At 44.8% G+C, this 248,608-nt stretch overlaps 3 protein-coding genes across 6 annotated transcripts; 1 reads left to right on the forward strand and 2 right to left on the reverse strand.

The window, feature by feature from the left end:
• Positions 1–5,716: 5,716 nt before the first annotated feature.
• Positions 5,717–39,512, reverse strand: SINHCAF (SIN3-HDAC complex associated factor). Its single transcript, XM_084809408.1, has 6 exons — positions 39,452–39,512; positions 22,434–22,581; positions 20,943–21,042; positions 18,067–18,193; positions 13,466–13,616; positions 5,717–9,392 (listed from the first exon to the last, which is right to left on the reverse strand). The coding sequence occupies exons 2-6, from the start codon at positions 22,559–22,561 to the stop codon at positions 9,230–9,232; spliced, it is 669 nt and encodes a 222-aa protein (XP_084665534.1). The 5' UTR covers positions 22,562–22,581; positions 39,452–39,512; the 3' UTR covers positions 5,717–9,229.
• Positions 39,513–48,735: 9,223 nt separating this feature from the next.
• Positions 48,736–210,202, reverse strand: DENND5B (DENN domain containing 5B). 4 transcript variants are annotated; one of them, XM_084809413.1, is made up of 23 exons: positions 209,842–210,202; positions 134,867–134,932; positions 125,623–125,732; positions 117,674–118,340; positions 113,635–113,822; positions 107,072–107,608; positions 104,965–105,196; positions 101,445–101,595; positions 98,973–99,066; positions 96,355–96,465; positions 91,236–91,367; positions 88,684–88,836; positions 86,977–87,055; positions 85,139–85,220; positions 81,493–81,621; positions 78,513–78,634; positions 70,385–70,530; positions 68,430–68,548; positions 63,242–63,429; positions 60,623–60,705; positions 59,044–59,170; positions 55,891–56,065; positions 48,736–54,018 (listed from the first exon to the last, which is right to left on the reverse strand). In XM_084809413.1, exons 1-23 carry the CDS (start codon positions 209,960–209,962, stop codon positions 53,835–53,837), a joined length of 3,996 nt encoding a protein of 1,331 aa, XP_084665539.1. In that variant the 5' UTR covers positions 209,963–210,202; the 3' UTR covers positions 48,736–53,834. The 4 variants fall into 4 exon arrangements, with proteins under 4 accessions (XP_084665539.1, XP_084665538.1, XP_084665537.1 ...); XM_084809412.1 differs by lacking the exon at positions 96,355–96,465; XM_084809411.1 differs by lacking the exons at positions 96,355–96,465; positions 209,842–210,202 and adding an exon at positions 136,732–136,852.
• An 18,079-nt stretch (positions 210,203–228,281) lies between these two features.
• On the forward strand, positions 228,282–239,156 carry ETFBKMT (electron transfer flavoprotein subunit beta lysine methyltransferase). Its single transcript, XM_084809414.1, has 4 exons — positions 228,282–228,501; positions 233,046–233,519; positions 234,049–234,179; positions 237,570–239,156. Exons 2-4 carry the CDS (start codon positions 233,197–233,199, stop codon positions 237,911–237,913), a joined length of 798 nt encoding a protein of 265 aa, XP_084665540.1. The 5' UTR covers positions 228,282–228,501; positions 233,046–233,196; the 3' UTR covers positions 237,914–239,156.
• The last annotated feature ends 9,452 nt before the right edge of the window (positions 239,157–248,608 follow it).

The raw sequence follows: 248,608 nt of genomic DNA on the forward strand, positions 1-248,608 counted from the left end.
TGAGGCTGCAATTCTATATGCACTTACCTAGGATTTAATTCAGTGGGAGTTACTTCTGAATGCATAGCATTGTGCTGCGAGACTTAAATAATTAAAATAAACCTGAGTCTTTGGAGATTTCTTACACAAACAACTCCATCTTGTGGCCCTCAGCAGTCCTGCTCAGATACCAAGAGAACAGATTGAAAGTTTAATATGGTTTTTTCCCCTCATCAGTATAAAGAATGTAATAGACGCTGGTCATGTTATTTTAAAAGTCAGGGTTATGTTCTTGGATTCTTGCCTGGAGAATATAATTTTAGGGTAAGTAATACTTAGTGCTTTCCCTATGTACTTCTGGCAATCCATATTATTTTATTAATCTTTACAGCAACCTTGTAAAACGGACCTTGTATTATCATCCCCATTTTATAGATGGAGAGTGAAAGACAATGACCTGACAATTTTGAACGATCAAAATAACCCACAGTGGCTTATTTAAATTATGGTGTGGGTGGGGCACAATTTCCATAATCACCACCCAAGTGCAGCTTGATGTGTCATGTGAACCCATGTTTTTTTGGAGGAGGAAACAACCCTCCAGTAACCCTAAAACAGCCTATGGTGGTTTATTTTGATCGTGTGAACCAGCCCAATGGCTTGCCTAAAGGTCATCCTGGAAGGTCATGGCTGAGCTGTAATAATCTCCCCCTGGGGCCATTGATGATTGCTTAAGACAAGGGCTGTGTCAAAGCAACTATATAGCCACCTAGTTTTCTGGTTGCAGAACTTGGTTTATTTTAAAGTCATTATTTTAGCTGTTTTGACTCCTGTTTGCCTTTCTCCAGACTTGAGAAACTCACCTGTATAAACTAAGTAATACCACAGTGAATCATTGGGGGAAAAAAATACTCTGAACTGTTTTAGATTAAGTGCAAAATAAACTTGGAGAAACACATTTAGGAAGCAACCACAGCTAGATATGATGGGACTTGAACTCTGAGTCAGCTTGAAGTCCCAGTAGGTCTCAAAGGCTTGGAAGGAAAATCTTGCTGGCAGGCAAGTAAGGGATCAACAATCCCCCCTGCGCACAATTGGATTGGCCAGGGATGCTGATGGTTTTTAAATACAGCATATGGGTTTATAGTCCTTATTGGACTTGCTTAATGACTTCGACACAGGCCCTTGACATTTCAGAACCTCCCTTAGAGAGCAATCCTATGTCCCCTAGACAGCATCTGGGAGAGATAGGAGTTTTTGGTTTCCCACCTCCGAGCTCGTAGATAGCGCTACGAGCTTGTAGCCAGAAAACCGTGTCGTTCCCCCCCCCCCCCCAATAGCCATGGCGGAGAGAACCACACCACTGCTGCATCCATGCTCATAATGGAGAATGGAGGGGTGAAAATGATGGGGGGGGACCCACCCGACCCACCCCTCTGCAAAGCTGCACTTAGATGCGCGAAAACGCATATTTAAGGCAAAGTGCAGGGCAGCTACAGCACGGAGGGAATCCTCTCCTCCATGCTGCTTCTGCCCTGCATCGGATAGGCAGACGCCTCCAACTTCAAGGAAGGTCGGAGGTGCCCATCTATCGCTGTAGGATTGCGCCCTTAATTATTATTTTTAAATTAACTCCCTTGTCCTCATGGTACAGAGAAACATTAAAAAATATAACAGCAAAAGTGAGAATGGGTTGGCAGCAAGACTATGCATATAAGTCAAATGAATTCCACATTATTCCAATTTAGGGCACAGAGAATTGTCTAAGGGCATATGATGATGAAGTCAGAGCTTGGAGCCCCATTTAAAACACACTTTGAGCTTACTAAAACAAGGGTGCTTCCAGACAGATGGCTCCTAGCACCACTGTAAACCACAAGCAAAATTACAATTGACTTTCCACGCAACTGGAGAATACCGTGCATTTTCTTTGTGTATATCCCATTATGTTCCATACACACTGTTGCACTCCTATCTTTTTAAACAGGTGTGGCTCTGACAAAGGTCAATATATAATTCTATCTATCTACCCACCCATCCATCCATCCATCCATGCATCCCTATTACACACACATATATAAACAGCCCTCTCATAACCCATGGCCTGTTTTAGGATTATGTTTTACCCTCACATAACCCATGCTTGCCAGGTTCGCATGACACAACCTCCAAGTGGGGGTTGCATATCCAACCTGGTGCCATGGCTCGTCATGGGTTAAAGAAGCCATGACAAGCCAGTGTCTGCTGAACCTGGCTATTGCGTTACCCTTTTATCCTTATCCAAAAAAGTAAAACATTCTCCAATAAGAAAAAAGAGATGTGAGTATCAGTGGGTAAACACAGGGGGATTACAAACCAAGGACAGTTTGTGTAGATCCCCCATAAAATGTGAGTGAATGAGCTATGCCGATTCCACAATAAATTCAAGAATGGCATAAATGTATAATAAATAAATGGTATTTGAATGCCAAATCATGTTAAAACAGATACATGAAAGATTTTGAAGGGATCCATCACATTTTCATAATCAGATAGTAATAATTTCAAAATGCAAATATTGTATAATTTAACCTAAGCAGCTCATATACATTGTATTACATGCAGTGAAGTAGGTGTGACCTTCCAGCTCATATCTTTCCCATATACCACCTGGAGTTGAACTAGTTGCTTGTTCCTAATTGGGCTAAACAGTCAATTACTTAAATGGAAACTTCATATTCAAAGGCAGTATATCCTACAAACTAGTCAACTCAGTATGGATTTGTATGTAGACAAAATTACACCATCCACAAACAAGAGGGAAGTATTATGTTGGTACAACTCAAGGATGTGGACAAGGTGCTTGGACAGGTTTGTGCAGCCACTTCCATATTGGATCCTTGCCCCTCTTGGCTAATACAAACCAGCAGGGAGGAACAGCCAGCTGGACCAGGGAGGTGATTAATGCTTCCTTGCAAGAGGGAGTGGTCCCGGGCCGCCTGAAAGAGGCGGTGGTGAGACCACTCCTGAAGAAATCCTCCCTAGACCTGGAAAACTTTAATAATTATAGGCCGGTTGCAAATGTTCCATGCCTGGGCAAGGTGCTTGAACAAGTGGTTGCCAACTGGCTCCAGGCACTCTTGGATGAGACCCATTATCTGGATCCATTTCAATCGAGGTTCAGGCCAGGTTTTGGCACAGAAACATCATATATGATGACCTATGTCAGGAGAAAGACAGGGGATGTGTGACCCTGTTGATTCTCCTTGATCTCTTGGTAGCTTTTGATACCTTCGACCATGGTATCCTTCTGGGATGGCTCTCTGAGAGTAGAAGGCCTGCATTGCAGTGGTTTTGGTCTTACTTGGAGGGTCAGCTCCAGAAGGTGGTGCTTGGGAAACACTGCTCAGCTGTGTGGATTCTCCAATATGGGGTTCCACAGGGGTAAGTTTTGGAGTGTGCTGTGGTCAGTATGCTGATGACACGCAGCTGTATTTCTCCTTTTCGTCTTCTTCAGGTGAGGCTGTGGATGTGCTGAATCAGCGCCTGGCTGCCTCTGGCCTGGATGAGGGCTAATAAATTGAAGCTCAATCCAGACAAGACTGAGATGCTGTTGGTGGGTGGTTGTGCTGACCGGATGGAGGGTGTTCATCCTGTTATGGATGGGGCTGAACCTACCCATACTCTACGTTCAGTATCTAAGGGCCTCCTCCAAGGGAAGCTCAGAAGGCAGCAACGAGGGAGAGGGACTTCTCAGTGATGGCCCTGCATCTGTGGAACGAGCTCCCCAATGAGGTCCACCTGGGGCCAACATTATTATCTTTTCGGTGCCAGGTTAAGACCTCTCTCTTCTCCCAGGCATTTGGCAGCACATGATGAGTTTTAATCAGTCCTGGATGTGTCTTTAGTTATAACTAAAAACAACTTTGAACTGTCAGTCATATGTTTGTATATATTATCTGTGTGCTTTTATGTAAATGGCTTAACCTTGTATGTTGTATTTAACGTTTTAACGTCTGTAAACCGCCCAGAGAGCTTCAGCTACAGGGTGGTATAGAAATGTAATAAATAAATAAATATTAGCAGGCTTTGGAATACCCTAAGGAGTACAAAACATGCTTAGGAAGAAACCCTAATGGTGGGAAGGACTCCAAAACAGCCTGACAAGGACTGAGGATGTTCTGAGGCTACACAATGCAGAGTGCTTGTTGTGAGGTGGAATGAGAACTGTGGAGAATCTTGGAATGGCAGGCAGGCACACTGAACTGGAGCACTCTACCCTGCAAAAATTTTTTGCAGGTCCTACTTGTATCTCTGAATGCCAGATGCTAAGGATAAGCAGCATCCCAGCAGCATATGACTGGCTACAGTTGGGAACAGAATGTCGGGCCCTGATGGATCTTTGGTGTGATACAGTAGAGCTTTTCTTATGATTTTATGCACTGTCTATTAACCCACTGTGTTTGACCAATATACATTTTGGGCAAACATGGTAAACTGGTTCTTAATCCCATTAGCTCAGGGGTAGGTAATCCAGTGCCCTCCAGAAATTTGACTATAACTCTCATCAGCCCCAGTCAACATGGCAAACGGTAAGGGCACTGGATTGCCTAGCCCTGCACTAAATTGTGCTCTCCATGTTTCCCCTTTGCTGTTCTACCATTTTTTAGTCTAGTTCTCTTGTAGCAGATAGCCATGTTGTTTCTTCCCCAAAACTTCTACAATCTGCATTGCTTTATCTTCTTGTAATCAATTAATACCCAAGTCACAGTGATGTGTGTGACACTGTGCTAGTGAAACTATGGGCTACAATGCAGCGTATTAAGCTATTTTAGGATTGAGCTGAAATGGGGGCATGTTCCACAAACAAGATTCGCCCCTCCTGTGAAATGCCCCTCCTCCAATTCTGCAATAATCTGAGAAGGCAGGCCTGTAAAATTGGGCAAAAATGTTACCCATTCAGCCAGGCAGAAAGTATTGCCCTCACTTACATTTGGATTCATGATGCCATCTCATAGCCAAATATGATTGGTTATATGACACTATGATGCCATTGCATTGGCTACGTGATCTCTGTTTGGCTGGATCACATAACCAGCAAAAAAATAACCTTTAAAATATACCAAAGTAGCTGCCCAAATTGGCAGTGACCCGGAGTGAAATTGTGTACAACTCCGCCCCCTTCATACTAAAAAAGTTCATCCATCAGCCCTATGGTATTACTTAAGTAACAGTGCAATCCTAGCCATGTCTACTCAGAAGTAAAACCCACTGGGTTCAATGGGTCTCACTCCCAGGTAAGTGAGCCTTACAGTGCACATCTACATGGAAGTACACCCCATTGAGTTCAATGGGACTTACACCCAGGTACGTGTGTAACAGATTGCAGTCCAAACTATCTGCTAACTATTAAATTTTCCTTATCCCATCCTTCTCCAATAGAGAATGCAGTACATTCTTGGAACAGAGCTTTCGCACCCACTGATGCAGTTAGCATGATTGCATCGTGGCTAACCCATGGGCTGTTGCTGGGTTATTTGAGGGTTGCTGCCCCCCGCCAAACAAGCCATGCTGCCCGGGTTCAGATGACTAGTGCACGTGGCGGGGGAAATAAGCCACTGTGGCTTATTTCTCTCACTGTGACCGTGCTCTCCTGCAATTGCCACCCACTTCAGTGTGGCTGGCACGCATACAAGGGTCAGCCCAAGAAAGCCAAAAGAAGTTTAAAAACGAAACAAAGCAAACAGTACTTATTTTTCTAAATAAGTCTAAAAATTTTATTCATTACCCTAGTAAAAAAAAAAAAAGCTTGGATTACAAGTGTATGAACAATATAAAAAAAGTATAAAAACAGGTTTCATAGATTTTGACTACATTAATACAAAGTGCATAACTACATACAATTCATCTTGCATTACTACTCAGGAAGGAGGAGGAGAAAGGAAGCAAAGGAAAAACAGTCTGCTGTTGTAGTAATAAATAAATAAATACAGATGTAGAAGAGATGATCCATATTAAAGAACATTGTTTCATACTGTAGCTGTAAATGGACAGAACCGTTGATCCTTAAAAAAAGAAGACTAAAACAAATGTAAGCTCATAAGGACACAAAAAATGGCCGGGATTCTTGCATGCATCCTTCAGAGATTACCAACCCAGCAAAACTGCCAAGTAGCTAGTCAGTTACAAATAAAGATCTATCTTATCCTCCCTTTAGAATATTTCTCCTATTTACAAATGGAGCAGGGTGGGAAGGACAATTAAGGGAACCCTAAAAAATAATGTAGGAAGACAGTGTTTCAGATTTATTTTGTCCTGTCACAACAACTAAGATTTCATCATTCAACAAAGTGGAAAAAAGGAAAGAAACCAGTCCCGTTTGTAGTAATGCACTGCAGAACACAAGTCAAAACCCTCATGCTATTCAAATAAAGTGATGAAATTTATATGATTTAAAGCAGCAGCATACTCGCTGAGGACATTTTTTTGACCCCTAAAAGCAGGCACACATTCACTTGCGCTGACACTCACTTGTCCAATAGAAATCTCTCCTTGGGCAATCAAAGACTCAATTTAAAAACAAACAAGATTTTAGCCCTTGTATGATGAAATTCTGAAAAATCTGACTTCAGCCAAGAACCTTACTAAATCCTACAGCAACAGTGCCCCAGAAAGCCCATTCTCTCTTGCAGCCTAGACTGTAAAAGCATGGCTGGAAAACTTGGAACAGTGGGAGAGACCCACTTTGTCATGGATGCTAGGGAGAAAGTAGCTGACCACTTCTTCAAGAAAGCTTGTGAAGTTTAGGGACGCATAGGGCAGTATCCAACTGTGTTGCACTAGTGGAAACTGTGTGCAAGAGGAGAATCCAACTGAAGTGCATTTGAGCAAGCAGTTGAGAAACTGGTTGTGCATTATACTTGCACATCAGTTGCTGCCCATCCACGAGAGGGCCCACTGCCATTCCTGTCTCGTGAGCAGCCAACCCCACCGATTCTGTTGCACAAGCAGTGTCCACTGCTCAGGGAACAGAGATCTAGCACTTCTAGGGACAAGCCCCGAAACAAGCAGAAACAGTAATTTCGGGAATGGGCAGGTTGGTGGAGCTCTCTTCCGCAGTGGGCGCCGCTTGCAGAAGGGAATTGGCAGGGGTGGCCACTCGTGGGCGGTCTCCCTTGGATACTGCCCATAATGTGCAACTGTTTGCACACCTGAAAGATTCTGTGGAGCTCCGTTAGAGCTATTTGAGTGCGCGGAGTGACACTGTTGGATCCTGCTCATGAAGCACTGAAAGAGGGCAGCGATGAGAAAGATGCAGAGACAATGTTTAACTAGGGACAAATAGGCAGTGAGGGGACTTAACTGGGCAGCTCTGTATTGGAGGGTGGATATACAAAGAGTAGGTACAAGGATTCAAGGCACTTCTGGGAGATGTGGAGGAGACGAAGAGGGTAACAGGAGGGGCTTTGTGGGCTGCAGCGGCCAGAACCAAGGGTCAGAGAAAATGATCAACGTTTACTACAGGCTGCAGTGGCTCTTGGCAAATGTGGGCCACTGTACACATTTAGAGAATTTGGGAAACATTTCATCTGGTTTACAAGGCAGCCCTAAAAGGCAAAATTATAATCATTAAAAGATTTGGGAAGTGGAGAGAGAAAAGGAGAAAGCCACAGTTGTTTATGCATATACTTACTGAAATATGAACCCTTTCTTTTCCCAACAGATGCAGCACACACCCAGAGCTCTCTCCGTTTAGATTACACCTTAAAAATGAGGGTGGGGAGGAGGCAGTTATTATTACAATCTTCCTTCCTTGCATGTGTAACCAAGTTAATAAACCTGTGGAGATTCAGAATCCAAAGAAAAGAAGAGGAACCTTAAACCTGAGCTTTTGTTAGTATGGCTTCCCTTCATGGCTTTATGTCAAAATGAAGAGCAATCACCATGTTGCTATCATGCAACAGTTGGGTTGGGAGTGCAGAAAAACGGGTCATCTCAATCTGATACCTAACCTATAATGAACAAACTGCTATTCCCACCCTGAGTTGCAGTTTATCAGTTTTGATATTTAATTTTTACTCTGTTCTTATCAATCTGCAAGACTACACAGCTGTAAGGAAATGGTGAGAAATTATACTCTTCAGCTGCAATCCTATGCATACTTACCTGGGAGTAAGCCCCACTGAATTCAATGCGGCTTCTGCGTAGATATGTACAGGATGGTGCAGTTAAAGAGCAATCCTGTACATTCCTACTCAGAAGTCCCACTGACTTAAATGAGGCCCGCTCTCAGGTAAGTGGGTACAGGACTGCAGCCTTAATTGATCCCATATCAATGAAAACCTATTTGGTATTGAAACAAGGATTTCTCATAGTACTGGGTGTTCACCACAACCTACTATAACCCTACACAAGTGGCCAGCAATACACTCGTAAAGGGTGTTCTAAAGTACCAGGAAGCCTCCCAGCACACCCCCCCCCCACGCACACACATCTCCCTGAAAGAAATGTAATCTCCACCCATAAATCATGCATGGGTTGCACAGTGGGGAAAGAAAGATCACTTGGTCCATTACAAAGTCATTTCCCTCTTGGTATCACCAGCCTCAGAATGTATTAACTTTGCCCAAGGCTGATCACATCCTCTGTCCCTTCACATATATACTTTTACTAGGCCAGAATATCAGTCCTTGACTTTGTGGTCCAGGACAGGCAAAACAACTTATCCCTATTGAAGCATCAGTAGTAAGAACTAAGAGCCCCCCACCTTTACAACATATACATAGTAGGGAAGTCTTGTACAAACTTGAGTACCCAAGTCCATGCCTTAGAGTAATAATTAATCAATATTTTCCTCACAGGGAGGAAAAAAAGTGACTGGCTTTTTTATCATGCCAAATGTGAGCATTGCTTTTCCAACAGAATTATACACTACATACATATTTGACCAACCTCATGGGTCATCTGTTTGAGGAAAAGTTGCACAGAGGAGCAGTCTGACAAATATGACTTGCAGCAGCATTCAGCTCAACTACATATTTTAGAGCATCTTAAATATTATTTACAGTTATTTTCTGAGAAGACAGGAACAGATTTCTGAATTAATGGAACTGAAGCAGTAAAAAAAAAAATCCTCAAACAGTTCGAGAAAAAAGAATGAAGTCTTTTGGCGGCATAGTAGGCTTCCAAAGTGAGGAAAAGGTCACTTTCAAGCCGTTTGAAAGAGACAGCAAGAGGTTCCATTTACACCGTCTGCAGTTAACTGTGGAAGTCACCACTCTTCCTGGTTGGAGATGGTTGGAGACTGGGGGCCTTGCGCCTCTGGCTTCTCGTTTGCGGATTTCTTGTTACTACAGCAGGGTTTGAAGAGATGAGTGTCTATAAGGACTTCTCCAAAGCGACCCTTGTAAATAATTCCACAGCAAACTTTTTGCCTTCAGGAGAAAAAAAAACATAATTATATTATTATTTATATTAGCCTGCTTTACTACATCAAATTTCCTTGATGAGGTGTATGAAACATAAATAATCGTGAAAAAGATACAAAGCAAGAATAAAACCAAAGCAGCAAATCAGCACAGCATAAGAACAGTTAAGATAGCAAAAACATTACACCTCAAATGCCCACTTGAATTATATAAATAAAAAAGTTTTCACAGCCAATCTAAAAGCAAGAAGGATGATAATCCACAACTGTGGGGCCACCACCAAGAAGGCCCTGCCCTTAGAGCCCACCAACAGTATTTCCAATAGTGGCAGGGCAGAATGCAAAACTTCTGGAGCTGCTCTTACAGCATAGGTCCCTATGGGCAAAGGCGCTCCTAGTCCCAGTCTGTTAAAGGTTTTTTAGTCAATACTGGCACTTAAATTGAGTCTAGAAATGAAACATGTAAGCAATCCTGTTGATATTAGATCAGGATAATATTCTCCAATTGTCAAGCACCACTCAGCATTCTGATGGCTGCATTTTGTACCAGCTGCAGTTCCTGAACTGTCCTTAGAAGCAGTTCCGCAGAGAGATCATCAGTAAAGGGTCCCCCTTAACCACAGGCTAGAGTGGGTCAGATGATAGGCTGACGTCTATATAGGGTTTCCAGGTTAAAGTTGCCCACTGGGTCTGAGCACCTGCCGCTTCCTTTTCTGGCCACATCTCACCCTGCTGTCAATTTGACAGGAGCGAGGCTGGACAGGTCAAAATTTCACTCTCTAACATTTGGCAGAAGAAAATAGGATGCCTGTTTTATTACCTTATACGAACAGGGGTTTATACTGTAGTTGGTTTCAAGCCAAAATGACATTTCCACAGTGCCCCTGTTTATGTATTTAACTAAAATATTTCTATCCCACCTTCTGATCAAAGTGATCTCAAAGCTGCTTACAATATCTGTTAGCATACCCCACAAAAGAGTTTTGGAAATAGCAGCTGGCTTCAAAATGTAAATCTTTCCCTTCCAGAGTTGTCCGACACCCCTATATGCTGCTGTTTCTGACATGGAAAGGAAGGTCCCATTCCAGCTTGGGAAAGCACAGAAGTCTGCCATTCTAAAAGCCAGGCTTGACACTCAAAAAGAGAGTGGTGTATGAGATACAAAGCCATCACCCTCCCTGTGGCGTGACCATTAGTCCCTTCACTTCTTACCCTCCTTTGATCCTATTTTCGATTTGCACTGGGAGTCCCAGGGACCATAAAAACCTTTCCAGGGACAGAACCAGTGCTGTGACTTTGAGGGGGGGGTCAGAGATCTGTCCCCCTCTCCCCTTGCCCTTCCAGCTGGCACTGAAAGAACTGTGCCAGCTCCCCCCCCTCCCCCCCCCCGGTTGGAAAAGTGGAGGAGGAGGAAAAGGGCTGCTCCGGTGGACGGGGAGGGGACCAGAGAGACCAGTATATGAGATATTCAGAGCCTCCAGTCTCCTTCCCTGCCCCTCCGAGGCGCCCTTGCTAGACAGGCTAAAAAGCAAAAATCTAAGAAATCGGAGGACGAAGGGACAAAGATCACCTCTGCTGTTCCTCCCACCCTGCCAGTTTCAGCCCAGCAGGGCACAGGCATCTCGGAAGCCTTTGAGTTTGGAAGCTTCCGAGCAGCAAGGGTGCAATCGATAGGATTGTGCCCTAAGGCTCCAAAATGTCAGCCCGGAAAAGTCACCAGGAAAATCTACTCATCAATTATTAATTTTTACCTGCCTACTTAAGCTAGGAAGAAGGAAAGATGGTCAGTCAGGTTATCCTCCAAAACTAGCGCAGATCTTAGTTTCGATGAGCCAGGATTCTTGCCACTGTTTGAGTTTTAATAATTAAACTCAAATTTGGGGGGCATATAAGCAGCACCCAGACAGCTGGATTAGCTGGATGACTTTTTATCCCAAAGGAGCCTCCCCCCCACACACATGAGGAATCTTGTGAAACCTCTCCTTCCCCCTCTTTGTTGCTGCAGAGGTACCCCATTGCCTCTAACTTCATCATACCCAAACTGTGCAGATACAGAGAGGTAAAACCCAACCCCTCCTATACTAGCCTCCCCAGCAAGTCCATTAGGTTGTCAGACCCTTTTCCCTCCTTTACTTGCTGGAGAGGCCAGTCAACTTTTCCCTGCTCCTCTTCCTCTCTCTTCCCATGGCTTGTGAGTTTTCAGGGATAAAGCAACTTGCAAGTTGCCTCTCTTTGCTCACAAGCTCAGCTACCTGCCTCTTTCCCTTCCCCTACCAGTCCCCACATCCATCACCCTCCTTCTCCCCCACCCCACACAACCTGTTAATCAATTACACTAAGGGAACAATCCTATGCCCCCTAGATAGCATCAGGGTGGGGTGGGGGGATAGGATACTTCGGATTCCTGGATCTGAGGTCGGAGATAGCACTCTGATCTCAGATCCTCCAAAATTAGAACAAAACTTTGATCCCTTTGGTGGACTGGTTCCAACCACCTTGGGCTTTTGAGTTGTAAGATCCATCATTAAGAAGGTCAGTCCAGCCGCTAGGTGATTTTCTGATTTGCTGGCTAGACCCACTGACATCAGAAATGGAGGCTATTGTGGTATTGGACCAACCCACCATCAGTCTCTGCAAAGGGGCCTGGCTTTTACTGAGCAGAGATCCCCATTAAAAAGATCCCCTCAATCCTTCCACAGCTTTCCTATATACCATCTAGCTGGAAGCCAGACTCTCTCTCTCTGAACATCCTCTCTGCAATAAACTCGGCATATGCTCTGGGACCCAAAACTCTACTCCAGTAGGTAATGTGACTAGGCAAGTTAGACTGACTTTTTAATTTAGAATTCTCTGTGTGTAGTTGCTGCCTTCCCTTGTTTCCCCCCCTCGTTTCCCTTTCCCCCCCTAAATAAGCTCCTTTTTATATTTGGACTGTGTTATTTTAAAAGGGGATTTCTCACTGAACTCTTCCCCATGTGAAAGACCACATGGCTACCAAGCTACCACTTGCTTTTAAAGATTTTTTAAACGGGTTTCGGTAAGCTCTCTGCTTCTGGGCTTTGGGAATGGAAGTCCAAAGTACCTTTCATTTTTCTTTTGTCTGGGCTGAACAGAGGGGTCCTTGGCAATAGGGCTCAGAAACTCCCCAAGCAGCTTGACAGACTAGGGTGTGTTGGGAGGTTCATCCCATCAGAAATTCTTTTATTGGGGAACTCGCATAAAGAAGGGGTCCACCAGGAGGAAAAGTTATCCCCACTCCCAGTCTCGTAACAGAAGCCTTCTCCTAGCATTCAGCAGCTCACTGCCTCTGAACATGAAGGTTCAACTTAGCCACCATGCTTAACAGCCATCGATAGAGCCTGCCCTCTGTGAGTTCATGTAATACCGTTTTCAAGCCATCTAAGCTAATCACACCCCATCTTGTGGCTGCAAACTCCATAAATTAATTATGCATTCCTAGACTTCCTGATCACAGCTCAAATTATACAGCAGGCATCCTTGCTAGGCTATGCAACCATTTCAGCTGACACCAAGTATGCAGCAGTAGCTAAATTCAAAGCAAGAGACTTACAGATCAATACAACTTCTGGCTACTGTCATGGCATCCATCATTTCTCTCCAAGAGGAGATTAATACTGGGGGGAAAAACCCAGCCCCAAGGCTATGGCTTTGCTTTCAAGACAACAACATGCCTTGTGACCCAATTCATGCCCCGCATGCTATCCAGTTACTTTATCTACATCCTTAAACACCATGTTGAGTCATCAGCTGTCTACAAGCGCTCCCTAATTGCTGAGGGAACGGAAGCAAAAGAGCCTTGTAATTAAGATTACATTTTATTGCAATTATGTGCATTTTTACCCTCGGTCTCTGTGTTTTCCTTCTTCCATCTACCTTCCCCTTTGTCTATAGACTGCAAGCCCCTTTCAAGCAGGATCTTACTTTAAACATTGTTTTTAAACGACTTTTAAAATGTATGTTTGCACAGTGCTATGTTCACTACTTGAGCTTCAAAAATAATACAAACTGCTACTATGAATTACGGGGTGAATGGATTTGGTTTGGGGCTTGTTCCTTCACCTTTTCCAGTATGTAAGATCGAGGAAGGAGAAGACAGGTGTGCGGCTGGAACCAGGGGTCATCTCGGTGTCTGAGCCATCATCAGACTGGTTGCTGTAGCAGGGTGACTGGGCTGGAGAGGCACTTGAGGTGGTACTGTGGGCATCCGAGTCTACAAGAGGAGAGAAAATTATTGCATTAAACTAGGTTTACACGCACACACGGACGCACACACACACACACACACCTACTTTTAAACCCAGAAAAAATCCCACAGAAATAGATGGAGGGCTTTGGAATGCACCCTAGTTTCTTTAGAATCCCAACTTTCATTAAAAAAAACCCTCAACAAAACTTAAGAATTTTCCAAGTTTCTAACCCATGTGGTTGCAGAGGAAAATAGGGAGTTTTCACTGAATACTGAGACCACAAAGAGAGTCCTCTTATAGCTATGTGTTCTTACACATCTCCTGATTTAGTACTCCAAATCTTGCAATTTTATGTTCGATACAACTTTTGAAAGTAATGATCCTAATGCTAGTTTAATCGTGTTTTATTATGGCTTTCCTCCAGATTGTGCATACAGAAAGGCAGGCACAGGGACTAATGGGAGGTACATATTTTGGACCCATTTATAATGTAAATTATATAGAATGACTTGAAATAATATCCTATGCTGAACGTTCAAATGCCCTCCAGCAACTTTCTTTCAAGTGCAAAAATAAGCTAGATACAAAACATATTGACTGGGCTTGGACAACACGATAACCCACAATGGGTTAAATAAGCCACCATGGCTTATTTATCTCTTCGTGGGTTACCGTATTTATTGTCGATCAGGAATTTTAAAATCCACGATGGCTTCTTTGGTCAAAATAAGCCATTCTGATAATCCACGATCTGCAGTAATGGTTATTTAACCCACTGTGAGTTATCATTTTGTCAGGTGCTCAGCATGGTTTATTCCGATCATCAAAAGAGTCGCCTGGCAAGAGCAGTCAAAACCATTGTGGCTGCTCTGCTCCAGAGCTCTTTTTCTGAGATCTGATAAGAGGATGAGGGACAACCACAGCCAAACAAGCACAGCCTTCCCTGATATCATGCTACAGTTACAAAATGACAGCTTTCTCCTAGTACAATGTCAGCCTCATGCTATTGCGCTACCCCACTACGGCAAAGTTACACAATGACAGACTTCCCTGATCACTACTTTGAAACTGCGCAACTTGGGAAATAGGGGAGTAGCTTTCCCATGAAAAAGCGCAGTTCCGCAATGATCTACAACAGCCTCTGAAGGTTCCCCACAAAGATACCTCAGCTGTGCAATTTCACCCCATTTCAGCAAACTATCAGGGAGTTACAGCTCCCACCCTGTTTTTCCTGTTATGCACACTTTTTCCCGAAGAAGCAAAATTGCACAATTATCCATTACAGCATCTGAAGGCTCCCCATGAGGGCACCCCACCTGTGAAATTTCGTCCCATTCAGCAAACTGTCAGGGAGTTATAGTTCTCACTCCCTTTTTTCTTCTCTGGTTACTTTTCCAAGAAGAAACAAAACAGCAATGGGTGTGTGTGTGTGTGCGCACAATTGCTCTTTTGCGCAATTTCGCTTTAGCACTCTGCCAGCGATGTCTGGGAGGGGGGAGTGAAATGCGCAATTCCACTTTATTGTCATCAATTTTGGACAATAAAGGTATATGTGCTAGCAATGGCTATGGGGGAATGCACAATTGAGGGTTTTGTCCCAATCCTGCAAACCCCCAAGGTTTTATTTGTGCCACCCCCTTTTTGGTGTACCTGGGATATTCTTTCCTCTGGGGTAATTGTGCAGGGTTTTGATGGTGCATCGGGTGCTTCCCAACTAGGGGAGGGAGGCTGTGTATGTAGTTTGGTCCCGATCCTGCAAACTTCCAGTGCTTAAGAGCCACAACTCCCTTATTTATTTATTTATTATTAAATTTATTAATCGCCCATTTGGCTGGTCACCCAGCAACTCTGGGCGATGTACAACATACAATAAAAACAGTTTAAAACAATAAAATTCTACAATAAAAACATTTTCTAAAATACCCTAACCCACCCCAAATGCCTGCCTGAACAACAACGTTTTTAATGCACGACGGAAGCTCATTAAAGAGGGGGCATGACGGAGTTCCCTAGGGAGGGAGTTCCACAGAGTGGGGGCCACCACAGAAAAGGCCCTCTCCCTCATCCCCACCAGTCTAGCTGTCCTGCCTGATGGGACAGAGAGAAGGCCATCTGAGGCTGATCTTGTTAAGCGGCCTGTCTGGTGCTGCTGGAGGCGCTCCTTAAGATAGGCTGGGCCGGAACCATATAGGGTTTTAAAGGTCAAAACCAACACCTTGAATTTGGCCGGAAAACAACTGGTAACCAGTGCAACTCCTTCAGCACTGGAGTGATGTGATCTCGCCGACGGCTGCCTCTAATCAGGCGAGCTGCCGCGTTCTGTACCAGCTGCAGTTTCTGAACCGTCTTCAAGGGTAACCCCACGTAGAGTGCATTACAGTAGTCTAAACGAGAGGAGACCAGGGCATGTACTACCGATGGGAGCAGATGGTCGGGAAGGAAGGGGAGCAGCTGCCGTATCAGATGGAGTTGATACAGCGCTGTCCAGCTCACAGCTGACACCTGAGCCTCCATGGACAGCTGGGAGTCCAAAATGACCCCCAGGCTGCGGACCTGGTCTTTCAAGGGTAGCCGTACCCCATTCAACACCAGGTCAACATCCCCCAGCCTCCTCTTGTCTCCCACCAAAAGTACCTCAGTCTTGTCAGGGTTCAGCTTCAGCCTATTCCTCCCCATCCAGCCACTCACCGTCTCCAGACATTTGGACAGGGATTCTACGGCCAACCTTGGTGAAGATTTAAACGAGAGGTAGAGCTGCGTGTCATCCGCATATTGATGACACTGCACCCCAAACCTCCTGATGATAGCCCCCAGCGGCTTCACATAGATGTTAAATAGCATCGCGGAGAGGATGGAACCCTGTGGCACCCCACAAGTAAGTGGCCACGGGTCCGAAACCTCCTCTCCCAGTGCTACCCTCTGGTACCTGCCGGAGAGGAAGGACCGGAACCACCGCAATACGGTGTCCCCAATGCCCAACCCCTCCAGGCGGTCCAGGAGGATACCGTGGTCAACGGTATCGAAAGCCGCTGAGAGGTCGAGGAGAACAAGGAAGGAGCATTCACCCCTATCCAGAGCCCTCCTCATATCATCTACCAAGGCCGTTTCTGTCCCATGCCCAGGCCTAAAGCCCGACTGAAATGGGTCTAGATAATCAGTTTCTTCCAAGTGTGCCTTCAACTGCACCGCCACCACCCGCTCAATCACCTTGCCCCAAAATGGCAGATTTGAGACTGGGCGAAAGTTGTTCAAAACTTGAGGATCCAAGGAGGGCTTCTTTAAGAGCGGTCTTATCACTGCCTCCTTGAGGGCTGATGGCATCACTCCCTCCTCAAGGGAGGCGTTCACCACCGCCTTGATCCCCTCACCCAGTCTCTCTCTGCAGCTCATAATGAGCCAAGATGGGCAAGGATCAAGTAAGCAGGTGGTCGGCCGTACCGATGAAAGCACCTTGTCCACTTCATCAGGAGGAAGAAGCTGGAACCGATCCCACAAAACCGGTTTGCCACAGGCCGCCTCTTGCTCACTAACTGTATCCACAGCGTGCAGAGTAACACACCTAATCTGATCAATTTTATCTGCAAAGTGCCTTGCCAAGGCCTCACAGGAGGCCTTAGAATGCTCCAGTGGTGCTGGAAGCACTGAATTAAGTGCCTGTACTTCACCCCATACCTCTCCCCTCTCACTGGGATATTGTGGAGGGTTAAAACAGACTGCTGCGACGTTGTCATTAGGTGAAACAGCGCCACTGCTTGGGCAGGAAGACTGCAGTAGGGCAGAGGATGACTCAGATTGCGCACAGTAGCTTAATAAGCTACTCACGGTAGTTTATTAGTCTGGCATTGTGGACTATTTAAAAAATAAACTAGTGTGAGTATCTTATTAATCCATCACGGCTTAAAATGACGTCGAAACGTGGCCACTGTATGACTGTGAATCTTTCCACTGACAGCTAAAAGCCAGCTTCTCAGAGAGATGGGACAAGTATTTTCCGGATTTCATACTATCCCTATACACTGAAGACCCTCCTTGGGAATTTCTAGTGCAGCCATTCACGTTCAAGAGCTACTACACCAGATAAAACTCAACACTCATTACTGGAAAAGTATAGCCCTATTTGGGTGTTAGGAAAATGATGACAGAAAACACACGCGAGGAGTGAGGGCGCACTAGCCCCGCCCCCTCCATCGTTGCTTTTGTCGCCCTCTACACGTGGAGGACAACTTTGTGAAGAGGAGAGCCTTCAACAGCTGTAGAGGCTCGCCACACAATCCAGAGCACTGGGAAATCAGGGTTCTGGATCATGGGGAAGGTCTCCACAGATACAAGAGCTCTTCACAAAGTCACCCTCCACATGTAGAGAGTGACAAAGGCAACGACTGAGGGGGCGGAGCTAGCACGCTCTCCCTCCGTGTGTGTCTACTGTTGTGGTTTCCCTAATGCCTGAGCAGGGCTTATGAAGCATCAACATACTGTGTCGCTTCAGCTCCTTTTGCAATTTGCTTATTTGATTGCTCTTCATCCTGCTGCCAGGAAGAGTTTTCATCTTCTTTGGCTTCAAGGTTGTTTTCAGGCTTGGTCCAGCCCTTGCATCCACAACCTGGGAAAAAAAGAAAAAAAAATAGACAGCATAGGATAATTCCTTCCACTAATCCCCTCCTCCCAGATTGCAGCCATAAGCCAATGCTACACAGTGCTTGACAAGTTTAAAGTCACTCCTTTTAAAACTGGTGGCGTTCTGTTTGTTTTTAATGGCAAAGCAGCTATATACTGATTTGCACTTCACAGTCAACATAGCCAGGGCTGAAAACGTACAAAAAAATAATTAAAAACTGAAATTCTGCACCAAGGCAATCCAATATCAAAGCCAAGAAAAGCTGAATTCTGTGATCTGTAAATCAGAGTCCTGTGAGCTGAATGAGTAAAAGTTGTGGAGGGGGGAGGCCTAGGTCTCATAAAACAGCAGATGAAGTGGTGAAGGCCGTATCTGGACTGCAACACTTGAGACTGGAGGTGGGAGCTTACATGACCAAATTATAGGTGAGCGCAACTTGTGGCCCTCTAGATGTTTCAGCCTATGACTTCTATCAGCCCTAGCCAGCATAGCCAATGGTAAGGGATGATGGAAGTTGTAGGCCAAAACACCTGTAAGCCAACGCACAGACACTTCCCTCTACATAGCAAGCTAGATGTCAGGAAAAAGGGTTCCAGCATAGCCTTTGCCTGATATATTTGCCAAGCCTTCCCCAACCTGGTGCCATCCAGATGTTTTGGTCTAGAACTTCCATCGCCCTCACCCAGCATAGGGCAAGCTGGCTGGAGGTGATGGGGACTGTAGTCCAACACATTTGGAGGGCACCCGGTTCAGGAAGGCTGTGCTAATCTCTGTGTGGAAGGATCTTTTTTTATTATCATGAAGGAGCATTGTAAGTATACGAGCCTACAGTCCTGCTCTTTGTGAGAACTACATTATACACAGGAGCATACAGACCAGGCCTGCTGTGACTTATGCAAGACAAGCTCTCCCCCCTCTGCCCCACCCCAATATGTATCTAGCCTATATCGGTGCCCTATGAATCATAGCACATCAATGAAGGCAGGTAATGGCAGAACCATCACATCCAGCAGCTCTGGGCATGTTGTACACACAATGATTATTAACAAGGAAACGCCCAGGAAAGCCAACCTACTGTGTAGCTGTTTATGGCAGGGCAAGGCAAGGCATAGAGCCATCTAATTTACCTGAAAAGACCAAGGGTGGGAGGGCACATCTTAAAAAAAACTTGCCTGAAAGCCAAGATGAACGGCAGTGCGGTTTCCATGGGATCTCCTCAAAGCTATTATCTCTTTGAGGGAGTCTGCAAGACCCAGTGACCTTGAAAACCAGCACAAGTGCTGGCAGGTTCTCCCACCTGCAAAGGTAGGCGCTGGGCCCAGGGCATGACCTGATGGTACACGATGGGGAAGCCTTGCTAAAGCTAAGGAGGTTTTGGACTGGTCAGCACCTGGATGGGAGAATGACCAGGAATGCCATGCACACTGCCTTGAGTTTGGCAACAGAAGAAAGGTGGGATAAATAAAAAGAGAGTTAGGGGCTATAGTAGAAGCTTTCTGAGTAGTTTGCAAACAGCACTGCAATTTGATTTCCATTTTGTCTTTTCATGCAACCTCTGTAACGTGTGTGTGTGTGTGTGTGTGTGTGTGAGAGAGAGTGTGAGTGAGAGAGAGAGAGAGAGAGAGAGAGAGAGAAATGTTGAGCAGTTAGTGCATCAAAGTAAGACCAAAGAGACCCAAGCTGAAAGCCCTGCCTCAGTCATAAAACCCACTGGGTGTCCTTGGTGCAGTCACCCTCTCTCAGCCTAGCCTTCCTCACAGGGCTTTTGTGAGGATAAGGGGGGAGGATGAAACATGTACATTACCCCAAGTTCCTTGGAGGAAGGGCAAGATGAAAAGGTAAATAAACAAACAGATTCCCACAGGGGAGACACGTACGCTCCCGTTACGAGGACAGGGCATGCATCTCCCTGCAAAGGAGAGATGCAACTGCTTCCTTGGCACATTACAGTAAAAAGCACAAAACACACGCGCACTTCCTGCAATGTCTGAAGTGGCTGTACTAGGATGAAAGTACACAGCATGCTCAATAATGCCAAGGAAACAACTAACTCCCTATGGAAAAGCACTGTGGTCAAAGCAAGGACTCATGGATAGCAAGATGTCCGTGCCCCCCCCCCCCCCAATCACAGCGTACATAAGAAAACCAGCCCCAGAAGAATGCCAACACAGCTTGGCTTGGCAGCCTGAGCACAGCCCTCCCATGCTGCACAACACAGTGGTGTCATGCAGTGCTGTACACAGGGCCGTTTGTGGTAAACACACACGTTTATTTTGTCTAATGGTGGGAAGCTGCTACCACCCAGGGTTTCTCCACTTTATAAAGAGGATATATACAGCATTTTTTAAAGTGTGTATGTGTTTGACATGCATGACAGCATACATGCTATTTCCTACACAGAAGCATCCGTGTGGTAAATTAATCTCATGTGAATCACAAAGAATTTGCCTTGTGCATAATGAATAAGCATTCTACTTGAAATGGATTTAGGATTCACAGCAATTAGAAAGTGAGTGCATCAATACTCTAAATATATATTTATTTTTTACCGCCCGGTTAACTACAATTTCTCTAGAGAATCCTGGGGGCTGTAGTCTGATTAGGATGCTGAGAATTCTCTATTACAGATTCCTCCCCCACCTCCGCCGCCACTACCAAACTACAGTTCCCAGGAGCCCCTGGGAATGCCTATCAAACCCCTTTACGTTTACAGTGCAGATATGCCTGAACTCACATGATTCCAATTCTTCTTTGATCCTGCTGGCAGTTTTTTCCACCTTTTCACCAGAAGCACACATGCATTGCAGATATCTCCTGAGCGGGCCTCATGTAGACTGTAAGGAGAAGACCATAGTTCAGTTGCTTAGCTATACTAGAAATACACAGCATAAGAAGAGAGGAAACACACCCATGAACACGGGGAAGATACTTGACTTGTCACACTTTAAAGAGACAAAGTGTCCTATGCTTGAGGTATCTCAAGCCATTGGTTACAACACAGTAATTACAAACAGCTCAGAGATGGAAGATGGCTATGGAGTGTCCAACGGCATCCAGAAAAAGTTTACGAAAGCAAATGCATGGCTTTGTCCTCCCCTGTTTAGCATGGGCTTTATCTTCCTTCAGAAATCCCCTCCAAGCATTCAGCGATTCCAGCAGGCTGTACTGAGGAGGATGAGAGGAGGAAGCAGGACCATTCCACCAGCCCAGCTGAAAGACTACGTCGTTTTTCCTCCTTCCTCCCCATCCCTTTTTTCCTTGTGTGTCATGTGTTTTTACTCTGTATACCTGCCTTGTTCCACATATTATACACTAGCCACTCTGGGGGCCTTTTTGGCTGAGGAATAGGATAATACTACTGTAAATAAACAAATGAACACACACATGGAAGGGGTGTGTGTCCTCGGTCCCCACCTTCCCGACCTCTGTGTGTTCGGTGGAACGTCTGAAGGGATCACCGACACACAGCTGAATACGCATTGACTCCTTGAGACTTGTCAAATACACGGACATTTGTGGGTTAGAGTTGATAGGGACATTCACACTCTCCACGTTCATAAATGCATAGAGGGCATTTCTAAATAGGGCTAAAGATACATATATAGCAAGAGGAATTAATGTAAGAAGAGCCCTGCTGGATCAGACCAAGGGTCTATCTAGTCCAGGATTCTGTTCACACACTGGCCAACCAGCTGCTCATGGGAAACCACAAGCAAGGCACGAGTGCAACAGCGCCCTCCAGCCCAAGTTTCCCAGCGACTGGTGTACATAATCACACTGCCTCTGATACTATGAGTAGCACATAGCCATCAGGACTAGTAGCCATTGATAGCCTTCTCCTCCAGGAATTTGTCCAACCCCCTTTTAAAGCCATCCATATTGGTGGCCATCACTATGTCTTGTGGTAGTGGATTCCATTGTTTAACTATGTGCTGTGTGACGAAGTATCTGTCCTGAATCTCCCACCCATCAGCTTCATGGGACGACCCTGGGTTCTAGTATTTTGAGAGAGGGAGAAAAATGTCTCCCTATCTACTTTCTCCACACGATGCGTAATTCTGTACGCCTCTATCATGTCTCCCCTTACTTGCCTTTTCTCCAAACTAAACAATCCCAGCTGCTGTAATTCTCCCTCCTAAAGGAGTTGCTCTCCCCCTTGATCATTTTAGTTGCTCTGCACTTTTTCCAGCTCTCCGATATCTTTTGAGGAGGCATAAACTCTTACCCAAAGCAGTTCTGGAAATCCTTTTCGTAACGCTTGCTGTCAGTGAAACGAGAACTGGAAGACTTGGCTCTGCAAATACAGCAACCCTCTAAACTCCGGTACATCTTGGGTTTGTGGAAGCCAAACATGTTTTCTTCCCTCCTTTAGCCTGTAGGGATACGTGTGGGAGAGGAAACAAAGGAGGAAATCAAGCTTCAAAAACGAACAAGAAGGACAAACTTAAAAGAGAGCAAAGAAGCTTCCCCCTGCCCCCTCCCCCCCGGCAAACTGGCACTGCATCACAGTCAAAAATGCTCAGTGGGAGCTGATGAATTATGCACTATCACTGCCCCACTTCATCTTCTATAGGTGTCTCAGATACATTTCTATCTCTGTAGATCACCAGTGTTATTGTTTCACCCACTTCTCCCAAGGCACAGGACATCACAGGAAATTCAGTCGGGCACATAACAAGGTGACCTAAACCACAAAAGGGAATGCAAAAGGGAAAGGAAAAAAAGCTTCCTTGCTGATGTGACATTCTGAGTTGCAGTATTTGTCTCAGATCAGATTTGTCAGCTTTTAAATTTGGGGAGGGGATGAAGAGGAAACCTATCCAATTCAAAGGAAAACGCTCCCTCAGAATGGGAATCTATTTCTACCACCTTGGCTGGTTAAAAAAAATCGCACATTTCTATGTCACAACATACTGTCTGTGGTGTAATGGAACCAGGGCTCACAGGGTTGAAGCACCAGAACATTTTGATCAATAGGGATGCTAATGTCATCTGCCACCCCCGCATAGAATTCCTTGTTCCTTCTGAACTTCGCTCCAATCCTCACAGTAGATGCAGGGTGATGGATTTTCCCAGCAAAAATTTAAAATCCCTGGGGAAAAATGGGGTGTATTTAAATTTTTCTGGGTTTTTCCAAGCCTTCGTATCTCTAGCCAAGGTTGGTGGCAACAACCAAGCTGATCTTATCCATCTGCCAGTGAAGATACAGGTGCCCCAGCACAGGCTTTTCTCTTTGTTCCTCATTCCTTTTGTATTGTATCTATTAGATTGTGAGCCTGCAGGTGGCAACTCTTATGTGTCAATATCTGAAGAATACCTGAAGGGGGGAGGGCTGGCCCCCTTACCTTCAGCGTCTGACCCCGTGGCTGGTTTTTTTAGAAGGCTATGATTTGGCCCACGTTGGGATTAGTCAGGGAGTGGAGCTTGTGGATTTCATTAAGGCACCTGTGGACAGACATGAGGCTTGCAGGATCTATTTTGTTTTCTACTAGGACGCTGAAGTCTACCAACCAGAGCCAGACACAAAATGGCGGCTCAGGGGGGCAGAGTAAATTCTCTACAACTCCCCATGAACCATTCACTGGGATATATACAAATCCACCTGTGAGTTACCAAAGATTGGGGATTCTGACATATCACTCTAAAACCAGCCAGCAGAGCTGAACAAATATCTGGTCAAAAGCAACCAATTAGGAGAAACCTCCCCATCTGTACAATGGGATATTTAGCTAAAATCTGCTTCCCTGCAATTTCCACCCATTAATTCTTGTCCTACGCTCAGGAGCAGCACCGAACAAGTCTGCTCCGTCTTCTGCATGATAGCCTTTCATTTGAAGACCACTATCGTGACTCTCCTTAATCTTCTTTTCTCTGCAGGCTAAACATATCCAGCTCTTTCAATCCTTCCTCATAGGTTTCCAGATCCCTCAGCATCCTGGTTGCTCTTCTCCGGAAATCCCAATGTTGACACATATGTCAACATCCTTCTTAAATTGTAGCACCCAGAGCTGCACACAGTACTCCAAATGCAGCCTGACTAATGCAAAATACAGCAGAATTATTATTCCCTCTTCTCTTAATTATGACTTCTCTTAGGGCGCAATCCTATGTATAAGCAGCAAAAAGTCCTACAACTCCCAGCATTCCGCAGCCAGCCATGCTGGGAACTGTAGGACTTTTTTCTGTCTAAACATGCATAGGATTGCATCCTTAATGCAGCCCAAGATTGCATTAACTTTTTAGCAGCTACTTCACCCTACCGGCTCGTATTCAGATTGTGATCCACTGGGACACCTAGATCCTTTTTGCATGTACTGCTGCCAAGCCAGGTCTCCCCCATTTTATACTAGGGTTGTCGGAGGAATCCGTCTGGGGGGTGGACTTCAGCTCGTTTCTCCATGAGCTGGCTCGACTCAATATGCATCAAGGTGGGCCAGTTTGTGGATTTTATGTGTGGGTTCTTAGAATCTGTGCAAATTTCAGCTGTACTTCTTGCAAATTTCTATTTACACAATTAAAAAAAAAACAACAGAAAAAGTCCCAGATTTCAGGAAAACCCCACAGCTCAGCTCACAAGATAAGCTGAGTCAGGGGTGCCGTGGAAATCCGTTGAGCCCCCAAAGGGCTGGATTTCCCAGTGACGGACATCCATATCCTATACTTTTGCCTTTGACTTTTTGTAGACTTTACATTTATCTGTTGAATTTCATCTTGTTTGTTTCGGCCCAGCATTCCAGCCTGTCAAAATCCTTTTGAATCTTGATCCTGTCTTCTATAGATTCGGCTATCATGATCATGCTGTTCAGATCATGAACAGCAAAGGGCCTAAACAGCCCTTCAGCACTCCCCTAGATACCTTCCTCCAGGTGGATGCCGAGCCATTAATGAGCACTTGCTGAATATGTTTCCTCAACCAGCTAGATACTGCTATCAGCAGTAGCACCCAACCCACATTTTACTATCTTGTCAACAGGGAAATGATGGGACACCTTGTGAAGGGCCTGGTGAAATCAAGACTTACTATGTCCAGAGCATTCCCATGAGCCGCTGAACTAGTAACTATCCAAAAGGGAGATAAACTTGGTCTAACATGACGTATTCCTGACAAACCCATGTTGACTCCTAATAATTAATGCATTATTTTTTAGATGCTCACAGACTGACCATTTAATCTGCTCTAGAATTATGCCTTGTACTGATGCTGGTCTATAGTTTCCTGGACCCACCTCTTCCCCCCTTCTTGAAGATGGGGACTCCAAAAGGCACACAGTTTGGTGTCCTATGCTGCTTCAGGCAAGAGAAAACTACAATTGCGACAGTAATTATAGTCCTGATACTATCCCGCTGTGCGAAAACAACCACCACCACCAAACACACCAAACACAAAAGAGGAGTGCAGTCCGAGTGTGTTAGACATTAATACCACAAAGGAGAATCCACCACATCACTTGAGAATCTGACTGCCAGGCAGTTCTAACGTCATCGTGATTATGATTAAATTATTCATACGTAGCCATCTCTGTGTACATGACACTTTACAAGAGTTTCAAAAGCAAAAAGAGGTCCTTGCCCCCAAAGGACCTTACACTCTAAATTAGTAGCCAACACTGAAGGCTGAAATTGATTTAAGACACCATGCTCTAGTTGCTAGGTCTTTTAAAGTATCAAATGTTGCTAGCCCTGGGTGCACGTTTGCAAGGCTGGGGGGAGGGGGGAAACTGTGCTCAGCTCATACCTTCCCAGTGTGATCTCCACACTCACCAACTTGTTTTTGTGCTTTTCACATGCTACAGTACTTCGCATAAATGGTTAATTCCAAATCCCACAAGCTTCCCTGGCTATCCCATGGAATGGAATGGGAAAGGACTGCAGCTCAGTAGGTAGAGAAGGTCCCAGGTTCAATCCCTGGCATCTCCGAGGAGGGCTGGGAAAGACCCCCATCTAAAACCTTGAAGAGCTGCTACCAGTCAGCGTAGACAATACTGAGCTAGATGGGCCAATGGTTTGACTCAGTGACCTGGTTTGCACGTAATGACAGTCCACGGCTTAAACAAGCCATGGGCTGTCAGAGACGAGTGGGGGAGAGAGAGAGAATGATGCCTACCACACGCACACCACTTCCACTTTTACTCAACAACCTACAATCAGCCTGTTCCTAGGTTGTTGAACATGATGTGTGGATCTTAGGGGCTAAACAACCCAGCAATTAACCCATGGTTTGTTGTAGGGTTAACTCAGGGTTCACATGTCATGCTCAACAACCTATGAATGGGACGATTGTAGGTTGTTCAGTAAAAGTGGAAGGGGCTGGTGAGCTGCAGGCAGCTCTCCTGCTCTCTCCTACTCATGCAGGACAGCCCCACGAGTTGTTTAACCGGCCCAGTTTAAGGCAGCTTCCTATGTGCCTAAATGCCAGGAAAGTATCCCATGGTTGTGACCTGGCATACTGAACAACATGGAGCAGGAAGTGACACACTCAGCTAGTGCTGGCTGTACCTCTAGTAGTTCAGCTCTATTCAGCTGGGACTGGCTCACATGCAAACACATCATCTCCTACTCCAGATGATGCACTAAATGAAGTTTTGAAGCTCAGTGCAGGATATGCTAAAAAGCAAGTGATACAAGGTGGGTGCTTTTGGGAGTGGGGAAAAGTTTCACTGCTTTTCTTGGCTTGGATGCAGAGTCAGGACAGTTTTTTAGGCTTTCAGCCTAATATATTTCACAGCAGTCCGTAACACAAAGGAAGAGAAAGCAATAGCCACCACTAACACACATTAAAGATGTTTCTCTTTTAGAGAGCAGGGAGGATTGTCTTGGAAAGCTATTAAACATTACAACTAAAAGCCAATGGGCTCCTAACAGAACAGCAATAAAAGATACATTTGGGGTTCCTAGAGTACTATTATCATAGAACTTTTAAACCCCTGAGTGCTTTATAATCCTCTCATTCATAACAACCCAATGTGGTAGGTCATTCACGTATTTCTGGTGGAAATGATGCTAACACAATGTACATTGCCCACATGTGTATAGCTTATTTTGGATTTGGGCAAAAATGAGCCAAAACATGAATTTGGGCTAAATGCTGAAGTTTATTTCTAACCCCAGCTCCAGCAATTCTGGAGTAACTCCAAAACCTGCTCCACTTCCAAGCCAGTCTGTGTCATCCTTACATGCAAGAACCTGATGTAGTCCCATGATATCTGCATTCTCACTATATTTATGCCATTTCATCTGCCAAAACTTCTACAATGCATCCCTGTGAGATGTTAAGCCTTGATGCAGTGTGCCTGTGAGGGAGCCATTCAGGTGTGCAAACATCTGGGGCCGTTACTTAAAAGGAGGGCAACAGGTAATAACTGACAAACTGATCAGTTTGTCTAGAACCCACCAAAATTTTAAATGGCCAATCCAATTTCCCACAGATCTGCTGCTTCAGACTGGGAAGCAAGAGCATTTCTCCACGTTGCTCAGGGCTATTTGTTTAAATTCAAACTGGCAAACACTGCTTTCACTAAATCTTACTGTGCCTCAAATCATACTAGGAAAGGCATAGAGAGATCTGCTACTGAGTTGGAGTTTGCAGTTCTTTGTTCCCATTTTAAGCCAAAGAGAATCCAGCAGAGCCCTAAAGTACTAGACATAAAAGTGTGCAAAAGGACAAGCAAGCGGGGCGTTTCAGTTAATCTCACTGACAGCCTTGGGCTCAGGAATTTACTCCCTCACTCGTTGCAACCTTTGCTGCTTCTCAGGCCTCACAAGAGCCCTCCCATTTGGCGGATAACTCCTTATGGATGGGAGGACTGAGAGAAAAAAGTATCAGGTCTCTTAAGCAGTGTGATGTGGGGCGGAAAATCTTCCAGGACTTTATTTTTCTGCAGAACTTTTTTTTTTTTTTCCATTTCAGAAGTTCATTAATAACAGTGAATAGAAGCCAACTGCAAATACAATATTAGGCAAGCCTAGCAGTTTCAAAGTTGCAATTAATATTTTCAAGTGATTATCCCTAACAAGTATGTGAGGGAATGCATGTGTGTCACTGAAATACATATACCTCTCAGTGAGAAATAGAACTAATAGGTAGCGACAGCAAAACTAAAGGTGCCCCAATAACCTTAATAGAAAAGAGTCTGTATGATAGCGCTCTCCAAGTACCTGAAAGGTTGTCACAGAGCGAAAGGCCAGCATCTCTTCTCGATCATCCCAGAGTGCAGGACATGGAAGAATGGGCTCAAGGTACAGGAAGCCAGATTCCAGCTGAACATCAGGAAAAACTTCCTGACTGTTAGAGCAATACGACAATGGAACCAATGACCTAGGGAGGTAGTGGGCTCTCCCACACTGGAGGCATTCAAGATGGCTGGACAGCCATCTGTCAGGGATGCTCTGACTTGGATTCCTGCATTGAGCAGGGGTAGGACTCAATGGTCTTATAGGCCCCTTCCAACCCTACTATTCTATAATTCTATGAGTTAAACTCTGCTGAAATAGATGAGTGATTATCAGCATTATCACTCCCAGTTCTTTAAGAAACCTAAGTTTAGTGTGCCAACAGTTTTCAGTGCCTTTCTCCCCCCCCCCCTAAATTTAAACAATGTAAGGGAAGTACAGGCTATCGTCTTTACATTTTTACAAGTATTCCAATAAAATTTTCTACATAATATTGAAATCACATTATGTGTGCTTTAATACCCTCCTCAAAAATTTCAGGTTAAATACTTATGGTGTACTGGGACAAAAAATTAATATGGGGTACTTTTTTGAGGTTTGTTTACTAAATATGAGTAAAATAAACATGTTAAATCCAATCACTCTCTAGGGCAGGGGTGGGCAACTTATGGCCCTCCAGCTGGCTTTGCCTACAGCTCCCATGATCCTTCACCAAAATACCTGGAAGGCCACAACTCCCAGCAGTCCTAGCATACCCAGTGGTGAAGGATCATGGGAGTTGTAGGCCAAAACATCTAGAAGGCCACAAGTTGCCCACCCCTGCTCTAGGGCCTCAGAAACATTTTCTGATGAAACTGAACATTTTCCAATTCAAAATTTTCTGGAAAACCAACATCATGAAGTTTCTAGGTAACTTTTAATGCAGCCCAATCCCAATGCATGAAGTCAGTCATCACTTTTAGTGCAATCCAGTTCTTTTGACAGAAGTCAGCCTTGCTACCTCCAATGGTATTTACTCCCTAGTAAGTCTGTTTAGGATTTTACCCTTTGATTAATTAAGCACTGAAGCTTGTCAAAAGAATTCAGTACCCTCAGAGTACCCTCAGCATGCCCAACGTCCTTCCTGCATTTTTCGTTCAGTCCAGTAGGGTTTTACACACAATCCTTTTCACTTTGTTGCTGTTGTTCAGTCGTGTCCGACTCTTCGTGACCCCATGGACCATAGCACGCCAGGCCTTCCTGTCCTGCGCTCTCTCCCTTTTCACTTACCAGCCAGTATAAAACTACCTTTTAATGACCTGGTTTGGACGATCACACATGCTTGTTCCCTCCCACTCACCTGCTTCCAGCTTCCAGAACGATCCAGGAACCCCAATCCTGGGTTGTTGTTTTAATGTATGAACCCAGCACTCTGGGTTGTTGAACCCTAAACAACTGAGTTTTAACCCCAAAACAAACCATGGGTTAAAACACTGGGTTGTTTAATGCTAAGCAACCCAGAGTGCTGGGTTCGCATGTCACACCAGCAATACAAAAACAGAGCATTGCTAGGTTGTTTTGGAAAACGGAAGTGGGTGGGAACCAGCACGCTTGCACGTGCTCACAAACAACCCATGGTTTGTTTACCCTGGGTTGCTTCATGGTCTGAACCAGGTCAAGCTACATCCTCTCAATGCAGTACTTGAAAAACTATGTTAAGCAGTTTTAAAAAACACAATCTCATTAAAGGGATTTTGCACCCGTAGGCTTCTCAATCCAGAAAAAGATGTTAACGGAAATGGCTTTCTTTCCACCCCACCAATACATCGAAAAGGTTAGCATACTGGTAGGCAGAGGACTTTACAGACCAGGAAAGATGTGGCACTCAATTGGAATTTGATGTCTTAAGCCTCCCATACATAAATAGTTATTTAACAAAAAGGGTGGAAACACTTAGCACTCAACTGCTACTCTGGAGCTGGAAAGCCCCTTCACAGACTGTATGTCTGGCTCCAAACCTTCTGATGTTCCGCAAGAAGGTTAAGATATTTTCATTTTAGAATGCTGCTGGTTGCTAGCCATGCTTTGTGTTTCATTCTGCAATTCGCTGTTCCTTGGTTGCTGTGTATCAAAGTTCATTTGGATTACTCTGACTTGTTCTTTTTGTTGTTTTAATTTTATTCTAGACATCTTTAAACCATTTGGTGAAAAGCAGCATATAATAAATTTGGGAAGTTAGTTATCAGGAACATATATAACATGACCAAACATGACGTCATGTGTCTATAATCACAAAGATGACTGAGAAATACAACCCAGGATAGTTTCCAGAGAAGCAGTCATGTTAACCTATTACAGAAAAAACAGTCTTGCGGCACCTTAAAGTCCCAGTATTGGAAAAAGGTGGGATATAATAGTAGTAGTAGTAGTAGTAGACGACTAACATTTATTCTGGTTTAAGCTTCCATGGACTATAGGAGCAGGTTTGATTCTTGGTGGCTGAGTACACCTAAAAGAAGAGGGCAGGTTTAGCATCCAACCCCAAAAGGTATATTCCCAAGTACATTCACTCCTAAAGGAAAAAGTAGGATTCTTCTCTTAGCCTTCAGGACATGTACAGTGAGGTCAAAACCTGCCTCCCACCCATGACACTGGACATCCTTAGCCCTCACTTGGTGGGGATCCCATAGCGCAGGGTAGGCAACCTGGTACCCCCCAGATGGTTCGGACTACAACTCCCACAATTGCCGATCACTGACCACGCTGGCTGGAATTGTCCAAAACACCTGGAAGGCTCTGGGTTGCTTATCACTGCCATGGAGTGTGTCTGCATGTACACACAAACGTAACTTAGGCAGAGTCTTTGCATATACTAGTCCTACCCTGACACACACAGAATATCCATATTATGATGGGCATTTGCTAGTAAAAGTGAGACCTGCAACAAAATGTAAGAAGCAGATCTACATGTAAAACATGTGCACCAACTCCAGGAGGACCTTGGCCTGATCCAGCAAGACACTTATGGTCCTACATATGCACTCTTGGTAAGGAATCTCCAGGGTGTTAAGAGATTCTACTCTTGGGTAAATTTAAACACACATAGCTGGATCACTGGGGTTCTAGTAAACATTTGTTGTTGTTGTTGTTCAGTCGTGTCCGACTCTTCGTGACCCCATGGACCATAGCACGCCAGGCCTTCCTGTCCTGCACTCTCTCCCGGAGCGTGCTCAAGTTCATATTCATTGCATCCGTGATGCTATCTAGCCATCTCATCCTCTGCCGTCCCCTTCTCCTTTGGCCTTCAGTCTTTCCCAGCATCAGGGTCTTTTCCAGGGAGTTTTCTCTTCGCATTAGGTGGCCAAAATATTGGAGCTTCAGCTTCATTATCTGTCCTTCCAATGAGCACTCGGGGTTGATTTCCTTTAGGATGGACTGATTTGACCTCCTTGCAGTCCAGGGGACTCGTAAGAGTCTTCTCCAGCACCACAGTTCGAAAGCATCAATTCTTCGGCGCTCAGCCTTCCTTATAGTCCAGCTCTCACAGCCATACATTACTGCTGGGAAAACCATAGCTTTGATTAGACGGACCTTTGTCGGCAAGGTGATGTCTCTGCTTCTTACTATGCTGTCTAGGTTGGCCATAGCTTTCCTCCCAAGGAGCAAGCGTCTTTTAATTTCATGGCTACAGTCACCGTCTGCGGTGATCTTGGAGCCCAAGAAAGTAAAATCTGTCACTGCTTCCATTTCTTCCCCTTCTATATGTCAGGAAGTGATGGGGCCAGATGCCATGATCTTACTTTTTTTAATGTTGAGTTTCAAACCAGCTTTTGCACTCTCCTCTTTCACCCTCAACAAGAGGCTCTTGAGATCCTCTTCGCTTTCTGCCATTAGGGTGGTATCGTCTGCATATCGGAGGTTGTTGATAATTCTCCCAGCAATCTTAATTCCGACCTCTGATTCATCCAACCCAGCATTTCTCATGATGTACTCTGCATATAAGTTAAATAAGCAGGGTGACAATATGCAGCCTTGTCGTACTCCTTTCCCAATTTTGAACCAATCGGTTGTTCCATGTCTGGTTCTTACTGTTGCTTCTTGACCCTCTCTTTCAGAATTTGCCATAGTTTGTTGTGATCCACACAATCAAAGGCTTTAGCGTAGTCAATGAAGCAGAAATAGATGTTTTTCTGGAATTCTCTTGCTTTCTCCATGATGCAGCGAATGTTGGCGATTTGATCTCTAGTTCCTCTGCCTCTTCTAAACCCAGCTTGTACTTCTGGTAGTTCTCGGTTCGCATACTGCTGAAGCCTAGCTTGTAGGATTTTGAGCATCACCTTGCTGGCATGTGAAATAAGCGCAATTGTGCGGTAGTTTGAACACTCTTTGGCGTTGCCCTTTTTTGGAATTGGAATGTAAACTGACCTTTTCCAGTCTTGTGGCCACTGTTGAGTGTTCCAGATTTGTTGGCATATTGAATGCAGCACTTTAACAGCATCATCTTTTAGGATTTTAAATAGCTCGGCTGGAATACTGTCATCTCCGCTAGCTTTGTTATTAGTAATGCTTCCTAAGGCCCACTTGACTTCACTCTCTAGGATGTCCGGCTCAAGTTCAGTGACCGCACTATCATGGCTATCAGGGACATTCAGATCTTTCCTGTATAGTTCTTCTGTGTATTCTTGCCACCTCTTCTTAATCTCATCTGCTTCTGTGAGGTCCCTGCCTTCTTTGTCCTTTATCATGCCCATCTTTGCTCAAAACGTTCCCTTGAGATCTCCAATTTTCTTGAAGAGATCTCTAGTCTTTCCCATTCTGTTGTTTTCCTCGATTTCTTTGCATTGTTCATTTAAGAAGGCCTTCTTGTCTCTCCTTGCTATTCTCTGGAACTCTGCATTCAGTTGGGTATATCTTCCCCTTTCTCCCTTGCTTTTCGCTTCCCTTCTTTCGTGAGCTACTTGTAAAGCCTCCTCAGACAGCCACTTGGCTTTCTTGCATTTCTTTTTCTTTGGGATGGATTTCGTTGCTGCCTCCTGAACAATGTTACGGACCTCCGTCCATAGTTCCTCAGGCACTCTGTCTATCAGGTCTAATCCCTGAAATCTATTCCTCACCTCCACTGTATATTCATCAGGGATATGATTGAGGTCATACCTGAACGGTTTAGTGGTTTTCCCGACGTTCTTCAATTTAAGCCGAAATTTTGCAAGAAGCAGCTCATGATCTAAGCCACAGTCAGCTCCAGGTCTTGTTTTTACTGACTGTATGGAGCTTCTCCATCTTTGGCTGCAAAGGACATAGTCAATCTGATTTCGATATTGACCATCTGGTGACGTCCATGTGTAGAGTCGCCTCTTGTGCTGTTGGAAAAGAGTGTTTGCTATGATCAGCATGTTCTCTTGGCAAAACTCTATTAGCTTTTGTCCTGCTTCATTTTGTACACCAAGGCCATGCCTGCCTGTTATCCCGGTGATTTCTTGACTTCCTACTTTAGCATTCCAATCCCCTATGATGAAGAGGACATCTTGTTTTGGTGTTAGTTCTAGAAGGTGTTGTAGGTCTTCATAGAACCGATCGACCTCAGCTTCTTCGGCCTCAGTGGTTGGGGCATAGACTTGAATTACTGTGGTGTTGAATGGTTTGCCTTGGATTCGTACTGAGATCATTCTATCATTTTTAAGATTGTACCCCAGTACTGCTTTTCCCACCCTTTTGTTGACTATGAGTGCTACTCCATTTCTTCTAAGGGATTCTTGCCCACAATAGTAGATATGATGGTCACCTGAATTAAATTCGCCCATGCCTGTCCATTTTAGTTTGCTGATTCCCAAGATGTCGATGTTCAATCTTGCCATCTCATGTTTGACCACCTCCAGCTTACCTTGATTCATTGATCTGACATTCCAGGTTCCTAAACAATATTGTTCTTTACAGCATCGGATTTTCTTTTCACCACCAGACACATCCACAGCTGAGTGTCCTTTCGTCTTTGGCCCAGCCGCTTCACTCTTTCTGGCGCTACTTGGAAATCTCCTCTGCTCTTCCCCAGTAGCATATTGGACACCTTCCGACCTGAGGGGCTCATCTACCGGCGTCATATCTTTTAGCCTTGTGATACGTTCCATGGGGTTTTCTTGGCAAGAATACTGGAGTGGGTTGCCATTTCGTTCTCCAGTGGACCACATTTTGTCAGAACTCTCTGCCATGACCTGTCTGTCTTGGGTGGCCATACCCACAATAATTAGCCACTCAAGACAGAAGTCCACCTATCCCAGCTTTAAAGGAGTATCCCAATGCAAAATGGGTCTTCCCAGAACAAAAAAACTCTGCCATAAATCCCTTACCAGTTTCTGCTGCAAAGATCATGAAATTACCAAGCTTCATTATAACCTGTACTCTGCCATGAAAACTCCCTGGGTGGTCATGAGTACGTTTCAACCTCAGATCTCAAACAACAACAGTGTGTTGCTTCAAAAGGCTGCCGCTGTGAGAATTAATGCAGTATGCACAGAAAGATACGTTGCACCTTAAAGGTGCTATGGAAAGTATTGATCACCACCACCACCACCACATTTACACAGTTTAAGTAACTGACTTCCCATATTTGTTCACGGAAGTTAAATAGATATAGAACATTTGTGATTTCACTGCACTATATTATTGTTTATTTAATACCACCACCATAAACAGCAGTAGAAAGCAATAAAGAAGCCAGGCATACCAGGTCCCAGACTTCAGGAGCTTATAATCTAAGTCAGGAACGGGCAACCGCAGGAGGTGCAGGCGGTCCAACCCCACCCCCCGCTATACTCCGCAAGGCACCAGCAAAAGAAAGGAACAAAATTGAGCAAATGTAGTTATACGTTCTTGGAGATGAGGACTGAAGTATATTGAGCCAATTCTGTGCATATTTCCTCAGGGTTAAGCGTTTAATCAGGCTTACTCCAAAGTAAGAGTGCATATGATTGCAGCCCTAGATACCTCATTTGTTGTTGTTCAGTCATTCAGTCATGTCCGACTCTTTGTGACCCCATGGACCACAGCACGCCAGGCCTTCCTGTCCTGCGCTCTTTCCCAGAGTGTGCTCAAGTCCATATTCACTGCACCGGTGATGCTATCTAGCCATCTCAGCCTCTGCCGTCCCCTTCTCCTGTTGCCTTCAATCTTTCCCAGCATCAGGGTCTTTTCCAGTGACTTTTCTCTTCACATTAGGTGGCCAAAATATTTGAGCTTCAGTTTCAGAGATACCTCATTTACAGGGTGCCAATGCCCAAATAAGAGTAAAGGCCTTTTCCAGAGAACACTCAAAACCACTTTCGAGCTTCTGTTGCGTTAATGATACACACACGTGCAGTGTGTAAGTGGGTGAATGCTATTAGTGATGGACAGAAACTGAAAGAGTGCCACTTTTTTCTTTAGTCTTCTATACAATCTAGTCAATCAGCGAATTAACATTACAGAGGTGGACAATGAAAAAGTGCTTTTAATGTCATGTTAAAAGGGCCCTTGACCTTCTTTGCCTTTTAACATGCACTTGAGGGGGAAAATGCATATCCAAAATGACTGAAGTGGAAAAGAATTTCCAAGCGAGGAAGTAATAAAAAAAAGCATATTTGCAAACGAGAGGAAGACCACACCAGTGCACGCAAGCCAGGCCCCTAACAAAGACCACCCACTCGCATCCACCTCAGCAAGACAACCTACTTTTCAAAATGATCAGGTAGACACTGAGCTCTATGGTCTTCAAAGGCACAGGCAGCATTCAACGAAAAGATCCCCATGCACGAGGAATTCTGTTTGTTCAAGAACACTGTACACAATTTTAAGGAGAGGCAAAACCAGACACGCTTGCCCCCCCGGCCCGCCCTCAGTCATTGCCACGAGGTTTCAGCGTGAATGCCCAGACTTGCAACTGAACGAGAGGGAGGCACTAACGTTAATATTATTATTGTTCCAGGCATGATCTGATGATTAAAGAGCCTGCAATGGGGGGCGGGGGATCCTGAATTGCCAGTCAGCACATCCTTCATGGATTAGCAACGTAAATCCCCCCCCCTCTCTCTCTCACACACACACACACACACACACGAGAGAGAGAAGTCAAACCCCTCTTAGAAAATGCAAAGTTTAGACGTCGCGTTTCGCTTTCAGCTTGCTCAACGCTTAACTCAGGGCAGTGCGGTACTGTATGCCTTGGAGGCTGCTGGTGGTGGGGGTCATACTATTCCTTCCCCCCGCCCGACTGCCTAAGCTCCTGTGTGCTACTGGTGGTAATTTCGGCGGAGATCGGGGTCACAGTTACTGGCACGAATTTTCCGGCGCCCATCTATGTACACACAGCCTGCCCACCACTTTTCCCCCGACCTGCACTCAGCCGACACACAAAAGGAAAAGTGACACCGGACGCATGGTGCAAGCGACTCACTTCTTGCAACTCATTTTGAACTCGCCTGGGAAACACCAGACAGTTTCTTGCGAGGGCGCCGTGAATCTGCAAGTTATACACACGTAAACAAAAGCAAAGGAAGGGAGCCTCAAGTACCTAGCCCCAAACTGCAGGGAAAGTTTACTCCGCGGCGTCTGCTCGCAGAACAAAAGGGAAGAAAAGGGGGTTCCTCTCCACCCCCTCATCACGATCAGAGGCACTTCCTGAAAAACACTCCCCCGCGCTCCTGACCGCATGGCACACTGTACTAGCGCGGGTGAGCGCGCGATCTGTTCCTACGATATTCGGAACTGGTTCCTCCTCATGGCTTTGCCCTGACGTAATTCAAACATGGCAACAGTTCCGACTTCAAAGCGAGGTCGACAAGACCTCCCATAAACACGCGCACGAGTAGCGCAAAACGCGCTTTTAAAACGGGGCCGAAGTGTCCCAACGTGCAAAAGAAAATCAATTCTTTTGTGCCTCCCCGCCCTTTCCCAATTAATGGCCGAGCGCCAGAGCAGCCCCCCCCCGGGGGGGGCATCCAGCAGGGGCTGGGTGGGTGCGTGGGTGTTCCAACGATCCGCTCCGCTCTGCCGATCGAGGGCGCTTCCTGCCTTTGAAACACCTCAGCACGCCCCCGGAGCTCCCATGCACGCAGAGTGGTACCTTGCTCCGCGGGCGCACATCTAAAGTTTCAACCTCCAAGGGGAAAGAGAGTCCTCATGCAGCAGCCGAGACTGGACTCAAGGAGCACAAAGCTAAGGCGAATCCCCCCACCCCCCCGCGGCATTCCTCTCATTGGGTTTTATAGGCAACAGGAACAGCATGCGCGTCGAGAGGAAAGAAAACAATCGTGTCCCCCCCACCCCCCGAAAGCCAGGCGCAGTTGCAAAGCTGAACAGACACATGCGCTATATACGCCCTTTGTTTTCGCTTCAGCCCCTGCCTACGTGCGGCAAACAAGGATATGTCGGGCTGTTTTCTTGCGTTGAGAGGAATTCAGTTCATAACATTTTTTAAAACTGCATTTATTAGACGCGTGGAAAAAGGAGGAAGATTCCAGCCCACCTCAGAGGAAAACAGAATTCAGATTGCGCGGAGGGAGGGACAATACGTAGTGAGGCGGCTGCGAAAAAGAAGTTGAGATCAAAGTTGCATAGGCAAAGAATGCCCGCAGGAGTTCGCTTCTCCAGGTTTTAATTTTTTGCTTTCGAAGTGGCAAGACTCTTCCTCCCTCACACCGCCATCGCCATCACCACCAACCCAGTTCCGACGAGCAACGAGAAAGTCTACTCAACAGCAAAGTTCTTTGCAAATCGCGCTTCAAAAAAAAAAAAAAAGAGAGATCCGATGCTAAAGGGAACGCTGCGACCTGCGTGGTAGGGAGCACGTGTCATATCGGATTGCATGCACACAAAAAGATGCCCCCCCCCTTCCAGGTTACGCAGTTCTGGGCTGAAACCGAAGTCACCTCTAAAAGACAAGTAACCACCCTCAAGGGTAACCCAGTGTGCCGCCTGCCCATCCCGCTGTCTTCTACTCCTCCAAAGAAACCGAGACCGACACCGCCATGGCTGTAACCCGCATTCATGCCTAACGCCACAACTTTCCCCTCGTCGATCCAATCTACAGGTGTATTATTTGCAGAGAGACGTGAAGCCCGGGGAACGTTCGAAAATGGAACGTTCGCGTCGCCAGCGTTCCTGAGGCTCAAATCCTGGTTTAGCCAACAGCCTCGAAGGATTTGTTACAACAAACCTTATCCCTCACCCTCCTCCCACCGCGGCTTTCCATTGTCACCAATCCCGCGTCCATAGTTGTAACGGACAACACCAATCCGGCCGTCTCCGCCTGCCCACCACCAATACAGCATAGAAAAACCAACTGTAGCTGCTGCAATGCCACATTTACTTACTCCAGAGTAAACCCATCAACTTCCTGGGGACTATTCTGAAGTGAAGGATAACCAGGACTGAGGGTTGTTTTTTTTTTTTTTTTTTTAATATATTTCGCTTCCTTTCTCCTTAGAGGCTATGCCTAGAAACATTTATTTTTTAAAGAGACAACTTTTCAAACTAGAAGCTTCCCTCTCTCTGGATGAAAAGGAAGGGCCCGATCCGCCCAACCACGATCGAAATCACAAAATGAAAACATTCCCAGTGCATTCACATATTTACTCAGGTCCCACGGTATTCAATAGGGCTTACTCCCAAGTAAGTGTCTACGGGACAACCTAATGAGTGCTTTCCAAGTTTCCTTTATGAGCCGGCCGAGCAATCAGGTTTCAAATGAAAATGAAGTCATCCTGCAAATGCTTTTCTCCGCGAAAAGGTCGTTGTCACTCGCCACATGCTCGACCTCTAACAATGCAACCAGCAGTTTCGTTACAGCAATCCCCCCTTTATTTTCTACAGTGACCCCCGCCCCGGCAAACCCCACTGCATTAGAGCATAGAGCCTGCCACCAACCCTTCCATCTACAAACAAGTATTTTCCTTACGTATAGAGGCGTTCCTCTCAAAGGACTAGTTTGCGTTTAAAATTACCCCGTATCTAAAACCCAGCACAAAACTTATCAGAACTCATGCTTCCGATTTACGGTGGCTGTTCTCTTTTAAAAATAAATAATGTGCCCAAGTTGAAACAACGAACATTAGAATCACTTACCTCCACCAGATCAATAGCGTGGTGTGGCGTGTTGCGCCGCTCTTCCTTCCTTCCTTCCCCCGCCCTCCCCTCTACGCAACCCTCGTTGTCTAGCTCCTGCGTCTGGAGAGATGCAAGGTCTGGAATCATTGGCTTAACTTCCAGCTGCTGTGCGCATGCGCCGTTCCCACGGCTCAGTTCCTTCAATCGAGCTCTTTTGCATGCGCGTACCATTGTCCTTTTAAGGGAGAAAAGGGCCGAGCGAAAAGCCTGGAAGCGAAAAGCGCGGGGGCGGTCCGGGCTATTGTGACGTCAGAGGTGACGTCACAGGCACACAAATGTAAGAATGGGAGAAAGAGGAGGCTCAGAACGGTGGGAGACGCCGCCGCCGCGCAAAGTCAAGCTCCGCGAACGGGGAATTCACCGCGTCTGCAGCTGCTTCTGTGACAGGTCCTGCTGCCCTTGCTGAGGGTTCACCCGGGATTTCCTTCAGTGCAAGGAGCGAGGCTTCCTCAAAGGGAGTGGATGAATGAATTTGCTTCCCCTTTTCCAGCCGGATTTCGTCATGAAGACAGGTGACGACGCACCGTGGCTTGTTTCGAAAGGTGCGTGCCAGCAGCCCTCCATTGCTGGGAATGCCTACCGGAAACAAATCCTGCCACCATCGAGAGTAGATCTCCTACTGGCTGGATGTGAAAATCTGATTCGTATTTACCATGGAGCAGTTAATTAGCATCGCCCGTCTCTCTCCATTAGACTGAAGTGAGCCGCTTTGGGATACAATAACTCCCCAAAGCCGGATAAAAATATAGTAAGTATACAAATAAAATGTGATCTAATTTTATATAATTATTTGATTACATCTCACTCTTCCTTTTTAGAGCAGCTAAGGTGGAGTTCCTGTGAGTCTCTCATCTAGGCACTCAAGCCCACATCTCCGTAAGTTTCACCACTGCCATATGTTCTCAGTGGCCTGGTTCACACGTAACAACTGACTGTGGGTTAATTCATTAACTTATGTTTGGTTGGGTCTGCGAATGAGTGTTCTACCTCCCACCCGCTCCGGATCATAAAGCAACCCAGGAACGCCTGCCCCAGTATGTTTCGCAGTATGATGTGCGAAACGAAAACTCTGGGTTGTTGAGGGGGAAATAACCCAGAATTTTAACCCATGGCTCTTGGTTGGGTTCCTGGGGTGGCCCTGGGCTTTTTTCTAAACAGGATGCGAAGCGGAACCAGCGAGAGGACAGGAGACAGCTTGCTCGCTCCTGGGAGGCCTTGACAACCCATGGGTTGTCATTACATGCAACAACCCATGAGGTCTCTGTGCAGAGTACCAACTTAGCGTGCTTCCAGACAGAGGGGTCGTAGCACTAACAATTAGAAGTCATTGTGCAGCTCTTCTATCTTTTTCTTCCTAATGGATTTGCAGTGGTAAGAAAAAAGATGGAAGAAGTGGTGGGAAAGCACAGGAGGATTACAAGCGGAAGATGCATCCATAGGCTTAACCATCTCCCTGCCCCCCCATACAACCCCTGGAAACAATGTTACCTGATCACGTAGCACTGGTCTAGATCCCCTGTAGAATTCCATGCACGAGGCATGACAATGGTGTGATAAAAACCTCATCTCGAAATGCCCTTAGGCTCACTTACCTGGCAGTTAAGTGTCTCGTTCAACTTAATTGGGCTTACTTCTGAGTAGAGATGTATACTATTCCACTGCTAACCTCTTTTGAGCAAATGCAGACATCCAGTGGCTATGCAGTTAATATCTGGCGGTCTCTGTCAGTGGTCCCATCTTGGCCAAGTCTGACATGCTCTATGTCTTTCTGGATTTTAATATTGGGAAGAAACTATGCCTAGATGTGTTAAAGATCAAAAAGTTTGACTGCTCTTTCAGCCCTCCAGAAGCCACAGTCAGGGCTGCTTACTCGCTTTGAAACAGGTCAGTATTTTAAAGTGCCCTCTGCTTCACATGCAGTTTGCCCACATGCCATGGAGCACTCCTGTTGGCAAAACACACACACAAGCTGCTTTGGGCATAGCAGACTAGTGACGAGCACACTGATCTCATCATACAGTCTAATGTTCTACGTTTGGACAAAAGTTCTCTGTCATTACAAAATTTTGGAGTGATAACTAATCAAAACTTACAGTCATATGAGGTAGTCAGAGGGCTTTTTGATCTTTAATGCAGGGGTCAGAAACCTCAGGCCCAGGAGTCAATTCTGGCCCTCAGGCTCCCCAGATGGCCACGCCCTCTTCCCCTTGACCCATCCCCTTCCCTTCAACAGCTGATCCTTTGGCAATTTCCTGGCTTTTGTGCATTTTTTTCCCCATCCTAAAAGGTTGAAATGGATGATATTCTGGAGGTGACGGACTCGACCTTGGGGGAGGTGGGGGTGGCAACGGCCAACAGGAAGCTCTGGCATGGTCTGGTCCATGAAGTCATGAAGAGTCTGAAGCGACCGACCGAATAAACAGCAACAAAAGGTTGAAATCCTCTCCTAAGGCTTAGTTAGCGGCAGTGAGAGCTTTAGGTTACAACATGGTGGTATTTTTGTCTATCTTTGGCCCCACCCCCTTTGCCTTCTGCCTCATCCACCATTGAAATGCATCCCCACCCCACCCCACCCCACCCCACGAGCATCTCGCCGCACAGGCTGAAAGAGGAGCCCCATCCATGCTTTAAAGATAGAAGCATCTCCAAGAGGCTAGGAAGCTTTCAAGAAGGGCCAGTATTGTACCTGGAAATAGTGCTATGTGGTCAGGTAACATTGTTTCCAGGGTTTTGGGGGGGGGGGGGAGATGGCTAGGCCCATGGATGCAGCCACCTTTGTTTCTAGGGGCTGTGCCAGAAGTAGAAATATTGTGCGATTATGTAATATTCACAGAAACAATTCCAGCCCTTCTTGAAAGCATGTGCTACAGGCCATGTTCAGTAGCTCTCTCAGAAAGTCCTTTACCTTTATGTACAGTTTTTAAAATAAAAAAGAAAATGTTCTAGAAGTCCTTAGACTACCTTGTTTTACTATAAGTTGACTAAGAACTCTCCCCTAACCATGCAGAGCCAGCATATAAAATATAAATTAACTCAGCTTGTATGAAGAGAAATTGTAAAGTTCATTGGATCCAAGTCAGAGCTCGTTACACAATTGAGAATTATGAACATATTAGATTCAATAGACAAACTGACTAATTCCAAGTCTCAGTAGCATCACTACCAAGAACATTGCACTGTCTGGCTGTCAGGCATATTTTATCCTGATTTTTAATTCCACCAAAACAATGTAGAGATTATATCGTACCAGATAACAGACCACTGCTTATTTTCACATGGGCTTCTTATTAGCGTTTCGTTTAACAGGTAATGTTTTTGTTTATGATCCAGAATTGCAGTTCTGGTTTTGGATGACCAGGGAAATAGTGCTGTAAACCTGGATAGTATACCATATCCATAATTTGAGGGTGGGGGAACACATGAGCTTGCTCTACATAGGAAGGGATCTGGTCCTTAGACACATGGCAAGCTACTAACAATGCAACTACCCACATCACTTTCTTAATTCCCAAATGTGCCCACGGGCCCAAAAAGGTTGGGTACCCTTGACTGAGATGCTAGGTCTATGGAATTTAGTATATCATTTGGTACAGTCCTCTGTAAGCAAACAACTTTCAAAGGGCCTCGTAACTCCTTAAAGAGTATCAAATTTATCATGGCATAAGGTTTTGTTGACTAGAATCTACTTCATCAGATCCATAAAGTCTTATTCCCCTGTAGGTAGACATGTTGGGGGGTGGGTGCATGTGTCTGTGTGTGGGGACGCGCGCGCACACACACGAGAATCAAATGGTAATGAAATACAAAAAGTACTTGCTGCCTGTGACAATTCAATTAAAGCTTAATATATTCAAAACAAGCACAGGGTTGAATCGCAGCAGTAACCGGAGACAACACAATAAACCTTGCATTGCTAAGTTAATTAACACCCGTTAACAGGTTAGGAAACCATTGTCTCTGTTCATGCTGAAAGATATACACCTGGTTTGCATCTAACGAGAAACCACTGTGGGTGAATTTCCCTGCAGAGCTTCTCTTCATGGTGGTGGCCACCACTTTCAATATTTGAGCCATGGCAGGGGTGAACTGTCGCATGTTGTTGCATGCAAACGCTGCAAGGATGGATTGTTGGGGTGGTTGACAAGCCACCCACAACCCTAAAACAGCCCATGGGTTCTGGGTGGCTTGTCAACCACCCCAACAACCCACCCTCGCTGGGTTGGCATCCAACAAGCTATGGCGCCCCCTGCCATGGATCAAATATTCAAAACGGTGGGCACTGCCACAGTGAGAAGCCCCACAGGGAAATTTACTCTCAGTGGTTTCTCATTTCGAGAATAAAATTGTATGTATCTGACAAATGTTTATGCCTATGAACCTGCATGAAAGGCTTGCCTCATTTTTTTTTCATCCTGTCAGGGCTTAGTGGTTTTTTCAGACTGTTTACCAATAATACTGCACTGAATGTGAGATACTCAAAAACCCATGGATTTTTAGCACAGTAGAGTGGAACGCTCCCAGGTGTAGCTTCCATGCAATTTTACTGAATTTTGGACAAGCACTTCATCTTGTCCCTGCCGACACTTAGCATTACTTATGTAGATAAAGACTATTAGAGTTGGGAGTAATTGGGCCCAGCTTGAACGGACCAAGTCCTCATTTAAAGCAGAAAGATAAAGTTTATGCACTCATGAGAAGGAAAAAGGTGAATGAGATGAAGGCGGCGATGTACGCCGGTTAACAATATAACCGATGTGCCCATCTACTTAGACCAGCCTTCCCCAACCTGACCCCCTCCAGATGTTTTGGCCCCTTAACTCCCATCAACCTCAGCCAGCATAGCCAATGGTCAGGGATAGTGGGAGTTATAGTTCAAAACAACCAGGTTTGGGAAGGCTGACATAGGTTGATGTATTTTGATTTAATATAAGCTTTAATGGATAGCATCACTGAGGCAATGAATATGGACTTGAGCATGCTCCGGGAGAGAGCGCAGGACAGGAAGGCCTGGCGTGCTATGGTCCATGGGGTCACGAAGAGTTGGACATGACTGAACGACTGAACAACAACAAAGCTTTAATGCCATCAGGACTAGTGAAGCTACGTTAACCTTTGTTTCAAACTTTCTACCTTCAGGGAAACCTTTACACATCAGTTGGTCAACTGAGAAATGTCCAAGCATCTATCATGTAGGAGAGGGTCCCAGGCACCTTCTAGGACATCCTGCCCCGACCTGGTGCCCTCCAGATGTTTTGGACTACAACTCTCATAATCCCTGGTCATTGGCCATGCTGGCTGGGGCTGAAGGAAGTTGTAGTCTGGAAGGTCTCAGGTTGGGCTAGGCTGATCCAGAGGGTGCACACTTAATACAACTTGGAAACTCACTGTACGTCCGGGTTACAGGGGATAGATCAGTAAAGATGTTTAAGCAATTTCAGGGATTCTGATCCTCCATTACTGATCTTTTCATGAAGGAACCTTGCATAAGCTTCCAAGTAAGCTCATGGTTCCCCATAAGTTTGGAAACCACAGAGGCCTGGATAGAATTGTTGTTCTTTCTGTGTCAGACCCTAAGCACTGTTAATTGCTTTCACATATTACAAGAAATAAGCCTTTGCCACCAATGGATGACATCTTTTCTGTAACAGCGGAATTCGAACCTGGGCCTTCTGACCTCCTTAGCTTAGGGCCTCTTCACACATGATGCTTTTAAAGCATATGTGCTCCATCCAAAATGTAAGAAATGTTCATGTTACAAACAGGTGTGCGAAGGCCTATGTAACTCTACATGGGTACACCTGTCAGAGCATCGGGAGTGGCTGCAGATCTCTGCTGAGTGTACACTTTGTGTAAAATGGCCCTTTATTACCAGGCTGTTTATGTTTCTGGTATTCCTAGCACCTCTAACATTCAAAGCCCTAAATGGCTTGGTGTCAGGTTACCTGAAGGATTGTTGTTGTTGTTCAGTCGTTCAGTCGTGTCCGACTCTTCGTGACCCCATGGACCATAGCACGCCAGGCCTTCCTGTCCTGCGCTCTCTCCCGGACCGTGCTCAAGTTCATATTCATTGCATCAGTGATGCTATCTAGCCATCTCATCCTCTGCCGTCCCCTTCTCCTTTTGCCTTCAGTCTTTCCCAGCATCAGGGTCTTTTCCAGGGAGTTCTCTCTTCGCATTAGGTGGCCAAAATATTGGAGCTTCAGCTTCATTATCTGTCCTTCCAATGAGCACTCAGGGTTGATTTCCTTTAGGATGGACTGATTTGACCTCCTTGCAGTCCAGGGGACTCGTAAGAGTCTTCTCCAGCACCACAGTTCGAAAGCATCAATTCTTCGGCGCTCAGCCTTCCTTATAGTCCAGCTCTCACAGCCATACATTACTACTGGGAAAACCATAGCTTTGATTAGATGGACCTTTGTCAGCAAGGTGATGTCTCTGCTTCTTACTATGCTGTCTAGGTTGGCCATAGCTTTCCTCCCAAGGAGCAAGCGTCTTTTAATTTCATGGCTACAGTCACCGTCTGCGGTGATCTTGGAGCCCAAGAAAGTAAAATCTGTCACTGCTTCCATTTCTTCCCCTTCTATATGCCAGGAAGTGATGGGGCCAGATGCCATGATCTTCGTTTTTTTAATGTTGAGTTTCAAACCAGCTTTTGCACTCTCCTCTTTCACCCTCAACAAGAGGCTCTTGAGATCCTCTTCGCTTTCTGCCATTAGGGTGGTATCGTCTGCATATCGGAGGTTGTTGGTAATTCTCCCAGCAATTGAAAGCCCTAAATGGCTTGGTGTCAGGTTACCTGAAGGATTATCTCTTCCCATATACATCTGCCCAGGCTCTAAGATGATCTTCAATGGTTCTTCTCCAGGAGCCCCCACCAAAGGAAGTGAGGTGGGTGGCTACTAAAAAGAGGGCCTTTTCTGCTGTGGCACCCTGGTTGGGGAAGCAGCTTCCCAGAGTGGCTCACCTGGCACCTATATTGTGCTCTTTTTGGAGCCAGGTGAAGACCTTATTTTCCCAGGCATTTTAGTTTTTCAGTTTAACTCTGGTACTGTATTTAAAATTTTTGCACTACTGCCAGCTTCTACTTGGTGGTTTTTATTTTTTATACTGTAGTTTAAAGCTTTTATATTGTATTTTATAGTCTTGTATTTTATGGCTTTGATTGTTGTGACTTGCTCAGAGAGCTTTGGCTGTTGGGCAGTGTAGTAATATAAGAAATAAAATAAAATAAAAATAGGCATTGGAATAGTGGTTCTTAACTCTTAATCCTCTACTGGTCACCAAGTACATAACATCATCAAATGCCCTCTCCCTCATGCGGGGGGTGGGGGCTGTATGGCCCCAGGTAAGGATCACTGCACTAGTAAATATGCTATATTGCAGCCTTCCCAATCTGGTGCCCTCCAGATGTTTTGGACTACAGTTCCCAGCATTCCTAAGCTTTGGCCCTGCTGGCTGGCGCTGATGGGAGTTGAAATCTGAAACATCTTGAGGGTACCAGGTTGGGGAAGGCGGCCTTATGATTTAATGTGATAACTCGCTACCCCCCATTTCGTGCCATCTACAGTTCTGCGAAGTAATGTGTAAGCTTGTGAGCAAGCCAGTCAGCCCTGATCGAATATCGCTGTAGCCATTTTCTGTGGCCATCATTCCAATGACAGATATGCCAGTCATTCATTTGCCAGCTTTGAAATACGTCGTAATTCGAAGCTTCTCGGTGTTTGTGGGCAAATGAACACAAATGGCCTGTTGTACAAGCTGAAGTGCGGCTGTCAGAAACTGGCCTCTGGCGACTGATAACACTGGAAAGACGACAAAACGCTCTTCAGAGGCAACAGCTTCTCGTAACCTTGCTTCAGAATTTTAAGCAGAAAATTGTAACGTCACATTGACTCAATGCATCTGTGACACTGAATGGAATATCGGAAAATGAGAAATTGTTTTCAAGATTTTAATAAATATCCTGCATTTGATGCATTTCAGACATTCAAGAAATAAGAGCCAGTGTGGTGTAGTGGTTAGAGTGTTGAACTGGGACATGGGAGATCTAGGTTCTAGTCCCCGCTTGGCCATGAAGCTCACTGGGTGACTTTGGACCAGTCACTGACACTCAGCCTAACTTCATAGGGTTGTTGTGAGGATAAAATGGAGAGGAGGAGAATCATGTAAGCTGCCTTGGGTTCCTTGCAGGAGGAAAAAGGCAGGATATAAATGTAATAACACATTTCATATCCATTTGTTCAGTCATTCTTCCAACATCTTGTAAGACCACATTCCTCAACCTGGCACCCTCTGGAAATGTTGGGACTGCAACTCCCATCGCCAGCCAGCATGCCCAGGTTGGCTGGGGACGCTGAGGGTTGTAGTCCAACTCATCTGCAGGGTACCCGGTTGGGAAAGACCACTGTAAGCTATCAGTATTTCCATCTTTATACCCTTCCTGACTAACCCATTGGGTTCTCTATGACTAAGGTAATGTTGCAGATAGGTGGTGGGGGAAGAAATAAGATAGATAGAAAACACCCATCTACGTGAACCTGAGGCTCTCCCAAACTCATCATGGTTCCCAGGTGTATGTACCCAAGTGTTTACAAAATGAGCGTGCATGTCACCTACATGTTACCGTGGGGAGTGCCTGGGTATACGTGGCAAACCTGTTGTCCTTGCAAAGGTTTGGCACTACTGCTATGGAGCTTGAAAGAATGTATAAACATGTAGAAGAGGGGCTGTGGCCCAGTGGCAGAACCCATGCTTGACGTGCAGAAGGTTCCAGGGTAGATCCCTGGCATCTTCAGGTAGGGCTGGAAAAACTTCTGCCTGAAACCCTGAGGAGCTGCTGCCAGTCAGTGTCGACAATACTGAGCTAGATGGACCCATGGTCTGATTCGGTATAAGGCAGCTTCCTATGCTCCTAATACACCAATGGGAATTTTCCTATCAGGCTTGTATGGAGCTGCACCTGTGTATCCTAGGTCTTTTGCATGGTATTTAATACTTCTTCAGCATACCCACTTCCTACACAATGAGTTACTAGCAAATAGTCTAGAACAGTATCACATCATTGATTGAATAGGGTTGAGGCAGAGAAAAACGTTGATGGTGCTTCCTCCCCCCGCCCCCCCCCAATAGCGCTAAGGTTACATACCTCAGAATTTAGGTCAGAGCACTAAATTCTATATATATATTTTTAAAACTTGTTTATTGGCTTTAATGAAATATTACGTGATACACTTTGTTATTTTCACAGTTTTATTTGTAAAGACCATTGCATGAAAAGCTGCATTTAATTGTAATCCAAACCCTGGGGAAAAAACAACCCACATCAGTTTGTGATATGTATGCTAAAGTGCTTGAAATAACAATACTTTTACTGATATTCACTTCCTGAACATTATCCAGTCCTGATCAATTTACTAATAATGTAAAAGACAAAATAGCAATGTATTATGAAGATATTTAAGGGGGGGAGGAAGGAGGCCTTTAATAAACTATACCAGGTAATATATGTACATTTCAAGTGTAACATACAACATTTCCTTATGAGATATACACCTTCACTTGTTGGGGGCGGGGGGATGAAATCAAAGTAAGAATGAATCTGCAGCATATCTCAAACATATTCTAAAGAAAAAAGCAGTTAACCACCCAGTCCAAACATATTTGCTCAGAGGTCAGTCCCACTTAATACAATGGAATTTACTTCCATTGGGCTGCAAAAGTGTCCATTCAGAAGATGAAGTACTGGGGTTTTCCCAACACTGCAACCACCTCATTCTGGTTAGTATCAGATATTTGTAAAGTGTTTACATAGTGAACTACTTTACAATTCAATTTTGTCCCTTCCTTTTCTGTTTTTTACTACATTAGTATAGCAACGCTATCAAGAACATAAAATGTTTTGAGTCACAGTTCTTGAATACAGAACTTACTTGGTAGGTTGTTTTAAACATACCAACCAGGAAACTTCGGTTGTTTTAAAAATTCAGTTTCTCAAATCAACGAAGGCTTATTAACACTGATGTCAAAAGGGTGCATTACATTTTAGAGTGACTAGATCTTCACCCTTCCAAGAAGCTAGAACGGTTTCTGTAAGTTTGCAGGAACACACCCCTCAGTTTCAAGTGATCAAAGTGGTCTGTTAAAAACCCCGAAAGGGCTGCACGCAATAGGAATAAAATGAAATGTCACAAAGAACTGCACTCATGAAGTGGTCAAATAGCCTAGTCTACCAGGGATCACTCTCATGCTTCAAAAATACCTTAAGGTTGTTATAATACTACACAATTATACAGTGCTTTATTGCCTAAAAGGAAATAGACATACACAGAGTGTTCCTTGCACACTGTTCATGTGCTTTGAAACACAAAAGATGAGAAATGAATTAATGCTTTACAGAAATTTCACTGCCAGGTAGGAGGTTCAACCCCCCCCCCATGCAAGCGGTGGAGGCCAGAGACCTATTGTGAATATTAAAGCATACGACCTTTACGGGGTGTCATTATATAGCCATGTCAAGGTTACGTTTCCTTTTGTCATGAAATAAGCCTCAAAGTCAGCAGAACGCCCACGCTCCAGAAACTCTTTTAGCTGCACACAAGACCAGCAGCTGCAAGACGAGATGGTAGTCAGTTCAGGTATACCAAATTTGCCCGATTCCTCTGGAATGAACGGGGCCATCCAAGCCGCAACTTGCATTTAGTTTAATGTCACCTAGTAAAAGCAAGAGTTGGGACCTCTTGCATTGGGCTGACAGTGCAAAAAGCAAAGCATAGATGGGTATTCGATACAGATGTGAAGGCTTGCAGGAAATTAGCAAAAACAGTTTTTACTCAAATCCCTGGAAAAATTGTGTGTTGCTTTAAAAAAGAAAAAAAAAAAAAAGAGGCTTTCCCCCATGTTTCCTGAATTTTTTCCCAGGCCTTCACATCTGTCATATTTGTCAGCCCCACCATTTTCCTGTTCATTCTGATCCATATACCCATTGTTGAGGCATCATCCAAGTTTGTTTTTTTATTAACTGTCAGAATACATGTAAACCAGAACAACAGTCTGCAGTTTGTGTCTTGGGGAGGGGGGGGGGACACAAAGGGGGCCAAACTGTATTACTGGTTACCTGCACATTATTGGAGAACTAGAAAGGAGAAAGCATTTCTAATAACTGCAAATACCTAAACTTTTGAAAGCACATTTTTAATGCGATAACCACGTGTCTTACCTAAAGTTTGCTTGAAGAATAAATGAAAAGGGATAAAAATTAAAATAATTTTTCCATGTATTCTTTTCCCCAGCTTTAACTGGGGTTGTATGCTCATCCAGTGACATCCACAGCTCTCTCAGAATATGCGTTTAAAAACATTTGATACACATTCCATCAATCCAAGACAGAAGTTATCTGGGCTGATTCATGATATCTAAACATCTGATTTCTGATCACAACTGAGATAACTACATGGTTAAGTGTAAATAGGAAGCTGGTTTTGTTTGGAGACGGGAATATCTGGAGACACCCCCCCCCCCCACATGCGTACAGAAATGTTGGTGAAGGCTTCCAAATGCATGCTTCACAATCATGCTGCCAAAGCCCTTTGGGGTGAAGTTGATGCAGTGAGATCTGTGTGCTATTGCAGCAAATATTGTGTGGTAGAAGTGACCACCCAGTTTTTCAAGTAGGTGGAGATATTGGCAAAATGCCTTGATGTGTGCAAGCCACGTGTTGGCTCAGGAACATCTAACTGTTTATGGGTAACATTCCCAAACTTGATGCTCTTTTCTGGCTAAAAACAGCTGGTGAAGGACCATCGGAGGTCACAGAACATAGCAGCAGGCGAAGCAGTAGAAGATGGGTAGTTTTAGGGTGGAAGAAGACATCCCCAAAACTGTATTTGCTGCTGAAGTATGAAGCAGAACATGCACTTAACCTTTCTCCCACCCACCATATTCCCTCTCCAATCTCGTCTCTCCCAGTTTTCCTGACTTGGCTGGGAAACAAATTCTAGAGCTAAGTAACCTCTGCCCGTAACTTCTCCCTTGCAAGTGCCTGCATGTTTATGGCAAACCTACAGCTGGGAGTCCTGCATTTACACCCTAAGAGCGAGACCACACAGGAAAATCATCAGCTGGTGAAATGTGTTTAGCCTTCTGTACAAATTATGCTCTCTTTTCCCAACCCATATTTTTCCTTGCTTCAGCTCTAAGTCCTCTTTCTTGAAAACAAGCACTATGGACAGAGCACCAATGAAAAAGCACCAATGAAACAGGGCATGTGCCTTAACATGATAAGCATCAATTGCTTCTATCAAAGGGCTTCCCCTCCAAGGAGACTATTGTCAAGCATGATGAATGGACCTGACAGACATAGAGCTCATTAAGCCCCAGAGATCAAAATAATAAAATCTACCTTTTAAGCCAAGTCTCCAAATGAGTGGGCAAGTCTATCAACGGGGTAAAAATAGAATGAATGATGCATACTGGATTGCTATCCATGCTGCCCCAATATCTTGTATTCATTTTGGCTTAAATTGGTCTAAAACGTCTGCCTACAACAGTTGCGTTGCTACTACTAAAAAGGCTGAATTTTTCTGTCTAGCAGAATAGCCTCTAGAGCTGGGTACCTGTTGCCTTGCTCTCTTTAAAAGACTCGAAAACCAAGAGAGGCGTCTCACATCACTGGCGCACATTCTGCTGGAAGCAGGAAGCTTTCACATGTCACTTGGGTATCGTAGGGATGCTGAGGCCACACGAGAGGAGGTGCAACATGGTGACTTTCCAGGCCAGCATTGCCAATGGCCCCAGGTGGGCCAATACTGACAGCAATGTCAACATCCCTCACACATGAATACAAGCTCCCTGTGTTACTTGAGCAGGGTGGGAAAAAGCAATGTTGAAGTGGCTCTCAGACTAAGGTAATGACCAGACTAGGGTAATGTAAGCAGCAGCCCTAAGAGGCGGTCTTTATGCCATTGGAGTCTTCCCCAAGCCGGTGCCCTCCAGCTGTGTGGGACTAGTTTCCACCATCCCCTGGGGACAATGGGAGCTGTGATCCAACACAGCTGGAGGGCAGTGGGTTGAGAAAGACTGCCTTACTGCATGGGAGGCTGCTTCAATGTAGTGGCTCTCCGCATCCTAGTTGCCTTGTCTGGAGCAGCCCGCTAGGTGTATGCTTTCTGTTCCCATGAAAAGTCACCTGTGAGCAAAGTAAAATGGTATGAATAAAGCTTGGAGAGACTTGCCAAATAGGAGCAGCCATCCATGGGGATGAGGTAATGTGCGGACCAGTCCTTATTCTTCTGGATGCAGGAAGATGACGCAACTGCCAAGCCTTTTTTGGCATTTTCAGTCATCTGAAACAATTTTGCTGGAATTCTGCCTAAATTGCTTGTGATAAAAGGCTGCTTTTTCTTCCTCCCCCCCCCCCCTTCCAAGAAGGCCTGTTGAAACAGGTGCACAGAACACAAAAGCCCAGAAAGGCAGAGGGCAGTGGCAGAGGGAAGGAGAATGTTGAAAGCTTGGCTAACCGTTCAGACCTATAGTACGGATGTTTGTTTTTTTCTCTTGTGTTATGACGTATAGCAAAATTCCTCAAGCAGACCCTGGTGGGCTCCTCCCTGAAGCTCAGGGATTCCTCAGCTCCAGTGTAAAAATGTTTCTTTGTACCACTTGTCCTAATGGACAAAGTCACAGAGAAGATCCAGAATCCTATGACTCACAGCTTATTCAATGCACGCAAAAAGATTTGGATTTAAACAGTATAACAAGAGACCAACAACGTTCAGGGAATAGAGCAAACAGTATACATTCACAAGAAGAGTACAGCAGTGGCTACCTAGAGAGTCTTCGTGTGTTCCTTTGCAATACACGAAAAAAAACCCCTCCCTGCTACATTTGTACAATATTTACACAGGGAGTGACTTTCTCCCCATATATGCAAGTAATGCTCCCACCCCAACCCTATAAAGTTGGTTTGAGCTACGTTTTTTCCCTCCAACCCAAGAACACTGATTCTAAGAAAAGTTTCTTATTCGTAAATATTTCTGAAGGAAGACAGCCTATTTACACACATCGAACACGCGAAAATACTCTATTTTATACTAAAACTCTGATTTGAAAACTACAATACTGCAGCTTAGCTTGTTTGCGGCTCTGGGGCAGACCAGCAAGGAGACTAATATGAGTGAGGGAGCTCCCCCACTCTCACCTATCAACAAGCTGATTTTAACGTACAGTGGGGCACTACCAGCAGCATTTACGCTTCAATAGATCCACCCTCTCCCAAATTTGGTGCATTTTGTTTGCCTGGGAGAGGAGACAGAAAGGGAGAGGGAGCTGTTTGCAAAGCCATGTGCTACACGTCCACTCCTTTGATGAGTGACCCTTCCAAGATGATGTTGAAGTCCTGCAATGTCTGAAGGACCCTGATGAGGGTGTTCACTGTCATGCGGTCACGTAGGAGAGCATTCTCTTCATACATCCGAGTGATGGGCGGACACTCTGCCAACAACGGAATCCACTGAGGGAGCAAGTGATCCCTGTTAAAGAAATGGTAACATCAAGCAAGGTACATCCAAAGGCCCATTTAAGGTACACTTACAGCATGGATAAAAGGCAGAAACAAACCTTGGTTAATATAGGTTACAGACTGGCTGCAAACCAGGATGTGGTGGCCACATCTTGATATAGTTTTCCAAACAGTTGTTTGCCTTAACCATAGTAAGAAATCAATATACTAAAACTGAAATATTATTTATTTAATTTCATTTCATTTCTGTACTGCCCAATAGCCGAAGCTCTCTAGGCGGTTCACAATATTAGGTAACATAACAGCTGTAAAGGGTCTGCTTTGAAGCAAAGGGAATCCATTTTGAAGCAAAGGGAATCTAACATTGAGCTAAAGGCCTTTAGTTAAGCATCAGCAACGAACGTTTAGCGAAGAAGGAACACTTTATTCTAGATGAGGAAAATGGAACATCAGCAAGTAATCTAGATGCTGGCATGTCATAAGGTGGCCTAGATTATCCTAGAATGACCACAGAGGAAATGGGGGAGAAGTTGAGTCTGGAGAACAAGAAAAAACAAAGACTAGCAAATGGGCGGTGGGAGGGGTTTTGGCAAGACTAGTCATCATCTATAACCAAAAAGTCATGACAAACTTCAGGAGGTATTAACGGGATAATGGTGAGCAGAATTAGGTAAAAGAACGAACTGATATTAAGTGGGGCAGGGCTTTGAACCTGGAGGAATGATCTTGAGGGACCATTAACAACCAATAAAGGGGCTTAAATCCTATTGTTACCATTTTGGGCACATGGAATAGGAGCTAACAAAAGCTCTAAAACATAAAAAGAAGCATGCCCAGGCTTCTGGGGCTGTCTGATCCTGGTTCCTGGAGTGTGCATCGTGCCTGCTCTACGTCCTGAGTCAGTGTAGCACCTGTCGACAGATACTGCAACTTGCTGCTTAAAGAAAAATGGTAAGGCTAACTTATTTTCCTTTCTGTACTTGTATGAGTGAATGTGTGCATTCACTTTCCTATTTTCAATAAAGCAGACCTCTTTTTAACTAAGCTTGCTATTGAACTGTGCTCTTTCAGTCCAAAGAGTAGATCTCAAATCCCAAGTCCATCTCTATTCTTATTGGGTAGGGTTGCAGGGACCTGTCTCAGTGGGGATTTAAACCATAAAATTCAAACCTAGTCCAAGTAGGGTTTGATACCAAACGTATTTCCCTTGCAGTGTCTGAGCTTACATCTTTTTCAAGCAACGTATAATTAAGGTGCATAAAAAGCAGAAGTAGCCATGCTGGTCCATAAGGACTGCCCCCCACTCCAAAATCCAGTTGGGCAATAGCTTTATTAGGACCAACAACAGCAAAAATCACAAAATAGTGACATTTCCCCACCTCTCTAGCTTTCTGCAAGGTAACAGACACTGTGTCTCCCAATACGTGCCTTCGGTGGCAAGGCTTAGCTCACCAAGTTAAATGAAGCCAACTCAAAGGTCACAAAAAAAAAATAGCTTAAGGGGCCAAAGTATTTCACTGATAGTCTATATTAAATGCTACAGTGGCTTCTGACAGCAATCTGAGATGACTGCATACAAAGCCAGAACAAAAAAATCAAAGTGATATAAACAAATAGATTTTGAAAAGTATATGGGAGGAACAGCTTAAAAACCTAAATCCCAATCAGAGATATCTGACAAGTATGAAAAGAATGCTGGAAAATCTTGGGTTCAAAATCCAAATGATGCCATAGCAGCCCTGGGCAAGCCACTCCCAGTCTAAGTTTCCCACCTGAGGGATGGAAATAATATAGGTGACCTCAGACTGTTGCTAGGAAGATAACACTTTTGTAGCATTGTAGCACCTTGGAAGAACTTCTTCATGAGCCAGTACATACATACCGAGTTCCAAGACAAACTAGAATTTGGAATTTGCCATCCTTCCCTATGTTCCGTGGAGCAGTATTGATGGCATTTACGTAGTGGCAGAATGTTTTACAGGAGGATTTTTGAAGAAGAACATCCTCTTCACTGTCCCCAATCTGGTCAGTCGTCTCAAAGTAGGCAACAGCCTTTTCTGAGGGTGGACGAAAGGAGAAAGCAAGATCTCGCTAAATACAGAATGCAAATAATCTCTTGGCCTGTTCAACTTGCTATTTATTTATTTATTTGTATACTGCTCCCCATCTAAAACAGATTCTGGAGTGGTGAACGTAAGAGGTACAATAGTAAAAAAAGATAAAAGCTTAAAACATCATTTTAGAATTATTAAAAACACAATGCCAATAAAAAACGTGGCTGGTCATTTAAGGAATGCTTCCTGGAGCAGAACTGTTTTCAGGAGGTGCCAGAAGGAACACAGTGTTGGGGCAGGGAGTTCTAAAGTAAGGGGGGGAACACACTTCTCCGGATGGACTCCAATCAGACCATGGGTCCTTGTGGAAGCAACAGGAGCATGCCCTCTGATGACCTCAGAGACTGGGCAGATTGGTAACGGAGAAGGCACTCTCTCAGGTATCCTAGTCCCAAGTTGTTCCCTGGACTGCAAGGAGGTCAAATCAGTCAGTCTTAAAGGAAATCAACCCTGACTGCTCATTGGAAGGACAGATGCTGAAGCTGAAGCTCAAATATTTCGGCCACCTAATGTGAAGAGAAATGTCACTGGAAAAGACCCTGATGCTGGGAAAGATTGAAGGCAAAAGGAGAAGGGGATGGCAGGGGATGAGATGGCTAGATAGCATCACCGATGCAATGAATATGAACTTGAGCACACTCCGGGAGAAAGTGGAGGACAGGAAGGCCTGGCGTGCTATGGTCCATGGGGTCACGAAGAGTTGGACACGACTGAACGACTGAACAACAACAAGCAAACCTTAAATCTGGTCCAGTAGCAAATGGGCAACCATTAGTTCATTTAGAAGCTGGGGTGGTAGAGAAATGGTGATTTGACCAAATGTTTGTGTAACTGACCAAGTAATTCATTATTATGCGAATTCCACCCACCCACCTTTGTCTTGCTGAATCATAAGCTCCACTGAATTCAGTAGGGTTTATTTCTGATTAAATATGCATAGAACTGTACTGTTAATCTGCAATTGTCCATTCCCCCTCCAAAAGACTTTTAAAATTTGGGTCTTTTAAAACTTTGGATCTAAAACTTGAAAAAAACATTTTTGGGTTTTTGCAAGATATCCTTATTTTAAAAAGAATAGAAACCCATGTATGTATGTATGTATGTATGTATATTCCTAGTATTTTAGGTTTAAAAATAGAGTAGAATGGAATTATGACTTTATATTTTTAACAAGTCTGCTTCAAATAATTGTTTTTTTCTTTGGAGGTGTATGTAACACTGCATGTCTCGAATAAGATGAGCTGGTCAAGGAACAATCCACCCACTATGTAAAAGTGGTTTTTTTTTCTGTATATATCCAAAGGCTGTTAACTATAATGGTGGCTCTCAGTGAGTGGCAAATGAGGCAGCCATTTTGAATTTACCAAAACTTAAAAAGCACCTCAGAACAGGGCTTTCTGGAAAAAATGAAATGGTAGCCACTCGGATTATCTTTCCTGAAAGGAATTTTGCCTCACCCCTGAAATATAGCCAAAACAAAAAAGCCAATTTTGAATACCAACAGATGAAAAATGGTCCTTGTCAGTTCAGTACAGAAGCTAGCATTCACAGTACAGAGTAATAAAGATATACCTGTAGGCATGGCTGTATTTACTCAAGTGCTAAAAAAAATTAAACTTCTGCATGCAGCTTAATCTAAAACCTGCACCAAGAAGAAACAATTCTTCAACTTTCAATTATGCAAATTGAGCATGCTTGCACAATTTTTTTTTCTACACCTTTTATTGTTATGCCTAATAGTATATACTAATAGTATTAGGCATAATGGCCAGTAAGCAAGCAGTTAAGAACTACACATTTATGGCAGTTAGCTCCTTGCAAATACTTATTAGTTGGGGAAAGGTTAAAGTTAACAGTTTTGCAGTTAGGTACTGAGTGATTTCAGCAGCAGCAGCTTGGCTGAATCAGTCCTAGAGCGATAGCTAATTTATGACCTTAAAGTGCATTCCTAACACATTAAGACACAGTAGCCATGGATTCAAAGGTAATTACTGCCTTGAAGGCATCTATTGCAAAAAGTATTCTGTACATTCTATTGCTTTTACACTAGCTTGCAAGTTAAGAATCACTTTGAAAATACAGGCCTATCGTAACAAAGGGAAGGTATGAAACTTCCAGGTAAAATCTCTTCTTTATTATATGTGGAATGCCCTTGTGAATTTCAAAGAGGTGCAGGCCGGTGTGGGGAAAAAGCCAAATCCACCCATTCCATTTGTCTCCCTTACATAAAATGTTTCCAGTGTGACAAAAGACCGACCCACACAGAAGTAGTAGCCATACCACTAAAGCCGCTTAAGAAGGAGTCCAAAGATGGCCCACAACATTTTGATTGCCTCTACCACCTCCCCCTCCCCAGCCCCTCCCCTTATGGTAAAAATATAACAAACAAAATAATTGATGGTTTGCTTCCCTTCAGTGGTAGTCCAATTTGCTGCCTGAGGGGGACCGCTTCACATTGGCTAATGGTATGTCTGGCCCAGCCATTCTCAGCAAGTAGCCACCATTTATAGGAGGGGCATTGAACTTCTTTCAGCCAGAGGGCTGAATTCAATTTCAGAGACGCTCTCAGGATCCCCATTCCAGTTGTAGGTGTGGCCAAAGGCAAAAGGGGCAAGGCTAAAATACCAGCATATTTCAGCTTAAGGGTCTTACTGCCAGTAACCACGCCTTAGGAGAGGCATTCCAACCTTTTAGAATGGGGAAAACAGCTGATCGGTAATTGGGGGAAAGGGGACATGGGAAGGGGGTGTGACCATCTGGGGAAACCCCAGGGCCGGATGGGGCCCACAGGCCTGAGTTTCTGTACCTCTTATTTATAAAACTGGGACAACAATCAGTTTCACCAGACTTGCATGAAGCCCAAATGCAAGGCATCACTAGCGTCTTGGTCAGAGCCCAGCCAAACCAAACATGCTGGTTACCTATGAAGTCCCAGATGAAGACGTTCTTATGGAAGATACGAGCAGACTTGAAACTATGGTGGAAGACCTGCTCCAGTGCTGTAACCAGGCCGTTTTCTCCACACAAGAGAACAGTGAGGCTTCCTCTCTACAGAAAGAAGAAGAATGGTGATATGCATGTGGCGCACCAACACAAACCGATAGCCACCCAATTATATGCCATTTCTGATTCTGATCCCACTAGTGATGCTTATTAACCAGTTTCCCAAATGCCGTAGGGCACTTCAGTGGCAAGAATTATTGACATTGCTGCAAGGGGATGAGGGGGTCATATGGCTTAACTGACATTGCTCCAGATTCATTACTTCTTCTAACGGAGACACGATGGGTTTGGACCATTTACGGAGGGGCAGCCATGTTGGTCTGCTGCAGCAAGAACAACAAAGTCTTCCAGACTAACCTTAAAGCAGCGGCGTTGAATCTCTCTCAGCCCAAGGGCCAAATTCCATTTTGGAGAACTGCACGCAAGGGGTGGATGGGCCCCCAAGTACCAGCATGTTTTAGCTGAAAGCTCTGGCTGCCAGGAACCAAGCCTTAGGAGAGGCATTGCAACCCTTTGGAATAGGGAAAAAACTGCACAAAAAGCCAAGAAACCACCAAATGATCGGTAGTCAGGGGTGGCCCTCCGGGGAATCCCAGAGCACCAGATCGGGACCCCAGGGGGGCTGAATTTGGCCCCCAGCTCTGAGGTTCTGCACCCTTGCCTTAAAGATGAATTTAATTGTGGCATAAACTTTCATGAACTGGATTCCACTTTAGATGTATGAAGTGTTATCATGAATTACGTGTGTATACACACACACATGGTTTGGGGGAAGGCAGATTGTAAACCATAAAGTAAGAGAGTATTGAAATGCAGCAAATGAAGTTCAGTGTAAATGTCTTACAGCAGTGCACTATGGCAAGTCCCTGTCTGTTCATCTCAGTACAGAACTAAGTGTCTTCTGAAGCAGCCCTTCATATGGAAACAAATATCTGAATCCTTGGACTTTGTGCTAATTGCTGGGGTTGTAAAATGCGCTTTTTCCTCTTCTGTAAACATCTTGGCCTGTTCTTTAAGTTTTGAATGGATGGAGAGACTCCTTACACCCACTGTGACTTCTGTAGTCCAAGCCATGTGGAGCTAGGCTGCTGGGGGTGGGGGGCGGACAACGACTCTGATACCATCATGATTTCAGCTGCATTTCACGCTTTTAGCTAGGAAGGACCACGTATAAAAAAAGGGAGTGGGGCTTGGTTGATGTTTGCTTCAGGATCAGCAGCACACAACAAACGGTAAAATAATGAGCCATTAAGCTGGCTGGGGAATGCTAGGAGTTGTAGGCCTTTTCTCTGTCTAAACATGCATAGGATTGCGCCCTAAAGAAATGAAGTAACGAACTCCCAAACTTGCCAAAATGATGAACTGATACCTTTTCTTATGATGTAAAATTATGATCCTGCACCTCCTCAACAAGAACACCCACCACTTCAGAACCAACTGAAAAAGTTTGTTCACAATCCCTTTTAAGATGATGCATCTGAATGTTCAAAAAGATACCTCTTTCTCTGGCTTATGGAAGTGTTTCACTATATTGTTCACAGCTTCCCCAATTCCTTCCTGGATCTGTCCTGCATTGAGTTCTGCAAAAAAGAAGAAGAAAAGATTGGAGAGCCGAATTCACCCTCAGATCGAGGCATGAAGGCTCAAATTCTGTGAGGCTTGGCATTAAGGGCACACCTGCAGGGAGATTTTGAAAGCGCATAGAATTCACTGCCATGAGGTGCAGCGACAGCCACCAGCTTAGATTTCAAAGGGGGTTAGACAAATTTGAGGAGGATAAGGCTATCAGCGGCTACTAGTCATGATGGCTACATTCAGATGGCAGCAGGCCTCTGAATACCAGTTGCCAGTATTCACAAGAACAAGGAAAAGCTCCAGAGTTAGACCGTCCTGGCCGAGGCAGGGAAGGAAACTGGGGATACACCGAGAGACCCTCGCTTCCTCTAAAAGATCACTGATCATGTGATCCCTGCCTTCCTAACACTACCCAGAGAAGGTGCTATTGCCCCCATGTCCTGCTGGTAGGCTTCTTATAGGCATATGATTGGCCACAGTAGAAAGTGGGGTGCTGGACTAGCATTTGGTTCAGCAGGACCATTCTTATGCCAGGTGTTAAATGCAGTTTAAAACCTTGTAATATACTGACTGGTTTTGTTATTTTGTTGGAAAGAAGATTCTGGACTAGATGGAACTTGGCCTGATCCAACAGGATTCATATGTTCCTACATTCTTCCTCCTTAGAATAGCTTACATGTGACAGCCAAAGTGGAACAGTGGTTAGAGTGTTGGACTGGGACTTGGGAGTCCTGGGTTCTAGTCCCCACTCGGCCATGAAGCTCACTGGATGACTTCGGGCCTGTCACAGTCTCTCAGCCTAACCTACCTCATAGGGTTGTTGTGAGGATAAAATGGAGAGGAGGAGGGCCATATAAACCGCCTTGGGTTCCTTGGAGGAAAAAAGACGGGATATAAATGTAATCATAAATAATAAATATGGTTCCCAGGTGGTCTCATGTCCAGACACTGACCCAATACATGTTGATGTGCTGTCACCTCTTAAGAGTTAAGTGTAACTGTACCAAATGAAATTACTCTTGTGGTATTTTCTGATCCCTTTTGCGTTTGACAACTTAGAATATTGAAACACCATCACAGCCTGAAGGTAGAAGTGACAGGAGCTGCCATTCAATTCCCTTCACGAGTGGAGGGAACAATGCTTTGAAAGATAAATTCAAATCTGGAGCCCAGCAGCTTCCACCCATTACAAATACTTGGTCACAAGATTCATTTAAAACAGTTGCTCTTTCTAACTGCAAATTCAGGTGGTAAGCGCCAACAGGATTGTAGACAGATCAGGGAGAGAGGTATCAGCATGCTTGGGAGAACCCTAAGGTTTGCAGAAGTACAGAAAAATATTTAGGAAAAAAAGCCCCTAACAGACACCTCTCTCCTGCAAAAACAGCCCAATAAAGACTGTGTGTGCTCAGTGGCCACATGATGCTGAATGTGGGCGGGGGGGGGGGGGGAAAGCAGAGTAGAAAACTTGGGGTGGAATGGAATGGGACTATCCCAGAAGACAGCTGGTTGGAACAACCCTCACTGTAAGATTTTGTTCCAAGTCCCGCTTGACAAAGATTGTAGAACTGATTTCATAAAATTATTTTACAACCTTTATTCTGCAAATGAAAAGAAAATCTCTGAGGGGTGGGAGTTAATCAGTTGCCAAGATCAACATTTAATACTTGCAGTCCCTCAGACCATAGTTCTAAATGTATGCATATTTCCCTCAAGTTACAATATCTTAACAAAGATAAACATCAAAATCCACATCATCTGTGCATCCCAATGCATAACAAACGAGTACTTGTTTTCTTAAGGCTTATTATCTTGTTACTGATCTTCTCAGAAGTCAATATAAACACTTCAGTTTAAATCACAGTAGCAATAGCCCAAACTCTGGAAAAAGCGAGATTCTGAGTTGGTGTCGTTGGGTTTATTCTGGATTTTTGAAAGTACACATTTATTAGATGTGGGAAAAATTACACTTAGGGTGCAGTCCTATGGCTTGTGCCCTCGCTGCTTGGAAGCCTGCGAACTCGGAGGCTTCCAAGATTCCTATGCCCTGCTGGGCTGAAGCCGGTAGAGCAGAAGGAGCAGTGGAGGTGATCTTTGCCTCCCCGTCCTCTGTTCTTTGCTTTTTCCCTTTGGAGGGGAATAAGGGTGCTTCCAAGGGGGAGGGAAGGAGGCTGGAGGAGGCTCAGGATAAACTGTATCCTGTCCTCTCTGGTTTCCTCCCCTCCCCACCCACCAGAATGCTCCCTTGACCCCCTCTCCAAGGCTGTTTCTGACCTCGGAGAGGCAGCTGGCGCGATTCTCTGCATGCCGGTTGCAGTGGGTGGGGATCTCAGGCCCCCCCTTCCGAGGTTGGAGTGTCGTCTCTGACCTTGGAGGGGGGAAATCCAAACTATCCTATGGTCCCTGGGACACTCGCCAAGGGGCCATAGGATTGCTCTCTTATAGCACCAGAACCAATGCCCATCTTGAAAGGTCTGACACCATCTTTCTCCCATGAGCAATGCTGCCTGCCTGATATCACTGCAAGAAGTAAAATCTTACTCGTATTTTTCCCTGTGAGGGAGGTGATACTCAATCTCCGGGCCGTAGTTGGGGATTTCTGTTGAGGTGGTGTCCGACACTGCTTCCCGAGGTCTTCATCTGATGATGACAAAAGCAGCTCTCCTATAAGAATCCTCTCCAGACTTCCATCATCGACACCCTTCCCCAGCCATCTTCCACATGGAAACCTGAGGTGTCACACAGTAATGACAAAGAAGGGAGTACAACTAGGGTTAGTGTTGTTAAAAAGGTATGCCACACAAGCTCTTACATATAGGAAAATCACACACTCTGTTCCTGATCATCTGATCCCAGCTGTCCATATGCACGGGACCACTGCAGGACCAGTATATTTTACACAGTTTGTTTTATACTTCTGAGCATTGGATGGTCCAAGAAGAGGAGGGGAAGGCCCCTGCATTCCATCCACCCGCAGGAACACTACTCATTCTCAGTTGCATGCTACAGTGTGGATGCTGCTGAGCAACACATTCCTGTGGCTCATATAGCGCATCTGGGTGTATATCCTGTGTCTGTATAGCACAAATTCAAGATCTGGTAATAAGCACAGATCTCAGCTTTCTGAGAATCTCCACTGATTCTTTAAACACCAAGTTCCTAGTTCTCAAGGCTGTAAAAATATGCTTATAGGCATGGGCATTGCTTTTTTAAATCTTATAGCTCAGAACAAGTTTCCCGTGCCCTACATAGAGCCTTTGTACCTCCTCACCACTTCCAGAAACAGGAATGAGTGTGTGTGTGTGTTTATTTTATATATTAAGTAAGCACATCTGATTTGCATGTTGCAGAATTCAACTTTTCTGGGTTACCTGGTACAAAATTTGAATTTTCTGCTTTTTTTTTTAAAAGCACAGAACGTGCATAACCTGGGTATGGAATTCTTAATTAACTTGTTTGGCATTTGGCAAATTCTTCTAATGCCAAACGTTCTTTGTTAAAAAAAAACAACAAGTCTTACCATTGAGATAGCTTTTAGATCATCATAACTCCTTTTGAAATATATATTTCTAAAGAACCTGTATTTCCAAGAGCTTTTTTTGACTAGGGGTGCAATCCTTTCGGGATACACGGCCGGCCGCCTCTGAACTCGGAGGCGACTGCAGGAGCAGCGCAGAGGGGATGATCATCCCCTCTGCGCTTTAGCTGCCCTGCATTCGCAGCTAGACAGCTGATTTTGGCTGTCTAGTGTGGGAAGGCGGAGTGGGGGGTTGGAACGGCACTTCCGCCCTCCCCGCCCCGAGGAATGCTCCATTTTCACTGCTCTGCACTCCTCTGACAAGCACGGAGCATGGTGCTGATCCGCGCTGGAGTCGGTGGAAGTCAGTTCTCAGGGAACCGACCTCAGAGCACAGGTTCCGAGATCAGTTCATGGGAACCAACTTATCCTATGGCTGTCTAGCCGCTGACTAGCAGCCATAGGATTGTGCTCTAGATTATTCAAGGTTTTTTTTGTTTATTACATTTTTGAAACCTTAAAAATCTTAGGTGCTTAGACCTCCTTTGTAAGGAATTATTCCCCTTGCCTGTTTTTTTTCATAATGTATACAGTCAGGGCCAGAAATATTGGAACAAGGATAACTGTTTTGGCGGTTGGCCTCTGTACACCACAACATCGAAGTTGAAAGGAAACACACACAGATGGGAGCAAAGTCAGGACTTTCAGCTGTAATTCAAGGGGTTTGAAAAAACTGGGGCACTAACCATTCAGGAAGGACAGCCAGTGGCATACACACACACCCGTCCTTGGTGGCTTGTAAGTAGTGGAACAACCAACATCATTTAAAACTTAAGGATCGCCTTTAATACCTGGAGGAAAATCCTTTGCAGTCAATGACTGCCTGAAGTCTGGAACCCATGGACATGACCAAATGCGGAGTTTCCTCCCTCGAGATGCTTTGCCAGGCCTTTACTGCAGCTGCCTTCAGCTGCTGCTCGTTTGTGGGTCTTTCTGCCTTCAGTCTTGTCTTCAGTAAGTGAAAAGCATGCTCTATTGGGTGGAGATCAGGTGACTGACTTGGCCATTGAAGAACATCCCACTTCTTTGCCTTCAGAAACTCTTGGGTAGCTTTTGCTGTATGTTTTGGGTCATTATCCATCTGCAATATGAAGTGGCATCCTATCAGTTTGGCAGCATTCGGCTGAATCTGAGCAGAGAGTATAGCCCTATACACTTCAGAATTCATCCTGCTGCTTTTATCAGCGGTCAGGTCATCAATAAACACCAGTGACCCAGTTCCATTGGCAGCCATACCTGCCCATGCCATAACATTGCCTCCACCATATTTAACAGATGATGTAGTATGCTTTGGATCATGAGCTGTTCCTTTCCTTCTCCATACTTTTCTCTTCCCATCATTCTGGTACAAGTTAATCTTGGTTTCATCAGTCCAAAGAATCTTATTCCAGAACTGGGAAGGCCTTTTTAGGTGTTTGCTGGCCTTTCGGTTCTTGAGCGTTACCAGTGGTTTGCACCTTGTTGTGAAGCCTCTGTATTTACATTCATAAAGCCATCTCTTGACCGCAGATGTTCATAATGACATGCCTACCTCCTCAAGAGTGTTCTTGACCTGGCTAGATGTTGTGAAAGGGTTCCTCTTCACCAAGAGCAGAATTCTGCAGTCATCCACTTTAGTTGTCTTCCGTGGTCTTTCAGGCCTTTTGCTATTGCTGAGCTTGCCAGTTAATTCCTTCTTTTTCAGGATGTTCCAAACTGTTGTGTTGGCCACTCCCAATGTTTTTGCTATCTCTCTGATGGGTTTATGTTGTTTCCTCAGCCTGATGATGGCCTCCTTCACTCGCATGGACACCTCTTTGGACCTCCTGTTGGGAGTTCCAGTGAACAGCTACCAAATGCCAATGTAACACTCAGAACCACCTCCAGGCCTTTATCTGCTTGCTTGGTCATGGGATACCCAGGAAACAGGCCACACTTGTCAGCCATTCGTTCTATTACTTATGAGCCACCAATGATGGGTGTGTGTGTGCTGCCCTTCCCGAATGGTTAGTGCCCCAGTTTTGTCAAACCCTTTGAATTACAGCTGAAAGTCCTGACTTTGCTCCCATCTGGGTGTGTTTCTTTTCAAGTTCGATGTGGTGGTGTACAGAGGCCAACTGCCAAAACAGTTATCCTTGTTCCAATATTTCTGGCCCTGACTGTATCTCACAATACACCCTGGGATTCTGTGGAATCACGAGCTGTCAGCGCACACCTCCAGGCTAACAATTTGCTTATTTTTAAAGAAAAAAATATTATGTGAATTTAAGTACACACACACACTGTGTATGTGTGTGTGTGTGTGTGTGTGTATATATATATATATATATGTCTACAACAACAGCAGCATCCTGAATAAAACAGCTCAAGACGAAGCTAAACTATCAAAACGCATCTGGAGAGTAAAGAAAGTGGCATTATTCATTTTAAGGAGAGAATAGAGCTGTAAAGCAAAAAGAAGTACGACTTCCAACAAAATGCTGCTGCATGAAGTGCTCCAGTTCAGGGTTCCAACCAGCCAGCCATGCCCTTTTCCAGGATCTATTTGATTCCTTCACCCCTTTTTGTTTTCTCCCTAGAGTGTCTTTGAAAGACACAGATATCTCCTTCTATTTACCTTTTCCTTACCCTGAGGACAAGTCATAGGAAAAAAGGTGTGAAGGGAATTATAACAATATAAGTGGTTAGCATTTATTGCAGAAACTGCAACTGCCTTAAAGAGAAAAATTATCTGGAATCTATTTGTGTATGGAGTTGGGGGCTCTGCAAAACAGCTTATAGTTACTCTGCGAGTTAAAATGTGTCTTGATAAATGCTCAGAGACCATTTATTAGTTCACATGTTCTTGGGCTGAGTGTAAGCAGTAAAAACAAGTTATGGCCTGAGTTCTAGAAAACTATGGTTCAAATTAAAGCGGGGAGAGAAGATATGGATGTTTACCTGCACAGTGTGTTGCAAATAGGTGATACTTTGGGCAAAAATAACTTTTGTTGTGTCTTTGATCAATTGGAGACTGTTAAGGGGAAACCAATAATGAAAGGCTTCTATGCAAGTATGGCAAAAATTTTGACACATTTCTTTGTACTCTTTTGAAATTACATCGTGGCAAAAACAAAACAAAACACAACAACAACCAGCAAAACTTCCAGCATTTTTTCCCTTTGGATTTTCTTTCTTAGTCAGAACAGCTGACTGTGTGTTTTAAACTGTGGTTTCTAAAGTTCTAAAAACCGTTATTTATTCATTCATTGATTCATTCAAGTATGTATCAGCAAGCAGAGTACTACATTTCTTTAGACCAGGGGTTGGCTACTTTTAGAAGACGAATTCCAGTGAGAATTCAAGGTTTTGGTGATGACATTTAAAGCCCTAAACAGCTTGGGACCTCAATATTTGAGGGAGCACCTCTCCCTATATATGCCTGCCCAAGGACTGAGATCTGTTGGAGGGGCCTTCCTTTGAGTCCCACCAGTGTGAGACATACACTATGGTGGGACATGGGAGGGGGCCTTTTCTGCTGTGGCACCCTGGTTGTGGAATGCCCTCCCCTCGGAGCCCCGATTGGCACAGACAATGAGGGCTAAATGCATTCCCTAAAGTAGCACACTATTTTAACTGTTTTATTGTTTAAGATTTTAATTGGTATTAGCTTGTTTAATGGTTTAATGTTTTTAGCTGTTGGAATTATTTATTGTTTTATACTGTTTACATTGATTTTATCTGTACGTTGCCCTGAGATCTTAATGATATAGGGTGGGATAAAATGTTTTAAATAAATAAATAAATAATAAAAAAATAAGATGAAGGGCTGTTTTTGCCTCCCAAACCACCCCAGTCTGCTGGGCAACCAGAAAATGAATTTTATTTTTTAAAATTTTAGGAAAAAAATTGCATCTGCAGCATTACAGTGTGCCAAAAAAGGTCAAATTGGGCTTCCTTCCAACCCTTTTAGGTCTCCATAGCAGCCATATCTCTTCTCGGGTTGTGAGGGACACATTTTGCCCACCCCTGCCTTAGACTAATAACTTGTGAACTAATTTGCAAGGCTGATTAAAGCAATAAATAAAAGTGACCACATTCACATATTTAACATGTCAAGTTCAAATCACTGAAAGGAGAACTCAGCCTTGCTGGCCATTTGTAGAACGTTTTAGTTGATTCTTCCATGCTTACTTATAGGTGTGGCCCGTGATTTCATTTCTGACCATGACACAATCCACCAACCATTTGGCTAACAGTCCTGAGTTGTCATGACCGATCTGAACAGTGGTTAACTTCCCCAAGTTCTGACACTGTAAAAGAGAGGAGGATACATTTAAAGAGAGAAGAACACTGTAAAAGAGAGGATGAAACTTTTACAATGTACTTTCGGTATATACACAGCTAAAATCACCTGTAATTTTTTTTTTTGCACTCCTCAGCTTAAAGAATCAAATGTGGCAGTCCTTCCTTCCACTTCCAAGTCTCTGTGTATATATAGGGCAAATGATCGATCAGGGCCACACATGCATCTTCATCATTTGAGGACTGCACTATCAAGTGATGGTCTACATGTGTGTCGACAAACCAAAGCATATCTAATGGTGCAGATGGAATGTTAGTTTTAGCCCATGTCACCTCAAACACAATGCTTTGCCACAGAGTCAGTTCATGCACAGAGCTGTCAGTAATCAATGCACAGTAAACAAGTGCAAAGATAAAAAATTATGTATATGTACATGGGAACTGGGCCTTTTGACTGGTGGCAGCTGAATGTGTGAAATGACTCTGTTGAAAAGCACTGTGTTTGAAGCAATATGGAAGTCCTCTGCTGTGTTGTACCTGGATGGCTTCCTTCACACATGCAAGTCATAATTTGATACTGCAGGAACTGAATGAAAAGCTTGCGGGTTTGAACTAGCCCTACATTGGTAGTGCAAGTAAGCCTTTCTTAGTTGCACAGGACTCTATTTTAGGCGGAAGAAGGAAGTGGATTCATCGAATGGATAGAAGAACGAGGTCTCTCAAGTTCACTCTGATTCACCACCAAGCCTTGAAGGCTTTTTTCCCAGCATTGATTACAGGCCAAAGGTTGCTACCCTTTCAATGCATATGATCCAATAAAATGCCTGATTTTGGGATGTTACACTCTCACACCTTTACAATCCTCTGGTACACTGAGGTAGAGTAAAATACGCAGGGCAGGTAATGAGCTGTGATCAAATCCCATGCGCCACGCAGTGCTCTCCCACTGTCAACTGTGGTAAGGGGAAAGCACCTCACAACCTCACAGAGTTCCATTTGTAATATCAGCGGTGGGCAACTTGTGGCTCTCCAGGTGTTTTGGGCTACAACTCCTATCATCCTTCACCATTGCTTATGCTGGCTAGGGCGGATGGGAGTTGTAGGCCAAAACATCTGGAAGGCCCCAAGTTTCCCACCTCTGAGTTATAAGGTATACCTTGATGCTGCAGCACAAATCATCACTGAGATGTAACCAAGCTCTGAGATGGACTCGTAATCATTTCCTTTGTTTATAACTCCAAATGAAAATAGTATGGGCCCCCAAAGAATCACTAGAATGTCATGAGCAATGCAGAGAAGTGAGGATATTCCCACGGGTTTATGCTTACTGAGCCTTTAAAAAGGAAAATGGCAGTGATACATAAATCTTCTGTGTTCCTCTAGAAAGCAGAAGATAGTGTAGTTCTATCAAGGGTAGCAAGAGCTTCATGCTGTGACTTGTAATTGTGAAGTTATGATGCTTGAGGAGAAGAACAAGATGGCACCTCCTCCCATTCCATGTACAAAAGCAAACTGGCAGTTGAATCTTACTTCAATACTGAAGACAGGACACCGTGCTCCACTGCGCCTGAAGGCAGCAGGCTAGCTTAGGGGGCGCTGGGCAGGCCAAGTGGCACACAGCACTCTCCAGCACTTTGCTGCCGCCTCTCAGCATGTGCTGCCTGAGGTGGCTGCCTCACTCTGCCTAGTGGTAGGGACGGCCCTGTTGTTTGCAAGCGTTTTAAAAGCAGTGTTGTGTTATGCCTGAAATTCTACACAAGGTTTGAAACGAGCACTTCCGGGCGGAGGCACAGCAACGAACATTTGGGGATAGCAAAAATGAAAGTGACATGGACTAAACTTACCTCAAAGGTCATTTCCAGAAGGTTCTTTGGGATCTGCATTATTCCAGTATCTCCCAGTTCGCCCGAAACACAAATCCATGGGTTTGATGTGGTGATTGCATTGCTTATCTTTTTAATGGGGATTATCACTGTCCTATATGGAATCACTGTAACAGCGAACAAAACACAATAGTACGTTTACAGCAGGGGTATGGAACCTCAGGCATGGGGGTCAAATCCACCTCTCTGGGGTCCCCAGATGACCATTCCCCCTTTCCCATGTCACCAGGTGGTTCCAGCTTCCCCCCTCCCCCAACCACCTATCATTTGGTGGTTTCTTGGCATTTGCGCGATTTCTTCCCCATTCTAAAAGGTTGAAATTTCTCTAGTATGGCTTAGTTAAGAGCTTTGGGCCCTGCTTCTTTGCCTTCGGGCCCCTTTGCCTTGGGGCTCACAACTGGAATGTGTCCCCTGGGAACTTCTCCAAAACTGAATTCAGCCCTCAGGGTGAAAGAAGTTCAACACCCCTGATAACAGCCTTCAGAGTTGCTTAGTAACACCCAAGCACATCATCACAGCCGCATTTTGTTCCCTGCATCTGGCACTCAAAGGTATACACACTCTCAGAGATGGCCCGAGACACTTCGCTGCCTGAGGTGGACAAGATGGTGCCACCCCCTCTCCGTGTACAGAGGTCAACTAGATTGGCAGTTGGATCTTTCTTCAGTGCTGTTGATGGGACAGCATCCTCCACTGCAGCATCCCTGAGGGCAGGAGGCTACTTGAGGTGGCTCAGGGCGGGCTGTGTGGCCCTCCAATACCTTCTCGCCACTTCCCGCCCCTCAGCATCCGCCACCTGAGGCTGCTGACTCACTCTGCTTCATGATAGGGCTAACTAACTAACTGCTAACTAACTAACTGCTAACTCTATACAGGGAGGCGGCATTTAGCTATTAAGAGTAACGGGTATCAACAGACCCCTTTCTCCAACCCTATTCAAATGCCATCTGAACTAACGGCTACAACGTCATCTTAGGGTTCCAGAAGTTAAATGTGTACTATCCAAAGAAGCACTTCCTTTTAGCATACGAGCATCACCATGCTGGAGAAACCCCAGTCGTTAGACCAGTAGCGCAGTGATATTAAACCAAAGCTCTCATGGACTATAGCTCTTCCATCTACAGCTATATAGCTGTCATGGACTACAACTCTTCCCCATTCACACATGTGCACAACATGCAAGTCAACCAGTGGATTTCAGGGTTATATTTTCTTGCACAAACATCCTATAATAGGAATGCCACACTTGTGCTGTGCTGAACCCTGCTCCCTACTTTTGTGAAATTCTTCCCTCCCTGCGAAAGAGGCATTGTTTTTTCTTTTCCTTTTGGGGGGGGGGGTGTTCAAAGAATTTTCTCACTGGGGAAGGAGGCAGGGGGTATATTCACTTTTTAAGTGTAGGAGGTGGCCGGGGGGGGGGGGGTGTCTTCTTTCTGATTTTTTAACTTTAAAAGTGTGCCTTTTGCTGTTGTAGCATTGCGGGGCTCTTAACACAGAGGCTTTGAGCTGGCAATGCTTCCTGGAATGCCCAGGAGACCATGTGACGTTGCATGGTCTCCTGAGCATTCAGGAACTGCTGCCTGGCTGAAAGCCTCTATGCTAAGAGCCCCAAGCTGCTGAGAGCAAGAACGGGGCTTTTAGAGCTTTAGGAAAACTACCCCTCCCCAAAGCTCTAAAAGCTCAATTTTCTTTAAAACCACACAGGGTGTTCTTAGAGTACAACTTAAGAAGACCCTTAAGAAGACCCTCCAGCCACCTCCTACACTTCAAATGTAAATGGAATCCCTGCCACCCTCCCCAATGAGAAAATTATTCAAAATTCTCCCCCTCCCCAGCTTCTTTTGCTGCAGTATTCATTTTGCCCCTACTCCACGAATTGCCGAAAATGACACGCTTGACATTTTTGAGCACAGGACTAAGTTTTTCTATCCACAGACAACATCTGGCACACAAATGCAAACAGCATCTTTGGAGAAGCAACTTTTGTCGAGAATGTGACTGGAGAGAGAGACAGAGGGGGGGAGAGAGAGAGAGAGTTAAATTTCCACTCCCCACAGGTCCTGATGCTGTTCAGGCTTCCCCGTGGTTGCTATTTACACACCCAAAATAACACATTAATTGCATTCACCCAATTAATGTCACATTGAGTTTGGCCCTTAGTTATTGTTTTAAATATTTGTATGTATGTCTTATTGGATGTGTTTTTTGTGAGGAAGACTGATTGGTTGGAAAAAGGGCAAATACCGAGTTTTATTCTTTAATCTTTTTATCTTTTCTTGTTCACCACTCCAGTATCTGTTTAAATGTGGAGCGGTATATACATAAATCCCCTTCATGGATCACTGCCTTGTTGTGGCGAAGGGGCTTGCGTAACTCGGTGAAGCCATAAGCTATGCCGTGCAGGGCCACCCAAGACGGACAGGTCATGGCGGAGAGTTCTGACAAAATGTGGTCCACTGGAGAACGAAATGGCAACCCACTCCAGTATTCTTGCCAAGAAAACCCCATGGAACGTATCACAAGGCTAAAAGAGATGACGCCGGAAGATGAGCCCCTCAGGTCGGAAGGTGTCCAATATACTACTGGGGAAGAGCAAAGGGAATTTCAAAGTAGCGCCAGAAAGAGTGAAGCGGCTGGGCCAAAGCCGAAAGGACACTCAGCTGTGGATGTGTCTGGTGGTGAAAAGAAAATCCGATGCTGTGAAGAACAATATTGTTTAGGAACCTGGAATGTAAGGTCAATGAAACAAGGTAAGCTGTAGGTGGTCAAACATGAGATGGCAAGATTGAACATCGACATCCTGGGAATCAGCGAACTAAAATGGACAAGCATGGGCGAATTTAATTCAGGTGACCATTATATCTACTACTGTGGGCAAGAATCCCTTAGAAGAAATGGAGTAGCACTCATAGTCACCAAAGGGTGGGAAAAGCAGTACTGGGGTACAATCTCAAAAACGACAGAATGATCTCAGTACGAATCCAAGGCAAACCATTCAACATCACAGTAATTCAAGTCTATGCCCCAACCACTGAGGCCAAAGAAGCTGAGGTAGATCAGTTCTATGAAGACCTACAACACCTTCTAGAACTAACAGCAAAAAAAGATGTCCTCTTCATCATAGGGGATTGGAATGCTAAAGTAGGAAGTCAAGACATAACTGGGATAACAGGTAAGCATGGCCTTGGTGTACAAAATGAAGCAGGACAAAGGCTAATAGAGTTCTGCCAAGAGAACACGCTGATCATAGTAAACACTCATTTCCAACAGTACAAGAGGCGACTCTACACATGGACATCACCAGATGATCAATATCGAAATCAGATTGATTATGTCCTTTGCAGCCAAAGATGGAGATGCTCCATACAGTCAGTAAAAACAAGATCTGGAGCTGACTGTGGCTCAGATCATGAGCTTCTTATTGCAAAATTTTGGCTGAAATTGAAGAACGTAGGGAAAACCACTAAACCATTCAGGTATGACCTAAACCATATCCCTTATGACTATACAGTGGAGGTGACGAACAGATTTCAGGGATTAGACCTGATAGACAGAGTGCCTGAGGAACTATGGATGGAGGTTCGTAACATTGTTCAGGAGGCAGCAACTAAATCCATCCCAAAGAAAAAGAAATGCATGAAAGCAACGTGGCTGTCTGATGAGGCTTTACAAGTAGCTGAGGAAAGAAGGGAAGCGAAAAGCAAGGGAGAAAGGGGAAGATATATCCAACTGAATGCAGAGTTCCAGAGAATAACAAGGAGAGACAAGAAGGCCTTCTTAAATGAATAATGCAAAGAAATCGAGGAAAACAACAGAATGGGAAAGACTAGAGATCTCTTCAAGAAAATTGGAGATCTCAAGGGAACGTTTTGTGCAAAGAAGGGCATGATAAAGGACAAAGAAGGCAGGGACCTCACAGAAGCAGATGAGATTAAGAAGAGGTGGCAAGAATACACAGAAGAACTATACAGGAAAGATCTTAATGTCCCTGATAGCCATGATAGTGCAGTCACTGAACTTGAGCCGGACATCCTAGAGAGTGAAGTCAAGTGGGCCTTAGGAAGCATTACTAACAACAAAGCTAGCAGAGATGACAGTATTCCAGCTGAGCTATTTAAAATCCTAAAAGATGATGCTGTTAAAGTGCTGCATTCAATATGCCAACAAATTTGGAACACTCAACAGTGGCCACAAGACTGGAAAAGGTCAGTTTACATTCCAATTCCAAAGAAGGGCAACGCCAAAGAGTGTTCAAACTACCGTACAATTGTGCTCATTTCACATGCCAGCAAGGTTATGCTCAAAATCCTACAAGCTAGGCTTCAGCAGTATGTAAACCGAGAACTACCGGAAGTACAAGCTGGGTTTTGAAGAGGCAGAAGAACTAGAGATCAAATCACCAACATTCGCTGGATCATGGAGAAAGCAAGAGAATTCCAGAAAAACGTCTATTTCTGCTTCATTGACTACGCTAAAGCCTTTGATTGTGTGGATCACAACAAACTGTGGCAAATTCTTAAAGTGATGGGAGTACCAGACCACCTTACCTGTCTCCCAAGAAACCTGTACGAGGGTCAAGAAGCAACAGTAAGAACCAGACATGGAAGAACCAATTGGTTCAAAATTGGGAAAGGAGTACGACAAGGCTGCATATTGTCGCCCTGCTTATTTAACTTATATGCAGAGTACATCATGAGAAATGCCGGGTTGGATGAATCACAGGTCGGAATTAAGATTGCCGGGAGAAATCAACAACCTCAGATACGCAGATGATACCACCCTAATGGCAGAAAGCGAAGAGGATCTCAAGAGCCTCTTGTTGAGGGTGAAAGAGGAGAGTGCAAAAGCTGATTTGAAACTCAACATTAAAAAAACGAAGATCATGGCATCTGGCCCCATCACTTCCTGGCATATAGAAGGAGAAGAAATGGAAGCAGTGACAGATTTTATTTTCTTGGGCTCCAAGATCACCGCAGACGGTGACTGCAGCCATGAAATTAAAAGACGCGTGCTCCTTGGGAGGAAAGCTATGGCAAACCTAGACAGCATAGTAAGAAGCAGAGACATCACCTTGCCGACACAGGTCCGTATAATCAAAGCTATGGTTTTCCCAGTAGTAATGTATGGCTGTGAGAGCTGGACTATAAGGAAGGCTGTGCGCCGAAGAATTGATGCTTTCGAACTGTGGTGCTGGAGAAGACTCTTACGAGTCCCCTGGACTGCAAGGAGATCAAATCAGTCCATCCTAAAGGAAATCAACCCTGAGTGCTCATCGGAAGGACAGATACTGAAGCTGAAGCTCAAATACTTTGGCCACCAAATGCGAAGAGAAAACTCTCTGGAAAAGACCCTGATGCTGGGAAAGATTGAAGGCGAAAGGAGAAGGGGACGGCAGAGCATGAGATGGCTAGATAGCATCACCGATGCAATGAATATGGACTTGAGCACACTCCGGGAGAGAAGGAAGGCCTGGCGTGCTATGGTCCATGGGGTCATGAAGAGTCGGACACGACTTAACAACAAATATACATAAATAATAAAGAAAGAAATGACTGTAATAAATAAAATATGATCCCCCCCGCAAAACCCTGCATGGATGCTGCTTTCCCCAACACAGAAATGCTATCAGCATAGCAATGATCCTCAGAGCTTTTACAGTGATGCATTCCGCATAGCTGTATTGTCTATGCAGTAACACAAATGACCACTAGGTGTTGCTATTACTGCACAGCCAAAGCTGAAAGGCAAGCAAATGGTGGATTCACATCACTGCTATTTTTAGAAGGCAGGAAGGACATTAGAAGGCCAAATAAATAAATAAATAAAGATCATACTTGTCCTCCTATTTCCACAACAGAGGCTTGTGGTATACACTGCCATTCGGGGAAAGATCCAAGTTGGGCATTTCTACTCCTCTGGCAAAACTGAATGAATGGCCATAAATAAAACCAGTGTAGTTCTAAGATGTATACAACCCCCCACGCCACCCCAATATACCCATTCTCAGGCTGATGCCTCCCCGGGTGGTCCCCTGGACTGCAAGGAGGTCAAATCTGTCCATCCTAAAGGAAATCAACCCTGAGTGCTCATTGGAAGGACAGATACTGAAGCTGAAGTTCAAATATTTTGGCCACCTAATGCGAAGAGAAAACTCTCTGGAAAAGACCCTGATGCTGGGAAAGACTGAAGGCAAAAGGAGAAGGGGACGACAGAGGATGAGATGGCTAGATAGCATCACCGATGCAATGAATATGAACTTGAGCACACTCCGGGAGAGAGCGCAGGACAGGAAGGCCTGGCGTGCTATGGTCCATGGGGTCACGAAGAGTCGGACACGACTGAACGACTGAACAACAACAATTTCAATCAGTGCCAGGAAGTTGGGTTTGGGAGCTGCTATTTAAAATTTCCCACAATGCCTTAAACATAAGTGTTGGTCCAGGGGATTGTGGGGAATTAAAATGATGGCTCCCACAGACCCTACTGCCTGGTGCTGACCAAAGTACTGCTGTTACTTGCCACTGCTGCCAGGTAAGCCTGTTAGAGGGGCCCACGGATGAAGAAGGGGGCCCACTGGAAGACACGTGCAAAGGGTCCCCTCAAACCTAGTGCTGTTGCTGCTCATCAGTGGAGCTGATGGCTCCGATGTTGGTGGGGCAGTGAATCCACAACAGGTTTCGGTCAGAACCAGTCAGAATAGCTCCTTTAGAGTTCTGACTGAAACCCGGAGTGGATTCACTGCCCCATGGACAACAGAGCCTCCAGCCTCCACTGCTGCTCATTAGAGGTATCCTTGCTAACTCCTCTAGCCGATTGAGGGAGAATGTGCCCCACTCATCTGGGTGGGGTAAAAACAGAAAGCTCGCAATCTTCTCAGGCTTCTTTTATATGTATCTGTCCCTACCTCTCCCTCACCAGTGTATTAAAATATCCATTTACGTACATGGCTGGGCTGTCTTCTGTGTTTACATAACAGACAAGCAATGCCTCCATTATTTACATATTACATAAATATGCAAGAAAGGCCAACCATATGGTTGGAAGTGTCCATATATTCTCAGGAATGCTGTGGGAGCAACAGTGGAGGTGGCGGCAGCTGTATTATCCTAGGTTAGGGGTGGGCAACTGTGGACCGTTGTCTTTCCTCTCCCCCTGCGCCCCCATGGGTGACACTCCACAGGGCACTGTGCAGTTTGCAAAGTGCCCCCCCCTCAAAAAAATGACAGTTTGCTGCCAAATTTTTTCTCAACCTAAAGTTGGCTGTTTTGGTGATCTGTAGCATCTATGGAGTGCTAAAAAGTTCAAAATTAGGTTCATGACAAGCTAAATTTAGACAAAAATTTAAAACAATTTTTAAACAATCAACCAAAGACAATCCAGGACCTGATTAAAAACTCGTTATATGCTGCCAAATGCCTCAGAGAAGGCACCGAAAGGTAACAATGTTGGCACCAGGCAGGCCTTGTTGGGGAGATCATTCCATAATTAGGGGGGCTACCACCGAGAAGGACCTTTCCCTTGTTGCCACCCGTCGAGCCTCCCTCAGAGGAGGCACTTGGAGGAGGGCCTTAGATGCAGGACGTGTTGTACAGCTTGGTTCATGCTGGGAGAGGTATTGTGGTCCTTCAGGTATTGTGGTCCTGAGCCATATAAGGCTTCATAGGTCAAAACCAGCACCTTGAATCAGACTCAGAAACATACAGGCAGCCAGTGCAAAATAGAATAAAAATGAACGTATGCTGGCAGTCTCTAGCACAACATGTATTCACTACAAAGGAACATATGAAGCTGCCTCAAACTGAGTGAGACCCTTGGTCCATCTAACCCAGTATTGATGACACTGAACAGCAGCGTCTCTCCAGGGTTTCAAGCAAGAAGCTCTCACACTCCTACCTGGAGATGCTGGGGATTGAACCTGGGACCTTCTGCATGCAAAGCACGTGCTCCACCACTGAGCTATGGCCCCTCCCCACTAGCTTCCCAGCGCAATGCTCTGCGATGCTGATCTCCATAGTCACGAGGGCAGGCTTTGTAACAAGACCACAGTTATCCCGTTATCACACAGCTGCTGGGATTGCTCCCTACTCACCGATGGTGGTGAAGACACTTGTGAAGCAGAAGTAATTCACAGCATTGAGTGAAAGAAGGTGATAGAGGAACTGCTCCCGCTCTTCTTCACAGCGCAGGAAGGCGTAACGCTTATACAGTTTCCTGCAAGGAGCAGAGAAAGGATTTAGTCCCCTGCGAGGTCAGCACTGGCCCTGGGAACAAAGTGAATGGATGTTATATTAATTGCCCTTGAGACATCAAAACAAGACAAGACAGTATTTTTATCTATATATTTTGCTTCTATTAGTTAATGCTTGGACTTTATTTTCAGTAATGCCAGGTTTTATTTTACTTTATTCATATACGGGCATAGGAGGCATGTAGGAATTTAAGGAAATGTTATCAGCTTGTTAGGAAAAAGGAGATATCTTGTGAGCACAGGCCAAGTTAAAGGCATATGAAGCAGCATGATAGAGACTATTATCTCCCCAAGGCCAGTGTTTTCAATGTGAACTGTTTAGGGCAGACCTGCTACTAGAAATACTTGTTTTTAGGAGAGAGAAGCCACAGTTAGAACCTGGGACTATACAGGCAAAACAAATACTCTAGCACCAAGCTGTGCCTCTTCTTGCAAAGGGGCCTGTTTCAGAATGACTGTGGAAGACATATGAAATATGATACATTCCACTGATCTGAATGCATCCAGAGCCTATCCAGTGCTAATAAATTAGTTTTAAATAATGTTTAGCAGCCACCCTGTATGTGCACAGTATATAGGGGAAATGGAGGCCAGAGTCGGGCGCTGGTGACCACCACAGGCTCTAGTCATATGGACCAGAGGCCTGCTCTTTGGGCAGCGGAGTGTGGAGGCTTGCTGTACCATTTGATTAACACTGCGCTAGAAAGAAACAGGAGCCCAAACTTCAGAAGAAAGCAAAAGTTGCACCTGCAGCGCTAGCGTGACATGGAACCTGCGTGTCCAGTGCTGTTTTATTTTTGTTTTCAGTTTCCTTGCTGGCATTCTTGGAATAGGAGGAAGGGAATATTCTTTGGAATACGAGAGAGCTCACGTTCTTGAAATCGGAAGAGGGCTGCAAACCTGTCTGTAGCACAGAAATCGCCAGACACAAATTGGGTGACACTCCCAGCAGCTCAGCTGCCCTTCACAGAGGTGCGAGACAGGGCCTGTTGCCTGTTGCAGGGTGATGTCAGCGTTGCTGAATGCCCTCCCACTGAAGGTCTGCTTGGCCTCTAGATTTCTTTTAGTGTGTGATTTTAAATCTGCTGCAATGAAAGGTTTTATATCTGCTGTTTTGACATTTGATTAGGCTTTGGTGCTGCTGTTGTATTTTTATTTTTTATTGATCTGTGGTATTTTTCGATGATTGTTTTGTGTACACTGCATTGTATAATTTCTTTCAGAAAAGCAGTGTGCGCATTAGATGACAGCCATATATTAATGACTTAGACTCATTTTTATTTAGCATGTTTTATTCTGCTCTATGGCCCCAAGACAGTCCTCCCTAGGTCTCTAAGCATTATAAGAAAACCACAGTAAACATACAATCAGTAAAAGGAACAGGAGTATTATCTAAAATGCCAGCAGCACAGCAGTCAAGAAAACCTGCTCCAAAGAGCAAGGTCTTGGGTTAGGCCATCCTGCAGTAGTTCCTTTAAGAGCAGGTCTGGTGTACCTCTTTTGGGAAACAAATTGGGCAGTATCCAATGATGTCCTAGCACCAGTGCAAATGATATTGCACTAGCATAAATGAAGAGTTGTGCAATTTAATTAGCACAACAGGAAAAAGCAGCCATTTGCTGCCAAATTTCAGCGGCAAATCATTGTTTCTTCTAAGTTATGCAAGCTCAGGTTTATGCTACCGCATGGTCATTAGCAAGGGTGCTGGGACACTGTTGGATGTTACCCACTGCAGACAGCTTGGGACCAGGATACCTAAAGACCACCCATTCCCACACAAACCAGCCTTTGTAGTAAGATGCTCTTTACAAGGCCAGGTGGGTGGTAACACAAGACAGGATTCCCCCACCTTGGCAATGTGCTCCCCAGCCAATGACTCTTATCTTTCCAGCACCCGGAGAAGGCCTTTATATTTCCCCAGGATGCTTTTTTTAGGATGCTTTATTTCTTGACTGACCTTTTTCCCCAGTTGCCATCTTTTATTTTATTGCATTAATTTTTATTGAGATTTTGTTGATTTAATGCTTTTGTAAACTGCTTTGGGAAGCTGTATACCAGAAAAGTGGTATATATATGTACAATAAATCCTACCAGGAGCAGGCCACCAAGGGCATTCCCTGTAGCCACCTGCCTTACCTCCAAAGGCAAGGGCATTCGTAGCAGGATCTCTACAGATTATCTTACAGCACATGGAGGAATATATGGGAGAAACAGATCCTTAAGGCACCTTAAGTTCCAAGACATATGTGGCTTTAAATGTCACTGATTTCTGCAACATTCACGAGCAGCCATTTGTCAGCCTCATACCTACATTTGTTAAAAATATAGAGGTCTTCATCCTCTTATAAGTGGTTGCATCTATGTCTACAGAGCCAGTGTGGTGTAGGGGGCTACACCATTGGGTTTAGATATGAGAAACTCAGGTTCAAATTCACACACAGCTGTGGAGTGGACATGGACAGCTCATATCCCTCTCACCCTAACTTACCTCACAGGGTTGTTGCAGAGCTAAAAATAGTGCTCTGAGGTTATGGGAGGAAGGGCAGGATAAAAAGAAAGAGGAAATGAGTGGAAAGTAAGTTTGCCTTTGATTATCTGGAGCAATATAGAATCTTCACTGGAGTGAGGCTATGTTGCCACAAGCTCCAAAGAGAAACACTCAGCACCCAGGTGCAAGTAAAGAGTAGCACAGTGCAAGCCTAAGTGTTTGGTGTCTCCCCACCTCACCCCCAGAGTGCAATGTAACTTACCTCCCAAAATGTTTGCACACAGCTGCTGCCTCAAACGAGGACCCTAGAAGGACCAACCTTTGAGAACTTACTTTGCCAGGGCTTGGTTGGAAAGGAGCTGCTTGAGATGCTGAGACAAAAGTTTCTTTTCAAGAGACAATCTTATCCAGGCCCGAGCACGTCCCACATCAGTCTTTATTTCACTCATGTTCTGAATGTGCCTGAAGGAAAACAAAATGAAAAGACAATTTTAACATGTATTAGAAAGAACCTCTCGTGCTACAGAAGCTTCAGCTGTATCTTCACAAGTCATTTAGACCAGGAGTGGGCAGACCTCAAGGTTGGGCAAACTATTTTGTTGTTGTTATTGTTGCTGACACCCCTGTTTTACTAGAACCCCAAGATCAATTGGTAGCCAGATGCAAAATGGTAGCTCAGGAGTGCAACCATAAGAAAATAAGAACATCGTAAGAGCTATGCTGGATCAGACCAAGAGTCCATCCAGTCCAGCATTCTGTTCACACAGTGGCCAACCAGCTGTTGGCCAGGAACCCACAAGCAGGACACGAGTGCAACAGCACCCTCCCACCCATGTTCCCCAGCAACTGGTGTACATAGGCTCACTGCCTCTGGTACTGGAGGTAGCACATAGCCATCAGGACTAGTAGCCATTGATAGCCTTCCTCTTCCATAAATTTGCCCAATATCCTTTTAAAGACAGCCAAAGTGGTGGCCATCACTACATCTTGTGGAAGTGAATTCCATAGTTTAACTATGTGCTGTGTGAAGGAGTCCTTCCTTTTCTCTGTCTGGAATCTCCCACCAGTCAGCTTCATGGGATGACTCCCGGTTCTGGTATTATGAGAGAGGGAGAAAAATGTCCCCCTATCCAGTTTCTTCACACCATGCATAATTTTGTATACCTCTATCATGTCCCCCCTTACTGGCCTTTTTTCTAAGCTAAACAATCCTAGTTGTTGTAATCTTCCCTCATAGGGGAGTTGCTCCAGCACCTTGATTATTTTAGTTGCCCTTTTCTGCACTTTTTCCAGCTCTACAATATCCTTTTTTAGGTGCAATGACCGTAGCCATACACCAACTACCTACCACGTCCCATGAGCCATGTGCTGGGATGACCTGCATGTACAAGTACAAATCTTCATCTAAGTTAATTCAGATCAGGGATTCTAACACAAAACTGGCCAGAAAAGCAGCACAAAGTCCTGATCAAAGCCAACCAATTAATACTCATATTTAACAGGTTAAAAATCCATGGAGAGATAAAGAGATTAGCGCGCGGCCAGCCATGTCAGAGATTCCTTCCTTCCTTCCTTCCTTCCTTCCTTTAAGTTGCTGCAGTCAAAGGGAGTCAGAAGCCCCCTTCAGTCTCCTACAAGCCACTCTGCACAAAAATGGAAGAAACCGTGCTGCAGCAACTGCCATGCCTGAAAGCTAATGAGAGGCGCTTGTGCCATGTCTCCTCCCTACTCCGGCATCTCCACTGTTCCAGAAGGGGAAATGCTGGTGTGGGGAAGAACTGGTGCTGCAGCAGCTCCTGCATTACAAAAAGAACAGGAGGGGGTGGGATAGTGTGTGCCAGAGCTGAAATACATTCACAGTATATACAGCCCCAAATACTGCATTGTTTACTGCAGCGTTTCAAACACAGTGCCTGCCAGCACTTGCTCTGCATACACCTTGACCTCGGCGCATAATTTTGCATAAGATGACACAAGTTTATTGTGGTTCTCCAACTTCTTACACAACTAGGACCTAGAGGGAGCCCTTGAAGCTCCAGCCCCTGGTTTCAAAACAGTGAGATAATCCCCCAAAGCTCTCTTTTGTCCTTTGTTAACTACTCCCACAGCCTCCCTCTCCTTCAGCGATGACTCACACAACCATCCGGATGGCTACAAAACAGCCCTGCTTCTGCAGCTTGCCCTTTCTGCAGAGCAACCCCTTCATTTTTGGCTCAGACTTTTTGACAGGCAGCTCTTAGGGCTTGCAGCACAAGATGACTGGGCATGTGAACAGAAGTCCTTGAGAAACACGAGGCGCACATTATTCCCCCGCATCGGGATGAAAAACACTCACTGTAGCTATTTAAAGCCTTTTGATATGGGGACTTTATCAAAGCAGATGCTTCCCACTCCCAGCTTTGATGATGAACTCCTTGTAATGCACAAACACAGGAGGCAATATAAATCGTTTTCCTAACACTGTCAAAGGAAATGGGGAAAGGCGTCAACGGCTGTTACCATCACCCAGGGGGAGTAGGGCAGTTTTTCCCACCCAGACAGCCCCCAAAGCTGGAAGCTTTGTTCTTGGCTTCTCCTCTGTATACAAAGATACGCTCCATGTGACGAGACAAGGAAGCAGATTAGACACAACAGATGATAGCTCTATTGTTTTTCAGTTTTGCATTACGATATGATCTGGGAAGGAATAATAATGTTCAGCCTCTTTGCAAGGATGCTTTAAGTCACGGGTAGACAACTTGTGGCCTTCCAGATATTTTGGCCTACAACTCCCATGAGCCCTGAACAACAGAGCCATTGGTGAGGGATCATGGGAGCTGTAGGCCAAAACATCTGGAGGGCTACAAGTTGCCCACCACCGTTTGAAAATACTCTCTACTAGACACTAGCTTGGTTCTGGACAACTCCCAGTTAATACATGTGTGTGCCCTCGCATAGCTCAGGGCAATTCATCAGTTTGTTATGTACTACTTTATTTTATTTTTATAAGTGGTATCAAAACAATGATACACAGCTGCAAAGTCATGTATAGTGTGTAATTGGAAGTCTCCAAAGCAGCCAAGTAAAGAGCAGTGGGCTGATAACATTCCAGAGACTATGACTATATATAAACTCACTCAGCAAGTGCAGCAAGCAAGAAATTCTAACTTTAAGAAAGATATTATGGCACTATGGTTTCCACTGATTTCCTATGTTGAAACTCTTCAAACCTTTGATAAAATTCCAACCCAGCACAGTTGCCTCACAACAACCCCATGAGGTAGGCTAGTGCTAAGCTAACAGATACAGTGACCGGCCCAAAATGAGCTGCAAGGCTGAGTGGAGGCTTGAACGTGGCTCTCTCCAGGCCTAGTCTAACGCTCTGGCCCTGTCTGCATGTAATGACAATCCATCAATTTAAAAACCAGTGGGCTGTCGTGCCACTGCCTCCTGCGCGTCCGCCTCTTCTGCCTTACTGCACAACCCACAATGTGCTGCTTTGTCGGGTGGTGAGTATGATGTCCGAACCTGGACCTCTGGATTGTTTAGGGGCGAAACAGCCCAGTGGTTAACCCAACAACAAACCATGGGTTAACCGCTGGGTTTAGTCCTAAACAACTCAGCGGTCCAGGTTTGGCAGGAGCTGATCGTGGGTTACTGAGTAAAAACGAAAGAGGTAAGTGCATGGGAGGCACGCGCTCGCTCGTGCACGACAATTCATCAGTTTTTAAACGGATGGGTTGCTGTTCCGTGTGAACCAGGACTCTCGCTACTACCCCATGCTGGCCAATTGCATCCCACCCAGTCCTGAAGCAGTGAGGGAGGCATCCCCTCCCTGCCCCACTCTTCCGCCATATAAAATCTTCACCCATTCTTATAAGTCTTGTCCAAAAAAGGCAAAGAAATATTTGAGAGTCACAAAGCCATAATATGCAAAAGCATTCACAGTTACTGCACTATCAACCTGTTAAGCCAAAGTTTTAGGAATTAAATCCCATACCTCATATCGCTGATAAGGGAGACCCTCAGAGTAGGTAACATAAGCCCTGTGTCAGACTTCCGTCTTTCTGGCCCAACAGCTACTGTAGGGTGGAGGGGGGGGGAGTTACATTAATTTATTAGCAACACATTTATCTATACAAAGCTGCAAAAATAATCCTAAGACTCTTGGAAAACTCCACCAGGACTGGAAGGATGTCATACAAAGAATTTTCTAGCTTACTGGTTACTTCTCCCCTTTAGTTAATCCGGAGCTGTACTCTGAAGATTTAAGAAGAACCATCAAACGCTGCCCTCTTTAAAATTGTTAGATCTACTGAAGTCTGTCCCACAAGGATTTTTACACATGAGAAAAATCTTAATGTGGATTCACAAAACCAAGGAGTGATTGAGAAAATGATCAAAATGTGAGAAGTATCACCATCATGTTATATCTGAAGGCATGTTATATCTGAAGGCATGTTATATCTGAACATTCTAATCTAAACACTTCACTAACACTGAACACATTTCAACACTTAATTTTCAGCCTTTCCATGTTACTGAAAACATACTTATGAGTGTGTGTAGAGCCATGCAATCTGACTAGCATTGAAAATACACCAGACAAACTCTACATATGCATTAGAGGTATGCCCATGAAGTTCCACAGTCAAGGATTGGGATAAAGGATTTGCACTCCAGTTGTCCCTCCCTGGATCTTTGTTTTGTGACCCTCCCCAACGTCAAGTCTGTGACCCAGTTTTGTACACTGAAACAACCCACAGTCTCCTAACCATGGGTTGTTCCTTTATCATGGGCTCCTGACCATTCGCCTGCTTTCAGTATGCTAAACAACCCAGGGACACTCCATCCTTAGAGTATTCTCTGCGATGTCCAAACCCGGAACTCTGGGTTGTTGAGGGAGAAACAAACCAGAGTTATAATCCAAGAACAAACCATGAATTCTCGGTTCAGATATCATGGAGAACAACCCACAGCCGCAGCATCCCTGGGTTGTTTAGTGCACCAGACGTGGGTGTGCGGTCAGAAGCCAGCATGCTCGCTTGCACTTGCTTGCTCCTGAGCAACCCATGGTTAATAAATCATGGGTTGTTTCATTGTGCAAACTGAGTGTATATCTCCTTCACTCTCATTCCCTCCCCTTCATCCTGCCATCTTTCTGTGTCACCTACAACTCTGCATATACCAATGGACAAATCCTTCCTAGTGGACGGTAGAAATGGGGGGCAGAGTATTCCAGCAGCACAATCTGCTGTTAGAGATAGCTTGTACCAAGTGTAGGTGGGTAAGCCAAGAAAAGTCTGTATTCAGCAAAGAATTCCAATGGCACCCAACTCAACACACCTCCAAAATCTAGGAATAAATACCACATTTTGATTCCACAAGACAGCAAAAGACCAAATTAATGTCCTCAGTAAATCTGCTGTGGATATACAAGACCACCTGGGCAGACCCCAAAATGCAGCAGCCTCCAAAGATGCAATAGTTTACTGCTAGGTACTTGTCAGCAGTTTTAGATCCTGAGGATTAAATCCTAAGACAAAATACAGTGAAACACACTGCAAAAAATGTAAGCCACTCTGTATACCAAATCCCTACCAAGTTCTTGATTCTTAGGATGCAATTCTACGCAGACTTATTTGGGATTAAGTCCCATTGAGCAAAATGGGGCTTACTTCTGAGTAGACACATATAGGATTCCACTCTTAATCTCTGTATAGCGCTTAGCAACTTCTAGGTGGTTTAGAAAATGATAAACAATAATAACTAAAGTAAGTACAGTAATCCTACTGTAATTGCTATTCCTGCACACACCCATTTGAGCCCTGTACTTACTCGGGGATTCTGCAAGTTGCTCTTGTTTCTCTTCTCTTTCCTGGTACTGAATCAAATGGGACCACAAGGCAGATTTCCCCTTTTTAAAAACAGCAACAAACAAATTATCAGAAACTCAAAGTATAACAGAGTGCAAGAGATTAAGAGGATAAGCAGTGGCAGAATGCTGGACCCCATAATCATGGGTGTTGCATATGGCTTAAATCTGAGGATGGAGAGAAGAGAGAGAGAGAAAATAACAGCGGCAGTAAAGGACAATCCAAAAGACAACTTCATGCTCTTCCCATTGCACAATCAAGAGTGCAGAAAGACCTCAGTAGACAGTATTATTCGTCACCTTTATATTTTCCCATAAAGGAACAACATGTGGAGGTCACCACATTGGGGATGCTGCTCTAAGGCAGGCGCAGTGCTAGGCACTCAAAGAGACAGGGCCTGGGTGCACAGGATACCAATCTGCATAAAATCTACATATGTTAATTTAGATCTCTATATATGCAAATTTAGACATAATTACTAGGAGTTGTTTACATTTTGCAAATGTAAATGCCAATTAATTTCCCATCCAAATCTCACCAAACAAAATAAATCATCCTAAATCAGTAGTTCCTCTTCAGTTACAATTAATGTGCAGTGGCTGTGAACAGGTGTGAAAAAATGCACAAAAGAGAGTGACTAGAATAATAGAACCACAGGGTTGGAAGGGGCCTACAAGACCATCAAGTCCAACCTCCTGCTCAATGCAGGAAGCCTGATTCTCAGGCGGTCTTCCATCCAAGTACTAAGCAGGGCTGACCCTGCTTAGCTTCTGAGAACAGGCACATCCAGCCCTTTGCTAGACTAGTAAGTTTTTTCATGAGCCCTTTCCACCCCCACCCTCCCCACAATGCAATGAAGCGTATATAAAAAAAGAAGCTTCCACTGGCACCAATCAAAGGCTTTTTCCTAAGCTTCACTGCCATGTGGGGGGATTTGGGGTGGTGGGGGTGGTGTTGCAGCATGTGGGGAGGAGAGGGTTAACCTTTCCTTCTCCAGTTTCAATCCCCCTTGGAAATTGCCCTTTACTTGGCAATTCAGCCGGGGGAAAAAACTTCCATTGGCATCAATGGACACTCAGGGCTCTGGGTGAAAGATCTGGGGCCTAGCAACACCCTTGCTCTACGGTAACAAAATCCGAGACTAAAACGGTGCCATAAGAGTATGCCCCAAAATCTTGGAGAGAAGAGGAGGGGCTACAGCTCAGTTGGAGAACAAGTGCTTTCAGTGGAGGCTGGTGGCTCCAATGTCACTGGGGCAGTGCACCCGCTCTGGGTTTCAGCCAGAACAAGACAGAACTCTAAAGGAGCTATCCAAGTTGCACTACAGATTCACCATCCCACTGACATTGGAGCCTCCAGCCTCCACTGCATGCTTCATATGCATTTGGTCCTAGGCTCTGTCACTGGCATTTCCAGTTAAAGGGATCTGTGGTAGCCGGGCCAAGAAAGGCCACTGATGGAGGCCTTAGTGATCCATTGCCAGTCAGAGTAGTATCACCACACTAGATGGATCAGTGGTCCAACCATCTGATGACAGCATCATATATTCCCATGAGCCCTCCAAGATGAGGGACAACCTATTCTGAAATGCAAGACAGAAAGTTTTAAACAAGCCAATGAAATGAAATAATATAGAAGCTGAGTAGCTTTCGGTTGTCAAGCCACTGACCTGCTTGACCAGTAGTCCATGGCTCCAAATTCTTTCCAGCAAGTCACAAAGACTAGCGATGAGTGTATTCTCTTCTAGACCTGTGATGTTGGCCTCTCCATGTCCAAGTTCCACCGCTTCGTGGCCCATCTTCTCCACCAGCATACGTTTGGTCTGCAAACAAAACAAGAGATTTACAAGTCTCACATCCCCAAGCATGGAACCCTCCACTCAACTTATAATATGAACATAGCACCCCAAATCATCCACTGATGTTCTTCTGCAGGTTCCATCTGAAATGAAGTGGGTGGCATCTAAAGAGAAGACACTTTCAGCTGTGGTGCCCTGTCTTTCGTACACTCCCACCAAGGGGACTCACTTGGCACCTATGCTGTTCTCTTTTCAGCGATCCAAAATGAAATGACAATAAGGGTCTACTCAAGAATAATGCAACCTGAACCAAAACCCACTATACATACAGTATTATATTTACTCTCAGTGTTTTAAAATAAGTAACGATACACAATTACAAGGAAATATGTTGATATATTACAGAGTACCAGTAGAATTCTGTTTTGACTGCTACAAGTCTTTTTCAAGTCAATGTAGGTTCTAAATTCTTGGGGGGGGGAATCTTGACAACAACCTGTTCAAAGTTCTTGCAGGGGGAAATCTTGACAACAACTCATTCAGAGTTCAACAAAAAGATTGTTTCACCCATTATTAACCCATAGTGTCTGGGTTTGCATGTCACGAAGCATATTCAAAATGGTGGTGGCACACACCTGGCACCTGCCACAGCAAATCGTAGGCTAACTAATTAACCCACAATTTGCTGCCATTACGTGCAAACAGGCCCATTCAGTGTGTAGAACCAGTGAGCAGGCCAGAAACAGGCTGGGTATGCACATAATGCTAACCCATGATATGGGCTGTTGAATCCTGGATTGTCTTGATGTGTGAATCTAGTCACACTAACAAAACCATGGTTTGTTAACCATGAACAATCCAGAGAGAGAACCTATGGTTTGCTGCAGGGTTATGAACCTCTGGGTTGTTTAAACTATGGGTTGTCATTACGTGTGAACCCAGAACCATGGATTGGATTCTTCATGGACTGTTTTGCCAGGCTACAGAGGTGGCTGGCAAAAGTGATTAAAAAAACAGCCACTCTACATGCCAATACTACAGTGCCACAAAGCCATTTGAGATACAAGGAGGGAGCGGGTGAAGGAGGAGGAAAACAACTAACCCGGGGATTGAAAAAACAAACCACAGTTTGTTTGATCATCTACCAGACAAACTCTGGGTAGGGCAACAAACCATGGGTTAACCATAGGTTAAATAAACCATTGTCAAGGGCTCCTTGGCAGCCTCTCTCAGTCTAATCCAGTAGCCAAGTCCAGACACAGACAAAGGGATTATTTTCAAAGCTTTATTCCTCTTTTACAACTTAACAACTCTACTGTTAGCAACTAGATATGAGCAGCAGAGTACCTATGCCCTAAGTTGGAACAGGTGGTCCCCGTTTGAAGGAGAATCACTGGCAGACCCTGAACTTATGGGCTAGGGAGGAGAGTCCCTCCCCTTTTCCCTTGGATCCTCTGGGCGCAACCGTTGTTAGCGCGCCAACCGGGCACTACGCCTCCTTTCCGCGCCCTCCATTTGGCACCGCTCCCTGCGTCGGCGTCGCACGTCCAGCAAGTCTTCTTCCCACGCTCTCTCACTCCCGGGACTGCTATCTATGCCAGGAATGCCGGTGGGAGGAATCTCTGCCCCCTGTTGGCCCTGGGAAGGATGAGCGCGCTCCTCTCCCAGGAGCGGCTGCTCTTCCTCAGAATCAGAACTACTCTGGGATTCTATGTGCCCAGTGTCCACCCTGACAACCATGGCTTAGTGTTATGTGTGAACCAGGTCAGTGACTCTTCCAAGGCATAATCTCATGTGGTCTGAAGTGATAGAGGAAGGAAAGCTACTAGTTCTCAACATGTAAACCATTTCCTCTTCCGTTCATAATAAGCAAACCACCACAACAGCCAATTTATGTATTTCCATATATTTCAACAGGAAATCACAACGTACTAGCAAGAATTTGGATATTAGCATTGTTAGTTTGCCCTAGGGCAGAATTTGCCAATCCATAACTAAGGGTTAGAGAGTGACTTCTTAACCACTGTGGCTTATTAACCACCCTGCGAGTGCGAATTGCATGCCGTCCGGATTTGCATAGTTACCCTTGCCAGTGCAACTTCTTGTGTTGTCCGAACCCGACAAGGGTGGCTTGTTGGGGTGGGTAACAAGCCATTGCACAACCCATGGCTTCTGAGTCATTTGTTACCTACTCCAACAAGCCACCTTCACTGGGTTTGGACAACACGAGAAGCCGTGCCAGCAAGGATAACTATGCAAATCTGGCCAGCATGAACAGGGTAGTTAACAAGCCACAGGGGTTTGTTAACCATCCTGCAATTGTGCGAACCAGGCCTAGGGGGCTGGGGGGCGGGAGACTCAAACTTCATATAGCACAGAGGCTTTGTGGTTTTTTAGCAAACCATGTTTTACAGAAAGCTTACCTTCATTCGGCATTCTTTGAGTAAACCTTCCACAAATTTCCAATTTGTCTGAGCAATTACAGCTGGAGAAAGATCGGAGAGTTTGGGCTGCCTCAGATTTTTCCCCAAGGTCCTTGCTTCTTGCATGTACTTCTAATCCAATCAGAAAAGAAGAACTGGAATGAACACAAAAAGCAGAGCAGATACCTCCACCCTCGTTAACCTTACATAATGGGCAAACTCACACTGCATGAAAACATAAAACATCTGGACCATGGTGATTCCCTTAATGTTTTCAGAAGCAAGAAGGCAGAGAATATCAGAGCGGGTTTTTCTCCTTTGAGTTGCCATGAGAAACCCACCATCTATGGGGAGTTTTCTGTTGTTAGCTTGAAATGGCATTCTGTGGACTCGCAGACAGCAGGGTGCCTCAGGAAGAAACACAGGTGTTCACAGGAAATTTTTCCAGGGGGGTGCCTGTCATATATGTAGATAACTAGCATCAGAGAATGGGCCTACCACTTCTGGTAGATCTGGTGATGACCATGCAGGTAAACCTGGCCTCTGAGAGAAATGGATACTAGGTCTACCCCTCCACTGTTTCTCAGTTGGTAGACCTGCTGTCCATGAACAGATAAACATGATGTCTGGGTAATGTCCTTCCACCTATGGCTGAAGCCCTCACTTCTTTCCCAGGCAACCTTCATCCTCCTCCAGCTGTTAATTAACTGCAGCAGCAGAGGCTGGTGGCTCTGATGTCAGTGGGGCGGTGAATCTGCTCCAAGTTTCAGTCAGAACAACTGAGATAGCTCAGGAACTATCAAAGGTGCAACCTTGGATAGCTCATTAAGAGTTCTGACTGGTTCTGACTGAAACCTGGAGCAGATTCACCGCCCCACTGACATCAGAGCCACCAGCCTCCACTGAACTGCAGTGCTAGTATAAGCAGCTTCACAGCCATCCCCCACTGCATTCCCCCCACTCCACAAAACCAACATGTCAGGAGACTGCATAACACTGAACTTCATTGCAACGTTGTCATACACTATTCTAACTCCTCCCTCCCCACAAAGAAATGGGCATAAACTGGGCTAGTTTGCAGGGTTGGTGTAACCTATGCTCTTTCAACCATAGCCCATTCCCCAGTAATGATGGACTTTATCTGGACTAGCAAGGTAATTTTTTAGATGCTCAAACTCAGGAGGAAAACATCATATTGCTTTTGTATGAAATAAGACCCAAGTTAGAAAGATCATCTTTGCTGCTATCTTTGGTTTTGGGGTGAACACAGTAGTGCCCAATCACAGCTATACTAAAATCCTGAATTTCTGAATTTTCTGTGGGGCAGCAAGGACTTCTCCACAAGGGAAGGCTGATGAAATGGCTTTAAAGTGAATGTGGAGGGTGTCATTCTAACTTTCTTTTTGTGTAATTGCTCTGCTTCCCTTTGAAGTCAATCATTGCTATGACTTCATTTGTTGGGTAAAACACTGGAAGATGGGAGCAGGATCGTTTTTCATGAAACGAATGGGCAGAATAGTGCCTGCACATTTTGTCTTGAAGCTTGGGCTCTACAAGGGCTACAGACTTGCTTTTAAAAAATGAAACTGGGAATCCAGGGATTATGGTTTATTGGGGATAGGGTATGGCAATGCCCCCTCTTGTTGAGTCCTGCATGGATGCCCATGGGGAGGAAGGGTGGGCTGCTGATCCATATGGACTGTCAGGGACTACCTTTAGCTATAAAGCCCCCACACTGGGCTTCTCCATCAGTGAGTGCATGGGAACAGAGGATACCCAAGACACTGTGTTGCCTGAGGAAGAAAATCCAAATCTTTACACAACCCAATCTTAAAAATATAAAATTAGATACTCAATACTTCAATGCTTTTAAACTGTATCCCCAAATCTGCTGAATTAAGCTGCCTAACAGTAGGGCCGGCGATGTCTTTTTTCAGGACACATCTCACACTTCTGATCACATACTACAGTACAGAACTGAGTATGTGCGAAACAGCCACTTGGACAGAGCTGGAAAGGGCTGAACTACAACTCCAAAAGCCAAGGACAAAACTCTGGCTCCGTTGTCATCAAACAGGTTAAGGGCGCAATCCTATGAGGATAGGTGACTGCCTCCGAACTTGGAGGCAACCGCCTATCCGATGCAGGGCAGGAGAAGCATGGAGGGGATTGTTCCCTCTGTGCTTCTCCTGCCCTGCATTTGCAGCTAGACAGCCAATTTTGGATGTCTAGCCGCAGGAAGGTGGAGCGGGGGAGGAGGCTGCCAGACGACACATAGGATGTGTCGTACCGGCATTTCCTTCTTCCCTGCCCTGGAACGCCCTGTTTTGGCTGCTTTGTGCTCCTCTTCCAAGCGCGGAGCACGAGGCCATTCCGTGCTGCTTGCGAGGCAGTGTGGAGGGGGGGGGGGAGAAAGGACAGTTCTCCAGGACCTGACCTCAGAGCACGGGCTCCAAGGTCAGTTCCCGGAAATCTACATATCCTATGGCCGTCTAGCTGCTGACTAGTGGCCATAGGCTTGCTCCCTAAGTCAACAATGGTTACAAGTGGCTCAGGATTTCACATCTCAGTATATTTAGGAGTTGTTTATATTCTCTTGGCACTTTTGTGTGGCCTTTTCATCCCAAACTGAATTCTGCTGTTTGCTTTTGTTTTTAAAGAAATGTATACACAACTGCACAGAACTGTCCTTACTCTTTACCAGGGAATGACATGAATTAGACTTTCTGGGGGGCAAAATCTGAGATCAGGGGCTTGTCTCTAAACCAGCCTCTCCAATCTGGTTCTGGACTGCAACTCCCATTATGTGTTTGAGTCCGATGGTGGTTGGGAATTATGGAAGTTGCAGTCCAACACATCTGAAGGAAACCAGGTTGGGGAAGGTTGCTCTAAACTTTCTCTTTCTCTCCCAGTTTTTCCAATATCGTTCCCTCCAGATGTGCTGGGCTGCAACTCCCATCATCCCCAGCCAACATGGCTATGGGCTGAGGACAGTGGAAGTTGTAGTCCAACACATCTGGAGAGCACCTGTTGGGGAAGGCTACTCTGTACCATTACTAGAGATGCGAAGGCCTGGAAAACCCCCCAGAAAAATTCAGATTTCCCCCCAACTTTTTTTCCAAGGACCATTTTGTTTTTTTCCCAAAAATTGGAACAACTTTGGATCATAAAATATTTTCTTTTAGAATTTAAGACAAAGTATTTATATATTGCTACCCAGACTTTACTCCCCCCCAAATGATTTCTAAAAATGGTAATAAGCACACTTTTATAGAAAGACTGGAGATGTAAAATGTCTGGAAATAATGAAACCATGGGGGCAAATGTTTTTTTAATCCTCTCTGCAAGATTCCCAGTATAGTTATTTCTTTCCTTATTAAAATTATTGATCTAAAGCATATTTTACTGATAGACATTTATGCTGTTTCCCAACATGTGAGTAGAGTCACCACTGAATTCTTGACAGTAAATGTGCATTCTTGATAGTTTGGGCTTTGTTCTATACAGTCCTGTGTTTCTGGGATTGTTCTGGTTAGATGGTGTAGCAGTCATTTAATGTAGTTCTAATCTATTCAGAAAATAATTATAAGTTTACTAACTGAGTTTACTTTTAGAAGTTTTAAAATACAATCATAATTTTCTGAGCAAACTAAGTTATACATAAAATATCTTTAGGATCAAAAAGGCTGCTTTATGTTCCTAAAGCAGACCTCCCCAACCTGGTGCCCTCCAGATGTTTTGCACTACAGTGCTCAGCATTCCTGACCATTGGTCATGCTGCTTGAGGCTGATGGGAGCTGAAGTCCAAAACATTTAGCGGACACCAGGTTGGGGAAGGCTGTCTTAAAGCAACAAAGTGACTTGAGATCTGTAAGAAGTGTTTAAAAAGTAAGTATTGCTTATTTTTCAATTTTCCCAAAATTTCAGTTTTTCCCAGAAAAATCCCATGGCACCAAAATCTCTGGATATTTTATGTCTCTAGCCATTACAAGAAATTAGTTCCAGTCCAGAGAGATGGGGCAGGGGAGCAGCAGGGTAATTATTTTCACTTTCATCATTGTGCAAAACTTTCCAAGGCTTGCAGCGTGCACAATTTGTGTTTTTTAGTGGCAGCTGCGTGTAAACACACAGTCATGCCTATTTTCTTGCCAGGCCTATTCCACTGCAGGATATAGAGATATAGAACTGCAAGTGTGTGTTTGTTCTCTTTCCCTAAGATCAGAGTCTAAGCATCTCCCTGCTCCCTTTACGGCCTTATCTGCCACTGTTCTGAGTCAAATGAAATGTGATGTTAATCATATCTTTGAATCTCATGTTTGGGAAAGAAAGAGGAAGAGAATCCCAAAGCATGGATTCAGAGATGTGGTTAACACATCGCATCTAGTCCTGCTGTCAGCAGTTGGCAACCAAACTCAGTTATGACCCATTGGTCATAACGAAAGTCATTCTCTTCCCCGAAGTGTTAGGATAGGATAGATAGAATAATGCACAACTCTGAGCTAGGTGTGGTGACAAAAATGTGTAGCATTGAAATAAGTGATTGTTTAGGTACCAAGGAGCAAAAGATCCTGGAAAAACAGCAGTAGAGAAGAAGCTGCAACAAGCGAAAGAGAGAAAAGGCTAAGGAAGAGATGGGTGGTAATCATTCAAAGTGTGTGGTTCTACTTAAACAAGTGAGAGAAAACACCCACCTATGTTGGTCTTTGCAGGCCACTTTGACAACACTAAGGGTGCAAACCTATGCTTGTTTAGACAGAGAAAAGGCAGCCATGCTGGCTGAGGAATGCTGGGAGTTGTAGAACGTTTTTCTGTCTAAACATGCAAAGGACTGTGCCTTTCACAGAGGAAATGGGGTTTGGAGGAACAGAATGGTCCTGGCCTGTCTTTGCCAGGACAAAATTACCTACATCTTTAGGCACTGCAAAAGCCGAGAGTCTGGATATGAATGCCTCTTTCAAGTCCTGTATTGTAAACTGGTACAAGGAATGGGCTCATATCACTTGCCTGATCAGAACCACCCTTCAAACTACCATAGGCATGTGCAAAATATACTACCCCAAAAAGCAGTGGTTAGCGTGATGGAGAAAAACAGCTCTTGGCAAAATCAAAAAACACATACCAGGCAACATTCAGAGAATGATTTTTTAGGTGTCCGTGCAGGAGGGGGTGGGCCCTGATCCCACTCCCAGAATGCCATTGAGTTCTGACGAATCAAGAACTCCTCCGATGGCTAAGAGGAGGCGGACATAACCAATGGTAGAAACAGCAGTTGGAGAAAAAGAAGAAGGCGAAATACGCATGCATAAGGGTTGAAGCAAAAACAGAAAGAAAAAAAGAGTAAATACAGCACTGATAACGAAAAAAATTAAAGCATGGAAGAAGTTTATATCAAACAACACAAGGCAATGCTTTGAGCTATCACATTTAACAGCAGTAAATGCTCACAAACAACACTTTGCTTTGTTTCAGTAGAATAAGCTTCCATAGTTGCACATAAAAATGCAGGGTCCTTCACCCTCCCACCTAAATTGCACGGATGCTGGGTTCAGCAATGTCACAGAGGCCAAACAGCATAAGAACATGTTACTTGGCCAATGGAGAAATAAAAAGCAAAAAAGCAAAATGACTTTAATCACTGAGAAAAGCCTGCATTTTGTTTCTTTAAAGAAGGGGAGAAAACGCTAAATAGGAAAAAGACACAGACAAGATGATGTTTTAACAAGATGTGCAATTTCAGGCACAGCTATAAATGTAGCATGTACCATTTTAAAGGGCTAAGAAACATCACACACAAATACATACACAGGCACTAAAACCAAAACAAAGCTTGTTTGTTTCGTCTGAGCAATTAAATCTCTAGATGAGATATACTTACATGGCAAACGTAATTATAGGCAAACAAATAAACCTGAGGCTCTAAGGGCAGAACTATATATTGCAGGAAACATTGGGCAACCATCTTTTACCCATAACATGCAGGAAGATTTACCCAGTGGCAGCTGGTGACTCCAGTTCCAAAAGGGCTGCGATTCAAAACAGGTTTTTAGCTACCACCAGCCAAAACTCTGGCTGGTGCTAAATGGCGCTACCCGAGGTGCTAAAAGGTGCTATCCAAGGTGCTGAACCCTAGCCTCAAAAATGTGCTCAGCACCTTGGATAGCACCTTTCAGTGCCTTGGATAGCACTGTTAGAGTTTTGGCTGGTGGTAACTAAAACCCTAAATGGAATCAAAACCCCTCTGGAACTGGATTCACCAGCCTCCACTGGATTTACCCTATATTTCCATGCCATCCAGCTGTGTGTTTCTCTACCAGCAGCCAATGATGTGGAATATGGGTGGGAAATGCGAACTGTGATAATGTCATGACTACTGCACATTAGGAGGGGGAACTTGACAGAGGAAATTTGACATATGAAGCTATTGTCGGCAGCAGTCTCATGTCACGTATAACTCAGTTCCACCCTAATATTACACACACAGCACTCTATGACTGGGTTCAGGCAACACAACAAGCCGAAGTACAGGTTGAGTATGGCTTGAGTGTGCAGTGTTGTTGAACCATGGGTAGTTGTTGAATCGTGGGTTGTTGCATTGTGTGAACCCAGCTGCGCTAACAACCACGGTTTGTAAACCGCAAAGAACCCATGGTTTGCTGTTGTGTTGTGAACTGTGGGTTGTTCATGATTAATAAACCATGGTTTGTTAGCACAGCTGGGTTCACACAACACAACAACCCACAATTCAACAACAACCCACACTCAACCTGTACTCTGGCTTCTCATGTTACATGAACCCAGCCACTGTGTGAAGGGGACTATCTTGTTAATGTCAAATACCCCTTCTGTAAAACAAATCTGACCCTTTTAGAATTCCTTATTAGCTAGTGAGGGGGACAGTGAAGGTTGCACGTGGCCGGGGGGCCGCATTGCCCACCCCTGCTTTATTCGAAAGTGGAAAAAGTTTAATGTGGCAGCCTGCCTCTGTTGAGACTGTGAACAAGTTCCTTCAAGTACATTTGCAAGTTGTTTTGAAGAGCTGAGTAGTGGGGAACTGGAATATACATCTGTTAAATAAATAACTGCATAGAGGTGACAGGTGTATGTGAACCTGAGAAGCAAAGCCACTGTCAAACCACTTGCAACAGTTTTGAAATATTGCTCATCTCCAGCCTTATTCCCCCTAATGCAAAAATGCCAAACTTGGAAACCTGAAGGGTTGAGTCTTAACATACATGTAAAACAATTAAGGGTGGAATCCTATGCATGTTTAGACAGAAAAAATCCAACAATGCCCAGCATTCCTTAGCCAACCTGGGAATGCTGGGAGTTCTAGGACTTTTTTCTGTCTGAACATGCATAGAATTGCACCCTAAAAACTAGACAAATAACACGATATCAGATTTATACTTCTCTGCACTTCCCTTCCCCTTTTTCAGATTGTAGCTTACAACAACATTAAATTAAACCAAAGTAATACTCATGCTCATACACATTCATGCCAAGATTCTGCATGGTTTTTCTCGATGCAAATTATTCTTCACAAAATAATGCATGCATTTTACATTTTGTAATACCTGTGTATCAAGCCCTTTCTTGCACAGCTTTAAATGAATCAAGAGGTGCTTGGAAAAACATTCAAGCATCTAAAAATCACCCAGATTAGTAGCCTATCATTTCACAACCACCCCCGCAAAGACACAGAGCCTCAGTCTGCCTGCAGTTAATAACAGCATGTACCTCTCTTAAGTCATTGTCCAAACCAATGTGCTCCGAATGCTGCCGTATGCGGTCTTTCCTGCGCTGTGTTGTAGCACTGCGACTGACCCACCGACTGAGGTAATTTGATCGGAAAGAAAGAGGGTGAGAAGACTGGTAACAAAATGTCAGATTCCTAAATTTCACAGAAGAAAATACCATGGTTTTAAATGCTCTAATACAGCTTTTCCCAAATTGGTACCCTCCAGATGTGTTGGACTACAACTTCCAGGGTGCCCCAGCCAGCCATACTGGCTGGGCATGCTGGGAGTTGTAGTCCAACACATCTAGAGTGCCCCAGTTTGAGGATGGCTGCTCTAATATACATGCTCACAAGCCTCACATCTCTAAAAGCAACACAGAGGGGCATATTACAAATAGACAGAAGATGAAATAATGAACAGAAAGCAGCATGTCATGTACATGTTCCAAGTTATTATTTGCTGGCTAATAGAAGCACAGAGCATGAAGGGACCTCAAAGCTCATCTAGCCCACCCCCATGCCAAGGCAGGAAGTCTACTGCTACAGCATTCCTAATAGGTGGCCCACCAAGCCTTCGTCTAAAAGCCTTTAATGAACTACGGTCCACCACCTTCCAAGCCAGTTGATTCCATGGTCAAACAACTCATACAGTCTTCCTAATATTTCATCTAAATCCTTCTTATAATTTGAATCTGTTGGTTCAGGTTCTAGCCTCTGGAGCAATAGAAAATGAATTTGCTCCATCATCTATGTGATAAGCATATCTTCCAATATCTATCTTCAGATATTGGAAGATGGCTCTCTCATTGCCTCTTAATTGTCTCTTCTCCAGGCTAAAGCTACCCAGCTCCTTCATCCTTTCTTCATAGGACTTGTGTCTCCAGACTCCCCACCATCCTTCTCAACTTCCTGTACATTGGGGGTGGGTAACACACAGCACATGGGAAGCATACACCCCCCCTGGTCTTTTCTGCGCCCCCCACTTGTCCCGTCACCATGTGGCAACAGGGGAAAAAAGCCCTCTTTAAAAGGGAAATTAGTGGTTTGCTGCTGAATCTTGATGGTATGACAGCAGCAAACATCTGAAGGCAAACAGCTGAATTTTGGCAGCATGTCAGCAGGGGCAACTGGGGGCAGGGGTGCAACCCGCGCTGTGAAGTTACCCTCACTTGCTATACACGTTGCCATATATTGGTTTATTTAGGCTCATGGTTTATTTAGGCTCATTTATTTAGGCTCATTGGTTTATTTAGGCTCAGACAAACTGCCGACTATTTCCAGTGGCTTTAGATATGCAATTTCTTTATGCCTGGAGATTCACCAGAAGATCCCAATTTACCTTCTGCCTGCCCCACAGCTAGTAGGCTTGTGTTTGGTGAGAGAGCCTCAGCGAGAGGGGGGATAGGTCCATATGGCAGAGGATTTGGTGTGTGGATCTGACTGGTGACTTATACATCATTTTGGAGGAGCTGTTGTCTTGCCACTACTGATTTAGCTCTTTAAAGGCTGAGCCCGTGAGCACTTTTGTAACTCCTTTATTTATTTATTTCATTTCAGTTCATTTCATTTCTATACCGCCCAATAGCCGAAGCTCTCTGGGCGGTTCACTACTTTTTTAAGTAGTACATGAAGAACACATATGAACCACACTGGTTTTTCATAAGCTGTGCTGTTCATCTTGCAGATTGCTCTGCCAACCTCTCAATGCATGCAATCCATTATGTTCCTTTGCAAGTAATTACAAAGAATTACAGGATGATCAGTGGAGATTAGTGTATTAGAGAGGGAGCTTATTTAATCGCTTTGATTTTGCAGCATGCATGTCTGATTTACTCCAAGTCAACTAGCACTTGCAAATCAATTGAAGGAACCAAATGAAGACTTTTGCTCCTGCTTGATGGGAATTCTTTTTGCTATCAGAAAGGGAAATGCTGAAGTGGTTTCCCGGTTGGAAAACCAAAAACAAAAGTAAACATTTTGGTCTTGGGTTAAATACTGATAGCTTGACTACAAACACAAAGTTTTAAGCTAGCAAGATTTAAATGCAATGTCCAGAAGTTAATGGGAATTGGAGACTGCAGTACTGCTGTAATATGCACTCCAAATATATTAGGGCAGCCCCACAGAAGGTGCATTAAACTAACATAGCTGAAGCGAAAGCACAAGATGTCAGAAACCTCTGATTGGCTTTTTTTCTAGTGACCAAGGGAATTGGATTTATTTATTTTTATTACATTTATATCCCACCTTTCTTCCATCATGGAACTCAAGGTGGCTGCATGTGGTTCCCAGGTGGTCTCCCCTCCAAGCACTGACCAGACCCAGACCTGCTTAGCTTCAGCAAGGTGGCTGCCTCATGTGCCTTCAGACTCTGCCCTGGGACCTGGGCTCACCACTGAAAAAGCAGTCTAGTTACTATGTAAACAAATGATGCACATATTCTATGGATTCTTACAGTTTGGAACGCTTACTTGTTATTGGTAGGCCCAGTTGCTAATACATCTGACTGAAGCTTGGGGAAGAAACCTTGTTCATATTTGCCTTGACCGATCTTCATATCAAGCAAATGCGGATGAATTGCAGTGTGGTCAATCTTCGTGAGCCGCTGTTCGATGGCCTGAGCTGAAAAGGATAATCAAACACACACAAAACATCAGTTGCTTAAACCAAGAAATCTCTCTTCCACAGCCTCTGGCGTCTGTTGACTTGGAGAAGTCTTGTGCCGCTGTACACAGGTGAGCTAAAAAAAAAAAAAGGCCATTAGTGAATGGGATTTCGCTCTATACCGAGTACACTTCAGGAAAGGCTTGTAAGCTAAGGGAAAAGAGCAGGAGTCTTCTTTATTTCTGTCAAAGCCCTGGAAACATCCATGTTGTGGGCTATATGTGCACCATTTGTGCACATATGACACATATGTCATAGAGATGACACAGATGTCGTGAAAAACCGTCCATATCGTTATCCACAAATACAAGTGGTGATGATGCCTGTTTTGCAACAGTCATTGGCTGAGCTGCTGAGATATCACAGAATGTTCATGAACATTCCAGATCAGCTACTGAAGGAATTAAGCTTTCAACAGAAAAACGTTCACACCTAGTCTATCAGTGAAAGGTCAGTATGGCTAGGGGGCGGTGGGACCCCTCATACTTTTCACTTCCTTCCTATCTGGCCAAGGACTGGAAAGTTGAGTAGGGAGGGACCATAGCGCAGTGGTAGAGCACCTGCTTTGCATGCAGAAGGTCCCAGGTTTGATCCCTGGCATCTCCAGGTAGGGCTAGGAAGGAATTCTGCCTGAAACCCTGGAGAGCTGCTGCCAATCAGTATTGATAATACTGGGCTAGATGGACCAGTGGTCTGAGTCAGAGGCAGGAAACCATATCTATGGCAAACCCCCCTGAAGCCAAGTGACCAAAGGAAGGGGTTGAGTATGCAATTCAGTGAGAAAGAGAAATAGGGAGAGTATATAGGAAGTTGAGCATAGAAGGGGCCACCATCACCACCACCCCGCAGTTCAAAGCACTGAGGAATGTTAGGGAGGGGAAACACATTGTACAAGCGAAGCTGTGTGTTTTTGATAGAAAGGGAGATGGCAGAAGAGGAAAAGGTGAAAATACTGGGCAGAAAGAATGACGAACCGAAGGAAATGTGGACAGTGTATACAGTGGGCTGAAAAGACGGAAGCCTCCTAGTACCCCCAAATCATCAGTTTTCCAATGTGAGCTACAATTGGAATTGCAATGGATTCCCCACACATTAGCACTTTCTCGGTGCATATATTCTGCAATGTTTAATCTACACCAAACATAACAGAGCTGTGTAGGCGGGAAAAGGACAATTCCTCTGCCACGGCCACCCTGTCCTCTGATTTATTTTTATTTATTTACAATATTTACATACCACTCCACATCAAAAGATTTTGGAGCAGTGGATAACAAGGATAAAAGAATAAAACACCATGTTAAAACAATTAAAACATTTTAAAAGAATCAAGTTCCAATAAGTTCTGGATTTAATAACCTGCGGCTGGTCACTCAAGGAAGGCTTCCCAAAATAATGTCTTCAGAAGGTGCTGGAAGGAATACAGAGTTGGTGCCTGACTGACCTCCAAAGGCAGGGGGTTCCACAGGAAGGGGAGGCTCTTTTCCTGGAGGACTCCAACCAGGCCATGGATCCATATGGAATCACCAGGAACATGCCCTCTGATGATCTCAGTGACCAGGCAGGTTGGTAAGGGAGGAGGCGCTCTCTCAGGTATCCTAGTCCCAAGTTGTTTAGGGCTTTGTACGCTAGTACTAATACCTTAAACCTGGCCTGGTAGCGAATATGTAGCCAGTGCAGTTCCCTCAGCAAAGGAGTTGCCTGCTGAAAAAGGGCAGCTCCTGACAACAGCCAAGCTGCTGCATTCTGCACTAGCTCCAGCTTCTGGACAGGCCTTACGGGCAGCTCCACATAGAGTGCATTGCAGTAATCCAGTCTTGAGGTTACTAATGCCTGTACCACCACGACCAAGCTATCCCTTTGCAGGAGAGGCTGCAGCTGGCAAACCAGCCGAAGCAGCAAGCTCTTTTCCCTACTGCACTTGTAGGCTCTTCTCTGCCTAGGATGTCCCATTGCTATCCCATTCCCATCCTTTAAAAGTGTACTTATAGTATGTCTCCTTCCTCAAAACATTGGTACGTGCAGCCACAGATTTTCTGATGCAAAGGATGGGGAGGGGGCATACTCCCAGTACCAGAGGGAGACAGGATAGTGTCCTTTGCACCAGCTGTATCAAACTAAGGGCTATTCGAATTTGTGCAAAGCTGGGTCTAGCAATAAAACAATGGGACTGTTTGCATGTAACAATGGCATTTGGCAGCAAATCATGGGTTAGTTAACCCAAGATTTGTGGGTTGTGTGCTGCACATGAACCACTTTTGGCTTGCAGAGACAACTTACGAACACCCCATTCATAGGTAGTTAGCATGACATCCAAACCCAGACACTTTTAAGTTATTCGTGGGTTAAATGCCCCAGAGTTAACCCATGGTTTCTTCTTACATTAACGTGACGTAAAATGTGTGTGTGCTAATTTCAGTGGGAGCTGGTGGCTTTGATTTCAGTGGGGCTGCGATGCCACTCTGGCTTTCAGTCAGAACCAACCAGAACTCTAAAGGAGCTATCCAAGTTGTTGAACCTATTTTGGGGATAGGGTCTAGCACCTCAGATAGTTCCTTTGGAGTTCTGGCTGGTTCCGACTAAAACCCAGAATGGAATCACTACCCACTCCCCTGCCCCGCAATCAGAGCCACCAGCCTCCACTGGCTAATTTATAGGTATAGATGCAAATTTAGAAAGTACTATAACTTAAACAAAAATCCATCTCACCATAGTGAGGACGACAGGTGACATTTGTGCCTATTCAGTCTGCTGTTCAGGTGCGAACTTCAAGGCCCCTGTTCTCCCCTTTTTATAATTCTTTATCTTTAAACTTTGCATCCCCACAATTCCTGGGTTAGTTCCCCATGATTTGCCACTGAATGCCGCCATCATGTGCAAACCAGGTCAATGTCACACCATGTGCCATGGCGATCTGAAGTTCAGTTGGTGGTCTATGTGAAACAGGGCTTTGTCAGAGATGGCGACTGTTCTGGGGAACATCCCAGGGAAGGTCACCGGCTGGTTCCTTTTTATCCTTTGAAACTAGTTAAAATCTTATTTCAGAAGGCTTTAAGCTAGCAAAGTAGACTTTTAATGCTGATTTTAAATTGCTTTAAATTCACACAATCTATTTAAATGGTTTACATGTGTTAGATTGTTTGAATTGCTCTTTTATGTTTTATTATATTGAAATAATATAGCTGCAGGTTGTTGTCCTGGACTCAAAGGCAGGATACAGATGAAATAAATATCATACAGCTTAATTCAAAGTAAAAGCTAGCTTTCAAGTAGGTAGAGGACTTTTTTTATTCTCACTCTGTTTTTTAACATGGATATATCTTCCCATACCTGCTTCTTTCAAAGTGTTGCACTTCTGATACGTAGATGTTCTTAATGCAGGAGCCCTGACATTATACAGCCTTATCTTCTCTATTCGGGAGTCAAATACCCGCAGAAGCGGATCTTTTTCTTCCCACTGGGACATAATTTTATTGTCGATGAATGTTGCAAACATTTGGGTTTCAATGAAGTGCGAGAGGAACGGAAGGTAAGGCTCAGGTTGGTCAGAGAGAAATGAAGCCTGGAGTACGGGGAACCAAAAACAAAGAAGCAAAAAAACAGTTATAACATGCGGTATACTTATGTCCCCATTTTGTTAATTGGCCAATTATGTCACAGGCATATTTTCAGGGGCTACATGCAAATGTTGACTTATAAGGAAAGAACAATGGATATTGGACCTACCACCCTCTACCTCACTTTCCCCACACCCAAACAGGTACATGTATTTCTCTCCATCTCAGTGTGGTGAGATCTATATAGGTTTATATCTCCCCTCCATGTGCGCTGAGATTCCACCACACCTTTCCTACTGGCACTGCCCAGTCCAGCCGGGAACAGCTGAGGAATGCGCCCATCAATGTGCTCTTCAGCTTTTCCCAGCACCAGTCAGCCGGGGGGGGGGGGCATGCTAATTAAATGGGGAGGACTGTGCACAAGGGGAGTCATTCCTGCCTGTAAATTCCACTCGCCATAGGCCACCACATAGCTGTTTGGTAGAGCACGATTTTGATGGGGAGGACACACAGAGATGACTCTCCCCACATGCCATCCTCCCCACTGTGCTCCTGTCAAATAGCTGATTGGCCAGCTGGGGGAGTATGATTTTGGTGGTGGCAAGAGAGTACCCATGAGTTGCCCACATGTGCCCTATTTGCTACTTGTCACTCTTTAATATAGAGATCGGTCATCACAGCTGGCTGGTAGACATCCCTCTTCAGGGCAGATACCCAAGACCAAATACCTCAAGTATAAAAAGGATAGCCTTGACCTGATCACGGGACTACTCCAGAAATATATTTTCTGAAGAGAGGATTTATACCTTTGCTGGAGCAGATAATACTGGCATTTCCACCACAGAAATTAATACAATGTCCAAAGAAGCTATCAGGAAGAGCAACGTAATTCCAAATCTACATTTTAAATGGGAGGAAAATCTATGATGTCAACTTTGCTTTAGATTAATTTCATTGAGAACACTGTTTCCTCAATTGTCTCCTTCAGCATTTCTCCTCTAGCCCAACTTGTAATGCTTTTTCTTGTAACCACTTCTTCATTTACCTGACAGGGCCTAGACAAAACCAGAGCAGACTGAAATAAAACTATCCCCATTTACACTTGCTGAGGAATTTTTTGGTACCAAAACGCAGATGGGGATGTATTCTTGGGATGGGGGAATTGTATACATAAAGCTGTCTTAGACCAAGTCAAACTAGCCCAGTATTCTCTACCATTGGGGTCTCCAAAGTAGTACCCACAAGCACCAGTGTGTCTACAGAGGCCTCTCTTGGTGCTGCCAGGCTACCTGCCCCTCCTGATTTTAATTTGATTTCTTAAGACATTTTAATTATTATTTTTAACTGGGAGGCTGGCATGCTGCAAAGAGAAGGGCTGCCTGCCAGCACCATCTTTATTTTGGTTCATAAGAGTGGTTTTGTGTTTTGGAGCAGTTACCCCACTTCTGTCTTGTACTTAGGTAAGTTACTTTTCTTTTAAATCTCACCAGTTTGCCTTCTGGGAAATGAGTGTTTTGTGACCATCCTGTGACCATCCATGCCCACCTTGGAAGCCATTTTATGAATGGGCAAGCCCAACTCCTCCTAGCAACCATTTTATGACAACACCCATTACACTTCCTCAAAATTGCAAATGTGTCCGCTGACCCCAAAATTTTGGGGGACCCTGCTCTACTAACAGACAGCTTCGCTCCAAATAAAATTTTTAGGCAAAGAGCTTTGCCATCCCTGCTACTTGGGATCCTTTTAACTAGTAATGCCAAGGACTGAACCTGGCCCCTTATGCATGCAAAGTGCTTGTGGTCTACCCCCAAGTTATGGGCCTGCAAACAGCAATGCAATTGAATTTGCTTAGAAGGAAAAGATTTGGCTGCATTTACTTTGTCAAAATTTTGCATCTGTTCCCTGTTTGTCAGCCACGATTCCCTGTCTTGTGCTGCTTGAATGACGAAAGCCTCGTAATCAGAAAACATCTGTGTGAAGCGGTTGGCGAACACCTCCCGGAGCTGCACGTTCAGCTTGTAGTCTTTCAGCTCCCTGTCTTCACACTGGAGTTTAATGTCTCTTCCCTTCTCTGCCAGAGGAGCGGTGAGGCTCATTTTATCCACTGAAACCCCTGTCCTCTTAGCCAAAGCATGGAGGCGGGCGATCGTTGCATTGCCTTTCAGCAGCTCGTACATGTTGATGGTGTTGCTGGGGATGTTTCCATTCTTTTTGTCGTTGGACAAGTCGTTAAGGACGAGGTTCTTCAACTTAGTGGCACTGTCGCTACAGTGGAGGGCACCTTCAAGTGGAATTCCAAATTGAAGGAGAACTTCGGAGATTTCTTGGATGAAATTCATCTTGTTGGGAAACTGAGGAAGCTCTTCTGGTAACTCGATAAAGTGGTTATCGATATCCACAAAGCAGAGGTTGGCCTGGGGAAAAAATAAACAAACCATATATATATATATATATATATACGCGAGGAAATTCACATCTCATACCTCTAGATTTACCCTGTGCAGTAAAAATGAACAGAATGTTTGGACCTAAGAGCCCAGGTTCAAATACCTCAATTGGCCACTGAAATTAACACAGATACTTTCAGGCAAGTGGCTATTTCAGCCTAAGCCTACCTGGCAGCATTGTTTTGAGGCCCCTCTGACAAATAATAATACGTGTAGTTTTGCTTGCCATCAAAATGCAAATAACCACCCACCCGCATGCCACCAGAAACAAACCATTTGGGAATACCTGTCAATGCTGATCTGACACAGAAAACACAGCAGTAACACTGACTATGTGATCAGTCTGCCAAATTTTACAAATCTGCATTTGCTTTCACATCTTTGATCACATATCCTGGAAAGACAGATGAAGCACAATGGGGAAAATGGCGTGTGGGAAGAGTCATCTCTGTGTGTCCTCCTCCCCATCAAAATCGTGCTCTACCAAACAGCTGTGCAGTGGCCTATGGCAAGCGGAATTTACATGGGAGGAGAACATACAGGGATGACTCCCCTTGTGCACAGTCCTCCCCATTTAATTGCAGAGTAGCTTATAACCTTTTTAGTGGTTTGATAATCTTTGGACTTTTACTGTTCAAGCGGTGGGAAGGGTCCAAAGGTATCACGGCATTAGCACTAAATGCTGCGTTGGCGTAAACCAATGCTTGCCCAGTGTAAATAGCATTTGCTAGCACAGCGGGTTTCCTAGGAAGCCGGTCACGCTAGCAAGTGCTACTAATGTTACAGCACCATGGGTTTACGCTAGCACATCAATCGCACTAGCGTCATGACACTATTGTATCCTTCCCTATGACTGCTGCTGGGTTTTCCCCCCTTGTCATGGTGTGTTATTATTGTGTTTTTAGATTTCATCAGTATTTAATATTTTGTATTGCACGCCACCCTAAGGTACCCAGTGGCTGAAAGTGGTAAATATACATTTAGTAATTAAATAAAATATTGCAACCCCTCAAGTACAAGCAAGGGAGAGGGGAGTTTCACCTTAAATATAAAGAGTAAATTCTAAAACACACAAAATATTCATGACTCAGTTTGAATAGGCGGGCATTGGATTACTGGAAAATCCATAAGAGGAACTTAAAATGTTTTTTAAACCCTTTCAGCTGATTGTGGCATTGAGACAATAGACAATGTGGGCCCAAAACATTTTAGCGCCACAGGCAGTTAATCTAAATACCCTCTCCCACCGCAGTAAGAATAAAATAAATCCAACAACAAACCATTTGCTCCCCTTTAGTAGAGAGCCCAAATTTTGCCGCTTGAGGCAGCTGCCTTACAATAAGGCTGGCTCTAGCTGTGACATTTAAAAACATACACAGTGATTTCTCTGCTCAAGTGGAATATTCTATTTGAAAGTAGGAAGTGAAGAAGTAAAAACTTTTATATAAAGCAATGAAGCCTCAGCAATAAAGTGGTGCCTTGGAGAAGATTAAATTTCACCCCCTACTCAAGTCCACGTATCTGGAATTCACTGCTCATGAATTTGCTGTGCTGAATGAATTGAGTGCTGAGACCAGTTTATTTCCCCTGAGGGGACAGAGGCCTCAGATGTACCAAGCATGACAAAGTAGCATAACAGGAGACCTAGATATTCACAAGGGCAACAGCAACTCATTCTTGTTAGTCTTTGAACTGATGTTTAATTGGTACCAGTGGCTCTGTCATTCCCTCCAGGGCATGTTGAAGAAGTCCACTTCCAATGTGCTTCAAACGGAAGAAAAGGGCTATAATCTGAACTAAATCCCCAAATTACATTAATTAGCTCGCTCATATATTTAGAAATATTTTTAAGGAGGACATTAAGCAGGGAAGGACTGCAAGGGCAGCATTCCAAGGTTACTTTTGACATGCTATATACAGAATGTAATTCCCATCGGCATATGCCATGGGAGAGAAGATATTGCTCAGAAGCAATCTGTTTGCACATACAACAGCTAAATAGTCTGCAGAACTGTAATTCTTTCTGTGCTTTTGGCTCAAATAAACTATCCTCTTATCTACCAATATTTCATTTCAAAGGGCTTTAAAATATCAGGCTCTGCATAACCATTTAAAAATGTGAAATGAGATTTGAACCCAGAAGATCCTAAGGGATCCCCTCTTCCAAAAACACCCAGTGATAATGCCAATGAACACCCTTAAGAATTCACGATGGCCAGTGGCTAGAATTTTATCTCAAGTGCACAAATGGTTTATATTTAGCCCCAAGAGCTTGGAACTTGGCCTGAACAATAAAAGCGACACAGAAGTGAACCATCATTCACTAGCACTCACATGCTAAAAGACCAAATGGTTTTACCGTCTGTAGAAAGCCTAATTCAGTCTCCAACCTCCTCCCCTTCTCTGTTAGTTGCAGAGTCATTTCTTAGTAAATGTAAGGGCAGCATGAACAAAATTAATAATTGCAAGCTTGTAAAAATTAGAGACCATTTACCACCAAAAGGCAGAATTAAATTGTACATGATACCCTCCCAGCAATATTACCAATGCTACCCACTACGTTTATTTAATCCGGCTTGCCATGACCATCAATTCAAAAACTGGACAAAAATGTTGTTTCTAAAACCTGGTTTGCAGTGTGAAAACAGGAGGTGTGTGACTAACTGATGACTTGGAAGTTGCAGCTAATGCAAAATGCAGCAGCTAGACTGCTCACCAGAACATCTCATAAAATCCGTATAACACCAGTTTTAAAGGAATTGTACTGGCTGCCAATACGCTTCCTGTCGGAATTCAAGGTTTTGGTGATGACATTTAAAGCCCTAAGCAGCTTGGAACCTCAGTATTTGAGGGAGCACCTTTTCCTATGTATGCCTGCCCAAGGACTGAGATCTGTTGGAGGGGCCCTTCTCTGTGTCCCACCAGTGCGAGACATGGGACGTGGGAGAGGCCCTTCTCTGCTGTCGCACCCCGGTTCTGGAACATCCTTCCCTTGGAGGCCCGATTGGCACAGACACTGGTTTCATTTTGGCACCAAGTAAAAACGTGGCTTTTTACCAAAGCTCTTGAGGGCTAAATGCATTCCCTAAAGTGGCAAACTTTTAAAACTGTTTTAGATTTTAATTGGTATTAGCTTATTTAATGTTTAATATGTTTTTAGCTGTTGAAATTATTTACTGTTTACATCTATTTTATCTGTACACCGCCCTGAGATCTTAACGATATAGGGTGGGATATAAATGTTTAAATAAATAAATAAGTAATGGTAGGGTACAGGAAATGTGGATTATGCATAAGATCTCACTGAAAGCCATGGTTGGATAGCTTCAATGCCAAAATGCAACATTTTTCATGAAACTGTGTTTTTCACAACATTACAGTATTTCATCACATAGTAAAATCCAATGATTTTATATAACCATGTGAAAAAAAGCTAACAATTCACTGTCACTTTATTCTACCACTAAATCAAGGGCTGGATTTAAAGTATGATTTGTACCATGAAACTTATGGGGTGTGGTAGATCACACTTAATACTGGAAAAAGAGTGAAGGGGTCTTTAAAAAAAAAAAAATCCCACAAGAGATTTAGGAGTAGCACACTTGGTACTGAACTTTCACAGGGGATTTCTGCTCCCATAAAGAAAATAGACCAGTTGCTTTTTTTCTGCCTGGTATTACTACCTCAGCTTCCTGAATTATGGGAATGCACAATATGGAGTTGAACTCAAAGACCCCAGTCCTGGGAACATAACATGTTTAGATGGTCAGTTCTGTGAACACCATGAGGTTTAAGACTTCACTGGCATAATCAAATGTCAATGATGATTATGACGATGTGTGCACACGTGCACATGTGTTTATACATATGTATTTTTTTCCTCCTCCCTCTCAATCCTCTTTCCTTTTGTGTCATGCCTTTTTGATTGTAAGCCTCTGGGCAGGGACCATCTTATTTCTTATTTTTGTAAGTTGTTCTCAGAGCCTTTTTTGGCTGAAGGGTGGGATAAAAATGCTATAAATAAATAAAATATTCTGCTTTTATATTAAATGTACACAATAATAAAGGAAGGCAATAGCAGTATTTTGGAGGGGTGGGGGGTGGGATAACCGTCACGTAGATGTTTCCAGAACAACACTGCCAGGTGCATAGCAGTAACAAATTCCAGGAGAGTATCCATGGCTTTATTTGGATGTCACACTAAACTATGTGTTTAGTGAGAATGAGCCCAGTCTCTCCCATATGGATAGGAGGGAGTCTGGAAGCTTTTCCTTCTACCTTTGATTAACCTCAGTTTGAGGTATCATGCAAACTAGGAGCTTTGTTTAATTTTACCTATGGTTAGTTTAAACAAACTAGCTTCATAACCCATGGAAGGATGCCAAGAAGAATTCTGGCTCCGCTAATTAAGAAAAACACATTGGTTGGTTGGTCGAAGTCCCTTTTTGTCACTCTGAGGTCAAAGTCAGGACTCTTATGGTGAGTTTATTGAATGAAAGGCCAACACTGGGTATATACTAATGCAAGTCATTGTACGTATACATTTTTTTTACATTTATATCCTGACTTTCCTCCAAGGAGATCAAGGCTGCCCCCTCCCATTTTATCCTCACAACCACCCTGTGAGGTAGGTTAGGCTGAGGGAAGGTGACTGTCCCGAGATCACCCAGTGAGCTTCATGGACCTAATGAACCCGAGTCTCCCCAGTGCTAGTGAGACAGTTTAACATCTATGCCATACTGTCACATGGATAAAAACATTATATATTACAGTTCTGAATACCCTTTTCCCTGAGGAACACTGCTTGTGTTTGAAGCGTTCCGTCTTTTCTGCGGGTGCTTTTTTGTGCATATTGTGTTCAGCAACCTGGTTCTGCTTACTCTACGCACAAAGCTGATCATGCCATGTTAGCCACTTTGATTGTATTTATAAAGTGGGACAAAGGAAATAAATAAACCACTTTTGGCCTTTCCTCATCAGATTTATGTGTGTGAATATCTCTGTTCTGAAAATGATTAACCCCAGAATTCAATGGAGGTGGACAGGGCTGGCGTCAAAGTTAGGCATGGTTGGGCACCTGCTGAGGGCCCACCCCCCAGCAGGGGCCCCCTGACAAGAGCTTCCTGGAGTTGCCCCTCCTCTTCACCCTTGTAGCCTGGTTGTTCACCTGCCTCTTGCTCTGGCTCAGACAACAGCAATGGTGGTGAGAAGGAGCGTTCTCATTGGAACTCTACCTGTGAAGCAAGCAAGTGGTAGCAATAATAAGAAAGATGATGATGAGAAAGAGCAGCTGGTGACAATGGTGGTGAGAAGGTCGACTCACTGAGGGAGCGGGGGCACGGAGAGGGCCCTCCAAAACCTGGAGCTGCCAATCGACGTTGGGGAGGGAAGAAAAGTCCTGGAGAAGGCTTCACTCATATGATTTCATACGATAAATCACTCGTATGATTTATCCACTTCTTCCTCCTCGGCACCACAGACAGAAATGAATGACTGCACCAGGGCGGTTCTTTCTGGCAGAGTCAGAGAGGTTCCATATTCAAACAAATGCAAGATCGCCCTCTTCAGCCATTCACTTCTACCTGGTGCAAGGGGAGAACGGGAGAGAATCTACATGAAAACTCTTAAGTTCATTCTCAGTATTCCCTCCGATATTGTGGGGGGAGGGGGAGGCCAGGGATATTAATAACAACCGAAGAAATCCTAGTTGTTACTATTTGCTGTCCAAGCCTATTGCACATAAATGCTGGTGCTGTGTTCTACGATAATAACAAAAGAAAAACCTCACTCTGTTGTTTCTGGCTAGACAGAATTTATATTTAAACAGAACCTAATGGATCTGTGTACTCCAAATGCATAGAAAAGCCACACACCCCCCTATGGAATTTAATGCTTAGTTTATAGCCAGTTAAACCTAATGAAAGTCCTTAACTCAGGGAGCCAAAATTCTGCACTGAAAACAGTGTTAAGGATCAGCTGCATGCAACATTCACCTCTTGGGGAAGTTCCAGTTTGGAACGATCTGTTCCCTCCTTGGATTGCAGACCCATCAAGTAAGGTACAGGAGCATCAAGAAAATGCAGGAGAGAGGCTGGGAGGATAGGGACATACACGTGTTGCCACTGAAACGGGAACAGCAGCGTGGTGATCCCCTCTGCTACAGTCATCAGGCGCTGATAGTCTGAACAGAGAAAGTCAAGACAGAATGACATTTAAAACACCCATTACTTTGGAAAACCCATGAACAATTCAACATCAGGCAGATGGCAACTGCAGAGCAATTCGCAAACCCACAGGACACACTTTATAGAGTTATTCATCAACATGATTTAATGTGCGCTGGCTGTTCAAAATGGATTAAAATATTAACTCACAACAATTGCACAAACAAAGCTATGAAACTTTAACTAGATGCATCCAGCTATGATACAAAATTTAAAAAGTGAATTTAAGATAAACACCAGGAATGCTCAGAGAACAGCAAAGCAGAATCATGTACATTGCTTTGTTGAATTGCCAGAGGAAAGGCAATATGCAGATGGGATGAGAAAGGAATGAACAAACAGGAAGAAGTGCTGTCATGTCCTTTTTCGCTCATAATTGCTCATTAGGTTGAATTTTCAGCTCATGTGTTAGTAAATTCCAGATTCTAAGACTGCCTGCAAATTCACCTTAAGGCAGAATGAGAATTAGCTACATAAACATAAAATGTGCCCTAGGACTGATTTTTAACACGTTTCCATGCGAGTACTCCAGTCAAGTTCACAGATATCCTGTCAGCATTTTATTCCTGTGTATTCAATTTGTTTCTAACCAGAAAAGCATATTTGCACAATAACTGATATAAATATTTCACTCTTCTGATGCTGCCCAATGCTGTTCTAAAGATGGCAACTTCAACTTGGTCATCAATTCATTTCCTCAATATTAGAAAATGCAAATAATTCCAGAGTGGGTTGCTTTTTTAAATGCGGGTTTTAAACACACACACACACACACAGATCTCTCCCTCTCTCTCTCTCTCCCTCTCTCTCTCTCTGTGTGTATAGATAGACTGTGTGTGTGTGTGTGTGTGTGAGAGAGAGAGAGAGAGAGAGAGGGAGAGAGAGAGAGATTGTGTTTGTTGGGGGGGTATTCCATGGGACTGATGTGGAGTTACACGTGGATAGCAGGAGGTTCTCCAGTCTTAACAGTTATTTATTTATCTGAAGTCTGAACACTCGTTGCTCTATTATCCTTTGTTGGTTAATTCATAATGGATTCCCACAGGAGACTTATGCACATCTATTCATAATATACACATAGCACTGCAAGCCAGACTAACTAGGACAGGTCTCATGACTTTCCCAACAGCAAATCAAGGGTTTGCCTCTGGTTCAAAGAAATCTTGGAATACTTAGCAAAAGTATTTAATAAGTGTGCCATTTGGAGAGAGAGGCAATCTCTCAAGTATTCCAGCCCAAACTTTAAAGACAGTTTCAGCAGCTGATTTTAAAGGGAAGCTATCTTAGAATTGCTCATAAGGTATTAGGTTGGAAAATATGGGCCAAATCCATTCGAAATGCATACATCACACATTTTTATACTGAATACCACTAGCTGTGCTTCCCTTTACCTCTCTACTGGAGGAGCATTAATGAGTAAAATAAAAACCACTGCCTCTCAAGTATATTATCCATTTTTATGGATTTTACTCAAATATCTGTATTTGAATATGATGCCATGCTTTCAGCATAGGAAAAAAAATAGTCTGATCAACATTAATGTAGGAACTAAAAAACTATATGTCCGGGAACGGGGGGGGGGGGGGGGCACTAGAGGTCCAAATTCTCCCTTACTACAGACACAATGAAGGAGGGTAAAAACTGGAGGAAAACACATTTTTAGCAAGGGGATAGTGAAGGAGCAATTTGATTATCTCGACCTTTTGAGACACATGAGCATTAATAATGTATTCACAGCCTTAATTTTCTCCATTGCCAATGGACAGGACTGTATTTCGTTCTCTCTCTCTCCCTCACTCACGCAGAGAACTAATTTCACAGTTTAAAAATAGTCTTGTGGCAGTGGCTGGCTTTTCTAGAAATCCATGTCCACAATGGATCACCGTTCGAGGTAGTGGATATGCACTCCAGCTCCCTATGACCTAGGGCTGACAGACAGCCACCATACACACATGCTTCCAGACAGTATCCTAAGACCAATACGTAAGTTTTTTACCCATGACTTAAAAGTCATCACATGCCATGTTAAGGAAGGCACAAACCACAGCAGTTGACTACAGACATGCCCCCCATAAGCATGAACAGGAGAATGAGATGCCCTTACTGTTTTCTGGCACCATTTGTTTGCAGGGCATGTAGAGTAAGGCATACTCCAGTACCTACCCAATTTACCAGAAAACTGGTGTGGGAGGAAATCCCGCCCTTTGGTTCCACAGCACCCCTGCTCTTCTTAGCAGGATGCAGGTGTCTGGGGACACCAGGAACTTCACCCTCTCTTTGTCTCCATTGGATTTTTTTGTGGCGGAAATCTAGTGATCTCCTGCCCTACCAAGGTCTGTCGTCTAAAGACTAAAAGTTAATGAAAATATGCCCCAGTCCCTGAGGTGGTCAAATTCTGGAGAGATTTAATTCATCTAACTGGCACCAACATGGTTATCGTTTCTGCCCCGGGCAATCATTTCAATTTTTTCCCCTTCTTTTTAACAAGTTTATATTTTATTATTATCTTGTTTTTGTAAAACTGCCTTGGAAGCTCTATGCATCGAATGAATGAATGTGCAGGTAAAAATGCTCCCAAACAGAAAAAGGCTTCAACTGCAAAGCCAGGAAGAACCAAATTCTTGTTTAAATTGCTTGCAGGCACACATCCAAAACCGATTTCCTAGTTTCTGCAGAGCCAACAATTTAATTCACCCTGTCTCCGATACCAATCTTGTGCCAGTAGCATTATGTTACTGATCCTCAGGAAGTTGTATTAACAGCCGCAGAACAGGATTATTTTGCAACTGTTGGAACACCACTTCCTGCCACCCCCCAAATTTCATTACGCTCTTCTTAGGCATAAGGAAACCCTATATATTTAAAATAGTTTTAAACCTTCAAAGGGCAGCACAGAAATTCACATACAGAAGTCAGTTTCGATGCTGAGGTAATTGCTTTCAAAAGAGCAGAAGACCTTAGGAAGCTATTTAAAATGTGTTAGAAAAAATATTGGAGGGTAATGCCTTGAGCGTAGCAGTTAAAAGGGTTATTACCCAAAATATAAATAACGCTTTCCCTCAGAATCTGCTCTATTCCTGAAAGTTATAATTTTCTTGGAAGATAGACACTGCCTTCTGTACCAATGGCCTATCTTTAAGTTGTGCTTTAGACTAAATTTGTAACAGAATACAGAGCATCCTGCCTGTTAAAATAAATGTGCTTATATCCAAAAGGATTTGAGTGATGATTTTAGACTGGTTCTTTGGAAAAATCTTGTTTTTATAAGTTTTATCACAATTAAAAGACTATTACAGACAAGGAGGAATACTCTTGGAAGTATATTATCGTCTTGGGGATACTGTTGGGGATACTATTATTCGTATTTATAACCCACTTTTTGGCCTGACAGGTCTCCAGAGTGGTTTGCACGTGGCAAACAGACCAACTGTTACTTGCCTGCCCCTCTGCCGTTACCTTCACTGTCTCCCTCCCTGCTCAATACTGTACCATTCTGGAGACAAGAATTGTTAAGTTTTCAATTATTAAGTTTCCAATTATTTTATGGAAAGATCAAGGAACGCATAATGGAAACCACTTTGATCACTAGCTATCCCTAGCAATAAATATGAGTAATTAAAACAGGCAAATATCTTTTTTAAAAGTCTTACAGAGACCTCACAGCCAGCCTGAGATTTCAGGACACCTTTCTCTCTCTTTTTATGGGCCTATAATCAACACTACCGCATTATTATTTGTGAAAGTACCAGCATTTTGGCAGGACAGGGAAAAGTCAACAGCCTGATCAGATTAGTAGAGGTCTACTTACCTTGAGAATAAAGAAGGATCTGCATTTCTAGGAGAACACATGTAAAAACCTGAATGAGGTTCTCCAAGCCCAGCAGTTCGAAGGCCTCCCGGAGAGCATAGTCAGACAGTGGGAGCTCATTAGGCCCAGGTCTCTGGCAAACTATAGGCTCGTACACCCCGTAGAATTTTAGTGACCTCCCTGGGGGTGGAAGGGGCACTTCGTAAAGAACGTTATGGATGTAGCTCTCTAGCGGTAAAGGTGGGGGTTGCTGAGAGGTGACGGCCTTGTAAAGCTGGATGAGGAACTTCTTGCAGGCTTGCATGAAAGGCAGGGGAGCAATGAGGCAAATACACTTCGAGACATAGAGTGTATCCCTGTTGATGTCGTACGAGTTGTAGCGCTGCATCTTGGCCAGCGATGTGGAGTCACCATCGTCAAGGCTGCTGGCCAGGGAGTCCATGCTGCACGAGGACGAGGCACAGACACTGCTGCATTGCTCCACGTTGTGCATTTGATAAAGAGTTTGCATGGCCGTGCAAATTTGCTTGCTCGTAACCTCCTCGTAAAAGGTGAGGACAAACCCGTACGTGCGGGAACCATCTTCCCGGGTAATAATGAACGAGTGGAACTGGGGGTCTCTGTTATCAGTTTGAGTCCTGAAAGACAGCCCTTTGGGCATACATAGCTGTGGGAAGAAGAGGGAGGGAACATACACACACATACACACATCAGTAGACAATCCAATTCACCCAGAACATCTCTTGTGCACACCCCAAAGCAATACCTTAACAGCACACAACAACGGTATAGTTTCCCATTTGGTTCAATAGGGTTTGCAGAGGAAATGCCCCTGGGCACACTGTCTTTACCATGATTATTAACCAGAAACAAGGAAAGGAGTGGGAAAAGCCATCTTGTTAAACCATTTAATTAAAATCTGCACTCTTAAAAATTAGATTCTCAGCCTCAGTCAGAAAAGGACATTGCCTTAATTTGCATTTTTACCAAGCCAACCGAATGACTTTGCACAATTATACTGCAATAGCTTTTTGCCACTGTTCATAAATTCATTTACGTCCTCATGCATTAGCTGTGAGTAGCTCAATAAAGAAGCTAACAACAACAAAAAAGAAAACTATCCTCTTAGCAAGGAGTGAGGATCACACAATTTTAAAAAGGAGGCAGAATTTACCAGTATAGAGCTATATTTCAGCAACCTAAAGCTAAATGCTACAACTTTAGGAATGCTGAAACAGCCCTACCAGGGTTCCAGATATCTCTTAGCAGCAACTATATACAAATTTAAATAAACATATGTTCTCATTAATTGGTAGTGGAAGCACAGCTGTTTTCAACAATCAACATTGTAAAACCCACTAATCTATATATACATCTCTTGGAACTGATGTCCTAGAATGTTGACAAGGTATTTTATGTTCTAAACTAATATTTCTAGCTATTAATTAAAAAAAAGGAGGTAAGGCTATGAAAATGGTGCTCAAGTTCAGATCTGTCATTTGTGATGTACTCAACATGCAACATAAAAGATTATACTGAAAGTCCCTACAGAGAGATTTCTATAAATCATTTATTATACGTTTATCTCACTTTTCCTGAAGCTCAAGGTAGCTATAATCTCAATGTTCAATGAAACTCACTCATTGCCTCCAATGTTAAAATTAAGGAAGGAACGATAAGTCACTGTATTTCTCTGGTTCACTTTTCTAATATAGTCCTTAGATCATTTGCAAGTTTGGAAAAATCCCTAATGCTTAGTGAAGTGGGCTTCTAGAAATCATAGACCCATGATCATACATAGCAGGGGTGCAGAACCTTTTAGCCTGAGGGCCAGAATTCCATTTTGCAGAAGCTCTTGGGGGCCGCATTGTAATGGTTAGGCAAACAGGACAGGGCCAAAATGCAAAAAACACCAGCATATTGTAGCTTAAAGCTCTTACTGTCAGTAACTGAACTTTCGGAGGGCCTTTCCAACCTTGTAGAATGGGGGACGGACAGACTGCCAAACAATTGGCATGATTTGATTGTGGATGAGGGGGCTGACCTGGCATGTATTATTGAGACCTGGGTGGGGGAACTGGGAGGGGTCACTCTCTCCCAGCTGTGCCCTCCTGGGTACTCGGTGCAGCACCAACACCGACTTGAGGGTCGGGGAGGGGGGGTTGCCGTGGTCTATAGGAATTCAATCTCCCACTCCAGGCTTCCTGCTCATTCGAGCGCAGATCTTGAGCGTTTGTACTTTGTGTTGGGTACCCGGGACAGATTGGGGATTCTGTTGGTGTACCGCCCACCCCGCTGCCCATCAGACTCCCTGCCTGAGCTGACGGAGGTGGTCTCGGACTTGGTGTTGAGGACCCCTAGGATGATGGTCCTGGGGGATCTCAACTTCCATGCCGAGGCCGCTGTATCCGGGAAAGCTCAGGACTTCATGGCCACCATGACAACCATGGGGCTGTCCCAACATGTCATCGGCCCAACGCATACAAAAGGACACACGCTTGATCTGGTTTTCTCAACTGGGCAGGAGGATGGTGATCTGAAAGTGGAGGAATTAACATCTGTCCCTTTGTCATGGTCAGATCACTTCCTGCTGAGGTTTAGACTCCTGGCGGCCTTTCCCCTCTGCAAGGGTGGGGGACCTATTAAAATGGTCCGCCCCCGGAGATCAATGGATTCCGATGGATTCCAGAGGGCTCTGGGGGATTTTCCTGCTGGTATGGCTGGTGCTCCTGTCGAAGCCCAGGTCGCTCTGTGGAATGCAGAGATGACTCGGGCGGTTGACACGATCGCGCCCAAGCGCCCTCTCCCTCTGAGCAGAGCCCGGCCAGCTCCTTGGTATACACCTGAGCTGAGGGCAATGAAGCAAGAGGGGAGACGGCTAGAACACAGGTGGAGGAAAACTCGTGCTGAGTCTGACCGAACACAGGTAAGAGCCCACTATCGAGCCTACTCTGTGGCGGTGAGGGTGGCAAAGAGGCAGTTCTTTTCCACCAGCATTGCATCTTCTCAGTGTCGTCCGGCGGAGCTTTTCCGAGTGGTTCGCGGCCTGTTACATTCTGGGCCAGGGAGAGAGACGGTGGAACCCTCGGTAGCACGCTGTGACGGGTTTGCGCGGCACTTTGAGGATAAAGTCGCTCAGATTCGTCATGAATTGGACACCACCATTAATGCAGTTCCATTGATAGAGGCGTTCAGAGCACCGTCTGGTCCAGTTTTATTGGATGAGTTTCAGTTACTGAGGCCTGAGGATGCGGACAAGGTGCTTGGCCAAGTCCGATCGACCACTTGTGTGCTTGACCCTTGCCCTTCATGGCTTATTAAATCAAACAAGGAGGGGTTGTCCGGCTGGGTCCAGGAGGTTGTAAATTCCTCCTTGAGAGAGGGAGTGGTGCCTGCTGCTTTAAAAGAGGCAGTAATTAGACCACTCCTGAAAAAGCCTAACCTGGACCCAGAGGATGTTAACAATTATAGGCCAGTGGCCAACATCCCCTTCCTGGGCAAGGTGCTTGAGCAGGTGGTTGTAGGACAGCTCCAGGCACTCTTGAATGAAACGGATTATCTAGATCCATTTCAATCGGGCTTCAGGCCTGGTTTTGGAACGGAAACTGCCTTGGTCGCCCTGTGGGATGACCTCTGCCAGGAGAGGGACAGGGGGAGTGTGACCCTGTTGATTCTCCTGGACCTCTCAGCGGCTTTCGATACCATTGACCATGGTATCCTTCTGGATAGGTTGTCTGGGTTGGGAGTAGGAGGCACTGCACTACAGTGGTTCCGCTCCTACTTGGATGGCCGATTCCAGAAGGTGGTGCTGGGGGATTACTGCTCTGTGCCATGGCAACTGTGCCATGGGGTTCCACAGGGCTCTATTTTATCCCCCATGCTGTTTAACATCTACATGAAACCGCTGGGGGAGGTTATCCGGAGGTGTGGGCTGAGGTGCCATCAATATGCGGATGACACCCAGCTCTACCTCTCTTTCTCATCAAAACCAGGTGAGGCAGTGGCTGTTCTGAATCAGTGCCTGGGCACGGTAATGGACTGGATGAGGGCTAATAAACTGAAACTCAATCCAGACAAGACGGAGGTACTGTTAGTGGGTGGTTCGTCTGCCTGGCTAGGTGATATTCAACCTGTTCTGGAGAGGGTTGCACTCCCCCTAAAGGATCAGGTTCGTAGTTTGGGGGTGCTCTTGGACCCAGAACTGTCACTTGAGGCACAGGTGAACTCAGTGGCACGGAGCACTTTTTATCAGCTTAGGCTGGTATACCAACTACGCCCTTATCTGGACAGAGATAGCCTTGCTACAGTTATCCATGCTCTGATAACTTCTCGTCTGGATTACTGCAATGCGTTATACGTGGGGCTGCCTTTGAAAACGGTCCGGAAACTTCAGCTGGTCCAAAATAGGGCAGCAAGATTGTTAACAGGGACTGGCCTGCGAGCTCATATTACGCCAGTACTTTTCCAGCTGCACTGGCTGCCAGTCCATTTCCAGGCCCGATTCAAAGTGCTGGTGTTAACATTCAAAGCCCTTAACGGCTTGGGGCCAGGTTACCTGAAGGATCACCTCCTCCCATATGTGCCTGCCCGGACCTTAAGATCATCATCAGCGGCCCTTCTCCGTGAGCCCCTGCCAAAGGAAGTGAGGCGGGTGGCTACTAGGAGGAGGGCTTTTTCTGCTGTGGCATGCCGGCTCTGGAATGAGCTCCCTAGTGAGGTTCGCCTGGCGCCTACATTGTATTCCTTTCAGCGCCAGGTGAAGACCTTTTTATTTTCCCAGGCATTTTAGCATTTTAGCTTTCTAAATTTTTATCTTTGCTGTTTTAAATCTGTATTTTAAACTCCTGCACTGCTGCTAGGTTTTATTGTGGTTGTATTGTTATATTGTGGTTTTAATGTTCTGTATATTTTAAATTGTTTTATTGTGTGTTGCTTGGATTTAATTTTTGTGAACCGGAGAGCTTCAGCTATTGGGCGGTATAGAAATGAAATAAATAAATAAATAAATAAATAAATAAATAAAATTGGTGTTTAGGGGAAAGGGAGTGGAGCTAGGGGAAGGGATGTGGCCTTCTGGGGACCCCCAGAAGGCTGGATTGGGATCCCGAAAGGGCTGGATTCGCCCCCTGGCCTGAGGTTCTGCACCCCTGATACATAATAATAGCACACTCAATTCTCTGAGTATCGGTCCTTTTGTAGCCACATGGGTACCACCCACATACAAGAGAAAAATATGGGCATGCTTGGGAGAACCCCACAGATTACAGAAGTACACAAAAACTTTAGGGGGGAAAAAGCTAAGGGGCAATATGTGTCCCCCACCCCACCCCAAAGAACAGCCTCAAAAGGAATGAGCTTGCTCAGTGGGCATGGGATGCTGATTGTTGCGGGGTGGGGTGGAAAATGGAGTGAGTGGCTGGAATCCTGAACAGGAGCACTCCATGCTGCAATGTTTTGTTGCAGGTTCCACTTGTATCACGAATGTTTCTTCCAAGCACGCAATGTAGGGCTGGCACCCGAACATGTGACAGAAGCTGTTGAGAATCTGATTGTAGGGATTGCGCCCAGCATCTCGGCAGAGGCGCCCCCAACAGACATGGGTGATTCGGAGTAGGAGGGACAGGAAGCAGGGGGGTTTGCGGAGGTGCCAAGGCTGCGGGAGACCAGCAGTCCCAGAGTAAAAGTTGTCCAGGTGCAAGCTAATCAGTTGGAAAGTAGCCAACCAGGGTCCTCTTCACCCATGAGAATGCCAGAGCAGGAGGAGGAGTTAGAAGTACAAGATGCCAGGGTGAGATGTCAGGCTAGGCGAAAGGAGCAACGTCAAGTCGTAAGGTGTTCCAAAAGGCTGGCCGCGCAGGGAGGGGCTTAACCAGCCACTCAGGTTGTCGAAGAGACAGCTGGCACCAGTTTTCGTTGCAACTATCTAATATAATGCATTAACCAAAGGGAGTTGTTTGTAGGTCCTGTATTATGCGAAGCTGTCTAGAGACTTCCCGGCTGGTTGTGGATTCCGATTGGAACCTGAGGCACTGCTGATCTGACTGTAGTTTGCATAATAAAAGCAATCCGATGGATCACAAAGACAGACCGAGGCTGGGCACTTGACACTGATCTCCCCCTGCCCCTGACACCCAGGAGAGCAAAGAAAAAGCAAAACATGGAAAGTTTTGCATCTTATACATGAGCTGTTGCAAGGTAGGAATAACACACATTTGATTGTTCAGCAGCTTCAATTCCAGCTGAAAATATATTGGCAGTAGGGAATGGATCAGGGGGTGGGGGGAGAATAAAGTCATTTTTCAGGGGTAAGACTGGCCCACTGTTAGCCTCTAATAGCATCACCTATGCTCACAGATCTTAAAATCCACAAGAGTGTTCTGCCAGACCTTAAAATGTAATATAGAAAGGGCGTGTTCACTCTTACTTTCTGGGGGGGAAAGGTGCCAGTACTAATGATGAACAAGAGACGCATGAGACACCTGCATCTCCCCATGGATATGCCGGTAAGTCACTGAGAGGTTCTCCATGACTGAAGAGCAGGATGGAAAACAGCCTTAACTACATGCAAGAACCAGCAGTTTTAATACTTGTGGCATCCCGTGTGGTTCAGTAAGAAGAACTGAGGGCTGCAGTTTCTTAAAAGGAATTTCTCTCCTCTCTCCTTCTTCCATGAACCAGATTTTTCAGAAGCCATTTGCAGTTCATTTAGCATCTAGCAACAACAGAATACTCCCGTGGGTTAACCTTCAAAAAGCTTGTGCATTTTCTTGCAAGGGAGATCACCTATTGCTATTTATATAAATAGCAGACAAAAATACAAGGCGATGACAAAACTAATACAGAAAAAAGAGCAACAAAGGCCAGCATCTGCCTCTGGTTATTGTTAGGAGGAGAATATACCCTTAAGTGAGGCTTTTATTCCCATCCTACTTCCCCACTCCTTAAAATGATACCATTTTGCAATAAACAAGATTTGAGGAGCAGGAGAAGAAATAAGGGCTATACGGGCATATACAGCTCAAGTTAAGAGCTTCAGCAGTTCTTTAAGTGCATCATTGGGTATTTTATATACCGCGTTGAACTATATTGTAATGAACTAAGGTTTTGTTTGTTTTTAATGATGAAGCCCTGGCAATGATTGGCTGAGCTGTTGTGATGTCATGGAGAAGCATGGTTTTCTGGCTGCCGTTGGCTGAGCTGCTCTCGGAGCCACGTCAAGCCACAGTGTCTTGGGGAGAAGGCGTAGAAATAAGTGCCTAGGAGAGGGGAAGGCAAGTGCTTTGAGAAGCTGGCAGGCCAAGAAAAGAAAATGAAGTATAGAGGAGAGAGTGGTCAAGAGGAGAAGAAATATAGGGCAGAGAGGAGATCTATACATGGCCATGAGGTGAACTGAAAATTGTGTTGCTTTTTAAAGGAACACTTTATAAAGCTTTTAAAACAAGTAGAAAACTCATTCAGTGTAACAACAAATATTAAAAGTTATTTTACTTTCTGCTGAAAATCTACAAGCCAATAAAGCAATTGATGGCAGCATAATCCAAACCTTTTCTGCTTAAAATATACACTTGGAAATATCAGCTTGCTTGGAAAGTAAGCCCCATGAAACTCAGTGGGTCTTAATTCTGAATAAAATATAGATAGGATCGGTCTGCAAGTTGATATATGTATAACAGCCTTCCCCAACCTGGTGCCCTACATGTGTGTCCAACTACAACTCCCATCATCCCGAGCTAGCCATTGCCCATGCTGGTTTGAGCAGGCTGATAAAAGACCATAAAACAACCTCTACACAGAACCTCAAGTTTCTACTTTTCTTCTCTTCCTTTTACATTGTATATTGTGGCTCAAGGAGATGGGTGGGAAGGGAGACTGATGCAAATGAAAGAGGCCTTCCTGCTGAGGAATCAAGGAAGGAATAATCTCTTCCAAGAGGAGTCATCTCTACATACCATGTTGACTGCATCTTGATCAAAGGGGTTCCATTCTATGTTCTGGGGATAGTGAGCCAAGACCTTTGACTTGAAAGTTCTTCTTATGGGACTCTGGTCAAAATTTTCTCCTGCAACAAATTAAGAAGCAACAATAGTCACCCTGACAAATTACTTCTCAAGGAAACCATCTGGCCTGTTCAACATCTGACTGAATGGAAGTAAATGCAGAGGGTGAGGACACAGCCATTTTTACTTAGTCAACTTCTCTTTTCGGAAAAGGAGAGAAAGGCTAAAGGTCTAAGTGGGGTGCACAATATCCATCCAACCCCTTTCCTTCATTCAGTGAATGCGACCTCTTAATCAGAAAGTACAGTCATGCATTTCTCAACTACTAAACATAGTATTAAAAAGACAAATCATTTAAAAAACATAAGTCATTAATAGAAGCTCCTCTAGAAAGGCGACAATCCAGGTTGGCGCATTACACCATTTCTCAAGTTCCACGTTGGTGTACAAGAACCTATAGCTAAGGTAAATTAAAGGCATGACAAACAGCAGTCTAATGTCAGTCCTAGTGACAAAAAGATCAAAGGGGAAGCGGTGCCATTAAGGCTTCTATGATACTCCAGTGCCTCCCACAAACAAAATGTGGAAAATGGGGTTCCAGGGCTCAATTTCCCATGAACAAGAAGCGGTGCTCACATCTGCCTGCTTGAGAAAGAGCTAGTGGAAAGATCCACCTCATGGCTCAACAAAGCACTCCAAAAAGCTTAGGCTGAATATGACCAGGGAGCTGTTCACAGTTCCCTGGAAGTCTGCTTGATTCTCCAGAACAGGGGTCCTCAACCTTTTTGGACCTGTGGGCACATCTGGGAATTTGAGAAAGTGCTGTGGGCACCACTACAAAATGGCACCCGTGGAGGATGTGGACAGTCACATAATGGCTGCCGTGGGGGCCCAGCTAGTCAAACATGAGCTACAGAGGGGCAGGGGGACAGAATAGTGAGGCTAGAGGCTGAGAGAGAGGGGGCAATAGCAAGGCAAAGAAATAGAGAGGAGAGAAAGAGCAGGGCTAGAGGCTAGAAAGCGAGAGAAATAAGACTATCCTAACATTTTCCCAAGGTTATTAAAAAAAATTGAGTGGGGCAGGAAGTGGATTGCTTCACGGGCACCACTGGAGGTCCCTGCGGGTACCATGGTGCCTGTGGGCAACACGTTGGGGTTGTTGTTGTTGTTCAGTCGTTAAGTCGTGTCCAACTCTTCGTGAACCCATGGACCATAGCACACCAGGCCTTCCTGTCCTCCGCTCTCTCCCGGGGACCCCTGCTTTATAAGGGAAAACTAGATGCAAGGTTAAATGCATCTTTGCATTTAACACCGCCTACAGGGTTTGGGGTTTTAAGAAATGCAAATAGCATTAGCTGGGGGGTCTAATAAATTACTGGGACTGCAGCAGGTGGAGAAACCTAATCCTATGGTACCAATACAGGATTAATTCTCAATGCAAATAGCACCTCCAGAGGATGGATTTTCCTCAGGACTGCAGCACGGGAGAAAAGAGTTAAATTTCCCCTCTATGCTAGCTGGGATGCCAATAATTATCACCCCTCACTGCCAGCTGATACTATTTGCATTTTTTTTTAACCTGCACATTCAATGTTGTAATGCCACATGACTCAGGTCTAGTTTGGCCCTGAGGCGGCTTCAATAACTGGTTTTAGTGGTCAAATGAACACTACTACGCAGTCCTAGGATGTGAAGAAGTGAGGTGGACAACTGCATCAGACAACAATATTTGGGTGCCATTAATAGCAATCATTTTGACTAGTGGGCACAATTTCAGAACTCTCTTGCTCCAGCCCCACTGAAACTAACAGGAATTGCATAAGATCACCACTCCTTTCAACAGGGTTTGTCCAAGAGACTGTGCCACATATTTATTAGCGGAGATGTTTTATATTTTCTGCCTCAGGCACCAAAATGTCCTCTGCCCAGTCCTGAATAGCGATGGTGCCAAACCTCAAGATGGGGTGGTGGTTTGGAAAGCCAAACTGAGCCAAGTACATTCCCCTCAGTTCAGAACCACTCAATTCAGCACTGCCAGTTCTAATGCCAGCCCCAGCTCCCTTTACCCAAATAGCTTACAGTAATGAGGGGAGGGACAGGCAGCAACGGCTTCAAAATTTAAGACTATACAGCTTTGAAGGTGGATACTAGAGGGGACCAGGGTGCCTGCTGGGGCACTGAGATCTTCAGAGGAAGTCCTTCTCGGGATGGGCCTGTATTTTGAAGTGAGGTATGTGGTGACCCGGGAGAGGGCTTTTTTCATTTGTGGAATATTATTTTTAGAGAAGCTTGCTGATGCCTACGTTGATAACTTTTCAAGAATAAGCAAATATCTGTTTATTTCCAGGCCTTTTAAAACATTAGTTCATAGCCCAATTTGAATGATAACTCCAGACTTCATAAATGACAGTTTGGGCAGCTGGGAACAAACACTCTCCCCACCACCCCGGCTGAGTGTCAAGCATATCCGGGCTTATTTTCCTGATCTGCTAACTGACACTAGGGGAACTTTGAATTAATGCAAGCCAAGATCTTCATGCCAAAGCCAGCACATGGCAGGAAGAGTGCTTGGTAACCCAACGCTGTGCACCCCACTGCCCTAAAAAAAATCACCCCCATGTTGCAATCAGGCTTTTAAGAAGTTATATAGATTGCAGCCTTGATGTAACATCATGTGCTCAAATTCATGTTTTAATGCAGGGCGGGGGGATTGAGACTTCTTTTGCTTTATGGGCCTTTGTGAACTATATTTAAGCTCATTTCTGGAAAGCCAGAAAAGGGTACAGATGACATTAAAGAAAAAAGATGAAACCTGAATTTGTCAGAATTCTCATGAGCCTTGTCACCACACAAAACTAGGTTAGGGATTGATGGTGCAAGGGCTTGCTCGGATTATCCTTAGAAATTAAAATGTGTCGAAGGGCACGATCCTATGCATTTTAGACAGAAAAAAGTCCTGACATTCCCAGCATTCCCCAGCTGACTGGGGAATGCTGGGAGTTGTAGGACCTTTTTCTGTCTAAATGTGCACAGAATTGCGCCCTAATATCCTTTTATCTTATGATGTAGTAGTAAAAAGCATGAATGGAACTAAACTCAATTTCAGTATCTCTCAATTTGAAATTGCTTTAGTAACTATGCATGAAATAATCGTGAGGTTTGACAAACATCAAAATTAAAAAGCCCACTGTAGAAGGAAAAAGAGGCAAGAAAAAGAAATATACAGTAACATGGAGGAATTATCTTAATATGGGTTTTTTTAAAAATTACGGAGATCTCTTAGGAATGGCAGCAAATCTTAAATCTGAGGGAGAATTGCTATAAATTAGCAATACTTTTCTCCTAATGGACAAACAGACTAATAAGAACTGGTGAACATATAATAATCAACAAGAGGATTTCATCCATATGTTGTAGTACAGCAACAGGCCTAAAAATTACTGCAGAATAAATTTCTAGATCAGAGGTGGGCAACTTGTAGATGTTTTGGTCTAGAAGTCCTGTCAGCCCTAGCCAGCATAACCAATGGTGAGGGCTGGTGGGAGTTGTAGGCCAAAACTTCTGGAAGGCCACAAGCTGCCCACCCCTGATCTAGATGAATGTTGTAAAGAAAGAAGTCAACTGGTTTGTGGAGAGTTAAGCACTGCTGACTTAGTGTAAGAGAAATAATAATGGGTGTAATGCCAGAAATATGTATTTTATAAATGTTGTGACATCTTACTTGTATGAAAATAAAGCTGAGAAAAAGTTACGACGAAATAGGAGCCTTAAGAAAACAAAATTGTGAACATACGCATTACTTACCTTCCATAAAGCCTGAAATACCTATATTTATTAGGTAATGATTACTAGGCAAATATAAAAGTAGGAACTTTCCTCTAAGAAAAATTGGAAGATTTAGTTTCAGGGAACCTAACACAAACCTTTGCTTCCCACCCACTGATTGTGACAAAGTAATGTCAGATGAAGTACAACTCCATGGAGAATCATAGAACGCTAGAGACATGTCCACAGTGATGCCTTTCCCAAAAAAGTATTATAGAGGTTGCAATTTAATTGTGAAGCTGATAGCCATGCACGAGGGAAGAGGAAGAGGAGAGGAGAAAACATTCAGTTTGCTAAAACTGTCCTGACAAGATATATAAAGCTATGTGTCTTCCTGCAAGCTCTCAGTGTTGTCATTCTCTCACTGCAATATTCCCCCAAATGAATCACATCCAGTACAGACAAGATCTAATTTAGCAGCATTCTTAAACACTAACTTGAATATTATACCAATCAGGGAAAATAGATAACGGGCACCATGCCTAAGCGTGATCTGCATAAGCAGGAACAAGCTGCAGTGCGCTTTGGGCTTACGCGCTCACCCCTCCTCTCCTCCTGCATGGCTGAGGACTTGCTGTATCATCCAAACCGGGAACTGTGGTTAATCTTAACTATGGTAGTTTAAACAAGCCAGCTTCAGAAACCATAATAAGAAGCTGGCTTGTTTTAAATTATAGTAAATGTTAACCACAGTTTGTCTCACCAGGTGACACGATAAACTGTGGCTAAAGGAACACAAGAGGTAAAAGCTTCTGAACTCCTCCCTCCAGGGCTTCTGATCGCATGAAGGATCCTACAAACATAGGTTCTCCCTTCAGACCTTCTGCTTAACACGCTAAAGTCAGGGGTGGAGCTGGTCGGGATGGTGATGGGGGCTAGTATGTAGCGAGTTTCTACACTCAGTCAGTCGGTCCCTTTGTAAACTATTATAAGAAAGGAGCAGCCATCACCACAACTGAGTGGCTTTGGTGCCCACGCAGACGTCTATACATGTAGGGGCTGTCCTGTTCCACAAGGGAAACAATGCCCCATATGCACATGGGGATCCCCAGTTGTGAATACTGAACCAATAAATCAAATGGAACAGCCCAACATAGGACACGGAACGCTTGTGTTGACAAGTGAAGTACTGTGGAGCTTTCATTCATTTCTAAGGTAGTTCTAGTCATGTCTAGTGCTCTTTCACACATTATGCAGCAGCAAACCCAGGTTTGCCACTGAGTATGTTTCCTGGCAAACATACACCTAAGATATAGGCAGGCACTTTGATCACGTTCACACTTTACATTCTTGAAGTATGCATAAAGCAGACAAAGCTCCTAAAATGGCAATTTAAATGCACTTACTAGAGAGAAAGCCCCACTGAACAAGTGGGACTTACTTCTGAATAAACATGCATAGGATTGCACTACAAGAATAGCAGAACGGAAAGCTAAGAGCAAAGGATAGTGGTATTAATCACACAAAACTGGTATGATCTATAATAGGTCAAAGTAAAGTTTGGCAGTATTACAGTAAACGTTTAGTGGTACAGGTACAATGCAAGAAAGCTTACACTTAAAAGCAATTATTTCCTATCTGTGGTTTGCAAAATCTAGTGTAATTCACATTTATTTATGTATTACAAAGTAATGGGTGTTGCTGTTAAATTAACGCATCTCCACTTTATTTGGGGTTCTAAGTGGTCTCCATTAAGCTGTTAAATAAAGTTTTGTTATATGATGTTCTTAGACAAGGTGCAAATAGTGTTTCAGGGCTGTTACTCACAGTATATTTTCAGGATAAAAATATCCTTAAGATAAAAATATATTGCTGCTTACCTTAACATGCATGGAGGGTAGGGCTATCAATGGCTACTAGTCATAATGGCTATATATTACTTCCAGCATCAGCGGCAGTATGCCTCTCTATACCAGTTGCTGCAAAGGATGAGCAGGAGGGTGCTAGTGCACTCATGTCATAGAATCACAGAATTATGGGGTTGGAAGGGGCCTATAAGACCATCGAGTCCAACCCCCAATGTCCTGCTTGTGGACTTCCTATCAGCATCTGATTGGGCATACCCAATGCTGGACCAGATGGACCCTTGGGCTGATCCAACACAGCTCTTATTATGCATTTAAAATGGGTTAGAAAAGTTAGTTCTAAAAAGCTGGAGGTTGGGAGTATTTTAAATGTGCAATATCTGCACAAATGGGATGCTAATTAAAAACAGCAAACTCCTCTTAGTCCACTTATCTCCAGCCTCTGACGATCAAGTCTATAGTTGGTTACAAATTCTGTTGAAGTGCGGTCTGCCACATAACCGATATAAAAATATCTCTAACTGCCTTAGGGAGAATCTAAAATACTTGTATATCATGGTGGCCATCTTTGTCAACTATCACTTCTAATTCAACTGGTTCAGCATTTCTTAGTGAACCTGCTTTCTCTCAACAGATTTGCCCTTTCATCCCCTACGTTTTGGGGCTATGTAAGAACACAGAAAAGAATACTAGGCCTAGTTTAGACATAATAAGCCATTGTTCGTTGTTACAAGAATGAGCCATGGTGAATCTTGGGCTCATGTACACGCTCCTCTCCTTCTCCACATGAGTGAAGATTAGAAGATTAGAATTTGCATCCAACCATAGTTTGCCTTTGCATCCAAACACAGCAAACTGGTTTGTGCAAGCGTGTTCTATTTTGCCTCTGTCGCAGTGAGGCCTGGGATAAAGGTTGCCCACTATGAGTCAAGTTTTTACCAAGGTCTTGGCCAAGTCAGGTTTCCCATGGTGGCAAAAATGGGAACAGGACAACACCACAGGGAGCTCTGAGTGGTGCTGGGGCTGGAAGCCAGTCAAACTTGTCTGTAAGCTGCTTTAACAAGGAGCAGATTATGACTCAGCCAAGTAGTAGGGATTTGACTTCCTTTCCGCTTCCACACTGACGAAGGCCTTTTCTCTTAAAGGGGCCTGATCTGTTTTAGCAGCCTCAGTCTGCTAAACGACACTGGGGTGGCTGTGGTGTGCTGGTGTTTTCATGGCTGGAGTCCTCAGAATCTGAGGATGGCAATGAGACCTCTTCTGGATGCAGGGAGGCAGGTCGTTGGGGTCTTTCTGGGGAACTCGGCCCTGAGGAGGTCGAAGCCTCGTGACACTTTTCTGTATCAGAGTCCTCCCTCTGAACGATTAACTCAGGAGCCTCTTCTTCTGAGAGTGAGGGGTCAGGATCCTGGACCAAGATAAAACTGGTTTGTTCTCAGTCCAGGATCTAGGGATGTCAGAGAATTTCGCCATGAATCTCGGGGAGACCGAATGCCAGCGCATTTGGCTCCCCGAAATCGGTGGCGAAACGGTCTGCCCCCCCCCGCTCCCCCCCCCGGGACGGGACTTACCTCGGGCGAATCTCCCTGGCGGCGGCGGCAGCTCCGGCAGCGGTTCAGCGGCCGGTCTTCCGACTGGCCGCCGCCACCGCCATTTCCAAATTAAAAAAAAAACACGTGATAGGCTACGTAAAGATTTACGTAGCCTATCACGGCTAGATTTTTTAAAAATACCGTGATAGGCTACGTAAATGTTTATGTAGCCTATCACGGCTGAGTTAAAAAAACCCAACAAACCGCGCGTACGCAAATGGTGGCGCCCATGGGCGCCGCCATTTGCATTCCTTATTTTGGCACGTCTAGTCTACATAAACATTTACATAGACTACGGCGAAAATAAGGGGAACGCAAATAGCGTATTTGCGTTCCCCTTATTTTCGCCGTAGTCTACGTAAATGTTTACATAGACTAGACGTGCCAAAATAAGGAATGCAAATGGCGGCACCCATGGGCGCCGCCATTTGCGTACGCGCGGTTGTTGTTGTTTTTTTTAAACTCAGCCATGATAGGCTACGTAAACATTTATGTAGCCTATCACGGCTGACTGCAGGGACGCAAACGGCGGCGGCTATGGCCGCTGCCATCTGCAGACCCGGCCAGCCAGGATTCGCGGCGGGAGGGACGGGGCGCCTCCCCCCCGGCCAGAATTTCGGGGGGAGGGATGGAGCGCCTCCCCCCCACCGCGAATCAAATTTCGTAAAAGTTAAGTGACTTTCGTACATCCCTACCAGGATCTGAACCTACAATCAAACTGTAGTTTCAGGTGCTAGCTTCAGAACAAACTGTGGTTTGTACAAATCACAGCTGGCCACATTTGGACTCTGTGGAAAGCCAGTTTGCAGGGGACCAGAAGCTTTTATTCTCCCCCATGCCATGCATAAAAGGGGCTGGGGGGAAGAGGAGGAAGAAGCCTTTTGGTGGGCAGGAAGCTTCTTGCTGTTTATGTGTATTGCTCTCCTTTGGTCCAGCATTGGGTGGCAGCGCACAGAATAAATTCCTGCTTTACATGCCCCTGGCAGAATCTTCATCCAACATACTCTAAGAACAATAGAAAAGCTCTGCTGGATCAGACCAAAGGCCTATCTAATTCTACATTCTGTTCCCACAGTGGCCAACCAGATGCCCCAATGGGAAGCCCACAAGCAGGACAGGAGCGCAGCAGCACCCTCCCACTCGTGTTTCCCAGCAACTGGTACTCAGGACTCACTGCAGACTTAAGTCCAGACAGTGGCCAATTCATGTCATCTTCTCCTAGTGTTCAGGCAACATTCTTTTGTTTTTAAAGGATGCCAAGCCAACTCAGTCCTTTGCCAGAGATAGCTATATCCTCCATGCCTCCTCCCACATGAACCTGCCCGTGTATTAAGATTTGCCTTGGAGGCCTTTCTCCACGTCGCACTGCTGTCAGAGGGGAGGCAGATGGTCACTGAAAACAGGGCCTTTCCTGTGATGGCACCTCAGCTTTGGAACGCTCTCCCCAGAGAGGTACAGCTGGCTCCAAATTTGTCATCTTTTCAGTGCCAAATGAAAAGCTTTTTCTCCCCTTGGGCCTTCAAGATTCCATTTTTAATTTGGATTTTATCAGAGCAGGTTGTGGTTGTTGTTTTGATATAATTACTATTTTAACTCATTGGTTTTTTGGATCAGAAACTATGCTGGGGATTTGTGTTGAACAGTGGGGTGTTAAATGGCTATAAAAATAAAACAAACATTTTAATGACCTCTTGCATACATTTTGTGTGGGAGGGGAATCTTAATGCAAGCGCCACTTATGACTAGACTGAAGGAAAATCCAGTCCTTTTTTGACAGATAATCACATCTGCCATACAAAAACTACAGGGTAATGGGAGAGGAATATAATTACTGAGTTCTGATTAAAATTTAAAGTTACCAATCAGTTGGAAATTGTTTAACTGAATTCAACTGGAGCTATAAGATGGAAGTGGGTACAGAAAGCCTAAAGTTTAAATTACTAAGCCCCCCCCCTTTTACTTTTTCTTTTTTACCTGATGTTCTGTTTGCAGTATCAGAGCTCTTGCCATGGCGATCAGCTTCTAGCCACTGGTATAAGACTACATAACATAACAGAAACAAAAAGCACGTGTGAACAAAATGAACAGAAAAATCAGACACACAAAAACATGGTTAAAACAAAAGAGAGAGAGATGTACCATGAGGGTTGCCAGATTTCCTTCCACCGCTGCCGATGGAGGACAAAGGACAGGACAATGAATGTTAGAGACACATGTCCACACAAAACTCAGTCTACCAGGAAATTCTCCTGCAACAGTGCAACTGAAATGAACAGAGTTCTTCAATGCTCTCATAGAAACTTCAGGGACAGTCCAATGGTGCCCGTGCATTAGCACTGCTGACGTTGTGCTGGCAGAAACCAACACTTGAACAATGTAAATAGTGCTTGCTAGGCTATTGGCATTGCACAAGTACTGGTTTCCACTAGCGCAACGTCAACAGGGCCAGTGCATAGGCACTGTTGGTTCCTTCCCTCCCACTCATTTCAGAAATGTTTATGCCGAAGTTCCAAATGGACTGTGATTTATCTATGTTAGACGATAGTGGAAAACACCAAGGGTCAGTTCAGATGTCACTGCCTCCATTTGAGCATCACTGAAGGGGTTCTGTAAGGCTACAGCTCCACACAGAGGTGTGAATGTTTCAACAAGTGATTCCCAAAGCTCTCAGAATCAGAAGAAGCCAGAATGCTTTGAGAAAGCACAGAATGCGTTCTGGCAACCTTACAGCAGGGGTAGGCAGAAAACAGATCTCCAGATGTTTTGGACTGCAACTCCCAGCATTCCTGACAATTGGCCATGCTGGCAAGGGCTTCTGGGAGTTGATGTCCAAAACATCTGTTAATCTACCATCTGCCAACCCTGCTTTACAGTATCCAGGAAGAGACAGGAAAACAGAAGATCAAAGGTAAGAGGGTGTGGTTTCAGAAAGTGGACATTCCTAAAGAGGAACAGCCACATGGGAGGGATTGGGCCCATAAGCTGGAGGTTCCCCATGGCTGATCTGAAGAGAGGGCATAAGGAACTGGAAGGATCATCCAATAAGGCCCAACAAGTGTGGGGGTAATTCTTGAAGTATCACCATTGCCTAGAAAGCTCTGTCTCCTCCCTGTGCCCTGACTGGGTAAGGAGGATGGTTACCTGCTAGGATGCAATATTTTGGTTCGCTCTATGAGGGAGCTGCACACAGACCCAGCAGTTCCTGACAAGAACCTGGGAAACACTGGTTTAAATGCTCCTTATCCCACACATTGTTCTATCATGAAGACCCTATGCAGACCTCTGCCGATATATCCCCTGGCAGCCACAGTGCGCTGGTGTGCAAAGATTCCGCCTGACAGGATGATGATTGTGGGTAAGAAGCATTAAAGAGCATCACTTCCATGAGTGGAGATCCAGCAAAGGCTAGCGCTTTTTGGTAGTGCCGACACCTGAACTGGCCCATCGACGAACAGAATGAGATGAGATGTTAAAATCAGCAACAAAAGAGTGTGATTTCCCCGTGCAAAAAAATTACTTGACAGATAAAATCATTCCCCTGAAAAGAGAAGATTCATTCTTTAAAACTATCCAATCAATGCCAACTCAAAAAGTGAACTAGACTAACCTGTGTGCAACTAGCTAATTTCCTAAACATTCTTAATGACCCTGGCACCAGTCACTCCCCTTTCTCAACCTCATCTACCTAGCACAAATTTAAATTAGAATAAACTGAGAACCCCTATGCATGCCGCTCTATGTGCTTTCAAGACAGGTGGACTACAAATGTAATAAATATATAAAGTATGGTTTGTGTATTCTGCAAGTGAACCATGAAATTGGGATTGGGCTCAGAATACCTGTCCATGGGCCATGCTGGCTGAGGCTGATGGGAGTTGACGTCCAAAATATCTAGATGATACCAGACTGGGGGAGGCTTCTTTACATGCAGGAAGCCCTAGGTTCATTTTCTGGAATCTCCTGTTTTTTAAAAAGGAGTTCAGTTAGGAGGACTTGGAAAGACTCTGCCCCAGACCTGGAGAACCGCTGCTAGCTGGTAGATACCGGGATGGGCAAACTATGGCCCTCCAGATGATGTTGGACTCCAACTCTCATCAGCCCCAGCCAGCATAGCCAATGGTCAGGGACTACAACTTCCATCTCATCCAACATCTGAAGGGCCACAGGTTCCCCACCCCTGGTATATACAGTAGTTGGCTAGATGGACCAGTTATCCAACATCATATAAGTCAGTTTCATATGGCAGTTCAGTATACTGAGAATCTAAGCGTTTATGTTTTAAAAACAGGCTTCTAGCTCTTAAGAGAAGCAAAGATGGGCATGAAAATTTGTGGGTAAGACCTGGTAAAAATCTAAGAAGTCAGAGCACCCAAAAGATTGAATTTGCAGTGGTCAGGGACCTTGCATGGCATTATACAACACCTTGTTTAGCATTTTGCTCTTCCCCACAACTGGCAGAAATAGAAACATTATCTGCTCTAAAGACACAGGTAAGCAACTACAAATATGCATACTTTTAGCACTTTACAGATCTCTGCTCTTTTTGGCATAGAATATGGGTTAGCGTGGTGCCAAATTGTGATACGGCTTCATGCAGCTCAGGGGATCTACACACCTTTGCAACAACGTGAAATGTAGAAAGAAAAAACAATATTAATTGCAAAAAGCACTTCACATGCTGAGAAGGTGCTATGGAAGTGATAATGTAATGCAGGATAAATGCCCAATTAAAATGTTTTAAACTTGTAACGCTCTCTGCCTACAACTAAAATCAGAAGGACAGCAAAAACGAATGAGGAGCAAAAGTTGTACACAAAAGTGTATTTGTGAGCTGCATTTCTGCAAAGACAGTCCAGGGCGGTTTACAATTTAGCACTAAAGATCCTACAAAAGAGGAAACAGAACCATGCAAGATGACACTGCAAGAAAAAACTGGAGCATTCTAAGGCCTCCTGTGAGGCCTTGGCAAGGCACTTCGCAGATAAAATTGATTGGATTAGGAGTGTTATTCCGTGCGCTGTGGATACAGTTAGTGAGCAAGAGGCGGTCTGTGACAAACCGGTTTTGTGGGATCGGTTCCAGCTTCTTCCTTCTGATGAAGTGGACAAGGTGCTTTCATCTGTAAGGCCAACCACCTGCTCACTTGATCCTTGCCCATCTTGGCTCATTATGGGCTGCAGAGAGAGGCTGGGTGAGGGGATCAGGGCGGTGGTGAACGCCTCCCTTGAGGAGGGAGTGATGCCATCAGCCCTCAAGGAGGCAGTGATAAGACTGCTTTTAAAAAAGCCCTCCTTGGATCCCCAAGTTCTGAACAACTTTTGCCCAGTCTCGAATCTGCCATTTTGGGGCAAGGTGATTGAGCGGGTGGTGGCGATGCAGTTGAAGGTACACTTGGAAGAAGCTGATTATCTAGATCCATTTCAGTCGGGCTTCAGGCCTGGGCATGGGACAGAAACGGCCTTGGTGGATGATATGAGGAGGGCTCTGGATAGGGACGAATGCTCCTTCCTTGTTCTCCTCGACCTCTCAGTGGCTTTTGATACCACTGACCACGGGATCCTCTTGGACCACCTGGAGGGGTTGGGCACTGGAGACACCATATTATGGTGGTTCTGGTCCTTCCTCTCCGGCAGGTACCAGAGGGTAGCACTGGGAGAGAAGATTTTGGACCCGTGGCCTCTCACTTGTGGGGTGCCACAGGGTTCCATCCTCTCCCCAATGCTATTTAACATCTATGTGAAACCGCTGGGGGCTATCATCAGGAGGTTTGGGGCGCAGTGTCATCAGTATGCGGATGACACGCAGCTCTACCTCTCATTCAAATCTTCACCAAGGTTGGCCGTAGAATCCCTGTCCAAATGTCTGGAGACGGTGAGTGGCTGGATGGGGAGGAATAAGCTGAAGCTGAACCCTGACAAGACTGAGGTACTTTTGGTGGGAGACAAGAGGAGGTTGGGGGATGTTGACCTGGTGTTGAATGGGGTACGGCTACCCTTGGAACTGGTCCACAGCCTGGGGGTCATTTTAGACTCCCAGCTGTCCATGGAGGCTCAGGTGTCAGCTGTGAGCCGGACAGCACTGTACCAACTCCATCTGATATGGCGGCTGCGCCCCTACCTTCCCGACCATCTGCTCCCATCAGTACATGCCCTGGTCTCCTCTCATTTAGACTACTGTAATGCACTCTACGTGGGGTTACCCTTGAAGACGGTTCAGAAGCTGCAGGTGGTACAGAATGCAGCAGCTCACCTGATTAAAGGCAGCCGCTGGTGAGATCACATCACTCCAGTGCTGAAGGAGTTGCACTGGTTACCAGTTGTTTTCCAGGCCAAATTCAAGGTGTTGGTTTTGACCTTTAAAACCCTATATGGTTCCAGCCCAGCCTATCTCAAGGAGCGCCTCCAGCAACACCAGATAGGCCACCCAACAAGATCAGCGTCAGATGGCCTTCTCTCTGTCCCATCAGCCAGGACAGCTAGGCTGGTGAGGACAAGGGAGAGGGCCTTCTCTGTGGAGGCCCCCACTCTGTGGAACTCCCTCTCTAGGGAACTCCACCATGTCCCCTCTTTAATGAGCTTCCACTACACATTAAAAACGTGGTTGTTCAGGCAGGCATTTGGGGTGGGTTAGGGTAATTTTAGAAATGTGATGTTTTTAGTGTTCAATTTTATTGTTTTGAATTGTTTTTATTGTTGTACATCGCCCAGAGTGGCTGGGTGACCAGCCAGATGGGCGATTAATAAATTTAACTACTACTACTACATTACGAGTTCTCTGGTAAGGCTCTATGCTCGCCTTATACCCTAAGTGTGATTATTTACTAAATTTCTACCCTGCCTTTTGATCCAAAAGAATCCCAACTTGTGAAGCAAACACAGTAATTGATTGCACAGCTGTGCACGATTGGTGGCTTCGTTGAGATTACTCAAGAATCTCTCGGAGTGCATTTTGGCTCTCCTGGGTTTAACAGGGAATGGTCTATAGTCCATATTCCCAAACTGGGTGAAAGAGAAAATACTAACACATGGTCCCTCTCTCATCCCAACAAGGAGTTAGAGCTACAGTTGCTCCATTCTTTATATAGCGAAGTGCCGACAACATACTTGTGTTTAGAGCAGGGGTAGGCAACCTGGTGCCTTCAAGATATTTTGGATTAAAACTCCCATAAGCCCCAGCCAGCATGACCAATGGTCAGGGATTATGGTAGTTGTAGTCCAAAAATCCAGAGGTCACCAGTTTCCCCAACCCTGGCCTAGAACCTATGTATTTGCTTACCTATATTTTTAGTGTATATAATGTTTCTATTTCTGCCAATTGTGGGGAAGAGCAAAATCCTAATTCATCCACTTAGGAATTCTGGATTCTCAGACACATACACATGAAAGTTAAAGACACATGTACGTTGCGCACACTGGGCTGCAAGAACACAGCAATTGGGCTTGCTATGTAAACGTTTCAAGCTACCCTTTGCTGGATCATAAGTTCTCTCATATTTTAAACAAAGGGTAGTATCCAATCTGACATTAACATAAATTATGCTGTGCTTGAGTAAATGACCTCTAGTGCAATGGCAATAGTGCTTGCTGGTGAAACAGGTTTCCCAGGAAAATCTGTTGCACCAGCAAATGCTATTGCTGTTGCGCTAGAGGTCACTAATGCGAGAGCAATGTAATTTATGTTAGCAGAACTCAAACTGGATACTGCTCAAACTTTCCCCTCCCGTCAGAATCCGCAAAAAGGCAACTTCACTGGTGTTTCATAATATGAAAAATTCCATTTAAAACTCAACTTAATTGGCTAAAGCCCGACCAACCAGTTGACAGCCCTAGTTTTCACTTAGTACATTGGAGGTTTTAAATTTGGTGTTACAATCTGCTGTGCCCAAAGATAGATAGATAGATAGATAGATAGATAGATAGATAGATAGATACAACAGAACAGGTTAGACCAGAGCTTTCGAAACTGTGTGCCGCAACACATTAGTGTGTCGGCGGCAGTGTGTAGGCGTGTTGCGCGAAATGCAGAAAATTGTGTGGAAGGGCACCGCGGAGCTCCCTTACTCGCGTTTGCTTCCCTTGGCCCCTCCCCCGGAACTTCCTAAAGCAGCTAATGTTAAAGCAGCTAAGGCTTAGCTGCTTTAACATTAGCTGCTTTAGGATCATGTGGCGTCTTGATGTAGGACGCACGTGATTGGCGGTGTTGGAGCAGTAAGGCGAGGTAGAGGTGCGGGGCGAAGAGAGGGGAGGGGAGGCGCCGCCCTGGAAGCAGAGCTTGGCCAACGGAGGCGCGGAGAAATGGCAGCGGCCACCAGCCCTGCGAGATTTCGAGCGCGCCCTTCGCGGACTTCTGCACCGTGCTCCTGCACGGCTAGGCCAGAGTAGCGCACGGGTGGAACCGCCGCCTGGGACTGGGACTGCACCAAGAGGGCCGTCCGCCATCTTGGCCAGTCGGAACGGAGCTCAGTGGAGGCCAGAAGCCTCGGAATCAGCGTGCTCCCAATCACCCGGGCGAGCGCAGCTGCAGGCTGTCACCCAGTCAACCCACCTGCTGCTGGCTGAAGGGAGGCCACCCCCCCAAACCCAATGTGCAAACAGCAAGCCACCCACCACGTGGCACTTATGATTCGATTTCTGCCATTTATTTTTATTTTTACTCTGCTGTAATTGTGGATTCACCACCCACCACCGGAGAGTGCTGGAACTGGACTCTGGACATAGGCATTGCAAATATTTACAGCAATATAGCCTTGTAGTGAGACATATATATTTACACCATTTTTGTTGGACTTTTGCTTCTCTACTTCATCTGTTTTTGCAGCTGAGCTCCTACCTGGGCCTATGTGTCCTAATATGTATTGTAAATACTTCAGTTAATTTTGTTTTTCACATTTTCTTGCACATATTTACATACTGTTACTCATAAATGACAACAATGTATGTTATTATCTTACAAATCATATATTTTTAAAAATATAAATGAAAGGTTTTCATGAGATATGTTATATCCCCATACATTTCGTTATTACAATTTATGTATGTGTCCATATCTCTTATAACAGGTTAGTTTAACGTCCGGTTTGCTAGTAAAACTGAATTACCGTGTCACGAAATGATGCATGTCTAAAAAGTGTGTCACCAACATGAAAAGCTTGGAAAGCTCTGGGTTAGACATTCAAAAGCATAAGCCTGCACTTTTGACAAAAACGAATACACCAGCAGTATACAAATGGTGCTATAACGACAGACAAAAAACAGTTGTGTTTACGTGGCCTCTGAGATCTCATTACTGCAAGCCATTCCACTTTGATTAGCTTCTACACAGGATTGAGACACCCACAGGCAAAACCTAAAAATGTACCTAGAAACAAGACACCCAAGTATTTTCAAATAAAACTCCCTCATTAAGCCCTTAAGAGCTCTGTCAGACTGAATGGTGTGTTATTAAAAGGACCACCCTATTTGCTGTACAGTATGTTAGCCCTCCCCAACCTGGTACACTCCAGATGTGTTGGACTACAACTCCCATGCTGGTGGGGGATGATGGAATTGTAGTTCAACATATCTGGAAGGCACCAGGATGGGGAAGGCTGTACTACACATTCACACACACAAAAGCAGGCGCCCACTGATCTCTCAAGCAGATAATAATTTGACTGCTTTGGAAAACAACAGCTTTAAAAAAACAATGCAACAGAGGTGTTTTATTCCAGCCTCACCAGCCTCCGCCTTCTGACCTCAATTGAAGTTATCTCCCACAGTCTGTCTAGAGTAATATTATACGAACCAACAGCTTTGGTGTTTAAATATAGCTACACGCTCAAATGCCAGTACAGAGACATACAAAAAGGAAGGAACTTGTCAAAAAAGGTAGACCAAACCGGAGATTTTGGCAGAACAGTATTCAAGGCAACAACCATGTAAGCACAATACTGCTGCTTAGAGATTAGACCCTCTACACATGCAAACTGTGCTTTGCCTTAAGGAACTAAAAGGCTCTATTACAGTTTAAGTCATATGCATAATTTTCCAAGATTTGATCACTTCCACTTCATGTATATATTGACTTCAACAACACACAGCCCACTGCATTTTAACCGCTGGCTGCAAGCTATGTTATAATGTGCTTGATAAACAATGCTTAATCCAAAGACATCAGTTGGCAGGTGCAGAACTGGCATTTTCAGAATTCTAAACATGGAGGAGAGTGTAATTTTGTTTACGCCTCATGCCTCTGTTTTCTCCTGCCAAACATGCATGGAATTTAGACATTTTGACTGCCAAGCTGCACCTCTGTCCGAGCAGACTGCATTTTAAAGCATGGATTTCTAACATTTTCTCTAAGGAAAACACAGAGAGCAGCCTAGATATTGAATACATACTCACACACAGAGAGAGAGGTCTTTTTAAAGTTATCACAGTGTCTCTTGCAAGAAAACAAATTTGGCAGGTATTATCACCTGAAGCATCTTGAAATTAATTTTATGACAACTGTATCATAGGCAGGAACATAGGTAAGCTGCCTTATACCAAGTCAAATTCTTTTAGGCTCATTTAGGCCAGTAGAGTCTACAGCCAGGGTTAACAACATGGTACCCTGCAGATGGTTTGGACTACAATCCCCATAATCCCTGACCATTGGCCATGCCAGCTAGGGCTTATGAGAACTGTAATTCAAAACATCTGAAGGGCTCCAGGTTGCCTGCCCCTGGTCTATACACTGACTGGCAGTGGCTCTCCAGGGTTTCAGATAGGGATGTTTCCCAGCCCTCCTTGCAGATGCTGGGGATTGAACCTGGGACCTTTTGGATGCAACGCATACACTCTGCCACTGAACTCCTTCAAAGAGCTCAGGGTTATTAGCCCTTTTTATCTTCACAACAATCCTAGAATCCTAGAACAGTAGGGTTGGAAGGGGCCTACAAGACCATCGAGTCCAACCCCCTGCTCAATGCAGGAATCCAAGTCAGAGCATCCCCGACAGATGGCTGTCCAGCCTCGTCTTGAATGCCTCCAGTGTGGGAGAGCCCACCACCTCCCTAGGGAATTGGTTCCATTGTCATATTGCTCTCACAGTCAGGAAGTTTTTCCTGATGTTCAGCCGGAATCTGGCTTCCTGTCACTTGAGCCCGTTATTCCCTGTCCTGTATTCTGGGATGATCTTGCGAGGTAGGTTAACCTGAGACACACCGTGGCTTTGCCCAGGCCACACAGTGAGCTTAAGGGCTGAGAAAGAAATTGAACCTAAGTCTCCACAGTCTGGATTCAACACTACTCACGAGGCCACGCTGGTGCAAATTTAACAGACATAAGAACAGAATCTCGTATGAGGTCAAACCAAAACTAGTTGAGCATGCTGTTTTCTGATCATGGGAATCCTAGTAAATCTGTGCAGTCAGAGATAAAACACTTCTCAAAATGGAATGGCTATGGACCTTACATTTTGAATATGCTGGAACCCATGTCTCCCCAAAACACACACCACCCAGGTTTTGGGGGGCCCAAGATACCCCCAATGGGCCCCCTCCCTCAGTGAGTCTACCTTCTCACCCCCATTGTCCCCATCTGCTCTTGCTCCTCCTCCTCTTTCTCATCATAGATACCACTAGTTTGTTTGACACACAGAGAGCCAGTGAGCAAGTCAGCAGTGACACCCACAGCTCCTTCTTCTCACCACCACTGTTGTCTGGGCCAGAGAGAGTGAGACGAACAAGCAGGTTGCAATGGTGAAGAGGAGGAGCAACTCCAGGGGGCTCTTGTCAGTAGGCACCTGCTGGGGTGAGGGCCCTTGGCAGGGGCACAGGCCCTTGGCAGGGGTGCAACCATGCCTACCCTTGATGCCAGCCCTGACTCCATCCTCCAACCTGGAAGCCTTCTCTTCCTCCTAATCCCAGTTTTTCTTTTGCGGGGGACGACGACAACGACGAAACAATTACAGCTATTTAGACCCTGTGCAGATGTAGCATTGTCAGACTGAACCATGGAGCACCCTGTAGGCTTGCGTGCTCCTTTCTCTCTCCCTCTAATGAAGATGTTCTCCTTCCTTTCAGAGCTAAGTATGGTCAGCAATATTAGGTCTACACTGGTGAGTGTGCTAATCCTAGTTAGCTCCAATCCACAGTATGCAATTAAAGTGATCTTTATCTCAATGTGAGAGTTTAATCAGGGTTGTTGAACCTAGGGGTATATGGATTTTGTTAAATCCATTCTGTCTGTGTTTCACGGATTTTCAGGCTTCTGTTGTTCAGTTGTCTGTTCAATGACAGAATCAGATTTTTTATTTTTTAGGGATGTATGAGAATTTCATTCCTTTTTGCAAATGTGCATTTGCGCTAATGCATATTAGCGCGAATGTGCATTACCACAAGTATGCACTTGTGCAAATACGCATTTGCACAAATCCTCCCCAAAAGTAAAAAACCGGTCCACAAGTTTGCAGAATCTGCATGACTTCTGTAGAAGCAGAAAAAAATAGTGTCTCTGACTCTAAGCCTAGGCTGGATAATAAAACTGTGTACATGATATAAGAAAGAGTTCAGTTAGGTGTCAAAGAGATGAATGTCAAAGAAACATGGAATGGACTGTTTCAGTGCATTCCAGGAAAGAAAATAAGATAATGGTTGATTGTACACATCTGACATGAAGAGTCAATACGTAACTTCTTCTTCAGCAAATGCTTGAGGCTTAAAGAACATTGTCTTTCTTAGTGTAACTCTGTGTTGTTTGTAAGGTTTTTGTAATCAAGTAGGATTGTAACTGCTACTTGTACTATAAATATATCTGCTTGAGGTTAGTTGTCATGCCCCGACTGGAGGAGTCCTCCTCAGAGAAAAAGCTAGAGGTGCCAGAAGCCCAGGGTACCCCAGACTAGGGACTGCCACCAGACCCACAGAGGCCTGAATCCTTGGGGGAAGTGGCTGCAGGGCCATCCTGGTCAGGAGAAAGGGACTCTACCTCTGAAGCAGAGGCTGAGCCACCCCGTGATCCCTGGGATTGTTGTCGCCTCAAGCAACTGGCTAGCATGGCCTCCAAAAAAGGTCTCCTTAGGAGAAAGGGACTCCTCAGGAGTAGGCTCTGGAAAGGGAGCTCTGATTGCTGCAACTGAGCTCTGGGTAGGGTCTGGCTGGCTTTGGGCTTAAAAGCCTTCACTGGAAACCCAGCCAGTGTTAGAACAACTTGGACCCTCCAGCCTCTGCTGTGTGCCTGGCCTCCTCAATTGTGCCCTGTGACTGATGACCTTTTGGACTGTTCAACGACCCTGCTTCTAGACTGTGTAACGTACCTGACTGATTTACTGTGCTTGACCTCTTGCTTGTCATCTCGACTGCTGCTGCATTATCATTGTTGCCTGCCTGCCTTCTGACCTCTGCCCGGATTTTGACCACTCCTGCCTTAGCGCAAACCTCCTTGGACTGAAACCTATGTGCTTGACCATTTGCTTGCCAACTTGACTACTCTACTGCATCGCTCCGTTGTTGTTGTTGTTGTTGCTCAGTCGTTCAGTTGTGTCCGACGGTCCCTGTACTTGCTTGCAAACAGCCAAGACTCGACCTAGAGCAGGACATTAGTTCAGAGAGGACTTCAGAACTGACACGAAATCTGTCTGTCTGTAGTTCTCTCAGCATGCTGAATAAAAGACTTTCCTACTTACTAACCAAAACTGAAAGTGAAGACTGGTTTTCTTCCACACTCCGGAAAAGTCAATCTGCTGCGGTATCTACAGGTTGGATTCGTAGAGATCTGAAAACATTGGAATCTGTTGCAGATTTCTCCGATAACCCTAGTTGAACCTCAAGCTACTGGGCCAAATGGGGCCCACCTGGGTTCCCCAGGTCACCACATCCCTTTCCCCCACCCCCTTTCCCCCAATCACTGACCATTTGGTGGTTTCCCAGCTTTTGCACCCCCCCCCCCCAATTCTTGAAGGTTGAAACACCTCTCCTAAGGCTTCATTACTGGCAATCAGAGCTTCAAGCTAAACTATGCTGGTATTCTTTGGGTTTTGGGCCCCGCCCACCACCGGAATGCAGCCCCCAAGAGCTCCTTCAAAATGGCATTTGGCCCTCAGGCTGGAAGAGGTTTGACACCCCTGGTTTAATAAGCAATTCCAAACCAAAGCTATTAAACAACAACCAGGAGAGTATTTGTCAGTGAATGCATTTAATGTTCAGAAAACATGCCTATGGTTTAATAAACCTGTTTTGGGGCTCCAATTAGGGAGTGAAAAGCAGGGTAGAAAATATGAGAATGAAGCAGAAATAATCCTGACATTATCTAACATGATTCTCTCTCTGCATGGGAAAAGGAAACCAGGTTACAAAAAGCTTATGGGCAAGAGATGGTTTCCCTGTGCCTTGCTTCTTAATCCACATCTCTGTGACCTCCTTTCCAGAAGCTGTCAATGGTGGTTCTAGCCATCAGCGTCTCTGTGTTTCCTAACACAGTGTTTCACCCTCAGCATGTATGTTAAAATCCAGGGAGCAAGCTCAGACATGGCTGTCAAGTCCTTTCATTTTTATAGCTCATCTAGAGAGTGCTTTTTTTTAAAACCAAAATCCTGGAAGTTACCAGTGATGCAGAGGATACAACACTTTCAAAAACAAGAGGAGTGCAGAATCAACAGCTTGCTAGCTCCATGCCTGTCTTCCTATAAGCCAAAGACTGGGCGACTTGTGGCCCTCCAGATTTCTTATCCTATAATTCCCATTATGTCTCATCATTGTCTATGCTGGCAAGGGCTGATGGGAGTTTTAGGCCAAAACATCTGGAGAGCCACAATTTGCCCACCCCTGCCATAAGCAGATATGAACCAATGGGCTCTTATTTGCATCTGCATCTTCCAGCTGTGTATTTATCAACAGGTGATTATGTGAGAAGTTATTCTAACCAGAGGCCAAAATAACGTTTTCCCAAGGAGCCTAATGAAAAAAGGAGAAAGCAAAACAACAAATGTATGTAGTATCACACAAATTAAAAACAGATATTAGTTTATAAAGATATTGATATTGTGCCTTTGTGTCTTTAGAAAGCAGCTACAACTCTCTTAATAAAACAGGTCAAATGATACAATAAAAACTACCAACCTATGAAACACAATAAACTATCATGATACAGACCCCTCACCTCCAAATGCTTTATAAAAGAGCCATGCCTCTCTAGCACCAGGAAAGGCCAACATGAAGGAGCTTGGGGGGACCTCTCGCTGAAGGGCATTCCACAGACGGCCTTAACCTCTTGAGGGGGGCCTCTCATGTTGATCTAAGTGTAGGTTCATGTGGATGAGAACGGTACTTAAGATATCCTGGGCTCAGATCCTTTAGGGCAGGTTTAAGCGTCAATTAAAGACCCATCTGTTTACCCAGGCCTCCCCTGAGTGAGTGTGCTGCCCAGATTATGAATTATCGTGTTGTACTGGTTTTAATGTTTTTATCAATGTTTTATATCAATGTTTTAGCAATTATTATACATCTTAACTGTATTTTAATGTATATCACAATGTATTTTATGTATTTAAATCTTCTTGTAAATCACTTAGAGATGTTTTTAAATGTGTTAAGTGCTATACAATTGTTGTTGCTGTTAATAATAATATTTATACAAGATGCAGGAGTTCAAGAAAGGCATTTATCCATGCATGGTACCACACAGACCAGCATAGTTAACAGGCTCCTAACCTATGTACTGGACTCTGCATGTAGCAGCCTCATGCCAGCAATTTCCCTCGGAATCACAGACTGCTGGCAGGCAAAGACTGCCAGAAAAGGGAATAGCACAAGATTTAGGAACCCTTTCAATAAGATGCTGAGCCACATAAAAAATACTTGCCAATGTGAGTAGTTGTGGTTTTTTAAATGTACACACACACACACGAGATGTTGCACAACAGGAGCTCTGTGGTGTGGGAGGGCTGTTGGAAAGCTAAATATGGTCTTCTGAACGAAGATATTTCGGGTTTTAAAATATCTATGTAGGGATTTGCCTATTCTCTGAATCCGTTTATGCACATACAGTACACACAAGAGCCTACAGGGCACTGTAAATATTTATCAACCCAAACAACTGCCCCAGCCCTTGCAGCTGTAAGATATTTTTTCAGAACTGAACCTTATCTTGTATTTTTTTTTTTTTTTTACACAAAATGAGCTATCAAGTTCGGCTAACTGCCAAGAGAACAAAATACAGACACTCTGCGCCATCTGTCCACCCCATAACTGTCTCCTGACAATTAAAGCAGTAGCTGCCCTATAATGACATGGTTACTTTTAAGACCACAGCAACACATGTCATGCCTTCCACAGGAGTGTGGAAAAGCAAGTCATTAGAACTGACACCAAACTGCAGCTGACCACAGGGTGAACAATTAAGACTGCAATAATAAATGTTTATTAAGCACTTTGGACACTGAGAAATGCTTCACATTAGTAGTAGTAGTTGATGAGTGCCTTATAGATGTAGTTCTGTCCTTGCCAAAATAGCCTTTCAGTGCAGTCCTCCTACGCATTTCTACCCAGATGTCAGTCCCATTGAGTTTGATGAGACTTACTCCCAGGTAAGTATGTACAGCAGGGGTGGAGAACCTGAGGCCAAATCCGGCCCCCTGGGATTCCCCAAGAGCTCCCACCTCCTCCCCCTGGTTCCATCCCATTTCCCCAACCATTGATTGTTTGGTGGTTTCCCAGTGTTTCTACAGATACTGTAGAGCTGGAAAAAGTGCAGAGAAAGGCAACTAAAATGATCAAGGGGCTGGAGAAGGTTACAACAGCTAGGATTGTTTAGCTTGGAAAAAAGGAGGGTGAGGGGAAACATGATAGAGGTGTACAGAATTATGCATGGTGTGGAGAAAGTGGATAGGGAGACATTTTTCTCCTTCTCTCAAAATACTAGAACCCAGGGTCATTCCATGAAGCTGATTGGTGGGAGATTCAGGACAGATAAAAGGAAGGACTTCTTCACACAGCACATAGTTAAACTATGGAATTCACTACCACAGGGTGTAATGGAGGCCACCAATTTGGATGGCTTTAAAAGGGGGTTGGACAAATTCCTGGAGAAGGCTATCAATGGCTATTGGTCTTGATGGTTGTGTGCTACCTCCAATACCAGAGGCAGTATGCCTATATACACCAGTTGCTGGGGAACATGGGTGGGAGGGTGCTGTTGCACTCTTGCCCTGCTTGTGGGTTCTTGGTTGACAGCTGGTTGGCCACTGTGTGAACAGAATGCTGGACTAGATGGACTCTTGGTCTGATCCAACAGGGCTTTTCTTATGTTCTTGTTTCCCCATTCTAGAGGGTTGCAATGCCTCTTCTAACATCAGTTCTTGCCAGCTGACGGCAGCCGGCGGCAATAACTCAATAACAGGGTCATATACCTGTCCAAGGCTAAGAGAGGAAAAAGGAGGCTGAAGCAGGAAACTTTACCAGTTCATTCAAATCAAGACAATGTGGCAAAGAAAAATTTACTTTCCAGTCCAAAGTCCAACACACAAGGGAATATAAGCAAGGCTGAGGTTCAGGTTTGGGGTCAAGGTGAGGCTGATGAGATCCCACCTGTGAAAACAACGTTGATCTCCAGCAGCCTTGCACCTGCCTGCTTCCTGCTTTTAACTGCAGCATCCTGAAGCAGCTGCAGGTAATCAGTCTTCTTGCATCCGAGAGCCTCTCTGTCTTAAATGGACAGAGACCCATCTACGTTGTTTTTTTACATGCAGCCACCTTCGCTCTGCTGGGGTGGGTGGCATTTTGTCCTCTGAATCCTCTGGGGAGGCTGTATCCAGGCAAGGAACACCCACAGGAGGTGAGGGGGCTCAGGCTCCTTCTGTGCTGGTCCCTTTCCTTGGGACTGGGGCCTGCCATTCCCCTTAACCCTCAGCGAAGTTCGAGGGAAGCATGACACCTAAGACTTAGTTACTGTCAGTAAGACCTTTAAGCTAAAATATGCTGGTATTTTTTGTAATTTTGGCTCCACCTCCTTTTGCCTCCGGCCCCACCCTGTTTGCCTTTGGCCCCACCCACCACTGGAATGTGGCCTGTGAAACCTTCTCCGGAATTGAATTTGGCCTTTGGGCTGAAAGAGGCTCCTGTATAGGGTTGCAGCCTCACAAACTAATACAAAGAAAACAAAACAGAGGATACTTAAGCACTGGGAGGAGAAAGGAGAACTTCCATTATCACCATAATTCTTATAACAATTCTGTATGGTAGGCCCACATCACCAACCCCATATTGCTGAGGGTGGAGAGCAATTTTCCTAATGTCCCATAGCAAATTCAAATCTCACTTTGGCCATGAGTTGGGAGATTCCCTCACTCACAGCTCACATTCTTAGTCACTGTGCTGCACCAGCTTATATTACAGTCATCATCATTCATGTTTCGAGGTAATAACTATCATCAGCGTGCTTACAAATACTGGTTGACAGCTACGGTATCTACTTATGGCCAGGTTAGTGTTGCACAACCTTCTATCAGGTGTACCATAAAAGAGCGGTAGTGTGGTACACCAAACACACACACAGAGTCTGTACTGAGTAATCAAGCTGTGCAAACTAATACTACACTGCAATTTTTTTATTCTGTTTTGTTCACATTTGGAACTTTAAAGGAAACTCTTTTTAAAAAGCAAAGTTCAGAGAATAAGTAACCCATGGGCGGTTGGGGGTTGAAGGACAATGCTGAACCTAAGCTATGAAGGCCATTAGAACACTATAGATTTTACAAGGAGTCGTCATAAGACATAGGCATGATGTTCCATGAAAAATCGATGGAGAGAGCAATCCTATGTCCCCTAGGCAGTGGAACCAGAGCTCCAATCTCAGAGCCCAGAAATCATGTTCCCCACCCCTAGTAGCCGACATGGTTCTCTCCACGCCTGCTACGTCTCCATGTTTGGAAATGGAGCGCGGAGATGGGCAGAAGGGGGCGTTCCCAGGGGTGGAGAGGGGAGGAGACCAGGGAGCTGCATTATGCAGCTGGCTATGCGTGCCCCAGCCTCCTTCCCTCCCACTTGGAAGCACCACATCAAGATGAGCGAAATCGCCCATCTGTCAAAAATGCAGGGTGGCCACAGCATGGAAGCAAGGAGCACCTCTGTGCACCAGCCACCCTACATTGGATACTCGGTAGCCTCCGAAGTAGGAGGCTGCAAACTATCTCCATAGGATTGTGCCCCAAGAAACCCAAACCCTCTGCACATTATGCAAGCTAAGACATTATGTACAAGTTTTCCCCCACTCTGCTTGCTTCATCCTGTACACATTATTGTCGAATTGAAAATTATATATATATATATTTCAATTTTACAAAAACATGAGCACAGCATCTGCAGAAGGCTCCAGAGTTCAAGCAATGGGACATTTCTGTGCTTGCATAACTGCATGCATCTCTCCTTTTCATACACCAATCCTTTCCTATAACTAGTGTGTACATCTCTTCCTTGCGCTAAGTTGATTTCCCAAAAGGCAATGCAGTGAAAGGAAGAGGGAGATATGCACTAGGGACTGGAAAGAGATGTCTGGTTATGGGTTCCAAGTTTGTGTATATTAGGCTAGGGCAAGTACACTATCCCGTACCAGCCTGCCAGGGCACTGAGATCATCAGATGAATCACTCCTGGTGGTTCTGCATTGACCTGCAGTCCCTTTGGAGTCCATTCGGAGGAGATCCTTCAGCGTACTGGTGCCCTCTCAGTGGAACTCCCCTACCATTGATGTCAGACAGGCACAGGGGTGGTTTTGTTTTTGGCACCTGATGAAGACATTTTTTAATTTAAACAAGTCTTCCCTGACAGACCAGCCACAGTTTTATTGGCATAATTGGATTTTACATATCTTAATTCTGTATTTTGACTCTTTTTTCCTTTTTTTATTGTTCACCACTCAGGAATCTTGTTAGATACAGAGTGGTATATAGCAAATCTTTTAAAGAAATAAACATCAGACTAGCTTCCAGTTATATACTGTTAGAAATATCTAACTCAAGGGTCAGGCTTTTTGGCCTAGGGGTATGTCTCTTGCTCTGGGTGCCAGAGGTCCTGGGTTCAGTTCCCAGACAAGACCATGCAACAGGGGAAAGAAGGGACAACAGCCCTTTAGAAATAGAATAGCCACTCTTCAAACATTTTCTGCAATACTTCTAGAAAATGAACATTTACACAGAAATGTTCATAGATTTTGAACAAGCCAGACATACATCTTAAGAGTGCTACACGTGAAATAGTCCACAGAAGAGGCATTTTTAAACCAAAACAAGAAGCAAGAGATAAGAAAAAGCTGTTTGAGGGACGGTAACCATTCGATGTCATAAGAATCAGATTTTTGCTTCACATAAAGTTTAAGAATAGGAAAAACAGATGCAATAAAGAGAAGCCAGCTTTTCTCGCAAGTTGAGGATACCCCATCTTCTCCCTCCGTGTCTCTCTACACACACTTTGCAAAGGCTTAAAATATGAAGAGGCATCTTAAAAATAGTCAATCTCCAGCTGCAGCATTCCTTCTGTGTCCGGATCTTAGTTCCAACTGGCACTACCAGCTTAAAATTGGCACACCAGTAGGAAGTGCAAGGCTAGAATTTACATTCCAAGAGCTCCATCCCTTGGCATGCACCAAACAAGAGGACAAGCCACAGTGGAGAAGGCAGGCAGGCACTCTCCAAATAGAAAGCCTGCCTTTTGTGGGCTGCCTTCCCCCACAGATCACACTATATTTGTTTATGAAGCAGCCACTGAGATTTGGCAAGCTGAGAGCACGAACAGAGGCATAAAATGCTTCTCCCCAATCTTCCATCCTCGCTTGATGAACACAGCTGCATCTAAAAGCCAAGCAGTATTCTTATTAAAATGCTCCCCCCCAACCCTGTGCTGCTGCCGCCCTCCTGCCGCCCTCTCGACGCTGGCTTAATGCCGACTAGTCCTGACACAATTCTGGCACAGGCTCCCCGCCAGCAAAAAAAACAAAGAATGAGCAGAATCGGTTTGTATGGGGGCCAGGCTGACAGCTGCTGTCCGTGTCACTCCCGCCTCAATGTGGGAGAACGCTTTTCTTGTTTACAGAGGACCAAGGCTAAAATTAGAGACATACGGATTTAGCAAACCTGGAAAATGCTAGCCCTGGCTGAACCGAAAGGTGTGAGAGACAATTGACAGATGCTAAAAGCAGCCTTCCCCAGTTTGGCCCACTCCTGATGGGTTGGGACCACAACCCCCATCATTCCCCTCTGCCCTGACTGGCCAGGGATGATGAGGGTTGTGGTCCCAACCCATTGGGAGGGCACCAGGTTGAGAGAAGGCTGAAAAAAGGAAGACTCTGGGTGAGCGGCAGGAGAAAGCATTGCACTGCAAACCCTGAAATACTTTCTGAAAATAGAAAACCTTTTATTTTAGGCATTATCTGAAGAGACCTGCAAATAAGAAATCTACCAACACAAATCACTGTCTCAGTACCATCATCCATCTCAGCAAGAAAGCCCTGCCTACAACATGTGATTTATGTCGAGGATAAGCAGAGCCAGCCATTCAGTGCGCTGTAGTGCATCACTGGTTCCCATAGCACCACAAACGTGCGGTGCTGACGCTTATGCACATACTGTTTAAAGCTGCTTTTTTAAAAGGCAAGAAGTTAGGTCAATAAGTGCAGAGAGTCACAGAGCGCAAACCATGGAGCACCGTCACTGAAGAACCACCGCTGGTTTCAGTCCAGTGGGAGAACTGTTGAAATTAATGGAGGTTGTTCAGCAACGGTGGCTTTGGAGATTACAAATACAGTTAACAGGATTCTCTAAAAATTCAGGGCAGTAAGCATCAAGCAGGGCTACTGTACCAAGGCTGTAGTCACCAATGGGGTGGGGGTGGGGGAGAGGGAGGAAGGGGAGAGAAGAGAGCTTGCCCCCTACTGCCCTGCTGGGATATTCTATGCTTCTTTGCTGCATTTTTAACTAGCATTCTGGGCTGTGAATGCAAAAGGTAAGCACTAAACACTAGGGTTTACATTTTGTTCATAAAATAACTTTAAACACATTAAGATACAACTTTAAGCATAGACAGCTTCAGCTATTGGGCGGTAGAGGAACGTAGTAAATAAGTAAGTAAATAAATAAATATTGTGCCAGCGGTTAGCAACGTGGAACCCATGGGCACCAATGCACCCTGGAAACCTTTCTTGGTGCCCACCACAGTGCCCTATCTCCCCCCCCTCTTTTTTTTTAAATAACACATTTGCTTACCTGCAGCTGGGATTGCTGTGAAACAGCTTTCTGTTGGGTCTAAAAACTTAAAGAGTTCAAAGGAGTTGTTTAATGTGTTAGGACTCAGACCCCATATTTGCCTTGTACTCAGTCCTTTGGGCAGGATATTTGTCCTTTGCCATGGCAGCCATTTTGTGATGGCCCCAGGACAGTTTTTTAAATTGCCAAATGTGCCCACAGCCCCCAAAAGGTTGTCTATCACTGTATGGAGCTACATGTTTAGGTTCTGGCTATTCTGTACCTTAATACTTTACCCCCACCCCCACCCCACTGCAAAATGTCTAGCTATACGCCTGGATTGACCATTGATCACTTAGGGTGCCTCTAGACTCTTGCTCCAGATGGCTCCTAGCACTACCACTCAGAAGGCATTGCGCAGCTATCTCCTGAATGGATTTTCTGCAGTCAGAAAAAAGATGGAAGAAGCTAAGAGAAAACCCAGGAGGGTTAGAAGTGGAAGATGACGACTTCTGGACTCTCTGTAAAATTCCATCAATGAGGCAGGGCAATTCCACAATAAAAGCTTTGCCTGGAACCACCCATGGTTTACTGATCGCCAGATTCAAGTTTGGGGAGGATTTTTTCAAAAAACATCTGGAGGGCCACAAGTTGCCCAGCCCCAAATTACAGAATGCAATTCATCACTGGGCTGGGTGGCTACAGCTGTAATTTTGCAGCTCAAAGGTGCAGCTACAGCCAACCACAGGAAATCTATTATCAGATCTTTCACTTTAAAAAAAAAGGTGGGAAATGCAACCATAGAGCCCCCAGGTTTGGATCAGGGAATTTTTTAATCCGGTTTTTTTAAACCCTCCCCATGGTGGTTTCCTGGTTGAAATCCCCACCCCCACTGCTATTTGCACCAAGGAAAAAAACAAACAAACAAGTAACCTTATGGTGCTCCTATGGTTTTGTCCCCACAGGACAAATGGCAGCTCTAGGGGGCAATTTGGACTGGGAAGACAGCATGGGGAGCCCTCCCCACTTCCATTGATCCCCAAACAGAACTATGGGTTATCACTTGTTCCCTCCTGTTCTCTGGAGCAGCCTTCGCCAACCTGGCACCCTCAAGATGTGTTGGGCTACAACTCCCAGAATCCCCCAGGCAGCCATGATGCCTGGGGGATTTGGGGAGTTGTAGTCCAACACATCAGGGGGGCGCAGGTTGGCGAAGGCTACTCTGGAGGATGTCACAAACTACTGAAAAGTTCATGACAGGCAGAAATTGAGCAGATGAAGCCTGCCACACAGAGGCGTAAGAGTCCTGTCCGTGAAAATGCAGCAACTGCGAACAACTTTCTACCTTCCCGCCCCTGGCTTTGTGCAGCTTTACGCAACCTGTCAAGCAATCTCCTCTCCCTGCCTGTAGCTCTGAAATCAAATCACCTTAAACAAGATTCCCAAAATTTATTTTGTTATTCTTCCATTTATGAAGAGAATCTCTTTCTTTCTTTCTTTTTTTAAGGCTGTACAATCACAGAGTATGGATTAAAAAGGAAAAAAGAATTCTGAGGACTCAAATCGCCCATCTGGCTGGGTGACCAGCCAGATGGGCGATTAATAAATTTAATAAATAAATAAACAAACACCTTCTCTTTACCAAAATCAGAGATTAGTAGTAGATAAACGTAAGTGCTGTTTATTCAATTATGTATGTAAGGATTATACAACAGAATAAGGCTTCATCTGACCTTTAATCTCTTAAATTACCATCATCATAAAGAAATGGGTGCACTGTTGCAGGGACGTCAAATGATGTATCACGCTAACTGCACAAAAACCTTTGCAAAGCTCTGGTGGATTCATATCTCTGTTGCAGTATTCGTGCAACTGTTTCCCCCCCCACTACAAGGCCACTTTTTACAATGACAGAGTTGAAGTCCAACACATCTGGAGGACACCAGGTTGGCTGATCTTGGCCATGTTGCATAAGGTGATGCTTCAAGCCGTAACCGATGGCCCAGTTCACACGTCACCATAACCCAAAGTTCTGGGGCAACCCTAGTTTATCGTTCAGGAGCAGCATATTAGTAGATGCAGCCCAATCATCCTGCTGCAAGTGGGAGTGCCAAAACAAATCACGGACCTTCCATCCATCGTTTCTATAGCGTGACGTACAAATTAGGACCTCTGCCTTGTCTCCCCCACCCCCGGAAATATGTCATCACGCTAAACAAACCACTAAATGCAGAGTTAAGAATTTCAGAAGAGCCATGCTGGATCAGACCAAGGGTCCATCTAGCCCATCATTTTGTTCACACAGTGGCCAACCAGCTGCCCACGGGAAACCCACAAGCAGGACATGAGAGCAACAGCACCTTCCTGCCCATGTTCCCCAGCAACTGGTGTACATAGGCATACTGCCTCTGATACTGGAGGTAGCATAGAGCCAGCAGGACTAGTAGCCATTGATGGCCTTCTCCTCCAGTCTGCACATAATGGTAAACAAACAAGCGTTTAGCTGCTCCTGCCTGCAGAGGGATGATCAGGCAGTATGAGCATAGTGCGCATACTTATCATGATGTGCAAACCAGGCCTATGTTTCCATTCAGTTCATGTGCAAACACTTTTGTCAACGGAGCAGGTGCAAATAGTTCCTATTGCAGGGTGGGCAACCTGAAACCCTTGGCCTAATTTCAAAAGGCCTTTGCAAGCGATTGTTCAGATCTCTGGCAAAAACTCTTTCCCTCCTGCTGCAGTCTACAGGGAGGAAAGGAGAGGGAGAGAAAACGCGGTCACCCTGCTTACCACCAGCTTCAATCCAACACATCCTAAGCATGTGACTCCCCCTGAGGTGGTCTACTACTCTCCCTCCCACTGAGGGACCAGTGCAGGGGAATCCCAGCTATTATCTCCAGTGGAGGCCGGTGGCTCCGATGTCAGTGGGGTGGTGAATCTGCTCCGGGTTTCAGTCAGAACCAGACAGAATTCTAAAGGAGCTTGCTCGAACTGGAGATAAGAGCAGGGATTCCTCCAGCAGGGGCTCCTCCAGAGGGTGGGGCTTGGAGGCCAGGTCCCACCCCTGGAGGAACTCAAGGAGGTTCTGTGGGCCAGATGCAGAACCTTTTCAGGCCGGATTAGGCCCAAGGTCTGGCAGTTCCACACCCCTGCCTTAGCCCAACAAAGACAGATTGTCAGACCAGAAACAGATTAAGAGGGAAATCACTAGAAATCTACAAAAACAGCAAGAAGCAAGACCATCATGTCTAAAAACTGCCAGCCAAATGGAATGTGTAACACAGACTCTCATCAGTGTCAGCAATTGCACAGGCAGTTAATTGCTTGTGAACTCAAGCCCGAACATGCAGAGAAGCCCTCTCAGAGAGAGGAGATACACACCCCTTTAGCAGGCTGCAATTATGTAATCCAGCCTTGAAAGCCGTGTCCTATAAAGGGCCATCAACTACAACATTTAAACATGAGAGGATAAAAAACAACCTAACCCTTGGATTTAGTATCACTCCTGTCTAAGTCTCTAGAGGGAAGCACTCACTTTGAATTATATTACAGAGATCAAAACCCACGAAATTCAGGATAGCCTCTCCTCTAACTTTCGTATGAAAGTCACCAATGACACTGAGAAAGCTTAAGCCAGGGGGCCCAACGTGGCACCCCACTGGCACCCGCAAAGCTCTCCATTCCCTGCCCTCTTCAAAAAAATTTTTAATAAAAACTTTGAAAAATGTTAGTTCTCCAGGTTCTTCTTCCTGTTGCTGAATATGCTGATCAGCTGTTCAGCGGGAGGGAAGAGAAGGAAATAGTTGCTTTCTGATCCCACCCAATCATCCCCACAGACCTTTCCCCTTTGCTCTCTTTCTCTCTCCACTCCCAGTCTCTAGCTTTGCTATTTCTCCCCACCGAACCCCTTTCCTCACTATTTCTCTCCCTTCCCCATCCCTAGCCTCCCTCTTTCTTTCCCTTCCTAGCCCCTAGCCCTGCTCTTTCTCTCCCACTCACCCTTTATCTTGCTATTTCCCCCTCCCTCCCCTTTATCTTGCTATTTCCCCCCACACATCTCATTTGACTAGCCAGGCCCTCACATCAGCCATTATGTGACTGGCCACATCCTCCATGGGAGCCATTTTGTGGTGGTGCCCACAGCAGTTTCTCAACTTCCCAGATGTGCCCACAGGTCCAAAAAGGTTGGGGACTCCTGGCTTAATCAGTATAGCATAATTCACAAGTTGTTTTGCCACAATCTTGATGCTTCAGACCCAATGACATTTGACCCACTAGTGTCAACAACGTTTGACCCACTTAGTGCTGATGGGTTTGCACATCACGACAACCCGAAGTTCAACAACCCCTACCATGGGCTAGCATTATGTTCAAACCCAGCCACGGATTTTCCTTCGGGGGGGGGGGGGTCAGCTAAAAAGCAACCTGCTTCCACCACACACCAGCCCTGTCACAATGGATGTGGCATTCTGCTGCATACCCCTTCTTCTACACTACACTCCAAATGGCAATACTGCCTGCCCACAGCTTTTTTTTAACACACTCCTCTAGCTGTGTGGGAGCTGCTCCATATGGTGCTTCCTGTGTGTGCATGCATGCGTTTGCACGCATGGACATACACGTGCATGCACCAAGAGCAGGGCTCATCATTTCAGCCCTCTCTAACTAATGGGCATCCTCTTACCTGACTACCATCCCACTAGGAGAATACCCAGGAGACAGGAAAGATCATCATGATCAAACACACTCACGTAAGAACACAGGAAGCTGTCTTATCTACCAAGTCAGACCATGGGTCCATCTAGCCCAGCATTGCTAACACTAACGGGCAGTGGCTCTCCAGGATTTCAGGCAGGAGTTTTTCCAGCCCTACCTGGAGATGCCGGGGATCGAACCTGGGACCTTCTGCGTGAAAAGCAGGTGTTCTGCCACTGAGCTACAGCCCTTTCTGCCTTGTTCTCTCTTGTATTGCATCTTGAATGCTAAGGCATCTCAGTTCCAGAGTGCTGTTCCTCAAGAGGCAGCTTGCAAGTAAGCTACTTTATGAGCCTTTACATAGGAAGCTGCCTTATACTGAGTCACAGAGCATGGGCCCATCTAATTCAGTATTTGCTTCACTGACTGGCGGCAGCTCTCCAGGGTTTCAGGCAGGAGTTTTTCCAGCCCAATCTGGAGATGTTGGGGATTGAATCTGGAGCCTTCTGCATGTGAAGCTCTACCACTGAGGTACAGCCCACACATGTGGTTGCAAGCTTCACAAACATGCTGTGCGTGGGAGATGAATTCAAATGCCTCCAGATCCATGTACAACATCAAGAAAGCCATTTAACCACCTTGTGGCAAAATCCCTCTAACAGATAAGTTCACATCAAGATCATCTGCTTTCTGCAATTTCATTTTGGAAACACTCCCAACCCTACAGAGTTTGCATATGTTCACTTTTGGAACGTATGCTGAAAGCATTCCCATTTCTATTGGGACACCCATGTGGGCCATATTGTAGCAGGAACCAATATGTTTCCATCAAAACAAGAATTCATGGCCAGGGAGTTCATTTCATCACCTTCTGTCAGCCAGGAGCATGGACAGGGAAAGAAGAGGGAAGCAGAAATAATCAACTGTGCAAGATGGCAGAATGCCCACACCATAAATCTGAGGTAGTTACTGGAGGCCTAAATTAAGCACCAGTTAATTCTGCATTTAAAAAAAAAAGAAAAGGAAGGTATATGCAGTGCACATTTTTCAAATTTGGGAGCCACTAAAGCTTTTTGCAGACAGCTTGCACACTGCATGCAAAGAATCCCAACAACAAGGGCTGCTAATATGGTCAGGAGAATCACATGGTGCATGCTTGCTGGGCTATACCATTTCAAATTGTGGGGGTGGAGTGCCACATGTTTGAGTATGGGACCATTAAAAAAAACTCCAAATCCTAAAAGGCCATGCCAGTTCTCTCCAAGTTGCTAATTCTTTCATGTGTTGACACTTAGACTTAGATGCTTCCCCCAATAAGTGTACTGTATAGGGTTTTTTTGGCAGCCCGGAGGGGGGGATTAATATAGTATAGCTACCCACACGACAGAAGAAATCCACAAAAGTTGTTTCTACTTTTGTGGAAAAAGGGTACCATCTTGTCCCCAATGTTGTTTAACATCTATATGAAGCCACTGGGAGCGGTCATTAGGGGATTGGATCTAAATGTCATCAGTATGCTGATGACATGCAGCTCTATCTCCCTGTGACATCTGAATAAGGAGAGGCTGTGCAAGTCCTGAATCAGTGCCTAGACTCAGTAATGGGCTGGATGAGGGCCAATAAACTGAAGCTGAATCCTGGCAAGACGGAAGCCCGGTGGGTGAGTGGTTCCTAGGTCCGGGAGATAGGCTCATTGCCTCTTCTGGATGGGGTTGCACTCCCTCTGAAAGATCAGGTCTGTAGTATGGGGTACTCCTAGATCCATCATTGTCGCTGGAGGCCCAAATGGTTGCGGCGGCTCAGAGCACCTTTTATCAGCTTTGGCTGGTTCACCAGCTACGGCCTCTCCTGGACAGGGATAGCTTGACCACGGTGGTACAGGCATTAGTAACTTCAAGACTGGATTACTGCAATGCGCTCTATGTGGGGCTGCCCTTAACGCTGGTCTAGAAGCTGGAGCTAGTGCAGAATGCAGTAGCTCAGCTGTTGTTGGGAGCTGCCCCTTTTCAGCATGTAACTCCTTTGCTGAGGGAACTGCACTGGCTGCCTATTCGCTACCAGGCCAGGTTTAAAGTATTGGTACTAGTGTGTTGTTGTTGTTCAGTCATGTCCGACTCTTCGTGACCCCATGGACCATAGCACGCCAGGCCTTCCTGTCCTCCGCTCTCTCCCGGAGCGTGCTCAAGTTCATATTCATTGCATCGGTGATGCTATCTAGCCATCTCATCCTCTGCCGTCCCCTTCTCCTTTTGCCTTCAATCTTTCCCAGCATCAGGGTCTTTTCCAGTGACTTTCCCCTTCGCATTAGGTGGCCAAAATATTTGAGCTTCAGCTTCAGTATCTGTCCTTCCAATGAGCTCTCAGGGTTGATTTCCTTTAGGATTGACTGATTTGACCTCTTTGCTGTCCAGGGGACTCGTAAGAGTCTTCTCCAGCAGCACCACAGTTCGAAAGCATCGGTTCGTGTACAATGCCCTAAACAACTTAGGACCAGGATACCTGAGAGAGTGCCTCCTTCCTTACCAACCTGCCCGGTCACTGAGGTCATCAGAGGGCATGTTCCTGGTGATTCTACATGGACCCAAGGCCCGGTTGGAGTCCACCAGGAAAAGAGCATTCAGTGTGGTGGCCCCCTTCCTGTAGAGGTCAGGCAGGCTCCAACATTGTGTTCCTTCTGGCCCCTCCTGAAGACGTCATTCTTTCTTGCATGACCAGCTGTGGTTTGTTAAACTCCACTTTGTTGGGGTTTGTCTTTCTAAAAAAATGTTTTAACTCTTTTAACCATTGTTTTATTTTTTTATCATGTTGGTCACCGCTCCGAAATCTCCTGATGAGGAGCGGTATATAAATATTGTAAGTAAGTAAGTAAGTAAGTAAGTAAGTAAATAAAAAGTAGAAAGTTGTATCCAGTGGTTGTGCAAAGGTTGTCACAGAGAGGAAGGCCAGGATCTCTTCTCGATCATGCCAGAGTGCAGGACACGGAATAATGGGCTCAAGTTACAGGAAGCCAGATTCCGGCTGAACATCAGGAAAAACTTCCTGACTGTGAGAGCAATATGACAATGGAACCAATTACCTGGGGAGGTGGTGGGCTCTCCCACACTGGAGGCATTCAAGACAAGGCTGGACAGCCATCTGTCAGGGATGCTCTGACCTGGATTCCTGCATTGAGCAGGGGGTTGGACTCGATGGTCTTGTAGGCCCCTTCCAACCCTACTATTCTGTGATTCTAAGTGGAAGACAGTTCACACAAGCAACCTTTCTCTTTACCTCCTTCCCTTCCGCAGTCCCTACACCACTACCCCCAAAAGCCAGAAAGTTGGGGGTCACTCCGGAACAGGGTGGGCTGTGTTGTGTGTAGCTGTGGGAGAGGAAAGGCTTGAAATCAAGCAGAGGAACCTTCGGGAAGGGGTCATGCATACACAGTGGAGGCTGGTGGCTCTGATGTCAGTGGGGTAGTGAATCCACTCCGCACCTTGGATCGCTCCTTTAGAGTTCTGACTGGTTCTGACTGAAACCCGGAGTGGTTCACTGCCCCACTGCCAGTGGAGCCACCAGCCTCCACTGTGCCTAGAGCACAATCACTGGCTATAACCCCATGACATGTCAGGGAGATGGCATGTGCCAGTCTCTGCACCGTTGTTTATATTTATTTCAATGCAACATAGTTCCAACCCTATGATTTTATATGGAATGCTAGACGGAGGCTTTGGTAATAGAAGCACCCATTCTATTGTCAGATACATATATAAAAAGACACCTTAACTATTCAGATGAAAAGAATAAATGAATACCAAGTCACAATACCAATGCAATTTTTGTACACTCCTGATGTGTTTAGAAACTTGCTAAAGTTACCATAGAAACAGCAAAAGAAGCTGGATTACCATTCTCCACTTCTGTGAGTGTGTCATGAGTATGCATTTAGACTAGAATGTTTTAAAAGGTCAAAACTGAGAAATGTTAGCATTAATTCTAGGATGAACCCACCCCACTGTGATAGAATCAGGGTATCCAAAAGGTAAGCACAGCAAATGGTTATCATTCATACTAACAGCAGGTTTGCTACACCCATTAAAGGGAGGTTTCCATCAGTGTTAAGAATAGTGTCTTATATTCTTCAAACAACAGCACTGAATCATTTTAGAGAACCAGATAGATTTCAGATAGGGGTGTGAGGTTTTTTTTTCAGTGCTTCAAACATTGCATTGTTATTAGGACTGTCACCCAATTCATTCTCCCAAAGGTCCATGGGATAGAAAGATACTAGATTTTTAGATAATGCACATGTATATTGCAGTTTTGCCGACAAAGGTCCGTCTAATCAAAGCTATGGTTTTCCCAGTAGTAATGTATGGCTGTGAGAGCAGGACTATAAGGAAGGCTGAGCGCCGAAGAATTGATGCTTTCGAACTGTGGTGCTGGAGAAGACTCTTATGAGTCCCCTGGACTGCAAGGAGGTCAAATCAGTCAATCCTAAAGGAACTCAACCCTGAGAGCTCACTGGAAGGACACATACTGAAGCTGAAGCTCAAATATTTTGGCCACCTAATGCGAAGAGAAAACTCCCTGGAAAGGACCCTGATGCTGGGAAAGACTGAAGGCAAAAGGAGAAGGGGACGACAGAGGATGAGATGGCTAGATAGCATCACGGATGCAATGAATATGAACTTGAGCACACTCCGGGAGAGAGCGCAGGACAGGAAGGCCTGGCGTGCTATGGTCCATGGGGTCACAAAGAGTCGGACACGACTGAACGACTGAACAACAACAAATATTAATTATTATTTCTATCTGCTAAGTGATCAACAAGGGGCAGCTTTTTTGTCAGTCGTAAGCCAGTGCAGTGTAACAGTTAGAGTGTCGGACTGGGACTCGGGAGATCTGGGTTCTACTCCCCACTCGGCCATGAAGTTCACTGGGTGTCTTTGGGCCAGTAACTGACTCTCAGCCTAACCTACCTCACAGGGAAGTTGTAAAGATAAAACAGAGAGGAGGAGGACCCTGTAAGCCACCTTGGGTTCCTTGCAAGAGGAGAAAAGGCAGGTTATTGTTGTTGTTATTTTAATTGATTGATATAACAAGCCAGCCCTAAATGTTGCAAGCCCTCTTATCAGTGAGTAGGTAAGAACACATGCAATTCTCGCATCTGCTATACCCATTAAGTTAACTGTTTGGGCCACCCAGTCAAATCTTCACCAGACGTTTGCTCAAGATGCATGTTCACTAGAAAGTTCACCCTGAAAGTACTAGATGAGAGCCACAGTCCTATGCTTTTCTTTCATCTCTCCTCTCCGTGCAGAAAAACACTAAGGCTGCAATCCTACACATGCTTACCCAAAAGTAAGTCCTGCTGAACTCCATGGAACATACTTTCCAGTAGACATACATAGGATTGCACTGTAAGTCTCCTGAAACCGCTTCAGCCCTGATCCATCAACCACTTACTCTCACCCATCTCCTTAAGTGGGTGGAAAGGTCCTACGCATTTAGATAGCACAGCCCTTCCCAACCAGGTATGGTCCAGATTTACTGGACTACAACTCCCATCATGCCCAGACAGCACAGTGACTGGAATAGAGAAGTTACAACTGTCTTACGAAAGCAAACCTAGCACAATTATACCGACTATGCTTTTTAAAAAAGTAAATGTTATATTAATCTACAAAACTAGAAATCTTTTTTCCATATTTAAAATTGATCAGATTAATATTAAGGAAAAACACTTCAGAAATAGAATTTTCCCGAAGTAAAGGCATTCCCTTACAAACTTAGAAGGAATTTACAGCATCTAGATGGGAATCGCATGAACAGTACATTTGAAAACTAGCGTATAATACTTGAAAAATTAATACCATATATAATTCCATAACAATAACAAAAAAGACTACATTTGTGCTGATCACTGCTTCCCTGTTCCTAGACACCAATAGGATGAGTCTCTCTGTTGTTGGAATGGAGGGGGAGCCACCCATTGACATTTATTTGTAAATCTAGGAAGAGTGAAAATGAGTTGTGACTAAACATTTCCAATGCAAGCAGAAATATAACAGCTTTCTATTAATATATAGACATGTGCATCTGTGTCAAAGCAAGTCCTAAAAAAAAAGAAAAAAGGGAAAGATGGCATATGTAACACTATTAAACATCTTCTACAAGGAGAGACACAGCAATTGTAACAGCGGCATGGTGCAGGCACAGGATTCCCAATCTGATAACCGTGGTTAGAATAACCGTGGTTATCCAGTGATCTGCTGCAGTACCAACAAAAGTTCTGGTACTTGACAGTTCTCCCCCCGCCCCGACACTCCTCCTGGTGACACTCTGGGATCGAACAGGAAGAGGAGTACACAAACACCTCCCCTCCATACATCAATGCCAAGGAGTGAGGGAGTAGCCAGGCTGTCCCTGGTTCTGCAGTGCAAGAACCAAGACATTCAGCACTCCACTTACCCCAGAGCAGTGGCCAGGAGCTCTACGATAGCGGGGGCAGGGGAGTATGCACTGCCTCTCGCTATGGAGGCCAAGTCAACAAAGGCCAGGCACCACTAGCAAGAAGTTGACAATTCCCCTGCATTGTGGCAGGGTGGGTCAGCAACTCTCCATCTCCATTGTTGCCCAGTTTTCCTAGCCTCCTTGTCTTCAGAGAGCCAAGCCATCCATAAATAGAGACAGCAGCTGTTTAGGGACTGCATCTCTGTGTCCACTTGACACAGAGATGCAGGATTTCCCCCATCTCCTGGGAAGACAGGATTTAAGAAGTACATGTGATTTCCGGAGGCCTCCCACTTTGTGCATTCAGTAAGTGCAGCGAGTGAAGACGTGTGCATACAACTGCAGTCTATTATGACCCCAGGTACCTGGGTCCCTAGTCACCAGGCAAAGGGTAAAGGAAGGGGGAATGGTTATATCCTTGGCAGGGAGATGTTCTCTAGCCTGGGATAGAAGTTCCAGAAAATTAGGATCGCTCGTGTGACCTGCTCTTCTCCTGGCAGAGAAGGGTGTTCTGGGATTGCCAGGTCCAGTTCACAAGAAGCAGCCTGTGCCTGTAAGATGTATACAGAAGGGCAAACTATGCCAGGCATGGCTCCTCTATTCCAAGGGTGGGAAGAAAGTAGATCTCCAGATGTTCTGGACTTCCAACTCCCAGCATTCCTGCTCGTTGACCATGTTGGCCAAGGCAGGTGGGAGCTGAAGGCCAAAACACCAAGCTGGGGAAGGATGCTTTGAGGATTATAGCTAGAGGTGTTCTAAGCCGTAGACAAGAGGGATACGGGGTGGATTGGTTACAGTATTGATTCACAAAATGAATTAGTAACATAATGAATGAAGACAATATAAGTCAAATCAGGCAGCTGAAATGGATATAAGTAATTAACTTCTTTCAGGTTACTATCATTAAGTTCACATATTTATGTTACAGCTTGTCAGGTATGCTAAAATTAATATGTTAACCGTTTAGTTTGTCTTAAATTTTTAACACAAGGGAGTTGTCTGCTATTGAGTTGTCATGTTTTAAAATATTTACATATATTTACAATATAAACAAATTCCAATTAAAGCTTTGAATTTATTTGAATATAACATTTAAAACCTGCTAAGTGCACTTTGTTGATTTTCCCCTCTAATCAAATATTTCAATTCAGCTACTTTGGGCTATTGGAAAAGCTTTTCAGACATTTACACGGCATGTAACATTAACATGACAGGCTTTTAGTTGTGTTTACTAAATGTAAATAATATTGCATTTCCATTGCCCTAAACCAGCCTCCTCCAACTTGGTGCTCTCCAGATGTGTTGGACTATAACTCCCATCATGCTGCCTAGGGATGCTGGGAGTTGTAGTCCAACACATCTGGAGGGCACCAGGCTGGAAAAGGCTGGGTTAGAGCAATGGAATTTCCCTCTGGAACTCCACCTCAATGGATACTCATGAACATAATACACTTTATCCTCACAATAAAGAATTGCAAGACAGAGTAACTGTCCAGAGATCCCCCAGTAAGCTTTGTAGCCAAGGGGGGATTTGAACACAGGCCTTCCCATTCTCCATCTTGATAACTCTAACTAATGTACTACACACATGCTTGTTTCCACAACATGACAGCTCACCATGGGCTAATTTACCCACAGGGGCTCTTCTGTCATGCCAGGCACCTGTGGGCTCCATTTTTGTATGGCGCCCATGGGCACCCAGCTTGCCATGGGTTGTCTTGTCATGTGAACCCAGGGTGGCAGGGGTTGTTTGAGGGTTAGACAACCCTCAAGTAACCCTAAAACATGCCATGGGTTCACATGATCAAAATAAGCTGCCGTATTTAAGCCACAGTGGCTTATTTAAATCACTTTGTGTGCCAGGCACGTGCAGGGCACAATTTCCATAATCAGCGTCCAGGTTCAACTTGTTGTGTCATCTGAACCTGGGCGACACGGTTTGATGGAGTGGGAAACAACCCTCCAATAACCCTGCAACAGTCCGTGGGTTATTGGAGGGTTGTTTCCCTCTCCAACAAGCTATGCCACCTAGGTTCGGACAACACGACAAGCCACGCATGAGTGGTGATTATGGAAAATTGCACCTGGCACACAATGTGATTTAAATAAGCAATTATGGCTTATTTTGATCATGAGAACCAGGTCAGAGAGTCCAGCTGCAATTGCCTACTTTAGAATAAAAGTAAGAGAGACTTAATGAGTGGGTTCACACAACACGCTAACCCACACTCAGTGGTTGAGTGCAGGTTGTTGTTGAACCTTGGCTTGTTAGGGTTGTCTGAACCCAGGACATTTTCCGCAGAGTGGTTGTTAACCATGCAGTGTGGCTTATTTTTCTCAAACAAGCCATCTTGAGAACTCATGATTTGTTGCTGAGTTGTTCAGGGTGGTTAACAAGCCACTCTGAGGAAAATGTCCTGGGTTCAGACAACATGCTAACTCTGCAGTTCAACAAACAACCCTTGGTTCAACAAACAACCTACACTGATCATGGGGTAGCGTGTTGTGTCAACAGCCCCAGTACTTCATTTCACCCCTTAAAATTAGAGCCATCAAATAAAAGAGATAAAATACAGGCACATGCCTTTAGCCATGAATTACAGAGGACTCAGAACCCTCCCACACAAGACGTCACTGTTACCTTCTATTTTCTATGAGTAATTTCCATTCTGCCACATTTTATTTTCCAATAGATATGGGAGTTCTGGGGGCGGGGGCGGAGGAAGGTTAAAGTGAAGGATCAATAACACACTTTAGAAGCTAGATTTATGGAACAAAGTCATTCTTCCTTCCTTTTTGAACTCATGCCCTCCAAAGACTGTCAAAGCCATACGATGCTCCCATGTGCAACATTTTTGTAATTGCATTTGTGATTTAGCTAAGTGATGTGGATCATCCACGTCGCCAGCCTTCCTGTCCCTTATTGACTATCCGGGGGGGGGAAAGCTACAATCCATAGTTCTTTCCATGTGTGTTTATAGCCTCCCATTCACTAAACTGATTTAAGACCTTTTATTACAGCCAGCTCTGCCTTGCTTGAAGGTACCCAAGAACGACAGATGGAAACAGAGCCTTCAGTTTTCCTCCGTATTGCAAGCAATACATTGTCAGTACAGCTACGTGCACCCCAATGCTACGCATGTTTGCTTGGAAGCAAGTCCACTGGAACCTACTCTTAAGTGTGCATGGGATTGGAGCCTTACCCAGACTAGGGAAGGTTCAATTCTATCTCAGAAACCATGAGCCTGAGCTCTCATTCAGCTACTACATGGCAGCCTAAAAGAGCCACTACAGCAGTAGTCCTGCCAGATGGTCAGATGTCTGTACAAAAGCAGCTGTGGAAGCACAGAACAGGATCAAGTAGATCCCAATGTCTGGCCTAAATCTTTTCTTGAGATAGGATGTCCTATACTGCAGGGATGAGCAACCTTCTGTCTGCAGGCCTCCCGCTCCCCCTTCCCCTCCCTGAAGCCCCGCGCCTCTCAGAGAAGGGTGCTCTGTTTTCTCTCTGAGAAAAGAGAAAGGGGATGCCCCTTTCTCCATGGACGGAGAGGAAACAGAATTAGCTGGCCATGGAAGAAGAGACCCCTTTAGGCTCCAGCTCTGCCTGCTGATGTTATACAGTCTCTGGGAGGTGTCCTGAGAATTATCATCATCATCATAATCATCATCATCATTTACTTTTCTACACCTCCCCATAGCCGAAGCTCTCTGGGCAATTTACAAAGATTAAAATACATTAAAATACAGTATACAAAGTTTAGAAACTATTTAGATAAAACACACAAAAAAGCAGTATACAAAGAGACAATATATATCTAAGAACAACTTTGAGCAGTCAGCCATAACCATAAGACAGATCCAGGACAGAAACTCATCATATGCTGCAAATGCCTGAGAAAAGAGATAGGTCTTAACCTGACACCAAAAAGATAACAATGTTGGCATCAGGGCCTCATCAGGGAGATCATTCCACAGTTGGGCCACCACTGAGAAGGCCCTCTCCCTCACTGCTGCCTTCTGAGCCCCCTCAGAGGATTGCTGCCTTCCGAGCCCCACCTGGAGGAGGACCTTAGATGCTGAGCGTAGAGTACAGGTAGGTTCATGTCAGGAGAGGCACTCTGTCACATGTTGTCGTCCCAGCTGTGTAGGGCTTTATAGGTTAAAACCAGCACCTTGAATCGAGCTCAGAAGCATATAGGCAGCCAGTGCAAGCAGGGTAGAATCGGTCTTATATGTTTGGACCTTCTAGTCCCTGTTATCAATCTGGCCACTGCATTTTGCAGGAGCTGCAGCTTCTGAACCATCTTCAAAGGCAGCCCCACGTAGAGTGCATTGCAGTAATCTAACTTGGAGATTACCAGAGCATAGGCAACTGAAGCCAGGTTGTCCCTGTCCAGATAGGGGCATAGTTGAGCCACCAATCGAAGTTGATAGAAGGCATTCTGTGCCACTGAGGCCACATGACCTCAAGTGACAAAGATGGTTGCAGAAGAACCCCAAAGCTATGAACCTGCTCCTTCAGGGGGAATGCAACCCCATCCAGAATAGGTTGAGCACCCTCCATCCGGTCAGATGAACCACCCACTAACAGCATCTCGGTCTTGTCTGGATGGAGCCTGGATGGAGGGTACCCCATACCCTCCATCCTGGGTATTAGCCCTCATCCAGTCCACTGTCGCAGCCAGGCACTGTTTTGGTACATCCACAGCCTCTCCTGATGAAAATGAACAGGAGAAGCAGAGCTGCATGTCATCAGCATATTGAGGACAATGCACTCCAAAACTCCGGATGACCGCACTCAACAGTTTCATGTAGATGCTGAACAGCATTGGGGACAAAACTGACCCCTGTGGAATTCCATATTGGAAAATCCACACGGCTGAACACGGCTTGTTGGAAAAACATTGGAAAATCCACACAGCTGAATAGTGTTCCCCAAGCACTACCTTTTGGAGCCAACCCTCCAAGTAGGAGCGAAACCACAGCAATGCAGTGCCTCCCACTCCCAACTCAGTTGTCCCAGAAGGATACCAGGGTTGATGGAATCGAAAGCCACCAAGAGATCAAGGAGAATCAGCAGAGACACACTCCCCGTCTTTCTCCTGACATAGGTCATCATACAGGGCAACCAAGCCTACTTCTGCGCCAAAAACCTGGCCTGAACCCTGACTGAAATGGATCCTGATAATCGGTCTCATGCACGAGTGTCTGGAGCTGGCTTGCTGCTGTCCCCTGGGCCAAAAAAGGTTCCTCACCTCTGCTATATGCCAAGGATCAAAAGACTACATTGCTACTCATCAACAGTGATAAACCCCAGCAAGTTGGAACTTGGGGTTCCAAACTATTTCCTCTCAACATGTGCTCTATTTACAGCAGGGTTCCCCAACACCTCCAGTGGCACCTGCAAAGGGGTCTCCAAGGTGGCGCTTGAAGGCACCCGCAAAACTTTTATTTTTTTAACGTTTTTTTCATATACATTCATGGATTTGTATATATATACATAGCAATGAATACATATGAAATGCATACAACTTTCTAGCAATTATGCATACGCTTCAACAAAAGCAGACCAAATATCACAGCAGCGTGTACATCAGTGAATATTAAAGACTGTTCCAGTACAAACTTTATCTGTGTAATAATCTCCTCCAAAAAGAAGAAACTACTGGACACGGCCAAAACATGTTTAAAAGAAGCATTAGCTGTATTGCACCACCAACTATTAGAAACTAAGATCCATAGACACAACAAGTAGATGCCAAAGCGACAATCCACTGATTAGGCATTTTGTGATGGTGCCCACAGCAGTTTCTCAAATTCCCAAATGTGCCCATGTGTCCTGCTACCACACTACAGGGAAAGGAATTCCACTCTCCCCCTCCGGAAGAATGGTTTCAACCTTCACAAAGATTTAGCACTGAACTATCCAAGTACAGATTAATATATGGGCTAATCTGTCCATGGCACGTATCTAGACAAATCCACTTAGACATTTAGCCAGACCCACATCATACTGGCGGTTTCTTACTTTCTCACCCATAAGCATGAACAGATATTTTGACTGAAGGAAGGAAATATTTCAAAGACTCAACTTGAGGACGTGATTATGGGGCATCAGTGACAGAAAGTAGCTTCCCTTAGTTTAACCAGAATGTGGAACATCAAGAATTATATTTATAACTGCACAGTCATTTTGACTGCTTCAGTATTTAGACTTAAACTGCATGATCGAGCCAAGGCAATTGTACAGGAGATGGTTTTTCTGATCAAAAGGTCTCATGTGTGTCTATGTGACTCTGTCTGCATGTGTAGGTGGGGGGAAATCCAGCCTTACCAATTTATATACATATGGGTGTGGAAAGTTCCTTTCCCCAGAGACCCTTTAAAATCGGATCCTTAACATTTCCTAAGCAAGTGTTGCGCAACTTTCTTTGTACCAGCTTTCAATGTCTGAAGATAAGCCAATTTGCTTACTGGTACAAAAATACTGTATTGTAGGGAGGGCTTGGCATTTCATTCTACTGAATTTTAAGCATTGTTACCCAACCTTTGTATGGTTAACTATTGTTATCCATCTTTTTGGATAAGGGCAGTCTAAATATCAACACACAAAGCTTTTCTTGTGGCTGACAAGGCTACCTTTGCTTTGTGTGACTTGGAGAGTATCAAATTAGCCATTCAACAAAGGGATCCTGCATTGGAGGAAGAGAATGTCATACCCCTCCAAGCTGTGACTTTATTCTCTGAGGGTGCATCCCCTCCAACTACTAGGCAAAAGTACCTAATTTGGCTTCTATTAACTTTTTTGAACTAGCACATCATCTAAAAATTATCTCCAGTTTTGTTAATATAAAAACTGTCTAATTTCTCTCTACTTCTGTTTTCCACCTACCAAGAAACCTGTGTGTTGCACCAAAGGATGGAGACAGTTCTGAGCAACACTTGGATTTTATATTTTAAAAAATGGGGGACCAACCTCTGTTTGTTTCTTTATTCCCAGCAGTTCTAGGGGCAGTCCTGAAACCATCACATCACCCAGTGGAGTCTATCAGAACGCATGCAATCCCCACCTCCCTAATTTCATTTCAAGGCTCCAAGCCAGTCTTCCCCAACTTGGTGCCCTTGATGTCTTGGCTGTGGCCTGCCATTAGGATCGTAAGTTTATCCAATTCTATTATCCAAGTAGGTTTGAATTGATTATTTCAGAACATGTTATTGCGGGATTGTTATTTTTTTAAGGAGTACAAGGTTAAATTAGGCACCTAACTGTTACTGAATTACAAATGCAATAGACATATTAAAATTCCCTTTGTTTTCTATGAGAATTTTCCTCCATGGTATACTCTTAATTTAAGATTTATTCCTTTGAAAATATAAAGGCTCAAAGTAATTCTCACCACATCCAAGCAGGGAAAAGAACGTTTTGCATGCAAATTACATTATTGCTCCTCACTAACAAAGATTTTCAGAAGCAGATGGCAGCCTGTAAGTCCTATGGATGCTTTGTCTGCAGAGTGCAAACTAGGTCCCTTTGGCCATCAAAGTCAAGCTTCACATTGTGATGCACTGACCCTAACAAATCCATTTTGTTTCTCTGTCAATGCGCTGAACCCAACAAATGAATCTGGCATAACAAGGGAATGGATGGTGGTGGAGGCTGAGAAAACCTTAAATACTCTTGCAAGCTCCAAAATGTAGAATGCTCCTGCATTTCCCACTCCATGCACTAGCAGAAATTGGAGAGCACTTTATCTATAACATATAATGTTTCAAGGTCTTTAAAATCATCCAAACCCAACAAGTGCATGGTTGCTGTAAGACGTGATCCAAAACTCCAAAGTAAGTGGCTACATGGTTTCACCAGGAGCATTGGCCATGACAGTTTGGGCCTCACAACTGCCCTGCATGAAGGAAGAGTGCACCCTAAAGAACCCAGGTGCAGGCAGACTTCAGGGTTGCAGGACCTACTTTGTTTTTTACAGAACCCCAAGGTCCACCAGCTAGAGCCCAGGTACAAAATAGTGGCACAGGCAGACACATATGCTATTAATCAAGGAATAGGAAGCCTCTGACCATATGCTCAGCTCAGAAACTTGTGATCAGTACCAGAACCAAGCTCATAAGTCCTTTCACAGACAAATCCACTCAATTCCCCCGCCCCACCATTCTTTTTCAGCAACCCAACTGGCTCACACGCACGTGTGTCTTTTTAGTTGTTGCTATCGTTAGACAACTGGGAATCAGAAACAGTTGCCGATCTACCGCACGTCACCTAGGGATCTACCAGTAGATCCTGTGCTACCTTCTGCCCAACCCTACCCTAGAGAATACACCCAAGCATTCTCCCTGCAACTACACATTATCGGGGGGTGGGGGGAGAGGATGGAATCAACGGTAGTAGGCAATTATCCATCGCCACCTTCCAGATCTGTTGGACTACAACTCCCATCATTCCCAGCCATGGGAGTTGTAGTCCAATATATCTGGAGGGCATCAGGTTGGAGAAGTCCAACCGATCTTCTCACTTAGGCACCCCATGGTTCCTTCAAATACAGTTTAAAAACCACTGGGCGAATGTGTCATTTTCCTGGAATTGTGTCATTCCAGAAATTTGGTGGCAAGTTGCTCAGTAGTAATACAGAGCACTACAAGGGTTAAATTTAGTTGGCTGCACTCTACATTTGACCCTTGCAGTGCTCCATATTGGCTATGGAGTGCTAAAACACTCCATGCACATGTAGCTTGCAAAGATGCTAAATCTGACCCGTGTAGCTCTCTGTCGCATTATGGAGGCCATTTTTTTCTACAGAAAAAAATTAACTGCTACCAAATTCAGACTAGTGTCTGGGGGGCACATGCAGCCCACATGTTGCCCACCCTTGCCTTAGAATGTCAACATACAATTACCAAAATTGTAAATATACAAAGCTGAGATTTTAGGAGTTTAAAAAGGGCCTCATATTTTATAACACAAGACATGCCCCAACTAGAAAAGAGCTATTCCATCTTTCCATGTGGGAAATACACCAAACTTGTCTTATTTATGTAGAGGAACCCTCCATCCCCCACTGCCTGCTTAATAATTTCTATTATTGGACACATTATCATGACCTTTGCCTGGGGCATAGTAATCTTCCAGATGACAAACCAGCCCTATCTTTCCCTTGAATCCAGCCCAATAACTTTCACCCATGGAGCCTAGTTGCATTTCATATACCAAGACTTCCATGCTGAGAACACAGCAAGTATCCTCCTTTTCTGAAAGACAGTGTACAATTGCAAATTTAAAAACCCTCTACACCACCCAACTACGTTTTCCTACACTCACAGCAACGCAGTGAGCTAAATTCCAAAAAGTTAACTGTGAAGCTTATTCAGAAGCATTTAAATCAAACTGGACCCCAACGCTTACTTAACACCATCAATTCCTTATCCAGCCATCTGACAGTTTCGACATATTATTACGCAAATCAAGACTTCAGAACCGAACCACATCAGTAATGTCTGTCATGGGTAGGCCCCAAAGAAGCCACTACAAATTTAACACAGCGCAATAAAACTTTTATTTGGGACCAAGTTAAGTTTAATTGCATGGCTTCCCCTTTGCTACCCTTCTCCTCTTGTCTCCCAAGTTTTCAAGTTTATTTGGCCTGAGAGAGTTGCAAAGATCTAAATCTGCAAAGTTTTTTTTTTAAGTATTCCAATGGAGACTTTTTTTCAACCCTGCCCCCCACCGGCCCCCTCCCATGGAAGGGGGTGGAATTTTGGGATGAAAATGGGTGGAAGGAAACCTTAACCCTCCCTCCCAGAGCACCATGGTCCCGATCTGAATCAGGGCAGCGAGCGCTTATATTAAAGTGAATAATCCAATCATGCACAGCTCTGCTATGCATGATTTGACAAACATTTAATTTGTCCCTTGGATGCTGTGGAGAAATGGTTCTACTTTTCTATGTGTAGGAATCTTTTTTTGTGCTGGTGAAGCAGTACACTCAAGACCCAGGTTTGCTAAACAACACCTAGATCAAAAACACAAAAACAAAAACAAGACCACCACAGGTAGCCATGTTGGCCATAAGAAAAAAAAATCCAAAATCCATATTAGAGCAATATCTTTATTAAGCCAACCAAACTGTCACAAAATAGTGTGCAAGCTTTGAAGTTCTCCAGAACTCTTCATCAGATGGTAAACAAAGCAAAAGTGTGCTCAGGGAAATAGCTGATTTTGAGCTATGGAGCCGGCATTTAATCACAGTCTTAAAATTGAATGTTGGAGGAAACAACAGACGTTCAGCGTAGGCTCTTGGTGCTGTGATAGTTTTGGTTGCACACAGGACTCTTGGGAGGAAAAATAAACAAACAATGGCTGATTCCCTCATTTTTGAAAATATAACCTGGGAAACATTTTGAAAATGTTATCCAGATCTGTCTCCACCCTTAGGAGAAACACACAGGTTCCTTGGTAAATGGAAAACAGAAGTAAAGAGAAACTAGTCAGTTGTACATTAACAAAGTTGGACATAATTGTAGGGTAATTTTAGAACCTGTTCATCACCAAGGTCTTGGAAAGAGAGGAAAGGCAGACAGTGGCTTTTAAAACACTGGGCCTGTTCATACATAATGCTAAGCCATGATGGTTAGGGAATTTGCGCTAACCACCGTCGCTTAGTGCATCGTGTATGGGGAGAAAAACCCACTAACCATGGTTCTGGAACCATCCCAGCTAACCACCCCCCTTGCAGCAGGGTTAAGGGGCCCTAGGGTGGCTTACCATTACGTGTGGCGGGCTCTCCAGTGGTTAAAACAGGCTCCTGTTGGTTTCTGGGCCACAACCATAAAGATGGCAGCCTAGAGCATCCCGCATTTCCAGCAATGATCTAGTCGATGGAGTTTCTTTATGGTCACTGTCACACAGCGATGGATGGAGTGGCTGACACACATGTTTTGAAGCACGAGGGCCACTAGGACCACCGGTGGTGGCAGGATGGTTACGATAACTACAGATGGGGATCGTTATGGGAACCACGCAACACCGCGTGGTTCCCAGTCGTGTGATGGGCACGCACACTGTGGTTTCACTAACCCCTCCCCTCCATAGTTACCCTAACCACCCTCCCCCCAGGCATGTCTGAACAGGGCCATCGTGGGGTAAAAAGCACTCAAGTTCATACCTTTGCTGAGAAAGCAAGCTAGGCCCAACATGTTGCAAATAAGGTGGTTGGGTTCACAGAAAAGTATTGCAAGCATTTAAAAATGGTGGACACTTAAGCAACACAAATTAATAGCAAGGAGAAAACCGTAAGACTCATCCATTGGTGGGGGCCTCTCCATTAAGCAGGTACTGACGACTATAAGCCCCATGTCCAATTTCCTAATGAATCAAGAACTGCCTGCAGTTCTTAAGAGGTTTACTTGACCCATGATCAGAGAGTTGGTTTGAGCTCAAAGACCTTTTCGGCCTTCTGGCCTTCACACAGACTTAACAAGCTAATTCAGAAAAAAGACTAGCAGGTAATTCTTGAAGCTTGTATGTTGACTATTTGCAGCTAAGTCCATATTTATTCAGGGTACAGAGACTTCAACAATCAGACAGTTTGTTGTGCTAGGAGCTATACTTTATTTTCTAAACTATCAAAGTGCACAAATTAAAATGATAGAAGACTGGTCTACTGTATATTTATTTGCAAGAGTGACAAGAATTCATCATCTTTACACTGCTAGTGGTGAGCAAAATGGATCTAGCAAACTGTATTTTTGCATTCAATTTTAATATTTTAGGGTACTAGCTCTTAATATAAAAACCCAATGCATCTGTAAGTTAAATTTGTAAACTGATTCTACTACTTTCTTACTACAAACCTACAAAGGTTTATCAATAGTTTTATAATTGATAATTTGTGATTATATAAGTGCTGATTTAATATGCCTTTGCATATTTGTACTAAAGATTTTAAAGCCTGACTTCTAAGTTGGTTGGTTAGGAAAAGTTTCCTTTTGGGGTATTTGGTTTATTTCTTTGCACAGCCACTGAATCAACAGCTTACATCTGAAGAGGGGGTAAAAATAATAATTAATAATAAACATGGTAGCCTGGTCAGTTTATTGCTTTGAATCCAAACATCAGCTTCAGCGGTCCTCCTCCAGGAGCTCCTGCCAAAGGAAGTGAGGGGCTACCGGGGGGGTGGGCTTTTCTGTGGTGGCACCTGCACCCCAGTTGTAGAATGAGGTTCCCAAAGAGGTTCGCCTGGCATCTACGTTGTGCTCGTTTCGGCGCCAGGTGAAGACCTTTTCATTCTCCCAGGCATTTTAGTTTTTTTAAAATCTGGTACTGTATTTTAAATTTCTTGCTGGTAGCTCTGTCTGGTTACTTTATTTTTATATTTTAGTTTTAAAGCTTTATAATGTATTTTATCATCTATATTTTATTGTGTCGTACTTTATCGTTTTAATTGTTGTGAACCACCCAGAGAGCTTCAGCTTTTTTTTTTCCTGCTGTGCACCCTGGCTGTGGAATGAGCTCCCTAGTGAGGTTCGCCTGACACCTACATTGTATTCTTTCGGGCACCAGGTGAAGACCTTTTCATTTTCCCAGGCATTTTAGCATTTTAGCTCTTTAGACTTTTAGCTTTGCTGTTTTACATCTGTATTTTAAATCCTTGCACTGCTGCTAGGTTTTATTCTGGTTTTATTCTGTGTTGTTTACTATGGTTTTAATGTTTTATATATTTTGTATTGTTTTATTGGGTGCTCTTTGGTTTTAATTTTTGTGAACCGCCCACAGAGCTTTGGCTATTGGGCGGTATAGAAATGAAATTAAATAAATAAATAAAATACTGGGCAGTATAAAAATATAATCAATCCAGGGACTCAACAAAAGACAACCGAACTCTAGAAAACAAAGAGTCTCCAATGGGGAAATAATGGCAGAAAGCTATGGGTGTGAGTTGAAAGTGAATGAGTCCAAGGTTAGCAATGAACTGCAAAAATTCATATCAACACAGATTCCGCCCCCCATCCCAAGCTCATTCATCTTGAACAGAAGTGAACAAGTACATAATATGTTCTCCCTAATCTTCATGCTACAATGCTTTAAACTGCATAAGACCAACCGCCTGCCAGGTTCCTCTCAGGTTTGCATTTCCCCCCATAAATATTTTATGTACAAGGACTATTTGTGTTACCTATTTCTCTCAACATGTTTTGACAGCCATGCCACTTATCACATGACAACAGCGTTCTATTTAGAATAGCAGCTGCAGACACTGACAGTGAGTTTCCATCTTAAACAGCACGGCTGCACTCGACATCATGGGTAAGAAGCTCAACACAATTCGTGAGACGCTGTGATCAAACTGTTAGAACATTTGACTCTGTCCTTGGAAGTTGGTGGGTTGGAGTCTTATTCAGTCCTGCATGGGCTCTTTTTCTACAACACATAGACTCAAAGCAGACAAAATAATCCTCATAGTTTTGTTTTCCTTTACTATGATTAAGCATTCCATCTGAATACATAAATTATGGTTGTTGTTGTTGTTCAGTCGTTCAGTCGTGTCCGACTCTTCATGACCCTATGGACCATAGCACGCCAGGCCTTCCTGTCCTCCGCTCTCTCCCGGAGCGTGCTCAAGTTCATATTGATCGCATCGGTGACGCTGTCTAGCCATCTCATCCTCTGCCGTCCCCTTCTCCTTTTGCCTTCAGTCTTTCCCAGCATCAGGGTCTTTTCCAGGGAGTTTTCTCTTCGCATTAGGTGGCCAAAATATTTGAGCTTCAGCTTCAGTATCTGTCCTTCCAATGAGCACTCAGGGTTGACTTCCTTTAGGATTGACTGATTTGACCTCCTTGCAGTCCAGGGGACTCGTAAGAGTCTTCTCCAGCACCACAGTTCGAAGGCATCAATTCTTCGGCGCTCAGCCTTCCTTATAGTCCAGCTCTCACAGCCATACATTACTACTGGGAAAACCATAGCTTTGATTAGACGGACCTTTGTCGGCAAGGTGATGTCTCTGCTTCTTACTATGCTGTCTAGGTTTGCCACAGCTTTCCTCCCAAGGAGCAAGCGTCTTTTAATTTCATGGCTACAGTCTCCGTCTGCGGTGATCTTGGAGCCCAAGAAAGTAAAATCTGTCACTGCTTCCATTTCTTCCCCTTCTATATGCCAGGAAATGATGGGGCCAGATGCCATGATCTTAGTTTTTTTAATGTTGAGTTTCAAACCAGCTTTTGCACTCTCCCTCAACAAGAGGCACTTTAGATCCTCTTCACTTTCTGCCATTAGGGTGGTAACGTCTGCATATCGGAGGTTGTTGATAATTCTCCCGGCAATCTTAATTCCGACCTGTGATTCATCCAACCCGGCGTTTCTCATGATGTACTCTGCGTATAAGTTAAATAAGCAGGGTGACAATATGCAGCCTTGTCATACTCCTTTCCCAATTTTGAACCACTCGGTTGTTCCATGTCTGGTTCTTACTGTTGCTTCTTGACCCTCGTACAGGTTTCTCAGGAGACAGGTAAGGTCTGGTACTCCCATCCCTTTAAGAATTTGCCACATTTTGTTGTGATCCACACAAGCAAAGGCTTTAGCGTAGTCAATGAAGCAGAAATAGACGTTTTTCTGGAATTCTCTTGCTTTCTCCATGATCCAGCGAATGTTGGCGATTTGATCTCTAGTTCCTCTGCCTCTTCGGAACCCAGCTTGTACTTCCGGTAGTCCTCGGTTCACATACTGCTGAAGCCTAGCTTGTAGGATTTTGAGCATAACCTTGCTGGCATGTGAAATGAGCGCAATTGTGCGGTAGTTTGAACACTCTTTGGCATTGCCCTTCTTTGGAATTGGAATGTAAACTGACCTTTTCCAGTCTTGCGGCCATTGTTGAGTGTTCCAAATTTGTTGGCATATTGAATGCAGCACTTTAACAGCATCATCTTTTAGGATTTTAAATAGCTCAGCTGGAATACTGTCATCTCCGCTAGCTTTGTTGTTACTAATTATGGTTAAGGACTGGCAATTATGGTTATGGACTTAAAAATTATGGTTAAGGACTGGCAACAAATCAGGATGTGAAGCCATAGTTTGAAATCGTTTGCAAACCATGGTTAATTTCCCCACCACTCTGCTTCCAAGGTGACAAGGTCTCACTTTTGTCTTGCTATACACCCCTCCAGGGGCAAAGCATGGCTATATTTCCACTGTATCGCTGGGATCTTAACCAAGGTTATAATGCTAACCGTGGTTCAGTGTTATGTCTGCACTGGGGCCAGGGTTTAAATATATTACCAGTAGCAGACAGTTATGAGTTCAAATGGGACATCTTCGCTACAAGAAGCACTCTGATGGGAGTGGAGGGGGGGCAGGGAGGAGTAATCCACTTTAATATAGAGTAAAGTTTAGAGTTTATACTGGAATGTAACTTCAAAGGACTTGTAGACTGTAAGATCCTCAGGGCAGAGATCTGTTCTTTTTGCTTGCATTACTCTACAGTGTCTTGCCTAGTTTGGTCCTAAGGCCCAGTGCAGACATAACACTTCTCAATCTCCTAACATGGTCCTTTACACTGGGTCACTGTCTGAAAAGGTGTAGGCACACAAGAGAATCACAAACAGGGTTATGGCTTCTACTGATCACCACAATCCTAAACAGGCTTACAAGGGAGTACACAGCTCCGTTTTCATGGATGAAGATGTAGTTCATAGAAGAGAAGTGCAGTAAGGAATATATGTTAGAATAAGTGCTGGTTACTGCACCCTCAGATATTTTGCCCTGGGTGAAAAGAAAAAAAAGAATAAATATGAAAGAGTTGAAATTGAGCCCAGGTCAGATCTTAAAAACTTGGACTTCGTATAAGCAAAATTAAACCCAGAGCTTTCACCTTTGGCTTCTGTACTTAGGCCTGATGAGTTTGGTAATCTATTTGAACGATTTAGGATTTGGAAGGAAAAAACTGTTATAGATTTAGGGACTTAATTTCAAATGCAGGGATGGTTCCTAGGGAACAGCTTGGGAGCCAGGAGTGGATACCACCATGGCACCAATATCTTCAGATCTGACATTTCATTCTGCAAGGACTAAAAATAACAACTTTGAAAAAAGACCTAATTTGAGTAGCTTTTGACAACATTAGAGGATAAACACATATTCTAAGATGTATTTTATTATTAAACTATTTCAGAAATTAATGGAAACATTTAAGCTAACATGGGCAAGGGATTTAGGAATGGCCACCAGAGATGAAGTTTGGTGGAAAGTTTTTGATATAAATAAAAAGTGTGTATGAAATTGAAAAAGGCCCAGTTAAAAGATTTTTTTTTGTTGGTATAGGATTCCCAGTTGAATGAATATACTGTACCAACACATTTGGTTGTTGGAAATGTGGCAAATTGGATGTTGGCTTATTACATGTGTTTTGGAGTTCTTCTAGAATACAACTATATCAGAGGCAAATGTTTCATGAGTTAGAACAAATGATGAGGTATAATTTTACTATGAATGTTTTATTAGCATTATTTCATTATATAACTGATGTCCCCTAAGTGAATAGAGTATAGTTGAGACTAAACTTTTGCTGGATGCAAAGATTATGTTGACAAAATATTGGAAATAAGTAACTATATCAAGTATCAGGGAATGGTTGCTTAAAGTACTATAATTGGCTCATATGGACAATTTGACAGAATTGGTCCATTAAAGAAACAGGCAAATGCTTCAAACATACTTTTTCTTAAAATGGGACCCATTTGTTAGATATTGGAGCAGTGTTCCTACATTAAATAACTTAGGGTCCAATCCTATCCCTGTTTACCCAGAAATAAGTCCTACAATTCCCAGCATGCCCCAGACAGCTATGCTGGGAGTTGTAGGACTTTTTTCTGTCTAAACATGCATAGGATTGAACCCATATATCTTTTCAAGATAGGATGAAATGGTACTGTATTGTTGGGTTTAAAGTTTCCCCCACCCCTCCTTCGCTTGTTAGAGATATCTGACTGACTTTGCATTTTTGTTTACAAACATTTTTTTAAAGTGAGTAAGCATGGACACAATGTTTTTTACACCTGAGTAAATACGCACAGAGGAGAGTGCAAAAGCTGGTTTGAAACTCAACATTAAAAAAATTAAGATCATGGCATCTGGCCCCATCACTTCCTGGCATATAGAAGGGGAAGAAATGGAAGCAGTGACAGATTTTACTTTCTTGGGCTCCAAGATCACCGCAGACGGTGACTGTAGCCATGAAATTAAAAGACGCTTGCTCCTTGGGAGGAAAGCTATGGCCAACCTAGACAGCATAGTAAGAAGCAGAGACGTCACCTTGCCGACAAACGTCCGTCTAATCAAAGCTATGGTTTTCCCAGTAGTAACGTATGGCTGTGAGAGCAGGACTATAGGGAAAGCTGAGCGCAGGAGAACTGATGCTTTCGAACTGTGGTCCTGGAGAAGACTCTTACGAGTCCCCTGGACTGCAAGGAGGTCAAATCAGTCAATCCTAAAGGAAATCAACCCTGAGTGCTCATTGGAAGGACAGACACTGAAGCTGAAATATTTTGGCCACCTAATGTGAAGAGAAAACTCTCTGGAAAAGACCCTGATGCTGGGAAAGACTGAAGGCAAAAGGAGAAGGGGACGGCAGAGGATGAGATGGCTAGATAGCATCACCGATACAATGAATATGAACTTGAGCACACTCCGGGAGAGAGCGGAGGACAGGAAGGCCTGGCGTGCTATGGTCCATGGGGTCACGAAGAGTCGGACATGACTGAACGACTGAACAACAACAACAAATATGCACAGGGTTGCACCACATGTTACTAATACAGAGCATTTACAGCAGGAATACACAATCTTTTCGGCCTCAAGGGCCACATGCCAGGCTGGCTCGGGGGTGGCAGTCAAGGGCCGCATGCATACACACACACATGCACGTGCACACCCAAGCAATGCTGATTCAGACTGCTCTTTCCTCATTGCTAGCAGTGGCAGGGGGAAGGGAGTGGAGAGGGAGGTAGGGACTGGAGAGTACAGGCAGCAGCGAAATTAGCAGGGGGTGATTTTGTGGCAGCGGGGCATAAGAGAACCCTTGAGGAGCCCAGTAAAAGCCTTGGGGGACTACAGGTTGTGCTCCCCTGATTTATAGCCATGCAACAGCTCAGCTTAAGAAACTAAGCACATCATATGAATGCATCTTTTAAATCACATGGAGACGATGAAGAAGAAATTTGCAATATCTGAACCAAAAGAAAGATTGCTAACTTACTGCCGCTTCCTGTGAACTGCTCAAATACTGTGGCGACATCTTTTAGGCAAGGAAGCGCTATAATGAATATTCATAAATGTAGTGACAAGAAGACAAAAGACCTTGCAACCTACAAAAAGACTTTACCTCCAAGAAAATAAAAGAACAAAATGTTTCTCCTTCCCCTTCTGCTTCAAAGACTGTTACCAGATCCCAATTGCATTAGATCTGATGGAGGCCTGAAACTACCTAGAAAGCAGAAAATGTGACAAAGACATTTCTTCCTCCTGGAGGGCAACACAGTGGAATTAATCAGGGCACTAAAATTTCTTCAGTCGTGGCAAGGACGTCTCTCAAAAGTGCTGCACCTGCTGTTAAGGGCAAAGCAGGAAACTGAGCTAGTTTTGCAACTGTGTGTGCCAAGACATCTGTTCTGGAAGGTTTCTTACGAGAATAATATTACTTACAAGGATAATAAAACTTACGAGGATAATATTAGCACCCTTTCAACAAAGGGACCAAGTGCATAATAACAACATAGCCTATCTTTGTTGTCAGAGAAGCCAGAAGGTTTTTCAGACGACATGACAGTTTTCTCCTCCTTTTCGTTTACGATGAGCCATGGTAACAATTAAAGTTGTAACATTCAGAAGCGAGACCCATTTGTGGCTCACAATTCCACCAGCTGAAAACCAGTGCCCTGAATCTTCTGTCTGGAATCCACAGATGTGTCTGCACAGTTGCAGTAAGAATGCATATCTGAGCTTTTGAACAAACTCTGTTTTCAGCCCCTATTGACGTGCAACACTGGGCTTGAAAAGTGATGGGAGGCAGGGAAGAGAAGAGAAAGAACAGCCAGGTTTCGAGCATATTATATATCATATTGTGTGTGTGTATTTACAGTGATATCCTGCCTTCTTTTCCTCTTGCAAGGAATCCAAGCTGGCGTACATGGTCCCCCTCCTCTCCATTTTATCCTCACAACAACTCTGTGAGGTAGGTTGGGCTGAGAGTCAATGACTGGCCCAAAGACACCCAGTCAGCTTCATGGCTGACTGGGGACTGCAGCCCAGATCTCCCAAGTCCCAGTCCAACACTCTAACCACTACACTGGCTCCCCAGCCCAGTCTTCCAGCTCAACTCCCCCCAGTTCTTCCTGTCAAGGGCTCCTTGGAGGGCTCTCAGTCTAATCCAGTAGCCAAGTCCAGACGCAGACAAAGGGATTCTTTTCAAAGCTTTATTCTTCTTTTACAACTTAACAGCTCTACAGGTAGCAACTAGATCTCAGCAGCAGCATCCCTATGCCCTAAGTTAGAACAGTTGGTCCCCGTTTGAAGGGCAATTACTGGCAGACCCCTGAATATAAGGACTAGGGAGAATCCCTCCCCTTTTCCCTTGGATCCTCTGGGCGCAACCGTTCTTTGAGCGCGAACCATTTGGTGCCGCTCTCTGCATCTGCGCCTGCGCCGCGCATCCCCCCCAGTCTGCTATCTGTGCTGAGATCACTCCCTGGACTGCTTTCTAAACTAGGAATGTGGGTGGGAGGAAGCTCCGTCAGCTGTTGGTCCTGGGAAAAAAGGAGCGCGGTCCTCTCCCGAAGGAGCGACTGCTCTTCCTCAGCATCAGAACTACTCTGGGATTCTATGGGCTCAGTGTCCACCCTGACACTTCCCTATTTTTCTATTATAGTCCAGTGTGAACAGCAGGTGGGAAGAGGGAGACAGAGATTGCCCCGCCCAGAGTGTGCAATATCCACATAGTCATGAACACACCATTCATGAAAACCCTGAGACAATGGGCTTCTCTCACCCCAAAACTGCACCATAAACTGGCTAGCACCTAATAGCTTTCAAAAACACTCACAAGAAATCTCCAGACCCATTAATAATTGAAATGAAGTCTCAACGTTCCAAAGAATTCTCTTTGTGAATGTTGTTTCCCCTTCCCTTCCAGCAATATTTCTGTTCAACACGAACACTGAAAAGTTCAATAGCCAGAGAGACTATTTCCTCTCAGAAATTCCTAAGAACAAGGATCCTTCCTCAGTAACAAATTAACTTCAAACCCCTTCAAAGCAGGGGCATTCATGCCTTATGTTATCCTTTATGCTTATTTTACACAGCTGACATATCAGCAAGAGAATACCTTTCAAATTCACTCTCCAGCTATATCATTGTCTAGCAGGTTCCCGGCGTTATTAATGGGGGAATTAATCTGAAAAGTGACAGAAGTGATGCCTTTAAGATACACAGTAAAGGAAGACATCCGTTTCAAACTAATCGCTCCATATTTGGTATGCAGAGTGAATACCAGTGCCAGCGGATCTGCTGAACTATGAAAAATCTTGATGAAACATGCTCCACTTTTCCCCAGTTGCCTGCTCAAAGTGTCAAGGAGAACCTGATCTTGAACAGTTAGCAATGTCACTATGCCCCAGTAAACAACTTCTCAGTAAAGGGATGCTAAATACATCTCAGGTAAGTTTCAGTGTATTTTCTGTTTCCCCCACCATACACACACACCTCTGTCAAACTATCATTTTATGGTGACCAAAAAAGAATGACCTCAGTATTTCATCTGAGATCACTTAAGAGGGTTTAACCCTGCCTTCCTCAACCTGGTGCCCTCCAGATATTTTGGACTACATCTCCCAGTATTCCTGACCACTGGCCATGCTAGCTGAGGCAGATGGGAGTTGAAATTCAAAACATCTGGAGAGCAACAGATTGGGGGAGTGTTGGTTGAAACCTTAGCACACTTATAACCTAACTGCAAACACAAAGAAGACAAATGATAACTGAGATCTGGTAAAGTATGGGATTATGTTCTTATTTATATTTATGGGGCAAGTAGAGCTCTAGCATGCTAATGTTTCCAGATTAAGAAAATCCTATTGATTCTGCCCTCGATGATCAGAAGCCCCCGACTTGGAGATGTCCGATCATCCGATTCAGAGTGGGAGAAACAGTAGAGGCGATCTTCGCCTCCCCATCTTTCTGCCATGCATTTTTTGCTAGACGAGCTTTTAGCCCATCTATCTGGGGTGGTTCAGAGGGGGAGGGAAGGAGGCTGGAGAGGCCCCAGGATAGCTAATATCCCGGCCCCTCCAGTCTCCTCCCCACCTACCAAAACACCCCCTTTTCCCCCTCTCCAAGGTCGCTTTTCTGACCTAGGAAAGCAGCCGGTGTTTTTTTTTTCCTGCGCTGGCTGCAGGAGGATGGAGGACAGATCTCCAACTCCCCCTTCCAAGGTCGGAGCACTGTCACTGAGCTTGGAAGGGGGAATCTGAACAGACGATATCTAGGGGCCATAGGATTGCTCCCTTATGCACTTGGTCCCAAGTCCATTCAATTCACCCTCTGAAACTTCCTTCTAGGTACATGCACATTATAAATTATGTTCTGGTGTTACGAATCTGAAGCTGCAATTTATTTATTATTAACATTTATATACCGCCTTGTTCATCAAGCCACCAAGGCAGTGTACAACACTTTAAAACAATAAAACCTTGAAACAATAAAAAAGAACATTAAAAACAGAAAAGCATTAAAACTACATAATTTAAAAGCAGGGGTGGGCAACGTGTGGCCCTTCAGAAGTTTTGGCCTTCAGCCCTAGTCAGTACAGCCAACGGTAAGGGATGATGGGCGTTGTAGGCCAAAACATCTGGAGGGACAAGTTGCCCACCCCTTTTTAAAAGGCTAGATTAAAAGATGAGTCTTCACACCTTTTCTAAAAGCCACGGGAATGGGGTCCAATTCTTGTTCTTGGGAGCGTGCATTCCACAGTTTGAGAAGGAGATGGAGAAAAGCCTTTTCATGCGTGGCTGACAAACTGGCCTAGTTTCTTCCAACCTGCTCCCAATAGCTTTGGCTATTGGGTGGTACAGAACTGTAATAAATACTTAACATTTCCCCAGTCTCCAAGACACTTGTGAAAGATATGTGCAATGCTTTAGACATATCTGGGAGTAAACCTCGCTGAGCTCCATGATATATACTTCTCCGTAAAGAAGCACAGAATTGTGCTCTTAAAGTTGTTAAGCAAACGTTGTCTCAAACAGAGGTTGTACCAAAAAAGAAAAAGCTGACATTTCACATTGGGAGCTAGATTTGTATTAAAATAGATGGCCCAAGAAAAGCCCCAATCCAGGTAAATTAGTAATGACTGTTTATTTACAATATTTGAAAACTGCCTAAGAACAAAAAGCTTTCTGGGCAATTTACAGTATTGCTAAGGGTGGAACTACACATTACATACATGTGTGTAAGTCCAATGGCTGTTACAGAAGTCCAATGGCTGTTTTCCCTAGGAAAAGACGCTTCAGGAAGGGGATTTGGAGTGGGGTAACAGTGGGCAGTCATTTTCCCAGCCACTGCTCCATTCCAACTCTCTTTCCCGTAACTCCTTTTCCTAGGAGAAAGCAGCCATCAGGTTTTATTCCGCCCACAGTCATTACTAATTTTAGCTTGATCACTACCAACATCTACTGCCCCCTTCTCTAACCTGGTGCCCTTCGGATGTGTTGGACTGCAACTTCCATCACTCCCAGCCAGCATGGCTGGGAATGATGGGAGATTATTCCAACACATCTGAAGGGCACCAGGTTGGGGAAGGCTGATCTACTGAAATAGCCATGTGCGCCTTTCTTTTTCAGTAGCATGTGACAGCACCGAAATGACAGCACTGAGATCCAATGTGGCATACAGTAGAGTGTCTTGGACTTGAGCCAGGACGACCCAAGTTCAAATCCTTGCTCAGTAATGGACAGCGTTGGCTGACACTGAGCCAATTACTGCAGGTCAACCCAATCTGCCTCTCAGGGTAGTTACAGAAGGTGAAAATGTGCTATCCAAAATGGGGAACAAGTGTAATAAAGTAAAGGTAGACTATTCATCACCTACTTTCATTATTAAACCTGAATCCAGTTCTAGTTCAGTTTTGTTGTTTACAACACTAAGGTAAACAGAAAATATTGCTGCTATGTTACAAACCAAATAGAAGGTAAACAAAACTAAATCTACATCGGTAAACATTATTAATACATCTAAGGCTGCCACATTCAACCTAGGGCAAATCTTGCCTCTTTAAAACAGAAGGTACAGCATGAGTGTCTGGATGTCATAGGAAGGCTTCCATCCCTTCTACATAATACTACAACAGACTATAGACTAATCACAATCATGGTCAGTCTATACAACCCACCCCAGAAAATCTAAGTATCACAATCCTTCCTACTAGGATTCTTGTTTTGCATTGTTTGAGCCATTACATGAGTCTTATCCCACAGAGGGGCCATTTGCACAACGAGGTTGCAGTGCGTGCGGCCACCATTGTGAATACGCAGCCCCCACTCAGGGTTTGTCATGTTGTGTGAACCTACAACGAGCCGTAGTGTGTCAGCCAAACCAGTCAGTGTCATAATTTTAGCTGGGAATTATTCATTTATTTAATTATTTTAAGTCTTTTTATGCTGCTCCTCAGCCAAAAAGACTCCCAGAACAGCTTACGTATAATCAGTAAAAACAAGTCACTCTCTGCCCACAGGCCTACAATCTAAAACAACACACAATGAAAAAGGAATGGGGGGAGTAGGGTGGGAAACAAGGATAGGTGAACCTGCATCAATAGTGTCCAGAGGCAGGCTAATTTGGTCAAAATATATTTTGGGCTAATTGGGATTGAGTTCAGCCTTCTGTTTAAAGGTGGATTTTGATAGGGATGCTTCCCCTTCCCCTTTTGCTAGACTTTTAAATCAGTTGTGGTCTGGTCCTTGTGAAGCTTATAAATGGTCTCTTGGTTATGCCACGGTGCTGCCTGCACAGCTAGTGCGTCAGCTCATGGGCCTTACAAGGAGAGCACCCTTAAGAACAAGAGCAGGAGCATCTCCAGTACTATGCTGCAACTTAGCTGCACTTATTTTATACAAACCAGCAATTGGGGTGGGTGGGTGGAGGGACGAAAAGACTGAAGAGCCCATGAAATAATTTCAGTGCATGGGAGATGGTATTTTCAGTCGCATGGCTTTGAGTTCAGAGCCATGTGCCAAATAAGGAAAGTCAATGTAGAAGGCTCTCGGCATAAGCTCTCCCCAACCTGATACCCTCCAGATATCCAGACTGGCCATGAGGGCTGGTGATGATGGGAGATGTAGTCCAACATATTTAGAAGACACCATGTTGGGGAAGGTTGGTATAAGCCATGGGTCAGCAACTTGGAGCCCTCCAGATGTTCTGGCCCACAACTCCATCAGCATAGCCAATGGAGGGCCACAATTCACCCACCCCTGTATAACTGCACCCTAACTCAATAGGACAATGTTCTTGATGAAGACAAAAATCCAGGTTGGAGCTCAACGAAATCTATAACACCCTTATTCATTGTACTAGCTCTTTTACCAGTTTGGACATATTTAGAAGGCCCAATGAATTCCCCAAATTGAGAATATAGCGGATTGCAGTACAGGCATCTCCACCTGAAGTTATAACTTGTCAAGTAAGACAGGTATCCAAACACATTTATTACACCATCCAGTTCTATGGGCATCTTGATCAATTCTGCTAAAAGCTCCAAGCACTGACATCCAGTTGATGAAAATGGAACACCAAACAGTTCCGCCATTCCTCCGGAACTACTCATAATAATTTACAGTTACCTGAGCAAGAGAGACTACTTCATGAATGACTGAACAGCGAGTACCTCTCAGAAGTGATGCTCTCTGTGCCGACAGCATAAAGTACTGCTTACACCATATACATATGACAAACACGAAGCATAGAAACAACTGGGTACTAGACCAAGCATTCTCCAGCAGCATGAAATTGCTTCAAGGCATTTGGTTCACTACTCAGCAGCTAAAGGATACATTACACTTGGATATACTATTGCCAAAATCCCATGAACTGGCTTTTAGAGAAACAAGGTGTAGTTCTTTGAGCCATATTTATGTAAGAATGTTACTGCGATGGATTATTTTTTAATGATACATTGCAATTAAGACGCACACAGGTTTTTAGGTATTAGTGAAAGCCTACCCACATAGCGGCTGTTATTTTGTTTTTTTAATCTGATTATAAATGGCATATGATGGCTAGTTTGGCTTCACCCTCATTCACTTTATTGCAACGGCCAATCCTTTGCTACGACTCTCTACTGACTACAGGGTATCTGTATTAACAGCAAACTCAATTCTCCAAGGGCCTGTCCTTAAAAGCCAAAATGATGCCCCACACACACACACACACACACACACAGAGCAAAGTGGGAAAAGGTGTTCAACAAGGCCAGATTGGTACCCAGGGTACAGGACAGACCCAGAAGAGAAATCAACAGAACATCACCTGTTGTCACCCACAGTTCCTCGCTCAAATCGCTCAAATGCTTCATCAGTGAGCTACAGCCCATCCTGGACAATGACACTTCCCGCTCATAGGCCTTGGGTGCTAAGCCAGTACCAGATCCCATGGCAGACCCAGATGCCAACTTTACATAGGAATGAAGGAAGCTGCCTTATACTGAGTCAGGCCCTTGGTCCATCTAACCAGTATTGTCGACGCTCACTGGCAGCGGTTTTCCAGCGTTTCAGGCAGAAATATTTCCAGCCAAACCTGGACATGCCGGGGACTGAACCTGGGACCTTCTGAATGCAAAGCATGTGCTCAACCATTAAGCCATGAACGTTCCCCCTCTGTCATCATCTCTACCCTGTGAACACAATTACAGGACCTAATCATGTCATCCACAATATAAGGGGTTCATACACCTGCTCATCTTCCATTGTGATACAGGCCATCAATTGCCAATAATTCCCTACTCCATTCTACACTGGACAAATAGGCCAGTCTCTAAACAAAATAATAAACAGACTCAAATCTGATCTTAGAGATGGTAGTATTCAAAAACCAGTGGGGGAACACTTCAGGACACACTGGCCTGCTTCACACATAGTGATAATCCAGAGTATGGGTTGTCATTGAATCATAGGTTGTCGCTAAATCGTGGGTTGTTGTTATGTGCAAAACCTGCACTATGGTTTAACTATGACCTGTTTCGCATGAACAGCAGGCTCACTGGAGGTTTAACCCCTGCAGCACATGCAGGCGACATTTGGAATCTGCAAACTCCACTCGGCATTTGTCCTATCTTGTGAACCCTCAGTGGGTTGTAGGGCTACACAAGGGTTGTCTAATCCTAAAATAACCCTCGGTGGCTGGGTTCACATGACAGAACAACTCCTGCTCGGGGTTGCATATTCAAAATGTCATCTAGCATGTACTATTGCTCATCACAGGTTAAATAACCCATGGTGAGCCAGCTGTGTCATGCAAACCTGCCCTATGGGTTGTTAACTATGAACGACTGAGGAAAAGTACCCATGGTTTGTTGTTGAGTTGTGAATGCTGGGATGTTTGTGGTTAACAACCTATAGTTAAACAATAGTGCAGGGTTCGCACATAACAACAACCCACAATTTAACTCATACTCTGAGTTGTCGTTATGTGCAAACCAGGTCATTGCCTAAAAGATATAACTGAAAATGGGGGAAATACTTGATTTTTTAAAGCACGGGAACAGGTTACTTTCCCTTCCTTTTGATCCCTTTCTAGGCTTCCATAGCAAGGCACTGAACTGTCACACTCTTCAGGCCACATTTGCAATAAAGTATATTACCTCTTTGGCCTCACTGCAACACATTCATTTCCCTCTCTTCAGGGAAAGGTTTGCCTTCAACCTACCTTTGAACCAATGGGATGTTGCGCACAACACTTCTGATGTTCAAAGTACATTCACAGAAGTGAATGGATGGGTTGGCTGGTCCTCCTATGCTTTTATGAAATTAGGCATCTGTTTTGTTTCCCACCTGGGAGTTCCTGTTGACTTGAACCTATTCTGGGTAGGAGCATTAGCTACCTGTAGGTCACCTTTAAATACCACTAAAAGATAATTGAGGCAGAGCATTGTTGCAACAAGCAATGTGTAGCAAAACGGATCTGAAAAGTGCAAAGAAACACTCCCTGCCCACGCACACACATACGCACACGCACAAAAACACCAAACCAACAACAACAAAAACACATGTTCAACAAGAATATCCCTCAACAAAAGGATACTGTGGTGCTGAAATGGTATACAGGAGGGAGGCTAAAATGATCAAAGGGTCATTCTCTATAAATAAAGCACATTCTCTGTAAATAAAGGCTAAAGTGTGTGTTGCGGGGAGGGGGGGAGCAGTGCCTTGCAGTAGAGGCTGGTGGCTCCAATGTTAGAGCAGCAGTGAATCTGCTCCAGGTTCCAGTCAGAACTCTAATGAGGCTCTCCAAGGTGCTTCACAGCTTGGATGGCTCCTTTAGAGTTCTGATTCTGACTGAACCCTGGAGCGGATTCACTGTCCCACTAACGTCAGAGCCACCAGCCTCCACTAGTGCCTTGGAATCAGGGGACCTTTTAAGTTTAGGGGAAACATTAAAAAATTAAACAATTATAAAGGGGAAACATTAAAAAATTAAACATTATAAAGGTATGAATAACTTAATAAAATAAGAGAACACTGGAAGCTGCCTTATGCCATGTCTGACTATGCATCCACCTAGTCGTGTATTGTCTACTTAACTGGCAGAGAAAGGCTTTTCACATCACCTGCTACTTGAACTGGAGGTGCTGGGGATTGAACCCGGGACCTTCTGCATGGGAAGCACGTATTCTACCGAGCTATGGTCCCTTCTTTAAATAAAGTGATGACTAAGGAGGGGAGAGGGAGTTACATGATTGACTACGGATAGGCAACTGGAGGCTCAGGAATAAATCTGGCTTCCCATCTAGCTCTCTAATCCTAAAGGCTCCATATGAGGGCCGGCCCCACTCTACCACTAGGCAGAGTGAGGCAGTTGCTTCAGTTGCAAAATGCTGAAGGACGGGGAGCAGACAGAGCTGTTCGTGGCACACCATCTGGCCTGCACCCCTTAAGCTAGCCTGATACCCAAAGAAGCAGCGGAGGGCACTGTCTCATTGCCAATGTTAAGGAAGAGTCAACTGCCAGTCTAGTCTAGCTTTTGTTTAGGAAGTGGGCACCATCTTGTCCTTCACTTCAGAAAGCAAGATGTCTTGGAGAAGCCCTGCTCCATATGCATTACACACCTCAGGCTCTTTCTCTTGAGACACAGGCAGAGGGCTCACTAATTACCTTTACCCCCAGTGTGAATACAATTCTGTCCTCATGCTTTTCACATGCTCACTCTTGTGTGCAAGCCAAGACACAAACAAAAGGTAATGAACAGCTGAAGGTGCCTAAAGAAAGCACTCTGCCAAAGCCAACTGTTTGCGTATGCGGAGAAGGAAAAGAGACCTTTGTATGCAATCCGCTACATGGGAGTGAGCAAGTGAATACTAGAACATAGGAAGCAGCCTTATACTTGGTCCATCTAGCCCAGTATTGTCGATACTGACTGGCAGCAGCTTTCCAGCATTCCAGGCAGGCGTTTTTCCAGCCCTACCTGGAGATGCCAGAGATCGGACCTGGGCAGAGCCAATGTCACCAGCCCTCGCCTAGTTCAAAATATGGCCCCAGCTAAAAAAATTAGTTGGCACCCAAGGCGGTGGGGGGGAGGGTCCCTTTCCCAGTGCTGCCACCACTTATGAGGAAACTGCTACTTCATTGGGCAGCCCCACTTATGAGGTTTCTTATTTATAGCAAATGCCTATATGTCAGGGCCTAAAGAACTCTCTGCCACTATAACTCAGAGTTCCACAAGCTCACCTTTTCCCACTGCCACCGATTCTCCTAGAATACTTTAAAACTTCCTGGTAGCTGATATAAGAGGCTCAAGGTGGATATGAGCACCAGCACTAGAGATATGATGAAATATTAAACAAGTCAATTTATTAAAGAGATTATTTTGTACATAATGGAATACTAATATTTATTTTGGGCTTTTCAAAACAATGCTTGCTGACACTCCTTAAGGACTCAAGAGACACTGTTGCCATTACATGCTTCTTAATGACTTTTTACCTCAGTGCAAATTCTCTAAACCTTCACTCCAGTCAAATATACTCACAACCAGGTCCAGCTCTTGGGTACAATCTTCCTAACTCCCAAAGCTTCTCCTGTTGTATTTCTGGTTGTTTGGACTGTATATCTGGGTTTAATGCCTGCTTGTGTAACCTACTTCTGGCAAGATCTTAGGGCAGCCTCCTGCCATAACACAGCCAACTGCTCCCTACTCTTGATCTTCACCAGACACATATGGTTATCCCACAGAGAAGGAATAGCTTCATATTCAGGCCTTAGCTATTCACTTTCTCCTCAGCTTTCCTTTAGTCCTTCTATATCACCACCCACCAGCCAGCAGACCTCCCTCCCTCTACCAACAGACTCTCTACATTCCTAACTGTAAATTATCATTTTCCACCAGCTCTTTTCCACCTAGCAAGAATCCCCACCCAATCAAAACTGAATTTATCTGATCCAGGCCCCATCTATAATTCAAGCCGACCCTCTCTCTCTCCCCCTTCAGAACATCACTAAGCAACTACTCCACAGGCCTTTGACAGTAACAAAGCGAGGCCTCAGGCCTACTCAGATACATTATAGCCTGTCAGAGGCCACACAACGTAAACATTACAGAACAACAACAGTTATATACATGGCATTTCCTCACACAGGGTGAGTAGTTTATGCATGGTGTGGAGGAAATGGAAAGAATATCCCAGCCACCTCATTTCAATGTAAGATAACTTTTTTATTATTATGAATCTTTTATTGTGATTTTTTTTACAAAACAAAACAAACTGAAAAACATTACAAAGCCTACCAAAAAAAGTGAAATAAAGATACCAACAACATATTCAAAATCCTCAGTTTCTAACATTACAATATTCGGAGGGAAAAGAAAGAGAAAAAAAAAAGGTTATACATAAAAGCAGACCAAATATCCGCATACAAGTCCATTTGCAAGTTACGCCTATATACCACTCTTTCAAATGTTGCTAGTGTTGTTAAATCTTCAGTCCATTGTGTTATAGGAGGCGAGCTTTTATCTTTCCAATATCGTAGTATCAGTCTTTTAACAACCAAAAGAGCAAGAAAAATCCATTTACGCTGACGATGTGTTACATTCCAAGAAGCAGGTAAGTAATTTAAGAGAACGTTTACATCAGTCAATATGAAACTTATCTGTACAACGACTTCCTCCCAAAAGGAGACGGCCATTGGGCATTTCCAAAACATATGGATAAAAGAAGCATTGGCTACATTACACCTCCAACAATTAGCCAAATTTGACAAGCCTTTACTAAAAAGACGTTGTGGCACCCAATAGACCTGAAACAAAAGCTTTTGCTGACTAAGGCATAACCGAAGATCCACTGAAATGTCCAACACAGACCCCAAAACAGCAGTCCATTGATTAAGCAAAATAGGATGTTCCAATTTCCTGTTCCATTCCTGCTGTAAACCACTTGTGTCATATTTATTCATTGATAATAAATGTTTATAAACATGGATTATAGGTCGATACATCTGATCCGCTTCAATAAGTATTTCCAATAGCAAAGGAGACTCCGAGGCAGTAAAAGCAGCAGGACCAAATTTAGATACCAACAAATGTTTCAACTGCAAATACTGCCATTCCGCTGAAGAATGTAAGAGAATTTGAGTCCCCCTATAAAATGGGTTGGCAATTTGTTCAGGATAGACAGTACTTTTTTCACACAAGGTATCTTTTGGCAGTTCCATGAATTCCATAAGACTTTGTAGTGGCAGCCTAAGCTGACTTTTTAGAAGACAAGACCTATCCTCTATTAATTTGTCTAGACTAGCCATGACAGCTCAATGAATTTCCAGTATGGTGGACTAGAGAGATATTCAGTCTGATTTGACATAATAGTTCTTTTATTATTAGAACATACAAGAACATTTCTGATCATCAAAACTCTTTCTTCGCCTAAACTCCTCTTAAGAATAGCTCAAGTAAAGAGGTATCAGAATGTGTAATCCCCTTTTAAAGATATTCTAAGGACTAGAAAAGGATGTATTTCATTAACAGGTTCCATAGCATTTCTTCGGTTTCACTAAGCAAACAGTCCTCCTGCTATCAAAAAGCAACTGTCCACCTATCAGTGTTAGAAGAATTGCCAAATATTCATACTTTAACCCTTTGGCACAGAGATGGGCAGATGTCAGACTTACAGGATCTAGATTGTGTTTTTTGCTAGAAGCTCCAAGATCCACCAACCAGACTCAAATGAAAAATAGTTGCTTAGGTCTAAGGAACAAGGTCCCTCTGGGGACACATTAGCCCAAGAATATTTTCAGTACTAGAAGTGAGCTCACCGTTCTTTTACCTACAAACCCACCCCTGGTTCCCCTCCCCCAAGAAATTCTTCATTTCAGTAGCCAAATGTGAGATGGAGGAGGCTTTTTTTAATGTGTCTACTGGAAGTCAGAAACCCTTGCCAATATATTGCTAATCATCTAGAGATCTATCAGTAGATCCCAATCTACTTTTTGCTCACCCTGCTCTACCAAAGATTGTATGCATTGAATTCATATGTAGTAGCAGCAGCAGAACATCTCTGAAAAAGTCTGCTGCTTGGGATCTCCATTTGCAGGAAGCAGAACAAGTAACCCAATGATACTGTTATACTATATTATACTATATAGATCTATACTGTGATAGATACTGTGATAGTGCCCTCCTTTTTCCCTTCCAGAGCGAGACCCATGTTGGTCTGTTGCAGCAAACACAACAAAAAGCCTAGTAGCATCTTAAAGACTTAACAAATTTATTATGTGTTAAAACTTAAAGTAGTACAAGATTTTGCACTCCCCACCCACAGCAAGCATTTTAACAAAGGAACTCTTTCTCTCAGCAGTTCATCTGAGGCCCAGCTACTGCCAACTGGATCCTTCCTCTCCACCCTTGCACAGTGAAAAGATTTGCAGTGGGGTGGGGAGGGGGGAGAAGAGGGTAGATATACTGCCCCAGGTCAATGCCATACACTGGAATAGATTGAAGCAGCTCCAGTTTTACTGCAATTTTACTGCATTGTAGGGATGTCAGAGAATTCTGCCATGGACTCCAGTGAGGCCATGGCAGAACAATTTTACTGCATTGTAGGGATGTCAGAGAATTCTGCCATGGACTCCTGGAATCTGTGGCAGAATGGCCTCCCCCCCCGCCACCCCACAGAATCCCCACGGAACGGCACTTACGTGGCGGTGGATGCAGCGGTGGAGGCTCCTACTGGTCTCCTGGCCGCGGCTGGGTTGCTGCGGCCATTTGTGTGGCTGCCTTTTGCCGTGATAGGCTAAGTAAATACTTACGTAGCCTATCACGGCTTGGGAGCCACGCAAATGGTGGCCGGCGTAGTGGAGTCGCTGCGGAGCAGAGCCAGCCGGGGAGGATTCCAGGGGGAGGAATGGAGCACCTCCCCCCCACTGCCGATGCCCTGGAACGGACGGGACAGTGGGATTCGTACATCCCTACTGCGTTGTATTATTTTATGCAAGGCACTTTGAGGATCCTTCTGGAACAAGAGGCAGGACAGAAATCAAGTAAATAAAACCAAGATATAAAAGTCTGGACACTGCAACTATGAGGATGTGATCTTTTCATTCTCATTACTTTTTCATTCTCCTCCCCTTGTTAACCCTCCAGAGTACTGCAGCCAAAAGTCCACCTAAGGCAGCTGATGAAGCAAGCTCTGGACCACATGAGATCATGTCGTAACACATCATTTTTAAGACCAGCCCAAGGAACAGACTGCAGGAATAAGATGCAATTCTACCACTGAAGCTAAGTAGTTCTGACTCTAAGCAGTGCCTGGATGGGAGACCAACAGGCAACCACCATTTGCACTGAGCTATTTAAAGAAAATGTGGAGTACAAGTGGAATAATAAGTACAATTTACTTCCGCCATATCTCTTTTCTTTTTGCCATTACACTCTAGCACTCTCTACTCTTGCGGAATTCCTTCTTCAAATTTTAATCTAGATGCTACCAGAAGCTTGGAGGAGGGACCACAGCTTAGTAGGAGAGCACACACTTCGCATGCAGAAGGTCCTGGGTTTAGGGATGTCAGAGGAATCTGTTTGTGGGGGTAGAACTTGATGAGCTTCCCTTGGTTTGGCCCCCTGGAATTCAGTCCGTTTTCCACGAACTGGCCTACTCGATCTGAATCGGGTCAGGCCAGTTTGCGGATTTTCTGGAGGGTTTTGCACAAACAGAGATTTGCACAAATTGCAGCTGCAATTTGCATAATTTGCACAAATTGTGGCTGACATTTACATGATTTGTGCAAATTACAGTTGGGATTTGCACAAACCTCTATTTATGCAAGTAAAAAAAATGCAGAAAAAGTTCCTGGAGTTCTGGAAAAATGCCTCGGCTCAGCCCACAAATGCGAGCTGAGTTGGGTACCTTGGGGAAGTCAAAATGAAGGAGATTTCCTGGCAACGGACATCCCTACCCAGGTTCAATCCTAGGCATTTCCAGTTGAAAGAGTCTCAAATATCCTTGCCAGGTATCGGAGAAAGGGAAAGACCAGTGCCAGTGGGAGTAGATCCACTGGGTTAGATGGTCGAATTGTCTGACTCATTGGTTCCATTCAGACATTAAAGTTTACCATTATGTCTGAGTCAGCCCAGCATAAAAGAAGCTTGATACATTCCTAGGAATTCAATGGCAAAATGGCCCACTATGTTTAACAGGACTGCAGCCTTGGATTTCTTATTCAGATAAGAGCTGCTAACTACACCTCCTTCAAAATGGAAGGGTTAATTTTCATTTGGCTATATTCAAGTGACAATGTTAACATGACCCGAAGTTCATCAGTCATGGAGGGCAGAGGTCACACCTTTCCTCATGATGCTGGAATGCCGACTCACTTTGCCTAGATGCTGACTCACTTTGCCTGTCAGCAGGCTATACACTCCACTGAAGTGTCAGCATTGGAGCTGATTCTAAGCAAGATCAACTACAGTAGCCAGATGCTTCGGAAGATCTGTTATGATCAGAGCTGAATCTTCAACAGTTATCTTTTGGCCCATCAAATAAATTAAAATAATGATGTACGATCTCCTAGCATGCATATCCTACTGTAAATAGAGCCCTTGGCTGTTTTTAATTATCTGGTTTTTATTTGTGTTTATTGTTGTTAGCCACTCTGGGCATGATTTATGGAAAGGAGGAATATAAACATTTATAATAAAAGAGATAAATAAAATAAGCCTAAGTCTGTGCAACTGAAAGAAATGCATGCTCCTCCCCCATTTCCCTTGTCTCCATTTTCATCTCTTTTCTTCTGCCTGATCAGCATCAGACAGTCTTCTCCAACCTGGTGCTCTCCAGATGCTTTGCACTACAACTCCCATCAGCCCCAGCAAGTATGGCCTGTGGTCAGGAGTGATGGAATCATAGTGCAGAACATCAGGAGAGCACTAGGTTGGGGGTGGCTGCTCTAGATGTTTAGCACTAAAACTCCCATCAGCCCCACCAGCATAGCCAATGGCCAGGGATGATGGACATTGTAGTGCAGGCCATTTGGAAGGTACCAGATTGAGAAAGGGGCAGGAACCTGTTCTTTAATACTGTGTACACTGCCATACACAGTGATGGACAGATACAATTCCAATATAGTTATCAGCCTATCTGGAAGGAAGGAATCCAGTTTAACAGAAGTCATGCATCATATCCAATATTTTCTTTTTAATACCCTATTATAGTAATACACCAGAGCCAGAATAGCTTGCAAACAAACAAGTATGCCCTGGAATCTCAGCCCCCACCAATTAGATCAGCCCTTCCAATTAATCAACTGAAGCTTTATTATTTATTCATTCATTCATTCATTCTAAAATTGATATCCTGCCAACCAGCTACGAATGGCTCTCATGGAGGCTATCAATACATTAAAAACATTTAAAGCTGAACTTTTAAAAAACCCATGCTGTAAACAAACAGCAAGCCAGTCCACGGCATCCTTGAATGCAATCGTTAAGTTGATTAATCTACCAATTAAATTCATTACAGCTAGCAGCCCAAGTTATAATACTAAACAACCAAGGTCTTGGTGGGGGCACCAAGACCTTTTACATTTTCCAGCTTCTCTTCAACATATCTACCCAAAACACACAGAAGTTCCCTTATACCAAACTGAACCACTGGCCTATCTAACTCAGTACTGCCTCATTCCAACCACCAGCAACTCTCCAAGGTCTGTGGGCTTGTGCAAAAGTCTCCTACCAAAGACCCTTTCAAGTGTTTAAAGGGCTGCAGCCTTAAGCAACCAACCAATCCCCCCACAAACCCCAACCCCAAAGCAATTAATCAACTGAGGGCACAGTCCTATGCATGTTTAGTCAGAAAAAAAGTCCTAAAACTCCCAGCATTCCCCAGCCAGCTATACTGTCTAAACATGCATAGGATGATGCCCTAAGTTTTCTTTAAACCAGATGACAAGCCCTTTTCATAAGGCAAAACAAACAGCTTCTGGAACAACCTTGAGATTCAAAAGCAGCTGATGAAGCTGCATGCGGTAGTTTTAGGAAGGGAAAAAACAAGTCAGAAGACCACCAAGGTCCCTTGGATCACAGTCTTTGACTTTACTTGAGCAGACTTGTTTTTATGACGTTTCAGAATCTGATCTCAGAAGCTAAAGCAAGGTCAGCCCTGGTTAGTACTTGGATGGGAGACCACCTGGGAATCAGGCTTCCTGCATTGAGGAGGGGGATGGACTCAATGGTCTTGGAGGCCCCTTCCAACCCTATGATTCTATGATTATCCTCCATACATAAAAATTATGTTTTGCCAGAATGTAGTATCCAACTTGATATAGCAAACTGAAAGAGCCTAGCAGTGGCAGCAAATCTAACAGCCCCCTCCTTACTACCACTCACCTGAATGCTTCTTTACATACAAAAGGTAGTATCAGACCTTGGTGAAGGTATCTACTGTATATATTTGCTTTCAGTCTTAGATAGTGCATATTTGCTTTTACAGCTCTGAGAACAGCTGTCAACACATTCACAGTTGTAGGGTGGCTAGCGAAAGCTTCCTAATCAACACGAACTGTAAATGCCATTTTCAGAAAGAGGAATTGGAAGTTACTCTAGTTAAAAATCCCAAAGGTCATACTATGCAAATCAAACTTGGTACACCTTCAGTGCCAGAGGAACCAGCAGGGTTCTATTTCTGAAGAAAAAAAACTTGTATGTAAACGGAAGCCATACCACACACTGAGACTGAAACCAACATATAAATTAAGCTTGGGCGGGGGGAGCTGTTGACAGAGAAGGGAGAGCTGTTGCCTTAGGGTTGGATCCAGATTTAGTCATGTTTAGAGTACACCCACTGAAATCAGTGGGGCAAGTAAGCAGTGCCTGCTCCAGGCTTGTGAGGGTTCTTAGGCAAGGCCCCCTCCGTGGGCCCCCTCCCTCAGGGAGTCTACCTTCTCACGGCCATTGCCACCAGCTGGTCTTGCTCCTCACCCTCTTTCTCATCATGGCTCCCACTTGCTTGCTTGACAGGCAGCGAGCCAGTGAGCAAGTAGGCAGTGATATCCACTGCTCCTCCTTCTCACCACCACTGTTGCCTGGGCCAGAGCAAGAGACAGGTAAACAAGTAGGTTGCAAGGGTGGAGAGGAGGGGAAACACAAAGGGGGTTCTTGTCAATTGGCCCCTGCTGGGTTGTGGGCCCTCAGCAGGTGCCCAACCATGCCTACCCTTGATGTTGGCCCTGAAGTCACGAATAACTTAAGTCCCATTGTTTTTCATGGGTCTACTCCAGTTATGAATAAATCTGGATTCAACCCTTAGTTTTACCACGTTATATCAGGTCCTTTCGTTACATAATTAGGGATCAACTTAATTTTTGTTAAGAATTAAATTCTGCAACAGAAAGCAAAGACAGCCATGTTGGCTCATAAGAAAAATTGCAAAATCCATAGTAGGGCAACAGCTTTATTAGGACCAACCAAAACGTCACACAAGATAGTGAGGAAGCTTTTGATTTCTCTAGAACTCTTTATTTATCTGGTTGTTAAAAAAAAGGTGGTAGGCAAGAGCTAAGTTCCCTAGTTAGTTACAGTTACAAAGCCCCAATCCAAATCTATCAGTGCTTAAGGAGAGATTTTTACACACAACTTCACTGCAGCAGAACACAGACGGGGCTGAACATCTGAATACAATGCAGAAATGCAGCATCTATATTCAGATGTGGATCTTTGTGCATGCTTGAGGCAGCACATGATATATACACAGAAGTATGCTTCTGTACATGGATCCTCTTAACTGGATCAGGATCCATGCGTTTAAGATCATGGCACTAATCATTTATTCATGCTTTCACTCAGTGGTACACATTCGCGTTGAAACAAGGCTACTCTGAAGTAGTCTTGTCGTTCAAGCCAAAAACATCTTACACTGAAAGCAAGCATAGGATTCAGACATCTTTAAAAGCAAACTTGCCAGTTGAAAAAGTGGCAATTCGTTTTGCTAAAAAGCATGCGAAACGTTACTGGAAACTGAAATAGTTAACCATCAGGAAAGAGAAACACACCCACCCTCCCCACAAAAAACTCTCAGAAGAGTCTTCCAGTCCATTTTCTTCCATATCAAATTCATAATCATTAACAATCATGTCAGGTATTTGACAAATGTTGGTTTCTTTTTTAAAATATGTGATCCACTTTCAGAATTGGCCCAATATTCATGCCAAAGCTCCATGTTTACTTATCAGTAATTAATTAATTCCCCTTCATGGATCACTGCCTTGTTGTGGCAAAGGGGCTTGCGTAACTCAGTGAAGCCATAAGTTTTGCCGTGCAGGGCCACCCAAGACGGACAGGTCATGGTGGAGAGTTCTGACAAAATGTGGTCCACTGGAGATGCAAATGGCAACCCACTCCAGTATTCTTGCCAAGAAAACCCCATGGAACGTATCACAAGGCTAAAAGAGATGACGCCGGAAGATGAGCCCCTCAGGTCAGAAGGTGTCCAATATACTACTGGGGAAGAGCAGAGGGAATTTCCAAGTAGCGCCAGAAAGAGTGAAGCGGCTGGGCCAAAGACGAAAGGACACTCAGCTGTGGATGTGTCTGGTGGTGAAAAGAAAGTCCGATGCTGTAAAGAACAGTATTGTTTAGGAGCCTGGAATGTAAGATCAATGAATCAAGGTAAGCTGGAGGTGGTCAAACATGAGATGGCAAGATTGAACATCGACATCTTGGGAATCAGCGGATTAAAATGGACAAGCATGGGTGAATTTAATTCAGGTGACCATTATATCTACTACTGTGGGCAAGAATCCCTTAGAAGAAATGGAGTAGCACTCATAGTCAACAAAAGGGTGGGAAAAGCAGTACTGGGGTACAATCTCAAAAACGACAGAATGATCTCAGTACGAATCCAAGGCAAACCATTCAACATCACAGTAATTCAAGTCTATGCCCCAACCACTGAGGCCGAAGAAGCTGAGGTTGATCGGTTCTATGAAGACCTACAACACCTTCTAGAACTAACACCAAAACAAGATGTCCTCTTCATCATAGGGGATTGGAATGCTAAAGTAGGAAGTCAAGAAATCACCGGGATAACAGGCAGGCATGGCCTTGGTGTACAAAATGAAGCAGGACAAAGGCTAATAGAGTTTTGCCAAGAGAACATGCTGATCATAGCAAACACTCTTTTCCAACAGCACAAGAGACGACTCTACACATGGACATAACCAGATGGTCAATATTGAAATCAGATTGATTATGTCCTTTGCAGCTGAAGATGGAGAAGCTCTATACAGTCAGTAAAAACAAGACCTGGAGCTGACTGTGGCTCAGATCATGAGCTTCTTATTGCAAAATTTCAGCTGAAATTGAAGAATGTAGGGAAAACCACTAAACCATTCAAGTATGACCGAAATCATATCCCTTATGAATATGCAGTGGAGGTGAGGAATAGATTTAAGGGATTAGACCTGATAGACAGAGTGCCTGAGGAACTATGGATGGAGGTCCGTAACATTGTTCAGGAGGCAGCAACTAAATCCATCTCAAAGAAAACGAAATGCAAGAAAGCAACGTGGCTGTCTGAGGAGGCTTTACAAGTAGCTGAGGAAAGAAGGGAAGCGAAAAGCAAGGGAGAAAGGGGAAGATATACCCAAATGAATGCAGAGTTCCAGAGAAAACAAGGAGAGACAAGAAGGCCTTCTTAAATGAACAATGCAAAGAATTCGAGGAAAACAATCGAATGGGAAAGACTAGAGATCTCTTCAAGAAAATTGGAGATCTCAAGGGAACGTTTTGTGCAAAGATGGGCATGATAAAGGACAAAGAAGGCAGGAACCTAACAGACGCAGATGAGATTAAGAAGAGGTGGAAAGAATACACAGAAGAACTATGCAGGAAAGATCTGAATGTCCCTGATAGCCATGATAGTGCCCTCACTGAACTTGAGCCGGACATCCTAGAGAGTGAAGTCAAGTGGGCCTTAGGAAGCATTAGTAACAACAAAGCTAGCGGAGATGACTGTATTCCAGCTGAGCTATTTAAAATCCTAAAAGATGATGCTGTTAAAGTGCTGCACTCAGTATGCCAACAAATTTGGAACACTCAACAATGGCCATAAGACGGGAAAAGGTCAGTTTACATTCCAATTCCAAAGAAGGGCAATGCCAAAAAGTGTTCAAACTACCGTACAATTGCACTCATTTCACATGCCAGCAAGGTGATGCTCAAAATCCTACAAGCTAGGCTTCAGCAGTATGCGAGCCGAGAACTACCGGAAGTACAAGCTGGGTTTCGAAGAGGCAGAGGAACTAGAGATCAAATCGCCAACGTTCGCTGGATCATGGAGAAAGCAAGAGAATTCCAGAAAAACGTCTATTTCTGATTCATTGACTACGCTAAAGCCTTTGATTGTGTGGATCACAACAAACTGTGGCAAATTCTTAAAAGATGGAGTACCAGACCACCTTACCTGTCTCCTGAGAAACCTGTACGAGGGTCAAGAAGCAACAGTAAGAACTGGACATGGAACAACTGATTGGTTCAAAATTGGGAAAGGAGTACAACAACGCTGTATATTGTCACCCCGCTTTTTAACTTATATGCAGAGTACATCATGAGAAACGCCGGGTTGGATAAATCACAGGTCGGAATTAAGATTGCCGGGAGAATTATCCACAACCTCAGATACGCAGACGATACCACCCTAATGGCAGAAAGTGAAGAGGATCTAAAGAGCTTCTTGTTGAGGGTGAAAGTGGAGAGTGCAAAGGTGGTCTGAAACTCAACATTAAAAAAACTAAGATCATGGCATCTGGCCCCACCACTTCCTGGCATATAGAAGGGGAAGAAATGGAAGCAGTGACAGATTTTATTTTCTTGGGCTCCAAGATCACCGCAGACAGTGACTGTAGCCATGAAATTAAAATACGCTTGCTCCTTGGGAGGAAAGCTATTGCAAACCTAGACAGCATAGTAAGAAGAGACATCACCTTGCTGACAAAGGTTCGTATAATCAAAGCTATGGTTTTCCCAGTAGTAATGTATGTCTGGAAGGCTGAGCGCCGAAGAATTGATGCTTTCGAACTGTGGTGCTGGAGAAGACTCTTACGAGTCCCCTGGACTGCAAGGAGGTCAAATCTGTCAATCCTAAAGGAAATCAACCCCAACTGCTCATTGGACGGGCAGATACTGAAGCTGAAGCTCCAATATTTTGGCCACCTAATGCGAAGAGAAAACTCCCTGGAAAAGACCCTGATGCTGGGAAAGATTGAAGGCAAATGGAGAAGGGGACGGCAGAGGATGAGATGGCTAGATAGCATCACCAATGCAATGAATATGAATTTGAGCACACTCCGGGAGAGAGCAGAGGACAGGAAGGCCTGGTGTGCTATGGTCCATGGGGTCACGAAGAGTCGGACATGACTTAACGACTGAACAACAACAATTAACTCATTCCTAGCATTTATCATGTACCATTATAAGAATAAGGATTAACTACTTTTATTTTGCACAGAATAAATCAAACAGAAGTTTGGACTGCTTTTCTTTTTCCCTACATTGGCTAATCGTACTGCAGGATTTGAGGAGCTATTCCGTCCCCGCTGCAACGAGAGGCACAATTTAACCTATTTTCAAAACTACAAAGAGCATGTATCCAGATAGGACATTTTCCAGTGGTTCTGCAAGTTTAACAACCCCATCTCTGTATTTCCTTCTATAGCTGGTTCTGCAAAGAAAGTCTCTGGCATCTCTCCAGATTTAAAATAGTTAAAAAATTATCTCTGATGAATCCCGCTGAAATCACACACACAAAAGTACACAAGCAGTGTTTTTTGACGCATACACAAACGCTTTTAGGATTAGCGTTGATGGATAAACTTGATTTTAATTAGTTAGGAAGCAAAGGGTTACAGCAGAAAGGGCCCTGTATCCAGATACCTGGGGGGTGGGGAGAGAGACATGAATGAAGTTGGACTACCATCCATGAGCATTTAGATAGATTAAGAATATAGGCTTTGTGAAATTGGCAGCTAATGCAAATAATGATCCTGGCTTAGGTTATTGATTTCACTGGATTCTAAAATTACAAGCCTTTTTTAAAAAAGCAGACTTTTCATTAGGCAACACCTCTTAAGTACATTTCCTCTCCATAATCTTTTAGATTTGTATGCCTGTGGGCCCTTTTTTAATGTGCCTAATACAGCGATTAGCAATGTATGACTAATAGATGATGCTGAACCTCAGCAGGACATCCATGCAATATTACAAGCATATCTGCAGTTTGTAATGCACGCTATGCATGTTATGTAAGGGCCTTTTCCTGCCATTAAATATATACATACATACATACATATATATATATATGAGAAACCTAAAGCTTCTAGGCACTGTACAAAAAACAAAATCTTAGACAATCCCTGCTCATAGGGTTAGTTTAATTAAAGGTTGATCCCCCCCCACGAATGCACACACATGCTTTTGTGACAGCCTGGTCAGCTGACTGCCAGACTCAGAGGCATGTTGAAATATTAATTAGCATCATTGCCTCTGTTCGCCACAGAAGGTTTAACTTGACTATCTAATCCCTTGGCAGAGTAGTTAAAAACCACCCCCTTCGCCGCTCTCAAAAGCAGGCCGGAGAGCATCATAGACCAACACGCTGCATTCTGCCCAAGTAGTTACAAAGGTTGCTTTTCTGCTCTTTGGACTCAAGTTAGTGCTTATTCCAAAGGGAGGTTATTGCAACAGGGCGACAGACATTCAAGACCTTCACAGCACAACATCTACTGCGCGATGACAGCTCCGGGGGGGTGGGGGGACAGGTGATCCAGCCCACGCTACGATAAGGATGTCTGCACCTACGATAAGGATGTCTGCACCGAAACGTGGTTACTCTTGCCAGTGACATAACCAAACCTGGCCACTGCATTTGGGAGGCATCACGATTTGGAGGAGGGGGCAGGGAAGAGCGAAAGGAGGGGACCGGCTTGTGATCAGACCCGGAGATCCTTGCATGGCCATCGAAGCTGAATGCACGGGTTATATTTGTGGAGTAGCTGGAAAGAAATCCTGAAGCATAAAAAAAAAGGGGGGGGGAGTTGGATTTCGAGAGGATCAAAAGGGGGGTGTTGGGCGTGCGTGCGTGGGGGGCGTGCGTGCGTGGGGGGGTTCTCCCTGAAGTAGCAGTGCCAATTCTCTTCCCTAGGTCACAGCAGCTGTTGGGGGGGGGGAGCGGCTAAGCCGCAAACACAATAAATAAAGGCGCAGAGCAACGGCTGCTTCCCAGCGGGGCCTCGGCCGGCGTGTGGGGCCTTGTTGGCGACTGGTGCAGGCGCACAGATCGCCGCTCTCCCGACTCCCTCCTGAGGGAGGGCCAGCAGCATCCCATCCGCACTTTGCTCCAGACGGGGGTCTTCCTCGGGTCCGCGCTAGGCGGCTGCTCGGCGTCAACCCGCGGCGAGCTTTGCCGGAGGGGTGCAGCCGGCGCGGCGCAAAGCGGACCGCGAGCCTGGAGTATTCAAGCGAGGGCGATGCAGGCAACGCAGCCGGGGGGGGGGGGGGGCAGCCGGGGATACCGGCCCGGCCCCAGGAGGCAGAGTGTGCGAAGTGGGGGGGGGTCCGGGAAGGGGGCAAGCCAGGAAGAGGAGGCGAAGAGGGGGCGGGCGGGCGGCCAGGGGACAGCGGGGGCCAACTACGGCGTGTGGAAGACGTGCGTCGCAGTGAGCGCGCCGGAGCGCACCCAGGGAGGGGACGGGGGGTTCAGGCTCGCTCGCTCGCTCGCTCTTTGTCTTCTTCTCTCCCAGCCTCCTTCCCCTCGTCCTTCCCCGGCTTACCTGCTAACTCGTCGGGCTCCAGCCCGCTGTCGGCATCGATCCCGCACAACACGAAGTAGTGGGCGAAGCGGCACGGGGCTGAGCCCGACGCGGGCCCGGGGGGCGCCGCGCTGCCGCTCATCCCTCCGGCTCCTGCCGCCCGTATGCCGAGCTCTGCCTGCCCGCCTCGGCCGGCTTCCTCGGGCGACCCCCGGCGGCGAGGGAGCGGGCAGCGGCGCGTCGGCCACGGCGCGAGTCCGCCCGGCCCGGCCCGGCCCGGCTGGCGGCCTCCCTCCTCGCCGCGCGGCGCACGGCCGAGGCTGCGTCGGTGCCGGTGGCGGCGCCCGTCGGCCAGCTGAGGCTGCCGCCGGCCCGCCGGCGCCGCCTCCCCCGGCCGCGCCGCCGCCAACCAGCGCCGCAGGAGAGGCGAGCGGGGCTCCCGCGCCGCCCCCTCGGCGGGACGCTTAAATCACGCTGCGCGCGAGGCGGCGGCAGCCGGCGCGGCGTGAAGCGCGGAGCGGGTCTCCAGGTTGCCCGGAGCGCGCCGCTCACCCGTTCGGGACTCGGGGCCGGGCAGCGTATTGGAGGGGGATTGATGGCAGGAGCGAGCGAGCTTCCTCAGCAATCAGGGCCGAAACGGAGGAGGGAGGCAGCACCAGGAAAGTGAAAGGAAGGGCTTACTCCTAAACCCATTCACTTGACCGGCAAATCAGTGCGAGTTTTTTTTCCCCTCTAAGCAGCTATGCATAGAATTGTGCGGAAAGCCTTCCAAAAGAAGCCACAAGGAGATAGAGGTGTGCCCAGTGTTAGTCCTACTCAGAGTAGACCCATTGGCATGAATGAAGTTAGGCTAAGATTGGTGTAAATCAGGGCCGAAACGGAGGAGGGAGGCAGCACCAGGAAAGTGAAAGTAAGGGCTTACTCCTAAACCCATTCACTTGACCGGCAAATCAGTGCGAGTTTTTTTTTCCCTCTAAGCAGCTATGCATAGAATTGTGCGGAAAGCCTTCCAAAAGAAGCCACAAGGAGATAGAGGTGTGCCCAATGATAGTCCTACTCAGAGTAGACCCATTGGCATGAATGAAGTTAGGCTAAGATTGGTGTAAACCAAAGAAATCTAGGAAGTATTAAATGTGCAACCAGCCATGTCCATAACGTATGTGTGTGCCATTATGTTAAATGACAATAAAGCATGTAAGAGCTATGTAGCGGCAGAGTGCCCTGGTTAATCTTGTATGTAGTCATTGTAGTGAACGGACTGAGTCTAAAGAAGAAAAACTGTATCGCAGAGTACTATTTGGCTTTCACACTGAATTCACCGTACTGGTTTTTATTGATGTTAAAGTCCTAAATCACATTGGATGGGCTGCATGCAGCCCTCAGAGGCCTCCTATGCTGCCCACCTTAGATGCCCACACTATTGACCTGCCCCTGAGCGCGCACACACGCACGCACGCGCACACACACACACGTGTGATGCAGCCACTGCCACAATTGCATTGCAGAAGAGGGTGCATGGAGGTGACTCTCAAATGTTTGTGTTCGTGCATGCATTCATACATGTGTGGGTGCAACCCCTGATTCACTGCCCATTGTTACATGCGTCCCTTGGGGGCAAAAAGGTTGCCTAGTGCTGTCCTAAAGAGACTAACTCCAAACAGGCTGATTCCTAGTTTCCATTTCCTCTTTCAAAACATAGCTGCTTGAATAAGGAACCAAAATGTACATACCTGTGCACCACTCAAGCTTTAGGCCATAACGCAAGAACACACAAAGAGCCATACTGGACCAGACGAAGGGTCCATTCGGTCCAGCATTCTGTTCACACAGTGGCCAACCAGCTGCAGACCAGGAACCCACAGGCAGGACACGAGTGCAACAGCACCCTCCCGCCCATGTTCCCCAGCAACTGGTGTACATAAGCTTACTGCCTCTGGTACTGGAGGTAGCACATAGCCATCAGGACTAGTAGGCCATCCTAAATCATACAGGACCAGGCAAGACCTGTCCATCTAAGATTCTTCAGCATTGACACTGGCAGGTTTTTGTTCAGCTTGCTTTAAGCACCATGGTTGCTTCCAGATTAGGCTTTTATTATGCAATTGCACTACCTCATTCACGGAAAGTTATTGGGAAGGGGGAGGTCCAGATGATGTCAACTTCCATTTGTAGCCCTCCTATGCTTTTACAGCACTTCTTCTGTCTTTTTTCTTATCAGAAAAAAAATCTGATAAGGAAGAAAATATGGAATAGCTGCGTGATGCCTGTTGACTGTTAAGTGCCCCATATCCCCAGGCCACCCTGAGGAATAAGGAACTGAGGGTTTGCATCCCAAAATAAACTTTGGAATACCCCCAATTTATAGTCCAGCCCCACTACTAGGAGACTGTCCCCTATGAATTCTGTTGCAGAACAACAATGAAGAGTGTCAAGAACGCCATTTCCAGTTTGTGCGCTGTGTGTCTGTGATCTCAAGATGCCTCTGGTCTTCAAGGCCTGTGTAAAATTCAGTTAATTGGATTAACTGTGTTCCTGTGGGAACTTTTACCTTCCCCAACTGGGTTGGGACTGCTGCTTCAGTCAGGCTGTGATTGGCTAACTTAAGGTCTTCCTTGAGTTGTCAGGGTTTTCAGCATAAAAACAGAGAGCTTGGAGCTGCCTATTTGTCTTCATCTTCATGCCTTAACTTGCTTTGGGGCTTGTGAGTCTCTGGATCCCAGATTGGACCCTGTCCTATTGGAAGGCCCAAACTTAGGTAATGTATAGGACACATTTGGGTAATCTTTTGTTATTGTTTAGTGTTGCTTCCAAAGGTTACTCTGATTCTTATATGCCTTTTTATCCCTTCTTCTCCTTACCTTTTGTAAATAAACTTAATCTTTACCTTAAGAGTTGTGTGTGCAAGTAAGCCTTAGTACTAATTCCAGAGTCTTCTGCTTGCTACTGTTTACAGACTCAGGCCCAGGGCTTGAAATAGAGGGTACCCATTTGGACTCCTGTTTCTAAGCCCTAGGGGTGTCCAGTAAAGTCTGAGAGTCCCCTGGCTCAGGCTGAGGTGGACGTAACGGGAGGTAGCAGCCTACCTTAGTAATTGGTTGGTCCCTGCCTACTCTGCAGGGCGTTTGGGCAACCTCCTTTCCCAATGAGTCTTGTGGCACCTTAAAGACTAACACATGTATTTTGGCATAAGCTTTCATGGACCATACCCGACTTCATCAGATACCTGGAGTATTATGGAGAGTTTCAGCTTTATACACAGTACAAATGTCCCCTGTGAGACATCCTAACATCTAGAGCCAAAGCTTCGTTTTGCTCTCATGTGATACCTTCATGTCAATCATGGCCAACGTACCTATGAATAAGGAAGTGGCGGTTTTGCATTGCCAAATAACCCTTCAGCCACTCCAATCATGCACCCCTAGTACTAGGAAACCATTGCCTACTAGATGTCCTTGCATCATGGCCAGTCTAAAGCTTTGTGTTAGAATGCCAGTGTAGCTATGGATATGGAACTGGAAGATTTATACCTCCAAATACATTCTTGGCTGCACCAAATCATACACCCTCGCTTGGGGTGGACAGACAGTTCAATCTCTGGCATCTTCAAGCAGGACTGGAAGAACCCCTCCCCGAAACCCTGACGAGCCACTGCTGCCAGTCAGTGACCTGGTTCGTATGACATGGCAGTCCGTTGTGGGTTAACTAACCCTTGGGGAGCTGCGGTGCATACCAGCTGCCTTTATGAATATGCAACCCCTGATCATCAGTTGTCATGTCGTGTGAACCTGGCCAGCAGGGATTATCTGAAGAATAAATTACCCTCACGTAACCCACGGTCTGTTGTAGAGAGCCAGTGTGGTGTAATGGTTACAGTGTTGGACTGGGATTTGGGAGATCAGAGTTCTAGTCCCCACTTAGCTATAAAGCTCACTGGGTGACTTTGGGCCAGTCACTGAGTCTCAGCCGCCTTGTGTTCCTTGCAAGAGGAAAAAAGCCAGGAGAGAGAAAGAGATAGGAAGCCATCTTTAAATATCTATCTATCTATGTTCCATTTTCCATCAAGGGCTGCATGCTCTCATGGGTAATCTGTCAGGGGCACATGTTGGTGGTAGGCGGGGTCAGATTCAAAAGTGGACGGATCACCTCCTTTCTTTTTCTGCCACCCACTTTTCTCTCTCTCCCTCTTCCTTCTCGCCCAGACGGTGCGAGGGAAGGGGCAGATCACTCTTGCCAGATCGCATGAAAAGAGATTTCAAAATTAGGCTGAGGCTCGCATGATATTAGGCCAAGATCTACATGCGGCCTAGGGCTGCAGGTTTCCCTCCTTTGGTTTAAATGTTAGTTTATATAAGCCAAGATCACAAACCATGGTTTAATCCTGACTTGTTTCATCAACCCAGAGTTCAAACTAACCAGAGTTCCCTCCAGTATGGATGCACCAATAAAGTCTGGTTAGTCTAAAATAGAAAGTGGATGTTTACGATCTCCATGTGGCCACACTGGAAGAGGGGAGGGGGAGTGTGTGAGCCCAAAGCCAGCTGCTGCTAATTCACATAATGCCAAACCATGGTTCATACAGCTTCATCAGCTGTATGTTTAGTGTTACATCCAAAATGAGTCAGTGCGTAAAACAGCCCTTGTACAAAGCAACTCTGTATATTGTGAATTGGGCTTCAAGCTCTTGTGGCTACATTACTACAAGGTATTTTTTTCCTCATGTGCTCTCTATATCCAGCTAAAGCCTGCTTGTGCCACTGTCCCAGTAATTTTATGTCCAGTCATTTTTATGTTGTGAGCTGAACCACTGTTTTCCCTCCAAATGCCATGAAATCAGCCTGCAAGACTGTTCCTTGCCATTTCTCCTGACTGCAGGGCTCTGCTCCCTCCCTGACCAGTGCTTTACTAGTTCCTGTTCAAAGGCAGTTATGTGATTACATTTTCCTTAGATCTCACTGTGAGTGGCTTATCACCTTGTTTTATTTGATTTGCTCTTCAACTCTTTTCTGTTTTGTCCATTTACTTCTAGATAAGATGCTTAAGTCAATATGTTTTTACCTTCAAAATGAATTTTTATGATGGGCCAATATTTCTTTGTCTTTTGAAGCAACATGACGGTCTGGAGACAAGTGTGTCATTGACATATTCCTCCCAGAGAATCAGTATGGGAAGCTGGTGCTATAACGTATGCCTGTGTAGCCTTGATGATCCACTTCATAATTTTATTTTATTACATCTTTGGAACCTTTCTGCATTACTGTATTCTCAAGAGCTTCCTATCTGGTATCCAAATTGCTCATGCACAGAGATGTGGTGGAGTCAGGGCTCACAGGGTCGACATGGCAGAACTTTCTGGTTGGCAGGGGCGATGATGTCATCTACCCCCACACACACCTCAGGGTTCCCACTGAGCTTAGCTGCAATCCTCACAGTAGGTGTAGGTAAACTGATTTCCCCAGCAACAATAGACTGTTGTGAGCTATCCCTGTTGTAATACCAAGTATTTTGGGGGTGGCTTGGTCTTGAATGGGTAATGAAGGCCCTTTAGCTTATAGAAGACCTAGAAAAAGACATATATAATAAAAATACAGAGAGAGAGAGAGAGAGAAATATGATTCAACACAGCTGCCTGCATTTCGGAGTCCTCTTGGGGGCATGGCAATGGAGACTGTCACGATGAGCTCCTGAACTTCAGCATTTACCATTACACCACTGCCGTACAAAATGGCTTGCAGAAGTAAACCAGTGGAATGTCTGACCCTGAGCCTCCCCACTCTTCACAGCTGGCCCCTATGCCGCATCACAAACTGCTTTTGAAACTTTCTAGTTTCAAAAACTGTGTGCAGTACAGCATGAAGAAGCAGCTGTATGAGAAAAACAAGTTTAGCACTGCAGTTCTCTGCACCCTTCCCTAGATGTGCCTTCTACAAGCTTTTGCTTGTATGCCAGCTGCAACTCTATCTGAAGTGGTTGGACCTGGCGCCGTACAGTGGTTACCTCCAAATTGTACCACTGCAATATGCTCTATGCAGGGCTGCCTTTGAAGACGGTTTGGAAACTGCAACTGGTACAAAATGCAGCCGCCTGGATGCTGGTGGGCCAGGAAGTCTGAAAACATAACTCCAATTTTGTGCCAGCTGCATAGGCTGATAGTAGGTTTCCACACCCAATGCAAAGTTCTGGTCTTAAAAGTCCTGAATGTCTTGGAACCAGATTATTTGAAGGACTGCCTTCATCCATACAGTCCTGCCTGTGCATTAAGATCTGCCTCAGCAGTCCTTCTTGAGTACCTGCTGTTAACATCTATCAGGCTGGTGTGCACAAGAGATAAGGCCTTCTCACCAGTGGCCCCAAAACTGTGGAATTTCCTTCCTACTGACTTGCCCCTTGAGTACAGGTGTTCAGGCAAGGCTTAAAGACTTCCCTCTTCAATGCTGAGATTATATTTAGTTTATGTATCTGAGGGCAGCTTCTCAATGTATCCTGTTTGCTGATGATTTTTGTCAGCTTTTCTTGCTTTTCCTCTAGACTGTATGTCACTTTGTGAGCGCATAGTCCTAAACAGTGATTAAGGGTGCAATCCCATGCATATTTAGACAGAAAACAAACACAGCTGGCTGGGCAATGCTGGGAGTTGTAGGACTTTTTTCTGTCTAAACATGCATAGGATTGCACCCTAAAGTGCTTTAATTAATAGGAGTAAGCCTAATTCAATACAGTAGGAATTGATTCTGAGTAAACATGCTTCCGTTTGCACTGAATGGCTCAATCCTTTACCCGCTTACTTGGGCATAAGATCTCTCGGGCATATTAGTTTCACCATTCTTTATGTTCTGGCCCCTCTGAACAAGCCAAGATGAGCATCTTTTCTGAATCCATTTCATGCTCCTTGCAGAGATACTACCTACTGAACATAACTAGAATTGAATATTTCTAATAGCAAGAAAGAGAACATTTCATTTTAAAAGATGTGTTTTTCTTGAGAAGGCATTAGCAACTCAAAAATGTTTAATTTCTGGGGCTCTGTAGGTTTAAAGTGAATTAAAATCAGCATCAGAGGTTCCGGCCAATCATTCCTAGAAATCTGATCGGCTGCTACCAGGGGCAGGTCCTTCTCTGTGGTGGCACTATAGTTGCAGAATTCTTTCCCTGGGGGAATCTACTAAGCTACCCCTTTTCCTGTTTTTAGGCAGGTGCTGAAAACCTTTTTATTCACTCAAGCATTTTATTTTTTTAACTGTTTTTTTGTTGTTGTTGCATGCTGTGGTTGTGTAACGCCCACTCCAAGGTACAGCTTTCTCTTGCTGCCAATTCTTGGATAGTTAGAGAAGGACTGGAAGGCTTGGCTACTGATACTTTTTTAAAAAACAAAAAGCCAATTAATTGCTTTTCCTGCTGGCAGGGACTTATTTTCTCGTTTGATTTTTCAGTTACTGCAGCTTCTTACTTTCATCACAGTAATGTTCCCTTTATCTCTTCCAAAGCCTTTACCTTTCAGAAGCTGCCTGTCTAAACCGGGTCAGAAACTGACACAGCTTGTAAAGTATTTTAGGATTTGCCATAAAGGATCTGACCATGGGTCAACCAAGCCCTATTCCATGCATTCTGCCAGTGGCCAATTTTGAAGGCTTTTTTAAAAAGAACTATTTTAAAAGACAGATGCGAAGTAGGCAATCCTGTGCGCATTTACTCTTGCTGTATTCAGCGGAGCTGACCAGGGCCAGCCCAAGGCATTTTGCTGCCTGAGGCAAAGGACAAGACAGTGGCCACTCCCCTTTTCACATATAAAAGCCAGCTGAACTGGCAATTAAATCTAACTTCAGTAGATGAGGATGGTGTTCCCTGCCACACCAGAGGCAGCAGATTAGCTTAAAGGGTTCAGGGTAGGTTGCATGACATACACAGCTCTGTCCCCTAACAGCTGCCATGCTGCCACAGCTGCCCCCCTTGTCTGCTGGCTGAAGCGCTTGCCTCACTCTACCTAATGATAGAGCCAGCCCTGAGCTTACTCAGCCAAGTGTTACTCCCTGAATGATCTTTATAATACTCTGAGGGCGCAATCCTGTGCATATTAGGACAGAAAAAAAGTCCTACAACTCCCAGCATTCCCCAGCCAGCCATGTGGAGTTGTAGGACTTTTTTCTGTCTAAATATGCATAGGATTGTAGCCTAATGTGAGTGCCCCTTCCCTTGGTGTCATTCTTGCTGGAAGTCCTTTCTGTGGACCAATAATAATAACAACCAAAGGGTGTTCCCGGAAATAAATCCTGGAGCCCCTGAGAATGGACACTTCCTGTAAATTCACTTTTTCCTTTACTCTGCAGTTTCATTTTTCCTCCAGAATTTTTGCATAAAGTTCCCAAACTTAAATTCACCCACATCCTCTACATTGCCACATTCATGGCTCAGACCACTCAGTGCTGTGCCTCTTAGTTTACTGGCCCCTTTTTATGAAGGCAGAAATGTTATTTAAGGGACGGAGAGCTGCCACATAATTATGCTCCCCAAATGCCCATATAACTGACTTTCACCTTTCATTCATTCATTCACTACATTTCTGTAGTGCCCCAAAGCCAAGCTCTCTGGGCAGTTCACAAAAATTGCTATTTGTGCTAAAATACAACATGATAAAACATAATATAAAACCATAATGTAAAATATAAAACTTTTTTTCCTGCTTGCCTAGGAGAATCCAGTGGCCAGAGCTCAGCTCACCTTTTTCCTGCATTCGATTGTGCTCTTTTTTTGGTGTGTCCCCCCCATGCACACACAGAGTAAAGAAAGCATGAAAAAGCGCATTTTTGCCAAAATGTGCACTTTTTAAACTGCACATTTTTAAGTGAGTCTTTTTCCAATGCAAAGGCTGTTGCAGGCCGAAAGCAAAGCTAGCCACGCCAACCTTCTTGTCATCTTGCAACAAGGCCACTGAAGCATTGTGCAAGTGACTTTCAAGAGCACAGGACACCACTGCCTCTCATAACTCTGGTTATTATTATCACTGACATTTCCTTACAGAGAGAATGATGCCTGCCCAACTCTCTGTTAGTGGCTCAAAGGCCCACAGAGGGAAAAAGTGCTATGGAAATGCAAAGCATCCTTACTCAGTCAATCCTGCTATTCTCATGTAAATGCAGACAATCCACAAGCTAGGCCTTAATCATCACTCTGGCTGGTCCCATTATACTCAAACTCTACATCACTTCAGGATAGCAGGGACCATTCCTTACGACTTTTCAGACAGTAAAGTAATTTGGGGGCCTAAGTCATACTGTCATATAACCTTTACAGGGGCTTCTGTGGGACCAGCATTTAGAAGATTATATTTTGAGCCCCCTTTTTACAGGCCCACTGATGAAAAGGGAAATGGCGCAGCAGAGGTTTCCTCTCTTTGTTTCTGAGTGTCTAGGCTAATCATTCCCTCTATTTGCAGTGCCCAGAGTTGAGTGCCACTGATTATCTAGCCAAAACAGCACCTCCCATGCAGGAGAGGGGAGGTATCAGCAAGCTTGTGTTAACGCCAAGGTTTGCAGAACTATGAAAAATCTTTAGGAAAACAAAAACCTAAAGGAGAGGGGCACCTGGAAGCAGCCCAGTGAAAACTGAAGGGGCTCAGTGGGCACAAAATTCTGACTGAATGTTTGGGGTGCGGGAATGGAAAAGCAAGTGGAATCCTGGGGGGGGCATGGGTGACTGACAGAAGCACTGAACAGGACACTCTACACTGTAGGTCCCACTTGAATTCTTCCAGCCAACCAAAACTCCCTGAAGGGGGAAAGATGGATTTGGCTAAGGCTGAGAATATGAGGAATTTGGAAGAACTGGGTTAAAGCAATGGTTTTCAAAGTTTCTTTTACCTTTCTGTGTTGATTCTCCATGTTTACCCACCAGCCAGTACTGCTCCAGAGCTAAAACTATCCCCTTAACCCAGTGATTTTCAAATTGTGTTCCAGGGAACTGTGAGCCTCCTCAGGAACCTATCAAGGGTTTCTAAATGAGAAGTTCAGTCATGGTGGACAAACTTCCTTAAAACGTAACTGGTGCAGCAAGTACTCCAATAATGGAATGTTGGGAAGGAGGAAGATGGATAAGTGGGACAGTTAAGGGGTGGCTGGAAGGAGGGAATAGAGTTAAGCTGGATCGGTGAGGAGGGAGCTGAGTTGACCAGTAGGACTGGGAAGGAACTGGTTTTGGAGAGGACTGCGGACAGTGAAGAACTGAATGTGGAGAGAAGGATGCTAGACAGAATGACCGTGAGAGGAGCAGGTAGATTGGGAGGCCTGCAGCTAAAGAACAAGACAGATACAGATCATCAACTGTCTTTTTTTTTTAAATACTTTTTATTCTATTTTTATCTTTTTAAATGAAATAAACAGTACCAACAAGCTAATCAATAACTACAGTTTCCCAACAATACAATATTCTTAGGAGGACACAGCAATAACAAAAAGGAGAAAAAGAAAGAAAGAAAGAATCCATTACACACCAACTTCAAATCCCATTCTACTTAAGAATTATACCTATAACATTGGGAATATTCATCAATCTTATAGCAAGGAAGCAGGCCTACAATTCAGTTAACATATAATTATAAAGCTTAACAATTTAACCAGCCAAAAATCTTACTAACCAGTTTCATAATAATAATAATAGTAATAAAAAAGAGAGAAATAACAAATCACTAATATAATATCATATAATAAAAACAACCTTACAGCAACTAATGTACTTTGTACTAAATATATAAATGAGTGTGCACATTTCTATACACCCTCAAACAGTAGATTTAAGTACAATATATCATATCCATTTTAGAGAGAAGGGTTTATAAAAATAATATTTAAAAAAAGAGGAGAAAAAAGAAAAAAAAATAAGAGAAAAAAGACGGATCTATATATGAGCAATTATCTTTGGCCTAGCTTAAATCTTACAGTCTAAACATGGCCAGTTAACGAAACATGTTTGTAAATTCCAGTTCATGGGGCTGAGACAGAAATCTCACGCATTTTTCCATTTAGCCACGCCTCCGCCATTTCTTGAGATCATCAACTGTCTTAAAGAATAAGATACAGATCTCCAATGACAAAGAAAGCCAGAACGTGAACTGTTGCAATAATTAAAGGGTTATTAGAGGTTACAGAGAAATTAGAGTATTTTTAGCTTTGTAGTTAATGTTAATAAAAATTGTAATTCTCTTAACATTGATAAATATTGCTGATGTTTACCAGTGTCTGCTGGAATCTGTCCAGTACTTACCTCAGGTTGTCCTATAAATAAGCATCACAATGGCCCACTCTGCCAATTATCTTCCCCTGAAATATACAAAGCCAGGAGAGCACTGGTTGTATTCTGAAACAGAAGAACATAAGAAGAACCCTGCTGGATCAGACCAAGGGTCTATCTAATCCAGCTTTCTGTTCACAGAGTGACCAACCATCTGTCGACCAGGAACCCACAAACAGGGCATGAGCATGTTCTCAGTTCACATGGGCGATGGGGTTCACTGAAAACAGAATATTTAAAAATGATTTTTAGGGGAGGAGACATTTAATTTCATTTATTACATTTCTATACTGCCCAATCACCAAAGCTTTCTGGACCATTTACAAATATTAAAAACCTTAAAAATACAATATTGTACATAGTGAAGGGAGAAAGGGGGGGTAGGGGGTAGCCCAACTCCCTGCAGTGTAGGCAGGGGCAAATGATTACCGGCAGACTGCCGCTGTCAGGAGCGCCCTAGCGGCCTCTTTCAGTAGACTCTAATAGCCAACTCAAGACACAGACAAAAGGATTCTTTTCAAGGCTTTGATCCTTTTACAACTTAATTACTCTTTCAGATGTTAATCTCCAGCGACTAAGCAAGGAACAGCAGAGTAGCCTATGCTCCAAGTAGGCAGTTGATCCCCGTTTGAAGGAGAGTCACTTGAAGACCCTGAACTTATGGGCTAGGGAGAGATCCTCCCTCTTTCCCTTGGGTCCACGGGAGGCGGCCGTTGCTTGCGTGCCAAATGGGCGCTACACCTCCTTTCCGTGCCCTCCATCGCTTGTCACTCCCTGCGTCTGCGTTGAGCGTCTAGCAAGCCCCCCCTCCCGCACTTTCTCAGTGCCAGGGTCACTATCTATCTCAGGAATGCCAGCAGAAGGAATCTCTGCCAGCTGCTGTGCCTGTGAGGGATGAGCTGGCTCCTCTCCCACGGATTGCTGATCCTCCTCAGAATCAGAACTGCTCTGGGGCTCTATGGGCTCAGTTTCCACCCTGACAGCCACCACCCCTTAACAACCACTTCAGCCTAAGCCAGGGGACTCTCAGACCTTACAGGACACCCTTGGGAGCACAAAAACAGGGTTCAAGCTGAAACCTACTTCAAGCTCCAAGCCTAAAACTCTAAACAGTAGCAAGACCAACCCAAAGGCTCTGAATTTAGTACTGAAGTGTAAGTGAAATAAAGCACACAAACTTTGAAATAGGTGTGAAGTTTATTTGCAGTAAGGAAGAGGGGAAAAGGTGGACAAATATCAGAGAAAGTCAGAGAAAACCCAGCGAAACTGTTTGGAACAATGCTGCAGGCAAAAATAACAAAGCAATACCTGTCCTATCCTATACTTTACCTAAGTAAGAGTCCTCTAGTAAGACAGGGCCCAATTCCGCATCCAAGAGCTCACAGGCCCAAAAGCCAGTTAGCACAGGCAGACGAAGACTGAGGGTCAGAATGAAAACAAAACCAAAGACCAAAATGAAAACCAGAGGACAATAGTAGCCCCCCTGGCTTTATACCCCTGCCCCAGACCCTTGACAAATGTGAGGTGAGCCTCCTTAGCCAATCACTGGTGGGCTGGATAATGTCCTTGGTTTCCAGGATGGGAGAGAGGAGTGAAAAGTTCTCATGGCAGCCCAGCTGAAATCAGTCAGTCTGATGTTGGCAAGAATTCAGCGGTGACCTTGAAGGCCTGGAGACTAGATCAACATGAAATAACACATGCAGGTGGCTTAATTAATACATGCAGGCCTGTCTTCATGAAAGGGAGTTTATATAGGCAGCTAGACCTAAAAAAAGAGGACTTCTTGACATACATAATATAAAAATTGTTTATATACAAATATATAAACAGCACAGACACACACACATCTCTAAACAATTTTAACAATTAACAAGAAATCCAGAACCCAAATTAACAACCTTATCATATGCTGCCAAATGGTTGATAGTAGAGGAAGGTCTTAACCTGGTATCGAAACAATAGCAATGGAGACCCTGGCGAGCCATGCTGGAGATACCGTTCCAAAATTAAGGGGCCACCACCGAGAAGGCCCTCTCCTTTATTGCCACCTTCCAAGCCTCCCTCGGAGGAGGAAACTGGAGGAGGGCCTTGGATGATGAGCACAGTATACATTAATTAGGATGGGAGGAAAAATGCTTCCTCTGATTCTAATTTATCAGTTCTCCAAGGGCTGAACATTGAAGGAACTGAGTATGTTTAACCTGGAGAAGAGAAGACGGTTCATTCTTCAAGTACCTGAAGTGCTGTCACATAGAAGAAGGCAAAGATTGGGGGGAGGGAGGTGCTGGGAGTTGTAGTCCAACAGATCTGGATGGCACCAAGTTGCAAGAGGCTGGACCGGATCTAACAGGTGTATGTTACTGGAGGGTAGACTTTGGCTGACTGTTATGAGAAACTTCTTGACAGTAAGAGCAGTTTGACAATGAAACCTATTGCCTAGAGTTGTGGTGGGCTCTACCTTGCTGGAGGATTTCAAGCAGAGGATTAGATGAGCAGCTTCTTGCTTTTTGTTGTGATTATAGTGTGTGCTCATGCATGTATGTATCCTACCAATATTTTCCAGTCAATAATCATTAGAAGAGTGTAGCATGTGGAGAAAAAGTACCATACAAAAGCCATGGTTGCACTAGCCTTGTACTACTAATGGTAGGAGAGACTTCAGCTCTCCCTATGCCATTATAGCTTATTTAGCTGTATGGGTGCCAGCAATTTCTAAACATGGCAATGGTGATGTCACAATTTCCTTATGGAAATGCATGCATGTGCCACATCAGTACAGCCATATTTAAAAATGGCTCACACTCCTTTGGGTAACATAAATAAACCAACAACAAATGGCTTCACAGGTTTATAAGTTCTCTCAGCAGAGAGGAAATGCTTTACTGTGTTCTTTAAAGCCATTACAGTAGGAAAGGACATTGCTTTTAAGTCTGTGACCTGGTTTGTATGTAACAGCTATGGGCTAAACAACCCATAATTAGCTGTGGCCCTTCCGGAGTAAGCAAGCTGCCTCCCATGAGCCCACTGCTTCCACTTTCTTTCCCGACCACCAAACAACTCGGGAACACTTCGTTCCCAGGTTGTCGTGACATGCAAACCCGTCCCTCTTGGTTGCTGAGGGAGAAACAACCCAGAGTTTTAAGCTGACAACAAACTATGGGTGATCTGGAAAGAAAGTGGAAGCAGCACGCAGCCCCAACTAATGATGGGTTGTTTAACTCATAGTCATTATGTGCGAACCAGGTCACTGAGGACATATTAACCATCTACTTCCCAAAGCAACGAACCAGGAAGTAATGACAAAACGCTGCAGCAGTGCATGGAGGGATAGGTCTTCCCTCCATAACAATCGAACAAAATACTGAAAAGCCAGCGAGGCTCATATATATATATGGCTGCACTTTAGCGCACATTGAAGCAGCGTGCAGACTTTGCCCACATTTACCACATGGTAAATTGGTCGTCTGTATTCACCCACTGTTTTATTGATTTGTTTGTTTTATTGAACATATTTTTATCCTGCTTCTCAGACAAAAAGGCTCGCAGAGCAGCTTACATATGATTAGTAATATAAGACAGTCCCTGCCCACAAGCTTACGATCTAGAAAGACCCCGCAAAAAAGGAATAGGGACGGAAGCTCATGATATCTATATATGAGACTGTCCAGCTGCCTGGATGAGGAGACGCCCCACCCTTAAAGGCTGAAACACCTGGTGCTACCTGGCCTTGGTTACTAAGTAGCACGCGTGTGTGTGTGCGCGCGCGCGCGTTTGTGTGTGTGTGTGTGTAGGGGCTATTTTCCAGTACAATCAACACAGAACCTTTGACCGACAGCAGGTGGAACAGCTGCAGTAGCAGAAGAAACCTCAAAAGACTAAGGAGTGGATATTTTTCAGCCTTCCTCAACTTGGTGCCCTCTGGCCATGCTGGCTGGGGGTGATGGGAGTTGTAGTCCTACACATCCGGAGGGCACTATGTTGGGGAAGGTTGTTTTACATCATTTCTCCCTCTACATCCCAAAGCATTTGTTACCATTGCCCTTTAAAATACTTTATGTTTATTGAATGTTCATTTTTCCTAATAGGCAGCTGTCTTGGAGGACTGTGGTCAGCCTAAAAGTTGGGATAGACATATTCTACATAGATTTATTTATCTGATTTATACCCTACCTTTCTACCAAAAAAATGGCACTCAAGGCGGCTTACAAAAGCAATTTAAAATAAGATTAAAACAATGTAACATTGAAATACAATAAAAACATAAGAATTGCAGAATAAAAACAGCAGCCAACCCTCAGACCCACTTACAGGACAAAGGCTTCTTGAACAAAGTGGTCATTGCCTGGGGTCGGAAGGATAGCAGAGAGAAAGTGAACCTAGCTTCTCTTGGAAGGGAGTTCCACAGCCTGGCAGAGGCCACCAAAAAGGCACAATACATAAACAAAAGACACAAGAGCCTGCCAGGCCACCTTTTTCTGGTCAATTGGTAATTCTAGCAACTGCTTTATTCCCTCTGCTCAAGAACTATCTTGTCTTCACACTCCTCGTGCATTACTTAATTGGAGAATGTCTGATCTAGTCCTGCTAGAAATGTTCATAGTGTGATGCATATGGATTTTAGTACTCCTTGTACTTACATCTGTGATCACTAGATGTCCTCATAACCTCAAAGATTTAGGGAAATCTAAGCACAGGGTTGTATCCACTGATAGTCTAATTTAAGTCCCATTTGTTTGATTGGGTCTACTGTACACAGGACTAACATTAGATACAATGTAGGTCCATAGGGTGTGAGCATTATTATATTTGTAACGTTTACCCTGACAGGACTTAAGGATCCATCTTAGCTGTGACCTTCATGCAGTACACAAGGATTGCTGATTTATTTGGTTTTTTAAAGAACATACTTCACAGTGGAAAGTTCCAGAACATAGGCCTCTTGTTGCCTAGGTAATGGAAAGGTCATTGTATAAAATAGGCCAGCATCAATGCCTTCCCTGCAGGTTGGGATTAATGCAGCTTATCTTCTTACTTGTGCATTGACCTCTCATGGGGCTGAGGCACATCTACAATAGCTTTGAGGTAAGGAGAATTGCTACACTTCACAGCACTAACTCCTATTTCCATTAGGGTTGCCAGCTTTTAAAAAACATTTCCCTAGCCCCTGCGCATTTAACAGTAGCCTGACACACAGAAATGTATCGGGTGATACATTTTCTGGCATGGAGAAAAAGTGAGGGAAGAAGCTTCACCTGTTCACTTGCTGCATGTTAGGTCTGCCGTCAACAGCAGAAGGGGCACATCCAATAAAAAGGTTGGCAGCCCTAATTTTTTCAACCCTGAACATATTTTAGTTTTTAAAATCCACATTTGTGACAGTTGTAACGACTAAGGATTTGGTTGTGCATTAATCATACCATGGTTGTGCATTAATCATACAAAGGCCATTTCTTATTTTATTCAAAACATCCACCCCGAAGAAGAGTTCTGCATAACTCAAGAAGCTTGCACATTGCATTTACAGCATTGGGTGATCCCAACAGCATTATTATTTTATAGCTGCTGTGAAACACAGAGGGGCAACCTGTGCCTTCAGTCATTACATAGAAGAGGGGATTGTAACAGATACAGTTTGTCATGCAGGGCGAGAAAAGCTGAACCGGCCACAACAACTACTTTGATACGAGCATTAAAACCACAGGAACATTGTTCTGTGTACGTGTGTGTGTGTATATATATATATATATATATATACACGACAGGAAGGCCTGGCGTGGCCTGGCATGCTATGGTCCATGGGGTCACGAAGAGAACACGACTGAACGACTGAACAACAACAACAACTATATATATATATACACACACACACACACACACACACACATATATATATATATATATATGAGATCATCCTTAGCCATGCACAACCATAAATATGTGGGGGCAAATTTTGACCCTACTGAGCATACAGGATGCAGAGCAAACTGTACAACTGATCAACTACTTTGTTATATTTTTATCCCATCCTTCTCCCCTGAGGAGCAGAGGGGTCTTTCTCCACCTTCTTTCTATCCTCACGACAACTCTGTGGGGTAGGTTAGGCTGAGAAATAGAGATTGGCCCAAGATCACCCAGTGAGTTTCATGGCTGATAGGGATGTGAACCCATGTCTTCCTGGTTCAACACACTAACCACTACACCACACTGGAGTAATTTAAAGTCATTTAAATTCCTTTGTACTGTTAGGGCACAATCCTATACATGTTTAGACAGAAATAAGTCCTACAACTCCCAGCATCTCCCAGCCAGCCATACTGTATGGAGGATGCTGGGAGTTTATTTTATTATTGTTGTTTGTTTCACTTCTATACTGCCCAATAGCCGAAGCTTTCTAGGCAGTTCACATTGATTCACAAGATAATAAAATACAACATAAAATTTCAATATACAAAATTTAAAACAATTTAAACAGCGAAAAATAATTTCAATAAACTACTAGACCTCTTAAGACAGCTGGCATAAATGCCCCAACATATGCCATTACATGCTTGGGAGGACAGTTTTAACCTGGCACTGAAAAGATGACAGTGTTGACACCATGCAGTCCTCAATGGAGAGATCATTCCATTATTTGGGGGTGGGGGCACCCCTGAAAAGGCCCACTTGTAGGATTTATTTTTGTCTAAGCTTGCATGGGATTGCAGCCTTATTCACTTGGGATCCTCAGAAATGCTGCTCTTGGGTGACAACATATTGCTAAAGTATTTATGCACGGAAAAAATGTGATTAGAGAGTTGCCAAATTTTGACACTGGCCCTACTCTTGTGTCTTTAAGTAGAACACGACACAGCTCACCACTGAACTCCATCCCAGGAAGAGCTCCAGCTGCTGGCTGTATTTCTGTATGTGTTCCAGGCTTGTGTGAAGCCTGGGGCAGGTTCAATTTAAATCTCAATATCTCTAGCTATCATGCAAAAACTCTGGCAGGAAAGAAAAAAAAAAGGCTGGGATCAGAAGCGTGGGATCAGACAGACACAAATCTGAAGCACGCTGAGAAGCTATAGCTAAACCAAGTCTCCACACTTCCGGCTCCTAATTGACCGTGAGGGGCAGCCAATGGAGGCAAAACGAAAGTACAAGGCACCATAAAGACTTGTACGTCACAGATTCACAGCTATGCTCTTCCCCGCATACGGTGGAGTTCAAATGGGAGCCGGAAGTGGAGGCGGGTGACTCGTGCTTGTTTTTTAAAGATGCTGTGGTCGATCTTAGCACGCTGGTTGGGAGCGTTGCTGCGCTTGCAGCCAGAGACACGCTGCAGGCTTTGCAAAGCAGCGCTACGGTGGAGGGAAAGCTGAGTTTGCGCACAAGCGTTCCGTTTAAGTGGCATCGGCGTTACCAAAGGTAGATTATCTACGTTCAGGTTTTATCACTGCTAATTGTGGGAATCCCTCAGCCCCTTGCCAGCGGGGAAGATCAACATTGCCAGCAGCGCCCCCGCCTCACCCCAGTGAAATTCACGCTGCTGTGTTTTTTTGCTGTTGTTGTTCAGTCGTTCAGTCGTGTCCGACTCTTCGTGACCCCATGGACCATAGCACGCCAGGCCTTCCTGTCCTGCGCTCTCTCCCGGAGCGTGCTCAAGTTCATATTCATTGCATCCGTGATGCTATCTAGCCATCTCATCCTCTGCCGTCCCCTTCTCCTTTTGCCTTCAGTCTTTCCCAGCATCAGGGTCTTTTCCAGGGAGTTTTCTCTTCGCATTAGGTGGCCAAAATATTGCAGCTTCAGCTTCAGTATCTGGCCTTCCAATGAGCAGTCAGGGTTGATTTCCTTTAGGATGGACTGATTTGACCTCCTTGCAGTCCAGGGGACTCGTAAGAGTCTTCTCCAGCACCACAGTTCGAAAGCATCAATTCTTCGGCGCTCAGCCTTCCTTATAGTCCAGCTCTCACAGCCATACATTACTACTGGGAAAACCATAGCTTTGATTAGATGGACCTTTGTTGGCAAGGTGATGTCTCTGCTTCTTACTATGCTGTCTAGGTTTGCCATAGCTTTCCTCCCAAGGAGCAAGCGTCTTTTAATTTCATAGCTACAGTCACCGTCTGCGGTGATCTTGGAGCCCAAGAAAGTAAAATCTGTCACTGCTTCCATTTCTTCCCCTTCTATATGCCAGGAAGTGATGGGGCCAGATGACATGATCTTAGTTTTTTTAATGTTGAGTTTCAAACCAGCTTTTGCACTCTCCTCTTTCACCCTCAACAAGAGGCTCTTGAGATCCTCTTCGCTTTCTGCCATTAGGGTGGTATCGTCTGCATATCGGAGGTTGTTGATAATTCTCCCGGCAATCTTAATTCCGACCTCTGATTCATCCAACCCGGCATTTCTCATGATGTACTCTGCATATAAGTTAAATAAGCAGGGTGACAATATGCAGCCTTGTCGTACTCCTTTCCCAATTTTGAACCACTCGGTTGTTCCATGTCTGGTTCTTACTGTTGCTTCTTGACCCTCGTACAGGTTTCTCAGGAGACAGGTCAGGTGGTCTGGTACTCCCATCACTTTAAGAATTTGCCACAGTTTGTTGTGATCCACACAATCAAAGGCTTTAGCGTAGTCAATGAAGCAGAAATAGACGTTTTTCTGGAGAAGCCCTTTCGGAAATGGAAATAAAAGTTGGCGTAGAATGATGATGCAGCCTTCCTCAGCCTGGTGCCCTCCAGGGGTGTTAAGACTACAACTCCCACCATCATGATGGGAGTTATCGTCCAACACACCTGGAGGGCACCAGGTCGCATTTTCCTGGGATTCACATTTTGTAATCGTAGAGCCGACTTTCGTTCATAAGCCACCTTTCTACAGAAAACTCCGCTGGAAGCCGTTCCCAATGCACAGAGACAGGAATAGAATTACAAAATTTAATTCAATTTCTCTTGCCAATTGCACATTCTATACTAATACAGCTGCCAGAGACAGGGTTTGGCTAGTCTGTTGTAGTCCAAACAACAAAAGGTGCAATCCTGTGCATGTTTAGACAGAGAAAAGTCCTACAACTCCCAGCATGCCCCAACATGGCTGGCTGGGGCATGATGGGAGTTGTAGGACTATTTTTTCTCTCTAATCACACATAGGATTGCACCTAAAAAGTCTTGGGGAGCCCTTAAAGACAAACAAATGTATTAAGATGTATGTTTTTGTGGACCTATGGTACCATAAATTTGTTAGCCTTTAAGATGCTGAAAGACTCTGTTTTGTACTAATACAGATTGATCCTGCATGGTAACGTGTAAACAAATTCTTGGTCAATTATTTTTTCCAGCAATCAGTTAAGTTTTCTGGGTTCACATATTGTATTGCAGTATTTAATTGTAGTCTTTACTGTCAGAAGGCTATGATCTGGCCCCCAAAGGAAAAAAAAATGTATTTGCAAACTGAACACAGACAAACTTGGCAAAGTCTGTGCCTTTCACAGCAGCTTGAGTTGTAGAAATCAGCCAGTGAAGCTTGTTGCAGCATGGAGATAAGCATTATCACTTCTTAATATATGTAGATTTAATTATTGTTGGAAGTGCAGGAGCAGGGGCCGATAGAAAAGCTGACAACTGTAGGCATTCTTCCCCCCCCCCCCCCGCACTCCCCAGACAAGGGTGAATAGTTCTGGGGCACTGGAAGGCATTTTGTGGCTTACTGGGTGCATTATGTTATGGTTAACATAAGTCCTGCTTGCCCCTGCAGTGCTGGAGTCTAAACAATAGGGAGGGGAAGGGAACCAAACAGATTGCTGCATGGATTGGGGTTAGGTTTACCACCTTTTCCTGGCCGGATTCCAGTGCCTTTTTTTGTGCTGCATATTGTTGCAGAACTCAGAGTCAGAGAGATCACGGAGTGAAGGAAAAAGAGATTCTTTATTTAACGCGTGGGCTTAAGGCTGGAATCATTTCCAAAGAGCCAGAAGCCCCGAAATACATCAGCACATTGTTTTTATAGACATTGTGACACATATGAAATAGCTCCTCCTCCCCCTCCCATGTGGGGTTGCAGTCCTCAACATTTCTTTTCCCAGCACCATTGTTTATAATACAAGAACTGGGTTATAGGGTAGCCATGATAAGGAGAGAACAGAAGAGAACAGCAGAGAACAAGATATACAATTGTATGACCTTTGACAAGATAAGGAATTCCTGTGTCTCGTCAGCTTACAACAATATATTCAAGGGAGAAAGAGCTCAGCAAGAACATGAAGCATGAGACTGCATGAGGCTACTTAGTCTGACCCCCAATATGGCTGCTACAATATCAGGCAAAAATTCAACCAGAATTGGTTATCTCTCCCCTGTGTTGTCATGCCATAGAAAGTTGCACCTGTTTAATTTCTGCTTGTCACAAAGCAGACAGAAGCACAGGTAGGAACCCTAAGGTTCTGATGCAAGGATAACATATCCAAGACAGATGCAAGTTATGATTTATATGCAGAGGTATAAAATTGTGGAAGGGGGCATGTGGATGGAAAAAATGGACAAATATGTGCATGTTTAATAGTTGGGAAGGAGCCAGTCAAACAGTAGCACAGTGGTACAACACCTGCATGCATAAGGTCCAAGGTTCAAACCTTGGCATCTCCAGTTAAAGGGACCTGCCACCTGCCAGAATAAACAGGACTGGATGGACCAATGGTCTTAATGTAATGCAACTGTATACATTTATAAAATAATCCAGAGAAAGGGCAAGATGATTTATGCAAAAGACTTAGAGAGCAATCCTATGACCCCTGGACAGCAACGGGGCGGGGGGATAGGATAGTTCGGACCCCTGGATCCGAGGACAGAGACAGCACTCCGACCTCAGACCCAGGAGTCTGAGCTCCCCTGCCCCCCTCACAGCTGGAGCAGAGAGAACTGTGCCAGCGAAGAGGGAAAGGGGCAGTTCTGTGGTTGGGGAGGGGACTGAGGAAGCAGGGATACAAGCTATCTCCAGCCTCTAGGGATGTTCAAACTGTGTAAAATCTGCTCCGTCTGTGTTTCACAGATTGTCAGCCGCCTTGTGTTCCATTATCCGCTCACGGATGGATGTGAATTTGTTTTTGTGAAGTGGAAAAATACGCAAATAATTACGTTAAGAGGTTTCATAAGAATTTTCATAATTTACCTTAGTACATAACATTTAGAATATTGTCCCCCATTCCATTCAACTTTTCCTCAGCCTTTTGTATTTTCCTATGAATAAATATGCGTCAATTTCGGGAAAGTAAAACAACCATCCAAAATTCCATGGACTCTGTGCAGCTGAGGGGGGGGGTCGCTCTGCAGCGGATTCTGCAGGTTGGATTCTTAGAAATCCAAGCTCATTTTAGTCCATCTTGAATTTCTCCAGCATCCCTACCAGCCTCCGTCCCTCCCCCTCCCTGACACCTCAGCTAGATGGGAGAAAACGCCTGTCTAGCTAAAATGCAGAGCGGGGGGAGCACAGAGGCGAAGACTGCCCCCGCAGCACCTCCCACTCTGCATTGGATGCCCATTGTCCTCTGAGTTTGGAGGCTGACGGGCATCTGGATAGGACTGCGCCCTCTTATTTATTTATTTTGATTTATTATTTTATTTATTGCATTTATATCCCGTCTTTTTTCCTCTTGCAAGGAACTCAAGGTGGCTTACATGATCCTCCTCCCCTCTGTTTTATCCTCACAACAACCCTGTGAGGTAGGTTGGGCTGAGAGTCTATGACTGGCCCAAAGTCACCCAGTCAGCTTCCATGGCTGAGTGGGGACTAGAACCCGGATCTCCCAGCTCCCAGTCCAACACTCTTGCCACTACACCACACTGGCTCTTAGTAATAATAATAACCAACAATAATACTGTATGCCCATAAGAGGACTGCCTTCCTCAAAACTCATTTGTGCAATCAATTCATGATCTCATGGATAGTGGAAGCATCTGTTCTTTTGTTTTCAGGAATGGTTGCCATTGCTTCTGAAAGCCACAGCTGATGCAGAGTTCTTCTTCCGACCTCCACTTCTTGACACTTCCTGCTCCAGGCAAATATTCCTGATAGTCTGAACTGAAGTTGGAAAGGAGTTTGCCAAGTTGGGGAGGGGAGACACACATGTTTTTCATAGGCTGGAGACATAGGCTGCCTCACTTATGTGGTGGGGACATCTTCCGAAAAAGTTTAAAGCAACAGAATCAAAGCAACTGTACTGTCTGGAGGTGCTGCCACCGGAAGAATTCAGGAAGATCCCTGGATCCAGAAATGAGAATGTTTCTGGAGGAGAACACTGAAGTCATCACCAGAGGGAGCCTCACTCCAGAAATAAGGTTACGGCTTCTGACACCCCGTTGCCGATTTTGGCATGAGAAAGGTGCCGTGTGGCCGTATGGGGACCCCTACTGGGCCATCTACTGGCCTGGAGGCCAAGGACTATCTAGGTATAGCACACCATGAGCGCTAGACGGCTTACATCAGGGGCTTCGAACCACTTTCAGCCTGAGAGCCAAATATGGTTTTCACGAAGCTTTGGTGATGGCGGGGCGGGCAGGGATGGCTCATGGCAATGGTGGGTCGAAAGGAATGGGGTCAAAACACCAAAAATACCAACATATTTTAGCTGAAAGCTCTTAATGCCAGTCACTAAGCCTTGGGGGTGGCATTTAAATCTTTTAGAATGCGAAAGAAACAGCACAAAAGCTGGGAAACCACCAAATGATTGGTGGTCAGGGGAAATGGGTCAGCACCAGAGGAAGAGGGTCGGGGCCTTCCGCATAACCTCAGAGGGCTGGATTGGGACCGCAGGCGGGCTGGATTTGGCCTGTGTTCAACACCCCTGGCTTTTACCTGCTTTGCGACCTGTATAGCAGGAGACAAGTTTCTCTTGACAAGAAACACCGAAATAGGCTGATGCAACACAATTTGCCATGAACGTTGTTTTATTGTTCTTGTTTTTCAAAATATACTCAGATACCTTCTTGATAACCCCAAGGTTGTCAGAATGAAGAGAGTTCTAGATCTCGGAAGTGGCTGTGGAGCGACAGCCATAGCGGCCATGATGAGTGGTGCATTTCAGGTTGTTGCCAATGACATCGATCCTGGTAAGTTCTTCCCTTCCGAGAGCAGTGGAGCGCAAGTGGAGGCAAACGGCTTGCATGCTTGCATTCACTACCTTGCATCAGATCTACAGAGAGAAGCGCCCTGCTCCCAAAGATGCTGCTTGCCTTCAACTAACACTCTGTCCCAAATCTGCTTTCCTATTCCTGCCCACAACATACCTTAAAGGACTCAAATGTGAATTTGCTGGAGAATGGCCAGTGTAATGTCATGCCAATTTTTAAAACGGGAGCTGCTTGCAGATCCCGGAAATTACAGGCCTGTTAGCTTGACATCTGTTCCAGGCAAACGTGTTGAAAGCATTTGTGGCGGTTTGGGCACCTGCCTCGGCTCCACACTGAGGACAAACCAGCTGTGGGAGTACAGCTGGGGCATGCAAGGCTTGTGGCAGTGTCTAGCGTGCGTCTGCCCCCTTTAAATGCCTAGCAGAGCAAGCAGAAGGCGTGGCAACGGAGACTGGAGAAGTAGCAGCGCGCCATTCGCTTGAAGGGAGGTTAGACAAGGCAGCAAGGAACGGGGAGCTCCTAAGGGAATTTGTCAAGAAGCTGGTGAGGTAACGGGCTTTTGTTTGCTTGCACAAAAAGGAACAGGGAGATTCCGGATTCATGGGTCCAGTGGCGAGCCAAGTTTGGACAGAGAAAAAGGAGTAATGTTAGTGTTCTTCAGAAGGGGTGAGAAAGAGGAATAGCAAAAGCAGTTGAAGCGGGAGGGGCTATATTAAGTTTGTAGAGTTAGTTAAAATTGCTGCAGGAAAGTCCTGTGATGAGCCGGGCTTCTTAACCCTGATGGAAGGGTGAGAAGGACCCACACTCCTGAGTTAAAGAGGAAGAAGTGGGCTTTGAGGTTTTTCCTTAAAAGTAAGAACTTCTAACTCCCCACCCCCTATCTAAAGGGACTCTTAAGAGTGCAATCCTATTCAGATAGGTGGCCGCCTCCGAACTCAGAGGCGACCGCCTATCCAATGCAGGGCAGTAGAAGCATGATCGTCCCCTCCGCTCTTCTCCTGCCTTTCATTTTCAGCTAGACAGCCGATTTCGGCTGTCTAGCTGTGGGAAGGCGGAGCGGGGAAGGAAGCTGCTTACGACACAATGGATGTGTCGTACAGGCATTTCCGCCTTCCCTGCCCCGGTACACTCTTTGGGAACGCCGTTTTTCGGCCGCACCACACTCCTCTTGCAAGGGCAGAGTATGGGGCTGTTCCGCGCTGCCTCAGAGACAGCGCGGAATTGGGGGGAGGTTGGTTCTCCAGGAACCAACCTCGGAGTGCGAGCTTTGAGATCACTTCCCGGAAAACCAGATATCCAATGGCCGTCTAGCCGCTGTCTAGTGGCCATAGGATTGCTCTCTAAGTCTCACAGCATTATTAAAGATAAAATTAGTAAGCTCATAGAAGGACAAGCCCTGCTTAAAAAGAATCAACATGGCTTCCAGAAAGGTAAATCCTGTCTCACTAACATTTCAGAGTTCTTTGAGAGTGTCATGTGGACAGGGGTGATCTGGTAGACATTTTTTACTTTGACTTCCAAAGGGTGTTTGACAAAGACCCTCACCAAAAACTCCTGAACAAACTTAGCAGTCATGGGGAAAGAGGAGAGGTCCCCTTATAGATCAGTAACTGGTTAAAGAATAGAAAGCAGAGAGTAGGAATAAATGGTAAATTCTCCCAATGGAGGGAAGTAAATAGTGGAGTCCCACAGGGATCTGTATTGGGACCAATGCTTTTCAACTTGTTTATAAATTATCTGGAATTAGAAAAGAGCATTGAAGTGGCCAAGTTTGCTGGTGACACCAAATTATTTAGAGTGGTTAAAACAAAAAGGGATTGCGAAGAGCTCCCAAAGGATCTCTCCAAACTGGGAGAACAGGCATCAAAATGGCAAATGCAGTTCATTGTAAGCAAGTGTAAAGTGATACACGTTGGGCAAAAAAACCCCAACTTCACATAGACGCTGATGGGATCTGAGCTAGCACTGACTGACCTAGAAAGAGATCTTGGAGTTGTGGTGGACAGCTCAGTTAAAATGTTGACCACGTGTGTGGCTGCTGTGAAAAAGGCAAACTCCATGTTAGGCATAATTAGGAAAAGATTTGAAAATAAAACTCCCAATATCATATTGTCCTTATACAAATCTGTAGTGCAACCACACTTGGAATACTGTGTACAGTTGTGGTCAAGGCACCTAAAGAAATGTATTGCAGATGGTGCAGAAAAGGGCAACTAAAATTATCAAGGGGCTGGAGCAACTCTCCTATGAAGAAAGGTTACAACATCTGGGACTGTTTAGCTTAGAGAAAAGGTGAGTGAGGGGAGACATAATAGAGCTATACAAAATTGTGCATGGTGTAGAAAAAGTGGATAGTGAGACATTTTTCTCCCTTTCTCATAATACTAGAAGCTGGGGTCATCCCATGCAGCTGACTGGTCAGAGATTTAGGACAGATAAAAACTTCACACAATGCATAGTTAAAATAAGGAATTCACTTCCACAAGATGTAGTGATGGCCACCAATTTGGATGGCTTTAAAAGAGGATGAGACAAATTCATGGAGGATAAGCTGTCAATGGCTACATGTTCTAAAGGTTCTGTGCTACCTTCAGCATCAGAGGCAGCATGCCTGTGTGCACCAGTTGCTGGGAACATGAGTGGGAGGGCGCTATTGCACTCTTGTCCTACTTGTGGGTTTCTCATAGGAAGTTGTTTGGCCACTGTGTGAACAGATGCTGTACTAGATGGGCCTTTGATGTGACCGGCATGGCTCTTATGCTCTTACATCAGCTCCTCCCCTAGGTGGAGTGTGTCATCCTTCCAATATTCGATAGCTTTGCTCATTCAAAACCCTCCAGAGATCATAGAATAGTAGGGTTGGAAGAGGCCTACAAGGCCATCGAGTCCAACCCCCAATAATTGATAATTGACCCCCAATAATAATAATAAGATTTCCAATAATTTCCTGGAGGGGACATCACCAACTGAATGCAAAGCACATGCTGCTCATACAGAAGCTCCCAGGTTCAATCCCTGGCATCTTTAGGTAGGAGGACAGAGAGAATCTTTCCTAAAACTCTGGGGAGCTGCTGCCAGGTAGTGTCAAAATACCTGGCTAGATGGTCAGTATAAGGCAGCATCCTACATTCCTCCGTCAGACCCCATCCTGGGCCATTAACCAGTAATCGGGTTAACCACACGAGGAATGGCCACCAGCGGCAATTACGTTATCCTGCCCATGGAGTATCTTGCTGAGGCAATTTTGGCAAGGAAAGTCTTATCCAATGAAGCATCAGAAACAGTAGAAGGTAGATCAGTCCACATGGGATTCCGAAGTAAACAATTTCTACGCTGATCTTTTGTTGTTGTTGTTGCATTTTATCTCAGTTGCTGGAGCTGCCATGGTGCTAAACTGTGAACTGAACAACTTGGATCCCTTCCCTGTTGTAACTGAGAACCTGATTGGGACAGAGCCGGACAGCTGGGATCTTATTGTCCTCGGGGACATGTTTTATAGTGAAGAGCTTGCAGACAGCCTTCACCAGTGGTTGAAGAAATGCACCCATGTCCATGGAACTAAAGTGCTGATTGGGGATCCTGGCCGGCCATATTTTGTGACCCACCAGATTCATAGACAGTTGCACAAAGTCAGTGAGTATGCCCTCCCGCAATTAACGCAGCAAGAAAACAATGGCTCGACGAGTACTACTGTCTGGCACTACCAGCCGTGACTCTCAGTGGGTCCCAAACTCACAAAAGACTGGATTGCTTTGTTACTTGAACCACTTCGACTCTGTTTCTGGCAGTTCATGTTCGTGCTGGTGCCAATGTATACGCTCCAGTATGCTTCAGTGACTCAGTGTGGACTTGTACCAGTGGAAGATGCAGTCGCACAGCGTAGGACAACAGCTAAGAACAATAATTTAAAACACACACTTTGCCTTACAATGCCTGCCTTTGTCAATAGAAATAAAATGTGAGCATGTCAATATCTGGCTGAGGTTATATTCTTTACAAATAGCTGTTTACATGAAATAAAATTATTTGAACTCTTGGAGGAAGGCTCTATCAACAGCTATTGGCCATGACTGATAAATCAGAGGCCAGTGTACCTCTGAAGGCTATTAGCTGGGGAGCAACAGATGAGGAGGACTAGTGCCTTCATGTCCTGCTTGTTGGTTTCCCAGAAGCAGATGGTGGATTAGATGTGCCTTTATGATCCAGTAATGCTCTTCTGGACAAAAGGAAGTACTTCTTCACACGGCGCATAGTTAAACTATGGAATTTGCCATCAAAAGTTGTAGTCATTTCATTTCTTATATTTCTATACCATCCCGTAGCTGAAGCTCTCTGGGTGGTTCACAAAAAATAATTTGGATGGGTTTAAAAGGGGGTTAGGCAAATTCATGGAGGAGAAGCTATCAGTGGCTACTAGTCCTGGTGACGATATGCTACCATCAGTATCAGAGGCAGTATGCCTATGTACACCACTTGCTGGGAAACATGGGCAGGAGGGTGCTGTTGCACTCATGTCCTACTTCTTAATTCTGTTGTTGTGGCTTGGGACAATGTCAGTAAATATTTTGTATTAACTTGCAGTGAAACTGGAGTTTCCTTGTCCCTTTCAGTAACGCTGAAAACCAGTATCCTTATAAGGCCCTAATCCCATGCTCACTTAATTTGGAAGTAGCATTGAACTTACTGGAACCTACTTCTGCGTAAACATGCATAGGATCAAACTCTCTTAACAGATTTCATTTGCAACCCCCCACCCACCCCATATCACTATCTGTTAAGGTTGTCTTATCGCTGACCCTGAATGTGGATTTTCCCCATTATGTAGTTGACCCAGGGAGAAAAGGTTTTATTTAAATATTTAGTCTTTACAATAGAATGTACCAACTGCTAGAACAGTTGGACAGTTGCCTAATTTGTTACATTTTCCGTATGTCATAGAAACCTGTAGTTCTCTTTTAGATGTCTCCACCTGATTTTGTTTGTTTATAATCCACAATTTATCCTATTGTGACAAACTCCTTTATTCTGATGTAGCACAACAGTGCCCCCTAGAGTGGTAAGTTGGCACCATGCCAGGCAACCTGAGTAGCTGTAGCATCTCATCTCTTTCTTTCCTAATATACATTTTTAAAGCTCTTTTTTATAATGGATAACTGGTTCAAACCAGTTGAGTCTTTTGAGATGTAAGTTAAGAGCCATTAAAAAGGTAGTCCAGCCACTTAAGTAAATTTCTGGTTTGATGGCTAGACCACTGACATTAGAAATTGGATCTATTACATGATCCGGAAAACAACCATCAGTCTTTGGTACTGGGCTGTCTTTTATTGAACTCAAAATTCCCATAAAAGCAAGAGTTTGATCACTCTTTGAGCGCCATCCATATAACATTTAATTGGTGGCCAAGATGCTATCTCTCAAACCGTCTTCTCTGCAATGAAGTCTACATATGCTCTGGAACCCAAGAGTCTACTTAAGTAGATAACATGTAATAAGATAATATGTAAGTTAGATTGACTTGATTTTATTCAGAATTGTGTGTGTGTGTGTGAGTGAAGATTGCTGCCTTCCTTTGGTGTTACCTTCCCTTGGTTTTTTCCATTCTCCCCCTCCCCACCCCTTTTTTATATTAAGACAATTGGCTGCATTCTTTTAAAAGGAAATTCTCATTCAACTCTTTCTCATACAAAGGGCTGCATAGTAACAAAACTACCATTTGTATTTTTAGGATTTTCACAAGGTTTTTGCTGAGTCCTGTGTTTCTGGACTTTGGGAAAAAAAAATCTTCAACACCTTTCTTATTTTTTTTCTCCTGGAGCTGGTCTGAAGGGAGGGGTGCTTGGCAATGGGGCTCAGAATTTCCTTAAGCAGCTGGACAGACTAGGGCTGGGGTGGGGAACCTCTTTCAACCCAAGGGCCAAATTCAATTTTGCAGCAACTCTCGGGGGCCGCATTTCAGTGGTGGGCAAAGGGGGTGGGGCCAAAATACAAAAAATGCCATCAGATTGTTATCTTAAAGCTTGTACTATCAGTAACTCAGCCTTAGAATAAGCATTTCAACCTTTTAGAATAGGGAAGAACTGCACAAAAGCCAAGAAACCACCAAACTTTAAGTGGTTGGGGGAAAGGGATGGGGCCAGGTGAAGGAGGTTTGGCCATCTAGGTAATCCAGGGCCTGAGACTCCCCACCCTTGGACTAGGTTGCGTCAGAAGATTAATAATGACTGGTGGCTGCCTATTGGGGCAGGGGGGAACATTATGAAACGTTCACTCACTTCCACAAGATTCCTACCCTGCCTCTTCCTGCCCCCTTGGTAGTGGAGACCATTGATAGGCGTCCTCTTTCTTCAGGCACGGTGACCCGGATTACAGCTCCACTCACTCTGCGAGCCCAGTCCCACGTTGAGCAGATTCAGTTTCACTTGGCCAAGGTTCCCCAATACCCAATCGTGCTGGGTGTTTCCTGGGTAAACATAAGCCTCAGATTTCTTGGGGGCTTCAGCAAGTGGAGTTTGCGTCTCCCTACCGCCGGGAGAATTGCCTCCTGACCGAGGTGCCAATCCCAGCCCAGCCCTTAACCCTTTCCTCCCCCTCCTCATCTGCTTCTGGCAGTTCTTCAGCTACCGTGATCCTCCCAGAGAAGTATGCGGCTTTCCAGATTTTCAACAAGGAGGCCGACCAGCTCCCCCCTCACTGCCCTTTTGACTGTGCCATTAACCTCATTCTTGGGGCGACCATCCCCGCTGGCCGACTGTATTCGATGTCGGAGCCGGAACTTCAAGCTCTGCGGGAGTTTTTGCATACAAACCTCAGACGTGGCTTCATTCGCCCCTCCTCCTCCCCCGCCTGTGCCCCTACCATGTTTGTGTGCAAAAAATCGGGAGAACTCCGCCCGGTGCATGACTTGCGAGCACTGAATTCGGTCTTGATCCCCAACAAGTACCCCCTCCCCCTCATACCAGAGATGCTGGAGCGCCTGGGGCGAGCCAAGATTTTCACAAAGTTGGACCTCTGTGGCGCCTACAATCTGATTCGCATCCGGGAAGGGGATGAGTGGAAGACTTGTTTCGGCACCCAGTACGGAGTGTATGAATACCTAATGATGCCGTTTGGGCTCACCTGCGCACCCCCCCCAATGTTTTCACGTTTTATGAATGCCATCTTCCGGGACTATTTGGATTCTTTCCTCATTGTGTATATCGATGATTTACTTATATTTTCTGAGGACCCCCACGCCCATCAGCATCATGTCTCCGCCGTCCTCCAGCGCCTCCGCGAGCACCATCTTTATGCCAAGCTGGAGAAATGTGCATTTGACCTAACCTCTTTGGACTATCTCGGCTACATTATCTCAGCTGATGGTATCAGGATGGATCCTGCAAAGGTCCAGGCTGTCCTCTCCTGGCAGGCTCCATCCACCAAGAAGGACTTGCAATGTTTTCTGGGTTTTGCAAATTTTTACAAAGTTCCTGCCCAGCTTTGCTCAGCTGACATCTCCTCTCATGGACCTCCTTAAGGGGAGGAAATCTCCTTTTCATTGGACGGCATCTGCCCAACAGGCTTTCGAGGAACTTAAGAAGCTTTTTAGTTCTGAGCCGATCCTGTTACATCCTGACCCAAGGAAGCCTTTTGTAGTGCAAACTGATGCCTCTGACTTTGCGGTGGGGGCGGTGCTTTTTCAGCCAGATCGGGGGGGGCGGCGGGTTGCAACCCTGCGCCTACCACTCCAGAAAGCTGAACATGTCTGAGAGGAATTATACCATCTGGGAGAAGGAACTGTTGGCCATCAAGTCCGCTTTGGAGACCTGGCGTCATCTTCTGGCGGGGGCACAGCACCCAGTTGAAATTAGAACTGACCATCGCAACCTGGAACATCTTCAGACAGCCCATGCCTTAAACCAGAGGCAGATTAGGTGGTCGCTTTTTTCCCCCCGGTCACACCTTAAGATTTGCCATGTGAAGGCCTCTGACAACCTACAAGCAGATGCTCTTTCTCGTAAGCCTGACCTCCAGCCAGGGGGTGAGGGAAATCCTCCCCCCCCGATTCTTCCCCCGCCCAGAGCCTGGTGGCAGCTGTGGTACTTCACTCTTGGGAGGAGCTCCTTCACTCTGCACAGGCTCAGGATGCTTTTGTCCGCACAAAAGTGGAGGACTTGGGGCTAGCCTCTGCCCCCCGACTCTATCCCCTTCTCTTTGCGAGGTGGCCTGCTTTACCATTCCGGTCGGGTCTATGTGCCTTCTAGACCCTTCTGCGAGAAGGTCCTCCATCAGTGCCACGACTCCCCCACCGCTGGGCATTTTGGCTTCACCAAGACCCTGCACAAAGTGATGTGGGATTTTTGGTAGCCTCGTGTGTGTCGGGACATCAAGACCTATGTCGCCTCCTGCCCAACCTGCCAGCGGGTGAAGGCCCCTTCAGGCAAGCCCACAGGCTTGCTTCACCCCCTGCCTACCCCCTCAGGACCTTGGAAACTGCTCTCCCTTGACTTCATCACTGACTTGCCTCGCTCACACGGTAAGACCACTATTCTGGTGGTGGTGGATTTGTTTTCTATGATGGCCCATTTCATCCCCTGCTCTGGGTTGCCCACAGCCAGGGAGACGGCAGAGCTGTTTTTGGTGCATGTTTTCTGGCTCCACGGATGGCCCAAGGGTCTCATTTCAGATAGGGGGGCCCAATTCACTGCCCATTTCTGGAGGGAGCTACTTGGGCTTCTCCATGTGACACTCCGTCTTTCCTCCACCCACCATCCACAGACGGACGGTCAGACCAAGCGCACCAATGCAACTCTGGAGCAATATTTGCGCTGTTATGTCAATTACCAGCAAGATGACTGGCTTTCCTTGCTGCCTCTCGCAGAATTTGCTTATAACAATGCCTGCCATGCTTCCACCCGCCAAACTCCATTTTTTGCCAATTTTGGTTACCACCCCAAGGCTTTCCCGTCCACCCTAGCTCCCTCTTTGGTGCTGGTGGCCCATGAGTTTTTAGAGGAGTTGCGAGCGGTACACCACCTCTTACGGGACTCTCTCGAGCAAGCCAAGACAGCCTACAAGGCCTCTGCAGACTGGCAGCGCCAGCCGGGTCGGTCTCTGCAACTGGGGGACTGGGTTTGGTTGTCCACCCAATACCTCCCCTCTCACTTGCCCGCAAAGAAGCTCGCACCTCGCCGCCCGGGGCCTTTCCAGATTACGGCCCAGATTAATCCTGTTGCTTTTCGCCTGGCTCTCCCCCGCTCCATTAAGATCCATCCTGTTTTTCATCAGTCCTTGCTGTCCCCCCTGGCTTCTGGCAACCCTCATCTCTCAGCCAGCTCCCCCCCGCCGCCAGTGCTGGTGGAGGGGGAGGAGTTGTTTGAGGTTGCGGAGATTCTGGACTCCCACCTTTCTCGCGGCCGCCTGCAATATCTGTTGGACTGGAAGGGGTACGGGGCAGATGAGCGATGCTGGGAACCCGCGGAAAATGTGCATGCGCCATTGCTGCTGAGGCGTTTCCACCAGCTGTACCCCCACAAACCCGGGGCCCCAGGGGAGGAGCACGAGGGGGGGCCTCATGGGAGCGGGGATGATGTCAGGGTGGAAACTGAGCCCATAGAACTCCAGAGCAGTTCTGATTCTGAGGAAGAACAGCAATCCGTGGGAGAGGAGCTCGCTCATCTCTCACAAGCACAGCAGCTGGCAGAGATTCCTCCTGCCAGCATTCCTGGGATAGATAGTGACCCTGGCAGTGAGAGAGCACTGGAAGGGGGCTTGCTGGACGCTCGGCGCAGATGTAGGGAGCGACGACAGATGGAGCGTGCCAAAAGGAGGCGCTCCGCTCGTTTGGCGCTCAAACAACGGTCGCGTCCAGAGGACCGAAGGGAAAGAGGATCTCTCCATAGCCCATAAGTTCAGAGTCTTCCTGTGGTTCTCCTTCAAACGGGGACCAATTGCTTTACCTGGAGCTTAGGCTACTCTGCTATCTTTCCCCAGTGCTGTTCCGTGCTTAGTCGCTAGTGATTAGTATCTGAAAGAGTAATAAAGGAATTAAGCCTTGGAAAGAATCCTCGTTGTCTGTGTCCTGAGTTGGCTGTTGGAGGGGGCTGTAAGAGGCAGCTAGGGCGCTCCTGATATATACATGCATGCAAATTTAGAAATACTAGAATTTATTTACATTTCACCAGTGGTAGCAGCAGGGGAACATGGGTGGGAAGGTGCTATTGCACTCATGTCCTGCTTGTGGGTTTCCCATGGGTATCTGGTTGGCCACTGTGTGAACAGAATGCTAGACTAGATGGACCTTGGTCTGATGCAGCACGACTCTTCTTAAGTTCTTAGAGTGCCTCTGTGCATACACAGAATACTTTTCTTTCACCATTGAGCACATACATTCTCTGCCTACCAATTCTGTTCCCTTCCATGCAGCCATCTCTCCTCATCTTACCATCCTCCAGCAACGCTTCATAAAAATACATGTCTTGTTTTGTGCAACTCTCCTCTACCTCCTCCTTGTTATGCACAAGTTCTCATTGTATCTTCCCCTCCATAACTTCATTTGTGCCAAGACTTCACCAGGATTCAGCCAATGAGTCTCTCTTCAAAACTAGGGCTAAGTTATGGAGAAACTCTGAGCATGTACTAAGTGCCTTTCCCTCGCCACTGAAGGTAGAGTTCATGCAAACACACACGACAAAACATGCATAGGACTGAGCTGAAAGGGTAGTCAATTCATTAGATGGAATTGGGTAGGCACTGTATTAAGCCTGCAGTACCATGCTCACAACTCAGGACTTATTTCTGTGTAAACATGCAGAACATCAAGGTGCAAACTTCCCTGCAAAAGTAACTTGTGCTCGAATCCTATGCACACTTTCCTGAGGGGAAGTCTCATAAAAAATAATGGGGCTTCTGAGTAGGCATACATAGGATTGTATAAATGAGCAGTATTTATCTCCCCTCTACTTAAAAAACAAACCAAAAACTCCTATTTTTATTAAAGCTTTCTTTTCATAGAACATAGGAAGCTGCCTTATCCTCAGTCAGACCCTGGGTCCATCTAGCGCAGTATTGTTGACACTGTCAGCAGTGGCTCTCCAGAGTTTCAGGTAGAATACTTTCCTAGCCCTACCTGGAGTTGCTGGGGATTGAACCTGGGACTGTCTGCATACCAAGCATGTGCTCTACCACTGAGCTACAGCCCTTCCTATTGCTGGATAATGGCAACTGACAAACAAAACAGCCCCAGATTTGTTTCTCTGCAACCACGTGAACCCACTTTTCTCAAAGACTTGAGAAGGAGAAAAAGCAACCCTCTTGTCTGTTTGTATAAAGTCATATACAGTTCAGAACTTCTCTTGCCCACTCAAGAGAATTATTTTTAAGAATTCCAGGTATGCTCTGGGTGGAAAAAAGAAGAGAAAGAAAGAACAGGATAGGGGACGGGAGGAGAGAAGAATGGTGATTGGAAATGCATGGGGGTGGGTGGGTAGAGAGAATTCCCTATTCAAATGGCTCCTTTCAGAAAGGTAGTACTTCAGAGGAATTTAGGAGGCTGTGGAGGGTTTGTAAGGATTGCATGTACTTAAGTTTATGAGGTGAGGTGATTGAGGGCTTTTTTTAGCTTTTTAAAAACTGTAAAAAGGTTAAGGTAAAGGTGTCCCCAACCAGTCGAGTCCGACTCTAGGGTGCGGTGCTCATCCCCGTTTCTAAGCCGAAGAGCCAGCGCTGTCCGAAGACGCTTCTGTGGTCATGTGGCCGGCGTGACTGAACACCGAGGTGCACGGAACGCTGTTACCTTTCCCGCCGAGGCGGTACCTGTTTATCTACTTGCAATTTCTTGCTTTCGAACTGCTAGGTTGGCAGAAGCTGGGACTGAAGACGGGAGCTCACTCCATCACGCAGCACTTGGGTCTCGAACTGCTGACCTGCTGACCTTCCAGTCTGCAGTTCAGCGTCTTAACCACTAAGCCACTGCGGCCTTTTTTAAAAAACTGTAGAGCCTATTAAAAACCCTCAGCAGTTCCTCGATCATGACGCCACATAGCCCTAGCCCTCCTTTTGGAATAATTTGAGTCCTACAGCTATTTAGGAGAAATTAAAGTGGAGGGGGAGAAAGAAGTTCGTGGAGACTGACTGGATCCTTTGCTGTACTGAAATTGCTAAACTTCTTCAGAAACTAAAGGTCCCAGTTTAGGGCAGTAAAATCAGATGCTGTGTAAAACACCAGTATTTCACTTGGAGCTCTTTCTTCCCTTCCTTCTCCCTCTTCAAAATTTCATTGCAAGCTCCCAACCGTGGGCATGTTAGAGCAGAAAAGTAGGGGGTGAGAGGTTTTTTGCACCTCAAAAACAAAAACAACTCCCCCTACACCAGAGATTAGAGATAGTGACCTCCTAATGGTCCCCTTAAACACCTTCTGATTAGGATCTCTAATCCCCTGTGTGGTTTGGCAGTTTTTACTTTTTGTTTTAGTCTTTGAGAAAAGGAAACTTTATGCACGGCTAGCACAAAAGCCACTGGACCAAACTGTCTGAAATCTGGCAGGTTCAGTCTGCTCCATAGGGGCTGCCCAGTCCCCAAATTCCATGCACATATGTGGAAGCACAAAAAAAATATAGCTCTTTGCTTTGACAGATTTTCTTGAAAATAGCAAATTTCACCTGTGACTAGCACAAAAGCCACTGGACCTGTCTGAAATTGGGCAGGTTCAATCAGCTCCATGGGGGCTGCCAGGTCTCCAAAGTTCATGTATTTATTATGCAAACTAAAAAAGTTATGGCTGTTTCTGTTTTCCAATGCAAATCAGTGGGAAAATGTAAAAAAATGGCAATTAGGACAGCTCAAAAGATCTGGGGCCCAGCTCAAAAAAGATCCAGGGCCCATGCCCAGGTGGGCCTCATCCTAATAATGCCCCTGGTCACAGATGTCTGAGCCCTTGTTATTTCTGAGTCACAACACCAATCCAGCACTCTGATCATAACCAGTAATGACAGGCCCAGACACAATTAATGGACAGTCACTTTCCTTAACCATGCACCTTTTCTGAGTAAGAAAGGTAACACAGTTTTCCCCTCTCTTCCTTCAATAATGTTGCAGCCCATTTTTTGGCTGCCAACATGAAAAGAGTCCTTTCACTTACATACATGTGACACACTCACATAGGCCACATTTGGATGACACTTTAAGTCATGGTGGCTTAATAAACTACTCACAGTAACTTATTTTTTAAATAATCCATGATGCCCCACCACACTAGTGGGCTAATAAGATACTGTGCATAATCTGGGTCATCCCCCCACCCTCTGCCCACTGGAGTCCTCCCGCCCAAGCAGTGGCACCATTTCACGCATTGACAAAGGAGTGAAAATCCCAGGTGTACCAAAAAGGGGGTGGTGGCTATAAAACCTTAGAGGTTTGCAGGATTGGGGCCCAACTTCATACACAGCCTCCCCTAGTCTGGAGGCACCTGATCAAAGCCCTGCACGATCACTCACCAAGCAGCAAAAATCTGAGTGCACCAAAAAGGGTGTGTGTGGCTATAAAACCTTGGGGGCTTATGGGATCAGGACCAAACCTCATACAGAGCTGTAGCACTTTTTCGCTCATTTGCTAATGCGCTATAATGCGTTCTCATTAAAGTGGAATTGCACATTTCTCTCCATAGACATTACTGGCATAGATGCTTTAACATGTTCCTAATACTGCGATTGCAATAATGCACAAATTCGGAAATGCGCAAAAGTGCAAAGGATTTTTTTTTTTTTTTTTAAAGAGGAACAGAGGCAACTGCAGAGTAGGGGGGAAAGGGGAAAAACATGCTCACTTTTCACCCCATCCCAGCAAACTGTCAGGGAGTTTCCATTATGCAGAGAACTTCTGCAGTAAAAACAGAGCAACAGCAGCAACCTGAACCACTCTTGCCGCGCTAGAGCAAGAGTGAGCAAAATAACCCACAGTGCCTGACAGATGACAGAATAACCCACAGTCGGCTGAGTAACCTGTACTGCAGACCATGGTTATCAGAGTGGGTTATTTTGGCCAAATAAACCATGGTGGATTAAACAATTCCCAACAGACAGCACGATAATCCACGATGGATTAAAAAAGACAACCTGTTTTATTTAAACCATCATGGGCTATCATGTCACCTGAACCCAGTCATAGTCATCTGTTCCCTTCTGCCCTGTACATACGCCTTTGCTTTTCCAAAACAACTCATGCAAAGGGTCTCTGAATCTTTCTAACTTGCATAGACAGTATTCCATCCTTGTTGTGAAAGTCACAGGTAGCAACCCAGAAGTAAGAATGGAAGCAGAGGGGAATAGATATAGTAACAAACTTACTGGGACTGTTATTAATAACTATGGGTATTTTTATCTGATTTAGAATTTATACTGGTATATGTTTATACTTAGAAGATGTGTTTCTAATCA

Source organism: Heloderma suspectum, chromosome 7 (genome assembly GCF_057233095.1).
Source record: "Heloderma suspectum isolate Gila_16-S chromosome 7, 16-S_ref, whole genome shotgun sequence".
Classification (NCBI taxonomy): Eukaryota; Metazoa; Chordata; class Lepidosauria; order Squamata; family Helodermatidae; genus Heloderma; species Heloderma suspectum.

Bases quoted from the DNA above. Each gene is read 5' to 3' on its own strand.
- DENND5B (XM_084809413.1), bottom strand. From the start codon at position 209,962: ATGAGCGGCAGCGCGGCGCCCCCCGGGCCCGCGTCGGGCTCAGCCCCG. The intron at 125,733-134,866 runs GTAAAAAAGAAA...AATTTGTTGCAG, and splicing joins TACTGCAAACAGAACATCAG to GAGAAAATTTTGACCAGAGT. The intron at 99,067-101,444 runs GTAAGCGTTCCA...AAATTACCTCAG, and splicing joins ACTGGGCCTACCAATAACAA to TCGGTGGGTCAGTCGCAGTG.
- SINHCAF (XM_084809408.1), bottom strand. From the start codon at position 22,561: ATGTTTGGCTTCCACAAACCCAAGATGTACCGGAGTTTAGAGGGTTGC. The intron at 21,043-22,433 runs GTAAGAGTTTAT...TTCTCCTTACAG, and splicing joins GATTTCCAGAACTGCTTTGG to TCTACATGAGGCCCGCTCAG. The intron at 18,194-20,942 runs GTGAGTTCAGGC...TTTTTTTCCCAG, and splicing joins CAAAGAAGAATTGGAATCAT to GTTGTGGATGCAAGGGCTGG.
- ETFBKMT (XM_084809414.1), top strand. From the start codon at position 233,197: ATGTTTTTCATAGGCTGGAGACATAGGCTGCCTCACTTATGTGGTGGG. The intron at 233,520-234,048 runs GTATAGCACACC...AAATATACTCAG, and splicing joins GGAGGCCAAGGACTATCTAG to ATACCTTCTTGATAACCCCA. The intron at 234,180-237,569 runs GTAAGTTCTTCC...ATTTTATCTCAG, and splicing joins TGCCAATGACATCGATCCTG to TTGCTGGAGCTGCCATGGTG.